The 288,358-nt window shown below is 32.4% G+C and overlaps 3 protein-coding genes across 3 annotated transcripts; 2 read left to right on the top strand and 1 right to left on the bottom strand.

The window, feature by feature from the left end:
* Window positions 1-64,263: 64,263 nt before the first annotated feature.
* LOC145320233 (uncharacterized) lies at window positions 64,264-71,398 on the top strand. The gene is made up of 6 exons (XM_080162665.1): window positions 64,264-64,402; window positions 65,205-65,249; window positions 65,668-65,739; window positions 66,238-66,329; window positions 70,526-70,599; window positions 71,247-71,398. Exons 1-6 carry the CDS (start codon window positions 64,372-64,374, stop codon window positions 71,338-71,340), a joined length of 408 nt encoding a protein of 135 aa, XP_080018791.1. The 5' UTR covers window positions 64,264-64,371; the 3' UTR covers window positions 71,341-71,398.
* A 76,108-nt stretch (window positions 71,399-147,506) lies between these two features.
* Window positions 147,507-280,339, top strand: LOC145318680 (uncharacterized). The gene is made up of 8 exons (XM_080160117.1): window positions 147,507-147,858; window positions 241,079-241,215; window positions 261,258-262,333; window positions 262,915-263,399; window positions 269,757-269,881; window positions 270,218-270,421; window positions 270,714-272,106; window positions 279,197-280,339. The coding sequence occupies exons 1-8, from the start codon at window positions 147,692-147,694 to the stop codon at window positions 279,420-279,422; spliced, it is 3,813 nt and encodes a 1,270-aa protein (XP_080016243.1). The 5' UTR covers window positions 147,507-147,691; the 3' UTR covers window positions 279,423-280,339.
* Window positions 280,340-282,535: 2,196 nt separating this feature from the next.
* LOC145318679 (E3 ubiquitin-protein ligase HUWE1-like) lies at window positions 282,536-286,260 on the bottom strand. The gene is made up of 5 exons (XM_080160116.1): window positions 286,142-286,260; window positions 284,566-284,714; window positions 284,039-284,123; window positions 283,332-283,477; window positions 282,536-282,752 (listed from the first exon to the last, which is right to left on the bottom strand). Exons 3-5 carry the CDS (start codon window positions 284,064-284,066, stop codon window positions 282,594-282,596), a joined length of 333 nt encoding a protein of 110 aa, XP_080016242.1. The 5' UTR covers window positions 284,067-284,123; window positions 284,566-284,714; window positions 286,142-286,260; the 3' UTR covers window positions 282,536-282,593.
* Between the last annotated feature and the right edge of the window lie 2,098 nt (window positions 286,261-288,358).

The following is a 288,358-nucleotide window of genomic DNA, read 5'->3' as shown; positions in this document are numbered from 1 at the left end:
GGGGGGCATCCCCCCCCTCATTTTTAATTTTAGTTTAAAGATTTTAAAAAAAAACTTGGGGGGAAGGATTTTTCATTTTTTGGGGGGGTTGGGGGTGTCTCACCCCCCAAGAAAATAGTTATAAACCTTCCCGGGACCTATGAGAAGCTACCCTGTTAAGAAGAACCCGATCGGTTCAGCGGTTAGCGAGATCCTTCGGTACACACAGACACACACACAAACAAACATCCTGTTACTTTAGTATAAGGATAATGTTAATTTTATATGTAAATCTAAAAGAATTTATGAGGTAAGGAGAAATTTAAAATTATTTTCCAATTTAGTTTAATTTATTCAATCCTTTTATAAAAGTAACAGGATATCTATGTATGTGGCTGTCAGTCTGTACCAAAGTGCTGACCCGATATGATTCTTCTTTACAGATTAGCGTCTCATAAGCCGTGGGAATGTTCATAACTATTTTTGGGGTGGGGTACAACCACCCTCCAAAAAGAAATGAAACCTAGAAACAAATGACCTGCCTTCCAAAATCTATTTTTTATCTTTTTTCTTTTAAATTAAAGGGGGGGGGGGGTTAAACTTCCCCCCCCCCCCCCTAAAATGCATCTAGAGTCTTCTGGGGCGTAGCCTCTAGTTGATTGAAAATAGGAATGCTAAATCTGAAAAAAGGGACATTTATGTTCATGTGTATAATAAGTGGTTGAACCGTATGAAACCTCAACTTTATGAACAAACCAATCAAATTTCACTAAATCCCCCAAAGATGTTAAGCCAACAAATAAGAAAACATATTTGTAAAACTATGGGGATTTTCGATTTGCCAAGCTACCACCGCACGTACTATATTAACGTATTTTACGATACTTCTTTAAACATCTGTTCAAGTCTCTTAATGAACTAACCTATCAAAATTCTCTAAAGCCCCTAAAGTTGTTAAGCCAACAAATAAGAAAACGTATTTGTAAAACTATGGGGATTAGTGCTATCTCTCTCTGATTTGCCAAGCTACCACCGCATGTACTATATTAACGTAAGTATGTAAGTCCCCAAAGTTCTTAAGCCAACAAATAAGAAAATGTTATTGTAAAAGCTACCACCGTATTTAATTTAAGTAAACATATTTTACCATGCCTTTTTAGTCTTTGTACGTCTTTTCAAGTCCCTACATTGAGGTCGTAAATTGTTAAAACTTAACAAACATTCCAGTCTTAGGTCTTATTGGTTTGGCTTCTAACTATCTAGAATTTAAATTCTTGAATTTCCAATATAATCTGAAGAAATGAATATTGCAATACAAATTTCAAGAAGAATTCTTATTAAATTCTATAAAACTACACAATAAAGTATCAGGATGCATGCTGTATTTCCAATAATTCTTAGAAAAATAATCATCGATCATAGCTATATTTTTAGTAAAGTACTGGGCAGGTTTTAAGCTATTTTGCTGAAGTTAAAAAAGGTCAGGTGAAACCACTAGTAATTTGTTATATTATTTAGAACATTTTTATGATCCTATTAAAGTATCCTTAATTAGGGTTTTATGATGTATGAGTAGCTATAAGAAAATAATTAGGGTTTTTCAGAAAATTTAAGAAAACAATGGCAGCAAAAACTTTGATATAATACAAGATATCCGTTGTTTGTTAACTATAGTTTTTGTGATGTCTTAAGCGTGGCTACATTATAATTGACTACTTGTCTTTTTCTTATAGGTTTAAATTAGAGGATTTTTTGCCTAACCCATTTTTAAAGCCAATTCTGTTAAATCGGAGCTAAGTTACAATATTAGAGTAAAACAATAGAGGGGGAAGGGGTTAAATAACTTAATGTCCCCACCACGTGGACCCTGTGCCGACTTTCAATTGGGACTTTGAATATCAGCCAATAGCGTCTAGAATATTAACACAGCCAAGTCGATAAGAAAGCGCTGAAATCAATTTGCCAGCAGACGAAAAAGGTCCCCAACACTGGTTCCAAGTAGTTGTATGGGTTATGAATCTATATTTATAGATTTAGTGTTGAAACCTCACCGACCAACCGAAATTCTCATCTTATTTTTCATACAAATATAGCATGGTTAAAATAGATGAAATCACCGTAAATTTGTTCTTTATTGTTTTAAAGAACTTTTGTTATATTTTTAAACAGCTAGTCGGTGCTTTTAGTAAGTAGTAGATGTAAAATGATCGTAGACCTCTTATTTTTGAAGTAATTTAAGTTTTTTTATTTAAATTAAATTGGTTTTAAGGTACTAAAACGCAACAAAAAAGGAAGAAAATTGCCCGGTGAATCAAATTTTCGAACTAAAAATAAATAAAAATCACAGAAGTCAGGACGTGTTCTTTGAATAATGATTCATGAATAAGGTATTGGCTGTATGAAATTTTTATCTAGTAGGTAATATTTTGGGGGAAAGAACTGTTGTAAATTAATTCAACCTGCACTGTCTCCCCTCCCTGAGTATAATTAGTAATATTATTGATCATTATTTTTACAAAAAGTAAGTTGTCACACATTAACTGTTCTTTATCAGGGTTCTAAAGGGATAAGACAATTGCTGATTAATTGATGTTTATCCCAAATAATAATACACAAAATTTCACCTTCTGTAGATTACAATTTGTGGTGGAAACGTTTAGATTCTAAGCTTAATGAACAAAGAAATCAAAATTTAAAGTCCGAAAAGATGTTAAGCCAATGAATAAGATAACGATATTATGAAACTTAGGGGTTTAATTTATTAAACAGCCTAATGTTCCCTACATCCCTGGTTTAATTTTAAAAATAAAAAGTTTATATTTGTTGATATGTTACTTTAAATCTCTAAAAGAGCTCGCCCATGAATTCATTTCAATTATTACAAAATAATATAAAATATTTGGCGGTTTTGCTCAAAATGTCTAATTTAGCACACGAACACTGCTTATACCAACAACGAAATTAATTTGGAAAAAAATCACGAAACCTATACGTGCTTTTCAGCTGTGGTTAAGGGGCAACAAAGAATATATGGGGTACTGTGTGGCCTCGTAGGGTTAGGGCCCCCGACAGGGATTATTGAAAAAAAACCTTCCCTTTTTTTCAATTTACTTTTTAAAAGAGGAGTATTTTTATTATCCCATAGAACAATTGCCCCCTCAATTTTGATCCATTGCTTGTTTGTAATTGTTCTTGTTATATGTTATAAGTTTTAGTTTACTATACAACCATAAAATCTTATGCATGTTGTAAATGTAGGAATAGCTATGTAAAGTAATAAATTAACATAAATAAAAAACAGATGATTTTAACATAGAAAAATTATTTATCGAGTCAGATATTTAAAATTAAAAAGTGCCACTAAAGGCCTCTAGGTGCGTAGCCGCTAGTAAAGTTTAAAGCACTGTTAGAAAGTAGGTTTATAATATACATTAGTGCTAAACTTGCTAAAAAACTAACATAATTTGCTTAACATACTTACTAATTTGAATAGGTATTAAAAATAACTTAATAATATAATGTTTATAAATATTCATTTAAATATTTTAAGATTTTAAAATCGGTCAATAGAAGCAAAATATCCTAACTGATATTGTGGAGAGACATACAGACACGCCTTAGTTATAAAGTAGCGAAGCATTTAATAAATTACAGCTTTTGGAAATTTTGATATGCCACCATTTTGGACAAACTTACCCATTCTTCCCTGAATGCAAAATGGCCAAATTTCGTGCAAATTTGTGTTTTGTTATATGTGCGAAATCCCATGTCTGTCCATTTTGCAAGTTATCATACAATGTTGAAAACTAAAATTTGCACTATATTAGGGATCTAAAGGGATAAAACAATGGCCAATAAATTGATGTAAATCCCCAATGATTATTTACAAATTTACCCCTTCTGCAGATTACAATTGATGGTTAAAATATTTGGACACTCAACTTAATGAACCAACTAATCGAAAGTCCCAAAAGTTAAACCAACAAATAGGAAAACATTATTATAAAACTTTGGGGACTAGTGTAATAAACAGCCCAATGACCCTTCCCCCACTTGCACTATTAAATCTTTAAAGATACTTAAAATTAAACTCACATGGAAATAAATCTTGCTATTAAAAGCAAATAAACTATTAGATTTTAATTATATGTGGCCGTTGATTACAGCTGCGATTGTCGGGCCGAGTGACTTTATCTACAAGATTGAATAATTAGATGTTCTATTTGCACATCCAATTTGCACTAGTTTGCATTTATATGAGCCAAAAATCCGCCATTTACAATCTCTAATGAATGGGTTGGATTATAGGATGGGTAGGTGAGTAGAAGAGGGATAAACAACAGACGATAGAAAATTAGACACTTTCTTACCTTTTTAAAGTATTAGTGCGTGGTTGCTGAAAAAATTGATGTACTGTACATACCCAATGATGATACACAATATTACCTCTTCTGTAGATTAGAATCAGTGGTTGAAACGTTTGGACACTTAACTTCATGAACCAACCAATTAAAATTCAATAAAGGTCTCCAAAGATGTTAAGCCAACGAATAAGAAAACGTTAATATAAAACGTTGGGGACTGGTGTAAGAAACATCCCAATGTCCCCTCCTTCCCCGGGGTGAATAATTGGAGCTCTATTACAATTCAATAAGTGTATGGTCTCCCATTGGGTATTGAAAATGCCTACCCCCCCCCCCCCCCATAATCTTTAATACAAAGTAGAACGATGTCTGTCTGTCCGTCTGTCCGTCTGTCCGTCTGTCTGTCTGTCCCTTAAGATCTCGGTAACCACTGAACCGATCGGATTCTACTCTTCAGGGTATCTACCTATTGGTCCTGTGGTGGTTTTAAGCTATTTTCTTGGGGGGTGGGACACCCCCAACCCCCCGAAAAACCAAAAAATCCCCCCCCCCCCCAAAAAAAAATATTTTTTTTTACCTTTTTGAAACTCAAATTTAAAATGGGATGAGGTCGACTTTTCCCCCTCCTACCTTAGGTGTCCCTAGAGGCTTCTAGGGGCGTAGCCGCTAGTAATTATAATAAAGTGTCTTAAATGTTAGAAAAAAGCAACAAGTTTGAATAGGTTAAGAAATATTAACATCTAACCTCTAATTTTAAAACCTCAATTGTCCAACTAACTATACGTGGATGAAGGGAAAAATTGGATCCCTTGTGAAAAATATAACATATATAAAACTTTTGATTGTAAAGATTTTACAAATATTTCAATGATTTTTAAAACCGAAGCTTTTCTATAATTAAGGTCAGTCCGTACGTCCGTCCGTCCGTCCGATATAGATAGCTTTTTTTCGTTAATTTAGGCATGTTAGAATTGTCCTATCGATTTCAAACTTTGCATGGTCATTCCTGTAGTAGTTTGGTACGATTCAGAAAACGTAGCAACTCTATAATCACTACCAGAATGTCCGTACGTCCATTTGAAACATGTCGATTTTTCTACTTTTTTTAACAACTAATTTTTATGTGATCTAATCATCCGTTTGATCTGATTTTTGGTATATAGATTCCTGAGACAACAAAGTACAATATTATAAGCGAAGCAACTCTATAATCAATTTAAAAAATGTAAGTATGTCCATAAACATTATCCTGTATCAAGCAGTTTTTCAACAAATTTACTAACAATTTTGCTTCGACTCTTATTATCTCGTTTACCTCGAACGGGCGGGATTACAGTCCAGGACCTTTTCGACTTGGTGTAGGTCTAGGTCCAGCAATTCAGGAGAACTAAGGATGACTGTTACGCACCCTTCTCTGTCCAAACACCCAAGGATATTAGGTTAAGTAACATAACTTCGACTCTTATACTTTTATATTCTGATTATTCAGTTCTGACACTATACAAGTGTTAATGTCCGTTTGTCCTACCGTTTCAGTGCTTTGCTTTTATGGATGTTATCATCCTTGTTAGGCATCTGTGGTGGGTAGAGGAAAAAAAATAGTTACCACCCAACATAAATCTATTTTTAAAAGCGAAGCGAAGGTCGGTCTGTTCGTCCTTTCTTAACAGAAAGCCTTTTCGTTAATTTAGACTTGTTAGAATTGCCCTATCGATTTCAAACTTTGCCAGATGATTCCCATAATAGCTAGGTTCGATTTAGAAAGCGAAGCAACTCTATAATCGTTACTAGAAATTCAGTACGTCCACTTAAACATGCCTTTTATTTTTTTTGATATAAGGATTCCTTCGACAACAAGGTAAAATTTATAAGCGATGCTTCTCTGTAATCAAATCATAAACATAAAAGCATGTCTTTTTTCTGTATTCAACTGTAACGGTTAGCACTTTTTGTTAATTGTAGATATGTTAGAATAGTCCTGTCGATTTTAAACTTTGCAAGATGATTCCTATAACACTTTAGGTATGATTTAGAAAGCGAAGCAACTCTATAACCGTTATCAGAAATTCAGTACGTCTATACGAGGCAATACTTTCTATCTTAAGTTTTAAAAAAACTTTTTATTGCATAAACGTCCTTGCTTAATTAGAAGTCAAAAACCTGAAAAATACATATTTAATATACTATAATTTGCCATATATAAACTTTTAAATTTCCTAATATGATTTTAAAAATATTTTTACTTAAAGAAATTTTATGCCAAGTAATTAAAAATATTGGGATTAAAAATCTTTAAAACATGATCTGATTGGTAAATTTTCAATAAATATAACGAGAAAATTAAAACAAAGATAATTATATCCATAAAGAAAGCAAATCTAGCACTAATATCTCTGATAAAAAAATAAAACTGACATATTACATTATAAAAATAAAGATACCCATCCAAAAATAATCGGTAAATCATATTCCCTGGATAAGTTAAATTTTTTAAAATGAGTTCAACAGAAGAAAGGCAAATTTTTAGCGGGTATTGACTAAAATTCAATCAATGAAAATTTGGTAAAAGTTCATATGTTTAAAAATTGATGAATTTATGCTAAGGATTTAAAATTTTTAATTATTAGACGATGTTTAAATAAGGAAATCAATAAGAAATGGACATAAGAAAAAACAGTAGAACAAAGCAATCAAAAATAGAATAGAAAAATTATTCCAGTATGGCTTCAAAAACGATTAATACCCGCAGCATAAGAAACGGTTCTAGCCATCGTATTACAGACAATTTTTCACGAATACTAAGATAAATAGCATAATATTAATACCTGTTATGTAAGCTTGGTCCTTTGGCCATCTTAGACTAATGAAGCTGGTTTTAATCTTATATTTTTTTTTATTTCAACATCCGCGGAAATAATGCGATGCGATAAAAGATCTTTGTAGACAAACTGACAAAACAAGAAACCTGTAGAGTAAAGTCACTTTAAGATTCTTTAAAAAAATTTCATTTTGGTGAATTATTTGATGGTTTTCATGTAGGTAAGGAATTTTACAATAGTCTCTTCCTAGAGTCTTTATTCTCATAGTAATCACAATGAAAGCACCATTATGTCAGTATACAGTGAATCATATATTAAAGTTTTTATGTCCATCTATCATTTTGATTTTGGTTGTCTGATTTTAATGACTAACCCTTATATAAATAGTCGTAAAAATTACTACTCTGCTCGTGGGATGTGCCGAGCCAAATACAGTATTAGTTCCTTATCCATGTATGACCTAAAGCCTTCCATTCTCTATAATGTCCTCTCTATATTTTACATTAATCATTTCTTCTTATTTTTAGCTTTTTAAAAACTTTCTCTAACTCCTATCGTTTGACAAAAAAGTTGAAATGTTATAATTATTTTATGTTATGCTCTGTCAGACGGACGAAAGTACAAATCTTAGTTATGGAGTTGCTGCAGTCTAAATAGGAGTACTGTGATGGAACCAAACAAGTCTGCTGTTACTGTGTGCAACAATTAGTCTTTAGACTCCGCCTCTTATTGGAGCCAATTAGCCTCGGGTTCATTTACAATTCAAGTACTTTTAGTTCTTTGCCCTTGAGTTTGGAACTTTTTTTTATGAAAAGCTTTTCTTTCTAATCTTATGAGTATTTTTAAATGCGAATCTTTTCTATATTTACGAGTAGCTTTTATCGTAAGTTAGAACCATCGTATCTATACAAAATCGTGCATGAAGATTCATATGATGATGAGGTATAAACTTGAAAATTCATAAATATCACCAAAAATTTCACAAGTCCGTTTTAACAGCACAATGTCAAGATGACAATAATTACAAAGGCAGAATATTATACAATGGCCTCTAGGGGCTACCTTTCCCCCTCGTAAAAAGCCTAAAACCTGCCCTGAATCAATGCAAAGTTACCCACAAAATTGTAGCGCGTTCAGTCAAGCTTTTTGACTTACAGACAGACATATAGACAAATTAACATCTTTTTACTGGCTAACGAGCTCCTCACTCTATTGTTAAGGATATTTCTGCTCTGGGAGGTTATCTACCCTCTATTACTTTAGAATTTAGTAAATTTATGAACCTCCTTGCATCTATAAATAATGTCATCCTTGTTCTGTCAATTATTTTGTACAAATATTAGAATGAAATATCAAGGTAAAGAAATCATATTTCACCATGTCAAACTCTTTCATTTTATTTTGTTGGAAAATTTCTTTGATTGATTGACTACAGGCGCGTACACAAGATGTAGCCATGGGGTTACATCTCGGGGACCTTAAAGGATAAGACAATGGACGATAAATTGATATATCACCATAATGATGATAAACAAAATTCACTTCTGTATATTGAAATTATATGTTGAAAATTTTGGAAACTACTAGTTTTTATTAAACTAATCATATTTAATAAAAGAAACCAAAGTTTTTAAAAATAAAATAAGATGGTTAAAAATTTTTGGGAACCATTGTAATTTAAGGTCCAATGCTACAAACATCCTGGGTAAATTCGACTTTAAGCAGCCCTTGATAATCTTTAAAATTTCTTTAAAACTTCTACAGTAATGGGTACAACAATAAACTGTAATCTGTAATAAACTGTAATATGTTTAAGTATTTGCAGCCCCCCCAAAAACAGTTGCTTATTCAGATGATTGCAAACATTGGATTTCAGAGTGGTTGTACTCCAGTATTTTAAAAATCTGTAAATAAACAAGGAAGTTATTTGACTGTGGTTTACGTCCAGTTAAAATACTTAGGTATAGAGTGGCAGCACTTTCCTACAGGGAGGGAGGGGACATTGGTCTGTTTATTAGACAAGTCCCCAAAGTTTTTAAAAACGTTTTCTTATTAGTAGGCTCAACAACCTTTGGTTCTATCATACTATGTTGATTGGATGGTTTATTTATTTGGGTGTCCAAACGTTTCAACCACTAATTGTAATCCACAGAAACGGTTATTTGTGTATCATCATTGAGGGTGTACATTAATTTAACGGCCATTGTCTTATCCCTTGAGATCCCTAACTTTCTTATCTATTCATAGCCCTTATTTTATATTTGAGACTTCCTCTTTATAAACTTCCATTCATTGAAAATTAAATTCCATTGCTTTCAAAACCAGGGATCTAAAGGTAAAAACAATGGCTTATAAAATGTACATCCCCAATTATGCTACACAAAATTACCCCTCCTTTAGATTAAAATTAGTGGCTAAAACGTTTGAACAATCAACTTCAACATCAACGAATGAAAAATTATTAAAGTTCCCAAAGTTGATAAGTAAACAAATAAGAAAACGTTATTATAAAACTTTGGGGACTAGTGTAATAAACAGCTCATTGTCCCCTCCCTGCCTGTTTCAAAGCTCTAAGAATTAAAACTGTTTCTTATTAATTTTTCTCGGGACGATTCTTTTTAAATTTTATTGGAGTGTTCTTAAGGATTTTATGGTAAAAAAGTTCATCCTACACATAATATTTCTCCTTAAAAGGTTAGAAAAGGGTTTCCTCATATTCGCAGTGAGGAATGGGACCTTGGCCAGAGCAGGATCTTTAAATCATTTTAGTGGTGAGCCAGATCGGGGTGAGCCAACTTTCCACCAATGAGAGCACAGCATTTTATGAAATGCCGCGCTGTGATTGGCTGAAATTCGGCTCACCCCGATCTGGCTCACCACTAAAATGATTTAAAGATCCAGCTCAGTAAATTACACTGGTACCCAAAGTTTTATAGACACGTTCTCTCATCCGTTGGACTAAAAACTTTTACTAAAAAAGGGAACTGTCAGAGCATTTATACCAATAACTTTTATATAAAAAAGGGGTAATTTTGTTGTTCATAATTGGGGTTGCACATCAATTTCACAATCCTTAATATACCTCAATATGTGGCAGCTCGACTTGCGGATTTTTTTATTTCTGAAGGCGGTCGAGAAATGATAAATCAACTAACTTATCCTAAGAAAATAAAAATCCTCGAGAATTTTCAACAAAAAATGCGGGAAGGAGTCTTCTTTATGCTTAAAGAAATGCAGGGAATCAAATCTGGAATGTGGTTGCTTCATTATCATCATAAATTTTATTGGACACATATTTCTACATCTACAAACCTTTTTCTTTTTGGGTGCTAATACAATCTTACAAAATTTATATGGCTAAAAAGTGCACTTTTTAAAACAGTTTTTGAATTTACATCGAAAATGGGTTAGGTACGTCTTTAAGAAAATAAGGTTTCTACATAAGGCGACTAAAAATACAGCTGCAATCCTACTATATAAAGTAGTGAAGCTTAAGATCTCGGAAACTACTGAACCGATTGGGTTCTCCATTTCAGAGAAGCTTTACATAAGTCTTTAGATGGTTTTAAGCTAATTTCTTTTATTTTAGTTTCAAATCGTGGGTTGGTTTTAGGCTATTTTATCCCCTTTCTCTAACCCTTCGAAAACAAAGCCCCAAGATGCTAGGTGCGCAACCGCTAGTAAAGTCATATAAAGAGGACATTGGACTGTTTATTACACTTGGCCTTAAAGTTTTTTTTAATATTCTTTAGCTTAACATTTGTGAGGACTTTTATTAAATTTTAATTTGTTGGTTCATTAAGTTGATTGTTGAAACGTTTCAACCACTTATTGTAATTTATAGAAGGGTTAATTTTGTGTATCATCATTTGGGATATACATCAATTTATCGGCAATTATCCTGAAAATTAACTTTAATTCAACTATTGCTTTGCTAAGTTTTAAAAAAATGTTAAATTTTTTGGACACTTGAAAATACCCAGAGACCGTTTCCGTTACTGCTTTCGAATCATATTTTATGTTTAACCTAATAGAAAATTAATCTAATCAGAATAATCAAATAGGGGGTAAAGGTGCTAAAATCCGAGGGAGGGAGAGGAAATTTGAATGTAAATTGAACTGGTAATATGAACTTTTATTTGATTAGTTGGTTCAAACTAGCAAAATTCAAACTTATTACCAATTAATTAAGATCAACAGAACTAGTAATTTTATGTAATTTTTGAGTATGTGCACCAATTTATCGTCTTTTGTCTTATCCCTTAATATAAATCTTCCATGAAAAGCTTAGATTGCAAAATCCAATTTTCATAAACAAATCACTATAATAAAGTTACAGGATGTTTGTCTGTCATTTTGTACCGAAGGATATAGCTAACCGTTGAACTGAAATGATTTTCCTTTAACAGGGTAGCTTCTCATAGGTCCTGAAAAGGTTCATAACTATTTCGGGGAGGGTCCCACCCACCCCTTTAAGAGAAATCACCCCTAGAACCCACCCCCTCAAAAAAATTATTTTAGAGAAAAAACTAAAATCGAAAACGGGAGGGGGGGAGAAGGTCAACCCCTCCCCCGAAAAATATAACCCCCTCTTAAAATAAGTTTTTAAAATCTAAATTTAAAAAATTGGTTTATCGAATTCAATTCTTCCTTCCTCAAGTGCCCCTAGAGGCCTCAAGTATATATAAAAAAAAGAATTTTAAATGTTTGATTTTATGAACTCTTTGTATCTCTACTTTTAACCCTTCTAACTTTTAAATACCTCTAAGGCAAATTCAAAGTAATAGAATTTGTAAGAAATATTAATTTTCTAAATATCAAAATATTTGGTTGTTAAATTCTAATATTAATATTATATTATGGATTTAGATTTTTTTTTGATAGCTAAATATCTAAAAAAAAATCAAGTAATTAGTTGCTTCGCCCCTAGCCTCTAGGGGAGGAGATAAATGTAAGAAAAATAACCTAAAACCATCTTAGGACATTTATTAAGCTTCCAAGAAATGTACAACCAATTCGGACAAGAATTTAAGATATTTTGCATCTGTTGAAAGTTCCTTACTACTTTATATTAAAGGATTATTGGGCATTTTTCAAATATACAATTTGGACGTTTATATTAAAAATTCACAAAACCTACTAAAATTTAATATCAATTTATTTTTTTTATGGCTAGAGTTTCATATATTTTTTAAAGCTTTTACATCGGGATTAATAATATATAATATATGTTACGCAAACTTAGGAACATTCATCTTCAGTTTAGGTTTTACACAAACATTCCATAATTTTAATCGAATGAAACTGGTAATTTTTTACTTATGTCTTAATAGATATCCTATTATATAAAATAGTAAGGTTTTTTTCTGTCTGTATCGTAAGATTTCGATGGTTGATGAAATGATCGAGTTCTCCACAGAGAAGCATAACATTAGTCTCGGGGCGTTTCAGGCCAGGAATAACGTTTGACCAACAAGAGAAATAAATCTAAAATAATATTTGGGGGGCAAATGGAGAGGTCGTCAATTTTACGATGTGTTGTCCCCCAACGACAGCTTAAAAACACATATAGGTTTCGTGATTTTTTTTCAGAATTAAATTCATTATTGGTATAAGCTAGTTTTAGGCTATTAATTTTTAAATCTAAGTCTCGGGATGGTTTAAGGCTTTTCTTTTAAGATTTTAGTCATGGGATGGCTTTAGGATATGTTCTCCCCTTTCCTACCCTTAAAATGCAAGGGACGCAGCCGCTAGTATCATTATATTTAAATTATTTACAATTTCAAAAGGTTTTTATGACAAACATACTGAACCAGGCTGTAGAAGAGATTGATCCTCCCTCCCCCCCCCCCCAAAAAAAAAAAACCTACACGCAACGCATATATTAAAATTTCACCTTTCTGATTTCTTTCTGAAATAATCACTTTTTGCTAACTCTCTCAAACTCAATTAGTGAAAGCGAAATGAAGGTGTCCAACCACCTCCACAAAAGGATATATATTGCACATTGTGTCCAAACTTTTCCACTAATAATTTTGTTAAACATAAGTGGGATAAATTATATTTTGAAATATCTTTATTAAACGTGGAGATAAATAAAAAAACACCTTACATTATATGTATGAGTTATAATGACCGTAATATCTGCATGTATGTATATTTTTAGTTTTATTTAATACTCCACCTTTTATATGTTGTTAATAGGAGTTTCTGTTAAATTGTAATTAATTGCTTATATGACACTTTGACGGAAATGATTGAACCCCAAAATTGAAAGGCAAAAAAGGTCAACTTCTTTAGAAGCAATGTTAATAGTAAAGGCAGTGCTTTTCTACATTTCAGTTTTGTTCATTTGTAGGCAGGGGTGGAGGGGACATTGGTCTGTTTATTACACTGATACCAAAAGTTTTATAACAACGGTTTCACATTTGTCGGCTCAACAACTTTTGGGACTTTTAACAAATACTGATTGGTTGATTCATTAATTTAAGCGTTCAAACGTTTCAACCAATAATTTTAATCTACAGAAAGGGTAATTTTGTGTATAATCATTGGGGTTTAATGCATCGTCCATTGTCCTTTCCAATTACATCCCTGATTCGTAAGAGACATTTTCGTTTCGATACAATTGAATTGTCCAATTAATTTAAAACTTTGTCATAAATCTCTGTTTTGTTGTGGAGGACAGGGTAGGGCAGGTAAATAGACTAAAACCACCCCAAGACATTTTTAAAGCTGCCCTGAAATATTCAACCAATTTTGTATCAGTATTTTTCGTTATCTTATGCTTCAGACAAAAATATACTACTTTATTTAAAAGGATTGTTTATCATTTTAGATATTTATGCGTGCACAGAACAAGGGGTGCTAATGGCTGTCTTACTCCCGCACGCCCCTGAGTTCATGTCATAAAATCTGCTTCTTCATTATTTACATTGGCGCAAAAACTTCTGATCCTTTTTGAGCCAAATATGTCCGCTTTTTAGGGCCAATGTCTTTTTCTGAAATGTTTTTTTTTTCTTCTGAAAACAGGGATAGATTGATATGTAAAAATGACTTTATAGTACTAGTGGCTTTGCTCAATAAAGAAGAAAAACTATTTAAAGGGTTTATTTTTAATCTGACACATATCTCTTGGGGGGGGGGGGGGAGTCTCAATCCACTATTAAATCCATTAAATGGCCCAAATACTACACAGAACTTGTATTAAATTTTCCTGAAAATCGAACATCTTCTTATATCTTATAATTTTATCTCACAAGTCTAAGGTTGGTAAAGGTTGATAATGAAAAAAACTGCTACTTTTGAACTTACTTTTTTTCATTATGCCAGCTATAGATTACCCAAAAATTAAATGGAAGGCTTGAAACTGTAAATTTTTAGAATGCTCGACCTTTTCTTTTATCTCTTGTGTTTTTATAAGTTATGTCATGTAGAATATTAATCATCTATCATACTCTACTAATTATCATAATATCGTTAGAAGCTATACGAATTTGTTAAATATTAAGATAACAGTATCATTATACATGTATAATTGCCCTTTTGATTTGACACTTTGTTCTAGAACTAGCGGCTTCGCCCCTAGCCTCTAGAGGCGAAGCCCCATGAGGTAATTTTTCAAAAATAAAATTTGTTTAGTAAAGTAGTTTCCCCAGAATTTTTATTTTTTTTTCGGGGGGGAGGGGGGGAAATTTTCATTTTTAGGGGGGTTTGGGGGTGTCCCACCCCCCAATAAAATAGCTTAAAACCACCACAGGACCAATAGGTATATACCCTGAAGAGTAGAATCCAATCGGTTTAGTGGTTACCGAGATCTTAAGGGACAGACGGACAGACATCAAGCTACTTTGTATTATAGATAGCAAAGAAGCTGATTTACGAATTATTTGTTAATTATTAACTAATTAGCTAAAATTTATTTTTTTTAAACTAAAATTTAAAATCTACCATAGCAACGTTTCAGACGGACAGACGAAAATTTAGACGGACTTTCAGACGAACGTACAAACAGACATACAGACAAACATACAGATAGTCATACAGATAGACAAGACATACAGACGGACATACAGACAGACACACAGACGGACATACAGACGGACATACAGACGGACATACAGACGGACATACAGACGGACATACAGACGGACATACAGACGGACATACAGACGGACATACAGACGGACATACAGACAGACATACAGACAGACATATACAAATAGAGATACAGATTAGAATATGGACATATAGATGGAAGTAAATATATACATACGGGCATACAGACAGAGAAATTATCGAGTAGCTTCTCTACTGATAACAAAGACTAAAGCCAGTAATTTGCCTATTTTGTTTCAAATTTAGAACAAAAAGGAAAGAACAAAATCCCCCAAAAACATTTTAATTTCCAATGGAATGTGATCTAATTGTTTAAACAAAAATACAAGAACAGGTAAATTATAAAATTACTTAGCGAAGCTTATTCAAGTATTTGTTTAAAGTTTTTAAAGTTTCTTCTTCTGCTATATTATTCGTGGGTTTTAAACTACAAGGGTAGGTAGGGGGGTTGGGGATGTCTTGGCTTTATAGCAGGTGCAATTCGTGTTATGCCTAGAAGTTATGCACTTCATTGAGCGAGATTTGCACCAGGTACACAAAATATAAGACATTTCGTCAGAAAGAGAGGGGACATTTGGCTGTCTACTATATAAGTCCCCAAAGTTTTATAATAACGTTATCTTATTCATTAGCCTAACAACTTTGGGGACTTTAATTGATGTGTTCATTAAGTTTAGAAGCATAATGTTACACCCAGTAATTGTAATGTACAGAACGGGTATTTTTGTGTATAATCTTTGGGGTACATCAATTTATCGGCAATTGTCTTATCCCTTTAGATCCCTGCATTGTTGTGCACCCATCCTCTTGTTTTGTAGATTTTAGGATGTTCTGAGTAAAATTGAACATAAAACTTTCTTGCTTTTTATAATTATTTAATTTCGTCCGTAAAGGGCAAATTTGAAACATTTATTTAAAACTTTTATTTTTAGCCTAAAATATGTAAAATTAGTATAGAAATTACGTTGCTATTTATATAAATTTAATAATAAATAGATAAAAATATGTGCTGTACACATTTGTTTACAAATGGAACCAGTTCTAGTCTGAGATATTAACTATAAAAGCAAAGAACATTCAGATTAGAATTGTAGTCTGACAAGTAAAGTCCTAGTAGTAACACTAGGCACAAACCCTCAGCTACCAAGTTCAAAAGCTTGGTTAGGTAAGTCCTTTCATAATAAAGGCGTGGAAGCCAGCTTTATTTATTGTACATTTATCATTTATACTCTTGTTCATAGAGTGTCTAAGTGGTAGATAATACTTTTACTTTTATCTTATAGCTCTAATTCATACAGTATTTAGGTGATTTTGTTAAAGCTTAAATTCCTTATGTTTTAGTAACTTAAAGAACCAACCCTTTTATGTTTATGGTTGGGTATATCAAATGTAGTAGTTGATATACCTAATCTATGTTATTAATATTAGATATTTAGACTTTACACAGCATTAGAAGATTTAACTGGTGTTTTGATAATTTCTATGATATTCTACCTTTCAGCCTGGATAGCTCAATGTTTGGTAAGATATTATATCTAATTTTTAGTTTCTTATACTTTTATTCCTTTTTTTTGACCTTCAATACTTTTAAGGCATATTATCATTCTTATCTAATTCAAAGTCTTCAGCTCAGAATGGATAAGATTGATCATATTGTAGTGTAATTTTTAGTCAAATAGTAGTTAAATCAAGTTAATTTATTGCAATTTAGGTTTATATTATATTTTATTTCAGTAAAACCACGTGTTAAGCTAATGAGATACCAGCTGATATTGATTATATTATTTTATGTTTATTATATGTACTTGAAATACAAGTTTTAAATGTAAAACACCTCTTATTTGATGTAAGATTAAATAACTAGTAATTAAATTGTTGACTGAAAATCTAAGGGTTGCCAGGTCTCAGAATTCACAAAACATTTTACAAACATTGATTTTTTGACCTTTAGGATTTTTCATTCAATTGCTTAATTTCTATCTAATTTATTTTTTCTTCATCAATTTTCAGGTAGTTAAAAGATGTCTACTCTTTTAACTAAAGGTTTTAATTATAAACCACAAACCTGTTCTGTAATACAGATAATTTCACTACAGGAATTACAAATACTATTTGATACAGATATTTGTAAATTTATTTCATTTGCTAAAACTAAGTGTATTAGATACAGAAGAAAGCTTTCTGTTCCTATTTACAATGATATTTCTTCTGAGCTATTTCTAGTATACAAAGATGAAGCATACAATATTACACATACACTTGCAACATTTCTGCGGTGTATTGATGCATCAATATTTCCCACTGATGCTGATTTAGAAAATGATCTTATTCATCTTGAATCTCAACTTGTAGATCTACATGGACTCTTTCTTATAAGATGTGGTGCCTTTGTTATGAAGATTAATTCAGTTACAGTTGATGCTAAAGATAAATTTCCAGAAGATTCCTGTGATATTATTGAAGTTCCTAGCAATGAAGCTGTAAATGATGATCCTACACAATTGATTGATGCTCTGGATTCACTTGAAGGATGTAAAAGTGCTGATGTTAGTACTAATGACAATGAGTTTACTGTGGGCAAGACAGTTCCTTGTTCTACTAATTATAGTTGTCAAACATCAAGCATGAAGGATTTCAAGTGTTTAGGTTCTTCTGCAAGTAAAACAGATACTTTGCCTTTCAGATTTGATGTTGTTTATGATTGTGCTGATGAAAACACAAATGGGTTATTGGCAAGTGTTGAAGTAAACCTTTGTTCCACGGATCTAATTGTTTTTGATGATTCATTCATTGGGTATACGAATGAGTTACTTTCTGTTAAAGATGATTCAATATTTGATTCATTTAATTTGGTGGATTCTTTTGATGATGGAATATCTCCAACTATTCCCTTTGACAGTCAAAATATGTTTGAACCAATGCCTTATTCAAACTGTGTTTCTGATAACTCTGTGGATGTTCTGGGAGATGTGAAAGAAACATTTATCAAGATTGATGTTATTGCTTTACTTGATGTTACAGTTCAGATACAAATAGTTTTAAGGTTGTACTATTTTTATTACCAACCTATTTCGATCAAACCACAGCCCACAGATAAGCCACCACCTCAGGCTTATGGATAACTTTGTCATGATAAAAGATACTGGCAAGGTCAATGTTACTGCTGATCAATTGATAGAGATTGACATAATGTAATGGATAGGTCAAATATTCATTTTAATTCAAATTGATAACTATTACATTAATGTGTATAATCTGTCTTTAGATTTAGCAAAGTATTTATTTTTAAGCTGTTGCAATTTTAATTTTGCTACATCTATGATCTTAACATTATTTTCAAATTAAGCATTTAAAGATCATTTAATATTTTAATTTGAATTCTTCATGCAAATTTTTGATTTAAAGTTCACAAAAGAAACTATTTAAATTACTTTTCATTTAATACTCTCTGTATTTGTAGAATATTATCAAATGTATCTGTATTGTACATTCATAATCAAAATTTATCATGTATGCCTTCAGCATTCAATTGATAAATGTTTTATTGGTTTGATTTTGTCATATATGCCTTCAGCATTTGATTGACAATAATCATCATGTATGCTTTCAGCATTTAATTGATGTATATTTTTGTTTTTGTATTATACTTATACTATTGTAATTTTGAGAGATTTTTAATATCAATTTTAAATTTTGTTTTCTTTTTATGTAGAGAAAATTTTATGTTTTTAAGTTCAAAATTCAATTGAATGATTTTAAGTTGTTTACATAAAACCTTTTAAAAATTGGATCAGGTAAAGATTGAAAGCATTAATCATATGTTTATTAATAGTAATTAATCTGCCTACTTGATCTAAAAGTTATATTATGATTTCATTATTATGGAAATCAGCTATAGTAACAATAGTATGTCTGCTTTTGTTCTAAAAAAGAATATCATGTGTACTGTTTTCAATAAAAGATACAGGGAGTTTAAAATTCTGAAGAATGACCAACTTTAACCACATAAAGAAATTTAATTCTACATAAATTGATCCTGTTTAGTTTAAAATAAAATTACATTCAGGAAATATCTATTTATTATATTATGTTCAATTTTTCTCATCTATGTTTGCCCAGTGTTTTGTAGATTTTAGGATGTTCTGAGTAAAATTGAACATAAAACTTTCTTGCTTTTTATAATTATTTAATTTCGTCCGTAAAGGGCAAATTTGAAACATTTATTTAAAACTTTTATTTTTAGCCTAAAATATGTAAAATTAGTATAGAAATTACGTTGCTATTTATATAAATTTAATAATAAATAGATAAAAATATGTGCTGTACACATTTGTTTACAAATGGAACCAGTTCTAGTCTGAGATATTAACTATAAAAGCAAAGAACATTCAGATTAGAATTGTAGTCTGACAAGTAAAGTCCTAGTAGTAACACTAGGCACAAACCCTCAGCTACCAAGTTCAAAAGCTTGGTTAGGTAAGTCCTTTCATAATAAAGGCGTGGAAGCCAGCTTTATTTATTGTACATTTATCATTTATACTCTTGTTCATAGAGTGTCTAAGTGGTAGATAATACTTTTACTTTTATCTTATAGCTCTAATTCATACAGTATTTAGGTGATTTTGTTAAAGCTTAAATTCCTTATGTTTTAGTAACTTAAAGAACCAACCCTTTTATGTTTATGGTTGGGTATATCAAATGTAGTAGTTGATATACCTAATCTATGTTATTAATATTAGATATTTAGACTTTACACAGCATTAGAAGATTTAACTGGTGTTTTGATAATTTCTATGATATTCTACCTTTCAGCCTGGATAGCTCAATGTTTGGTAAGATATTATATCTAATTTTTAGTTTCTTATGCTTTTATTCCTTTTTTTTGACCTTCAATACTTTTAAGGCATATTATCATTCTTATCTAATTCAAAGTCTTCAGCTCAGAATGGATAAGATTGATCATATTGTAGTGTAATTTTTAGTCAAATAGTAGTTAAATCAAGTTAATTTATTGCAATTTAGGTTTATATTATATTTTATTTCAGTAAAACCACGTGTTAAGCTAATGAGATACCAGCTGATATTGATTATATTATTTTATGTTTATTATATGTACTTGAAATACAAGTTTTAAATGTAAAACACCTCTTATTTGATGTAAGATTAAATAACTAGTAATTAAATTGTTGACTGAAAATCTAAGGGTTGCCAGGTCTCAGAATTCACAAAACACCTCTCTAGGATATCTAGGCTCTTATAAACAATATCATTACCGACCATATGTAGAATCAAAACCAACATATTATCATTACAGAGCAGCTTCGCTACTAAGATGTAAATTCACTTCCGCATTTTATAACATCCAGATTTTATTTTCGCAATAAGAAACAAAAGAAAATTAATTGTTGGAGGGGGGGGGGGGGTGGTATTGAATTTTAGGGAAGGTCAATGGGAAAGAGTAGTTTGTGCTGTTGTAATAATGTAATAATATGCAATTGTAAATTGCAGAAGTGAGGGCTCACATCAAAATAGCAATCTCGCATGAACAGCTTTTCTAGACCTCAATGTTTCTATTCATTTTATCCAGGGATCTAAAGGGATAAGACAAATGTCGATAAATTGAAGTACATCCCAATTTGTGCTAATTGATGAAGCACAAAATTACCCCTTCTGTAGATTATAATTAGTGGTTGAAACGTTAGAACACTCAACTTAATGAACAAACCAATCAAAATTCAGTCTCCAAAGTTGTGAGGCGACGAATAAGAAAACTTTATTATAAAACTTTGGGGACTAGTATAATAAATAGCTCAATGTCCCCTCCCTCCGTGCATTTTATCTATTAATTAAACTGTAGAATTGGGCAGAATATTTAGACAGAAAAACAGTGAAAAGTAAATTCGCGCATGAATGTGCTTACATATTTTTTTGGCGAAACTACTTTTTGGCTACAGAAATGTAAAATTGTCTGTAGCTTAAAAGCTCTGAAATAGTATTAAAGATTTTACTGTTCTTTTTCAGGAGGATTTATGTCTATCTTTTGGGTGGTTTTATGTCATTTTCTGAGGAATATAGGATAGGAAATATTTTATTTCGCTCTAACAAACAAATTCGCCTCAAAACTGATTCTTTCTCCCTAAAGTGTTGTATAAAATTGAGTGACTTTTGGTCAAATTATCGAGGATTGGTGGATTTAGGGACCACCCAACCTATTGTAAGTCCTACGGTGGTTTCCAACCAGAAAATCACACCTAAAATTAAGCCTGGGATAGAATAAAACTTTAGTGTTATAATTGAGAAATAAGGGACTATGGAATGTTTCAGCCATGACTTCAAATATACAAGGCTTGGTTTTTAAGCATTGTTTTAATTAAAGAAGCACAACATAGTAAAGAGGGGCAAGGATCTAATGGGATAAGACAATTGAAGATAAATTGATCTACACACCGATTGAAGAAACACTAAATTACCCCATCTGTAGAAAACAGGTAGTGGTTGAAAAGTTTTGACACTCAACTAAATTAACCAACTAATAAAACTTCAATAAAAGTCACTAAGGTTGTTAAGCCATAGAGTAAAGAAACGTTATTATATGACTTTAGGAACTAGTATAATAAACAGTCCCTTTTCTCCATGAAAGAGAGGCCTCTCATTTTTTGCTAAAAAGCATTAAACCGTTCTTAATTAATACTTAGTCTACCAGAAAATTAAACAGACATACATCCTGTTACTTCAATTAAATATATTTTTAAGAACTGTCCTGCAATGTGTACGTGTGGATGAAAATATTTGGAGATAAAAACTGAAACCAAAAAAACTTGACTTCTGACTTGAAGAAGATATCACCTGCGAGTGAGATCAGACTTATACAAGAAATTAGGGCCCAGGAGGGTTTTTGGTATTCGCTGGGCCTTCACTTAAGGGCTGTGGTTGTAGGTTTTCTTTTGATGATTAAGTAATTTTACTAAAAAAGCCAATTATTGTAGCTGGACAAAGTCAGCTTTGTGACGTCATAAAAATAAGGGATTATCCATCTCTATTTTAGGGGTTTCTTTCCCACTTCTCCTCTCATCTCCCTCATTTTTATGACGTCACATGGCTGATTTTTAAGACACTTTGTCCAGCTACCAATTATTTCCAATAAAAAAGTGTGTGTTTGTGATGAGTAAGTGACTTTTTTTTACTTTTTATCAGGGCTCGGCGGCCGCGCTTCAGCCGCTTGTAAGACTTAGGAAAATCAACCTTTTACTATTTTGAAAATCAGCTAAAAGTCTAAACCTGATCCTAATATGAAAAAAAATTTCAAACATCCAAACAGGTTTAAATTTGAAGCTTAGTCGCTTTGCGCCCAGCTGCCGAGCCCTGCATTCTGAAACCCTTTCATATGATAAAAAAATCAAATGGTTAAAGACACCTATTTATAATTTGTATACCTTTCTAAGGAAAACTAAATATTTAGAAGAGAAATAGAGAAAGAGAGAAAGAAAAAGTCAATTAAGAAATAAGGGTGAAAATCAATAGAAATATTAAAATTCTAGTTTCTTTTTTTTAATAAGCTTTCTAAAATATTTTAGCTGACGTGTCCAGCTACTAATGAGATCTTATTGGACAACCATATGTCCAGAAATCTTTCAATTTTAACAAGCTAGGAAAAATAAAAACTTATCTTGCCAATAATTTTTAGTAGTGAAACTATTTTATGATTCAATTTTGTTATTCATTCTTAGTCCGTCGGTCTGTCAGAATACAAAAGTTTCTTGGTTTTCTATCATTTACTTCTCTTTCTCTCACTTCTTATGATTTCTTAACAGCTAGTTCGTTTGTCCATTAATGAGATTTTTCCTCTTTACTGCTTTTGGATGTTGCCATCCTTTTTTCCCTTACAGTCTTTTTGTATTTTATTAACTTTATCTTTACACAAGATCTTTGTTATTTAATCTTTAAGAAATAATAATGTTTAAATAGTCATTTGAATAATGCACTTCGTGAAGTAATTATAAAATTAAGTTTTTTTTAGGTTAACTAAAAAAAGGTTTATTAAAATTCTTCTGTTTAGTACACTTGTAGTAGAAAATCACTATAATTTCTGTTCTATTTAAATTTGTATTAAATATTATTTCAAAACATACATGATACTTTACCTCAAAGTCCCTAGCAAGCATAAAACCTTTCTTCTTTATTTCTAATCAACTCTGTGGGGGCCTATACCAGGGTGTCCTGACCCTGCGGGGCTACCGGATGCCCTATAAAATCTGTCCTAACCAAACCTAAAAAAATATGAAAAAAGAAAAGCTACCACCACCCCCACCCTCGTCCCCCACTAATTTCCAATTTATTTATTTTTAAATGTCTGTGCTCGAATTGACTTTTGAGGGGAAACCCAATTTTTTCTCTTACATATATATGATGTTTTCTTTGTTATCGATATTTTTACTGTGTTACAGATACTGTTCTTTTTAAAGGAAAAGAATTATAAAGGAAAATTATTATAAATTAAAGATTAGCATAATTTTTTATATAATCTAGATAAGCAAACAAATTCCTGAAAATTAAAGGTTAATCAAGAATGTCAACTTCTATACGTAACGAAGCACAGGATTTAAATATTTATGTATTTAAAGACAGAAAGACGGACGGATTGTGTTATAAAAAGTATCTTTTTTGGTAAGGTAAATCTTAAAGTAATTTCTAGATGTTTATCTCAAGTAGCAGCCGAATAAATCAATTTATCCCATTTTAATCCCAAAGAGTTAAAGGACAGAAGAAGATAGAGTTGGACAACGTAAATGACGAAGCCCAATCTGTATTACTTTATCTTTATATTTAAGCCTTGTAAGGGTTCTAGGCTATTTTCTGTCACCTTTTTTTCATATTAACACAAAGCTGCTTTTAGTTTGTAATATATTTAGAAATCTAACTTCCCACGTATTATATTTTCATGTCTTAGAGGGCAAGGAAGTAGGAGCCATTGGGCTGTATATTACTAGTCCCCAAAGTTTTATAATAATGTTTTGAATTGAATTTTGATTGGTTGGTCCATTAATTTTAGTGTCTACATTTTTCAACCAATATTTACAGGGGATGTACATCAATTAATCGACCCTTGTCTTATCCCTTTACATCCCTCCTTAGAGTGAGTTCTAATTGAGGCCAGTAAAAGAAGATATATTTAGTCCAATAACAAAGACGGATTGCCAAGAGGGATTAAGGTATATAAGCTACGCAGCCAGAAAAAATGAGATTACTAAACAAGGATACTGTAATTAAAGCTGGCGGCTTTATCTAAAATACCAACAGCTCCTTAATTTTTATTTGCAAAAGAACATCAAGGTTTGATTCATTATAGGCTGGAAAATTCAGAGAGGGAGGAGAAATTGGGCTGTTTATTACATTAGTCCTCAAATATAATGTTTTATAATACATTTTTTTATTCGTTGGCTAAACAACTTTGGGGAAATTTAATGTTATTTCGATTGGTTGGTTTTAAGTTGAATGTCCAGCCGTTTCAAACACTAATTGTAATTTGGGTTATCATCATTGGGGATCTGCAAACACACAACCCACACAGCCATCTGTTTAATGTTTAGTAATATCTCGTAAACGGCCATACTAATGCAAACAAAATTCACCTGGAATCTTAGTGTGGTAGTCAATAGCCGGTTTAAGGCTGTTTGGAGTGAAAACGATAACACCTGTAAATAAAAAGTTGACCCTCCACTCTTCATATCCTTTTTTAAAAAAAAAGGTTTTTTTTGGGTGAGGGGAAGGTATTTATTCCATGTACCCTCCCACAAAAAAGTTATAAACCCTACATGGATCTATGAAAAGCTTTACTTCGCTGAGATTTAAAAATACAGACATCCTCTAATCAGTATTAATTTCATGATAAGTTTATCAAATCTCCAAATAGCAAGGTTTTTTTGAATTATTGTCTAACCTTACAGAAATTATGCCATGCAAAAATTGGCGCAAAATGCGATTCTCTCGTTGCAATTTGAGCACAACGCAATTTTATAGACCAATCTATTTAATGAAAGGTGCATTTGAGCTTTTTTCTTTCTTGAACATGAACGTGTATTGTGTAAAACTAAATAGAATAAATTAATAATGATATAGATAATATAATTTGATAAATTTCCTTATATGAAAGTAACAGGATGTTTGTGTATCTGTCTGTCTGCAGTAAAAGATTTCCTTTCCATTGAAAAATCCATAGAAGTTCTGATAACTATTTTACTCCTAAAAATAACCCCCAAGAAAAAAGTTTTCTTTTTAAACTAATAATAATAATGAAAGTGGAGGGTCGACTCTCCAACCCTTTCTCAATTGTCACTGAAGGCCTATAAGGTCTAATATAGTTAGAAGAAAAAGTCCAGTTCAGACTACTAATACAGAGGCATAGGCCTGTTTATTACACTAGTCCCCAAAGTTTTGTAAAAACGTTTTTTTATTCGTTGGTTAAATAACTATGAAGACTTTTACTAATTTTGATTGGTTGGTTTATTAAGTTGAGTTTTCAATCGTCTCAACCCCTAATTTTAATATAGAGAGAATGATAGATTTGTACATCAATTTATTGGCCATTGTCTTATCCCTGGGTTCAAACATACATCCACTAACAAACAAACATACATCAAGCTACTTGAATAAATAATAAAATACATGTCCCTGTGTTTTAAGAATGATTTTTGCATTTTAGTGTTGGTTGAATTATTTGCCTGGCCATTGCACACACAAAAATGCAACATCGCATTGTTCAGCATATTTTTAAGTGCAAAGATACTCTTCAATGAATTTGTTGGTTCGTCCCTAGTGATTGGGATTAACCCAATATCTTTGTTCTCAGAGAGAGGGGGACAATGTGCTGTTTATGACACTAGTCCTAAAAGTTTTATAATACCGTTTTCTTATTCCTTGGCTTAACAACTAAGGGAGTTTTGGTTGGTTGATACATAAAGTTGAGTGTTTAAACGTTTCAACCACTAATTTTAATCTTTAGAAGGTATAATTTTGTTTGATATCATTTGGAATGTACATAGATTATCAGCAATTGTCTTATCCCTTTAGATCTCGGCGTTCTTCTAGAATGTAAGTACGTAAGTTGTGTTAATCAATACCTATAATTGCGATAACTTTTACAAATAACAAAAGGTCCTCTCATATTTTTTGGTTTGCTTATAAAGTTTTAATTCTTGTTTCCAACCTTATCCAACCCCATTCTTTTTAAAGCAATTAATTAGATTTATTAAAACGTTGTTTGCTTGTTTTTCACAGCCACAAAGCTTCTCTACAATTCAAAATACCCAGGCATCTAAAGGGATAAGACAATGGCCGATAAATTGATGTACATCCCTAATGATAACATACAAAATTGCCCCTTCTGTAGATTGAAATAGTGGTTGAAACGTTTGACCACTCAACTTAAAAAACAAAATTCAGTAAAAGTTGTTAAGCCAACTAATAAGAAGACGTCATTGTAAAACTTTGGGGACTAGTGTAATAAACAGCCCAATATCCCCTCCCTCCTTACAAACTAGTTTTCCAAATAACCCCGCTTAATATGATTATAATTTTTCTTGTTAAACTTTAAAGTCATCTTATAAAAGAAGTTTTAATATCCAATTTTTAATTAAAATATAATATAATAATTTATTTTACTTAGAGCTTTACATTAGCTTAATATTAATTATTTTTAGTTACTTTTACAAATTGCCGCTTTTAATAAACTAGATAGTTATTATTCTTATCTAATATTAAGTATAATTTTTCAAATGTCTAATGATTTATTTTAAAACAAGCTTCTAGATGCACTTAAACAAACGGGACCTGGAGGTAAGTAGACCTCCATTTTCAATTTTTTTTTATATTTCTCTTATGAGGCTGGAGGTACTCTCTTTCAAAATAGTTTTATTCTTCCTTGGACCTATAAATAGTTATAAATGATTAAATTTTAATAAGTTTTAGAGGATCTACAAATTTAAGATCGCCGATCGAGTCAAATGTAGAGTAGCTGCAGTAAATCTCAGGGAGAAGGGGACATTGGGCTGTTTATGTTTTCTTATTCGTTGGGCTAACAACTTTTATTGAATTTTGATTGTTTGGTTCATTAAACTGTGTGTCCAAACGTCCCAACAACTAAATGTAATCTACAGAAGGGATATTTTTGTGTTTAACTAATGGGGATTTACATCACTTTATTTGCCATTGTCTAATCCCTTTAGATCCCTGAGTAAATCTGGCGCCATTTAATATTTGCGTTGCCAGTTTTTCTTGAAATTAGGGCACCTGCAATTTTAAAAACAAATTATGGAGAAAATTGAATAATTAAATATGCTGAAAGTTTGGGAATAGTACCTTTCGTGGCAACGCACCTTAAGGGGCGATTCTTCGTATTTTTCGGGAGCCAATTGCCTAACCCTGTGGAGCAATCACCTAACCCAATATAACCTAACCTAACCTAAAACAACCTATAAAAAGCCAATTTAAAAATACGACGAATCGCCCCTTAAGGGGCGTTGCCACAAAAGGGACTATTCCCGAAAGTTCAATGATTAAAATAGAGAAGAAAAAAAACAAGTATCTTCAGGGTTAAGACAATGAAATCCAAATAAATGTTGAACAAAATTACCCCTTCTGGTGATTAGAATGATTGGTTTGAAAATTAGACTGTTTTTATTAATAAAGAACATTTGATATAAGTACCCAAAGTTTACATAACTTTAGGTACCAGTTAATTTACAGTCCAGTGTCTCCCCCCTGCCTGAAAAACTGGGTAAGGTATTTGTAACAATTTTTCATATTATTATTTCACTATATTAATTTGTAAAATTATTTTTAACTTATGGGTAAATTGGTTGTCCGTCTGTATAGAAATAAGAAAAAGCCTTATTCCAGTGGCGTGCATAGGGTTTTCCAGGGATATGTGACACCCTCCCTGCTTGTTTAAGGGGGAATATCCAGCCTCCCCACCCCCCCTTAATTTTTTTCTAGGAGGTGGGTACAACCCCCTACACGTCCATTCTGTATGATTCTGATCCAAGATCACAAGTCCATTTTATACATGTTAATTTTATGAAAAGCCAAAATGTTTTTTTAAGTTAAAAAATATCTACCAATAAACTTTCTAGTTATCTAATTTTAATGAGAATATAAAATTAACCGTACTTTTTAGCCTAAGGAATAAGAATATTTAGCTAGGATCCTAGTTTAAAGTATTTGCCCAAAACCAGAAAAAATGTTAAATCATTGATGGCCAGTAGTGTAAAATGGATATATGAAATTTTCTGATGTCATGCAATTTTATGCCTTTTTGACATAGGAATCGCCATTTCAAATAATGTGTAGAGTCTATCCTTTCAAAAAAGTAATGTAATAGTAATAATTTTTGGGTAAAGTCCCTTTTGTGACAGAGGCGTTTCGTCGAATTTTCACAGTAGCTTTTCATAGATTATTTTAGGTTAAGTTTGGTTAGGTGATTGCCCCGCAGGATTAAGCAATTGCCCCCCCCCCCCCCAGGATATTGGAGGCGTTGCCACGAAAGGGACTATACCCAAATTTTTTGCATTAGCAAAGTTGCTCTATAAATTTGTTTGTTACAATGTAGGTATGTCTATGTTAGTTGGCACTAATAGTTTGAATATAATCATTAATCTCCGCGTAGAAATGGTCCATTTTAATGATCTTAACTAGCTAAATAGATTTTCATACAAACCAACCAATTTTTTTGTTTTAATATATCTAGCAACGTATTTATTGTGAAAAGTAAAAAAAAGATTCTTTGATCTTTTGTAGTAATGGATTTAGTATTACTTATATCTTACACCAGATTATCATGTACTCTAATAAAGTGAAACTTGAAGCTGGTTAAAAAAATATCCCCCTCCCCCATCTAACCCCCTTAACCCCATCCCCTCCTCTCAAACTGGATTAACGAACTGACCAATTAGTGATGTCCAAGTTAGCAACCTAAGTTGACGACAATTTTTTTCCTGTAATAATATCCACGTATGTTCTATATCCATTGATGTGTAGTGCTGTCTTATTGCTCATAGAATTGTCCTATGAATTTTGAACCTTTAATTAAAGTTGTTTTTAAACAATAAGCTATAAACATTTTTATAGACAAAAATATATTATACATATGAATTTGAATACTGATTTCTAGGTTGATAAGGCAAAAAAGCAAATTATATTTAATTTTCAATTTTCTTGGCCATATTTATATGTTTTGTCTGTTTTGTATGAACATTAAAAGTATACATATGTATTAAGAGATATAAGTTTTCCGGAATTTTAATGTAGGGAGTAGATTTGAAATCTGCATCAAATTTTAAGGATTTTTTATAAAATTCGTTTTTTGTAAAATTCTTTATCTAAAAGCGAAAATACATTTTAAGTTAATTAATTTTGACCAATAGGATAGGTGGATTTTAAACTACCTGCGCTCTAATTGGTTGAATGATGTACGACATCCAATCAGAGCGCAGATTTTTTAAATCCACCAATCACAGATGCCAAAATTAATTAACTTAATTTGTATTTCCGCTTTTAGATAAAGAATTATACAAAAAACGAATTTTATAAAAAATCCTTAAAATTTGATGCAGATTTCAAATCTACTCCCTACATTACAATTCCGGAAAACTTATATCTCTTAATATGTATGTATCTCTATATATATTTAGGTAAAATATATACTTTCCTGTGTAGGTATCAAAATGTGGTTTGGCCAAAATATAATTTAACAAAAGCAAAAAGTAAAAAACAGCGATGACAACATCCATAAGTAGCGAAGCACTAAAAATTGATGGAAAGACAAGCGGACAAATTACAATAGAGAAGATTTTCAGTTGATAAATGTGCAATGATATGCATGGCCGAGAAACTGTTGGACAAAGTAAATCATACTCTTGATGCTAATTGGTACAGGGAATCTTCACCAAATATTTTATCCGTCTACATTCAATAGCAGCAGAGAAAATCGCATTTACCCTATAGCGTTACTGATGGACGGACTGACGGACAGACAAAGTGAAAAAATACAATGCATGACAGAATAAGCTGTAGTAGTGGAAATGTATTGGTTCAAACACAGGCCCAACTCTTTTCTTTGCCATTATAGGACTTTCAGACAAATGCCATACAATTAAAGGGTTGTTTTAAGATGACATTTTTTATGCTATCCTCGAACTAAAAGACACTACTTTTTTTTATTTTCATAGACAATAGATTTTAAAAAATTTAAAATGGACGAAGAATTTTTTTTTCTCTCTTACATTTATCTGTACCTAATTCCCTGTTAAGGAACCTAATTAAGAAACCTAATGTCTTCAGCTTAAAGACAGTCTTGGTCATTAATTTTATATGTAAGTTACTGATTTCATTTTAATGGGTTAAAGGATAAGTAAATAAACACAAAAAGGAAATTAAATCATCCTAATTTGAAGACTTTTAATTAAGCCAGGAAAGAAAAATAAGTTTTTTTTATCTATAGATAGCTACATTGCACTTTTAGTTTTACCTTAAATATGTATTTTTTTAGAAGCGATTTATCTTGGAAAGAAAATAAAAATAAAATTAAGTACTACTGGTGCTGCCAGTAGTTTTATGTGATGAACTAACTTCCCCATAACCAAAAAAAAATATGGGGGAGGGACTTTTTGGTTTTTTTTTTTTGGGGGGGGGTTGTGGGTGTCCCACCCCCCAAGAAAATAGCCTAAAACCACCACAGAACCAGTAGGTACATTCCCTGAAGAGTAGAATTCGATCGGTTCTGTGGTTCCCGAGATCTTAATGGACGTACGGAAAGACGGACAGACGGACGGACAGACTTCATTTTATTCTGTATTATAGATTGGTAATTTAGACAAAGATTCCAAATAAACCATTTTTTCGTACAATTTACATAATCCTATTTCCCTGAAATTTTGATGACAAAAACTTCACCAATATATTTTATTACCAACTTCCTATCTGACATAATGGACTATTTAAGAAAGTTTAATCACTGATCATTATATGCTGAGTTAAATTTTTTTTTATTTTTTGTTGTTGCAAATCTATTCTTTAAATGTGTGTGTTAGGCTATAAAAGTTTTCCGCAATTTTAATAAATATAGTAGATTTGAAATCTGCATAAAATTTTAAGGAATTTTTATAAAATTCGTTTTTTGTATAATTCTTTATCTATAAGCGCAAATACAAATTAAGTTAAATAATTTTGACATCTGTGATTGGTGGATTGAAAACTATCTGCGCTCTGATTGGAGAAGCTTAAGTGACTTACATCATTCAACCAATTAGAGCGCAGGTAGTTTCCAATCCACCTATCCTATTGGTCAAAATTTATTAACTAAAATTGGATTTGCGCTTTTAAATAATGAATTATATAAAAAACGAATTTTATAAAAAATCCTTAAAATTTTATGCAGATTTCAAATCTATTATATTTATTAAAATTCCGGAAAACCTTTTTAGCCTAGTGTGTGTGTGTATCTGTCTTCCACACATTCATCTCTCTTGCTCTGTCTCTTCCTCTGTTTTCATTGCAAACTTTCTCGCTGTTATTCATGAAATTTTCATTGGTTGGTTAAAACTAGCAAATTTTTATAAACTATCAAAAAAGTATCAAAATATATTTTAATAAACATTTTCAGCTTGTTTTAAAAAATGCATAATTCCAATACAAAAAGTCTTTTCATACTAAAAAAAATACTTTTTATCTCTGCCAAAGATTGCAAAGTCTTAAATCTTTATTTTATTGAATCTAATTTATAGCTCTATATAAACATAAATCATAGAACTAAAATTATATTAGAATAACATAAGGTACAAACATCATAACATGGATTACTAAAATATCGAGAAAATGGAATTGTGATAAGTCTATTTAAAATAAAAAGAAGCTTGATGTCTGTCCGTCCGTCCGTCCCTTATGAACTTGGTAACCACTGAACTGATCGGATTCTACTCTTCAAGAAATATGCCTACTGGTCCTGTGGTGGTTTTAGTCCATTTTTTTGGGGACTGGGACACCCCGGCACCCCCCCAAAAAAAATCTCCCTCCCCAATTTTTACGAATTCTGAGAATTTTGCGATTAATTCACATTTTCAAAGCGAAGCTCTGAAACGGTACGACAGACGAACATTAACCCTTGTGGAGTGTAAAAACTGAATAGACAAAATATAAATATATAGGTTTTTTAAGGACTTGATTATAGAGATGCTTTGCTCAAAATATTGTACCTTATTGTAATAGGAATCAGTAATCCCAAAATCAGATCTATTAAATGATTTTATTATATAAAAAAAGTTTAAAAATCAACATGTTTAAAATGGACGTACGGAATTCTGGTAATGATTATAGAGTTGCTATGCTTTTTAAATCGTACCTAACTAATACAGGAATCACCATGCAAAGTTTGAAATTGATAGGACAATTCTAACATGTCTTAATTAACAAAAAAAGCTATCCGTTGCGGACTGACGGACTGACCGACCCTAATTATAGAAAAGCTTCGCTTTTAAAAAGGTGAACAAATTTACTTTTCATACTACTTAAGTTTAATCATTTGGTGGCTCAACAATTAGTGCACTCTCTCTTTGGTGGAGAGGTTATAGGTTCGAATCTTGGCCTAACATCGTGTCATAAGTAAATACATTAATAATGGTTCCTACTGCTGCTTGTCGGGTGCGCGAAACAGATATTAAGATTAGAGGGAATACGTTGGCCCGCAACAGGCGCAACTCATTATAATAAACCATTTGAATTTCCCAGAAAAAATGTCGTGCAATTCAAAAGTTGGTTGTCTGATAGGTGTTGCTTAACCTAATACACCGGGTTAGTTATCCTGGGTTGTTGGACCTGACGTTTGAGTGTCATGGACAGCAGCATCGCCCATATGAGGTAATTTATAGATAAGTTAGATCATTTGCGCTACCTGCTTTATCGTCTAGAAAACCTTGAACATTTTTCTATGATGTTTATGATGGTTGGCAGGTGAAACAAAGATAAACGTCCCAAAGATCTAAAGTGATAAGAAAATAGACGATAAATTGATTTACATCCACAATGATTATTCACAAAATTATCCCTTCGTAGATAACAATTAGTAATTGAAACGTTTGGACGCTCAACTTATTTGACGAACCAATCAAATTCAAGCTTTGGCAAACACTGTTGTAAATGTTTTAGGATTTATACTTTTCATAGCACACGTCTGACATAACAACTAATGCACAGATCTAATTCATAATACTATGTAAATGTTTGAAAGGCGTAGGATTGAGTCATAACTGAGAACGTTACAAATTTACCCACCGTTTCTTTGTCAGATACGTGACATTCACAAAAGTCGAAAAGCACAATCTATTATAGGCGCAACGCATTGCAAAGAAGACTTAAGTTAAGACCTTTGAAAAAGGTCCAAGGATAAAAAAACATGACGAAGCCCAATCTGTCCCACTTTTGAGCAAGAAGATTCCTTTTCTCCCATCTCTTTTGAAGAGATTTTCTTCTCCCCTTCCCTTTTTCTTTTCCCTTTATATGACGTCATATAGGAATCGTCTTGCTCAAAAGTGGGACAGATTGGGCTTCGCCAAAAAACATTGTTTATGGTATAAATATTAAAAAGAATAAATCTTTCATAAAAAAAACAAAATTAGGACTAACATTGTACACCTTTTAGAAAAACATTATTTTTAATTATTTCACTTCATATTCAGAGAGAGAGAGAGAGAGAGGGGACAATGGACTGTTTATTGCACTAATTCCCAAAGTTTTATTATTACGTTCTTTATTTGTTAGCTTTGGGGACTTTTACCAAATTGGTTGTTTTTTTAAGTTCAGTGTTCAAACGTTTCATCAACTAATTGTAATCTACTGAACTGAAGGGGTAAATTTGTATATTTCATTAGGGTTGTACGTTAATTTATCGGCCATTGTCTCATCCATTTAGATTCATGCTTGATATTGGAGCTTGGAAAACAAAGATAAAATGTGTATATTTACACACTTTTAAGCACCACAAAACATTCCATAATTTAGATAAACCACTTTTTTCGGTGTCAGAACTAAATTTTTACTTTCTTTCTAACCTGTCTTTTTTATTAGTAGCAAAGATACTCTATCACTCATTGGTGCATAAAATGATTGTTTTTGTATTTAGATAGTAGTATCATTCTTTTTAAAGACATTAACGGTAAAATTGAAATATTGGGAAAAATTTAAAAGTGGATTTGTGATTTAATTACATATTTTCCCCCTTTTAATATAGGATGTTAATTCTAAAATAAATAAATTTTCATTTCATTAGACATTTTCTCTTTGTTAAACCAAAATTAACTTTATTTTTGCAAGATTTGATCATTACTTCGCTGCTTTGAAACATATTATGTACTTGCTTTCTTCTTTAGCTTACAGCCCTGTGTTTTTATTTGAATATATTTGATGCAAAGTATCTAACTTCAGGGTGGTCTTACACACATGGAACAAAAGCAAGGATAACAACTTCCATGGAAAACAGAGGAGATGGGACGATGGGCTGTTTATTAAACTATTCCCCAATGTTTTATAATAACGTTTTCTTAATAATAACTTTGGGGACTTTAGTTAAATTTGATTGGCTGATTAATTATTTTGAGAGTTCAAACATTTGACCCACTAATTTTAATCTACAAAAGGGGTAATTTTTTTATCATCATTGGTGATATACATCAATTTATCAGCCATTGTGGGTATGTCACACAATAGATTAATTAAATTTTTACGCTTTTAGACTTGATTATAAATATTCTATGCTTTTTACATGTTGTCTAATAGTCCTAGGTATCACAAATTACAAAATATCTAAGAAGAAATCAACATTTAAGTTTAAACGGAGTGGGGACAAAACACCTAATTTAAAAATGCCTAACTAAAAATGTCTAACTAAAAACACCTAAGTTTAAAAATACCTAATGTTAAAAACACCTACGTTAAAAGCACCTAATTTAAAAATGCCTAATTTATAAATGCCTAATTTAAAAACGCCTTACTAAAAATGCCTAACTAAAAATACCTAATTCTAAAAATGTCTAATTTTAAAAATGCCTTATTTAAAAATACCTAATTCTAAACTATCTAAACGCCTAATTTAACAATGCCTAATTCTAAAATATATTTTTTTCACTAGAATACTTAAAATTTTGATAACATGAATCCAATTGGCTGATTGTTCTTGCTGAAGGATCCAATATGGTTTATCTTTATAATGAAGCTTCCCGTAGGTCATGGGAAGATTTGTAACGCTTTTGGGGAGGTTACAAACACCTTCAAATGAGAAATCGCCCTTTAAAAAAATACCCCCCTCCCCCCGTTTTTTTCATATTTCTTCAATCTTTCTTTATAAAACTAGAACTGAAATGGGGGATGGTCAACTATCACCACCCAAGAAACCGACGCTATGGCTACTTAGGTTATGGAAGAAAGCAAAAAAAATTAAAATTAATTTTCTTTGTCCCTCAACCTTTGATTTTACTAATTAATTTATTTCTCATGTGAGGTGCCACAAACTAATCATAAAATTTAATTTTTTTAAAGCAAAGCTTTTCTATAATTAAGGTCAGTCCGTCTGTACATCCGTCCAGTTTTCTATTTCAAACTATATTTTGAAACTTTGGAGGGGGGTCATAACTCCCCCCTCCCCAGACTAATTGAATTCCTCTCCGCACTGCAATCGCCCCTAGAGGACTGGTTTAATATATTTAACAAGATTTAAGATTTTTAAGATATGCTTAAAATTAGGTTTTTTTTAAATTAGGTATTTTAAAATTAGGTATTTTAAAATTAGGTATTTTAAAATTAGGTATTTTTAAACTTAGGTATTTATAGTTAGGTGTTTATAAAATTAGGCATTTTAAAAATTAGGTGTTTTGTCACATTATGCATTTTTAAAATTAGGTATTTTTAAATTAGACATTTTTAAATTAGGTATTTATAAATTAGGTGTTTTGTCACATTAGACATTTATAAAATTAGGCATTTTTAAATTAGGTATTTTTAAATTAGGTGTTTTGTCCCCACTCCGTTTAGACAAACATATATTTCAACAAGTCATTTATACAAAAAAGTAAAATTATGAAATTACCATTCCTTATTAACTAGCTTATTACTACTGAGCTAAATATGTTTATAATTTATCTTTTCATTTTCTAAATTTTAAGAGAAAGAGAACTGTTTATAATAACGAATATTTTTATCTGATTGTCTAATGACATTTTTCTCATATTTTAACACTAACAAATATTTGGAAAATAAACAATAAGGCCGCGTCACAAGCGTTGGAAGCAGATCTATGACAGGTTTCATGGTTCATATCAAAGACAAAACTTTTATTGGAATATTAAATGTATGAGTATAGATGTTTAACTCTTACAACTCCCTCGCCCTTAGCTGTGGAAATATTTCCGACGCTACAGGAGGATATTCCAAGACCCAATTGAAAGTCGGCACAGAGACCCCCAAACCATAGGTAGAGTTAAATATAGCTCGTGTTCCCTCTACTCTTTTACTTTGATACTTGAATATTGACAATTTATAATGCAATACTTTAACATTTGTCGACAATTCTTTCCCAATTTGAAACCTGACTAAAGCGTTTAACATAATGCATTACAGACATAGTGAGGGACACTAAGAATAATAGAGCACGTGTTCATAGATAAGGCTACATACAAAAGCTAAAATAGTGATATTATGCTTTTTAGTAAGTGTGTCTTTACTTTCTCTCCCCCCCCCCCAAAAAAAAAATGAAGAAAATATAAAAACGTGGAGACCCTGCTTTCTAGAACACGGTGTGCGTGATAGAAACCACTGAAATGAAACTATGAAGTGTGATCTTGCGTTTTTAATAACTTGATATCATATCTTAAAAATATCTTTTTACAAGTTCTCAAAATTAGATAAAAAATATGAAGAGCGACAGTAAAATGTTTTTTTTGATAGCAAAGCTTTTCCAAAAGTAAGTCTGTTAGAGCCAACCCTTTGATTGCACAACCTTTGTCTGGAAGTCCTGACTGCGTATGGGAACCTGTTTTTGACTCGGAGTTGTAAAGTTGCGCTAATACCGCGGGTTTTGATTATTACTATAATAGAGTTTCTTGTATTTATTCGAATCTGGTGGATAGGAACCGGTTTTCATCCATACAAAAAAAACTATGTCTAGCATCGTATTATATCCAGTTTTCTACGAATATAGAAATGTACAATTATAAGATTAAAACTAGTTTTTTTAGCCCCAAAGTGCCGAAGGACGTGTATAATACGATACGAGAAATAACTATTACTTTACTTTTTGTCAGATTAAATTTGCTACGCTGATGTTACAAATGTATTGATGAGGTCAATAGTCGTGTTAAAAATCAGGCTCGGCAGCCGCGCCTTGGCCGAGCATAAGCCTCAAATTTAAATCCGCTAGTGTGCAAAAAAATCCGAAAAGATGGATCGTCTGTTTTAAAGCCCTTTTTGAAAGTCATATTATGACGATTTCACAGAGACATACATGCGGCTGACGCGCGGCTGTCGAGCCCTGTTATAAATGCATTCTTCTAGGAAATAATTTTAGATTAAAATTCTATATGAAAAGATTATAGTTCCAAAAATGTAAAAAAAAACTTATTCTGTTAATTCAATAAACAGCGTGAAATATTGATATGATTTTTTTGTATTATTTTAATTTCATTAAATACATTGATATTTGGCAATTAGGAGAGGATATTCTACAAGATTAAGTTGTTGCCTGGTTTGAATACTTGGGTTATTTTTAACCCCGAGAACGTGTGTTATCCATTCCCCTGGCAAAATTAAGGAATAGGATAACCCCCACAAAAACTTAACCCCCCCTTGGCAAGGGTCTCCCCCCCCCAAAAAAACCATATAAAACAGCCAAGAGGAGAAAAATTTACGTTTGAATCAAAGTAGATGATGTCTGTCTGTCTGTCCGTCCGTCTGTCCCTTAAGATCTCGGTAACCACTGAAGCGATTGGATTCTACTCTTCAGGGAATATACCTACTGGTCCTGTGGTGGTTTTAGCCTATTTTCTTGGGGGGTGGGACACCCACAACCTCCCAAAAAAACAAAAAATCCCTCCCCCATTTTTTCAGACAGTTAATTTAAAATTAGTGGTTGCAGCACCAGAAGGGCTTTTGTTTTGTTTTAAAATTACCTCTTGGGCAAATCCCCTAGAGGCTAGGGGTGAAGCCGCTAGTGGAAGTATAAGGTAATAAAATTAGTAAAGGGGGTGTTATAATATTCTAGTGCGCTTCGCGCATCCCCTTGGAAAAACCCTGTACGTGCACCCGCTGCCCTATATTTTTATTTTTAGCCATATATTTAATAAATTTACTGTTAACGTTCGTTTATGAGACATTTGCATTTGCTTGGCCTCACTTTTGTCGATGCTGTCATCTTTATTTTATTATGAACGGCTTCAACCCTTTAAATTTTGCTTTGAATTGGCAAAAATTGCATTTGAGAATGACAAAAGAACGGGCTACGCGCCATAAATGGAATTAATAAAAAGAGGTGACATTCTTCGTTTTAGAGCTGTTGGCAAAATAAAAGGAAAAGTAATATTAGTTTTAAACTCCTAATTTATGGAGCAAAAGAAGGGGTCTAAAGGGATAAGACTATGTCTGTTAAATTGATGTACATCCCCAATAATGATACAATAAATTACCCCTTTTGCTGAGTAAAATTTTTTGTTGACACTCACCAAAATGAAACAACCAATTATTATACTTTAATAAAAGTCCTCAAGGTTTTAGGCATAAAAAAAAGCATAATAAAAAGACTTTAGGGACTAGTGTAATAATAAACAGCATAATGTCCCCTCAGTCAGGACAAACAATTATAAAAGTCCGGTAATAGATTTATTACCCTGGATGGAACATCAGACACAATACTCCGGCCTAATTAACAGGAATTACTAGCAGACGAAGATTATTTTTAATACTTAGCAGAAAGGGAGGGAGAAAATGGGTTGATTATGATACTAGTCCCCAAAGTTTATAATAATGTCTACTTATTTGTTGGTTTAACAACTTTGGGGTACTTTTACTGAATATTGATTTGTTGGTTTATTAAGTTGACTGTTTCAACCACTAATTTTGTGTATCATCATCAGGGATATACAATATACATAAATCTATCTCCGATAAATTCAAAGCACAATTAAAAATAATATGTCCAAAAATGCACCAGTGTCTACACTTTCTACATAATAATTTGGTCGGATAGTTCCTACACTGTGATCCTGTTTATCTAGACTTTCTATGCTCTGCTGCTTCGTCAGCTACGTGAGATACAAAGCAAGAGTGAGGAAACACAGTTTGAGGAAAGGTTGGGTATTCAACGGGTTGGTTGTTTGTCAACCATCCTATTACCCAGCTCTATATTCCTGAATAAAGTTCTACAAATTCCCAGTGAGAAGTTTATTACTTTTCACAATTTTTGCTCTTTTTGGTAGAATCCCTATGTTTTGCAGTGGAGCATATGACCCCACCTCCCCCTGAATTGATTTTAATCGGAAACAAGAACAATTAAGTAAAAATTGCGGAGCAGAATTAGTCTGATGAACAATATTTGTCATGACTTAGATATTACCATATGTACGAAAGTATTACGTAAATGCTTAAATAGGTCGCCCCCCAAATCACAGAAATCTCGATAATCGATTTGTAAACGGTCCTTAGTAATAGTAGGTTAACCTTCCCCCCCCCCCCCCCTTCATCAAAGAAAAATCAACCCTAGATAATTTCCATTTAGTCTTATTGTAAATCCACCATTAAAATTATGAAGAAAATTCCAGAGAGAGAAAGGGGACAATTGGCTCGGGATTCTTATTACACTAGTCCCCAAAGTTTATAATAACGTTTTTTTATTCGTTGACTCAACAACTTTGGGGACTTGAAAATTTGGATTTGTTGGATCAATTAGTTAAGTGTTCAAATGTTTCAACCACTAATTTTAATCTACAGAAGGGGTAATTTTGTGTATCATCATTGGGGATGTACATCAATTTATATGCCATTGAATTGTCCCTTTAGATCCCAGTGAAAATTCCCTAGTGAGTTGGAAAAAAGCTTCAATTCCATAAAGATATAGGGAGGATACAAGTGGTCTATTTGACAGTTTAAGAGATCTTACCGCAACAATACATCTAAACATTTATGTCGTTGTTGCTAGAATTCTGACATCACCCGTTTTAGCAGGGATCTAAAGGGATAGTACAATGGTCGATAATTCATGTAAATTCCCAATGATTTTAAACTAAATTTCCCTTCAATTGAAACTTAATGAACCAACAAATCAAAATTTACTAAATTCAATAACAGTTCCAAAGTTGTTGAGCCATCGAATAAGAAAAATTTGTTATAAAACTTTAGGGACTAGTGTAACAAATAAGTTACATAACTTTAACATAGGGTAAACAAAACTACTATTTATTATTTGTATATTTAAATAAACTGCGAACCAAAAAGATAGGCAAATCTGAATTTTCAGAATAGCAGCTTCATTATTCTTTTTTGATAATTTTACTGTAAATATAAAATGTAGATGCATCTTTTGATTACAAGTTTTCACTGATAATTTTTTATTAATCAGCACCAATTAAGCACAAGATCTCAAAAACAGCATTTGAGGGAAATACTGGTAAACCAAAAAGATAGGCAAATCCAAATCAAATCAATAAAAAGCGATTTTTTTTTGAACTTTTCTCCTCTTTAAAAGATTGATTCTGATAAATTAACAATTTTTTAAGGGATGTATGCATTAATTATTATGAAATATAGTATAAGGTAGAAAAAAATGATTTTTCTTAATAAGAAATATTAGAAAAAAGAAATTCGACCCCTATCACTTTAGAGGACAGTTGCTGACCTCCAGTATTATGAACGAAGCTAAATACATGTTAAAGATAAAAATTACCTTCAAAAGTATACGAAAATGTATTGTGATGTGTTAAAAAATCCATTTTAAAATCTTGATTTAAAATCCAATATTTGTATTCATAGCAATCTCCAATGGAGCCTCCCAACAAGAAATATAAACATCTTCTAAAAACTACAGTAATTACCTTATGGATTGGAGTAATTAAAATTGCAATATTTTTCTTTTTTAATACTGCTTGGCTGGAGGCTGCTATGAATACAAAAATTGGACCATAGTTCAATATATAAGTTGTCATTAGTATTAAAAAAGAAAAATATTGCAATTTTAACATAATATACATTTTTGTATACTTTTGAAGGTAATTTTTATCTTCAACATGTATTTAGCTTCATTCTTAAGACTGGAGGTCAGCAACTGTCCTCTAAAGTGATAGGGGTCGAATTTCTTTTTTTCTAATACTTCTTATTTAGAAAAATCATTAATTTTTACCTAATACTATATTTCATAATAACTAATGCATAAATCCCTATAAAAATCATTAATTTATCAGTATCAATCTTTAAAAGAGAAGAAAAGTGGAAAAAAATCACTTTCCCATTGATTTGTTTTGGATTTGCATATCTTTTTGGTTCACTAGTTTTTCCCCAAATGCTGTTTTTGAGATCTTGTGCATCATTGGTGCTGATTAATAAAAAATTAACGGTAGAAACATGTAACCAAAAGATGCATCTACATTTCACATTTACAGAAAAATCTTCCTAAATGAATAATAAAGCTGCTATTCTGAAAATTCAGATTTGCCTATTTTTTTGGTTCGCAGTTTAGAAAGGAACTGTTTAGAATGTATATTATTCTTTCTGAAAATGATATTAATAAGAAAGATTCATTTAAGGTCCTACCCCAAACGTAAGAGTCCCAAACGTCAGAGTGGACAAACGCAAGAGTCCCAAACGCAAGAGTCCCAAACGTCAGAGTGGGACAAACGTCAGAGTGGGACAAACGTCAGAGTGGACATTGCTTAAGTAAAACATCAGAGTCTATGCTATTTTAATTATATGACAAAAAATAGACAGTTAGGCCCCCTAGCCTGCCTAGCCGCGGGCGCTCGGCCCCCTAGCCTATAACCTAACCTAACCTAATCATAAAGAAAATGACTCTGGCTGCAGCACTCAGCACCCTGGCCTACCTAGCCGCAGCGCTCGGCCCCCTAGCCTGCCTAGCCGCGGGCGCTCGGCCCCCTAGCCTATAACCTAACCTAACCTAATCATAAAGAAAATGACTCTGGCTGCAGCACTCAGCACCCTGGCCTACCTAGCCGCAGCGCTCGGCCCCCTAGCCTGCCTAGCCGCGGGCGCTCGGCCCCCTAGCCTATAACCTAACCTAACCTAATCATAAAGAAAATGACTCTGGCTGCAGCACTCAGCACCCTGGCCTACCTAGCCGCAGCGCTTTAATGATTATAAAATCGAGACTCATACGTTTTACTTATAAAATGTCCACTCTGACGTTTGTCCCAAAAATCCTGCGTTTGTCCACTCTGACGTTTGTCCCACTCTGACGTTTGGGACTCTTGCGTTTGTCCACTCTGATGTTTTTCCACTCTGACGTTTGGGACTCTTACGTTTGTCGTGGAACCTCATTTAATCCAAAAGTTAAAAATAATTTAAGATAAACAATGATGATACTTATCAAATAAAATTAAAAGATAATATTATTAATGTTTCTTAGGTATTGAAAAATGATAAATGCTCGAAAAATGCTCTGGGATATTATATAGATAGAAGGACGAAGCCCAATCTGTACCACTTTTGATTCCTGTGACGTAAAAAAAGGAGGGAGATGAGAGAAGAAGTGGAAAGAAAACCCCTAAAAAAGAGATGGAGAATTACGTCACAGGAATCAAAAGTGGTGCAAAGATGGTACAGATTGGGCTTCGTCAGATACAAGACACGATTAACGTTCTGTTAATATATATTGCTATCATCAAAATAACTTTTAGGCCTTAATATTATACCTTGTTATTACAGAAACCTTCATACGTGTTTTAAAAAGCTTAAATTTACTATTATAGCTACAATCAACACCAAATGAATTAACTAACATTCAGACAACAGATCTTTAGTATAAGTGTATAATGTATATAATACAAATAACTACCTCACTCTCTTTCCCAACGCCTTTTTTTGTCTGCTATCATATTGCTGTCTGTTACTTGCTGTGCTAATATTAACGACACCATTTGTTGATTTTCAATGACCCAATTGAGAGTCGGCACGAGGTCATTGCGATGGGGAGATACAGTTAGTTAAACCCTTCCTCCTCTAGTGTTTTACTATAATATTTAGACTGGTGAATAATTTTTGCTTTCAAAACTATTTTTGAATTCATAATTTCAAGAATTAAATAGCCAGCACTTGCTTATCTGAGATATACAAAGCGCTATCTAATACATCTAAAAAGGCATGCTTTGATTTAACAAGAAACATTAAAACAAATAATAGCGAAGCTTTTTCAATTGTGTTTAATATTGAAAAACTTTACGAGGACAAATATTTTCATAGGTGGCGTAACAATAACAAGTTCCTGCACTCCTAAGAATTGCGAACTTAGTTAGGGAGAACAGACCGACATATATAATAGCTGCGCCAATAAAAATGGGCTTGCTTAAAGTTCTTAGTAAATAAGAGAAAATAGATGTAAATCTTTAGTAGAAATAAAGGATAACTTTCTCAAAGATAGGTCAATATCAGGAGTCTTACGGGAAAATCCAGTAGACGATAAATTAGGTACACCACTAATTATGACAAACAAAATTACCCCTTCTTTAGCTAAACTAATTGGTGGAAAATTGTTTCATAAAGGTTCCCAAAGTTTTAAATCAAACAAATGAGGGAACTAAATTTTCACCCTGAATTTTGAAATTCTAAAATCTTTTATTTTTGCCTAGCCTCTAGGGGCTTTGCCAATTTTTTTTGGGGGAATTTTCATTTTTTTCTGAGGGGGGGGTGTCTCACCCTACAAGAAAATAGCTTTAAACTACCACAGGACCAATAGATATATACTCTGAAGAGTAGAATCCGATCGGTTCAGTGGTTACTGAGATCTTAAGCTTCAGATGGACAGACATCAAGCTACTTTGTATTTTAGATTATTGATCTTTGCATACAAAACATTGATGGCTTGTACTTGCAGCTCCGCTTTTTGTACCCAAAATTTTCCTTGTTTTTCAACATTTAAGTAAAAAATTTACAATTGGTGGAAATATTGTCATTTTATTAGCAAATTCTGAAAATCTACAAAATAGAAAAAGGCGATAAATCCAAATCAAGATTACTCAAAAATAAAAGTTGTCTTAAAAAGCAACTAAAATTCGTAAATTAAATAATAATCAAGCTAATTGAGTTCCAGGTAATAAGAAGTATGCTTTTTTTGTCTGTATCGTAGGATCTCGCTAATCGTTGAACAGTTATGGTTCTCTTTTACAGTGAAGCTTTTCATACATCCAGGTAATGTTTTTAACTAGTTTTCTTTAAAAAATTTTTATCTACATTATTTTTAACACTCAAATTTGAAGGTGGTATTTTAACAACCAGTAATACAGGGGTATTCAACTGGAGAATAAATAAATCTACTATGTAAGCTTAATTTGTCTTTTAGTTATAGGAATCCCCAAAACAGAGATTTTGTATCAAAATACTAAATAATCAATTTCTGAACTTTCTTTTAACGATTTAAACAACTAAAAAATGTTAAAACTTTTCTTTATGAAAAGTACTAGCGGCTACGCCTCCTAGAAGCCTCTAGGGGCACTGGTAGGAGAAGGAAAAGTCGACCTCATCCCATTTTAATTTGAGTTTCAAAAGAGTTCTACAAATATTTTTTGTTGGGAAGGGGGTGAAGACACCCTCTCCAAAAATAGTTTAAAACCTTCCCAGGACCTATAAGAAGCTTCACTGTAAAGGAGAACAATATCGGTTCAGCGGTTGGCGAGATCCTTCGGGAGAGACTAAAAACGCTTACTACTTTATGAAAAGTGCCAGCGGCTTCGCCCCTAGCCTCTAGGGGCTTTGCCCCAAGAGATGACAACAACAAAAATTCAAAAAAAAAAATAAGAAGAACTAAAGAAATCTTCTACAAAAGAAATCTTCTACAAAAAAAAAAAAAAAATGGGGGGGGATTTTTTTGTTTTATGGGGGGTTGGGGGTGTCCCACCCCCCGAGAAAATAGCTTAAAACCACCACAGGACCAATAGGTATATACCCTGAAGAGTAGAATCCGATCGGTTCATTGGTTACCGAGATCTTAAGCTTCAGACGGACGGACGGATGGACAGACGGACAGACATCATTCTACTTTGTATTATAGATTGTTAATGTCACTTGTTATTGTTAAATGCACATCATAGCGGATACGACCCTAGAGGCCTCTCGAGGCAAATAAAATTTTTTCTTTTCAATTTATGTTAAGATCAAATAATCACCAAAAAATATCTGCTTGGCTGCGCTTTATGTTTTTCCTAATCGTAGGGTCGTGGTACCCTTCCCAAAAATAGATATAAACCTTCCCATGACCTGTGAGAAGCTACCCTGTAATCTACCTAATTCAGCGGTTAGCGAGATCTTTCGGTGGAGACAGACAGACAAAAATATAGATAGACGAAGATCCTGATACTTTCTTACACTCCATTATCTTTACACATATCCTTAAATTCCTGCAATAAACTTAACAAAAAAGGCATTTTATTACTTTTGGGGAATCTGTTGTAAACACATTTCTTGGGATGTAATTTCATTTTATTTGGCTGAAATTCAGTTTTAGGCCTTTTTTTGCCAACAACAAAAAAAGAATAATGACGAAATTGATAGGAACTTAAAAAAATTTAGTTTGAAAAAAATTGAACAATTAGATATCATTGAACAATCGTAAGTCAGTATTTTTTATAGGCAATATTAAAAGCTTAAAAAAATGCAAGGTGATTTAAAAGGCTAAAAGAAATATAGCGTAACAAATAATCTCTATCTATTTATCAATACATTTGTGGCAAGGCATACATAGCAAGTAGGGAGGGAGGGGAAATTGGCCTGTATATTTCACTAGTCCTCTAAGTATTATAATAACATGTTTGCTCAAAAACTTTGTGAACTTTTATTCAATTTTGAATGGTTGTTTCTTTGAGATGAGTGTCCAAACGTTTCAACTTTTATCTGTTATCTACAGAAGGGGTAATTTTGTGTATCTACATTGAGAATGTACATAAATTTTTCGGCTATTGTCTTATCCCTTTAAACCCAGGAAATCTAAGACAACAGTAATTATGGGTAGGTAGAGTAGATGCGCTACTAAAAATCCATTAATTTCTTTTTGGATCGTCAAAAGAACAATTAGGGACATTTTTGCATTGGGAGTTGTCCTAGAAAAAGATATTTTCAAATCATTAATTTATTTTGGTCGCTTCCAGGGGTATTCAATTTTAAAATATTATATAGTTGACCAAAACATTCTAAGATTTGGATTTGTTAGCATCTTTATTTTGAGAAAAACAGTAGATTTTCATTTTTTGTCAACAAGGCAGTGATCTAAAAGGATAAGACAATGGCCGATCAATTGATGATACACAAAATTACCCCTTCGTAGATTAAAATAAGTTGATTCAGTTGTCAATCTTTAAGTTCAATAACCTCCCCCCTTCCCCTTGCAATAAATTTTCAGTATTACATCTTAAATAGCAGCTTAGGAAATCACGTTTTCTGGCAGACGAACATTTATAATCATAGAAAAACTTTCCAATATATAAAAGGAACACATGAAGTCCAGCAAATAATAAACAGCCAATATAATATACCATAGCATATTTGAACCGCATGTACTGGTTTTCAAAATACAAAATTCAGACGCCAAAGATGTCTTATTAGAGTAGTTACATATCGACTACTTCTCGTTTAATAGTAATGATATCAAGTTTAGATATTTATTCCAATATTGCATAGCTAGTAAACTGAAATAATATTATCTTTTTCATTCAAAATTTGTTATTTTGAACTCAGGCATTCTTGTTTGTTGTAAAGATCCCTTTTTTGTCATATCTTCGCCCCTTTGAAAGTATGCATTCTTGTTAAGTTATACTTGGTTACTTAGACTGTAAGTTTGAAATGTTACTTTAACAAGGATGACAACATCCATGAAAGCGAAGCTCTGAAACGGTACGACAAACGGACATTAACATTTGTATAATGTCAGAACTGAATAATCAGAATGCGAATGTATAAGAGTCAAAGCAAAATTGTAAGTAAATTTGTTAAAAAACTGCTTGATACAGGATAATGATTATGGACATACTTACATTTTTAAAACTTGATTATAGAGTTGCTTCGCTTATAATATTGTACTTTGTTGTCCCAGGAATCAGTATACCAAAAATCAGACCAATCGGATAATTAGGTCAAATACAAATTTTTGTTAAAAATGTAAAAAAATTAACATGTTTAAAATGGACGTACAGACATTCTGGTAATGATTATAGAGTTGCTACGCTTTCTAACTTGTACCTTACTATTACAGGAATCACCATGCAAAATTTGAAATCGATAGGACAATTCTAACATGCCTAAATTAATGGAAAAAAGCTATTTAAAAAAGTAAAAAAATCAACATGTTTAAAATGGACGTACGGGCATTTTGGTAATGATTATAGAGTTGCTACGCTTTCTAAATCGTACCTAACTACTAAATGAATCACCATGCAAAATTTGAAATCGATAGGACAATTCTAACATGTCTAAATTAACAAAAAAGCTATCCGTGACGGACGGACGTACGGACGGACGTACGGACGGACCGACCCTAATTATAGAAAAGCTTTGCTTTTAAAAAGCATGACTCATTATTTCTATTATTACCTCTGGTGGCTATGCTACTTTGAAGGAAGGCGCATGCTTGTTAAAATTATTCTTATTTAGATGCTTTGTCTGTAAGTGTGTAAAGATTACTAGTAATGGGTAAGTGAAATTCATAGCCAATAAAGGTAATGGCTATAACCATAATTCAATATTATTTTAAAGGGATACTCTTTTTTTTTTAATTTGGGTTCTTTATATGTAGCTACAGTCTTTATGCAGCCTCTCTTATTATCAAGAAAAATATGTCAATAAAACCTCAACAATGCAGAATTATTATTCTTGAAAAATTTAAAATAAGTTTGTTGGGAAGGGAGAGGTGGGTTGAGTTTCTTTATGCCTAGCCCTGGGAAGGGGCAGCGTAAAAATAATGAATGTAGTGCCCTTTAAATGAACATGGATAGCATTAATAAATAGCTGTTATGCTATTTATATGTACACATTTGTCCTAACAAATAAGTAAAATGTATTCAAATCCTAATATTTAAAGTAGTAGGCTTTTTTGTTTGTAGCGAAAGATCTCGCTAAACGCTTAACTTAAATTTTTCTCCTTTTCAGTAAAGCTGCTTATAGGTCCAGAGAAGTTTTAAAAATATTTTAGGTGAGGGAATCTCCAACCTCTCAAGAGAATTAGCCTCTAGAAAAATTTAAGGTCTACTTCATTCACCCCCAATTACCTAAATTATCCCTAGAGGCCTCTAGGGCCGTAACCGCTAGTTCATATCATATAACAAACCATAAATGTTAAACTTTGCAAAGACTTATCCATTTAGATCCATGATGTGTGTGTGTGTGTGTGTGTACGTTTAATGTTTGTGTGTAATTCTTCAAAGACATCACCTATGAAGTTTTTGTGGACCATATGAATCTCAAATAAATTGATGGGGGATTATTCTAAAAGTTGGAAGATAAATGAAAAAGAAGAGTAAACTATAAGAACCTAAAAACAAATAAACTAGATGATTTTAAACATATTAATTTTACATAGCATATTCAAATAGTATAAAAGTTCAAATTCCAAATAGGTAGAGAACAAAAAATATAGCCATTTAAACAGGGCATAAGCCCCAAATTAATCCCACTTGTGCACCAAACCCGCTTTTTCCGAAATTCAGAAAAGATCGATTTCAAATCAAATTCAAATTCAAATATTTATTGGGACAAAACAACTTATACATTTAATATTCAACATTCATAAATGGTAATTACATTGCATTAAGAATTTATTAATAAACTATTTTTATAAACAATGAATACTATAGGTTTAACACAATATAATACAAGTATCCAAGGACTGAAAAACGCCTGAGGGCGGTGTTGACAGCCTTTTAATTTTAGACTTCGATTTAAATGTTTTTTTTTAAGCGGTCTTTTTATATAAGTAATATATGTACACTATATACAGCAATATGCAAGGAAGGATGTTTCGGAAAAGTAGGGGGGGGGGGGGGGATAGGAAAGTGGAGAAAAATAGGGTCTCTGTGCGATTGTAAAAAATGTATATATTTTAGGCAATCAAAAGGTAAGCTACAGGTTGACTTGTACAATCATAGATTAATGTTAAGGTCACAGGAGGGACACAATAGCCTGTCACAGGCAACTACAATACTGTCTAAAAGCTTTCTTTTCAATTTTTTATAAAATTTAAATCTAGAAGTTGCCTGTTCCACTATAAAGCTATTGTTAATGAAAAACGCATTCCAGGTGGCTGGAAGAGTACAAAGTGGAAGATTGTTAACCAAGTTTAATCTGGCAAATGGGATGCTATAATCTTCTTGGTTTCTAAGTCTAATATTACCCTGGGACATATGTCCTCGTGTTTTCCACATGTTAAAAAATGAGCAAGGGGCTATGTTGAGTTTAAATTCATACATGAATTTAATTCTAAAGTATTGCACTAACAATTCAAATGGTAGAATTTTCATTGTTTTAAATAGTGGACCAGTATGGGCTATATAATGAGAGTCTGTAATTGCTCTGATTGCCATCTTTTGCTTGATTTCAATAGATTTTAAGTTACTTTCATACGAGCTTGAATAAATCAAAATTCCATAGATTAAATGACAATGAAATATAGAATAGTATAAGGTTTTAAGTGCGCTCCTAGTTAGAATTTTTTTACATTGTCTCAATATAAAGAGAGCTCTTGAGAGCTTTTCATTTAATTTCTGTATATGATACTTAAAATTAAGGTTAGGGTCAAAGTAAACACCTAGAAATTTTATGGCTGGAATTTCAGATGCATTGTTGACATAAGCAATGGGTTTGATAAGGTCAGGATTAGGATTCCTTGCACTAGAATTATTCTCATTGATATATAAATGAATATCATCCCATTGTATTGATCCTAAGTTAGAATAGAACACTGTAAATTTAGTTTTATCAGGATGTAGAGAGAGCTGATTTGATCTAAACCATGTAGAAATTTTTGCAATTCATCATTTACAAAATTAGCAAGTTGATTCAAATTAGACCCTGAAGCTAGTAATGTGGTGTCATCACAAAACAGCAGACTTTTAAGTAAAGTACAGTTTGGAAGATCATTAAAAAATATCAAAAATAAAATCGGGCCAAGTACTGATCCCTGGGGGACGCCCCAGGTTATATCCAATTTAGAGGATTCAGCATTTCCTACCTTAACAAACTGTTTGCGCTCTGATAGATAAGATTCGAACCATTGCAACAAATTTCCATGAATACCTATCTTTTTCAGTTTCATTAGGAGAATATGTTTAGGAACACAATCAAATGCCTTTTTAATGTCCAAAAATATACCAATAGTGTATTCATTTCTGTTTATTGCCTTGGCCACATGATCGAGTAAATGAATCATAGGGTGAAAAGTTGAGTTAAGGTTTTGAAAGCCAAATTGAAGACTATCAATGATATTGTTTGAAGCTAAATATTGTTTCAGAGCTGTGGCTATAATCTTTTCAAGAATTTTGGAGAAGATACATAGCAATGAAATGGGTCTGTAGTCATTCACACAATGCATGTCACCCCCTGTCTTGAAGACTGGCGTTATTTTGGCTATTTTCAGTTGTATTGGCACTTTCCCTGTTTTTATGGAAAGATTAAATATATGACAGAGAGGATTTTTTACAGAATCAATAATCTTTTTAAGTAAAAAGGGGGACAGACCATTAAAATCAGAGCTTCTTTTATTTTGCCATTCTAAGACCACCTCAACTATTTGAGCAGGGGTAATTTCAGGTATTGAAAAGATGTGTTCTGATTCTTCAAGGTAAGAATCAGGTGGTCTATCAGATGGTTCGATCCTTTCATTTATTTTGCTTGCTATTGAGGTAAAATGTTGATTAAAGGTATTACAGATATCTATTCCACCTGTGACCTCATTATCATTAATAAGTAATTTATCTGTGACAGACTTATCCTTAGTATTAGAAAGCCCAGCAGCCTCTTTAGTAATTTCCCAACATTTTTTAGTATCACCATGATTTGATGTTAAAAGTTCAGAATAATATTCTTTTTTTCTATTTCTAATAAGTCTATTGTAATGATTTTTAAAAGCATTAAAACGCTGCCTGTTATATGCTGTTGGATTCCTAGACAACACTTCATAGAGTTCCATTTTTTTATTTCTTGCCACTAAAATTTCAGGAGTCATCCATTTTTGGATACTATGCTTACTCCTGTCAAATCTAACCTCTACTTCACTAAAGTAACGGTTAAAATAGCTATAAAATATTGAATTAAAATAATCAAAGCTTTCCTGTACATTTTCCATTTCATACATTCTACTAAAATCAACATTTTCTAAATCATTTCTAAAAGAGTTTATATTATTTTCTGAGAAATTTCTAATTTTAATATACTTAGAACTTACTGGTGGTTTTTTGTCATTTATTATGTAAAAAGTGGAGAAATGATCACTGAAGTAAGTAGTTATAATCCCACTTGTGAAAGATTCTTTAATTTCATTTACCCAAATATGATCTATTAATGAAGAAGTAGAATAATTTATATTTTGGGCCACCCTAGTTGGGTGTTTAATAATTTCGAGGAAACCTGATGCAAACATATTCTCTATGAAATTTGCAACATGTGGGTCCTGATAACAAGACAAAATATCATAATTAAAATCACCAGCTAAGATACATTTTTTGTTATGGCTATTTATATTATCAAGTAATCCCAACAGTGTATTAGAAAAATATTGGTGCTGCTGGTTTACAGAAAAGTTTTGGTTGTTTCTACAGGGAGGTCTATATATATTTGATATAAGAAATTTCTTATCTTTTGTGAATTCAACTTCCAAAGTAAGGCTTTCAAATATCATTTCTTCAAAGATTGAAAGATTGTTAATAATTGAGAATTTATAGTTGGCCTTAACAAATATACCTATTCCCCCTCTTAAATGTTTAGTTCTTTGCTTAAATATGATTGGATGATATCCAGGTATGATAAATAAGGACTTTTCAACAATTTGACCTATTTCTTGGACACAAATAATATCAAAGAAAAAGTTTTTTTCACTAAAAAATAATATTAAATCTAAGAGGCCCTGAAAATTTGCCTTAATCGAATTTATATTAATATTAAGTAAAGAAAGATCTTTTGAGTTTTGAAAAGATTGGATAAAACTTTCAGGACTATAATATTTGCTGTCTATTATAATGCTTTCATAAGGTGAAAAATTTTCATCTTGTTCATTATTATTTAAAACATGGACAAAGTCAAATTTTTTGTCAACCTGTAGATTATAAATGTTAAGTAAATTCATTAATTTCCATGTAGAAATACATTTTTATAAAGCACAGAGAAAAAGGATTGGGAAGGGGGAATGGGTTAATATAAAAATGTGTAAGAAAGGTTAGCAAACAAAACGAATAAAATAATAGATGCATAACAGCACCAAAGTTATGTGCGATTAAAATACTATCCGTATAAAAGAGGCGGGTTGCGGACAAATTTAAGAAGTCAATTTCAGCAGAGAAAAATAAAGTAGAAAATATTTTAAGTAATTTTAAGTTGATGAAGTCATAAAATAAAGTAAAACATTTTACGATGCTATCATTTTGTAAGAATACAGGAAATACTTTGCAATATAATTTATCAAAGACTTTAAAAGAACAAGAGATATATACAAGTTATTAAAAAACAAACTTATTTTTTATGCATTGTTATAGAATTTTGTATCTTATTCAGAACACTTCATTCATATAATTTTGGATTCGAAGAATGTGGGAGAATAGTTACTTTTACAAATAAAAAAGGGGGAGGGAAAGATATTATGTGTGAGAAGAGGGGATTATAATTTTTAATTCCTAGCTTCTCATAGAAAGTGTAAAGTAGAATAACAATGGGCGGAGCTAGTTTAAGAAGGTATTATGAAAATAAGTAAAGATTAAGTCTAGGTTCCGAAATTTTGGGGATTAAAAGCTTAACGGCTTATGTGTGGACTTTAAACAATGGAATTTCATAATCATATATTAAAGTAGCTAATGCTATTTTAAGTTACTTTGAATTATATGTATAATTATGTTTTCATTGTGTGAAAAAATAGAACAGTCATAGATTTTAGAATAGATGACAAAGTATTATGTTATTCTATATTAAATTTTTCCAAGCAGTATTAGATGAAGCAAACTAATTATTAATAAATCATACTTGTAGCAAAAAAAAGTAAACCTGAACTGTTTTAAATAAATTCAACCTGTATCTACTTATATTTTCCAAGAGAAGGTATGTTTTCTTCAGAATATAAAGAAATATATGGTTAGCTTAGTTTCATTCTAGTGATAACTAACAAATGATAAAGAGAGAAGTATGAAAATATTTTTAGAACTTTTGCTGAGAAATGATAGTTAAAGCTGAAAATTGACTAAATAAAATTTTTAGGCTTATAATATTTAATTAAAATTTTTCTCTTGGAAAAGAGTCCTTTTGAGGTCATTGTCCGTTGGTAATTGATGTAGTTGGATATTGTTCAGGAGATCTGTTGTCAGGTTGATGACGTCATTATGGCTCTCGCTTAAGGACTCTTGTGCTGTGTTCAACTTCTGCTTCTTCTTATTTTTCTTAGCTGATTTTCTGGTGCCAGCCTTGAAGACACACTTCTGAGGCTGGGTTGAGGCACGAGTTTTTGGTCTGGCACCCATCTGTGAAAAGGATGGTGTAGGTGTGGGTGTAGGTGTTGATATGCCGACGGAAGTTGTAGGTGTTGGTGGGACAGGATCCTGCTGTCTGGAGAGGGCACTTCTAATCACTTCTTGCACAGGTGTGCTGGTGTTCTTAATGAAGTGTTTTGTGTTGGGATGAGACTTCAGTATGAACACAAACTTAGAGTCCAGTGTCCAGGCTGATTTTACCTCTGGATCTGACTTCAACTTGAGGAGATATTCATGATTCATCTTGGTCAGGTCAGGGGTAACATAATAATTTTCAATTTTTAAGACTTCTTTTTCTTGGTCTGTGGGAGAGGGGATGTGGTCTCTTTTGTGCTCCAGAAACAGGTTTCTCCAGTAGCGGGAACGGAATCGGACAATAATAGTTCTGGGCAGTAAAACATTACTCTCCTTGCACCTTTTGGCCTTTCCAAGGAAATGAGCATTTTCAAGTAGCTGGTGGAGGGGGGGTACTGTGACAGGTCCCCATTCAGGATCTTGAACATCAGGAATGGCCCTTTTCAGCACAGGTAGAATAATGCGCTTGTATGCTTCCAGCATACAAGCCCCAACTGTTTTGTACCTTTTAACATTTTCCCTGGGCACAGTAAGGTTATTGATCCTTACTGACCAGTTACGAACATACTGCTCTCGCTGGTTTAAAGCCTCCTTAAGGGTCACAATCTCCTTTTTTAGTAAAGTAATTTCACTTAAATCCATTTTGAGCTAAAAGATGTCACAAGGAGAATGTTTATAATCACAGAAATACTCAGAAGAATAGAGAATGATAATGCACTGATTCACTCCACTTTAAAAAAGATATAGATTACACAAATAGTAGCTACTAGTTTAGGAGATATTGATAATGGCCACGCCCCTTTTTTATAGGATAGTATTATTATTATCTAATTGCACATTAGGGAGGAGATGTTATCCCTATGAACGACTATGAACGACTATGATTGTCTGTTTAGGAACAGGTTTAGACATCCATCTAAATTTTGAAGTTTTAAAATGACTATTTTTCTTAGGCATACGCGCGGCTGCCGAGCACTGCATTTAATTAATTAAATAAAGATAGGCAGACAGACAGATAGACCATATGTTAGATATTAAAGTAATATATATAGAGTGATGAATATTATATGTAACAATCACCCTTTTTCAAAGGCCTTGTACCATCTGTGGGTTGGGTCTTTCAAATCAGCTGAATCATTCTAAAATGTAAATACAACCGGATGCTGGCAAAAGAACAAAAAGCAAATTGGAAACTAATGTAAACTCAAGGACGCCCAAGCTTTTTACTTTGAATGAGGGGTTCCATACGTTCTAGGGGAGAAATCTAACGTATTTTAAAGAATTTTTGGGGTGTAAAATAAGAGATTTCAAAGTCTAAAGGGGTGAACACCAATTTACCCCTTTACTTGGATGTCAATGTATGACCTTTAATGATTTCTGCATTTTTTTCTTGTTAATTTTGTTTTTGCATTGTTTAAATACTGTTCATTTGTTGAAAACTATTTTGAAAATTATCCATTGATCTCATAAAACTGACAATAACCCAATTACTTAAAAAAAGGACATAGTTAATTTGCCACCACCTCAGAGAGAGCTCAACCCTTTATGGAAAAATAATTGAAAACAACGTAAATTCAGGCAAAAAATAAATTTGGGAACATCTGCAGTATATTAGTTCTACATTTGTCGCTAGATGTCACTAAAAACTTGATAATTTTGATTTGCAACAAAGTATTCACATCATTAGGAAAAATGTTTTATTAATCACAAATAACTAGGTTTAAAAATGCAGTATTGTAAATCGGAAAAGATGATTATGAATATAATTGTATAGTCAGGAGCCTAGTTGTGAAAAATTGATAATGGCAGTTTTAAATACTTTACATAAGTTTAGACAGAAATGGCAATTTTACACAAAAATTGTCCCTTTCTTTTTCAAAAAGCAGAAGAAAGCATTAAACAGCTGAAATTAGAAAGCAAAGTTTAATGAAATTATTTTTCGTCTGCAACGCTCTAGGTCTTTGCAATTGGAAATCAAATGGTAAGCTCTTTATACATCTATACTATAAATTTATTTGTTAGATAATCTAAGCTACTGAAATTAAAGAAATCTTATTTGATCTTGCAGAATGTATCCCCATACGTGGCTGACAATAGAAAACCTTCCTGAATCTGCCCTCTATTATAGTCAACGAATATAGGGATAATCAAATAGGCTATAAATAGTATTTTAGATGAAAAACTATTTCATATCAGTCAGTTAGGGATGAAATAAAAAAAAGGCCATTAAAACCATAACAATGTAATAAAAATCGTTAAAAATGTTAATAACAACAAATAACTCGAATTAAGTTACTGATTAACAAATATACAATCTTTTTTAGTAACTGCTTTACTTTAAAGCTATAAGCAAAATTACAGTTGGGTGTAGATATCTAAATAACAAACAAATCAAATTATTTACCGTTTCTTACATTTCTGAAAATTTTATCTCATCTACTTCTTGTCGATAGCATTAAGCCTTTCAAAATTTCTTTTTACAAATATTTGGGTTCAACCCCACCCCCATAAACCATATGAGATGTAACGTCCTATAAAGTAAAAATGGCCCTTTTTTACCCCCTTTTCAAATAAAAATTATAAAACTCAGAGATCTGAAGGAATAAGACAAAGGACGATAAATGAGGATAAAATTACCCCATTAGTAGACTAAATTCATTGCCTGAAAAGATTGGACATTGAAAATTTCAACCAACCAATCAAAATTGAAATCTATCCATAATTATGATAATATTAGCCTATTAGTATATGAAATTTACTGGTTGAAAAGTGTTGACACTGATAATTTCATTCAACCAATCAATTTTAATGGAAGTACCCAATTTTTGGAAACAATCTAAAGAGAGAGAATGTCCATAAAACTTTGAATACCAGTATAAAAAACTTAAAGTAATTTTATTTTGTTGGGATCCTTATTCATAGTGTTGTTGTCCACTAAGATCATATAAATTAAATAAAAACATAATTTTTGAGGGCACTAAGTGGATTTTCATTTATTTTTTCATCAAAAATAGCAAAAACTTATAAATCCGAAAATAAAAACACATAATAATATAATATTGAAAATCAGCATATACCAATAACGAAATTAATTCGGAAAAAAATTACGAAATTTATATGTGTTTTTCAGCTGTCGTTGGGGGGGGGGGGGGGAGGGGGGACACACCGTAAAGTTGACGACCTCTCCATTTGCCCTCCAAATATTCATTTAGATTTATTTCTCTTATTGGTTATATCTTATTCCTGATGGAAAATACCCATTAGAAATATTATCAATCATACATATTTGTCATGTTGGCTGTCATGTCAACGTAAATACCAGTTTCATTGGTCTTCTTTATATGGGGGGGGGAGGGATTCTTAAGTAGACTGGAAAATATTCTCCAATTGAATGATAAAAAGTTGGAATGTGTTGATAAAAAGTGTATCATCATTTTAGCATCAACATTTTATTCAATTTGAAAGCTTCTTTAAATTGTATAACTAACAATTAGAAATACATTTAAAATATGGCTTCGAAACCGATTAATATCCGCTGGATTAGAACTAGTTCTAAGCCATAATAAAAAAAAATAATGTATGACATTGTATTTTCCACGAATATTAAAATAAATAAAAACATAAGATTAATACCAGTTGTGTTACCCGGGCAAACAGCATTGGGTCTAACAAAACTGGTTTAAATCTTATGGTTTTTCCTTTTATGTTTTAATATCCGCGGAAAGCTTTCTAAAATAAGATGCGATTTTATGGAGCGATGTTAACTCATTTTAGTATTAGGTGTAAGTAAATCGTATTCTTAATTTGGAAACTCATCAGCTGAGCTTCTATAGTCAAAATCACAAATAATGAATAATGATTTACATCAAATTTTTTTATACAATAACTTTTTTTGTGGCTTTGTCTCTAGATTCTAGACATTTTAATCCGATGGGCGTTAACTTTACATTTTTGCATTAAAAGATAGCCTTAAACCAGATACCTTCCATTACAAAGCTTTACATAAACTTAATAACAGATCCGTCCGGCCGTTTATAAGATCTTACTATACGTCCAAAATACATGCATACATCCATTCCAGGGAAGGAGGAGGCTGTTTTTGACATCTGTCCCAAAGTTTTATAATAGTGTTTTCTTATTTGTTGGCTTACAACTTTGGTGACTTTTATTGTATTTTAATTTGTTGGTTCTTTAAGTTGAGTGTACAAACGTTTCAACCACCTATTGACATCTACAAAGGGGTATTTTTGTGTATAATCATTGAGGATGTACATCAATTTATCGGTCATTGTCTTATCTCTTTAAATCCCTGTAACTATCTATAATGAGAGTTGAAATAGAGGACTATAGAGATCTAGTAGACCAAGAATTTACACAAGTATTAAAAGTTCAAAAGCAAATAACCACAAAAATACTGCGATAATAAGTGATGATCGTTTTTAAAAGTGGGGCTTTTCTATAATCAGGTTCGGTCCGTCCGTCCGTCAGGAAATAAATACACTAGCAGCTTTGCCCCTAGCCTCTAGGGGCTTTGCCCCATGAGGTGATTTTTAAAAAAAATCTAGTGCTGCGCCCATAATTTTTTTTTTTTTTTTGGGGGGGGGGGGGGGTTGGGGGTGTCCCATCCCCCAGGAAAATAGCTTAAAATCACTACAGGACCAATAGGTATATACCCCGAAGAGTAGAATCCGATCGTTTTAGTGGTTACCGAGATCTTAAGGGACAGACGGACGGACAGATAGACATCATTCTACCTTGTATTATAGATAAAAGTTCTAAAAGCTACCAAATACAACTATCTATGAATACTCTATTACATATATTATTACATAGCTAGAAATAGGCACCAAAGGTTCACTAGGGTCAAATGGTTTCTTAAAGAGTTCTTAAAATAAAGTCGAAAAAATAGAGACATCTAGGGGCACTTGAGGAGGGGAGAGTCGAATTTGATGACCTAATTTATTATCTTAGATTTGAAAAGAATAAGTAAAAAATTTTTTTTTTAATTTTTTGGGGAGTGGGGGAATTTTTTTCTAGGGGTGATTTCTCTTTGGAGGGTAGTGGTACCCTCCCACAAAACCTTCCCGGGACCTATGAGAAGCTACCCTGTTAAGGAGAACCCGATCGGTTCAGCGGTTAGCGAGATCCTTCGGTACAAACACACAGACAAATAGACAAACACTTTAGTATAAGGATGTGCATCATATTATTGGATATATTCAGCTTTAAGTGTCACTTTTGAACAAAATACTATAAGTTTACTGTTTAAGGCTTGTTTTTTAAAAGTTATTTTTTTTTTACATTTTTTGCATCAGAAAAACTAATTCTTACGAAAAGGTTTTAAGCAAGGGAGGGAGGGGACATTGGGCTGTTTATTACACTTTTATATAACATTTTCTTATTCGTTGGCTTAACAACTTTGGGGAGTTTTATGGAATTTTGATTTGTTGGTTCATTAAGTTGAGTGTTCAAACTTTCAAACCACTACTTTTAATCTGCAGAAGGTGTAATTTTATCTTCATAGGGGATTTTGGGATGTTCATCAATTTATTGGACATTTTATTATCCCTTTCGGTCCCTGGTTTAACGAGATATACGCTTTTCTTTCTATGCTAAAATAAAGGGCAAATAACTTTGAGCCTAAAATCCTGACGTTTTCTTTTCAAAGTGGCTTGAGAGCACAGAAACCCTTTTACACTTATTTCGAAATAAATTGAAAATGTATAACTGTACATATCACTCATTAAAAGTTAACTTGGCAAAGAAAAGACAAAATTAAAAAAAAAATCATTACGCTTTCTTCATAGGCGTCCAAGGGGGGGGGTAATGGGGCGATTACCCCCCCCAAACGATTTTGGGGGTGCCGTAGGCACCCCCAAAATTTTTTTCATTTTACCCCTCCCATTCAAAATTTACCCCTACGCGCATTTTAATACTATATATTTAATAAAATTTAAATTACCCCCCCCAAAAAATTTTACCCCGGGGGTAAATTTTGGGGGGGGGGTAAACTAAATTTACCCCTGCCAACAGATTTCAGGGGGGGTAATTACCCCCCCCCCCCCCAAGCAAATTTTACCCCCGGGGTAAAAATTTTGGGGGGGGGGGGAATTTGCGGCGCGCTTCGCGCGCCATTTTACCCCCCCCAAACACAAATTACCCCCCCCCTAAAAAATTTTTACCCCCCCCAAAATAAAAAGCTTGGACGCCCCTGGCTTTCTTTTGACAATTTACGTATAATATAATGCTATTAAATAAAAACCTAATTTTTATTATATGAATGATTAACTTTTGTTATTTATTCTAGGGAAGCTTCACATTAGCTGCAGAATTGATTTATTTTTAATTCTTGGCATAGTTTTAGTCCATATTGCTGACCTGGTATCTAATGGCCGATAAATTGATTCAATTGTACATCCCCAATGAAAATACACAAAAGTACTCCTTCGAATTACTTTATTATTAATGGTCGAAACGATTTGATAGTTCTTCCTAATGAACAAACCATTCAAAATTCACTAAAGTCCCGAACGTTGTTAAGCCAATGATTAAGAAAACGTTATTATAAAACTTTAGGGACTAGTGTAATAAACATCCCATTGTCCCCTCTCTCTTTGATTTCTGTCCCCTTTAATTGTAGAGGCACTTTATGCTTGGGGCGCAGCCACTAGTTTATAAGCTAGCTTTTTTCTGTCAATATGACTATTCTTTAGTTTCGAAGATTTTCTAGAATTGCTGAAGGCGGATTTTTCTAAAAGGAGTATAAATCATATCTGTCGTTCGGGTTACGATAATTGCACTTTAATTTCTAGATAATTTTAAAATATAGGTTTAGTTCATTTTAAAATTAATTTTAAAAATATGTAAATATAGGTATACTTTTTTATCTTTGAGGGATGGGGGTTCCTACCCTAAAAAATATATCCTATATTCTGCTTAATAAGATTTTGAGATAGTTTTCAGCCGTTTGCGATATCTTAATGGACATACACACCAAAATTACTGCTCAAAGATATAGCAAATGTAAAATGTTAATTGTAAAAAACTTCACTCCAAAAAATGTGCTTAAAATGACTAAAAATGGACCTGATTAAGTTTAACTAAAATATCGTGACATGAATAAACATGCTAAACTAGTTAGGGTTACATATTTCCCAGTTTTGCAGAGAGAAAGGGGACAATGGGCTGTTTATTACACTAGTCCCAAAAGTTTCATAATAACGTTTTCTTATTCGTTGGCCAAACAACTTTGGGGACTTTTGATTGGTTGGTTTATTAAGTTAAGTGTTCAAACGTTACAACCACTATTTTAACGTAGAGAAGGGGTAATTTTGTATATGATGTTTGGATATGTACATCAATTTATCAGCCAATATCTTATCCCTTTAGATCCCTGCAGTTTAGTCCTAATTAGGGCTTGGCAGAAGACACTTTTGTATAATTCACAAAAGGCATAGTTTGACCTATAATAAACGGGAAAAAATTGTCAATTCTACAGCAATTGACGTTTTATAACTTTAAAAAATCTGCTGGGTGTATAAACAAATTGTTGATTTGACTAGCCGTTCATTCAGTAAAATTTTTGATACACAAAAATTTTAATTAAACTAACAGATTATAAAACTATTGGCACAGCCTTTTAAGAGATCTTTTGAGACACACACAACTAACTTACAGTATGAAAAAGTACATTTTAAATATTGTTAGATTATTCAGTTGTGATTGCGCTACTTGCAGACGAATTATTCAAATTATTTTTATAACAAGGATAACAAATCCATAAAAGCGAAGCTCTGAAACGGTAGAACAAAAGAACATTAACTCTTGTAGAGTGTCAGAACTTAATAAGCAGATTATAAATTTATAAATTTAAATAAAATTATAAGTATATTTGTTGAAAACTGCTTAGAGGATACTGTTTACTCACCTTTTTGGCTTTGATTATAGAGATGCTTTGCTCATAACGTTGTACCTTGTTGTAATAGGAATCAGTATTTAAAAAATTAGAATAGGTTTATTATATAACATCAAATTTTTTTGTCAAAATGGTAAAAATCAACATGTTTTAAATGGACATTTGAAATCGTTAGGACAATTCTAACATTTCTCTAAATTATCGAAAAGAGCTAGCTGTTATGGACGGACCAACCCTAATTATAGAAAAGCTTCGCTTTTAAAGATTTTCTTGTATATTTTGTATCCCAACCTAAACTTTAAAATAAAATGATTAATTACAAAGTTGTATCAGATAGTCACTCCATTCTGTTCCAGAGTAAATAATGTCAAATATTTGATTTATTTCTTCTCTAGTCAAAATATGCATAAAAGATACAAAAATTATAAATATATGTAATTTTAAATTAAGACAAGGAAAATCGTTTTAATGAGCTCTTATTGTGATGAAAAATTATTCTTAGGAAACTGCTATTTTTGAATCAACCAATACAATTTGAATATAAGTACCCAAAGTTTTAATGAGCCAAGTAATACGAAAATGTAATGATATAAACTTTGGGTACCATAGTAATTTGCAGTCAAATATATCCTCCTCCCTGCAAAAATCAAGCTATCATAAAAGTACCCAAAATTTTTAAGCCAACAAATAAGAGAACCGTAGTCTTTGGGTATCTGCATTTTACAAGAAATATATATTATTTATGCTAATTCCGTAATCACTGTGAACAAAGCATTTAATTGTTTATAAATTTTGTTTATTTTTATATGAATATTATCTTAACCCTTACAGATTGGGGGGGGGGGGGAGGCAAATTGACCTTCCCCCACCCCCTCTAGTTTTTTCAACGTCATTTTTTTGTAGGTAAGATAGAGAATTGTGACTTCATGACTTTTTAAGTTTAGTAATTATACGTCGGCAAGAGTTGATCTTATAAGGATATTTGGTTTGTGTCGGTCGTGGCGTCCGGTCAAAGTCGGTTAGGTGGCACCAAATTTAGAAAAAATTCTAAATAAATCTTAATTTCTTCATTATGACTTTTGTGTATAAGATAGAGACCTAAAATTTTGTTTTGTGAATATTGGGTATATCAATGAACATCTGAGAATAGTGGTGTTATGACCGTTTGACCGCTTCCTGACCGATTTTATGTCCTGCTTTTAATATGGACTTATATCATGTATATCGTGGCTTCTATTACAGCTAGAGACCTAAAAAATTTTGTGGTACATCCTTGAGCAATAATAAACTTCCGTGAGTAGTAAGGTCATGACCGTTTGACCACTCCTTGACAGATTTTTGACCGTTTTTCTATTTTCTACCTGTAATTTTGACGTTTGTAAGCTGCCAGCCGCCGAATTTCAAAACAGCTATAGACCAGCTATAGACTAGAAAAAGTAATTTTCACATGAACCACCAGAAAAATTTTTATGTCTCTAACTGTAACAGGAGTCGAGATAGAGAGGGGGGAGTCAAATTAGCCCCCCCCCTTCCCCCGATCTATTATGGTGGGAATTGGGGCCCGATCTGTAAGGGTTAACAAAAAATATATATCTACATTGATTTCATCTCAAGGGGAATTTTGTCGTCAAATCAGGATGATACTTTATTAGTCAATACTTTCCTCAAGTAGGAGGGGAGAGGAGGAGTTGAAAGGAGTTATATTAGAAAGCTAAGGGATAAGACAATTAAAAATGAATTGATATACACCCCCAACAATGATACACAAAAATACCCCTTTTCAAACTACAATTAGTAGTTGAAACTTTTGGACACTCAACTTAATGAGCCAACCAATCAAATCTCAAAATAGTCCCCAAAGTTGTTTAGCCAACAAACAAAACTTTGGGGACTAGTGTAATAAACAGCCCAATGTCCCCTCCCTCCATGAACTAAAGTAGTTGTCTAGTAGCTCTAAACTGTATAAATATTAAAAGAGATAAAAGACAACTACAGTTATTTGATTATTTACCTTATTAAAAAAAAAATTCAAAGACATCGTCAGTTAAGTTTATTCTTTAGAAGCTTCTTATCATTATATTATTCAATTTACATAAAAAAATATTCGAAATAAAACTAATTTAACATAATATTGTTGAATAGAAAATATGAATTTTGCTCATAATTTTTGTACAATAGGTATTTTTTATGTAGCAAAACTACTCTTAAATCGAAATGTTTACCTGTTACTATGTCTGTCCGTCCGTTCTTCTGTGCCAAACTGTATGGGGGAAACATGAAGATTATTTATATCATTACTGAATATATTAGTTATTAGTGTTGCGCTTCTTAAAAATCTTTTTTAAAAGCGAAGCTTTTTATAATTACTAAAAGCGAAGCTTTTCTATAATTAAGGTCCGTCCGTCACAGTTAGCTCTTTTCGTTAATTTAAACAGGTTAAAATTGTTCTATCGATTCCAAACTTTGCATGATGATTCCTGTAGTAGCTAGGTACAATTTAGAAAGCGTAGCAACTCTATAACCAATACGAAAATGTCCGTACGTCCATTTTAAACACGTCGATTTTTACCTCTTTTTGACAAAAACTTTTTTTCATGTTAAAATAATCTGATTTTTTGGAAACTGATTCCTATTACAAAAAGGTACAATGTTAAAAGCGAAGCATCTCTATAAACAAGTCCCAAAAATAAAAGTATGTCCTTAAACAGTATTATCTATTTATGCAGTTTTGCATCAAATTTACCTACAATATTGTTTGTACTGATGCATTAATATTCTGCTATTCAGTTCTGACAATCTACAAGTGTTAATGTTCGTTGTTCTTCCATTTCAGAGCTTCGCTTTTATGGATGTTGTCATCCTTGTTTTATTAATAAACAAAGTTCAAACGGCTATTAGATTTACTATCACTTGACAAATTAGATATTCTGACCGAGCAACTAACCAACATGTTTTTAATAAAATACTTTAATTCCTTTAGTTACAGTTTGGATGGCCTATAGTCATTCTGCATATTTTTATACAAGTAAGATATTAGAATTATTAAACAAGGATGGCATGTTTCATGGTAGCGAAGTTATGTCCAAGATAATTGGTCCTCTCTGTTCTTGTAAGGACAGGGATATATATTGATTTCAACTATTGTAATGCTATATATATAGCTTATGACAATAATATTTGTATTTAACTATACCTGCACCTATGAATTGTAATCCATTGTAAATGATCATTAATTACTTGTGGTGGACCGTTTGAAGAAATACACATTTTTATTTTTTACTGTACATGATCTTTGTTGATCATTCTGTGTAAGCGAAGCTTATATATACTAGGGAGTCTGTACGTCTGACCGTGCTTCTAAAGTCCGTTATAAAAAAACTCGAGCAGTTTCCAGCAAGACAGGATACTACATATGATTAATATTATTATATAAATATGTTTAGAGGTTCGAACATCCAAGCTATTACTGTTTCCAGTGGTGGGGTATCTTAATGATTATGTTGCCGATGTAGGAGGTAAGTACAAGTTCTGTACAAGATTAAGGGTGCGGTAAGGGTTCCCTCACCCCCTTATTTTCAGAAATAAGGGAGGTATTTTTTTTTTTTGGGGGGGGGGTCTTGTCCTCCAAGAAATAGCTAAAATATACTGCATGACCAATACCTATATTCTCTGATAGGTAGTCCATAATTGGTAAAAGCAGGAAAAAATATTTTTTTTTTGGGGGGGGGATATTTTTCTGTTTGGGATTGTTTCGCCTCTCAAAATATCTTATAACCATCACAGGACCCGTAGGTACATTCCCTGGGGAGTAGAGCCCAATCAGTTCAGCGGGACCGATATTTTAAGCATCATACGGACAGACTGACATCAACTACTTTGTATTATAAAGTTTGTTACAGAGTATATTCTGCAGTTTATTATTCTTTCCTAACCTAAAGTATGATTAGGTTGCTTGAGGTATTGTTATCAAAATATATTTTAAAAATCTATATTTAGTTTATTATACATTTTAGGTCATCTATTTTTCTATCTCTATGGAAAGCACAAAATCGGACTGCCTATTTTTATATGGCATTTGACAAAATATATTATAGATGTATCACAGGTACAAATAGTTTTTATACCTTTTTGGAAAGTTTAAGAGAGTGCAATTTTAAAATTTTCTATTCTAAAGTTACAAATATTAAAGGCTGATTTGTTAAAATCATTATTAATTATAATATAGCAAGGTTACATTTTTAGAAATGTGCCTAATTGTTCTATAAATCACCATTAGAGTAAAAGCATCAGTTACTTGTAAAATTTTGGTGTCAAACACGATATGTTTGTCATAAAGAATTAATTAACTCTAGAGATGCTCTTAGTTAGTGCTTTAATAATCTCTTTACAATATTCTAACCTAAAGCATTTCCAATATGGCTTCGAAACCGATTAATATCCGCTGGATTAGAACCGGTTCTCAGCAACAATGAAAAACATTTATAGCATCCTATTACAGAAAATTTTGCACAAATATTAAAAAAATCATAAAATTAACACCAGTTTTGTTTTATTCCGGACATTCGGCCTCAAGGGCTGATAAAACTGGTTTAAATATTTTAATTTTTCATTTAAATAGCTGCAGAAAGCTGTCACATTAGATGTATATAATACGACACAAAGGCTCTAGCTTCTTATAAAAGCGGGAAGTTTGTAAATATTTTACTCAAGACACTAAATCGTTACAATTTTCATGAGAAATACGCATTTTATAAGGCATACAAAACGCTCTAATTTTCGTTCTATTTAACGTAATTTTGTAATTTTTTTTGCTGGTTATTTCATTTTACATATACTTTTATCATTTTATCAAAAAAAAATTTATCTTTTTTCATCATTTTTTGGAGAAATTAATGCTTAAACTAAGGGTATCTTTTAACGCAAAATTGACGCACTTAGAATAAAAAATGCGTATTGAGTACAAAGGGGGGATAATTTCAAGTCATGCATGTTCCAAAGATATCTTTTTTTCCATAAAATTTTAATGTTTAGTCCACCGGAGATTACCCTGAAAATCATATATCAATTTAGGAAGGTAATTTTTGTAGAATAGTTACTGAATTTACAACTTTATGTACACTAAAAGTATAGTTAAGATCAAAGGCGTGCAAAAGGTTGGTGTAGGGGTTGTTTACACCACCCTTGTAAAATTAAGGGGGATGGATACACCTCCCTAGGTGTCCACCCATGTCCACCCTCTTGACAAGAGCCTACACCCTCAGATACACCCCTCTATAAATTCCAAGGGGGTGTAAAGGAAATAAATTTACACCCCTTAAAATAAAGAGTGGGGGGGGGAGGTGTTTAAGGCGGGTGTATAAAATTAAGCCACTGATTAAGATAATTCTATGCTATCTATTTTTAGATAAATTAATCATTAATTTCCAGACTTAACTAAAAAAAATCTTGCAATATTCTGTACAACTGTACTGTACAAATTTAAATCAGTAAATAAAAGTGATTGACACAAGAAGGAGCTCTCATACATATGTAATTAAACCACAGTTAATACCTCTAAAGATCTTGATTGATATATATTTATAACTTTTAATATTGTTTACAATAGTGATTAAAGTTAATGTTGGGGAGGTAGATATTTCCCAATCCTCTTTTTAAAGTTTGTAAAAATGTATTACTTATGTAATGAAGTTTTGGTGACATACTTAAATAAACTATCCTTGATTTTGGTTAAAGGGAGCTGTTAAAAGTTGTAAGTGTCAAAAAATTTAGGTGGTTATAACTTAATGGAATATAACCTGATATTATTATCATTTATGTACAAAAAGATTATAGATACAGTATTACACTTTTTTTCATAAGTAAATTGGATAATTTTTTTTATTTTTTATTGCAACACAAGGTTATTTGTTTATCTCCTGGTACAATATTCAACATTATTATTAGTTAAATCTAATTTTCTATTGAAACAAGCATTCAACCATTTTTACAGTATTATCGATTTTAATATGAATTATTAAATATGTATTATTAACCCTTAACAGTCGGGCCCCTTGCCACACCTTAATCGGTTGGTGATGGGGTGGGCTATTATCTCAGTTCCTATTAGACCTAGAGGGCTAAATCTTTTTTGTGCAAGTCCCCTGTTTGATAATAAATTTCCGACCTTTTATAAGTCAAAGTCAATTTTTGCTTAGTTCACCTTTTTATTTAACAACCTTTTTTACTTAAAATTTTAAACGGCTGTAATTTTCTTATTTTTGAAGCTAGAAGAACAATTTTTTTACAGAAAATGTTTATCTTTAAGTAAATTTTATATTAGAAATATCAAATATAAATTTCAGCGGCCGCAGCAGGCGGTCAGCAGGGAAAACGGCTGCGGATCTCTATGAAATTTAGATATGTTATGTTGACATATAAGAAAAGCTTACGTTTAAAAGGGGGACGTAACTGAAGCTTTTTTGATGCTGGTGGGGGGGGGTTCTCCAGAACCACTTGATGAACCATGCAAATTTTTTGGACTTAAGCTTTTAGGGGTATGAACATCTTATGGTTTCAAAGTCAACCCCCTACCCCCATCCCCTAGCCCCCTGGGGCTCAAAACCCCCCTAAAAATGAACATAACCTTAATTTTCTCAGAAACCATTTGACCAATAGGGATGATTTCTTAAACTTAAGCTTTTATGGTTATAAACTAACTTCTAGTTTAGAAGTCACCCCCCTGCCGCCTACTCCTAGCCCTCCGGGGCTCAAAAAAACCCTAAAAATGAACCTAACCTTAATTTTCTCAGAAACCATTTGACCAATAGAGATAAATTCTTAAACTTAAGCTTTTATGGTTATAAACTAGCTTTTGGTATAGAAGTCACCCCCCTGCTGTTAACCCCTAGTCCTCCGGGGATCAAAAAAACCCATAGAAATGAACCTAACCTTTATTTTCAAGAGGGTGACTTATAATCTAGGAGTTAGTTTATAATCATAAAAGCTTAAGTTTAAGAAATCATCCCTATTAGTCAAATGGTTTCTGAGAAAATTAAGGTTAGGTTCATTTTTAGGATTTTTTGGAGCCCCGGAGGGCTAGGGGTTGGCGGCAGGGGGGCGACTTAAAATCTAAAAGTTAGTTTATAACCATAAAAGCTTAAGTTTAAGAAATCATCCCTATTGGTCAAATGGTTACTGAGAAAAATAAAGGTAGGTTCATTTTTAGGGTTTTTGGAGCCCTGGAGGGCTAGGGGTTGGCGGCAGGGGGTGACTTATAATCTAGGAGTTAGTTTATAATCATAAAAGCTTAAGTTTAAGAAATCATCCCTATTGGTCAAATGGTGTCTGAGAAAAATAAGGTTAGGTTCATTTATAGGATTTTTTTAAGCCCCGGAGGGCTAGGGGTTGGTTGCAGGGGGGTGACCCCCCCCCCCCCCCCCGACTGATTAAGGTGCGGTAAGGGGCCCGACCGTAAGGGGTTAATTAAGTGAATCAGTCTGTTAGACCAATGGTAGAAACTCAGCAGATAGATGAGACAGACAGACAGGCAAGAAGAATGATCAAATTACAGTTTGACCATAATAGACAATTCATTAAATAAAATCCAATAGAGAACCTGTGAATGATCAGACAGATGGAGGGATAGACAGACAGACAGTTTTTGAGGCATTAACAAATTAGAATTAGGCTATGCTAGATGATTCATTGAAATCCGAAAAAGAGGCAGTTAGACAGATAGACTGACAAGTGGAGTGACAGACAGACAAAAAAACAGACAGACAGAGGGACAGACAGACAAAGGGGTATTGCCTAAAAACAGTTTGGCTGCTATATGAATCATTAAAACCCACCATAAAAAGAAATTTACATTAGTTTCATTATTTCGATACTCAACGCCCCCCCCCCTCCCCAACTCAAAGGGGTTTATTATTTCTTAAAACCAATAAGTGACTTCTCAGCATAATAAAATTGAAAATACTTTTTATTTCATCAATTTATCTTAAATATAACGAAAGTTATAATCATTTTATTGTCTACAAGAAAAATGCTTTGAGTAAAAATCAACCTAATTGTCAGTAAAAACGTCATATTTATGCATATTTACATAGTAAATAAATTTTAAAATTGTATTCTATTGTAATGAATAACTTAAGGAGGTTGTATGAATTATAAAAAACCTAAAAAAAACCCTAATTTGGTTAAATTAGTCCACGTAAAGATTGATTTAGTACAGTACGTATGAATAAGTTGTCAATTTCCTGCCAGAGTCCTTGTGACGATGCAATTAGTTACCATATTTTTGATCCAAAATTGTATTTTCAGTGGAATGAAAATCTGCTGTTATTTCTGGCTTTTCTAGACGCAGCCGCGTGGGTTACTTACTCAATACCTGTCAGGTAATTGCAATTAAAATCATAAAGGTAGTATATCTGAGATTATTCTCCATTTAGATCGAAGCTTTTTATAGAGTCTATAAAAAAATGAATAAATTTTAAAAATTTTGGCCGAAAATTCGCGGATAACGTCATATTAGAATAATGAACTATTCTGATATGAAAAAAGCTCTTTATTAAAAATGACGTCAAACAATACAAATGATTAATTGTAGGACAATACACAGACTAGATTACCAATGGTAGTCCAGTATACATTTTATAAATACAGTAATTTAACTAGCTAAATTACATATTTTGTCGAATCCTGTGAATTCCTTTTATTTTGGTTTTAAGTACTGATATTCCACAGGGATCCAAAGAGATAAGATAATGGCTGATAAATTGATGTATGTACCCAATGATAATATTCAAAATTACCCCTTCTTTAGATTACAATTAATGGCTGAAACGTTTCGACATTTAACTTAATACACCAATCAATGAAAATTCATTAAAAAGTCCCCAAAGTTGTTAAGCCACCTTATAAGAAAACGTTATTATAAAACTTTGTGGACTAGTGCAATAAACAGCCCATTGTCTATTTCCTCTAAAGATATTATACCGTTTTCATTAGAATATGTTAATTTTATTTTGTTAATTTTATTTAGTAAGCCTTTGGTATGGGGAGCAGTTGGTACCTTTCATGTTGGACTTTGGACTTGGCACGAGACACATTTGTTGGATATACACCACCATGCTTAATCATTAATATCATATTTGTGCTTCAATGTATGTAGTTTAATATATATTTTAAGCACAACTTTAATTTATAGTTATTATCAAAGAGAGAGGAAACATTAAGCTGTGTATTACACTAGTCCCCAACGCTTTATGATAACGTTTTCGTAATCGCTGGATTAACAACCTTGAGAACTTTTATTTTTGACTTACAGGCATTAAATCTTAATCTTTATATTTAAACAAGGATGACAACATCCATAAAAGCGAAGCACTGAAACGGTAGGACAAACGGACATTAACACTTGTATAGTGTCTGAACTGAATAATTAGAATATAAAAGTATCAAAAGAGTCGAAGCAAAGTTTAAGTAAATTTGTTGGAAAATTGCTTGATATAGGATAATGTTTATGGACATACTTACATTTTGAGGACTTGATTATAGAGTTGATTCGCTTATACTATTGTTCTTTTGTTCTTTGTTGTCCCAGGAATCAATATACCAAAAATCAGATCAAACGGATAATTAGATCACATAAAATTTTTTTGTTAAATAAGTAGAAAAATCAACATGTTTAAAATGGACGTACGGACATTCTGGTGATGATTATAGAGTTGCTACGGTTTTTAAATCGTACCTAACTACTATAGGAATCATCATGCAAAATTTGAAATCGATAGGACAATTCTAACATGCCTAAATTAACGAATAAAAGCTATCTATCTCGGACGGACGTACGGACGGACGGACGTACGGACCGACCCTAATTATAGAAAAGCTTCGCTTTTAATAATTATAGAAAAGCTTCGCTTTTAAAAAGATATAAGAAAATACCTACTCCTTTTACTTATAAAATCAGCTTTGAAAAAGTAAATTTCCATAAAAATGATGTTTAAATGTAAAAAGAATCTCCTTATATTGGCTAGTTGAACTATTTTAACTGTATTGGATATAACCCAAGAAAAATATGACCAACTATTGTATCTAATTTGGTGTACACTTAACCTGGGAGAGAGGAAACAGTGAGATATTTATTATACTAGTCCCCAAAGTCATATAATAACGTTTTCTTTTTAGCTGGCTTAACAACTTTGATTTTTGATTGGTTGGTTAATTAAGTTGAGTGTTTGAACGTATCGACCACTTTTATTTTGTCTAAATCAATTTATTGAAAACTAGTTGAGAAAACTAAATATGCATTTGTAATGTTCAAAAAAACTTATGTTCAATATTGATCACCGAAAAATATTCTAAAGTATTCCCAAGCAATATAAAGATAGATTTACTGTTTTTAGATTGTTCAAACAGTTTTCAACTGGTTTGAACTGTTCATGTCCATTTAAACCTTTCCTTTAAAACTAAGAGATTAGAACATTTGTAGCATTTTTTTTCTTCTAAAAATGATATAAAAGAAGGACTCTGGTACCCAAAGTTTTATAACCACTTTATCTTATTCGTTGACTCAAAACTTCAGGCACTTCTATGAAAATTTTATTGGTTGTACCAAAATAGTTAGCTTTGATTTTAATATTCTAATCTGCTAGAAAGTGCACCATTAAGGTGCAATTCTATTCTAAATGAGTTAAAATCATCTAAACATGCTGACTGTTATGTACATGGGGATTTGGATATCTGCTATAAAAGTAGTCTATGTAACTATGTTTTTTCCAGAGCAATATAATATGACCTTGGGTTCTAAAAAGCTGTGAAAAAAAGTCCCAAAAGTGCCAATATTTACTCTTGTCCGTTTAACATTCTTTTTTCAATGCAACAAACAAAAAAGATGTTTTTATCATTTCACTAAAAATATTATTTTAGAGTTTAAAAAGTATAAATATATTGTTCTTTTATTGTTTGTTATTATATTACAATTGCGACTGCGCTTGCACCTGGGGGCTCTATATTCGAAAGGGTATGAAAGGGCAGAAAAATAGCCTAAAACCATACCCTGACTTTTTATCAAAATAAAATAGCCTAAAACAATCCTATATTCTATAATGAGTTTCACTGTAAAGGAGAACCATAAAACCCTCAAAGAGGAAGGGGAAGACTGGTCACATAAAAAATCTGTATTCATCAAGAACAAAATAGGGGTTACTAGATCGTTACCAATAAAGTCTACTATAACTTTTAGTAAGGGGGGGGGGGGGGTGGGTTAACTAACTCCAATCACCTCCCTTATACTGATGTGGTAAAACTAATCCAAGCTCGCCTGTAATTCTAAATGTATAAAATTATTTTTAACTGAATTGAACCAACACCACAAACAAATAGGACATAATTTTAAAACCTAATTAACTGGGTGACAGCTATACAGGCGAGAAAAAAACAAGCACAAGGTCTACCAACGATTGCAAAGCTCTGTTAAAATTTAGAAAATAAATTAAGCAAATGATATTGTTAACTTAATGATAATGTACATACACAAAAAAAGTATAGGTATAACCAAGAACTGGGTAAATTCGTAAAAAATTTGCTTTTTAAAACTTTTATTTACTTTGAAACCCCCTCAAAATCAGATTCAATTACGATTTATTTTTTCAGTTGTTAGTTACAGCTGCAGTCTACCTATACTTTCTAAAACAGGCGCCTAAAAAAGCATATGTAGATACCAGTAGATCTTTTGTGTTTGTGATGTCATTCAGGAAGAAACTGGAACCTATTACCTTCACCACTTAAACTTGATCTTGTATGTACTTTGTTCAAAAACTTGCGGTTACGCCCCCCCTCCCCCCCTAGGCCTCTAGGGACACTTAAGGTGGAAGAGAGGTCAAGTGGAACCCATCCCTTTTTCAATAAATTTTTTTTTAAAATTTATATTTGAGCGATTTTCTTTAGATGGTTGAGGTACCCTCCCCTAAAATAGCTAAAAACCTTCCCAGGGCCTATGAGAAGCTACACTGTAAAGAAGAACCTTACCCCTAAGCGGTTAGTGAGGGCCTTCAATACACACAAACAGACAGAGACCTTGTTACTTTATTATAATAATGTAAAACTACCCGCATAACTAATGTGAAAAAACCTAATAAAAAAGCACATACCATCAGTATGAAAATGTTTAAAATTCAGCTCACAATTTTTAACAATTTGTTTACATTTTGCGCCTAAAAAAGAGTTAGACCACCTTAGAGAGAGTAAAGGAGCTTCTTTAAAACAACGAAAAATTTGTAGAATATTATGTAGTATTAGCTTCGCCCTTAGCCAATAGGGATATTTCTTTTGAAGAGAGTGAACAATACACCAAACAATCCCGAAACTCTCTGCAGTTTTTAAAAAAGAATTAGAGCTCAATCAGTCCAGTTAAGAGTTAGCGAGATCTAACCGGACTGGCATACTTATAATGCATAATAGCACATTTATAAACAAATCATGGAATAATCTAGTTATTTCTATAAAAGAAATTATTATTCCTTTTTATTGTTGGGCTTCTTATTGCCCTTGTGAATGTAAAAAAATTGTTAATGTGTAAAGACACCAGTTTTATCTAATTTGAAAGTCTCTCAAATATGAATATACATATGTTGGTTGTTACGCCTTCAAACTTGGTGTTTCAGGGATTCATATTTCAAAAACTGGCTAAAAGACTGCACCAATAAAAATATAAGCTCAATAATTGTATTTTCTCGTATTCATTTGAATCCGGTGGATAGGAACCGGTTCTCATGAATACAAAAAAACCATGTCTAGCATCGTATTATATCCAGTTTTCTACGAATATAGAAATGTACAATCATAAGATTAAAACTAGTTTTTTTAGCCGGTGCCTTCGGCACCACGGGGCTAAAAAAACTAGTTTTAATCTTATAATTGTACATTCTATATCCGCGGAAAGCCGTTTATAATACGATACGAGAAATAACTATTAAAACATTTTTAAAACGATTTTCAAATAACACTTAAGCTTGAAATTGAAACACATCTTTGGCATGTTGGCTATCTAGAATTTTTCCAGTAGCGCTTCGAAACCGATTACTATCCGGTGGATTAGAAAGGTATACAGCCACACTGAAAAATTATGTATAGCATCGTATTATATCCAGTTTTCTGCGAATATAAAAATATACAATCATAAGAAAGAAACCAGTTTTTAGCCCCGTTTAGCCCGCTTATAATTGTCATAGTTTTATATCCTGGGAAAGCTGTTTATGATACGATGCGATAAATAACTATTATAAACTTTTCAGAATTGAAGCTACTCTATAAATCATCCAAAAGGGTTTGTTTGTCTTTCTGGACCCTGCTGAGTAGCCTAAGTAGTCCAATACTTAGCTCCCCAGCCAAGCAATTTTCAAGATCTTACTGGATTCAATCACACATCCGGCTCCTTGAATTTATATGAAATATATCAATCGGTTTCGAGGCCATTCTGGAATACGCCTTATATTTTACATGTGTTTGACTTATTTGCACGGAAAGCTTCGAAACTAATATCCTGTTTTCTCTAATACTTTATCCCTGAAGATAAAAATCCTGCTGGTTGACGACTGCTGTATATTATGGATGATATTAATGTTTGTTTTCTTAGTTAAAATAGGCAAATCCTTATGATAAAGTAACAGGATGTCTGTCTGTTTGTCTGTACCGAAGGATCTCGCTAACCGCTGAACCGATCGGGTTCTCCTTATCAGGGTAGCTTCTTATAGGTCCCGGGAAGGTTTAAAACTATTTTGGGGGAGGGTAACACCACCCTCCCAAGAGAAATTACAAAAAATCGGGAAAAAAATACGTATAGAGAATCCTATGCAACATAGCTAGACATCGTAGAAACTTGACCGCAACATACATATTATATAGGTATTGTATTATTTAAAAAAAAATTAAAGTGCCACTAAGCTAAGTAGCTTTTTATAAAGCCTATACAAAAATGACGTCATACTGGGCGACCATTGGTCAATAAAAATTTATACTGCCTGCCATTTGTAGTTTAGTCTATTTATCATTGGTCATTTGTATTGTAAGACGTCATTTTTATAGGCACAATAAAGAACTTCTCAAGCTAATGTACATTTGGTACTAAAGGTAAAAATGTATGGTTACATACATAATGACGTGTAATCAAGATTTTAATTGCCAGTTAGGAGTTAGATTCTCCAATACCCTGGGTGTAAGAGTGTGGTATCCAGGGAGGGAGGGGACACTGGGTTGTTTATTACACTTGTCCCCAAAGTTTAATGATGACGTTTTCTTATTCGTTGGCCTAACAACTTTGATTAATTTTAATTGGCTGTTTAATATTGACTTGAGTGTTCAAACGTTTCAACCACTAATTGTAATCTACAGAAGGAATAATTTGTGTAATATCATTGGGGATTAACATTAATTTATCGTCCATTGTCTTATCCCTGGTTGTATCGCTTTGAAAGATGACCCGACCCTACCCTACCCTGAAGGGGGGGGGGGCAAAAAACCACGAATCAATTACTAGGTATATAACAAACAAGAAAATGAACGATAAATTTAGGCAAATTCCCAATGATAATAAACAAAATTACTCTTACTTTAGATTACAAACATTTTGGTTTAAGAGTTTAAAACAGCCAATCAAGCTTCATTAAAAGTGTCCAAAGTTTTCAAAGTTTTTCTAAGTTTACTCTATTGTCTAGCACCAAATTTTTAACATTTTAAATGTTGTTAAAATTTATGAGGGCCAAGATAAACACTTTTATATTTAGTACTTCAGATCATGCAAAAAGTTTCTGCTAATTTTAGATTTAGAGAAAATAAAATGGATTATGTAAAAGTGTTTTTAAGGATAAAAAGTCAAAAAGTCTAATATTCTACACAAAAGCAAAGATGCCCAAGAAAATATGAGAAAAACCTTAAATTTTAAACAATTAGAACTATTTAAGGCACTTTCTACCAACAAAAAAAAATTCTTTAAAAATATTGAAGGGTTGACTAAGACCCAATTCCTCCGCCCCAAAAAATTAAATTTTGCATATTTTGCATGTATTATTAGGATTTGCCATTGGAAGATAAATTAATCATTCCAAAAAGTCTTACTTTAATCTAGATAAACTCTTTTAATTGGTGAAAGGGACATTGTAGGTTTTATTGAAAAATTTGTTTTAAAAATGAAGCCATTTGCGAGATCTTAATGGACATAAAAACAACAAATATAGTCAGTACATATATAAAAAGACATAATTAACAAAGTCAAACAGGTGAACATTCTATTTTGTTTAAATTGAATAAAAAACATTTGTATTCTTATAAATTATAGAGCATTTTTAGATAATTTCTATTAACTTGCTAATACCCATAGACTTGTAGGCTATGCTAAATGGTTATCATATTGTAATTTCACTGTTTATAAATCTTTAAAAATCCGCCAACATTTTGGAGAACATTTTCTCAACTCCTGCTAAACGGTTTGTGAGGTCTTAGGTTGTTTCCTTAAAAAATAAAAATAAAAATATATAGGTTGTAATAGCCAATATTCAGTTCTGAAATGTGTAATGTGTAACATGTTGGAATTTGTAAAAAAAGAATGACTTAGAAATGATATTAGCTTTGCTACAAAACTGCTTTCATATACTTTTAAGAATAATAGTTTTTTTTGTCAAGTATGGTATCGAAACCAATTACTATCTGCTGGATCTATGCATTAAGTTTTAATCTTTGAACTGTACATTTTTATATCCGCAGAAGGTTGTTCACAATGCGATGCGATAGATAACTTTTTGCAATAATGTTGGAACATGTTGCTTTGATGTGCTTACATTATCATGCTAGTAATGTTTATACAGAACTGCTAAAACGGACGTAAAAAAAAAATAAAATGAAAAGTTGAACTCAGAACATTAGTTTATGATTAGTGAACAAAATACTCCTGCAAAGAAATCTAAAAAAATTAGGTAATAGCTTACAAGTTGCCAGTTGATACCAACCTTATTTCTAAAAAAAAAAAAAAATAAGAGAGTGGGTATATTTTTCTATGCTTAACCTCTGCTGGAGCTCCAACTCTGCATCGCTTTCACCTGAGGTACCCTAACCTTAAGGGTCTACACAGTATCCAATATAACCTAACCTAACTCCCCCCCCCCCCTTTTCAGTGGTCATTAATTAAAGATATCATACAGATCTCATAATTAATTGATGCAACAAAATAATTTGTAATTTAAAAAAAATATTTCACTGTTTTGAAATACCATATTGGCTAAGCACATATCAGCCTGCGGGCATAGTAAAATCTTTATAATCAAACCAGCCTCAATTTTAAAAGGAGATCCTCCTTGAAAAGCAGAGTTACCCTGAGTGCTTATAAAAATAGAAATATGCATATCAAAATAAATCTAAAAGCTGGATGCGTGCAGAGATCTAAAGGGATAAGACAATCGCAAAAAAAATTATTTAAATCTCTTGATGATACACAAAATTTCATCTTCTGTAGATTACATTTAGTGGTTGAAACGTCTTTAGATACTCTACTCAATGAACAAACCAATCAAAATTCAATAAAAGTCCCCAAAGTTGTCAAGCCAACGAATAAGAAAACCTTACTATAAAACTTTGGAGACTAGTGTAATAAACAGCCCAATGTCCACTTCCTCCCTAAGAATTTAGGACATTTGTCGAATTCAAATCAACCACCCTTAAGTGCCTTTAGAGGCTTCTAGGGGCAAATCCGCTAGTCCTTAAAATAACATCTTCTATTTTGGAAACTAGAGCCATATTTTTCCTTATTTCCTATGTTTGATTTTTATTTTAAGTTCTGCCATATATATTTGCTTTATCTTTAATTTTCCTATTCTTTTTCTAAAAAGTATGTGAACTTTCTTTACTAAACTATTCAATTCATATGCAAATTTTAGAATTAATTTTAAAATAAACGAAAGTAAATTATACTGAAAATAATAGAATACAAACATTCAAATATCTAAAAGAAAATGTTATTAATTATTCAGCCTTCAGAATAACAGTTATCAAATCGTTTCATAGCATAGACAAGTTTTGAAATGTTATTGTTTGTATGCTTAAGGGATAAGACAATGGCAGATAGATTGGTGTCTTTCAATGATAATATGTAAAATTACCCCTTGTTTAAATTAAAATTAGTAATTGAAACGTTTGGACTGGACACTCAACTTAATGAACCAACCTATCAAAATTTAATTATAGTCCCATAAGTTTTTAAGCAACGAATAAGAAATCATTTTTTATAAAACGTTGGGGACTAGTGTAATAAGCAGCCCATTGTACCCCCCCCCCCCGGCCCTTGAATCAATACTGAAAAGTTCCTTAAAGTAGGGCATGAAATTTTCTTGATGATTTATCTTAAAAATTGACTAATAGGTTTAGTGAAAACTCCTGCATGGAAATGATTGATTGTAATAATAGAGTAAGCAAATCTAGACTAATCAACATTTAATAATTTGCTCTGTGTGCGCGAAGCGCACACAAATTTTAACAATATTAATTATTTTTAAAGTTCAAACAGTAGTTTGTACTTTTGTTGATTTTGTAAATTATACAGTATAAGTAAGCAATCATTTAAACTTTATTTCCTATGCAAATTTTAGTATTTTAAAAGCGAAGTTTTTTTAAATTTAGTGTAGGTCCGTCCGTCTGTCCATCTTTCATGGTTAGCTCTTTTTGTTTGTTTATACATGTTAGAATTGACCTATCGACTTCAAACTTTACATGTAGATTCCTGTAACAGTTAGGTACAATTTAGAAAGCTAAACTACTCTATTAACGTTACCAGAAAAATCGAACGTCCATTTAAAATATGTTGATTTTTTGACAAGTCATTGTCCTATTTATCAGATTTTTGGAATACTCATTCCTATTACAACAAGGTAGAATGTTATAATCGAAGCATTCGGAGTTAAGGTTTGTTTGTCCTACCATTTCAGAGCTTCGCTTTTATTGATGTTGTCATCATTCATTATATAAATTAGTATTGCATGTGTGTCATAAATAAATCACAAACATTTTGTTACATGGCTCATTTGATTTTTAAACAAGTTAACAAAAAATTTGACTTATTAGGTTTTTACCTGATATAGTAGACAGGGTTTTGCGAAAAGGATGAATGTTCTGACGGTTTGACAATAGGGTCGAACAGACGGCAGTACATACATATCCAAATTATTGAGCAGCTACACTATTAAAAACATGTTTGTGATTATTTGACTAACAACAACGTCTAATATGTAAATTAGACCAGCAGTTTTCTAAAGAGAAAACAAAAGATGAAAAAACAACTACTGTTAAAAAATTTGCATTTTCGCATATAATTAATTATCATATGCCTATTCATTCTTCATGGAGAAATTATTTTTAAAATTTGGGCTAAAAGCATTAAAGCAGATATTTTTTCAAAAAACTTGAATATAAATACATATTCTTCTCTTTTGCTTTTTGAAACATTACTGATTACTACTTAACCTAATTTTTACTTAAAAACGAAACGATTTTTCTAAGCTTTTTAAAAAGTATTTAACGAAATTCACCATAAATTTTCTCCTATGCAAATTTGATTAGAGACTGGGTTTTTTTTCTTTAAATCTCATTGTTTATTCTTGTTATAATGCATTTTTAATATGCTCGTAATACCCAATAACCCGAGGCATTACCTGGGTTTTATGAATGTAAAATCATTTTATTTTTACAGTTTTAATAGATAGATAGACAGATTTGTTTAAAATATATCTATAATACAAAGTAGAACGATGTCTGTCTGTCCGTCTGTCCGTCTGTCTGTCCGTCTGTCCGTCTGAAGCTTAAGATCTCAGTAACAACTGAACCGATTGGGCTCTACTCTTCAGGGAATATACCTACTGGTCCTGTGATGGTTTTAAGCTATTTTCTTGGGGGGTGGGACACCCCAAACCCCCCCAAAAAATGAAAAATACCCCCCCCCTAAATTTTTTTTTTTTTTTTACTTTTTCTTTTTAAATCTAAAATACGAAAAATTAGGTTGATCAAACCTCTTGGGGCAAAGCCCCTAGAGGCTAGGGGCGAAGCCGCTAGTAATTAATAAAGTAACTTCAATAACAAAAAAATATTGAATATGTCAGTGATTTAACCCCTATTGCGGTTGAATAATATGATAGTGTTCTGCAGTGCTCAGTTGAATTTGAATTGCCGAATGTGTACACAGTTTCCTGGGTGTTCCCTCATCCTATCTCAATATCTACTACTAGCTAAAAAAACCTTTAAAAAAATCTAAATTTGAAAAATTAAAATTTTGAATGTATAATGTATAAATCGTTTATACATTAAAATATTGAATTTTTTTTGGAAGTTTAAAGTTTTTTTGCTAGTAGTAAATATTGAGATAGGAAAAACCGAGGAAACTGTGTACACATTTGGCAATTAAAATTCAACTGACCTCGGCAGTAGATTGTGGAAAAAGACATAATATATCTAGATGGTTTATCTGAACCCAAAATTTGTCAAACTTAAAAAGGGATTTTATAGCAGAGCTATTCTATTTATAGCTGACTCATTTTGCGAACGAAATGAATAAAATATGACCTTTTCTACAAAAAACTATACACAATTTTAACCAATGACATGTCTGGATTGTACCTCCACTTCTCCTAGAGTTTCTAATGGGGATTTCTACAGAGAATAAGGGGACATTGGGTTGTTTATTTACAGTAGTCCCTAAAGATGTACAATAATGTTTTCTTATTCGTTGGCTTTAAAACTTTGGGGACTTTTATTAAAATTTGATTGGATGGCGTATTACGTTAAGTGCCCAAATATTTCAACCATATATTATAATCTACAAAAGGGATATTTTTTTTATAATCATTGGGAATGTATATTAATTTATCTTTTTATTGTCTTGTCCCTTAAGATCACTGTGATTTCTTAGTATTCTACTTTTGGCGGTGCTACCACTAAAACTGGTTTTAATATGGAAGTGGGTGAACACTGAAGAGTCAAATATGTGAACAGTCTTTACAATTTTGTATAATTTTTAACCCCAAAGGCATTTCTTTAGATTTTGCGGTACTAGAGAAAATTTAGGTCTAGAGTGGTCCTACAATCCCGCTGTTTTACAACAATGACATAATAATTATCTATTGGATTGTACTATAGTTAGCCTTCCACGGATATTAAAATAAGAAATTATAAGATTAAAATTAGTATTAAGAGTCCAGGATACCAAATAGGTAATGCTCTTATAATTTTTATTTCAATATTCGTGGAAAATTGTCCTTAACACGATGCTATACATGATTTTCTAGTATGACTAAGAACCGGTTCGAATCCAGTGGATATTAATCAGTTAAGAAGTCATACTGGAAAGTCTGTTTTAAATATGAATTAAGGTTTAGCTGCTTATGTACTGAGGTGGATCCATAAAAACTTTTTGACTCACTGCCTCACTAAAATTGGTGAGGCTCGCTAAAAATTTTTTTGTAAAGAATCCTCTAAAAGTGCAAAAAAAATCTATATAAATTAAATAAAATCATAAAAGGTTTATTAACATGAGATTTTGTTAAATTTTTGTAGATTTTTAATGCAATTTTGGAATATTTTTCACAAATTTTTTTAGCGAGCCTCACGAATTTTAGTGAGGCAGTGAGCCAAAAAGTTTATTTAAGAATCCACCTCTAGTTAGATTGAGAAACACAAACATTCTTTATAAATAAGCTATTTTACTATTTAGAAAAAAAATTAAATTTATAAAAATTTTCTACACAAAAATTTGAATTGAAAAGGGAGGAGGGTAGGGCTAGGTATCTTCTTTTACACAGATGGGTAAAGCTTAATAACTGAGTGTTAAATTAAGATCCTTTTTAAGTAATAGACATTTTAAACTTTCAAAACCTTATAAAATTCTATTACGATATTGAATGTGGTTGAATATAAAAAAAATTGGGCAGTCCTTTCAGAGAATTAAACAAAAACCTGTATGAGGCAGTCCTTTTAGATGTAACTAAAAACTGTTACCGACAGTCCTTTTAGAAACTCTAATATGCTAATGAAGATGGTTGAATTTTACCCTTAACAAAAAAGAGCAGTGTCCAAACAAAACGAACAAAATTATGAAATAAAAAAATATCTTATAAAGTTTAATTTCTAGTGCAATTTTATTTTAGTTTTTCACTGTTTCCTTTGGCTTAAACATCCCGCATGACGTCATTTTAAAATTGTCCATTATTATAATGACGTCATTCGGGATACATCGGCCAAAAGTTTTTATATTTATCCCCTTTTTAATAGGCACTATAAAGAGCTTTAATCTTTTTAATAATTAAATATTAAATAAAATTATTATTAAGATAATATATTTTGGCTATTGGCTACAAATAATTTATGCGGCAAAATAAAAACATAAAATAAGGGCATTCATCTTTTAACTTTTAAATAACAAAACTTATACTTTCATTTTGAATAATTTTAAGCAAATTAAAAAGAAATTCCATTCTTTGTAACAAAAAGCATGAACTGTTAAGTTAAATATTTATCTAAGGATAATTATGTCCATAATAAAAAAAAGTACGTCATACAATACAAATGACCAATGATTGACAAATATATATTTAAATTAACCAATGTATACTGGCCTATTATTGGTCATTGTATTGTATGACGTCATTTTTATAGACACTATAAGCTGCTTTCAACAGTAAACTATAATGCAGAAAAAAGTAGTTTCAGCCTTAAAAAGCTTAAGTTAATTTTGTAGCGGGTGGCGTGTTTAGTGAACTAAAGGGATAAGACAATGGCCGTTAAATAGTAATGATAAACAAAACTTTTTCTTTTCTATAGATTACAATTAGTTGTTGAAACGTATAGACACCCAACTTAATAAACCAACCATTTAAAATTAAAAAAAAATGTAAAGCCAACGAATAAGAAAACGATCATTAAAAAAAGGGACCAGTGTTAAAAACACCCCTATGTCCCCTCCCTCCCTCTCGTTGTGTGTATGTTTGCTCGTTTATCAATCTAAATGGCAGGCTTGTTTGCTCTCTATGTGTCTAGTGATGTTAACTCACTTTCAGTGACGGACAGACGCAATAACGGACAGATGTACGGACTGCCATAATTATATATCTACTACTAGCGGTTGCGGAACTAGCATCTAGTGCAGTGGTGCTGTAGTCTATAAATGGGGAAGGCAGAAATATAGCCCAAAACCATCCCGAGACACGAATCTAAAAATTACGTAGTCTAAAACCATCCCGGGACCTAAATGAAGTTTTCCTAAATGGAGAACTTGATCGGTTCTGTAGTTATCGAATCATTAAGCTACGAACAAAACAAACCTTACTTCTTTTTATAATAGCATTTATAAGATGATCTATAAATTTCTCTTGATATCTATCTATCTGTCTGATAACAGCAAAAACCTGTAGACGCACACATCAAAGAATTTGTGCTATGTAAACAATGAACAATTTATGTCCTTACAAAACAACTAAACCAACTGAAAAGACTTACAGACAAAATTATAGACACTTAAACAGTTATAAATCTATCTCAACCATAACATTTATAAATCAGTAACTACTGCTGCTTCATAACGAAATACATTTCAAAGAAAAAAATCTTCATTTATATTATCAATCGCATCTGTAATAGAAAACAACAACATAAATAAATGAAAAAAAAGCATTAAGAATTATACAAAAGTAGTCAAAATGTTAAAATATATCATAAAAAAATAAAATTTTAAATTCACAGCTACTGTTTAGATCTTTACTTTAACACAACCAAACAACAAAAAAAGGAGAAGTGGTCAAACTGGCTTTGTAATAAAATTATAGAATAGCAATATTTTTATTAGTGAAACAGAATAATTGAGTATACAAAAAGGAACTTATTGGTCGTAGACAGAGTAAATTTTGTTATATAACATTTTAGATAATAGAATTTCAAATAGCAAAATCTAATAATCAGAGAATTACACTAGTCTTAATAACATAATTAATTTTGGAAACCCTAGATCATATTTAACATAATCGTCTTAATTTCTGCTCAAACTAAGGAACACTTACCCATAAGTAGAGAAGGCCTGACTTAACTATCTATCTATCCATTTATAGGCCCTAAATTCTATGGCTAACCATAAGAAATCTTAATTAATCCACATTGGCAAAAAGTTATGTGCACAGTGCAGAGATAAATAGATCAATAAAAAGACTTTGGTCTAGACTGTAGATCAATAACAGTTTGTATCTTAAATGCTTCTTCATATTGTTGGATTAAGACAATTGCCAATAAATTGATGTACATTCATAAAGATGATACACAAAATTAACCCTTCTGTAGATTACAATTAGAGGTTGAAACATTTAGAAACTCGACTTAATGAATAAAAAATTTAGTAAGAAAACGTTATTTTAAAACTTTGGGGACTAGTGTGATAAACAGCCCATTTGCCCCTCTCTCTCTTTGGGTAAATCTGTAAGTCTGTCTATAAAATTACAGGAAAATAATGCTGCCATGTCTTTCCCTGCTTTTATATACCTTTTCCTTTGTTCATATAAGGTATACAAAAACTTCTGTGTAATTTGCCCATTTTCACATTGTCAAAAGACTGGGGGAAAAAGACGCAAATAGTTATGATTAATTGCTAGGAATATTAACATCCGCCCTTCCTTAGGCCATCAACATCATGAATACAGGGGACATTGGGCTGATTTTACAATAGTCGATAAAGTTTTATTTAACAACTTTGGGGACTAGTGTAATAAAGAAGCAAGTAAAAGTGGCTGTCTCAAATTATGACGTCAAAAAAATGAATAAATAAGAGGCCACTATAAATTTTAGTATTGGTCAATTACAGTGTATACTGGACTCACATTGGTTAATTTTTTTGACGTCATAATCTGAGTCAGCTACTTTTACAAGCTTCGTAATTAACATTGGTTTGTTCATTAAGTTAACAGTCCAAACGTTTGTAACTGATTGTAGTCTACAGAAGGGGTAATTTTGTATATCATCATTTGGGATGTACATTAATTTATTGACTATTGTCTTATACCTTTGGATCCATGAGTAAAGATACTTTTAAACTAAGATATGTCCGTTTGTTTGTCTTATTTTTTATTCAAAAGTAAAAGAATGAACCTTTATAGTGCCTTTATACAATGACGTCACACTGGCCTACCATTGGTCAATTAAAATGTAAACTGGCCTGCCGTTGCTTGGTAATTTAGTCTGTGTATTGGTCTATCATTGACCATTTGTATTGTATGTCGTCATTTTTATAGGCACTATATAGAGCTTCTAAAAGGATTTTTTCTGTCTTTGTGGATGTCTCAGTAACTGCTGAACCTTTATGGCTCTCTACATTTCAGTAAAGCTTCTTATTGATCCTATGACATTTTTAACTCTTAAACAAATCAAATTTTTCATAATGTTATTACAACTGTTATTTTTACCTCATGAACTTTTAACCTAAAAGTAGAACGTTGCTATGCTTATTAATCTGCCCTTGAAAAAAATGTGTTACAAGCGTAGCAGCTCTATAATGCATAATTCTATTAAATCCTTATAATAAAGTAACAGGATGTTTGTGTGTCTGTGTGTTTGTGTGTTTGTACCGAAGGATCTCGCTAACCGCTGAACCGATCGGGTTCTCCTTAACAGGGTAGATTCTCATATGTCCCGGGAAGGTTTATAACTATTTTGGGGGAGGGTACCACCACCCTCCCTAGAGAAATAAATTTTTTTTTAAATTTCTCAATTTTATAAAGAGAGTTCAACGAAAAACAAACATCAAGCGTAATTTTTTTTTTACTTTTTCTTTTAAAATCTAAAATAAGAAATTGAATTATTAAATTCGACTCTCTCCTCCCCAAGTGCCCCTAGAGGCCTCTAGGGGCGTAGCCGCTAGTATTAGATATGATAATGAACCTTTAAAGCCAGTACTGCTGAGCCAATCAACAGTCACGGCTGAAAAATTTAAATCTTAACCAAACAATGGACGATATATTGAATTACATCCACATTGATGATAAACAAAATTAATCCTTTGGTACATTAAAATAATTGGTTTAAAATGTTGAGTACCGGTGTAATTTTATAAATTTATATACATCTTACAAAAATTTACTCTTCTGTAGATTTAAACTTTTGGCCAGAGAGTCTGGACACTGCTAGTAACCATCATTTTATTCTCCAACGAATAAGAAAACATAGTTCTAAAACTGCATAATTTCTATCCAATGAACCTTTCTCTCCTTGTTTTTTATCTCAACTCCTTACACTTGAATTTTGTAACGTTCAAAATGTATTACCGACTGATCAAAATACCATATCATAGAATTTGTTGAAGAACCCCAATATTTTTATTAAAAATTAGACTTCGCCAAAAACAGATAGCATCGTTCTTGTTTTATAAATTGATTATAATGTATAAAATATCTGTGCAATATCCATCAATACTTTTCATTAATCATATATTTTAATATTTAGATGATCAAGGATGACAACATCCAAAAGTAGCGAGGCAGAATAGTTATATCTCGAATCGTTTCATAAACAGCTTTCCGCGGATATGAAATGTACAATTATAAGATTAAAACAAGTATTTTATGCCTTATAGATAAGAACCGGTTGTAATCAGTTGTAACAGACAAACGCGACAAAGAAAATTATTGATGTTCATCATACTTGAAAGGAGCCGAAAAAAATCACGTTACTCCCTAAACGTTTGAGACGGACCGACCAAGGACGTCCAAGTTCTTTTATTTGGGGGTGGGGGGTAATTTCTATTAGGGTAGGTGTAATATCCCTTTACCCCTACCCCCTTGTACGTCCCTGGGACAGACGAACATTTCGTATTGAAAATAGCTTCGCTACAAAAAAAAGTATATTCAGACAACTAAAAAACATTGTACTCAACGGGTTAATTGCCTTTTATCATAAAGAGAGGAGTACTGTACATATAACAAATATGTCATAAGCCAATAAAGTTTTCAAGATTTTGGCTATTTTTGTATTTGTTGCGACCAAACTCATTTCAAGATTACCTATTCCTTCCCCAAAAATAAAAAAAAAGAAAGGAATCAATTGTTATCCTATTTCACCCATCCTATTTCTGTAGATATTGAATTTAATGTTGTTTTCTTTGAGAATAAATAAACTTGTATAAAAATATATAAACTCTGTGTTATTGGGGATTGAGTAACGTCATTAGAGTAAATAGAATAAAACACTAGAGGGAGCATGAGTTAAATAACTGTATCTCCCCATTGCAACCACCTTGTGCAACCCTTCTATTAGGTCATTGAAAATCAACCAATGGTGTCGCTTATATTAACACTTCTAGTAGCCGAAAATCATTTAGAAGTAGACAAAAGAGGTCTTTGAAAAAGAAAGGGAGTTAGTTGTCTGTATATACATCTATACTTTAGATCTGTTGTAACGTCGTCCGTCGTGTTACTTCGTTCACGCTCTGTACAATCGATATATGTATATATCAAGCCGAGATTCGAACCACCTTCCCGACGACGAGCGGATACGCTACGTGTTGAGCAATTGTCGCGGGCTTAGACAAATCACAGCTATCCTCAACAGTTTAGCGGATTTATAAACAACACGCTCCAAGCGGTCAACGGATCCATAAAATAGACATACTTGCTGAATCATACCTGGTTTTACCTAAATTATACCTGCTCCTTCTTCGGGACTATAGGCTTTTAAAGATTTTCACTTAAATTACCCTATTATTTGACTTAAAAATAGCGTTCGACAAGACATCCTGTCGCTGTTTATAAGTTTTATTACAAAAAAGGAGTCATTTGTATTTAATATATTGATAAAATTGTTAACAGCGTTTGCTTCTACCATTATTTACAGTGCTTGTTTTTATACAAAATTACCATTCAAATATCAGAATGTTAATTCATACATTCACAAAACTTACTACTTAACATTATAAGATTACTAATTGGTCAACCTAAACCTCTAGGGAAGGCGGGGGAGGAGGAAAATAGGACACACAGAAAACTGTCCCGAATTTGTATTAATTTTGAGGAACAAGACTCCAGTTACGTCATATTTTTCTTTCCCGAAAAAGGGAAGGGGGAAAGAAAAAAAAGGGAAGGGGGAAAGAAAAAAGAGATGGGAGAAAAGGGGGTTTTCCCCATCTCTTTTGAAGATATTTTCTTCCCCCCTTGCCTTTTTCGGGAAAGAAAAATATAACGTCACTGGAGTCTTGTTCCTCAAAATTAATACAAATTCGGGACAGTTTTCTGTGTGTCGGAAAATAGCCTAAAATAACAAAAAAAAAACAATTATTGTGCTTTCTTGAAAAGTACAACCTAACAACTTTTCAGATCTTAAGCTTTTTTTAAAAAAGCTGGCTAATGTGAAGGAAACAAAGTTGCGGTTTTCGTTATATTTTCACATTAGCTTTTATCCTATTTCTAGCTCCTGCTGGTGCTCTAACCCCGCGGGGCCAATTGCCTAACCTTGTGGGGCAATAGCCTAACCTAACCTAATATAACCTTTCAAAAGCTCCTGTTAAAATACGACGAAACCCGCAACTTCGTTTCCTTCACATGACCCAAAAAAAACTTACTACTTTATAAAGTAGGATTGGTGACATTATGACTACAGTTTTAAGCTGAAATAGATATCAAAACAAAATATGAAATGTAATTAGTAAATTACAGGGCAGTAAGAAAAAAAAATTATCAGAAAATGATCTAGTGTGCGTTTAAATCTCCAGCTAGTCAAGAATAGCGGTTTCTAAAACATAATTATATTGCCTAAGATTACAGTATGATATACTAACATTAATTTAGGATCAAATTTTTTTATTGGCACAAATGTAAAATGTATTTTATACTTATTCTATTTTTTAAAGTTTTAAGGGTTTTTTTGTTTGTAGCTAGCTTAGGATTTCAATAACTAATGAATTGATTGAATTCTCGAAATAATGGAAAATTTAAATCGGTCTCAGAATGGTTTTAGGCTATTTTTCTGCCTTTTCCTTCCATTTTGAATACAAATTCCCTGGATGTTAAAGGGCAACCATATGTTTATTTATAGTAATAAAAGACATGTAACAATTTATGGAAAACAAAAGTAGCAGCATGTTTATGACAGGGTGATTTTTATTTTTTGAAATAAAAGTAGTGCTTAGTTTAACCCACTAACCTCTGTTCACGCGTTTTTTGTGCTGTGAACTACCATCTAATACATATTTATTATTATTTCATAAATCTAAAGACTGTTGACCTGCTGTTTATATACTTACTGATAACTGCATCAAATATTTTTTGGTATATAACGCCCAACACCAATGATAAAAATAGAAAATTTAATTATGCATTACTTTTTATCATATCAAAAGATAAAAATGATAATTGTGAAACTTGACAAGAAATTTATCTTTTCATACCGATTTTCAATAGTATGCTATAATTAATAGCAAAGAAATTTACAATCATATAAAAGATTAACTGTATTTTTATCTTAAGGAAAAGTTATAGGCTACAGTACTAACCTATATAATTGAAGTTTTACTCCAGGCATAATACAAGAAGGTGGATGGTAGAAATATGATCAGCTTTTTTGACTTCAAATTAAGTTAGCAGAGTATACTTAACATAAATACATCTACGTGTTTTAAGTTTTTAATAGCGAAAATATTACCTAATTGGGGTGGGTTTATCCTTCGATTTCAAAATCCGCGCGCTTGTCATGGGAGCTCTACTGCCCACTGTTGGATATTCATTTAAGTAACATTCAACAGACAACCAACACTTTGTCTGAGAAGGGAAAGGGGACATTGGGCTGTAGCAAAAGTTTTATAATAGTGTTTTCTTATTTGTTGGCTTATAACTTTGGAGACTTTTATTAAGTTTTGATTGATTGGTATTTAAGTTGAGTTTCCAAGCTTTTCAACCACTAAGTGTAAGCTAAATAAGGGGTAAATTTGTGTATCATCATTGGGGATTTACATCACTTTATAAGTCATTGTCTTATCCCTTTAGATCCCTGTCTCCCTACTCTAACTATTTATGCCGCGCACCTAATATAGTAACAGTAGGAACAATTTTTAACTTCTTTAATTGTACCGCGAACCTATCACATCCCTAACGAAGAGCGAATGCGCTACATGACGAGCCATAGTTGCGGGTTAGTAGCAGAACTACTTTATAATGTATCTTGTCTGTCAGTCCATAACAATATGGTGAAATTTAATTTTAACCAATACTATTTCAGATAGATAAGTCAATTTTTGTGAAGATATCCCTTAACAAAAAGTAACAGCATACAACTTACTTTGTCTGTCAGTCTGTTGGTCATGCTACATTTTTTATATTGATATTTAAGGGTTTCTCGGTTTTTTTATATATTCTCCTATCATTCTTTTCATTTATTTCTATTCCTCTATTTCCTATTTATTATGACAACTTAACTGATCATTTACTTTATAATTTACTTTGTCCCACCATTATATTTACGTTTTTCTTGAGGTTAACCTTGTTAAACCTTATATTAGATAAAATTACTTTAGTCTTAATACTATACCTCTATCATTAACTTAGTTTTTACTCATCCTCTCAACACTTTTCTTATTTTCTCGTCAACTCTTTCTCATGGTTTTAATTCATGAAATATGGATAGAAACGGCAGAGGGAACCAATAACAATTATATCGGTTAAATCTAAATTTAATAAAAGACATTTGGATGGCCTTAAAAGAAAATAATAACATTTTTTTTGTATTAAAACTTATAAACAGCGACAGGATGTCTTGTCGAACGCTATTTTTAAGTCAAATAATAGGGTAATTTAAGTGAAAATCTTTAAAAGCCTATAGTCCCGAAGAAGGAGCAGGTATAATTTAGGTAAAACCAGGTATGATTCAGTAAGTATGTCTATTTTTAGGATCCATTGACCGCTTGGAGCGTGTTGTTTATAAATCCGCTAAACTGTTGAGGATAGCTGTGAAATATTTTATGATGTCATCAGCACTAAATAATTACTATTATTATCTTTATATTTTCTTAAAATAAAGAACAAAATTTTAAATAATAAAAAAATATTTATTTATTTTGCAAAGAAAATATATAAACAAAATTGAAATTTTGCTTATTAGGTTCTGACACTCTACAAGTTATTTGTCCTATAATCTGATTGTAGAGCGTTGCTTTTATGGAAATTATCAACCTTGTTATTATCTAACTATATAATCATTGTTTCAAAGTCAGGAGCGAAGGGGACAATGAGCTGTTTTATAATAACGTTTTCTTATTCGTTGACTAAAGAACTTTGTTTCTTTGAAAATTGATTGGTTGGTTCTTTAAGTTGAGTGTCCAAACGTTTCTACCAGTAATTGTGATCTTAAGAAGGGGTAATTTTTTGTATCATTATTGGAGATATACATGAATTTATCGGCCAATGTCTTATCCCTTTTGATCCCTGTTTCAAAGTACATACAGAAAACGGCCAATGATAATAAATTGGCCAATATGATAAGAAAGTGGCCATTAATAGCTAGAAACTGTATAAATATGTATTTATATGAGAGAATATTTGGGTAGTACACCATTCTACGATTCTACATCATTCAACAATGATTAAGGTAATACATTTCATTAAAGAAATATACACCTAACTTTTTTTTGGCGGTTACCCTAAAAAAGCCCAATCGAGTCTTTATTTTGAAACAAATTGAAAGAAATGTGTGATGGTCAGTTTTTGTTTGTTTGTTTATTACTTTAGGTCAGGTTAGGTTTGGTTTTATTGGAAACTAGCACATCAGTAATAGGCAACGAAGGTTGTTAGCTTCCCGCTGGGGTTAAGCCTTTGAAAAAAAGTCATACTCGCCTACCATTGCTTAATTAAAATGTATACTGGCCTGTCATTGGTAATTTAGTGTATTGGTTATCATTGGTCAATTTTATTGTATGACGTCATTTTTTATAGGCACTCTTCTTATCTATTTTTGTAGGCTATTTTAACTATTGCTCTGTTGGGTGTGGCTGCTTGTGAGCTTACCTGTGACGAATGCTCCATGATTGGAGCTGATTACAGTGCTCTGGAATCTTCCCCAGGTAAAATAATCCAGGGATCTAGGCATCGGACAATGAATCAAATATTCAATATTTTAGTGGTCTCAGACTTTGGGGACTTGCTTAAAGTGGTTGTGATCTTTTATCCCTAATGATAATAAACAAAATTATTCCTTCTGTTTGCAAAGTTTATAGCTGATTGATATAAGCCAATAACAACTTTAAGATTGTTATTAAATTTGATTGAATATTCATTCTTTTTATACAATTACTTTTTCTTTAAATGTAAAAAAAAATAATAATTTTTCTTCATTTTAGAGGCAATTGAGAGACAGATTGCAGTGCTCCATTCTGTATGCCAAAACACCCCTAATAGCCATCACTGTGAAGAGAACTTTCCTGACTTCTGGAGGGCCATTGCTGTGCGCCTGTTTGATGGTCAACATGGATGGTTTGCCCCCAAACACTTCTGCCATTTAAGAAAAGTGTGTTTATACAAGGGATAAGACAATGACCGATTAATTGATGTACAACAGGATATATAAGTTGGAAGGAATTTTAATGTTAGAGGGAGATTTGAAATCTGCATCAAATTTTAAGGATTTAAAAAAAAAATTATTTTTGTATATTTCTTTATCTAAAAGCGGAAATACAATTTAAGTTCATAAATTTTGACCAATAGAATAGGTGTATTGGAAACTACCTGCGCTCTAATTGGTTGAATGATGTTCGACACTTAAACTTCTCCAATCAGAGCGCAGATAATTTTCAATCCACCAATCACAGATGTCAAAATCAATTAACTTAAATTGTATTTCCGCTTTTAGATAAAGAATTATAAAAAAACGAATTTTATAAAAAAAATCCTTAAAATTTGATGCAGATTTCAAATTAAACATTAAAATTCCTTCCAACTTATATATCTTAATGTACAATGTATACCCCAAATGATAAAATACAATATTACCCCAAATATAGATTAAAATAAGTGTTTGAAACGTTTTAACAAACAAATTAATGAGGTCTCAAAGTTGTTAACCCATCAAATAATGTTATTATAAAACTTTGGGGACTAGTTTATCAAACAGACCATTGTACACTCTCTCTCTGAATTAAACTGAAAATAGCTAAAAATACAGTTATATTTGGAAAATAGAGAAATATGAAAGTAAACTTGTTAAGCACATAAAGTAGAAAATGCTAAGTTTTCTGTATTTTACTTGAGCAACATCTAAATAAGCATCAAAACTTGATTATACATATCAGAATTGATTTTCAATTGCTGTAATCTCTTTATTTAATCATTAATTGTTAAGGGAATCTGTGCAAAGAAGAGCTTCCTTGGAGAATTCGTGTGCCGTGACTGTATCGTTGCCCTGAACGACAGCTACAAAGCCATGGACAACAGGGAGAACCAGGAGCAGGTGGTTGAGGCATTCATGGAGTCTGACTTCTGTGCAACCTTTGCAGGAGAGAATCATATGGAGGAATGTGTGAATGGTCTTGAGTTTATCCTGCCTGAGGCCATGACTCTGCTGTCTGGTCAGGAACACATGTTCATTAGTGAATTCTGTCAAGCTGAGGGTTGTGTCTAATTTATACAGCTTCGTGTGATAGTTATTTATATTATAGACAGCTTTTCGCGTATATTAAAATGAAAAAATTTAAGATTATAACTAGTTTTGTTAGCCCAGAAAACAAAACTTATATTAGTTTATGGTCTTTATTTTAATATTCGTGAAAAAATGGTTTACAATACCATGGTTTACATGAGAACAGCTTCTAATCCAGCGGATATTTATCGGTTTCGAAGCCATACTGGAAATGATTTTGTCTCTTTGAAACAAATAAAATACTAAATAATTTGCTTCTTTTTTTCAATTATATAAAATGCTTCTTGAAAATAAAACTTTTTCTTTGAATAGTTATTTTTGTAGGTGTAAAATGCATTTATTTATAATTTGTGGGTATGCTATCACTTTCCCATATTGTTTTATATTAGCATAAAAAACTACGGCGAAATTCAACAAGGTCCTTGTTTATTTTATCAATCATATAAAATACAATAGTAAGGTGTTTTCTATGAAGTAAAAATCCGTAAAGGTTTTAATTCTTAAGAAAGCTTAATAATTGTCTTGGGGTTGGTATTAGGCTATGTTATAAACCTCTGCCGTCATCAAATAGAGACTAGAGGCGACCAAATAGTAGTAAAATATAAGGTATTACTAGTTCTTAAGCTAAATATTATAAACTAGATTTATAAACGTAAACTTTCATAACAATAACAAAAAGTACAGGAATTGTACACTATTTTACAAGTAAAAGCACAAATGTACAAGAACTTCCATTTCCATAGATACAAAGCAGCATAAAATGAATATGAGAAGGGGATTTCATTGAAGAAAATTAAATGAGATAAAAAAGTCATTCAACAATTTTGACTTAAAAATATCCATTAATTACATTAATATTTGCACATTTTTTTATAAAAAGGACATACTTACATTTTTTAGACTTTAACATTATACCTTGATGTAATAGGAATCATTATTGCAAAAATCAGGTGAAATTGTAACACATAAAATTGTTGTGAAATTTTTGAAATTGTGAACAAACTTTCTGGTAATGATTATAGAGTTGCTACGCTTCCTAAATCGTAATGAAATAGATAGGACAATTTTAACATGCCCAAAATAACGAAAAAAGCCATCCGTTCCAGACGGACGGACCCTCCCTAATTATAGAAAGCTTCGCTTTTAAAAACAATGAAATTGGGTTATACAAACATTTGAATAAGTTTTATATATTTCAACAAATCTAAGTTGTTGTTTTCAAAGGATTTGTTTATGGTGCATTATTTGCCAAATGTACCACTTTTCTGCACTACCTCTCCGATTTTGTTAATACTCTATATTTTGGTCCGTTGGGTCATTCAAGGATGCTGGATGGCCAAAAAAAAGTTTCAGAGTCCCTGGATGTCTAGATATCTAGCTATCTATGAAGGTAGGTAACAAAAATGTAAAAAACACCCATTTTTTCACAATTTTAAAAATTAATTTTTTCATCAATCTTACATCCAATCTATACATTTTATACACCTAAATGATCGTTTATTCATGTAAAAAGCGCACATAATGCTATTTTGGCCAAAACTCTAATTTTACAGGGTGTCCAACAAAAAGTGTATTTTGGATATCTAGCGTAATACCCAAAATACCTGTCCGAAAAAAATCATTTTTTTTGGCTTAAATCCTGTGTTTTATCTGTGTGCATATGTGGTATATAACGGTTCGGACCACCCGGGACTATAAGGTTGTCAAATTTCACTTTGGGACACCCTGTAAATGTGATTTTTGCGTCTGTAGAGCTAAAACTTGGTCCAAATTGGCTATTTTTTTCAAATTACTCTAATATGTGTCTTAGTATGTTTGGCCATAGTGTTTTCTGACCAGATCAATATTTTCATATTTTTTGGACACCCTGTATTTTCAAAAAAAGAGAAAAATTTTTTTTATTTTTTTTTAAATTTTTTTTCTATTTTTAAGTTACTTAAAACTGTCATATAGATACAGATTTTGACTAATAACAATAATATTTGCCTATTTTACAATTTTTTACACTTTTGGGACACCCTGTGCATGTTTTTGAAAAATGATGGTTTTTGCCCATTTTTGGGGGGAAGGAGTCATTTTAGGGCCGTAGACTATTTCTTCATTTTTGTAGAACTTTTTAAGACACATCATTTGTTATTTATGCAAAAACCGCAAAAACCGAACCGTTTTGCCGTAATTCACCGCCAAAGGCGGAATTTTTTTACGTTTTTGCCGTTCCGGAGGTTGTAATGGGCATTTGTGGTAAGAAAACGTTGATTTATCAAGATCCCTCTTAAATACTTTTATTTAGGTAATTTAATTTACTAAATTTCATATTAAGTAAAATTTTTTGTGCAGCTAACCGTTTTTTGTCAAGATGGATTTCAATTGTTAAAACAAGAAAATTAAGTGAATATAACATAAATAATGGCTATAACATAAGTGATTAAAGAAACATAAATCATGTGCATTTGAAATTCCTTTTGACAAAAATCGGTTGGATATACAAAAAAATTTACTTCACATGAAATTTAGTAAATTAAAATGCCTAAATAAAAGTATTTCACAGTTATCTTGATAAATCAACGTCTTCTTACCACAAATGCCCATTAGAACCTCGGGAACGGCAAAAAACGTAAAACATTCTGCCTTTGGCGGTGAATAACGGCAAAACGGTTCGGTTTTTGCGGTTTTTGCATAAATAACAAATGATGTGTCTTGAAAAGTTCTATAAAAATTAAGAAATAGTCTACGGCCCTAAAACGACTCCTTTCCCCCAAAAATGGGCAAAAACCATCATTTTTCAAAAACATGCACAGGGTGTCCCAAAAGTGTAAAAAATTGTATAATAGGCAAATATTATTGTTATTAGTCAAAATCTGTATCTATATGACAGTTTTAAGTAACTTAAAAATAGAAAAAAAATTTAAAAAAAAACAAAAAATTTTTTTCTCTTTTTTTGAAAATACAGGGTGTCCAAAAAATATGAAAATATTGACCTGGTCAGAAAACACTATGGCCAAACATACTAAGACACATATTAGAGTAATTTGAAAAAAATAGCCAATTTGGACCAAGTTTTAGCTCTACAGACGCAAAAATCACATTTACAGGGTGTCCCAAAGTGAAATTTGACAACCTTATAGTCCCGGGTGGTCCGAACCATTATATACCACATATGCACACAGATAAAACACAGGATTTAAGCCAAAAAAAAAGATTTTTTTCGGACAGGTATTTTGGGTATTACGCTAGATATCCAAAATACACTTTTTGTTGGACACCCTGTAAAATTAGAGTTTTGGCCAAAATAGCATTATGTGCGCTTTTTACATAAATAAACGATCATTTTGGTGTATAAAATGTATAGATTGGATGTAAGATTGATGAAAAAATTAATTTTTAAAATTGTGAAAAAATTGGTGTTTTTTACATTTTTGTTACCTACTTTCATAGATAGCTAGATATCTAGACATCCAGGGACTCTGAAACTTTTTTTTGGCCATCCAGCATCCTTGAATGACCCAACGGACCAAAATATAGAGTATTAACAAAATCGGAGAGGTAGTGCAGAAAAGTGGTACATTTGGCAAATAATGCACCTTATATATCTTCTTTTTAAAAGCGAAGCTTTTCTATAATTAGGGTCGGTCCGTCCGTCCGTCCGTCACGGATAGCTTTTTTCGTTAATTTAGACATGTTAGAATTGTCCTATCGATTTCAAATTTTGCATGGTGATTTCTTTAGTAGTTAGGTACGATTTAGAAAGCGTAGCAACTCTATAATCATTACCAAAATGTCCGTACGTCCATTTTAAACATGTTGATTTTTTTACTTTTTTAAATAGCTTTTTTCGTTAATTTAGGCATGTTAGAATTGTCCTATTGATTTCAAATTTTGCATGGTGATTCCTGTAATAGTTAGGTACGAGTTAGAAAGCGTAGCAACTCTATAATCATTACCAGAATGTCCGTACGTCCATTTTAAACATGTTGATTTTTTTTTACATTTTAACAACAAATTTGTATGTGACCTAATTATCCAATTGGTCTGATTTTTGGTATACTGATTCCTGGGACAAAAAAGTACAATATTATAAGCGAAGCAACTCTATAATTAAGTCCTAAAAATGTAAGTATGTCCATAATCATTATCCTGTATCAAGCAGTTTTTCAAAAAATTTACTTACAATTTTGCTTTGACTCTTATACATTCGCATTCTGATTATTCAGTTCTGTCATTATACAAGTGTTAATGTCCGTTTGTCCTACCGTTTCAGAGCTTCGCTTTTATGGATGTTGTCATCCTTGTTTTTTATATCAAAAGCCGAGCCTTTCAACAACTTTTTAAATAAGTCAGTCGATATATTTACATGTAATTGATTATGATCACCCTTAAGTTTGGCATCATCAACCTTTTATAATAAGAGTGTAAGGATACAAGGATCAAAAGGGATAAAACAATGGCCTATAAATTGAAGTACATCCCCAAAAAATAATATTTCTGTAGATTACAATTAGTGGTTGAAACGTTTGTAGAAAATTCAACTTATTGAACCATCCAGGGAAAAGGGAATTTGATTCTGACAAACAAATAAGTGAAAAATTCACCATCCCCCTTACCTTATTTCTCCGTTCATACCCACTCCCCTTCAGTTACATCAAAAAACAAGCTTTACGATAACAAAATATTTAATTTTCGACAATTTTATGGAATGAATTGAATAGCAGCTTCTGGAACCAACCAATAAAAAGTCCACAAAGTTTTTAAGTAAACTAATGATAATACAGTTTTATTAAACTTTGGGGACTAGTGTAAAGAACAGCTCAATGCTCCCTACCTCCCTGCAAGTACGTACTCTAATTTTTTATTCTTGGCTAAATTTATGTTTTAAATCAATAATCATAACCCCAATAGTATTTGCTGCATTACAACAAAAATGAAAGTAAAAATAATTCTTTCTATTTTATAAAATCAAAAACAGTTTTGTTAGCACCGCAGAAGGCGCATTCACACAAAGCTGCTATATTCATTTTATAATTTTTATTTTCATATTCGTGGAAAACTGTCTGAAAAACGATGGTATACATAATTTTTCAGCATTTCTGAGAACCAGTTATAAACCAGTGGATATTAATATGTTTTGAAGTATTTCTGGAAATTGTATTATTTATTATACAAAAGATTTAGTGCCTTGTCTTGAAGTCTTTAATAGATTCAAGGGGCGCAGCCTGTTTTTGTTTTAATAAGAAACACCTAAAATATTTATTACATCCCATAAATAGAACAGGGACATCTAATCTTGAAATAAACAGTAATCTTTATAATAAAGTAACAGGATGTGTGTTTGTCTGTTTGTTTGTACCGAAGGATATCGCTAACCGCTCAACCGATCAGGTTGTCCTTAACAAGATAGCTTCTCATAGGTCCCGGGAAGGTTTATTACTATATTGGGGGAGGATACCACCACCCTCGTCAAAAACGCCACCCTGCGGACAAATTTGCAAATAGCTAAAAACATACCTAACACCATCTATCGCGGAAAAAAATATTTTTGGTAAATAGGTGATTTTAAAATAGATTGATAAGAAACAATTTTACGTGTACCTAGAGGCCTCTTGGGGCGTAACCACTAGTTTAAAATATATTGTAGTAAAATATTTGTTTGTTCTCAATTTCAAGGAATATCTATATATGTCATTAAGTATCTATATACATTTATTTATAAATCAAATAGAACCCTGTTTTTAGGGGCGCATAAAAGAACAAAAAGTAACAAATATCGAAAATAGTCCGGCAAATCGGTTGATATGAAATTATTTTTAGTTAAACATAGATTTTACATAAATTGTTTTCTCCTTTTTTTCTGGACTGCTGAAAACCTCTCCCTTCCTGGTGCTAATTGGAGCAGAATTATGTGTTATGAATTCTGAAAGGTTGTTATTTAAGTGTTTCTGTAAACCCGCGATCGTGGCATAACACGTAGTGAATTCGTTCATTGACGAGTAGTTCAAAAGGTTCGATTCTCGACCCAACACCACATCATGACTACAGACGTTTAGAGTGATACGCAACAAGTTAGAGTGGAGGGAATGTCTTGGCATAAAACAGGCACTGCTGATTAACATGCACTGCTTTGACTTAAGTAAAAGGCCGTGCAATCATCAAAGCCGGTTGGTTGTCTGTATGGCGTGTGGCCTAGTGGTCATGTATTAGCATATTAATGTTGAACATTGCACAGTTACCACGGTTTTTATAACTTTATGTAGGCTTTTTTAATGACAATTCTGTATACAAACTAAAACAACTGAATATTTCTCAATATAATGTTCAACTTTCTATTGTCATTAATATTTCAATACACTATATTATTTTCTGGTGATAATTGTTGGCTGTAATGTTAGGACATCATGGTAATAGTTGTTTTATGTATTCTGAAGACAAGACACTTGCCACCCGTGGTCTACATTATAAGAAATCAGGGCCAGTTAGGGATATGAAACAGCTAAAGGGTGTGTAAAAAAATCATCTCTTTTTAAAAACACGAATTTTGTTATAATCATTTTTCCAATCCAAATGCCTTATTTATTTTTTAATAAATTTACATATTTTTCTCCATAAACAACTCTGTTAATAAAAAGTTCAAGTAGTAATAATTAATATCTGCTAGATTAGAATTGGTGCTCAGTCATAATGAAAAATCATATATAGCATAGTTATGGTTTCAACCTTATAATTTTTCATTTTAATATGCGTGGAAAGATGTCTATAATACAATGCAATAAATAGCTATTCTTTTACAGTATAATTACAACATTTACAATGTCACTTATAAAGTTCTAAACTATCATAAGGATTGTTGCATTTTCATAGTCCTTTTCAAAGACAGAAATACAAAATCCCAATTTGGAGTTAGACATTGATATATCAATTTTAAGTTATGAAGCATTTAAGTTGTGCTAATGAATAATCAAACATAGCTAAAAAATTTCAGATTAGAAAATGTGATTAAGTGAATTTCCAATTATATTGAGGGCTTTAAAAGTATTGCAGATACTTCTCCTTGTCTGACTTTTAATTACTGCTGTAAAATCACTGTATAAAACTAATCTTCATATAAAGTTTCATAGACAACTAAACATTTAGAGTTTTGTCCGCCCAATTTTAAACTATCCAACCTTATTTCAAAATAAAAAAAATTTATTTTTTATAAAAATTCATGTTTTGAATCAACAAACAGAAGAGTGCAAAAGAGGGTTTTATCCACCCCCCTTGTAAGATTTAGGGGTTGGATAAACACTAAGAGAGGGATCTACACTATTCCCCCTAATACAACCCCAAGAATATCACAAACCCCCCCCCTGGTTTTTATTTAATGGGATGTGAAAAAAAATAGTATTACGGGAGTTCAAATTTGGGTACTACGTCAAACACTAGATACGTCAAACAGTAGATGCGACAAACGCTAGACAGACAAACAGTAGATGCGTCAAACGCTAGACAGACAAACAATAGATGTGACAAACCCTAGACTGCGACAAACGCTAGAATTTTGAATTTCGCGACAAACAGTAGAATTTGAAAATAACGACAAACACTAGAAGCAACATACGCTAGAATTTAAACTTAAAAAATATCCATAGATATCTTACGTTCATAGGTGGTTTGCTCACTCATTATTTAAAGGTATCCTTATAATAAAGTAACAGGATGTCTGTTTGTTTGTACCGAAGGTTCTCGCTAACCGCTGAACCGATCGGGTTCTTCTTAACAGGGTAGCTTCTCATAGGTCCGGGGAAGTTTTATAACTATTGGATCCAACTCCTCTTCGTCAAGTGACCCTACAGGCCTCTAGAGGCGTATCCGCTAGTTATTTGGTAAAGGAATAGTGCAAATGGTAAAAGCAATGGACTAAACTAAATGTATAGAAGAATAAATATTTTTCTTTAAAAAAGGCTGATTATTGAATTCTAATAAGATTAATGTTTTATGTTTCTAACCAGTTAAGTGTAAAATAATTAAGGAAATAAAGAGTTTTAGAATTTCCGTAGAACAGGTTTTATTTACTACAATAAGTTACTACAATAATACAACAGTTGCTTTGTTTGAACAACAAATGGGAGGAGTAATATGCTTTATTAAAGATGAGCATTATTTTATGAGCACAGCGAGGCTACTTAGCATTATGGGTATGGTAGTACATCTGTCATTTTGTGTAGAAAGCTGCTCTTAAACTTAATTGCATCAGAGCCAAGGACATCCATGGGGGGGGGGGGATAAAGTGGTGATTATTCCCCCAAATGTATTTGATTTTAATCCCCCCCCACCCAAAAAAAAAATAAAGCTTAAACGTCCTTGCCTCTATGATATAAAGATCCCCCCCCCCACAAATTGAACTTGGGGGTGCCTACATAACCCCCAAATTAAAATTTTCAATTTTTTACCCCCCCCCCCCTCCTAAATAAAAAAGCTTGGACGTCCTTGATCAGAGCCTTAAGAAAAATATCGATTTGTAAAAATATTAAATCTAGCGTTTGTTGTATCTACTGTTGGTCACCTTTAGAAAAAATCAAGCGTTTGTCATATTCTAACGTTTGTCGCAATCTAGCGTTTGTCGTATCTACTGTTTGACGTATCTAGGGTTTGTCTGTCTACTGTTTGTCTGTCTAGCGTTTGTCGCATCTACTGTTTGACGTATCTAGGGTTTGACGTAGTACCAAAATTTGGGTGCCTTCTAAGCAAGACAATGCATCGTAATAAGTTGCTCTATGTGATTGTCTCAACTGTCCATTAAGTTTGTTCTTATTCAGAGCTGAGGGGTGGGATGTGAATAAATACAGGAAAAATAAGAATAAGGATTCTCCTGTACAATGTAGCTTCTGATAGGTCCTGGAAGGTTTTATAAATAATTTAGAAGAGGTTAACACCCCCCCCCCCCCTCTTAATAGAAATCTTTATAGCTTTTTATTTTAAAAGTAAAATTAATAGTAAAGAGTCGACACCCTTCCCTTACTTCACACAAGTACCCCTATAGGCCTCTAGGGGCATAGCTGCTAGTATTATAAAAAGCAAAATTGATTATTTAAATGATGTAAGGGACTAGTAAAAAAATTGATAACTCTGTAAATTTTACATGAGCTTTAAAACCTAATTTGGATTTGAGTGAACCCTTCTCTTTATTTCTTACCTCATATACGATTTTAACATAAATAGTCAGATCACATTAGGTTTGTGAACAATCTGTTTCTTTTTTTAATTTCATGCTTAATAGTATAACCATTAAAAGTAAACGAATAGAGGGGTTATATAGGCAATATGTAAGTCTGCCCAAAGGGCGGAGACCCTGTCCCGATTTTGTATATGGTCTTTAAAAATTACAGTCAGGTTCCTAGTTTCAAATATTCTGATAATTTATAAACAAAGGAAAAATTTAAAGGTCAATAAAATTTTTCAGTTCTGTATAATTATGAAAATTGTTTTATTTATTATTTTTTTAAATAAACAAAAAAAAGGTTATCAAACTAAACTTACATAACTATACTCATGGAAATATGACATATAAAAAGTATTTGGATTTTACAATATACATGGCAATTTGTATTTTTACAGTAAAGACTAGTAAAATAAATTGTTTTTTTTAGTTGAGCCCAGAACTGCCCCCTGACTTATTTATCTTTAAATAGCGGATACACCCCCTAGAGGCCTCTAGGAGCACTTGAGGAGGAGGAGGGAATTGAATGAATTTTTGGGGGGGAGGGGGGCGCCCCCTGTCTCATTTTTAATTTTAGTTAAAAAATAAAAAATATAAATTTTGTGAGGGTAATTTTTTTCTAGGGGCGATTTCCCTTGGGAGGGTGGTGGTACCCTCCCCCAAAATAGTTATAAACCTTCCAGGGACGTATAATAAGCTACCATGTTAAGGATAACCCAATCGGTTCAGCGGTTAGTGAGATCCTCAGTTACAAACAGACAAACAAACAGACAGAAGGATAGACAGACATTGTTCTACTTTGTATTATAGATAGATTGCAAATAAGGGAGGGGGGGGGGGTAGCGTTTGTTTAATTATCATTAGTTTGGACAGGTAGTGATAGGTCTTGCTTGGCCAACATCAAAGTTAGGTATAGATATCCACACATAATTTTTTCCATTTATTTCTGAAAATATGTGAGGATGGAGTAAGTCTGAAGATCAAATTGGTTGTCTACTAACCTTCCAGCTGATCAAAAAAGATAGCAAAAAATATTTCATATTTGGTTTCTGGATTAGATATATTTAAGAAAATAAATTTCCCTACAGCTTGCCTTTTAACAGATACAAAAATATACATACAATTTTTTAAAATGTAAAAATTGTAATTGAATAAAAAGTGTCCCAGTTTATGATAAATTATTGTATTATGTGTAAAAAGATTTATACCACAATATTTTTGCCTCTATTTATAAAGATTTAGACATAAGATTAATTAAACAGATAAATTTTGTATTTGAAATGTCAATTGTTTCATTTATGTAAATAATAAATGATGATTGACATAACATTTGCACTTATGTAAGTTTAAAAAGAAATATTATGATTTATTACTTCATATTCTAGATAGTTGTCCATGAAAAGGAATAAAATTTCCGTACTGTTAGTCCAAGATAACAAAATCCAACATAAATGCATTATGTTCAAAGCCATATTGGAAATATATTTTCCAGTATGGCTTCAAGTCACATCAATATACAAAGGATTAGAAACGGTACTGAAAAATCATGTATTGTTTCATATTACAGATTTTTTGGCTTGGACTTTGGCCCTTCTGGGACCAACAAATTTAAACAATTTTTCACTTAACTATCTGTGTAAAGTTGTCTATAAATTGATACAATAGGTAACTATAAAAACATACACAATTTTTCAATTAACTTAACGGTATTAAGAAATTTTATTTTATTAAAAGTGACATTAAATTAAAGCTATACCTATTGTCACTATCTTAAAATATGTTTTAAAATTTGAGAGTTAACTAAATTTGAAGTGCAAAAATGGGTAATTTGAAATGAACATATTGTAAAATAAACTTATGTGACAGCACCCTAACCTTTTCCCCACCCATGCCATCTTGTTGTCCATTCCTATCATATTAGAGATCATGCCACATTTCTTGCTTCACTCCTTTGCGTGGCCCCCACCCTTGCTTTTTGTTATCTTCAGGACTAAACGAATAGTGTTTCTATCATTATATGAAGTTTAGCCAATTTATATAAATTTAGATTTTCTAGAATTTAAGTCGATTATAGCTCAGTAAATGAGATAATCGAAAGAAAAATGAGCTTTTATTTTAATATTACTTTAATAAAAGAAAAGAAAAATTTGTAAGAACTAATAGCAAAAGTAATATGGAAAAAATATTTTGTATAAAAGATAGTTTTTTTTTTGGACATTTAAAATTTTTATGATTTAACAATTTTGTTGATATTATTTATAAAAACACCCCTGTAATTATTTTTCATTCAACTATTCCTATGTCCATGGTGATAAAAAAAGATTTTTTTTAAAGAAGTCCACTCACAAACTTTTTGCTTTATTGTTATCATCGACACAGGGATCGGACATTGGTAGATGAATTTTTCATTCCTCAAATATTGTTGTTTGGGTTTATTGTTAGTAGCGAAGCTACTCTATAATTCACTTTTTAGTAGCGAAGCTACTCTATAATTCACTTTGTCCGTCCGTCAGTCCGTCAGTCAGTCCGTCAGTCAGTCCGTCAGTCCGTAACGCTATGGGGGAAATGGGATTTACTCAGCTCCTATAAAAGATAGAATTCTGAAATTTTTTGACAACATTCCCATCATTAAGGAGCACAATTTACTATAAAACATCACTGGCGGTCGGACGGCTTTTTAGCAGGTTTTAGGCTATTTTTAAATTTTCCACATTTCCCCCCATATCTTTGGTGTTTATGGTCCGATTTTCAAAATTCTTTCAGTTTAAGATATCAAAATTAAATTTGCCGTCGTTTGGAGAAAACTACAATAACGGCCAGACAGCCTTTTTGAAGGTTTTTAGCTATTTTTACATTTTCCACCATATCTTTGGTGTTTATGAACCGATTTTCAAAATTTTTTCAGTTATAGATATCACAATCAAATTTCCCGTCGAAGAAAACAACTATGAAGGTCAGACTGCCTTTTTGCAGGTTTTTGGCTATTTCATATTTTTTTACATTTTCCCCCATATCTTTGGTGTTTTTAGTCCAATTTTCATTTTTTTCAGTTAAAGATGTCAAAATTAAATTTCCTGTTGTTTGAAGAAAACAACAATAATGGTCAGACTGCCTTTTTGCAGGGTTTTGGCTATTTTTAATTTTTTTTACATTTTTCCCCATATCTTTGGTGTTTATGATCCGATTTTCAAAATTTTTTCTGTTTTAGATATCAAAATAAAACTTCCTGTTGTTTGAAGAAAACAACCATGACGGTCATTCCCATCCACGAAATTTTGTGCTTCGCTACTTATGGATGTTGTCATCCTTGTTTAATACTAGGGGGAAGAATGGATGGCAGATAAATTTTTCAAACTTTACATGGTTCCAATCCCTGCAGACACGCACACCACTGTGGGCTAGAATTGAATCAAGACAAAAGTAAGTGCCGAGCCCTGGGACCTATGTGTGGTGAAAATTGAAATAAAACCATGATGATTCCAGGTAAAACCAAAATATTTCAGCGGGGGCTTTTTGAGAAAATTAGATTTGAAAATTTCAAGTTCAATTTTCACCTCCTAGGAATTGCCGCATAATCATGACAAGAAAAGCAAATATTATTTATTTTTGATTTTGAACAACTTTGCTTTTGTGAAGTCTTTCATAAAACCTCTCTATATATGATTTATTTTAGGCTGAATTTTCGTGACCTTTGCAAAGCAATTGATAAAAAAGGCCATTAATTAACTCCCTTCAGGAGTGGTTTTATGAAGAACTTTATGAAAGCAAAGTTGTTCAAAATTTAAAATAAATAATATTTGCTTTTCTTGTCATGATTATGCGGCAACTCCTAGGGGGTGAAAATTGAACTTGAAATTTTCAAATCTAATTTTCTCAAAAAGCCCCCGCTGAAATTTTTTGGTTTTACCTGGAATAATCATGGTTTTATGTCTATTTTCACCATACATAGGTCCCAGGGCTCGGCACTTACTTTTGTCTTGATTCAATTCTAGCCCACAGTGACACACATACACATACATGCACATAACAAGTCATTTCTTATTAATATCACGAACTTTAACATTGGGTCAGTTTTTAAATTAATCTATCTTGAAGCCCGGCAGATACTTTATAATTAGGTCATTTCAGTACGTTCATCTGTCTCTCCATGTGTTGTGTATTGATAGAATTCCTAATTAAAACTTTTTAGCCTTGAAAATATCTTTTAAAAACTGGCACTTTAAGTGTATTTGGTTACCAAAAAGTGTTTTTAGTATCCTTAGAGTCCCTTTTAAGTCAGATTTTATTTCAATCATAAGAAAACAACTTTCTTAAATTTACATATGAGCGCATACATCACTGCATTTTCAATTAAATCAGTTTTGCCCTGGGCAATTATTAATTTTTGAAAGCTTCCCTGCAAAACAAAAGTATAATTTGTTGGGAAAAAAACTCGTCTTTTTTAGGCAAATTCAAATTCTAGCCACTTCATAGAAAACTAGCGGCTGCGCCCCTAGCATCCAGTGACTCTGCATTAAAAGGGGTAAGAAAGAGTGCAGAAAATAGCCTGAAACCATCCAAAAACAAATTTTTCGCGGGACCTATATGAAGCTTCCTTAAATAGAAGAACTCATTTTGTTCAATAGTTATCGTTATTTTAAAGATAAATCTACCAATAGAGCTAATTAAAAAAAATTTCTCCTTATAGTCCGTGCATAAATAGATAAATAATCAGAAGGTTTTTCTATTGAAAGTGTTCTCCAAATGCCACAAAAAATGTTACTTTTATGATTGGAGTCGGTCTCTACGTCCGTTAATTCATCGTTCATTTAGACATAGTCGAATTATGCTTTCGATTGAAACTCAGCATGAAGAATCCTGTAATATTCGGGTACAATTTTAAAGTGTAGCAGTTGCATTATTAATTCGTCGATTGTTTACTCGGTAAGGTTTTCCTCTGTCATTTATTAAAAGCGTAACGGATATCTCTTTTCGATAATTTAGGCATGTCAGAATGGCCTAAAATAGAATTCTTTATTTAAGAAATTTTGCAACAATCTTACGTATAATTTTGTCAAAACTTGTACATTCATATTTTGTATATTCAGTTATGACACTCTACAAGAGTTAATGTTCGTCTGTCATACCGTTTCAGAGCTTCACTTTTTATGGATGTTTTCATCCTTGTTTGTAATGTAACGTAATTTATTGTAAAAATCTCTCTTACAAATCGAGCACTTTTTTATGCGGACATTAGATTATAGGGAATATTTGATTTAATTACCTGTTAGCTTTCAAAGACAGCTGATTTTTTGTGAGGATTCTGCTGACGAATGGACAGGACATCTATTTTATCTAACATGGTCCGTCGGTGTGTCTGTAATGCTGTGGAGAATTTAAGGAAATTTATTATAAATTTAATAGGAACATTTAGTTAGTTGTGCTAGTGAGTAAACATTTAAATAAATCTTCGGTATTATTCCGTTTTCTGCTAGTGGAGTACTAAACTCCCCCCTCCCCCCCATTCAAACAAGAGCAATTTATTATTACACTAGTCGCCAAAGTCTTAAAATAACATTTTCATATTCATTGGTCAAACAACTTTGGTGACTTTTGTTGAATTTTGATTGGTTGGTTCATTGAGTGTTCAAACATTTCAACCACATATTTTAATAGATAGAAGAGGTAAATTTGGTAATGTTCATCCATTTATCGACCATTGTCTTATCCCTTAAGATCCCTGATATTATTACAAAGTAGGACAAAGCATGCAATTTAATTTCATTGAATCTTAAGGGACGGGACAAAAACAATAAATTAGTGTACCCTAATAATTACGTTAACGAAATTAAACCTTACGTAGATTTAAATTATTGGTGGAAACGTGTGAACACTGTTACTTTGTACAAGCCAATGATTTGATATTACCCCCCACAGGTATTAGGCTAACAAATGATGTAAGTTGTTCAAAAAATTGAAGTGGGGGGGGGGGGTTGATGAGGGGTCCACTGATTAAATAAGTGCATGTACCAAATCTTTATATGGTAAGTATAATCTTGATAATGGATAAAATAATAGGGCTAGATAGTGATAAAGATAACCATTTCATATGTTTTCTTTCAACATGCCTGAGAACCTATTTTAATCTAATTTTTTAATAGCCCGCCTCTAGCCTCTAAGAATTGAAGGGGAATAAAAGAAAAGCCGCTGTATTTGATTATTGCTTCAAATAGTCTAAAACCTGCCCAGTTGTAATATTACGATTCTGTTATGGCTTTTATAGGATTTATGTTACGTATATCAAAATATTTCCAATTTTATTATTAATAATTAACAATTAGTAGCAAATTAACATATTTAAGTCAAGCATAAAAACCTCCCAATTCACATCTTCCCGCATCTTACTTTGTTTGCTTAAGGTGCGATCGTAATCAGTAACCCCGCGGGACCCTTACGTCTCTAATTACATTATCTTTACCTATCAAAACTAATTAAGCATTTTTTTAACGGGAATAAGTATTCTTAAAATTAATGTTTCATATATTAATGCTTACTTCTTTTTTTTATTAAACCATGGACACATAAATGAAAATTATTTGATGTTTGATTGAAGTCGCCGCGCCAAGCCAGGAAATTTTTTAAATAAGCCGCGAAATATGGCTATTGACAGGGGAAGCTGCCAAAAATCAGACTAATACAATGATTGAACAGAATCTAAAGATTTTTTTGTGAGATATTTTATTCTTATCCTTCATATTTAACAGGGATCTAAAGGGATAAGACAATAGTCAATAAAGTGATGTACATCCCCAATGAAGATACACATAAAAGTAGTGGTTAAAACGTTTGAACTCTCAACTTAATGAACCAACTAATCAAAATTCATTAAAAGTCCCCAAAGTTGTTAGGCCAACAAATAAGAAAACTTTATTATATCACTTTGGGAACTAGTGTAATTAACTTCACAATGTCCCCTCCCTCCCTGTTGTTTACTCGGTTTGACCAATTATGACATAATTATTATTTATAGTTTATTAAATGATTGATTTACTGATTTATCATTACTGATTGTTTTAATTACTTATTTACTTAAAAACATTGATGATAGCAGTAATAAAAACAAATAAAACAAAAACAACCAATAGGTATAAACGCTTTTAATATAAGAGAATTTAAAACTATTCTTTATTCTTAAATCCAATACAATTTTCTATCTTAAAAATTTTCTTATCAAATCTGTAAATTATTGCTAAGATTAAATTCAATGAATTGTAAAATATTACCTAGGTTTAATATTACTATCTTTTTAATATTACTATCTATTTGATATTACCAAGTCTAGATAATAAACAAGGTCAATTTTTACTAAGAACGCAGCAAAAAAAGATAAAAAAAAATACAATACAAATAAGATGTTTGTGTGTTTGTCTACTAGTCTATACAGATGCATGCGAATATACGGGACAAAGTATGAAAGCATGCATAAAGAGCAATGTACTTTTTCCATGATTGGGTTAAGACGAACCTTCCCTAGTTATACAGTAGCTGTGCTACTAAAAACCGAGTTAAAATTGAATTAACCTCCTCACCAAAAGATTGATTTGAGTAATGCATCGAATAGTGCGTAATAGAAAATGTCGGGATATTATACAAATGACCAATGATAGGCCAGTATATATTTATATTGGCCTATGGTTATATATATGCTGGCCTATCACTAAAAAAGAAATATAGATATCTAATTACCCCTCAATATGAAACATGCGCTAATTATAAAGTAAAATACAGAAAAGTTTTGTTCAAATAAAAAGATATTACACTTTGATATATCTTTTTTAAAATGGACTATGTCAAAGCTGTCTTAAAATTGCGAAAGCGCCAAAATAGACTTAAACCTGTCCGGGACCATGCTTTCCCGGTAATAATCAACAAAATGATCAAGATATTTTATCATTTTATTAAGAGGGCAGAGATACCTTGCCCCAAAATAGATAGAAACCTTCCCTGGACCTATATAAAGCTTTACTGTAAAGGAAACCCATATCGGTTCAGCGGTTAGCGAAATCCTTCGCTACAGACTACTACTTTAACTGATAGGATAAACCTACACTTGCACATCACGATACTCTAGAATATAGGATGTTAATGATAGTTCTAAAACTTGTCTATTATTGGAAGCTATAATTTTAGATTTTGCGAGAAAAAAATTGCAATAATATGAAATTTAACCCCTACCAGATATCTTTTTTTGCCATTCATTGAAAATATATCAGCTATATTGTTTATGTTTTAAAAGATAGAAGTAACTCCTCTTAATTTTTTGGTTGAAGTTGAAACTAACTCAGACAACTTTCCTCTAGTTGCAAATGTTTTATAAAGGTACGAAAGTAAAGAAGTTCTTCATAACGTTACTGTATGGGATATTTAGTAAATTTAATTAAAAGAAACAGCCCTATAATTATATAATAAAATTATATAAAATTGTATGTTTTTTAGTGGTCTGTTAATTCCTTAGAAATAAGTACTCTATCGGTTCTTCGTTTTCTGAGAAAAAGTCCTCAAGCGGACGGACAGACAGACATACATCGTATTCGTCCTACTTTCTAAATTAGCAAAAGATAAATAAATATTTGTGCGAGTAATCTGTGCAGAAATGAATGAAACATTTTTGCACACCTAACAAAAAGTTGTCATGATATCATAATCTATGGCCTACCATCATCTCCGCTAAGACACAGGGAGGGAGCGGACATTTGACTGTTTATTACACTAGTCTCCAAAAATTTATAACAATGTTTTTTTTCTTAATCTTTGGCCTAACAACTTTGGGAACTTTTATAGAATTTAGATTGGTAGGTTCATTAAATTAGGTGTCCAAACGTTCCGACCACCAATTGCAGTGTACAGAAAGGGTAATTATGTGTATCATAATTGGGGATGTATATCAATTTATTAGACATTATCTTATCCCTCAGATCCCTGCCAACTCATAATAGCATAGCATTCATTATTAAGCAGAGAGTATTGTAACCACTTGATCCTTGATAGAATATGATTATATTAATACAAAAAAAAATAAAGAATAGTTGATCATAATAGCCTTTTATCCAGGGTTAATAATTTTACATAGAGACTGGATTTTTATAATAGGTTGATGTTAGGATAATTGTGCGGCATTTATAATACAAAGAAACATCTTATTTAGGCTTGAGCATGAAAAAAGGTCCCCTTGGACCATGTGCCGTCTTTCAAAATATCAGCCAATAGCATCGTAAATATTAGCACAGCCTAGTCGCTACAAAAGAGCAGAAAGCACTTTACTAGCAGAAGAAAAAGGTCCCCAAAACACGAGGCAGGTAGTTGTCTTAGTATTACATTTATTGTTAATCTTGTATGATTTATGCGGAAATAATAGTGTACTCGTAATCTCCGCTGAAATATTTCAACAGATAATGGAAGAAATTATTTAGGCCAATAAACAAGGATGATAATGATAGAAGCACAGTACAGACAGAAATCGTCGAAAATAAGGGATAAGACAATGGCCGAAAAATTTATGTACATCCTCAATGATTATACACATAAGTATCCCTTCTGTAGATTACAATTAGTGATTGAAGTGTTTGGACACTCAACTTAATGAATCAACCAATCAAAATTCACAAAAGTTCCTGAGCCAACAAATGAGAAAATATTATTATAAAACTTTGGGGACTAGTGTAATAAACAGCCCAATGTCCCCTTCCTCTCTGCCTTAAATCCTGCAAACTTACTGCGGATGGGAGGGAAGGTAGGCTATCTTCATCTTTTTCTCTCCAATACCTAATGCGGTTAGAGTTTGGGGGTAGATTTATTTCATTCCCAAATACTTAGTCTATCACTGTAACTCATAAAGTTATAGAGTGGCTTCAGAACTAGAAATTAATTAATCAAAATTTGCAAATAAAAAAATGGCTACATTATTATATAAGAAAGATAAGGTGGAATAAAGGGACGTGTAGAACTACTAATATTTATTACAGACAGATTTCCGCAGATAATAAAATGGAAACTTTAAGAATGATTTCGGTTTTTATAGAGATTCATGTCCAATAGAAGCGTAGCTTTTTGAATAAGCCAAAAAGATGGTGTGCCATTGCTTCCACAAATTGTCTTATCCGGAAAAAAATATGTAATTTTTATAAAAAAAAAGGCACTAAAGAAAAGTTTTTAAAATCTTTTTGTGAAGTTTCCAAATTTTTATTCACTAAAGAAGTTTTTGTTTTTTATAATTGATTGTGTAAATCAATTTATCGTGTAATATCTTATTATTCCATAAAACCCCTGGTATATGTCAATAGCGAACTAATCAATATACACCCATTTATTCCCGAAAATATTAAAATGAAGGGTTGGATGCAGTTTTCCAGTATGGCTTCGAAAGCGATTATTAACCGCTGGATTAGAACAAGTTTTCAGCCATGCTAAAAATCATGTTTAGCATCGTATTACAGACAATTTTCCACGAATATTAAAATAAAAATAATAAAATCAATACCAATTTTGTAAGCCTGGACATTCGGCCCCTTAGGGCTAACAAAACTGATTTAAATCTTTTAAATTTTAATTTTATTATCCACGGAATGCTATCTATAATACGATGCGACAAATAACAATTATAAACTTTTTTTATTCATGTTCTTATATCCTTATTATTCTGATAAAAATTTATGCAAAATAGTTTTCATCACTTTCTTTAAAATTTAACCGTATCATACTAAAATGTACAACATACTGAGGGAGGGGACATTGGGCTGTTTATTACACTGGTCCCCAAAGTATTATAATAACGTTTTCTTATTCGTTGGCTTAACAACCTTTGAGACTTTAAATTTTGATTGGTTGGTTCATTAAGTTGAGTGTCTTAACTTTTTAACCACTATTTGTAATCTACAGAATGGGTAATTTTGAGTATCATCATTGGGGAAGTACATCAATTTATCGGCTATTATCTTATCCCTTAGAGTCCAGCTAAAATAAACAACGTACAACAAGTTACATAGATATTGAACTAGATTAATCCGTGTGTAATAGGATGTCTGTCTGACACTTTGTGTGTCTACGTGTAACATATGATCTCGCTAACGGATAGCTCCACCTAACCCAGAAAAAATTGCTCAATAAAACTACATAATTGCCCTTCACTAAATTTTTATAATTTTTGTTTTAAAAACCTAAATCTAAAATAGTTGATTGCTTCTGTTTTGGTAGCTAGTTATAGACAAGCTTTGCAATAAAAAAAAACAACACAAAACAGAACGACTGCCGATATAATCCATCTTTATTGATCAAAGGTTATTCAAACAGTTGCAAATTCCTGAAATTACATACATAAATTAATGATCATAATTGAGACAAAATATTTAAATTAACATCTTAAATTGAAATGTATAAGTTAAGTTTTTTTTAATAAAGAAAGACTTACTGTTTTGAAGTTATCAACAAAATCTGAGAGTAGCTATAGTCCTGGCTGCTTTAGGTTTGAATGAATACACGTTACTTCTGCTAAAAAGCCATGTGGAGGGGAAAAAAGCACATTGTAGAATGGCGGAAAAAGAAATCCAGTTTGTGTGAAAAAAAGGTCGTCTTGAAGATTATTTTGAATAAGGAATTATAATGCATATTTTTTTTTAAAACTATATCACATAACATATTTAATATTTTATTTTCCAAATTATAGAAAATGACTATTTCTTGCTGAAACAGCTTCATATGGAACTACTTACGTAATTACGATTATAAAGTTGATACGCTTTTAGATTAAACTTTGTTGTTACAGGAATCCTAATGCAAGATTCAAATTCGTTTGAACGATTCTCAATTAACTATCTAAGCAATATAGCATACGGACGGGTTAATACTATATAACAATTGAAACACATATTTTAACACCAATAAAAAATAATAAAATGTTTATAAGTCACGTTTATCTACTTATCATAACAAAACAACTCTTTTTCATATTTGCATACTTTAAATAGCTAAATTTTTAAAAGGAATTTTAGATGGAATGCTTTTCCAGTATGCCGTTAAACCGATTGATATCCGGTGGATGAGAACCGGTTCTCAGCCAAACTGAAAAATATGTATTGCATCGTATTGCAGACAATTTTCCACAAATAATAATCCTTGGGAATCTCCGGCCTAACAAAACTGGGTCATATCTTTTAATAGCTGTCTATATTACGATGCGATAAATAACTATTATACACCTTTTAAGATACAGATTTTTATATATGATTTCCTCTCTTAAATTTGATAATCAATGATTTACAAAAATATTTTAATAACAAATTGAAAGAATATAATATAATGAAAATGCAAATGTAATTTCGTATTATTGAAAAACATTAACATTATAAATTTAAAAAATTTCGGCACACTACTTAAACAGTGTCTGGTTAAAATTTATCATTTTATGATATGGCCTAAAAAATATTATAGTCCGGTCTTAATTTGATATTTGTACTGTATACTTTTTATAGTTACTCATTTGAAAAACAGCCTCAAACCTGCTCTTTAATGATACTTCCCTTTAAAATTGTGGAATAATAAAATTAGGGATCTATTTTAAAGGGATAAGACTATGGCCGATAAATTGATGTACAAACTGTAGATAATAATTAATAGTTGAAACGTTTGGACACTCAACTTAATGAACTAATTAATTAAAATCCAATAAAAGTCTCCAAAGTTGTTAATCTAACGAATAAGACAACAGTATTATAAAACTTTGGGGACTATTGTAATTACCAGCCCAATGTCCTATTCCTCAAATACAAACAGATACAAACTTTACTTAGATAATACTATGTAATGTACTTTGAATTATAGGAATTTAAAAAGCTAGACAAATTAAAGTTATGCTTACAAAGCTGCTGTCACCCGCCAGTTATTTAATATCCCCAGCTGCCAAAATCATACGCTGTCGAGCTCTATCTATTAAGAGCGGTTTCCCTCCAAGGACCAAGTCGAGCACATACAAAAAATCCTTTTATTTCCTTATTTTTAAAAAGATTCCTTGTATATTGTTTCATTTAATGAAATAAATATTCTAAATAAATCTTAAAAAGATTAAAAATAAGGAAGGGGCTTATTCTGTGTATGTGTTTTTACTTTTTAGGTTAGATTAGGTTAGGTTGTAGTTGGTAAAGAGTAGCCACACAGTTAGGGCACCGCAATGTTATTATGGCCCCCATGGGTTAGGCATAAAAAAACACCCACTTTTCAATATTTTTTTAATAAGGGGTTTCTGCAATTTGTTTTAGAATACTTTTCTCAAGCACAGAGATTAATATTATAATGCAGGGAGGTAGGGGAAATCCGGCTTTTATTACACTGGTCCCCAAAGTTTTATAATAACGCTTTCATATTCGTTGGCTCAACAACTTTTGGGACTATTTTGAATTTTAAATGGTTGGTTCATTAAGTTCACTGTTCAAACGTTTCAACCACTAATTGTAATCTACAGAAGGGGTAATTTTTTTGTATCATCATTGGAGATATACATCAATTTATCGAACCGTTGTCTTATCCATTTAGATCCATGATTTTAATGTATTTGTAAAATGATTTATGCTAAAAAACACTTAAGTCTTAAAATGAAAGTATGATATTTATCTTCTTGATATTTTGACAAGAAGCATATACACGATTTTTACTTAAAATTTGAAGTGATACAAATTTAAAATTTCAATTTGATCATAATATTTAGTTGATAATATATCTTCTTGTTCTTATATTAAAAGTAAGAGTTTGTCTGTCTGTCTGTCAGTGTGTTTGTATCTTAAGGTCTCTGCTAACTACTGAACCGATATGGTTCTCCTTAACAGGGATGCTTTTTACATGTCCGAGGAAGGTTCATGACTGTTTTGGTTTTAAAATTAATTGAAAGTTGAGGGCCGACTAAGCTTCTTCCCTTTTCCTCAGAGCCTCAAAAGGCCTCTAGGGCCGTAACCGGTAGCTTAATGTGTTTGTCTTTCTTTAAAGATAGCGACTGTCATTTTTTAAGCAGGTGAAAAAATTAATTGTTAGAGGCAATTCGACAAGTGCCTATAGAAATGACGTCATACTGGTCTACCATTGGTCAATTAAAATGTATTCTGCCTGTTAATGGTAATTTAGTCTGTGTATCGGCCTGTCATAGGTCATTTGTATTGTATGACGTCATTTTTTACAGGCACTTTAAACAGCTTAGATAAAATCAATGTTTTTTGCAGCCGCCAAGCATCTGTGAATGGTCTGGCTGAAATTAACAAATATTTTTTTTGTTAATTTGTAACACTACATTACGAGTGTACAATTATAAAAAAAATCTTACAAGTTCAGTTACACAAAAAAAATACATTTATTAAAACAGAAATTATTTAATTAATTACCAAATGAACTTTTGGTCCATAATTAATAGGTTAAAGGTTAGCAACGATTTCTTACAAACAGTTAAGTACTAAATTTATTGAAAATTAATTAAAAGATGACTAATCTTAAAGTACTTAAAAGAATGATAACATTCAAAACATAAAAGTGTAGATTAAGGTACAAAAAAGAAACTTGTAAAAAAAAGCTAGAAAATGTCAAGTGTGTAGTGTTTATTTCCAAGGCTCCTAAAATCTTATATAAATTTTACTATCTACTTTTTAAAACTTGTATAATGGAAACTTTGTAATTTTTTCTCGATAGACCTCAAACCCCCCCCCCCCCCCAAAAAAAAAAAAAAAAAAAAATATTATTAGGCGACTAACCCTGCGGGATCCCATGTTTGCAATGTAACTACTTGGGCTAGTATTTTATGTGTTTTATACTTCCCCCCCTTGTTTTTTTAAAAATAAATGGATGGCGGGGTGGAAAAACTTTGCACTTTGATGAAACCTATACTTTATTTACCTATTCCTATTCACTTAGAATAAAGCCATCAAGAAACTTTAAAACCTTAAAAGTCATGGCAACACAAAGGCCAGGCCTTAAGACATCATATTAATGTACTATCACAACCTAACATAAAGTCAGTGTAGGTAAAACATAATGTTATGTTGTGGTAGATTACAAATGAAGGAACCATATAAAGTAACAAGTTACTTTCTTGGGCATTTGGTGTTTACACGATTGGTACAATCATACAATGACATACATCCCCAATGATGATAAACAAAATTTTTAATTACTCATTCTGTGGATGACAATTAGTGGTTGAAACATTTGGACACACAACTTATATTTACAAATATATTTTGCTCTCCAGAGATTTGTGGGTTTAAAGGACAACCCCACCCCAACCCCCTTTCATACACAGTTAATTTGTTACACGGGAGAATTCACAAAAAATTAGGCTATAAAAACTTGTCTAAAGATTTCAGGAATTTGGACACATTTTGGTTTTTTTTAATCATTACAAGCGGCAGTTCACCCACGTCCATTTTCCATTTTAGTTTTTTTTAAAATAAATTCAGGGATTAAATTTTTTCTAGTGGTGATTTCATCTTAGGAAGGGTGTTACCCTCCCCCAAAATGGTTATAAACCTTCCCTTGACTCCCTTGAGGAGCTACATTGTAAAGAAGAACCATATCGGTACAGTAGTCAGCGAGATTCTTCAGTACAGATAGACGGACTGACAGACATCCTATTACTTAATATAGGTTGGAAAAGACAGTAGGGAGGAAAAGGGAACATTAGGCTGTTTATTGTACTAGTCCCCAAAGTTTTATAATAACGTTTTCTTAAGACTTGGATTAACAACTTTGTGGACTTTTATCGAAACTTGATAGGTTGGTACATTAAGTTGAGTGTCCAAACGTTTTAACCAATAATTGTGGGATAAAGAGAAGGGATAATTTTGTGTATCGACATTGGATATAAACATCAATTTATAGTCCATTGTCTTATCCCTATAGATCTCTGGACATATAGGTCCATGTCCTTGAACAATTTACTTAAGTTTTAAGTAATAAAGAGATTTAAGATTAGACTCTAAATTTCCAACATATTTCTTTTTGTGAAATCATGAGATATTTCAAGTTGATAAAAATCTAAGTAGTTTTATGTAATATTGTCTTCCTTTTTACAATTTTTCAAAGGAAAGCTTTTCTATAATTAGGTTCGGTCAGTCCGTACGTCCTTCCATAACAAGGTACTGGTACAATAAGCATCTCTATAATCCTAAAAAATGTAAGTATGTCCTTAATCAGTACCCTGCGTTGAAGTAGTTTTGTAACAAATATACCTACAATTTTGTTTTGACTTATACTTTTATATTCTGCTTATTCAGTTCTTTCACTACAAGTGTTAATGTTCTATGGTCCTGCAATTTTATAGCTTCGCTTTTATGGATGTTGTCATCCTTGTTTACCTTTAAAGCGTGAAGAAAAATAAAGAATGTCGGAGTCTTATTTAAATTCTTTTTTTGTTCAGAAAAAAAGCAGATAAAAAGTAAGGTCTAATTCTTTGATTAGTTGAACATATCAAAAAGATTATTAATGTTACCAATCATTAATTAAGTTAGGTCAGGTGAAAGAAACAATCCAAGTATCCAAAGTTGTAAAGCTAAAGATTGAGGGGAGGCATTTATAAAACGTTGGGTACCGGTGTAATTTCCAGCATTGTATATCTCCCCCCCTCCTTGGTATTAGAGCAAGGAAAATTTTTATTTTGCCTTTGATTGATCATTTAGGGGGGAGGTCAGTGTGAAGGCTATTTAGATAAAGTTAGTAAGGAAGAATGACCTTTTGAGACAGACAGACGGACATACGTACTAACATGCCTTTACCCACATACGGTAGTTGCATAACTATTAATGTAGATTTTAAGTTCGTGATGGTATTTAATTGGTTAAAATAGCAGAATGATATGCGAAGAAGTGTGCTATCAATTCCACAAATTTTATTACATTATCAAAATATCTTAACAGCAAATTATGCACATAAAAACCTCCAGGAGCACGGGAGGAAATAGAGGGGGGGGGGGGATAAGTCAAACCGGACGATTTATCTTGAAAGGGTGGAGGCACCCTTCTCCAAAATAGTGATAAACTATCCTTGAACCTATAAGAAGCTTCACTTAAAAGGAGACCCATATCGGTCCAGCGGTTGGTGGGATTCTAAATTACAGACAAACATCCTGTTACTTTTTTAAAAAGGATTGTTTTTTTTGCCGCAATTGGACATGAAGCTTTTTATAGTGTCTATAAAAATTGACGTGAATATATTTCTCCATAAAATGTATACTGACCTGCCATTGGTTATTTAGTCTGTGTATTGGCCATTTGTATTGTATGACGTCATTTTTTATAGGCACTAAAAACAGCTTCATAGGACACACTTTGCAGATTTCATGGGGAAATGATGGAACATCGCATGATATGCGAAGAAGACATACAACAATTTGCAAATCATGAAATAAGGTGTTCATATAAAAAAGGTAAAATGTTTGTATGTGTGTCTGTCTGTGCCTATAGATCTCTTTAACAGCCGGTACTTCTTGGTTTATATTCCTCTCATAAAGAAAAATAGCCGAAGAAAAAACTTTTTTGCTAAGTCTTTTGTGTGCAAGTTGAAAACAATTTTTTTGTTTAAAACATGACTACTTTAGTTTAGCAGTAACGAATGAATACTTCACCACTTAAGTAAATTTGTAAGCTATACCATGTATCAAGTACCTTTTAATATTATGTTTTTTTCTTTTTCCAAGCTTTCTACTTTTAATTCATTAGTAAAAATAATTAGAAATATAAAAATAATAAAGCTATTTATAAAAGAAATCAGAATATTCAAAATGTAGGGACTTGGAGAATCAATGTCATTTGTGTTTAAGTTAATATGTCAGGTAAGGCAATCGTAACTACTACAGGAATCACCATGCACAATTTGTAATCGATAGGACAATTCTAACGTGCCTAAATTTACGAAAAAAGCTTTCCGTCACGAACGGACGTACGTACGGACCGACCCTAATTATAGAAAAGCTTCGCTTTTAAAAATGTTCATGACGTTAATTAATATCTAATTGAAGAGAGGGTCGGTCTGTCCGTGCTTCGTCCTTCAATAATTTACAGACAGCTCTGGTCGTTAATTTAAGCTATTTGGTAGACCTATATCTTACACACTTTGCTGGCCATTCCTGTGATAATTTGGTACAACTTAACAATCATTCAATCTTTGCTAGAAAAACTGTATGTCAATTTCACACAGCTAAGCATCTCAATAATCAAGACCTAAAAATATGTCCTTAAACATTATTAAGTATTTAAGCAGTTTTCAAAGAATTTAATTACAATTTTATTTCGACTTTTATACTTTTATATTCTGTTTATTCAATTATGACACTCTATAAGTGAAAATGTTCGTTTGTCCTACCGTTTCAGAGCTTCGCTTCTATGGAAGTTATCATCCTTGTTTAAATGGTAATTCATAGGACATTTAGACAATAATGAAAAACCTTTTACTCGGGAACACGTTGATGGGTTTTAGTCACAGATTGGCTTCACAATAAGAATATTCACCTAATTGAAAAGGAAGAACAAATGATAAAACAAAAGCTTTTCATTATTTATCTTAAACACAGACATAGAAAAAGATTACATAAAGTAGTAATATATGAGAAGGTAGATTTTCGGCCATAATATCACTTTTTAAAGCAAATAACAAAATAAATAGCCAATTGATCATGGATTTGTTTCTGTAAAAATTCAAAACGAAATATCCTTAAATTACATTGGAAATTTGTTGGCCTTGTATTGCCTATCTCCCAATTAGATAAAAGATTTTTCTTTCTTTTTCGCTGTCCCTGGTCTGACTAAGAAACAAACTGATTAAAAATCAGATTATTTGGTATTAGACATCAACAAGAATATAGATATTATGGAAATAAAAAAATAAAATTGTGAAATATCTATCATTAAAAAATGTATTCATATTACTGAAAATACAATAAGCTAGGCATTTAAAAAAAATAAATGAAACAGGCATTTCTTCCTTAGGCGAAGTTGATACTGTTAAAATGTAAGGCAGAAAAATCTATAGCAAAATAGATTTTCTTTAGGTTCTATATCTCTGACAAAAAAAGACTTGGATAGTTAAGAGGTCGTGGATTTTTCAACGTTTTTTTTTGTTGTTGAATCATGAAATTGTACTAATGAGTTGTAAGTTCATTAGCAAATAATTAGACAAGCTAATTTTCTGTAAATCTAGTTTTTGGTAAAAAAAAAATAAATAATGCCCAAAACGGCCATGACACTCCATATGTATTTGTTTTTAATTCATTCATCTCTTTTTAGAATAACCATGCTAAAATTTTGATTATTGCTGTTTCGATTGATAATAAAAATGATATATTTTCCTATGTTCGGTTTTTAACTAAAATATTAATAACTTTTTTAATGGAAAGACATACAATTTCAATTATAGAGAAGCTTTGCTACTGAAAATCAGATAAATTAAATAAATAAAATAGATATGATGTTAGGGATTGGAAGCATTGTAGAAAATAATAAGTGGATCATGGAAAAAAAAACGAAGTAGTGGTGAGGTAAATGTCAATGATTGCCCCGCAGGTTTCGGAAATTGGCCCCGCTGGATTAGATCCATCCGCAAGGGCTAGAAATAGGAGAAAAGCTACTGTAAAAATTCAACGAAACCCGCTACTTCTTTTTCTTTCCATGATCCTAATAAGTTTCTTTACAATTGTTACCTTCATTTTTACATGAATGCGCTTTCGAAATAAAAATTATAAAAGCAAAACAACGTCTAGATTCTGACTCTAGAACATGAGGGATAAGTCAATGACCGATAAATGTATGTACTTTCACAATTATGATACACAACATTACTCCTTATGTAGATTAAATTAGTAGTTTAAACATCTGGACATTCGACTAATTGAACTAACTAATCAAAATTAATCAAAAGCCCCCAAGGTTGTTAAGCCAACGAATAAGAAAACTTTAGTGTAAAAAAACAGCCAATTTTCCTCTCCCTCCATGCTAAATCATACAGACAGACGTATTAAGTAAAATAAAGCATATCTAAGCTTCTTTAACTGTAAATATGAATACTTTCATGCAGTAAGAAGATAATCAAAGCACGACTAAGGAAATTTTATTTGGATGACCCAAAAAATCAAAAATTGATTAGGCGTAATAAGAGTATCAAATCAAAAATGTTTTATTCTATTTGATAAGAAGGGGGAGAGGGCATTTTTCACCGTTTTTGTCGATTTAGAACCTGTGATTTACAACGATGTTATTCAACTGTTTATTTTTTTAATAAGTAGCATTTTATCGGCAATTTCGAGAAGAAGCAAATAGTTCCTGATAAAAATGAAGTCATACAATACAAATGATCAATTATAGGCCAGTTTATATTTTACCATTGGTCAATTACAATATAAACTGGCCTATCATTAGTTATTTGTATTTTATGACGTCATTAGGCACTAATTGCTGCTTACATTTTTGACACATTTACATGTTACAAATATAACTTATTATTTTGACCTAATAATATTCTGTAGGTCAACCTAAACAAGTACAACCCACAAATACCTTTTTAAAATCGATCAACCTAAAACTTCTATAGGTCAACCTAAAATTTTCAGAGGTCGACCTTTGTCTTTTGTGAACTGGGCTTAAGTCTTATATAAATGATCAGCTATTTAGTAGTAATGTTATTTCAGTAACATTGTATGATCAACATAAGACCTTTTTCGGGAAAATCCAATAATCGAATCAACTTTTGTAGCCCTAGGATTATTTGTTTTAATTTTAGAAGATTTTTAATTTTATGGACGTAGTAAATTGTGACAGAGGAAAACTAATGTGTATAATATTAATAAAAAAAGCTAAGGATGTCTGTCTATTTGTTAAAAAGATCCTACTAAATGATTCACAAATTGTAGTCTACTGTTTACGGAACAGATCTATAATATAGATGTATATACAGACAACTACCTCCCTTCCATTTTCTAAGACCTCTTTCGTCTGCTTCTAAATTATTTTCTGCTACTTGGCTGTGTTTATATAGGCGACACCATTGGTTGATTTTCAATGACCCAATAGAAAGTTTGCACAAGGCGGTTGCGATGGGAAGATACAGTTATTTAACCCTTTCCCTTCTAGTGTTTTACTCTAATGTTTATGGGGTTTTAAGTGAACCTTCTGAACAACCCCAAATTTATGGAGGTTCAAGGATGGTATTAAATTTTTGGGATGCCTAGATGCCATGAGTATTTCTAATAGTTCTTATATTATTGAGGCGTTTAATGAAGCTTTTAATTATGTTATCTAAAAATGAAATACTGTTTTTTATGAATGCTTTACTGTAAAAAGATTTTGTTTTTATCTTAGTATTATTTAATTATTCTATTGTTTAATCATTGATTAGAAAGCTCACCTTCTTTAAGACATCCGACGTCTAATTTTAACAGTTATAAGGACAGAATTTCGGTGTTTGTAAAAGGTGGGTATTTGTCCATTTCATACTTATGATAAAAAAGCGAGAGTTTCCCCCATATCTCATGTGGACAACAAACCAAATTTTAGGTTAAGTTGAGTTAAATAATAGTATAATAATCTATACATATGGCGCCTTCCACAGCAGTTACAGATATTTATTTATTTTGTCATCAAAAGTCATTGTCTAGCTTGTTATTGCCGCGGTTCTTACATACATAACTGCCCTTGTTATGATTTTAAAAGATTCTTTACTGTAGATTAATTTATGAAACTTTTAGTATTAAAATTGCCATAAAACTTGAATCTGTTGCAGCTAAATAGGGTATTTTATTCTAAAAAAGAGATTATAAAAGAAATAGTGAAATATGATTTAATTGGTCATATTATAAACCCACAAGGGTGGGGTAAAGGAATTTTTACCCCCATCAAACTTCAAAACCCCTCATTTTATCATCCTCAAATTATTGATAAAAATATTAAATTACTTCCCTTAAACCTTTGAAACCCCTCATATAACCCCTTCAAAGTAAAAAGCTTGGACGTCCCTGGGTCATATTTTGTGATTCCCTTTTGGAGATTAGACAAAGACCTAAGAAAGGAGCAAGGAATGCATTTTTAAAAATATGAACGTGCGTGTCTTAATAAAAAGTTCGAGTCTCAGCCTAATCATCGTCACACCAAAAGATATTGAAAAAACAGGACTTCATCATTTAAAGGTTTTATTTGTTTCACTGTACTTAGGGACAGTGACCCATCTATGTTTTCCTTAACAGGGAGGGGGGGGGGGACATTGAGCTGTTTATTTAACTAGCCCCAAAAGTTTTATGATAACGTTTCTTATTCGTTGGCTTAACAACTTTGGAGACTTTAATGAATTTTGATTGGTTTGCTTATTAAGTATTTGAGTGTTCAAACGTTTTAACCACTAATTTTAAATTACAGCGGGGGTAATTTTATGTATCACAATTTGGGTTGTACATCAATTTATCGGCTATTGTCTTATCCCTTTATATCCCTGATTCTTTACATATATATTTATCTGTCCTGTTCTACAACTCTTTTTTCTTCATAAAACATGTTCGTGGCGCTCAAATTTTGAGGCGCTAATGATAATGATCACGATTAACAGGGGATTTTTAAAATCATTAAATCATTCTCCTCATTAAATTTTAGGAGCGTAGCTTCTCTATAGATTGGGAATGTACGCAGGGATCTATAGGGATAAGACGATGGACGATAAATTGGTCTCCATCCCCAATGATGATAAATAGATAAAAGTTTGTGCAATATTATTTTGAAACCTTACAATTAAAATTTAATTAAAGTACCCCAAAAATTTAGCCAACTTATAATATAACCGCAGCTATCAAACTTTGGATACCAGTGTAATTTACAGCTCTACCATTCTGGCATGTACGTCAGTTTTTTTTGTATACAGACCATTAGTATAATTAATATATGGCTTTATTAGTCACAGTTTAAGAAAATAAAATTGGCCAACCAACGGAAATGTCATTGTTATGCATCTTATAATACTTTATTACTCTCTTTTTTTTCATTTATTTTTCTTATTATTACTGCGCTACTTACGGACATTATTAAGAAGCTTTATGATTATACCACATTATTAAAGGGATGGTCATAGAGTTTTCAATTATCCTATATTTTGGTAGATTTTTGTATATATGGTTTTTGCGTAGGTCAGACTGTAAATTATTTATACATTTATACATTGGTACGTTATAAAGTTTTTTTTAACTACATTGACCCAAAAACTGTAAGTTCTTCTATTCAATTATGATTGGTTGGTTTCAAATTAATAATAAAGGGTAATTTTGTTTATCACCATTTGGGATTTACATCTATTTATTCCTTATAATCCAAACCAATAGTTGAGAAGAAAATCTTTTCTTCTTTTAAGTGTTCCTAAATAAAGACTCTTTTTTTTTATCCAATATCAGACTTTTAAAAATATATAGCCCTCCTTTTAATCTCCACTTTTAAAATTGTTCCCAAAAATCCTTAATAACTATCTATCCACCCTAAAAAGATTGTTATCTGAAAAATATTGAATGTTTGGAAATTAGGGATTGGCAATAACAAAAAAAACTTATCATACCTTCCCAAAGAAGTGAATGCTCTAATAATACCAAGTTGCGGTTTCGCCACTAAAAATAAGAAAAACCAACCGAGGACCTAAAAAAGCTTTCCTGAAATGGAGAACTAAATCAGTTAAGAGGTGAGTGAGATCCGGAAAAATATTAAATTTTATTGGCTAACCCAAATCCTTGATTTTGTATTGGTGAACACAGTAGCAAAAATCGTGGTAGGTTTACGGAAAATGTAACACAAAAGTTAGGGATCTAAATGGATAAGACAATGGCCGAAAAAAAGGATGTGTAGTACATCCCCAATGATAATACACAAAATTTTCTCACTGTATATTACAATTAGTGTTTGAAACGTTTGGACACCCAACTTTATGAATCAACCAATCAAAATGCATTAAAAGTCCCAAAAGTTGTTAGTCCAACGAATACGAAAACGTCCGTTTTTCCCTTCTTTTCTTGCTTAAAACAATAAAAATCTTCTAATGTCTGTCCCCACTCCTTGTAGATGTGTGACTTGAATCATTTAAAATTTAAAATGCTCCTGATTAGAAAGATTCCAAGGAATGATTGTTAGCAGCATGCCTTCACTACAATTAGGGCATGCCCATTCGTCTGTACACAATAAATCATTTACCTATTCAAAAATACCCTTAGAAGCACTCGACCCGACCTACCATAGTTTTTAAATTGTCCTGATACTCTATAATTCGAAATATCCGCACGTCCTTTCTTGGATGTTGTCATCCTTGTTTCTATGCTGTCCTGTCCCTTTTCTTGAACTAACAACTTGGCCTTTTACATTAATGTGTTCTTGATCATAATTTATTCTAGGTTATGTTAAATTTTAAAAAATCAAGGATAATTATAGATATGCTACCCTGATAATATTGCACCTTGTTGTAATAGGAATCAGAGGTGGATTCTTAAAAAACTTTATGGCTCACTACCTCACTAAAATTAGTGAGGCTCGCTAAAAGTTTTTGTTAAATAAAATCATAAAAGGGTTATTAACGTAAGATTTTGTTTAGTTTTTTGTGGATTTTTAATGTGATTTTGGAGGTTTTTTCACGAGCCTCACTAATTTGAGTGAGGCAGTGAGCCAAAATTTTTTTTTTTTAAATCAACCTCAGTACTCCAATAATCAGATGAATAGGATAATTATGTCATAAAAAAGTTAAAAATGGACGTACGGACTTTCTGATAACGATTATAGAGTTGCTTTGCGTTCTAGGTCGTATCTCACAGTAGGAATTATTATGCAAAGTTTGAAATCGAAAGGAAAATTTTAACATATATAAATTAAGGGAAAGAGCTAACCGTTACGGTTAGACGGGCCGATCCTAAATATAAAAAAGCTTCGCTTTAAAAAACCTAAAATGTACTGAATGAAAGACCAGCCAAAAATAATTAAAATTGTAGAAAAACTTAACACATAAAAACAAATTGCTAGGTTAATATAAACAAGGATGACAACATCCATAAAAGCGAAGCTCTGAAACGGTAGGACAAACGGACATTAACACTTGTGTAATGTCAGAACTGAATAATCAGAATGCGAATGTATAAGAGTTAAAGCAAAATTGTAAGTAAATTTGTTGAAAAACTGCTTGATACAGGATAATGATTATGGACATACTTACATTTTTAGGACTTGATTATAGAGTTGCTTCGCTTATAATATTGTACTTTGTTGTCCCAGGAATCAGTATACCAAAAATCAGACCAATCAAATGATTAGGTCACATACAAATTTGTTGTTAAAAATGTAAAAAAAATCAACATGTTTAAAATGGACGTACGGACATTCTGGTAATGATTATAGAGTTGCTACGCATTATAACTCGTACCTAACTGTTACAGAAATCACCATGCAAAATTTGAAATCGATAGGACAATTCTAACATGCCTAATTAACGAAAAAAAACTATTTAAAAAAGTAAAAAAATCAACATGTTTAAAATGGACGTACGGACATTTTGGTAATGATTATAGAGTTGCTACGCTTTCTAAATCGTACCTAACTACTAAAGGAATCACCATGCAAAATTTGAAATCGATAGGACAATTCTAACATGTCTAAATTAACGAAAAAAGCTATCCGTTTTTTAATAACCAGTTAAGCTTATTTACAGGAATATAGTAAAAGAAACAAAGCTAAAACAAAAATCATTTAGATGAACAATCCATAAATATAGGTCCTAGTATCTATAAATTTATCTAAAATTAATTGTGTAAGCTAAAAATGCACATGTCTATTGGCCAAGAAATTTCCTCTGATTGAACTGCAAGCTATTACAAGAGTTCAATCTTTCCGTCAATTTAAATATCCCTAGCTTTCTGTAAGTGTTCATATAAGTAAAATGTTTTTTAATTATTATTTATGATAACAATCTTTGTCGACCTTTGGTCTCAAACTAACAGGGAGGGAAGGGACATTGGACTGTAAATTACACTGGTACCCAAAGTTTTATATTTACTTTATCTTACTTGTTGGCTCAAAACAAATTATTTTTTTTATTGAATTTGGATTGGATGGTTCAAAACTAGCAGTGTTCAAACTTTTCAACCAAATATTTAAATGTACATAAGGGGTAGTTTTATTTATCCTCATTAGGAATGTATATTAATTCATCGTCCATTGTCTTATCCCAGCAACCTTTGCACCAACAACATGTTGTGTTGGTCAAGTGTAGAAAAGTTTCGCTTTCTAGATTAATTAGTGGCATAGCTACTCTACAATTAAGATATGTTCATACATCGTACAACTCTCGCAAAATATGTAGAAGTCAGTATTTATTATTGGCCATCTAATCTTGACCTTGCTTTAAGCCTTAAAGCAGCTTATAATGCCTTCTAGTTGCTGTGCTACTTATAAACTTTATTATTATCAGGTAGGGAGGGGACATTGGGCTGTTTATTACACTAGTCCCAAGAGTTTTATATAAGCATTTTCTTATTTGTTGGAACAACAACTTTCGGATCTATACTAAATTTTGATTTGTTGGTTATTTAAGTTAAGTGTTTAAACATTCAAAAACTAACTGATATTTACAGAAGGGGTAATTTTGTGTAACATTATTGGGCCTCTACATCAATTTACCGACCATTGTCTTATCTCTTTAGATCCCTGTGTTGTTTAAGTTATCCCTCAAGATCCATGCTTTCTTATCTTATGAAAACTAACATAATGAAGTCGATAGATGGTAACAAAATTCAAGCCTATTTTCTTTAAAAGTTCTTAACTTAGGCGATATGCCCAATTTTGACATTACTTTCGATGTTTTTATATAACAAAGGAATCGGCAAGTAGTCTAAAAGCATTGATTGAAAAGTTTGGGGAATGTTTTTTTCGTACCAATCCAATCATGATTCAATAATAGTTATTTCTCGCATTGTATTATAAATGGCTTTCCGCGGATATATAATGTACCATTATAAGATTTAAACTAGTTTTTTAGCCCCAAGGGGCCGAAGGCACCGGATAAAAAACTGGTTTTAATCTTATGATTGTACATTCTTAAATTCGTAGAAAGCTGGATATAAAACGATGCTAGACATAGTTTTTTCGCATGGATGAGAACCGGTTCCTATCCACCGGATTCGAATGACTACGAGAAAAGTACTTAAATATAATTTATAGTCCAAAGTCCGCTTCCTACGTGATTACAAGCACAAATTTTTAGTTCATTATATTTCAAATGGTTTGAATTCCGACAAAAGAAAACCTAAAACATGACAGAGACTAATTCAAAGCTTCCCTATATTGTGTAATTTCGAGATCATACAGGACATACATTCACACAACTTAATACTTTAATACCTATAAATTGATGTACAACCCCAATGATGGTATGCAAAATTATCCCTCATGAAGATGACAATTATTGGTTAAAAAGTTTATACACTCAACGTAATTAAAATTCAATAAGGTCCCCAAAGTTGTTAAGTCAACGAATAAGAAAATGTTGATATAAAGTTTTGGGGACAATAGTGTAATAAACAGCCTAATGTCCCCTCCCTCCCTCTTGGTACACAACTTTGTATTCTCTTGTTTAATTATCATTTTATCCCCGAACTGAAACTTTTGAGGTGAATGAAATCTGAAATTTAATTATACCGTCAGTGTTGATCCATGTTATTTCATTAGAAAGCAATAATTTCCAGAGAGTGATAGGACAATGGATTATTTGTTTTCTTATTCGTTGGCTTAACAACTTTGGGGACTTTAGTAAATTTGATTGGATGGTTAATTAATTTAGTGTTCAAACGTTTCATACACTAATTGCAATCTACAGAAGGGGTAATTTTGTGTATCATTATCAATTTATCAGCCACTGTCTTATCCCTTTAGATTCCTGAATTTATATTAACTATCACTAGGATTTTTGGTGAATAAAGTTCTTAAATGGCGATGCTTGAAATTTTTAAAAAAATATATGAAATACTACAACAACTTTCAAAGTAAATCTCATCAAATTAGAAACAATTATTGAGAATTATAGAGTAGCTATGCTCATTAAAAAGGTTACAAATGGTTCCTATTGCTTCTATATCAGGTGCGTGATATTGATAATTAGAGTAAAGGTAATGAAATGGCCCAAAACAGGCGTAACTCTATTTACCATGCACAGTTAAAACTTTTTGATGGTGTTACTAAACGGTTGTTTTTACGGAAAAAGAGAGACTTGACTTCCCTTAGTTATCCTGGGTTGTTAGACCTGACGTTAGAGTGTCATCGACACTGACAGCGACCTCGCCCGTATTAGGTAATTAAACTGGGTAATCTTTAAATTTTCATATTATTTGTTCATGTCCCTGCTTTCCTGTAAAGCGCCAAGCATATCAAATGTATTATTAAAGGATTATGTACACAATAAAATTTTCAAAACAGAATTTGAGTCTGACCCTTGACTCCAGAGGATAGGGGCAATGTTACTGAAGAATCTTCAATATATTTGTATATTTTTTCTTAAAATGAAGCTTCTCTAAAATTCTAAATAATTCTAACACTATCTTACCAAAGTAGTGGAAAAATATGATTTTTATCGGCTACTATTAAAGGTAGATGACTTAAATTTTTGGTTTTATTTTATTATCATTTTTTTAGAGCTTAGCTTGTTCTAATTGGGATAATCCTAATTTCCTTATTTATGTTTGCTATTTATTTTCAAGAATACGTTGCTTCCGTCCCACCGACTTTAACTTACTATTACTAGCAGTTAAACTTTGATTAACTATCAATGGATAGTTTAAAATGTCTATTGGGAGTGAAGAAATAAATGCTATTTATTTTAGGGAGGGAGGGGACAATTGGCTGTTTATTACACTAGTCCCCAAAGTTTTATAATAATATTTTCTTATTTGTTACCTCAGCAACTTCGGGGACTAGTATTGAATTTGATTTGTTGGTTCATTAAGTTTAGTGTCCAAACTTTTTAACCACTTATTGTAATCTACAGACGGGATAATTTTGTGTATCATCATTCGGGATGTGCATCAATTTATTGGCTATTGTCTTATCTCTTTAGAATCCTACATTTATTTATTGTGTTAAAGAATGATATAATTATAAGTTAGAAAAAATTAACTGTATATTTTCTCTTATTACATTTACTTAACCTAGCTAAGCCTAATGAAATTATCAAAAATACATTTTTTGTTATGGGTCTCTTCTCGTTATTAGGGAAACCGCCCAATTTATTATCCAATCTCTAATGCCTTAATTTTCCAATATATTTAATTCTTAGTCAAAGATTTTAAAGTAATGCACACAGAATTTAAATTGAGAGACAGACATGAGATGTACTAAAATATGGATAGATAGATAGACAGATAGACATAAAGATAGACATGAAATTCTAGAAAAATGTGTTTTACTTGAATTTAAATTTGGATGGCTAAGCAATTCTAAAATTTACTTTTATATCATGATGGGGGAATCATTTGAAAAAAAACAATGATGACAAATTCGCAAAAGCATAAAAATTCACGGATGTACAAACGGACAAAGTGATTTGGTGGTAAAGTAAAAGAAAAAAGTATGTGACATTAAATGTAAATTATACATACCTCAAGATTTACATCTTTTGTACCATGACCGATATACTGACGGACTAAGTAAGTATATACTGGATACTCTTTAAAAAGGGGTATCTTAACAAAAAAATTAGTCTACCTTAAATAGCAGCCAAGAAAATCAAATAGTGTTTTATACACATTGACGAATAGACAAAGTTATAGAGTAGCTTCGAGTGTTTCAAAAATGCAAAATCTGATAAGAAAATTAAAAAAAAAATATTAAAAGGAAAAGTGCTATTAAATTAATCAAAATGAATTTATAAGATACTAAAGGTAGAAATTTAAATGTTTTAATGCTTATTATCTCAGCATTAATTGGTTACAGATATAGGGGGGACTGTAATTTATTTTCTCGTATTCATTCGAATCCGGTGGATAGGAACCGGTTCTCATCCATACGAAAAAACTATGTCTAGCATCGTATTACTTCGTCACCTCGGGGCTAAAAAAACTAGTTTTAATCTCATAATTGTACATTCTATATCCGCGGAAAGCCGTTTATAATACGATGAAAGAAATAACTATTAATCAAATGAATTAACGGGTATACGGAAATGGTTCTTCCTCAATCTTTTGTTAGCCATTTCGAATATTTTTGATTTTGATGGGAGATACGGAAAGTGTCACATGTGACGTCATAAAAATACGTCTAAAAAGTAAGGATGAAAGGAGAAGTGGGAAAGAAACCTCTTAAAAAAAAGATGGATTTAGACTTATTTTTATGACGTTACACATGACACTTTCCATTTGAAGAATTAAAAATATTAAGTTTGACTGCTATGAACATTTACAATCTTGTTTAGAAAGTATTTCCTTTTTTCTTATCTAGTCTGAACCATCAAGAATCAAAGAAATGGTCAATTTGCACCATGGTTTTACTTTTAAGATGTTCTAAAAGGTAAACAATTATGTCCGCAAAAGACTTTAATGCCTCTTAAGAAGGGGCCATCATATCGCCTCTTATCACAAGGGACAATATAATCTTGTAGTAAGGAGTGTTTTAGGGGCAATAGGTGGTGATGTCAAGAATCCAAATATTAACAGACTACTTTTACAAAAGCATTATAATCCAAATATATAACAAAAAATATAGGCCGATTGTCTGTCTGTCTGTCCAGAAGAATCTTGCTAACCGCTTAACCAATATTATCTTATTATTCAATCTTATCATTTACTGATTTCTCTTACATAATATAAATGTTTATTTGTATTTTTTTTTTACCATCCTCACAACTCAATTTAACTAAACTAAAGTTTCAATTTTCCCTTTCACATTTAATATGTTTTATATTCTTTTTTTCTTTTCATATTCCTAAAAAAGGGGCTTCAGGAATCAAATACACTATCCCCATTTTGGTCAAGATAGTACTCCTGTAGCTCCTGGTGCATATCCCGAAAATTTTCCCTCTTTTCCACCAATTTATACTTAGTTAATAATTAATCCCTTAGTCTATATTATTTTATTTTTGTATGAGACTAAACATCATAATGTAATTGTATGTGCTATCTCCTAAGCTGGGGGGTACCTGGCAGCACCAAATAAACATTATTATTATTATTATGATTGATATATGCTCTATGTCGCAATGAATAAGTATGCACCTGGGATCTTAGGTGATGAGACAAAGAATGATAAATTGAAATAAATCACCCCTACTGCACAGATCAAAATTATTGGTTTAAAAGCAAATTAAAGTACCCAAAGTTTTTCAGCCAGGCCAACAAATGTGATAAAGTCAAACTTTGGGTGCCTGTGCAATTTATATTCCATTGCCCCTCCCTTACTGAGAATGCTAGGTGGTGCAGCCAAAATTTTCTGATCATAAATGTCCAAAGAACTTTCCCCATTTCAAGAAAAACGGAACAAGAATGAAAGATTGCAAAGATGCATAGTTTTAAAAAAAGTATTCAATCAAGAACAAGAGTTGTATATCAAACCTAGGAAGGTATGGGCCATTTTTGGGAAGGTGGCCTAACTAAGCTAACCAATATTTTTGTATTAAGTTTATTAACCCTAAATTAATAGGTTAAAAGTTCTTCAGCAACTAGTCTAAATTAAAAATAATATTTAAAAAAGAGTGAATATTTGGAGTTATAACGCTTTTTAAAATTATTAGGAATTATTAGATCTATTCTTAGTTTTATCATTTACTATAACAGAGGAAAATAATTTTAAATTTTAATAGTTAAATGAGCTATAATTTATTAAAATATTTAAACAAATATAATTAATTTACATAACCAGGACTTTTCAAACCCTATTTTTTTTATAAATGACATATATGAAGTAGACAAAATACTTTTATGTTTTTTACTTAAAGCTAAAATCAAATATTTTTGAAACTCACATCTTTACTTTGGCCTTTGTCTGAAATAATAAAATATTTATCAGTGTAATTATCCTTTACTGTGAAAGTTACAGCCAAAGTTAGTAGTAAACCTCAAAACTAAGGCGTAAACATAATTTTTGTGGCATAAAACTTTGTGGAAAATATAGGTGATTTTCTATAGCAAAGCTTTTGTATACCAGTTATTTATGTTTGTCAATCTATTGGTTAGATTTAGAAGTATTTATATCTACAATTATTTCATTTCAATGTCCTATTTTATCTATTCTCGTTGATTTACTAGTTTTATTAAGCACCAAGACAGCAAAAAGAGCGACTGAAATAAAATTTTAAGATATATATCTACACCAATGATGATAAACTAAATTACGTAAATTTTCAGATGATAAATATTGGTTGAAAAGTTTTGAGACTATTCAAATTCAATATAAAGACCCAAAGTCAACAAATAAGAGAAAGTGTTTATAAAACTTTAGGTACCAGAATAATTTACAATCCAATCTCCACTCCCTCCCTCCCTGGAAATATTGGAGAAACTTCAAGAAAAAAAAAATTGTATTGCCATAACACTGGGATCTAAAGGGATAAGGCAATGGCCGAAAAAAATAATGTACATTCCCAATGATGAAACATATAAGTACCTTTTTCTGTAGATTACAATCAGTGGTTAAAACTTTGGACACTCAACTTAATGAACTAACCAATTAAAATTCAATTAAAAAGTCGCCAAAGTTGTTAAGCCAACGAATGATTAAATGTTATTATCAAACTTTTGGGACCAGTGTAATAAACAGCCTGATGTCCCCTCCTGTCTCCCTGGCCACAAGACCAAGTCCAAGGGTGTAGCTACCATATAATTCCAGGAAATTGGCAACCACAAAGTGTCAAAGAGTCCCCCCCCCCACCCCCGACACTTACTAAATTTCGAATAATTTGATAGTAAGAGGGATAGGTTACCAAGAGACAATCTTCTTTCCATTAAATTTTTTACTTTGTATACCAATTAAGATATAATATTCAGATTTTCCGATTAGCAAATATATTTCTTTCAATAATATTTTAAATTAAAAAAACTAAGGTTTAGTTATTTATCTGTTGCTTTCCAAATAAACAGATTTATTTTTTCACATGTTTTTTGAGAAACAAAACTATTGGTTTAACCCACATACTCCTAAAAGAAAATTAATCATAAATTTTTGTATACTTTAAACTTCTTGCTCTTCAAATACCATGAAATATTTTTGATGATGCAAAACTCCCTAAGCATATGAAGAAAATGACATATTAATGATTTATTATATCAAGGGTAAGTTGGTTAAAACAAGCAGTAATTTTATTCCATCGAAAAAAGATGAAATCATAGGAAAACTTTATTTGCTCGTAATCTGAGGGACACTTTTTGTTTGTTGATGAAGTTTTTAAAGGACTGTTTCTAATTTTCCTAATACACTGGAAAGTGTCATGTGAGACGTCATAAAATTACGTCTATTATCCATCTCCTTTTTAAATGTTTCCTTTCCCACTTCTCCTCTCATCCTTCCCCTTCAGAACTTTTTGTTTGTTGATGAAGTTTTTAAAGGACTGTTTCTAATTTTTCTAATACACTGGAAAGTGTCATGTGAGACGTCATAAAAATACGTCTATTATCCATCTCCTTTTTAAATGTTTCCTTTCCCACTTCTCCTCTCATCCTTCCCCTTCAGACGTATTTTCATGACGTCACACTTTCCGCTGTCCCCAAATATACAAACATCGATCTAACTTCTGGAGCTCTTTTATAACATTCGTAATTTATTAAATTCATCAAATAATTGTCCCTGTCTATAGTAATGGGTTGATTGAAAATTAATCGTATCTGCCCATTTTATGGATATCAGAATTTCTCTATACTTTGCTTTTAGAACTGAGCATAGCTTATCTATAAATACACTTTGTAGGTCTTCTAGTTTGCTATAGTGACTGTTTATTGTTAGGTTAGAGTATAGAACACACTACGTCATACTACGTTGAAAGCTACGTCTAAGCATATATCTAAAGGGATAAGAAGCAGACAAATTGATGTACACATATAATGATAATACACAAAATTACCCCTTTTGTAGATTATAATCATGAAAGGATACGTTAGGACACTCAATTAAATGAAACAACTATTAAAATTAACTAAAAGTTCCCAAAGTTGTTAAGCCAACGAAGAAGAAATCGTTAAAATAAAACTTTGGGGACTAGAGTTATAAACAGGTCAATATTTTTAAGTCTGGTGTTTAAAATCAAGAGTATTATTTGTCCTTCATAGAATATTATTTACAGTTAGAACCCCAAAACAAAGGTGGTGCAATCAAACATGTTTTCAAGATGGCCTTTCTTTAGCTTACTTGGTTTTGGTAGGTTGAAATATTTTAGGTCTTTGGTAATCTTTGTACTAGAGAAGATGTTTATGAAAATCTCTAAAGAAGGCTGAATCATTAGAACATCAATTTCATGTAGTTTTTTGTTCCAGATATACCAAACACTGATTAAAAAAGAATAAAAAATCCTAAATACTATGTGGAATCTTATCCTTGTTAAAATTTCTCAATAGATGCCTTTTCTTTCTATCTTTGTGTCTCTCATTTCATTCCAATATATGTTCAGGCAATACAGCGAGAAATTCGTATTAGCTAGTAAAAGCAAGGACAATTAAGTTCAATAAATACATGCAAACATTTTGATAAAAATAAAGCAATAATTGAAACAAAGATGACAACATACATACAAGCCAAGCTCTACTAGCAGAAGGAAGGACAAATGAACAATAACTCTTGTATAATGTCATAACTTTATAAGCAGAGCATTAATTTCTAAGTCTAAACGAAATTGTACTTATATTTGTTGCAAAATTGCGTAAATATAGGATACAGTAAAAGGATAATTTTTCATTTTTAGGATTTATTTTTTATTTGCCTCGCTTATAATACTTTACCTTGTTGTCTTAAGAATCATTACACCAAAATTCAAATTTGTTATATAACTATTTGTATGTTCATAAAATGGTTAAAAATAACAGTTTTTATGAAACAACGTTAGTTAGTCTGTCATTCCAATATACCGAGTGCTCGCTTTTTGTCCCTGTCTATCATTATCTCATTTGCAACCTGTCAAGCTAAAGCTGCCAGCTTTGGGTCGTTTGGTATTGCAGAGGAAACTAAATGTATGAAAGCTGACATCTTTGGGTCTATTTGAAGTTCAGGTAATATCCTATAAATAAGTTAAGTATTAATAAAGCTGCCAGCATTGTGGCGTTTTGTATTGCAGAAGAAATTGAATTTATTTTTAAAAAGCTGACATCTTTGGATCAATGGGTCGTTTTGTATTGCAGTGGAATTCCAGCTTCCATATTTGGGTCTTTTAGTAATTCAGGTTATATCCATTAAATATAATTAGTGTCGGTCAATTTTGAAATGCAAAAGAAAACTACCATCTTTGGGTCCATTTATAATTCAGTAATTGTTCATTAAATTGAGGTTTAGTCTCTGTATATAATCATAATATTTGTGTGCCTGTTATCAAAGAAAGTAGTAGTCTTTGGGTCGTATTGTAATTCAGGAAAAATTTAATTAGTCATGTCAAAGTTTTGGTTAGGAGGGGATAGTTCTCATCATCTTTGTCAAATTTATGTTTGTGATAGAATGCAGCCTATACCAATAACAAAATTATTCGGAGGAAAAATCACGAAACCTATACCTGTTTTTCAGCTGTCGTTGGGGGACAACAAGTGGTAAAATTTATGACCTCTCCATTTGCCCCCCAAATATTATTTTAGATTTATTTCGCTTGTTGGTTATACATTATTCCTGGATAGAATGGATCAAGACTAACTAGTCTTCGAATTTGTTTATTTTTCAATTCTTTCAGTTAAAATAAAAAATGAGAAAGAGAAATTCGCAATATAGAAACATTGTTATGTATATAATGTTGAATGAATTTGATATTAAAATATAGAGACAAGACAAAGGCCATTTTGGGACATTTTTTTAAGAGTTTAAATCTTGCACTACAAAGATGCACTGAAAAAAATATGTCTGTTTAAGAACAAGAAAAGAGTGTTTACAGAAGTATGATATAGAAAATAGCCTGAAAAATGTTTAGTATGCCACTTTTAGCTCTTACTTATATCTATAATTAATCCCAATCTTTTAAGTTAAAGCGGACTTGAAGGAAACTCCCTGCAAGTCTTAAATAGCAGTTGCTTAAACCTTAAACTTTTATTTCCCTTTTGTTGGACAGTTATTTTTTTCCCCAAAAAAATATGTCATTAAATTAGGAAGTAGTACAAAACTCTGGCTTACGGTCGGTTAGTCTGTAAGGCTAACATAAGAACATACCCAGTTATAGAGCGGCTGTACTAATAAAAATGCGCACAACATAAACTATAAAAATGCGCGCAACTTCAAGTCAGAAAACTCGTCTTTGGGGACTTTTTTTAGTCCCACAATAGAACAAAGGCAACTTTTTTGTTGCTCTTGTATTACTAGACTTACATAGAAAGTAGGAACCATTTTTACTTCAATTTATTTTCTTCAGAAAAGCAGAGCTGAGATTTACAGTATAACTTCCAAACCAAATAATATCCGCTGGATTAGAACCAAATCTCAGCCATACCGAAAAATCATGTATCGTAACGAGTTATATGCAATTTTCTCTGAATAATAAAATAAAAATCATGATTTTATTACCAAATTTGTTAACCCAGGTCTTCGTCCTATAGACGCCTAAAAATGGTTTTAATATTATAGATTTTCATTTTAATATCCGTGGAAAGCTGTCTAAAACACGATACTATTAGTATCCATATGTTCTATGTAAAAAATGTAAACTAGGCCGGAGGAACTAAAGGAAAAAACACATTCTTTAAGTTCTAAATAAATGACTAGCAGCTGCGGCTGAAGCATCTAGGTGCACTGTATAAAAATAGAAAGGGAAGGACTAAGAAATAGGCTAAAGCCAGAGGACCTATGTGAAGTTTCCCGGAATTCGAGAACCAATCAATTCAGTGGCTTTCGAATGCCAGAGTCAAAAACGTACTCCTTTATATAACAGGATATTACATATACGCATAGATTTGAATAAATAACCTATAATTATAAAATTTAAAAAAAGTTGTGTAATGTATATTTTCACCCTGGTAACCTTATTCTATGCATTCTAATGTTATTGTGAATCTATGTATGTGATTGAATAACTATCAGAGAGAAAGCAAGAAAAAAATTTTAGAACAACTACCATTGTTTTAGGCATATATATTAAGAGATATAAGTTTTCCGGAATTGTAATGTAGGGAGTAGATTTGAAATCTGCATCAAATTTTAAGGATTTTTTATAAAATTCGTTTTTTGTAAAATTCTTTATCTAAAAGCGAAAATACATTTTAAGTTAATTAATTTTGACCAATAGGATAGGTGGATTTTAAACTACCTGCGCTCTAATTTGTTGAATGATGTACGACATCCAATCAGAGCGCAGATTTTTTAAATCCACCAATCACAGATGCCAAAATTAATTAACATAATTTGTATTTCCGCTTTTAGATAAAGAATTATACAAAAAACGAATTTTATAAAAAATCCTTAAAATTTGATGCAGATTTCAAATCTACTCCCTACATTACAATTCCGGAAAACTTATATCTCTTAATATATATCAGGAATATAGGATGAAGAACTACCATTGTTTTAGGGATATATATCCTTGTAATAAAGTAATAGGATGTTTGTGTGTCTGTGTGTGTGTTTATATGTTTGTTTGTACCGAAGGATCTCGCTAACCGCTGAACCGATCGGGTTCTCCTTAACAGGGTAGCTTCTCATAGGTACCGGGAAGGTTTATAACTATTTTCTTGGGGGGTGGAACACCCCCAACCCCCCCCCCCCAAAAAAAAAGATTATTTTTTTTAAATTTTTTTTACTAAAATTAAAAATAAGGGGGGGGGGGTGGAACCCACCCCCCCCCCAAAAAAAAATTAAGAAATTGGGTTATCAAATACGACTCTCCCCTCCTCAAGTGCCCCCTAGAGGCCTCTAGGGGCGTAGCCGCTAGTCAGGAATATAGGATGAACAACTACCATTATTTTAGGAATATATATCAGGAATATAGGATGAACAACTACCATTATTTTAGGAATATATATCAGGAATATAGGATGAATAACTACCATTGTTTTAGGGATATATATCAGGAATATAGGATGAACAACTACCATTGTTTTAGGCATATATATCAGGAATATAGGATGAAAAACTACCATTGTGTTAGGGATATATATCAGGAATATAGGATGAACAACTACCATTGTTTTAGGCATATATATCAGGAATATAGGATGAACAACTACCATTGTGTTAGGGATATATATCAGGAATATAGGATGAACAACTAACATTGTTTTAGGCATATATATCAGGAATATAGGATAAAAAACTACCATTGTTTTAGGCATATACATCAGAAATATAGGATGAACACCAATATATAAAATATTCTTTTATGCTAAAGTTTTTTTATGTGTATCTAATAGTTGATAGCTATGTGTTAAAAGGCAAAAAAAATCAATTGTATGTGATTTTCAGGATAGCTTTAAAAGCATTGTTACCTAATAGAAAAATCATATCTAATCATATTATTTTATGTACTAAACAGTAAATTGTTAAAAAGTAATAATATATAACATTATATAATGTAGAACAAAATTGAAAAAATTTTAGCGAAAAGTTAAGTTTATAGCATAACCATAATTTGAATATGAATTAAAATTACTTTTTGTATTACACATCACGTCTGTCTGTACCGAAGGATCTCGCTTACCACTAAACTGATATGGTTCTTCCTTACATTCTATCTTCTCATAATTCCTGGTAGGGTTTTAGACTAATTTTTACCCCACCAAAAATATGGAGGGTTACTTTTCTTTATAAAACTAAAAAAAAAATTGAGGGTCGAATTCAACCCCCCCCCCCCCCCCACCACCTAGGGTGCCTTTGGAGGCTTTTATGGGCGTGTGTTTATTCAGTCTGTTACAGCAAGATTCTAGAACTGATAACCCTATCCTACATCCCTGGAAAGGGTACGTGTATGCATTATTAAAATTCTAAGACAAATCTAGACTACACTTTTTACTTCTGTGGATCTAAAGCAAAAACAATTTTACACAATTGTTTTTTAATGAGCGAACCTTATCTACAAGTATGTTAGCGAGGTCTTTTAGTCATAAAAAAACACTGGCAAAATTTATAACCTAATGTCCTCTTTCTCCCAGATTATTTTCCAATTTCAACATTTTAAATAAATTATCTTTGGTAAAGAATTGCGTAAATTTACCTCTGAGCTTAATAAACTTTTTATTGGAGTTTCTTTTTTTTGTAATTTTTTCATTGCTTTTGTTTGTTTTCTTGATATCAATTATTTCTATTACTAAAAGCTTTAATAAAAATATTGTTATGGTTTAAGTTTCTGTAATTGTTTATTTTAAAGAAATTAATGAATCTAATTTCTTAATGCACAGCTGCTAATTTTTTTATTCCTATACTTTTGCTAAAAGAGTATAGAGGCACAGTCGCTAAAATAAAAACTGAAGCTTCACTGTAAAGGAGAACCATATTGAACCTGATTAGTGGAAAGTTACAGATAATATACTCTTTACAAAGCATGATATTATCACCATATTTTACTAAAAATTGTAATAAAATTTTTACAGCGTTAAAATTTTTTAATTTCTTATGGCACAGGAAGCCACATGCTCTTCCTATCTCTGGCCAAGATAATGCATGTGCTCTTAGGGTGCTCAATCATTTCTGCAAAATTCTTATGAATGTGCTTTTGTGGTGCTTTTTAATTTCCGCCAAATTTATATGAATGTGCTCTGATGGTGTGCTTTCATTTCTGCAAAATTTATATGAATTTACTTTGGTGGTGTGCTTTAATTTTAGCAAAATTTACATGAATGTGCTCTGGTGGTGTGCTTTCATTTCAGCAAAATTTACATAAATGTGCTCTGGTGTTGTGCTTTCATTTCAGCAAAATATACATGAATGTGCTCTGGTGGTGTGTTTTCATTTCAGCAAAATTTTTATGCATATGCTCATTCATTTCTGCAAAATTTATATGAATTTACTCTGGTGGTGTGCTTTCATTTCAGCAAAATTTACATGAATGTGCTCTGGTGGTGTGCTTTCATTTCAGCAAAAATAATATGAATATGCTTTGATGGTGCTCTTTCATTTTTTCAAAATTTATCGCATGTTCTAATATATTTATCAACCAAGATGGTCGATCAATAATCCACCTGAGTTGGACAAGAGGGGCTGAAGCCAACTGAACTTTATTGGTTTTAAAAATTCTATTTTATTTTTCGTAGAAAATTGTTGAATGATTTTTCAGTATGACTCAGAACCAGCGGATATTTATCGGTTGCGATACAATACTGAAAAAAGTTAACATGTACAATTCCTATAACCCTGAGCAAAATCTCTACTTAAATAGATCAATCAATATAAATCTATATCCATCAAATCATTATATCAAAACTTCTCAAAATTTTAAGCCAATTCAGTGATTTTAAGTGAAAATATATTTTTTTTAGAAAAACCTTTTTACATTTCTTTCTGTCTGTATTTTGAGAGAGGCTTTTTCTGATAATATTTTCACTTTATATTAATTAGTTAGATTTTTAATGGTAATTCATTTTTAAGCGTCTTTATAATTTGATCTCAGTAGAAACCAGGAATCTAAAAGGATAATACATTAGCCGGTAAATTGATGTATATTCTAAATAATGACACACAAAATTACCTCTTCTGTAGATTACACTTATTGGTTGAAACGTTTGGATACTCCACTTAATGAATTAACCAATCGAAATTCATTAAAAGTTCCCAAAGTTGTTAGGCCAACAAATAAGAAAACGTTATTGAAAACTTTGGGGACTAGTGTAATAAACATCCCATTGTCCCCTTTCTTCCTAGGTAGGAACCACTCTATCCCTTCCCTATAGTGATTTAAAATTGTCAATAGAAATGTATCGTAACTAAACACAATTTTACTACTTTCCAGTATGGATTCAAAACCGATTGATATCCGCTTAATTAGAACTGGTTCTGAGCAAAGATATAAAAGAAAAAACTGAGTTTAACTTGAAGTTTTTTCATTTTACTATCCGCGGAAAGAGCAGCTTAGTTGATCTAGTTGAGACCTGCTTTCAGGCGCAGGTGCGTGATCTTAAGGGATAAGACAATCGACGATAAATTAGGAACAATAAACACCCTAATCATAATAAATAGATTCAAATTAATGTTTGGATACTGCTTTTTCGAACTAAATAAAAAAGTACCCAAAAATGAGAAAAACAGTATTGGGTGCTATTATAATTTCTAGTCCAATATCCCTATCCTCCCTGAGTGGTTCTAGTTTCTTTGCTTTAGGGGCCTTAAAACTGATGAAAGAAAGGAACAAAGAACTTTTGTTTATTAGGGCATTAACTAGAAAGCCTACTTTGAACTTTTGGAAAATATCTATATGGGCGTTTTCCCCCCGAAGTACTTTGTTGAGCAAATAAACCCTCATTCATTATTGAAATAAGTATATGGAGGTTTGTTTGTATGTTTATTAATTTAGGTTAGGCAATGTTGGATTATATTAGGCCAAGCTGCAGGTATAAGACCCTACCCCTTATTTTAATTTATTTTAAAAATCAGGGGGGGGGGGTAGTGTCAGACAGGCACTATTAGGAAAAGCACAATAAAATGACTTTAAATAAAATTAGGAACAGTATACATCCAAGCATTTCTCTTAGGCAAGTTTTTGCCAATATCGGGTTAGGGAGTGTAAACCAACCCCCACCACCTTACAAGGGAAAAATCTTCTAAGTTTATCCTCTTCATACTAAGGGTGGAGTAACTATAGTACAGATAAATTACATACATACATATGTATAAAATGGCTTTTCTAGTAAGTGGTAGATTTCATCAAAGAATTACGGCTCTCTTTCTTTTCCTCTTTCTAGTTTTGTCCTAGTCACTATGAGATATTTTTTGTTATATAAAACATTCTCAAATACATTAGATAAACTAACAAACCAAGGATCCAAAGGGATAAGACAATGGTCAATAAATTTATGTACTTTCTCAATGATGATACATACAATTACGCATTCTGTAGTTTATTATTAGTGGTTGAAACATTTGAAACTCAACTTAATTAACCAACTAATCAAAATTCATTAACAGTCCAAAATTTGTTAATTATAAAACTTTGGGACAAAGTATAAAAAAACATCTCATCTTCCCCTGCAAACAAACACAATTAAGGTGCCAAAAAACAATTTTACTGTGAAATTTTAAAAGGCAAAGTATTTCTTTCATATATTTAAAGAAACTCTTAAAATATTACACTGTGCCCCGTTATTCTTCCCGTATCCTGTATCTATCCATCTACAGTTACACACATATATCTATCTATCTATAAAGATGGTTTTCCCTATCTCTCTCTTATTCTCTCTTCCTTTTGGCACTCTCTCAATCTAACCATAGTAGCAGCCGGCGAATTGCTGATTTCCAAAGACGATTGGTCGGTGTATAATCACATTTACTATTAAGCTTTTCCATTCTGTAAACCTAATGTTATGATATATATTTATGCATACATAAACCCAAGTAGGAGTTCTCGTCTAGTGAGCCTATTTGATTGTAGTAATCGGTTCGTCTTTGCTTGGCCCTCCTTGGCCGTCCGTTCATTATGTTTCCCAGTTGTAACACTAGTACTCGGTGTACACACTAAACAGTCAACTTTTATTTTAGTAAGTTACCTTAAAAAGTTATTATTCTATGCTGAAATATACGTTTATTTTAAAGCCAAAAGAATAAAATATGTTTTAAAAAAAACCCGCTATGAAATGGTTTGATGTCTTTCAAATGACTAATTTGATATGAGAGCGATAGGACGTCTTTTTGTCAGTTTATACCAACAGACTTTGCAAACTGATGAACCTTTCTTATTTTTAGATAATTAAGGGAGGGAGAGGACATATAGCTGCAAATCACACTTTTACCCAAAGATTCATAGCCAAGTTATCATATTTCTTGCCTCAAAAAACTTTGAGTATCTCTATAGAACTTTCAAGGATTAGCTGTTAAACCCCTGCTCTAAAAATAGCCTAGATCCTTTCTTATTGGTCCTTACTTTTAATTGTATTTGAATCTATAAGACTGTTTTGCGATAATTTAAAAAAAAAGCTTTTTAAAAGCCCAATTTTTGCTAAATTGTTAGATCACTGTGTCGTCCTATAAGTGTGTGTGTGTGTGTGTGTTCCTACGTCCGTGTGTGTGTGTGTGTGTGTGTGTGTGAGGGTGTGTGTGTGTGTGTGTTTGAGTGTATTATTATGGCTTTGGGAAAATTTCTCGAGTTGTTCAATTTTTCTCCTCAGTTGTCCACGATCTTTAAACGAGTGAACCTCCGCGCGTTTTTCGCGCATAATGTGAAAAAAAGGATTTTTAGATAGAAATTATCCTTTTATTGGTTATAATTATCAAAATAATGTACGTTTGTTATTAACATTTTGACTTTTCAAATTGATGTAAATAATAAAAACTGTCAAAATGCCGATAAAAGTGACTTTAGTATCGCCGCGATCACGGCTCCACGTTAAGGTTTCATCCACTGTTTCCGTTAATTCCGAGTTTGAGTATCTCAATTTGCCCGGTAAAAAGGCGGCAGCGACGGTTTCGACGGTTGAAAGGGCAGATAATTTTGATGGCGATAAAAGGTAGGTTTCAGTGATTTTCTCTTGTACTGTTGGTCAAAAAAAAATAGGTAAAAAAATATTAGGATAATAATTTATTTTTGTTAGCTAAGTTTTTTTTTACATATTTTTTGCATAGAGTTTCTATGCATTCTAAATCGTTCCTAATTGTTTTAGGAATCACCATGCAAAGCGATAGGATAATTATAATAATTTTAAATAAACGAAAGAGCTAACTGTCTCGGCCGGACGGACGGACCCTATTTATTAAATTTATGTCAGAATATCTAGTTTATTAAATATTTTTTTATCTTTAAAAATAAATGAATTTTAAAATGCTTTATAACATATAAATAGAACAAAGACTTTTATCAAAGCTGATATAATATATACAATACATCTATCTCAATTAAATAACTCTATTGGCTTCGGCCTTAGCCCTGGGGACTTCCAAAGGTGCGTGTGTGTGGGGGGGGAGGGGGATATTACCTATATATGATTAAGGTATGAAAATTTTCTAATGCAAATCCAATAGAAATATTTTTTTATATTAAATACACAGTGTTTCTCTTTATCTGTATCAATTCTTCCTCGAAACCCCTGTGGGGATCTCTAACCCTGTGAGGCTTCCCTGTCCTGATGTAACCGAATACCCCCCCCCCCTTTTTTTATTTATTTCAAACAGGAACTTTTAAGGAATATGATTAGATTGCTTATATTCAGTTACCTAACACATCTTTAGATGATTGCTTAACATTAAACAACTAACTAACAATCATAAATACTTTTCTCGTATTCATTCGAATCCGGTGGATAGGAACCGGTTCTCATCCATACGAAAAAACTATGTCTAGCATCGTATTATATCCAGCTTTCTACGAATATAGAAATGTACAATCCAGTTTTTTTAGCCGTTTATAATACGATGCGAGAAATAACTATTATAGAATAGCTTTGCACCTAAAACATGCAATTATATGAATTTTTGTGCGTGGAAATGTAATTTTAGCATTAGTTGTGCCATATTCGTTAAAATATCACTTCTATACATTACACACTATGGTTAGAACAATATTAATTGGACAAAATCATTTCTTTTAGCAAATATACTTTATTACAAACTTATTAATGCTTCTATCAAGCATTCGTCTAGTTATTTGAATAACAAATGGTTATAAAATAAATTACATATTAATGCAAAGATTTAGCAAAATTTTTCATAGAACGTGTCCTAACTTTTGTGATTTTTTTCTAATCCATTCGTGACGAGCTCCCAAAGTTCAAAGTTTTGATTTACCGGGCTTCAACAAAATAGATTTTTTAAATAATTACTCAACAGAATTTCAAAAGTAATGTGTCAAATTAAAGATCTTTCTATTTTTTTTGTATATAATGGCAATTTTCTTCTTTTTTTGTTGCGTTTTAGTACCTTAAAACCAACTAATTTTTTTTAAAACTTATATTACATCAAAAATAAGAGGTCTACAAAAAAAACCGATCACATATCTAAATCTTAAGGATCATTTTACATCTACAACTTACTAAAAGCACCGACTAGCTATTTTCTAAAAAAAAGTTAGGTCACATTCTTTGCACTAAAAATTTTGCACATTTTAAGCCTTTCTCCATTTCCTTAGTTAGTCCTCTATAATTATTGAAGAAAATTACCTAAATTAGAATATTTGTGGTACAAATGTCAGGGAGGGAGGGGACATTCAGCTGTTTAATTCATTAATCCCCAAAGTTTTATAATATATCGTTTTCTTGTTGATTGACATAACAACTTTGAGGACTTTTATTAGATATTGATTGGTTAGTTCATCATGGTGAGTGTCCAAACGTTTCAACCACTAATTGTAATTTACATAAGAGGTAATTTTGTGTATTATCATTGTGGATGTACACCAATTTATCGGCCAATGTCTTATCCCTTTAGATCCCTGTACGAATGTGCCTATTAAAAGGAGGGAGGGTATGGTGAAACAAATATGCCTATTACAGGGATATATTACCTACTCAGGGAGGGAGGTGACATTGGACTCTAAATTACACTTGTACCCAAAGTTTTATAGCTCCGTGGCTTATTCATTGGCTCAAAAACTTTACTACTTTTATTGAATTTTGATTGGTTGATTCATTAAGTTGAGTATTCAATCGTTTCTATCACTAATCTTAATCTTTAGAAGGGGTAATTTTGTGAATCACCATTGGAGATGTACATTAATTTATCGGCCATTGTCTTTAGATTCCTGTAAAAGATGTAGAATATACGTGGATGTTATGACAGGGGAAAAATTGTCGCCAATTTTGCTTGTTTACATGAAACTCGTTTATTGGTTAGTTCGTAAGGGTTTTAGAAGAGGCGGAATCGTTTTTTAGCCCGTTGCAAGTTTCACTTTATTAGGGAACATAGAAATTTGGTGTAAGATCCAAGTGATAACATATCCATTATTACTAAAACTAAAATTGGGTAATTAGATAGGAGTTTCTGAGTATTTTTTCAACACCAATTAGAACAGAACAGTACCTTTTTGTGAAGGTGTACTTTTCATTTACAAATAAAGTACCTAATCATTTACTAAAAAATTATTAAAAAAACATTAACCTAACTTATAACATTCATAAATATATATTTTTTGAAATTTCAATGGGTTCTTGTCTGTCTATAACTGTTATTTTTTCAAGGATATAAGAAGTATACTATCATTAAACAAAAATCCTTAAGATGAAATAAAGGATCTCTGCCTGTTTTTACCAAAGAATCTTGTTAACCGCTGAACAGATATTTTTTTTTCTTTTACAGTTTAGCTTCTCATAGCTCCTGGGAAATTTTATAGCTATTTTGGGGGAGGGTCCTACCACCCTCCCAGGTGAAATCGCCAAAAATAAAATAAAAATATAATGAGCCGCCTAGCTGAAATTTTTGGTAAACAGCTGGTCTTAGCATAGATTGAACAGAAAACATTGTATTCTTTTTTTTCTGATGCTACGTTCGCTTAATGTCTGGTTTATTATTGTATATCTTTATCATATCTGTCAATACTGATTAAGAATTGCAGAATTAGACAAAAACATAGACTTTATACAGGAAAACAAGGATTAAAAATTTCATAATTTATTATGTAAAAATTAAATTCATTTTTTTGTGCCTTTTTTATCTAAACTTTAGTCATTTCCTTAATTATTGGTATTGTCTTTTTAAAAAAATCAAATTAGAGGATAGGTACTTTGCCAATATACCGACTAAATTGCAACTTATTCATATAGAGAAGCATTGCTACTAAAAATCACAAGATTTTAAGACATAATTTGGGTTAAGGGTATCATTTTTCCTTGTTTTAAGCAAATGTTTTTATTGTTTGATTGTCCACAAGCAGGCGCAAGCACGAAATTTTGCTAAAAGGGTGCGCGAAGCGCACTAAAATTTTACATCCTACTTATTTGATCAGAAGGGTGTAAAATTAATGCTTAGGAAGTGTATTTTAATATTCTATTTAGTTTTGTTTTCGTAAAGGGGGGTTTGATACCTCCCATTCCACACTTTTCCAAAATATTTTAGATATAATTAATCTTACTATGTTATAGTCTATTTAGTCAATGATATAAAATACTCGGTTAAAATACAAATACTTTTAAAATCTTTAAACAAGTCCTAAACTGTCTATATCGAATGTAAATAAAGAATCTAGGACATCGTCAATACAGGATAGGGATACAGATTCGAGAGAAAAAAAAAACATTTTATATTTAAGAACGATCGGTTTTTAAAAAGCAAATTATTTTCAGCCTACTTTTTATTTAATGTAAAATTTCCATGGAGGTACATTGAACTGTAAATTACACTGGTATCCAAAGTATAAATTTTATTTGTTAGATAAAAATCTTTTGATACTTTTATTGAATTTTGATTGGTTGGTTACAAACTGTAGTGTTCAAACTAACAAGCCAATGATTTAAATGATTCCAAAAGGGGTAATTTTGATTATGATCATTGGATAACCGTCAATTTTTCGTCCATTGTATTATCCCTTAAAATCCGTTGCCCTGTTTGTTGGTCTGTAATGATGAACAAATCAACACAACGACCTCCAAATTCAATATCAAAGTAAAATAGTCCCTTTCGTGGCAACGCCCCTTAAGGGGCGATTCGTCGTATTTTAAAATGGCGCTTGATAGGTTATTTTAGGTTAGGTTAGGTTATATTTGGTTAGGTGATTGTCCCACAGGGTTAGGCAATTGGCCCCGCAGGGTTAGAGCCCCCCCCCCCTCAGGGACTAGAAATAGGAGAAAGGCTACTGTGAAAAAAACGAAGAATCGCCCCTTAAGGCGCGTTGCCACAAAAGGGACTATACCCAAATATTTTTATAAAATATGTCCCTATACGCAATGACAATAAAAAGAAACCCTTTGCTAAAATCCAACCCACTTAACAAACGTCTTAGCCTTATAGTGTTTTGGGAAAACAGAAAATTTTTCGGTCGGCTAAACCGTTTTGGGTTGACATAACCCTGCGGTACTTATTTTTATACAGAAGCCATTCTCAACCTAACCTAATAAATAATAAACCAATTTCTTTAAAATAAGTCGTATTTTCTCGATCAGCTGTATGATTAAAACATATTATTATGTCGACAAGTCCTAGCTGAATGAAATACGATTTGCAAATCTACATATTTAACTTCAATCTGGTTAGAAAAAAAATATTTAAAATATCCCCAAAATTTCACTTTGACCCCCCTTTCTAAAAACCAAAACTACAAAGTATAAATCAGATTTTTAAAGTAATTTTTTAGGATTAGTTGATTGGTCTTTCTTAAGATTCTATATTTTATGCAAAGAAATAAACCAAAAACTTAAAGGGGGTGTAAAAAGTGACAAATTGACGTAATATAAAGGCAATGATTTTGATACCTGATTTCAGATAAATCTACTTTATGGGCTAGTTTAAAATCTACATATAGCCTCCAGGAATGAGACAAGGATAGCGAAAAAAAATTTTAGTGAATTATAATTAAGTACATTTTAAATCAATATCTTAGCAAATTAGGCTCCAAAAGACCTTAAATTTTTCCCCTATAAATAATTCATATCCAGGGATAAGACAATGGCTGATTAATTAATGTACATCCCCAATGATTGAACACAAAATTACCCCTTCTGTAGATTAAAATAAGTGGTTGAAACATGAGAACACTCAACCTAATTAACCAACCAATCAAAATTTACTTAAAGTCCCCAAAGTTATTAAGTCAACTAATAATAAAACGTTATTAAGAAACTTTGGCGGCTAGTGTAATAAAAAGCCCATTTTTCTTTTATTCTTATTACTTTTTTTGCACACACACAAACACACAAAAAATCTCACCCACTCAAATAACTCAAAGAAAGGCCTACTGGCCTAAAAAGAAGCATAGGGCATAATCCTATTAAAGCAGGGAATACAAGGATAGAACAATGGATGGTTTATTTATCAATGTGCCCCTTAATCCTATGTATATTTAACTTATTGGTGGAAAACTTTGGACACTGTTGCTTTGTACAATCTCATCTTATTTCAAGTTTTGACAAAAAATATACAGGATACTGTTTAAATGATATAATTACATTTTTTACTGTGATAGGAATTTTTATGGAAAGTTTGAAATCTGAAGGACAAATCTCTAAATTAACGAAAAGAGCTAACCGTACGTACGGACCGGCCCAAACTATAGAATAGCTTCGCTTTTAAAAGATTAACATATTGTTAATCAAATTAAAGTTGATATGCATAATCAAATTTAAACAAGACATCATATATGTTAAAATTTAAAAATAAAAATCACCAAATTGATAAAATATGAGGAAATGAAAATGAAATATGGATTTTAACGTTCATTGATTGCATGATTTGACTTTTTTCTGTGGAATATTGATTTTTTAATTTTCACCAAGAGGGCTTTTGGTGTGTTTATCAAATGTAGTCAAAATTTAGATACTCATTTCTATACAGAGTAGTTATTTATTGCATCGTATTAAAATGAAAAATTATTAGATTCAAACTAGTTTTGTTAGCCCTAAGGGGCCGAAGGCCCGTTCAGACAAAATTGGTATTAATTTTATGATTTTTATTTTATTTCTGTAATTCGATGCTATACATGATTTTTCTGTAGGGCTGAGAACCGTTTTTAATCCAGTTGATATTAATCGGTTTCGAAGCCATACTGGAAAACATCTTAAACATTCATAAAATCACAATTTTAAAGGTTCAAAGAACGTAAGAAGAAAAGTCTCATAAATAAAAAAAAATTGTGTTTTTTGAAAGAGCATATAAGGCTTTTAGTGGAAATAATTATGGATCACTTTCCCCTTATATCATGCATGATTAGATTCACAGATAGATTAATAGATGGATAGCAGATAGAGATATTCAGATAGATATTTAAGGAATAGATTATTCATAAATAAGAGAATATATTATTTAATTAGATAATAGAAGAAATAATTAACTGATTTCTGGATAGATAGATAGATAAATGAAACGAAATGTATATTTATATATTGATTTAGAAAAATTGCCAAAAATGGGTCATTACCCCTATGACTCCTAGACTGACAAAATTATCAATTTTGTAAATAGAGCAACATAATTAGACAGTTTTATTAGAGGGTTATAAATGTCCATGTGTTTTATACCTAAAGAAAGTAATTTATGTAAATAGTTATTTTCCGCAAATGTAATAAAAGTAAAGTTTTACATAATTAAAAAGATTATGAGGGAGGGGGGGGAGTAAAAAATATGAGTAAATTGTTTTAAAAATCAAAGCAATATATTTGCAGTCCTTACAATAAAGTAAAAGGATCTCTGGCTGTCTGTTTGTAGCAAGGGATCTTTATCGATATGGTTCTTCTTTACAGTGTAGCTTCTCATGGGTCCTTGGAAGGTTTATAGCTTTTTGAGGGGAGGGTACCACCACTCTCCCCCAAGATAATTCGCTAAAAATAAAATAAAAAATATTTGTGGATTGCCAATTTTCTATGAATTTCTGTTTTGCAAAGACAAATGTCTTCCTCGTGTTTTAGTGTGTGATCTTTTTAATATGTGTTCAGTCATTGCAACTAAAAAAAGCTTTTTCTTAGATAGTTGACAAACTGGACAATTCTAACCATAAGTAGCGCACAGACTTCAAGCTAGACGAAATATAAGTCGTACGGACCTCACTTATAGAGTTGCATCTCTCATGGATCTTAATGGATTAGATTATGGACGGTAAATTGATTTACATATCCAATGATTATAAACCCTTCAGGAAGCTCTTTATAGTGCCTATAAAAAAAGTTACGTCATACAATGCAAATTACCAATGATAGGACAATACACAAAATAAATTGCTTATGGCAGACCAGTATACATTTTAATTGACCAAATATATGCCAGTTTGACGCCTTTTTTATAGGCACTATGAAAAGGTTCTACCTTCTATAGATTAGAATTATTGATTGAAAAGTTTGATCACTGTCAATAAAGATTTAATTAAAGTACCCAAAGTTTTATAACTTTAGGTTCTTCCCAGATTTAATACTTTGTTAGTTGGATTATGTTAACATAGCTTCATTATAGACCTCTCACGCATAGAGCTAGACCAAACAGTTTTAATACGTGTTGAAATATTTTATGTCTTAGATGTTGAGATTGAAAAAAATAGATGAATAGACAGATTATGGGTTATATTAATGGAAGATATCAATAAAGCAACCTTTGATATTTGGATATATATTGGTTTTCTTAGCGGGTTGGGAAAATATATGAGGAAAATAGATTAAAACCAGAATATGACTATTATGTGTCTCACCTGGCGAATAGAGCCCAAATTGTTCAGCAGTTCCCGAAATGTTAAGCTTCAGACGGAAAAACAGAAAGACAGACAAACAGACAGATACCGTTCTACTTTGTATCATCTTTGTATTAGAGATAGACAATTAGAAGGGTCAATTGAAATTGAGGCATAGAGAGAGGGGACAATGGGCTGTTTATTACACTAGTCCCCAAAGTTTTATAATAATGTTTTCTGTGTTGATTGTCTCTTATGTTGAGTTTTCAAACACAAAATTAATCTACAGGCGGTGTAATTTTGTGTATCATCATTAAGGAAGTACATCAATTTATGGGTCATTGTCTTATCCCTTCAGATCCATTTAAATTGAGGCATAGAGGTGTACGCAATGACGCAATGAGTTAATGTATGAATTAAACAGACGGACATAGTTAATTATACAGTAGCTACATAATTTAAGTAATACATAAAAAAAATAATGAATATATTTAAAAGTAAACTAAGATTGAACCTAAGATAAGATAGAAAGGATTAAATTTCTACTTTCACTTGTGATGAAGTAAAATAAAAACACTTAATCCCAACCTAAATCTTTACTGTAAGCAAAAAAATGCTCCCCTCCTCAGCTCTTAAAGTGATTTGTTTAAGTGCTACTTAATAAAAACAAGGATGACAACATCATTAAAAGTCATACAAAGGAATAATTACAAACGCATTTGAGGAAAAAACTATTCGTTACGGACGGACATACGGAGCCACTTCAAAAATTATAAATATCGTTTTTAATAGTTTAACAAGGATGACAAAAATATTTGTTCTTTACTCCAATATCTTATAACTTACTAAATATTTTCTAATGTTTGAATAAATGTTAAATGATAATTTGAATTTAAGAGAACATTATCCAATGAACAAGGAAATAAAACGCCAACAGAGAGACAGACGGAAGATATTAAACATAAACAAAAATACATAAAATATGAGGGCTGCATCTTTTTAAATTTAAGTGCTTTATGACAAAAACTTTGACAAAAATGAAATGCTTTTAAAGTAAATACTAAGAGCTTTGTAGCCAGATTTTCAATGAGAAATATTATATTTTTTGACCTTTTATATCTCAAGTTGTTTCACCATTATTTTAATCTTAAACTAGCGGCTACGCCCCTAGGGCCTCTAGTGGCACTATAAATGTTTTTTTTTTAAATAATACGTTACCTATCTATGTTGCGTTCAAGTCCATTAAATATTTAAATTTTTTTGTCATCTATCTGGGGAGGGTAGGGTGGTACCCTCCCCCAAAATAGTTATAAACCATCCCGGGACCTATGAGAAGCTACCCTGTTAAAGAGACCCGATCGGTTCAGCGGTTAGCGAGATCCTTCGGTACAGACAAACAGACAGACGCACATCCTGTTACTTTATTATAAGGATTAATACTTAATGTATTGATTCAAAAACAATGCATGATGTAAAAGTTATTTTCATAGTAGCTACGTTGTAGAAGAAAGTGTTAAACTTAAATAGGCAGAAAATTTGATAACTAAAGCGAGTAATGAAGTTTAATAGAAATTTTGCAATTTTACTTTTAGCAATGTCAGAAAAACCAGGGATATTAAGGGATAAGAAAATGGGGGATAAATTTAAGTACATATCCAATAATGATAAACAAAATTACCCATTCTTTATACTTATCATTAGTGGAAATGTTTTGATACTGCTAGTTTAAAATAGTTAAAGTTTTTAGGCCAACGAATAGACAGCATGTTTAAATATTGGGGACAAGTATGTTTTACAGTCCAATGGCCTTTCCCTCCCTGCAGAAAAATCTCAACAACAGACACATGTCATTTTAAATAATTTTAAAAAAGAATTTTTTTAAAAAGGCAAACCTATTACTTATGAATTAAGATATACAAAAGCATTATGTAAAATATACAACAATGTTTTAGGTAATTGATTAAAAGCTTTTTTTTGACAAAAACTAGTAATTTACAAAAACCTTTTAAGTTCAAAATGAAATATACTTTTATTTATAAATTAAATTGCCCAATTGCTTTAAAACAAGAATGAAGTTTAATCATTGAATCGTGACCTTGATTCGTAGCTTCATAGAGTTTTTAGAACACCCTTTTATCTTGAAGATAAAAAAATCTAAATGCAATTAATCACTATGAGAACCTAAAAATTGTCACTGATTAATCTATCACTAAAAATTTCTATTGTAACTTGAGCAACTTTATCTAGAAATAATCTTTGATAAAAATATAACAGATAGAAATGTATGGACCCATCTTTCTACAATTTTAAAGAAAGTTTAGTATTAGTCGGGTATAGGGTAGGTTTTAGGCTATTTGTTAAGGATCTTATCACCCCCCCCCCCTAAAGTGAGATGACCCTGTGAAGAAAAAACCTCCTCCCCCCCCCCTAAGAAAAAAAAACAAAAAAAATAAATTGAGTAAACATTTGAGACTTAAGATCTTTGAAACGACAAAACAGGTTTAATTTTAGATATACAAAAAAATAGCTAAAAATGGCCAATCTAAAATATTTTTACTAAAAGCAAATATCTGAAATTGGTTGTCAGTTAAGAAATCGTGCTTTTGGTCTGGAAAAATACACTTTTCTGTCAAGATTTGCCAATGCTGGTTAGTCGGCTTACTCAGAAACATGGACAGGTATTCTAGATTAGATTTATTATTCTTGGGTGTACATACATTAAAAAAACAATAATAATTGAATTAAATGAATATTATATACATTTATATATACAGTCAAATTTTATTGATATGGCTAATTTATATAAAAAAAATTTCTTCCCAAATTGCAGTTTTCTAAAAGTTACGAAGTATGCAGTAATGTGTATTCACACATTGTTTTCATACAGGCCATATAAGTAAGACCAAATAAGACAAAAGAAAAAAAATAATAAATATATGAGATATGAGATGTTAAAACAAGGATACTTAAATTCACTTGTAGTACAGCGAGAACAAGCTAACTGAAAAAAAGGTAAACAAGGAGGGAGGATACATAGGACAATAAATCAGTCTGGTACCCAGGTTTTTCTTTGGCTTAAAAATTTAGTTCATTTATTAAATCTTGATTGGCTGGTTTAAACTAGCAGTCTATAAACTTCATAAACAATGATTTACAGATGAGTAGTTTTGTTGTTCGTCATCGTGGGTGATAAAAAAATCCTCTAAGATCCATACAGAGCTGGATCTTTAAATCATTTCAATGGTGCGCCAAATCGGGGTGCGCCGAATTTCAGCTAATCACAGCGCGGCATTTCATAAAATGCTGTGCTCTCATTGGTGGAAAGTTGGCTCAACCCGATTTGGCGCACCATTGAAATGATTTAAAGATCCAGCTCAGGATAAGAAATTATTTTATGCAGATATTGTTAATAATTCACTAGATATGATAACGTTTTTCATTCTCTACTATTTTTGTGTATAAATGTCGCTGTTGCTGGGTTTAGCATCTTTTTGTCGTTGACACCTCTCAATTTTGGGTATTAACATTTATACTTTATAGTCCATTTTCTTCTTTTTGAAATAGCCAAAAATAGTTCTAAATCTTTTAATCAATGGAAAAAAAGTACTGAATTATCTAATATCTATCGTGAACAAATAGTAAATTAATTTTTTTTCAATCTCTGCTGTTGCTTTAAAACTGTTGTTAGCTTGTCATTACTGGGCAGGGATCTTAAGGGATAAGACGATGGATGATAAACTGATATACATCCCCAATAATGATTAAAATTATTGGTTGAAAAGATTAGACACCGTCAGTTTGGAAACCAGCCAATCAAATTTCAATAAAATTATCAGGTTTTTAGAGTAATGAAACATATAACATTGTTATTAAGTTGTACCAGGATGATTTACAGTCCAATGTCCCCTCCCTTCCTGTTACTGTGTTACTTTTAGACATAATTATCTTTTTTTTCTAAATCGTATAAACACCCAAAATTTGTTCATCATTGTATGTGAACATTTTAGGTTTTAAACTGTTTATGTCATTTTAGCTTTCTAGATAAACATTGGTTTGTGCAGGGAGGAAGGATACATTGGGCTGTTTATTACACTAGTCCCCAAAGTTATAACGTTTTCTTATTCGTTGGCTTAACAATCTTGGGGACTTTTATTTAATTTCGTGCATTTAGTTGAATTTCCAAACGTTGCATTTCCACTAATTGTAATCTACATATGGTGTAATTTTGTGTATCATCATTGGGGATGTTCATAAATTTATCAGAGCTGGATCTTTAAATCATTTTAATAGTGATCTAAACCACCCCGCGCGAAATTTCAGCCAATCACAGCGGCGCATTTTTAAAATGCGCCGCTGTGATTGGCTGAAATTTCGCGCGGGGTGGTTTAGATCACCATTGAAATGATTTAAAGATCCAGCTCAGTTATTGTCTTATCCCTGGGTTTGTGCAAGCGGTCGGGGATGGGGAAATGAACTTTATTCTCAAGCTATAGAAAGAAATACTATATGAATTTACCAAAATAAAGATTCTAATTCTTGATACCTTGCTAATTGAAATTTAATTATAAAAAAAATTATATACACCAGGAAGGAAGGGGACAATTGACTAATTTCCAAACACGATCTCTCATTCATTGGCTCTACTAGGTCTTATTCTTTAAAATCTCTGGATATGCATCAGGTACGTCCAAGTTTTTTAAAGGATGTGTTAAATGACGGGTTACAAAGGTTTAAGTGGAGGGGGTGGGGTACCTAATGTATTTTTGAAATTTTGAGGGAGGTAAAATGATGGGTATCAAAGTTTAGGGGGGTAAAACCCACTTTATTCCCGCCCTTGGCCCATGGTATACATACAGACAGACTCTATCTATCTATCTATAGTGTAGTTTATCATTGCCAAATATTAATAAAAATGTAAACAAGTATGTATATTATATTGATTAATAGTTTATTCTTAAGAAATGTATTTTAGCAATTAATTATTTGACAAAAATAAAACAAAATAAGATTAATAAATAGAAGGGTAGATTAAGAGTTTTTTTTGCCATTTAAACAATGAATAGATAATTGAAGCTTTGTTTTTCATGATTATTCTACCTTCAAGTGAAGACTAATTATTACTTCTTTAGATATTTTAATGATTGATTAATTGATTGATTAATTGATGGACTCACTGACGTTTTAATGTGAATCTTTGCATTAAGGATTTGCAATAATATTTTTGCACACACAAAAAAATAAGAAAAGTAAATAGAAAGCCAGAATGAGAAAGAAATAGACAGAAAAAGGAAAGAAAAGAAGATAGTAAATAAAGACGAAAAAGCCCAATTTTTGTCAAATGATCTATGTAACGTCATAAAAATCCCTTATTTTTATGACGTCACATGGATAATTTTTTACACAAATTGGGCTTTGTCAAGAAAGACAGAAAGATATTGTATTCAAGGATGTAAACTGTTTTTAAAATACCAAGTTTGACATTAATCAGACAATTTTTTCATGCCTAAAAATGCCCAATTCCTGACTGTTTTGTATTGACTTTGTAACGCTACGACCCACAAAACCTAATTATATAAAAGTGTTGCTTAAATAAATGTTCTAAGAAATTTTAAAATCAAAATGTGTTTAATAAATATAGTTGATAAAAAGCATATGTTTTATCAAATTTCTTTTAGTAAATCCATTAAATTGTTGTCTGGGTTCTGATCAGGAATCTAAAGGAATAAGACAATGGACAATAAATTGATGTTCATCCCAAATGATGTTACACAAAATTATTCACTCTATAGATTATAATTAGTAGTTAAAACGTTCAGACACTTAACTTAATGAAACAACCAATCAAAATTCAATAAAAGCTCCCAAAAATGTTAAGCATACGGATAAGAAAACGTTATTATAAAACTTTGGGGACTAGTGAAATAAACAACCCATCGTCCCCTCCCTTCCTGGGTTCTACTGCTATCATTTCATCAACACTAAGTAATTTTGCTTTAATCATAGACTAAAAACAATTTATATTGGTCTTATTTCACTTTTTCTTCAGGGATAAGACAATGAACGTTAAATTGATATACATCCATAATGATGATAAACAAAATTACTCTTTTTGTACATCACAAATTATTGATTTAAAAGTTTAAACACTACTAGATATGGAACCAAGCAATTAAGTTTTTTTATGCCTCGAATAAAAAAAAACCTATGATTGTTTAAGATAATTAATAGCAAGATTTTGTTTCATTTACATCTTTTGTCAATCGTTGAATATTTCGAGTCTATGCGAGTCGTATGTAAGTCAAAAAGTAACTAGACTAAAGGTGATTTCAAAGTTCTTTTGAAACAATAAAATAACAGAACATTATCAGTCAGTCCTGGTATAAATTCTACTGTGATTTTAAATTATTGTATGTCTTTAGGAAAAGTTTTTGAGTGATTCTTTAAGTGTGGGAAGAAACTTTTTATTAAGCGAAGCCACTCTTTTACTGACCTAAAACTTTTTGATGTAAATGTTTTCCATTTAAATCCTTTTAACTCGTTTTTTAAAGTGATTCCTGAAACAATTAGGAACTATGCTATAAGCCAACATTCTATACATACATCGTAAAACAAGCAAGTGTTTATTAAATCTTTAATCAATTTGCGTCGACCATCTCCCCCTTGCCTTTTAAATTTCTTTTCATTTTTTCTTGGGAGGGTGGTGTTACTCCTCCAAAAAATAGTTATAAACCTTCCCAAGACCTAGGAAAAGTTAAACTGTAAAGGATAACCATATCGGTTCAGTGGCTAGAGGAAATTGTTCGGTACACACAATTACAAAATGACACAGATCATATTACTTTTATTTTTTAAGCTTCGCTTTAATAAAAGTTGTCATCCTTGTTTTTGCTATGTTTCTTTCTCCTACTGTTCTCTGCTATCTGACAACTCTGTACATGTATTTGACACACATTAACAGGAAAAAGACGGACAAAGTAAGTCAAATAAAGTTATAAAGTAGCTTCGTGCGCTTTTTTTATAGTGTAGTCTAGAAAGAAAGAGAGAGAGGACAATAGGCTGTTTATTACACTAGTCCCCATAATAATGTTTTCTTATTCGTGGGCTTAAAAACTTTGGGGATTTTATGAGTTTTGATGTATTAAGTTGAGCGTTCAAACTTATCAAACACTAATCAATTATAATCTACTTAAGGGTTAATTTTGTGTATCATCATTGGAGATGTACATAAATTTCGGCAATTGTCTTAACCCTGTAGATCCCTGAGTGAAGCTACTATTGAAGTACAAAAAAGAAGAAAAAAGTACATACTGTATATTAAAAGATATTGTTATTATTTTTTAAATTTTAGCTACTTTATTTAAGAACCTTTGTCCGTAGGTGTTTAAGATGAAGTTATTTACCATAAAGTAGGTGGCGTTAATGGATAGATAAGAAAAAGATTAGAGGATAAATAATCTATAAAACAAATCATATAAAATAGTAAGCATTTTTTCTGTAACGAAAGATCTCGCTAACTACTGAACCAATATGGTTCTTCTTTACAGTTAAGCTTCTGATAGGCCCTGGGATGGTTTCAGGCTATTTTATTTTTATAAATAAGTCTGAGTAAGGTTTTAGACTATTTAGAGCCCTTCGATGCTACGGGCGCAGCCGCTAGTAAAACAAGTAGTAGTAGTAGTACAGGACAAAATAATTATTTTAGTTTTACTCAAGTTTTACAACCATTTCATTAAATCCATTGTATTTAATTGTTTATTGAAATTTAGATGCCTTTCCCAGATAAATCAGGACAAAAAACTTTAGGTCACTGAAATTAAAGAAAAAACAAGGATGAAAACATCAGTTAATATTTAGCGAAGCTCATTAATAGGAAACCGTTATTAGTTTAACAAGAATTTGTTTGGGGCTAAAAAAACTGGTTTAAATCCTATAATTTTTCATCATAATATCCGCGGAAAGCTGTCTATAATACGATGAGATAAATAACTATTCCTTCATGATAATTTTCTAATCCATATGATGCATTGTTCCTTAACGTTAACTGAAATATTATGAAAACAATGAGATCTATTCTCTTTTATTGATTGCTATAACCAGGGTTACACGGACAGTTATTCTGTAGAGATGTTGCGCTTATTTTGCAGTTATTGTATTTAATGTAGTCATTAACGTGCAGACTTTCATGGTAATCATTACAGAGTTACTACGCTCCCTAAATCCTACCTAATTGTTGTAGGAATCAGCATGCACAGTTTAAAATTGATATAACAATTCTAACCTGTTCAAATTAACGAAAAGATCTAACTGTCCCGGACGACCGAACTACCATACTAATAGAACAAGTTTCGTTTTTAAAAATTCGTCTCTTACCAGTCTTTGACAATGAAAAGTTTTAAATGAACAGAACGATTCTATTTTCATGTATGTTAACATCCCTTGATCCGAAGCTCGATTTGTAACGAAATATATAAGGATGGCTACAGTAATAGTAATCGTTTTCATTTCCGTACACAATTACAGATAATTTTTCACCTGGCGGGGTTACACGTTCTTACAATCTGAACAAATGTTATATCCTATTGTATAAAGAAGTAAGCTTTTTTGTCTGTAGCGAAGGATCTCGCTAACCGCTTTACCGATCGGGTTCTCGTTAACAGGGTAACTTAAAGTGTCACTAGAGGCTTCAGGGGCGTAGCCGCTAGTTTTATATAATTCAAATATAAGGGGGGGGGGGGGAGTGGGTTGACAGTTTTCACCATCTTACTTTTATTTTATCAAAATGAGTATGTTTAGAACTTGAAGTTAAACTGCTACAAACCTAACGAAAGGCAGAACAAATGTATATATGTTTTCAAAGCGTTTTGCTTCTCAAAAAAATCAAACTTGTATGAACACTTTAAAAAGCAGTAGGGGGTAATAATTAACTAGGGAGGGGGGTTGATGGGGGGGGGGGTGTGTAATATCTTTGTAAAAATATCAGCAGCAATTTTGTGCTGGATTTATACAGTTTTTGCACTAAATAAGGATTTTTTTGGTCATATGTCATTTCCTTTCGCTTGAATTACTACTAGATCAAAACACACATAGAGACATCTTGTTACTTTTATATTTAGGTTAAAGCACTATTTTAAAGCGTTTAATTTCACGTTTTCAGGTAGACGAATAAAACAGTCTTTTTCGTAAACTTTATAACTTTGTGGAATGTAGTGAATATTGATTGCTTGTTTCATTTAGTTGAGTGTTCAAACGTTTCATCCACGAATTTTAATTTACGAAATGAGTTATTTTATGTATCATTATCGGAGATGTAAATCAATCTATCGGCCGTTGTCTTATCCCTGTAGATACTTGCTAATAAACTGTACATATTCTGTTTTAAATCACCAACCATCCAGAGTAATTAGTTAAATAATTATTGAATAGGACAGCGAGATAATTATGCTACTATCTCATTTCAGTAAAACAGCTTTTTTAACCCCTTTTCTAAAAATATTTTTTAAGGGACAAAATATTAATTATTTAAGTATTACTTATCGTTTTTTTGGTTATTTTCATTGATACATTTATCCTTATAATAAAGTAACAAGATGTTTGTATGTCCATTTGTTTGTTTGTACCAAAGGATCTCGCTGAACCGATATGGTTCTCCTTTACAGGGCAGATTCGCATAGGTACTGAAAAGGTCATAACTATTCCAAGAAAAATTTGCCGCTAGAAAAAAAACTAAGGGCGTAGCCGCTAGTTTAGTATTTTTAATATGGTTGTAAACTGATACAAATGTATAAATACTAATAGACTTGTGCTTTAAACAAAAAATTTAAAAGCGCGGGTCTTTTAGACGGTTTTCTTTAGTTAGATAAAGGGAGGGGGACAATAAATTGTAGTAAAAGGTAATTTACCTTTTAAAAAAAAGATATTTTACTTTTAACAGCCAAAAAATAAATTCATTCATGTAATATGTCTTTCATTTGATAGACTTAGCTATTAATTGCGCAGCTACTCTTTAATTGAGGTGCTCCGACATGTAGTAAATAAAAAAAAATATACTACCCCTAACTGTCTATGACCCAAATTCAAATGAAGTCACATTCCAAAGCTTACCTGAAATACTCTACTGTTAAAACATGATCTACAATAGGCTACGCCCCCTAGAGGCCTTTAGGGGTACTTGAGGACGAGGGTGGGGGATGTGAATTACAATAATTTAATTTTTATGAGAGATTAAAAAAGAAAAGTAAACAAGGGTTTTTTGAGGGGTGGATATTTTTATTTGGGGTGGGGGGTAATTGTTTTCTGGCGGCTAATATTCTATGAAGGTGGTAGTACCCTCCCCCAAAATATTTATAAACCTTCCTAGAACCTATGAGAAGCTACCCTATAAAGGAGAACTGAATCGGTTCAGCGGTTACGGAGATCTTCGATACAAACACACAGACAAACAGACAGAAATCCTGTTACTTTATTATAAGGATAATCAATTCTTGTCATTGCTGCGCTTCTTTGAATATAATTGTGCATGTTTGAAAGAAAAGGTCCTATCATGATTATTCTTTACATGTGTGCTTTATTGAATGGAAGAAATTATTTATTTTTCTTTGTTCAAAATAATATAGCAAAAACATCAAATTTTCTTTTCGTTAGCTGGGCAAAGAAAAGTTGTCTGTAAAAAAAACAATTAAAACAAGTATTATAGTTTTTCTAGAAGTATACCCGAAAAGTCCTCGTTTTAACATAAGATGAGAAATAATTCTCATAAATTTTTACCCAGGAATCTGAAGCTATAAGACAATGACCGATAAATTGATGTACATCATCAATGATGATACGCAAGATTACCCCTTCTGTAGATTAAATTAGTGGTTGAAACGTTTAAAGACTCATCTTAATGAAACAACCAATCGTAATTCACTGAAGTTCCAAAAGTTATTAAGCCAACGAATAAGAAAATATAAAATTATAGGGACCAGTGTAATAACAGTCCAATGTCCTCTCTCTCTCTCTCTCTCTCTCTCTCTCTCTCTCTCTCTCTCTCTCTCTCTCTCTCTCTCTCTCTCTCTGCTTTTTACCATTATTTATGAGAAAATAAAGCCATGTTTAAAATTCTCTAAAACTAATGATTATTATCTTCCTAGTAGGCCTTTTCCTTTTTATATGCTTAATAACACATAAATGTGGGTGAGAGGGGGGCGTGTGGAATTATGTAGGTGTATATTTGTCCTAAGATTGACTAATAAACAGCAAATTTTATACTTGAGTATAATTGGAAATAGAGAAATTTTATGGAATCAATTGAAAGCATGCCTAGTGTTGCTTTGAGACTTTTCTTGTAAATTATTTGATTTAATTGAAAAAGCTAACCTACCCTATATAAAAAAAAAATAACAAATGCTATTTTTCTACTTTTTAGATTTGCTGGTTTGAATGAAATTTGGCCAAAGTTTCACTAAAATTGACAACTTCCTAGACGTGATTGCTCTATTTTGACATACATAAACATAAACTCTTATACTTTAATTTTTAGCGGATTTTTTAGTCATAAAATTTGAAAGGTTTATTTTGCCTAAAAATCCACAAGAAGCATGTTACAAAAGAAAATTAACAAGTTTTTAAACCAAAAAATGAACTGTAATAGAGTGTGCATAAAAAGAATATCAATATAGTTTAGTCAATATAGGTTCTTGTAAGAGAGAATAAGGAGCAATGTACTTTGTAAACAAGAAAAATTTCGCAATTTGAGTGATCAAATGACCTACGAACAAACGTATACACCCTGGTTTTAGAGTAAAAGTTGTATCATAAACTATAAATTTATGTTCATCCAAATAATGATAAACAAAATTACCACAAAAAAATGCTACATTAGTTTGGGCACATAATCAAGATTCAGTAAAAGTCCCAATGTTTTTTTAAAAAGAAGGAGACTTTGGGGACTTTTTATGTAGAAAAATAAAAGAATGAGTATCCTTTCATATTGAGGGAGGTAGGGGGGGGGGTGAACTTTATAAAGAACTATTTCACGATTAGGAAGTGGTGGCAAGTGGTTCTTATAGTGATCGAGGGGTGTTTTCTGGGATATAGAGGGATAAGACAATGTACATCCTCAATGATGATACACAAAATTAACCCTTCTGTAGATTACAATTAGTGGTTGTTACATTTGGACACCCAACTTAATGAAACGACCAATCAAAATTCAATAAAGCCCCCAAAGTTGTTAAGCTAACGAATGAGAAATCGTTATAATAAGACTTTGGAGACTAGTGTAATAATCAGCCCAATGTCCCCTCCCTCCCTGAGTTGTTTTGGATGATGGGGTGTACCCATAAGCTTGCCAAAATAGTAAACTCGGGGGATAGTTTTGGCTAAATAAAATATAAGACGAAGCCTAATCTGTTCTACTTTTGATTTCTGTGACGTCATAAAAATGAGGGATTATCTACCCCTTTTATAGAAGTTTTCTTTCCCACTTCTCCTCTTATCTACTTCATTTTTATGACGTCACAGGAATCAAAAGTAGAACAGATTGGGCTTCGTCAAAATTAACAACATTTTCTTCCTAGTTATTTGTTGACAACAAAATTTTTCCAATAAGATTTGATGGAGAGTTGACTTTTCCCTCTCTCCCCTAGAAAACCCTAGGTAAATGTTTGTAAAAAGATTGCTTTGCTAAAACTTTTCATGGAAATTTTGCTGTGAAAAATTCGGGAAATTTTACGATAATTATTTGAACAATTTCTGGTGATATTAACGCTGTTGTTGTTTTCTAATGAGTGCCAAAGAGACAGCGTAAATAGGAAGAAAGAAAGAAGGGAAGGAGAGAAAGAAGGGAAGGGAAGGAGATGGGGGTAGGAAGGAAATTATAAAGAATGATAATGAAAAATAACAAAAGTTTCTAAAGACCCCAAAATTTTCACATGATATTCATTCAAAAAAAATTCATACATATTTTTATGAAACTTTCTGGAGCTATTTTTGGACTCAATAATGATGAACTAGCGACTGCTCTGTCATATTCAGAGGAATATGACAGGGCAATAAAATAGCCTAAAACCATATCAGACTTTCTTTTATGAAATTAAAATAGACTAAAACCATCCAAGGACTTATAAGAAGCTTTACTGTAAAGAGAACCACATCGGTTCCGCGGTTAGCGAGATCCTTCGCTACAGACGATAAAGTCTTAGTACTTTATATAATAGGATTATGAAAATTGAAAGTAAATCTTGGGAATTGGGCAATGGATAATGGGTTAAACTTTCCTCCCATCATCCACAAATTTATGTTTGATATTTGGGAGAAAGAAAGGTTTGTAGAATGACTCTAACTAGCTTTATTAATAAATAAAGTTTTTTCCAGTATCGCTTCTAATATCCGGTGGATTAGAACCGGTTCTCAGCCATATTAAAAAATGATGTATAGCATCGTTTTATATTTAGTTTCCTAGGATTATAATAATTTACAATCATAAGATTTTACCAGTTTTTTAGCCCGTACGTTCAGCACGCGTAAAAAACTGGTTTTAATCTTATAATTGAATATTTTTATATCCGGGGAAAGCTGTTTATAATACGATGTAATAAATTACTATTCTTGTTATTTAACGCGTATCAGCCATAAAACATTTTTATGACTGATCCTTGTTTGATCATCTTGCAATTACATTAAATGTAAAAATTTCTTATTTGTTTTATTGTAAAAGTGCATTGTACAATTTTATGAAAGTTTAATGCCATATGTGATAAGTGTTCTTGTAATAATGACAATTTTATGGTCTCAACAAAATACATTTGTTCTTAAGAAGAGTATCAATAACCAGGAATCTAAATGGATAAGCCAATGGTCGATAAATTGTAAATTAAAATTAGTGGTTAAAAAACATTTGGACACTCAATTTGATTAACCAACCAATCAAAATTCAGAAAAGTCCCCAAAGATATTGAGCAAACGACGGAGAAAACATGATTATAAACTTCGGGGACTAGCATGATAAACATTCTAATATCCTCTTCCTTCTTGAGCAAAAACAAACTTGCTACATTTCAAATAAACTTAAAACAGTAAACTGTTTCACAGTAAAAATTTCAGTAAAATATTTAATGATTTAATATTTCAAACATATTAACGAAAAAAGCTGCGATTATTTGCTGTCTTCAATGACCATATGTGGACTAAAACATTGTAAAACGGTGGGAACAATTTTGAAAGGCGAGCATTGAGGTCTACAAAATAATCGAATATTTAAACTTTTAATTTTTACCAAGGCAAATGCAAATACCTTAATCTATTTAGTTTCATCATGTATTTTATCGCATATAGCTACTAAAAAATGTTTAGGTAAGTTCTATGTCTTTGTAAAAACCAAAGATCCCAAAAATAACTTACATAGGGTATCAGTTTTTCATAACAAAAAGTATTAAAACATTAAACCTAAATAGCATTTAAAAACATTAGTATGGTTTTCGAAATAGGTTGCTGAAAATTTACATTGTAGAAAAGGATAATTAAATTCTTAAAAATAATTTAAAGAAGGTGTATCAACTATTTTTTTTATAGCTAGCCGGTTCTTTTAGTAAGTAGTAGATGTAAAATTTTTCATAGAATTCAGATATGCAATCGGTTTTTTTGTAGACCTCTTATTTTTTAAGTAATTTAAGTTTAAAAAAAAAAAAATTAAGTCGATTTTAAGGTACTAAAATGCAACAAAAAAAAGAAAGAAAATGGTCATTATGAACAAAAATAGTAAGATCTTTAATTTGACACCTTACTTTTTCAATTCTGTCAGGTAATTATTGAAAAAATCGATTTTTTTTAACCCACGAGAATAAAAACTTTGAACTTAATTTTATTATTTCACAAATAAAAAAATATGGGTTCATATATACCTTCAGAATCAGAAAAATATTACGAATCCATTGTAAGCAAAATTGAAAAAAAAAGTTTACAATATAGTATATAAACTACAATAAAAGGAATTATATGAAAATATCATATTATATTGTACAGGCAACGTCTTAATTCTTCAATTGAGTATAAAAATGGGAAGGGGGTAAAGAGGGGGTAAAGAGGGGGTAAAAAAGGGAAGACAATAGTGTTGTCTGAACAAAAAAAATAATTGGCCATTTCTTTAATTTTTTAATTTTTTAATTTTTTTCAATTTTGCTTACAATGGATTCGTAATATTTTTCTGATTCTGAAGGTATATATGAACCCATGTTTTTTATGTCTGTTTGAGAAAATATTTAGGTCTAAAGTTTTTATTATACCGAGGTTAAAAAAATAGATTTTTTCAATAATTACTCAACAGAATTTTAAAAGTAAGGTGTCAAATTAAAGATCTTACTATTTTTGTTCTTACTGGCCATATTCTTCTTTTATTTTGTTGCGTTTTAGTACCTTAAAACCGACTTAATTATTTTTTTAAAAAACTTAAATTACTTAAAAAATAAGAGGTCTACAAAAAAACCGATTGCATATCTGAATTCTATGAAAAATTTTACATCTACTACTTACTAAAAGAACCGGCTAGCTATAAAAAAAAAGTTGATACAACTTCTTTTAATAATTTGTAGGACCCCTTATTAGAGTGACAATAATAAAGACTGTTAACAATGGTAAATCAAGTAAAAACAAAGAAACAACATGTACAATTGTGATACAACTAAATACCTAGTATATCAGGGAGGAAGGGGGATGCTGTGAGTATTAGTGCAAAAAATATGACGTAACAAAAAAAATTAGCCAATGAGAGGCCGTTATTGACCAATGGTAAAATTTATAGTGGCCTCTCATTGGCTAATTTTTTTTGTTACGTCATATTTTTTGCACCAATACTCACAGCATCAGGAAGGGGACTATTGAATGTGCAATGTGCACTAGTCCCCAAAGTTTTATAATAGCGTTATGTTCGTTGGCTCAACAACTCTGGGGACACGTATTGAATTTAGATGTTTTGGTTCATGAAGATGAGTGTCCAAAAGTTTCAACCACTAATCGTAATCTACAGAAGTGGTAATTGTTTGTATCATCATTGGGGATGTACATTAATTTATCGGCCATTGTCTTATCCCTTAAAGTCCCTGTTAGTATACAGTTTTACAGGGAAGCCGGCATAGGTAGGATATTACTCATCAAAAAACTTTTATAAATTTATTACATACCAAAACCTACATAAATTATAAGCTTTTTCTAAACTACTAACAATTTTTTTTGTAAGCTAATTTTATCTTTTATTTTCAATCCCCTGTATGAAATAAAGCATTTTGGTAGGTATTGTCTAAAAAGACATTAAAGTTAAATAATAGCAAAATAAATGATATCTTTTATTTTAAACATATCATTAGATCCTATTGTTTATTGGTGCTCGGATACTTTGTACAGAGGACCATATCGGATCAGCGGTTAGTAAGATCCTTCGCAACAGACAAAAACCTTACTACTTTATATAATAGAATATCTGTTTTATTATATTTTTTTCTGAATATTTGTCTATTCAAAAAATAGGAATTTGTCATTTTTGCTAAAAAGCTAAGTAGATTTTAATTGCTAAATTTTCTCTTTTCCCCATGGGAAAAAAATATGAAATTAAGACATTTTTTAAAAAATTTAGAGGAAGTGTATCTATATATATCCCATAATATAAAGTGATATGGTTTATGCACTGGAGCCTAAGATCTCGGTAATTGCTGGTCTGAATGGGTTGTACTTTTGTGGATAGAACTATAAATGTCATAAGATGGTTTTTAGCTATTTTACTTACAACCCTCCATTGCTCGAATTGTAAAGGAGAACAATATAAGTTCAGCGGTTACCGATATCTTTCGGTACAGACACACAGGCATCCTGTTACTTTTATATAAGGACTAGCTGCTACGCCTATAAAGGCCTCAAGGGGCCATTATTCTCCCCAAAAAATAGTTATAATCCTATCCAGGACCTATGAAAAGCTACATTGTAAAGAAGAACCATGTCGGTTCAGCGAGCTTCTTCGGTACTGACAGACAGACAAACATCCTGTTACTTTGTTAATTTATTCAATTTCAAATTTCTGTTCTAGAATTTTGATATTCATTAATATAAAAGGAAGACACTTAAAATGTCAAAATATGTTCCAATAGGAAATTAAATTTCTTTGGAATTTTCAATGGATAAAAGATAAGTATATTTTTATGATAAAAAATTGGGTCATGGAAAAAAAACGGAAAAACCTAAAATAACCTAATAAAATTTTGAAAGCTACTGTGAAATTATGACGAAACCCGCAACTTCGTTTTCTTTCCATGATCCAAAAAATTAAATTTTAATGTTAAATAAGCTGTGAATAAAAACATAATTAATTTTGAATTTTAATAATTGATTTACAATTATATAGAACAGTTAATAGTACCTAATAAGAAATGAGGTCATTTGTATTGTATGACGTAATTTTTATTAGGCACTATCAACTGCTTCAATTTTATCTTTTTACTTATCAATTCATCTCAAAAGTTTTCCCGGATAAAGTTTTTGAGCATCTTTTATAAAAGAAAATTTCCCATGGGTGTGACGTGTAACGAGACATGCTTACAGAGATCCAAAGGGATAAGACAATGGACGATAAATTGATGTACATCCCCAATTATGATACACAAAACTAACTCTTCTGTAGATTACAATTAATGGTTGAAACGTTTGAACCACCAACTAAATAAACAAATCAATCAAAATCCCCAAGGTTGTTAAGCCAACAAAGAAGAAAACGTTATTTTTAAGACTTTGAGGACTAGTGTAATAAAAAGCCCATATCCCCTCCCTATATGACTTAACTGTCATTACTTTTAAGGCCTTCAATATGTAAATTATTATTAATGAATTCTGTCTATAAATCTTTTCTTTTGATTATTTAAATAAATAAAATATTAATCCCAGAAAGAAAAGGATTCTATCAAAGCATAAAATCTTGTTCTTAATCATGTAACATTTATCATTTTTAATCCAACTTTATATTAAAAAGTGGGCTACAAAAAGACAGTTTTTTTTGAGGTTCCACAAAATTTATTGATAATATAAAAGACCTCTTGAACGGTGGCCCTCAGTTAGAATGTATGTAAGTTAATACTTCAATTTCTCGTTTAAAAAAAAATAAAAACTTAGCCTTTGCGGGGATCCTTACAAAATATACATTTTAATTCGCCATTTTTTTCCTTTTTCTTTTGTAGATTATTTTGTATCAAGATATACTTAATAAAACAAACAAATAGAAATAAAGATAAATATTTCGTAAAATAAAAATTTAAAAAAAAATAGTTTTATAGTGCCACGGAGAGATGGTTCATTGTAAAGATCTCGTAAAGGGCATCAAATAAAGTTGAAATTTTTTTTTTTGAAATGGTAATACGAGCAGAGAGAGAGGGGACAATGGGCTGTTTGTTACACTAGTCCCCAAAGTTTTATAATAACGTTTTCTTATTCGTCTACTTAAGAACTTTGTGGAGTTTAGTGACTTGGTTGGTTAATTAAGTTGAATATTCAAACATTTCAAATTGCGCTATATCATTTTATTTTGTTAATCTTAATTGTGGATCAATTTATCGGCCATTGTCTTATTTCTTTAGATCCCTGTATTACGAGGCAATATTAAAACATTTTTCTCTGGGTTCCCATCTTTAAAATTTTACCTGCTTATATTATTAAAATTATTCTTCAGATAACATTTCCCTGACAGTGTTAACAAAGGAAGATAAGTGAAAGTTGTCTTGAAAACTTAGATTTAATAAATGCCTTAATTAAAAGAATATTATTATACTCTAAGCGTTTCTATCAAATAGTAAAGATATTTTAGTAAAACAATTTTGATAATGCAGCTACTATAATGCCTACTAGCGGATATGCCCCTATAGGCCTTTTAGGGGGAGAGTAGACCCCCCCCCCCATTTTTACTTTTAGTTTTACAAATAGAATTTTTTTCTTCAATTTTGGGGGCGGTAATTTTTTTCTAAGGCTGATGGTGGTGGTACCCTTCCCAAAAATAATTATAGACCTTTCAATAACCCATGAGAAGCAATCATGTAAAGGAGAATCATATCGGTTCAGCGGTTAGCGAGATCCTTCGGTACAGACAGACAGACAAACAGATATGAGACAGAGATCCTGTTACTTTTATATAGGGATGCTTGTCCGTCCATCCCTTAAATATAATTTACTGATTAATAAAACTATAATCAAAATAATAATGCATAATTTACTTTGTAGGTATGTACTGTGGTTTTCTGCACGTTTTCTTATGAACACAATTATTATAACAAGGACATTACATTAATTTCATTCTAATTCTATCTCAGATAAATATCTTATTCTAGGTTTGAAATGAAAATCTTTTATTAAATACATAAAATAGACAGGACTAAAGATTATCTACACTTTATAAAACCAGGGATCTAAAGGGATAAGACAAAGGCCGATAAATTTATATAAATCCCCAAAAACACAAAATTACCCATTCTGTAGATTAAAATTAGTGGTTGAAACGTTTGAACACTCAGCTTAATGAATCCACCAATCAAATTAAACTAAATACCCAAAAGTTGTTAAGCCAACGAATAAGAAAACGTTATTACAAACATTTGGGGACTAGTGTAATAAAACAAATCATAGTTACCTATTGAATAGATAAAATTATAGAGTGTCTACGCATTTAGATATTTTTAAAACCCAACTTTCAACTCTCATTTTCAATAAAAGGATTTTAAGACAAGCAATTTATTTGCAGAAAACGGCCGATTCAATACGCTTTCAGGGATATGGTAGGGCTTTTTATAATCAAAAATCTAGTACAGTGTTGCAGATACGTAAATAATATAGTAGATAAATCTGTAATTAAGTTTTTTGTGCAATGTTCACGTTTAGCAGAAAGCTTTTTAAGGTGCCTATAAAATTATGTCACACTGGCCTGTCATTGGTAATTTAGCCTGTGTATTACTATTGACCTATCATTAGTCATTTTTATTGGATGAAGTCATTTTTTTAAATTTGTGAAGAGCTACTCTTAACGGATTAGTACTGGTTTGAATTCGTTGGAAATGAAGCAGATTTACGTTAATATTCAACCGTCACCTTTACTTTTAGGGACCCACAGCTAACATTCAATATCCCTTACCTCAATACGGGCGAGGCTGCTTTCCATGACACTGTAACGTAAGGTCCAATAACCCAGAAAAACTACGGGGAGCCAATTTTCCCCTTTTCCGCTTAAACACCCGGGATATTTGGTTAAGTAAAATCCATAGGAACACCAACTCTTTGATTGCACGACCTTGTCCCTTATCTCTGCTTAATGGTTAAACCCCTTTTTTACAACTTACATTTGTTTGAACAAGAGGGAAAGTGGAAAATATCAAGAAAAAAAGTTTTAACTTTAATCGCCATTGTTAGAAGCTCTTTATAGTGCCCATAAAAAAATGTAGTAAAATACAAATGACCAATAATAGGCCAATATACAGACTTAATTACCAAAGGAAGGCCAGTATACATTTTGTGATTGACCAATGGTAGGCCAGTTTGATGTCCTTTTTTAGTCACTATATAAAGCTTCGACCTCCTCCCACGCATTTAATGAATTCTGCCTTTTGGAACTTAAAAGAAAAAGTTTAACAATTGATTATCCTATTACATGTTCCAGTTTTGATGTTTAAGTTTATTGTATGAAAAAAAGCTTCTTTGCTAGATGTTTATCTTTTTTCTAGAAGGCCGTCTCCAGCAATGCTGTATATTAGGATAGTCTGACTAAGACTATAGTTGCCGGGATGACTTAAAACATTATAAAGGCTCTCAACTGCCATGAACCTTCCCAAGGCCTATGAGAAGTTACCCTATAAAGGAGAACCATATCGGTTTTGCGATTAACGCGATCCTTTGGTACAGACAGGCAGAGATCCTGTTACTTTTATATAAGGTTAACAGTGATGTGTCTGAACTATTTTTAACGTCATTCGTTATGATGCGGTTTCTACTTAAAAAGCAAAGTTTAACGAACCTTCCTTATAAATGCACCTACTTTAAAGTTTGAATTAAAAATCTTGGTGTTTTAAATGTAGAGACGAAGAATCTTATAATTAAAAGATGTTATTTTGTGTTCTTTATATTTCATCTTTTTCTGTGGGTCACCCTTGCCTCTAGAGGGAAATTCCAATGTGGGAGTGGACATTGAGCTGTTTATTACACTAGACCCCAATTTTTTTAAAATAAGGTTATCGTATTTGTTGGCTTAACAACTTTGGAGGCTTAAGTGAATGTTGATTGGATGCTTCATTAATTGAGTGTCCACCATTTCAACCACTAATTGTAATTTACAGACGGAATGATTTTGTGTATCATCATTTGGAATGTACATCAATATATCGGCAATTGTCTTATCCCTTCAGATTCCTAGAAAATTCCCATTAGGAAATATTCCAGAAATGTGTTAAACACAGTCATAGCATGATCTAAATTTACGAATGATTTTCCCTTTCCTAGCATTTAAAATGCATTTTTTTTTGTTTTAAGACACATTTACAACTATTTGTTAAAGGCATTTTTTTTATTGTTTTCGATTTCATTTTTTACATTCTTAGGTTTTTTACATTTTTTTGCTAGAAACTACTATTGCTAATTTCTCTTTAAATATGTGATTTGATAAGACAAATATTTTTAAAATATTTAGTAAAGCAGAATGGGGTAAGCTACCTATACATTGTTAATTCTATAGGGTTAAAGCCCCGCAGGGTTAGCTCCGTTAGGGGCTAGGAGATATTAAAACTGAGCGTGAGTATAACCTACAAATTCTTGAGATAATAAGTAACAGACAACATCACATACAATTTTTTTATTACAAGGATGACAACATACATTAAAGCGAAGATCTGAAACAGCAAGACAAATAAACATTAACACTTGTAGAGTGTCAGAACTGTAAAAGCATATATAAAATAAATTTGTTGCAATACTGTATAAATACAGTATACTATTTACTACAGTATACTGTATACTATTTTTAGGACTTCAGATGCTTCTAAATTTTGTCAAAAAGGTTAAAAATCAACATGTTTTAAGTAAATGTGTGGACATTCTAGTAACGATTATAGAGTTGCTACGCTTACTAAATCGTACCAGTAACTGTTAATACAAAGTTTAAAATCGATAGGAGCTAACCCTTACGGACGGACGGACCTACCCAAATTATAGAAAAGCTTCGCTTTTAAAAACAAAGGGAATCCTTGATTGTTAAAAAAATAATTATTATTTTAACATCGTTGACACCAAGTCAAAGTCTAAATTACATAAATTGATGCACTTAGAATAGCGTAGCTACTCTATACATAAGGAATCTTTTTGTGTCTGTACATCTCTGCACCCTACAGTGTTTCAGGGATCTATAGGGATAAGATAAATTGGTGTACATCCCAAATGGTAATACACAAAAATACCCCTTCTGTAGATTACAATTAGTGGGAGAAACGTTTAGACACTCAAATTAATGAACCAACCAACCAAAGTTATTAAGCCAACGAATAAGAAAACGTTATTATAAAACTTTGGGGGACTAATGTAATAAAGAGCTTAATGTCCCCCCACCCCGTGAAAAATTTTACCATTTTTTTAAAATTTTGTCTGGTTTTTTAAATGCTGCGCTACTGATTATCATTCGTCCTTGCTGATTATTTATGGGTTAATACTGTTTATAATAGCTTAACAAATCATTTTCTTTCTTCGTGAAAATTTTAGATTATTGATATATTGCTAACAAAATAGATATATTATATCTAGATCAATACTTGGTTAATTGGACCAATAAGAACACGGCGTAGCAGCCATCCGGCCTAATTATTGGTTAAAAAGTGTACATATTTGGGCAGAGTTTTCCATTTTATTCATATGTAATCCGAAAAATCGTCACCCGTATTATTGAAATGAATCATTATGTGGCTAATGAACAAATATGATGGAATTTTTTTCAAGTTTGAAGTATATAGTGAGTGACATCTCATCTAGGGTTTTAAATCTAAAAATAAGGCGTTGCAAGGGTTTTTCTCGATAAGTGTGTGTGCTATGTTTACCAAAGCAACGTTTAACAGATTGACATACAGTAACTATAGAAAAGCTTCGCTTTCAAATACCGAATATTGCATTAAATCTGCAATTGTATCTTATAAATCCATCTACAAACATTTTCATGTGTCCTCAATCTTAAAAAAACAAGAACAAAAATATCCACAAATAAAAAACGCAAAAATCAAACAATTGAACACACCAAAGATTGGTTTGAACATAGATACCCAAAGTTTATGACTCATTACCTCAATCTTTAGCTCAAAAAGTTTGGGTACTATTATTGAATTATGATTGGTTGGTCTAAACTAACAGTGTGCAAATTTTCAACAGATAATTTTAATATAAAAAAAGGGGTTATTTTGGATTTGAACATCAATTTATACACCCATTGTCTTGTCCCTTTAGATTAATGAAATATATAGCTAGAAATAAAAAAATGTTGAAACGTGTGAAAAAGGCAAATAAACAGAGTAAGAGAACAAGCACTCTATAGAACAACTTTGCATGAAGAAAAAAAACTGGCCGAACCACTAAATCAAAATGCCTATTTATCTTTTCAATAACGGATTTTAGAGGTTTTAATTGAACTACTTTTGACAGTAGTATTACAATCAGAAAGATAGATAAGTATTCTACGAAACAAATTATCAACCACTAGTCTCTAGGGGCTCTGCTACTTTATGATATCAAGTTGTAGTGGGTCTTACTTGAGATACTTGTAAAATAAGCAGAATGGCATTTTCGTGATCCTAAACGAGTGGACAGATTTTTATGAAATTAGTACCATTTTAAAGCGTTAATTTTTCTCTATTGATTTTTCTTTTATTTGAATTTTTAAGCCCACAAATGACGGATCTCGAGTTTTAATTATGAAACATTTGTACTTATTATATTCTGTTAAAATCTTGATAATCTTGTGATATCTCATATGAGGCCATATTTTTCCAAGAAATCGATATACATATAATGCTCCGCATTTATATGTATATTTGACCTTTCTATCATCTACGCGTGTAGGTTTTAGGCGATATTTAACTTATGTACTTTTGTAGAAGAGAGCTCCAGTTATCCAGGGATTTGGCATCCTCAATGCATCACGGAGATTTTCCATGCACAACTGAACGTGACTAAACGGGAAACTCAACATACACTCCGGCCTGCTGATATACCCTACGCAGACCTACGTGTATCCCTTGCCATCCCTGTATGATCAGAAACGCCCCCTCAATACTTCAATACTCTCTGTAATTTTCCTATATGTATATTGATATAATATGTATTCATTAATTTTGTGTAAACTATACTTGTCTATTGAAAATACATCAGTTCCGCACAAACAGTTGTTAGTAGAGTATCAACTCCAATTTGTGGGCAGCTAATCATAGCTGCAATTAATTATCCAGAAACATATAAAATCCCCTGTGGGTACTTGCGTGTAGTATTCGTTATTTAACTTAGCGGAGACGTACAAACGAAGGGAACGAGTTGCTTCGCTCTTGGATCGCTTCAGCCACAACGTTACCATTCCAACGTGAAGTGCCGCCACACCGCTCGAGGCGGGCTTTAATAGTTTTTAAAAAAGCTATCTATTACGTCCGATCTGCTACAGTCAAACTGGTGACAGCTGTGCTTGGATAAACCGCAGTGCTCAACAGGAGATTTACGAGGAAATTACCCAGAGGAACTACGGTAATTTCGGACGATTGTGTACATCCAGACGAGTTTTATGAGAACTGAGATCAGAAAGGACGAAAACCCCTGTGTTTGGAGACCAGTGTGGAGCCATTCTGACGTCTGGGACATCAACTTGGTAAAATTTTCCTTAAATTTTGAAGAAATTTCGTTAAGTTTCAAAGATGGCGCAAGCTCAACAGGCCGCTGATCTAGAGCAGTTGAATTTGCAGCGTGCTATTCAAGAGGCACAGGCAGCAGGAGCGCCGAATGAGAACGCTCAACTCATTGCGCTAGGCGAAAACTGGTTGGAGAACCAGCGTCGGAAGCTTAACAAGCAGAATTTTCCCCGGTTTTGCAACCGTGCCGGAGAAGATTGGGATGGCCACAAGACCAAGATGGCCAATGCGTTTAGAATTGCCCGTCATCACCCATCGGATCAAGAGGGCAGGAAAGGCCAATACATCCAGAGTCTCGACGGAGAAGCGTTCCAGATGGCCCGAGAAGTCGCTGACAACCAAGATGCGCTCACCCTTGAGCAGGTAATGGATAGGCTGGACGCCATATTCCTAGCACCATCAGATTCAGACATCAACAAGGACGCGTATAAGCAGTTGTCGCAGGGCAAGAACGAGATTCCGCAGACGTACCTTGCCAAGAAAGAGCAGATGTGGTTGAAGGCCTACTCCCCAGACAACCGTGATCCAGGCCAATTCCGAAAAGAGGTAACCCTTGGTTTACGCCATCGAGAGGTACGAAAAAGAGTTTTCTGTCAGCTACCTAGTATTACCAGCATGGGTGTCCTACGGAACGTTATTATGAACGAGATTGCCACGCAGCGCCAACTTATTCACCATGGAGATGCTGAAGATACCTCCATGGATGGCCTCGCCACGTCCAACCGTGTCATCTATCGCAACGACGGCACCGAGGATATGGAGGTCAACGCTGTCGGAGATGGAACCAGTAGCGTCAAGTGCTACAATTGTAACCAGACAGGCCATTATTCGCGTAATTGCCCTAAGAAGAAACAGCAAGCGAGTAAGGGTACGGGCGGTGCCACCAAAGACAAACCGAAAGGCAACTGTCGGAGGTGTGGCACGCCTGGCCATTGGCAGAAGACGTGTACTATTCCTGAGGACAAGCTGGCGAACGTGCGCAAGAGGAACCAGGAGAAGAACGCCAACAGCGGCGGACGCGGCCGACAATATCAAGATCGTGGCCGGCACGCCGTGCGAGAGATGCGTACCAACGAACCTGGAGACGCGGACAGTGGCGTAGGAGACGATGACCAGGCGCAGTTCTACGGAGATGTCAACTGTCTGGAAGCAGTTGGCCACAGAAGCAAGACTTCAAAAAATGTGAGAGAGGGCTCCCGTCGGTAGGTCGGAGTCCCTCAGCAGCTGTAGACCCTACCACCCTCAATCAGATGCAAGGACGGAGAGGCGCCCGGGCCATGGTTAAGATCAGCCTGCGTGCAAATGGACCGACTGTGCGGACCTATGGTCTCATCGATACCGGTAACAAGTTGCACGAAGGAGTCGCCGTAAATGAGGAGTTAGCCCGGAAACTACAGTTGCCGATCGTTCCTTGCGAGTTATCAGTGGGAACAGCGGCGAATGGCGGCGATATGGACGTCATCGGCCGTGTTTACAACATCAGCGTTATCTTGGGAGACGACTGTCCTAGCTACATTCGAGAGGCCTTGGTTATACCTGAGCTTCGCACCCCCATCAATCTTGGGTGCAAGTGGGTCGAGGAGATTCGTGGAGTTCTAGATTACTCATCACCGGTGCAGGCGGCGTTGGTCGTGAAGCAGACGAGAGTCCCGCTTGTGCAGTCCATCGACTACGAGGTTCCAAGTACCTCAGAAGACGAAGAGCGGTCTGGAAAACCGCCGGGGGAGCACTCGCCCCCCAACCCTCAGATAAGTGTTTCATTACGAGCCTTCGAGGAGCTGAATGCAGAAATAAGTAGCTATAGTAATGCTGTAAATGTCTGTACGCCCACTTTTAAAGATTTATGTAAAGCAGAAGATAATTTTGCGAATGGTAATGTGCACCATTCACGTGAGTTTTTAGCACTTAAACCAGATTCCGTCGAATCATATGTTGCGCAACTTTCTTTTAAGCACAAAGCAAAAGCAGATTTTGAGCGCAAAAACGTTTGGACACGTAATGTCAAGGGACCGCTTCGTAATTCCCAAGGGCCGGCCGTTCGTTTGAAAACCGTCGCAGTAGGTAAGCGGCCGCGTCCTGTCCGTTTGTCCGTCCAAGCGACTAGGATTCTCGCGCCAGAGTCAGTGTCTGTCGTGAATTTTCTTCCTAGCCGAGAACTCCGACCGCAAGCGATTGTCATGGTAGAAGAGACCGTTTTAGATGATAGTCCAGTGCGTGTGTTGGAAGGAGTATACAGAGCCCAGCAGAATGGGATAGTCCGCATCCCTGTCGTCAACTTGCAGGAGGCGCCGTGCATTGCATCGGCCGGGTGTGTGTTCACCGCCGAGATTTGTGAGGACAGCAGTATGGTGATCAACACCGAAAGCTTGGTGTTGAGAGAGCCCCATGAAGTTATTCAGTCAATGTCCGAGAACAAGACGAGCGACGCCACCAAGCCCATGACGAAGGAGCAGATGGAGAACCCCACATTCAAGGAAGTTTGGGAGGACCTGGAGATGGAGGACAACGAGCTACTGAACGAGCACCCCGATGTCAAGAAGCAAGTCAAGGAGCTCATTTACGAATACAGAGACATATTCAGTCGAGAGGCCCCTGGGCACACAGACCTGGTAACTATGAAGTTGAAGCTCAAGCCAGGGACGGAGCCCATCAGGCAGAGATACAGGGAACTGAACCCTAAGATGTTGAAGGATCTGGAGGCACAGATGGCCGACTGGCTCAACCAAGGAGTGATTGAGCCGAGTTCATCGCCATGGGCGAGCCCCCTTGTTCCCGTGCGCAAGAAGGATGGAAAGATCAGATGGGCAGTGGACTTCCGCAGGTTAAACAGTTGCTTAGAGCAAGATAGTTACCCGCTGCCGAGGATACAGACGCTATTGGACCGCGCAGGAGGACATCGTGTTTACTCAACGTTAGATGCCACAGCCGCCTACTTCAACATCTCCATCGATCCAGCATCCAGGGAGCTGACGGCTTTTGCCACGCCAACGGGTTTGTGGCAATTCCGCCGCATGCCCTTCGGCATCAGCACAGCACCAGCGGTATACAGCAGATTCATCAGCACCGCAATGAACCCGCTGGGGAGCGAGGTAGCGCAATGCTACCTCGATGACGTAATATCATACAACCTGAGAGTTGCGGATCATGTACCACAGATGCGACAGGTTTTTGAGGCACATTGCAAGGCTGGAATCAAGCTGAAGGCTAAGAAGAGCAAGCTGTTCCAGAAGAAGATCCAGTATCTTGGCCACATGCTAAGTCACGAGGGTATCGGTATGGTGCCAGAGTATGTGGAGCGTATCAAGAACTGGCCGCCGCCCTCAACTGTCGCCGAGTTGAATAGTGTCCTTGGTTTTTACGGGTACTACCGGACCTTCATACCGGAGTACGCCGACTTGACGTGTGAGATGAATGCACAGAAGAAAGCCACGAAGCTAGAGTGGACCCCAGGGATGGATGAGCAGTTCCAGCAGTTGAAGGACAAGTTCCAGAATGCCCCCATCCGCGCTGTGCCTGATTTTGAAGCGGATACCCCATTTCAACTGACCACCGACTACTCCGGAAGAGCAATCAGTGCGATCCTGAGTCAGGTTCAGAATGGCGCCGAAAGGTTGATCGCCGCCATGGGACGTAAGACGACTGGCGCGGAACAGCGATATCCCTCATGGAAAGGAGAAGCCTCCGCAGTTATTTATGGCATCAGAAAGTTTCGGACAATCCTGAGCTTCAAGCCGTTCCAAATTAATACGGATAACAGCGCCCTCAAGCAGTTGAAGTCACTGAAGAAGAACACTGGCATGATGGCCAGGTGGACTGAGGAGCTGGCTGGTTACGAATTCCGTGTGGTTCATCGGCCGGGGAGACTCAATACCAACGCCGACGCGTTAAGCCGGCGTACCGATGCTGACATGCCAGACCCCACAGCCGAGGAAGAGGCTGAGCAGGAAGAGTACGTCGGAGCTGTGGATGATCCTGCTGACGAGCTTCCTGACCGCCGAGAACGGTACAGAGATAGAGTGTACCGGCATCAGTTAGACGACCCTATTTTGGAAAAGGTTCGTAGATGGATAGGCGTTGACCGGCGTGCACCAGACAAGGCAACCCTGCGTGGAGAGAGTAGGGACGTGCACCGGCTGGCTGAGATTTTCGACACTCTGCGCATTGCAGAAGATGGAGTCATTGAGCAGGAGATCAACACTTTCACGGGGAAGCGACGCAGAATCATGGTCCCCTTGTCCCTGAGAGAAGAGGTGTTCACTCACTGCCACAGAACTACCACAGGAGCGCATTTTGGCATGCACTCCACCATATCGAAGTTTTTGAGGAATTTTTATTATGTGGGACATCAAGCAGACATCCGCCTGAGGATCGCCGTCTGTCATGACTGCGTCCAGAAGAACATCAAGGCCAACATCAAGATAGGAGCGCACGTACCCATTCAAAACGGGTACCCGCTCCAGACAGTTTATATGGATGTGGTGGGCAAGTTCGACACAACTACAGAAGGATACAATTTTATCCTGACCTTACAGGACGGATGGTCACGCTTCGTTCAGGCGTACCCCTTGAGACAGAAGACCGCCGACGAGGTCGCCACGACGATTATGGACAAGTTCATTTGTACCTTTGGATGCCCGCAGGCATTCCACAGTGATCAGGGAAAAGAGTTCTGCAATACCATCATGAAGAAACTCTTGCAGAAGCTCGGTGTTAAGCACGAGCTAGGCCCCGTGGCGAACCCCCAGAGCAACCTTATAGAGAGGTGGCACCGGACCATGGAAGAGACGCTGAGAACCGTGATCCAAGGACGGGAGACTCTATGGCCAGAGTACTTACCTGGAGTTGTCCTGGCGTACAACACGAGGATCCACAGCAGCACCGGCGTGACCCCCTTTCTTGCCTTCCAGGGTAGAGAGGCTACTCTACCCGCGGATTTGATTTTGCGGTTACCCAACCCTGACGATGACAAGGATATTCCCACAGCCGTGAGAAATTTATTGGACAGATATACGACCATGTATGAAGCCATGGCGAAGAGTCAAGCAAGCACCATTCGAAGAAATGCTTTGCAGTATCACGGCAGTCGCGAATTTCGAGTAGGCGACAAAGTTTTTTATTTGGCACCCAACCATGGTAAAGCAAAGAAGAAGATGACCAAACATTGGAGTGGACCATACTTAATTACCGAGAAGTGTGCCGACGTTTTATACAAGATTCAGACAATACCAGCGGGAGAGAAGGAGGACTTGGTTGTACATGTTGGTCGGTTAAAACCATATTACCCCCCAGCAATGACAGATGGAGACCCAACTTCTCCCCCAGAACCATTTGAAGAAGACGGAGATGAGGCAGGGGAGCAAATTCCCTTGAATCCAGAAAGGCAGGCGAAGCCGCCTAATCCAAGAGTTGATTTCTCAAATGGGGATGACAGCGATGATGAGGGAGGACCCCCCAATAGACCGGGAGGAGCACCACCACCACCGCCCAACATTGACCCCCTCAACCTTCCCCTACCGGATACACCACCGCCCAGATCACCAACGATGCAGCGCACACCGCGCAGAGAACAGAGTGAGAGGAGAGGGAGGGAGAGAGATCAAGCTTGCGAACCGTCCGGTTCGGGCACTCAACGGAGAGATGCCAAGCGAACCCCCGATAGAGAGAGAAGCCCGAGAAGAAGCTCGCCCCCGCAGACACCGCGCCGAGATAGAGAGCGCGAGCGAGCTACGTACACATACCCTTCCGCACCCCGGGTAGAGAAGCGCGCTCTGAGCGACAATGAAGAGCCGTCCACGGACTCACCCGAAAAAGGGGAGAGGGTTAAATCCGGAGGAAAGAAGCAGAGGAGTGGGACACTTTGGCAACAGCAAGTGGAAGAGAGCAAAGAGGTGCTAGACAGCTCAGACGAGGATATGGACCCGCCTGCAGTGGCTACACTTGCGCGGACAATCAGAATCCCCGTCAAACGCGGAGCAAAGCTGCCGTACAAGGGTACAAAAGAGAGTGCGGGCCATGACATATACTGCCCCGCCCACACAATCCTTCCCCCTGGGCAACAGACTTGCGTCCCTCTCAAGCTACACACCCGTGTACCCCCCGGATATTTTCTGAAACTCTTTGGCCGTTCAAGCATAGAACGGGAGGGAGTAATTTTACTGGCAGGATTAGTGGACAGCGACTACACCGGCGAGATACAAGCAGTCTTCTGGAACTTGAGTACCGAAGCAGTGGAGTTCAACAAGAATCAACGAGTGTGTCAAGCGGTGATCCTAGAGACTCGCGAGGTGGAATTTTATCATGTCGATAATCTTCCTACCACTGATCGCGGTGCTAACGGCTTCGGTAGCACCAACCAGTAAGGCATATTCAATAGATATAGTAGATTGCACAAACCCTTCCACCATCAAGAAATTCAACAAGGAAACAATATGCAGAGCAGAGGAACCTACACAAGAAGTTCCAGTGAAGGAGCGCTACACAATCCTACAGAGGCCAACACTGACGAAGGTACACGGATACTCCTGCGAAGTGAGGGTATCCTTGTACCATTTCAAGTGCGGAGTTTGGGGCCACCTCAAGTTACAGCAGGTACCCCAAACTATGAGGCACGAAGAAATTACTGCAGCAAATTGCCGCCGCATGTCACTGTTGCAGGAATACCAAATTTCTGGCTACGGTGACCCTATCAAAGTGAAACTTAACCGCCCAACCTACGTTTCGGCAACCCTGGCAGGATCCCTGAAGATGGAAGACGACAAGATCACCTGCATCGGGCAGACCATCCGCATGGGCGACACCATCCACTACAACACCCTGAAGTTAGCTGAGTACCAGATTCTCCTTAAAGAAGAAACTTTTCTGGTTAGCAACAACAAGGTAGAGAGTGAAACGGATCATCTATCTCTACCATGTCCATATCATAAAGGGGAGTGCATCACTGGCGCCGCGACATTCGTCTGGAATATCAACGACAGTTCCTGCACTCTACAAATGGTCAACACCATCAACCCCCTCACCACCATGGACACCTACCTAGTGGACCACCAGCAGCAAGTTTTACTAAACACTACAGGCGCAATGAAATTAATGCATTGCCCCTTTAATGTCATCACCACGGACCACGACGGCATCTACCTGGGCAAGACCAGCGAACTCAGCAGACTCGCCACCATCGACCCCGGACAGATAGATGTGAACCTTCAAGCTGCAGTACATTTAAATTATTTAGCCTACAGTATGCGCCAGACCTTCAGCCAACTAGATGTAACACTACGGAAGACCATATGCGAAACCCATTACCATGGAAAGTCAGACCAACCAGTGCTGCTACACGAGCAGACTTACGGACTCTTGAAGGGAGACCTGTTGATGACCTTCCAGTGCACCAAGAGGACTCAGAAGATCAAAGACGACATCAATTGCTATCAAGATATACCTTTGGATCCTGATGGTTATGCAGATGCTGCAACTAAACATTATAAGTTGCATTCTACAAGGGTAACGTGTTCAGCAACTTTCCCCCTAACTGTCAAGTCTAAAGAAGGCTGGATTCAGCTGACTCCCGCCATCATCAAGACTCAGGCCCCCATGGAAATGACCATCGACACCCCTCTAGTTAACTGGACGGATTTCAGCCATGGAGGAATCTACACGGAGAGAGAGAGAGCTGAATGGTTACACACCCTCACCTTCCCTTCCTACACCGAGGCAAGCCTGAAGGAGATCACCTACGGACTCTGCATCGGAGATGGAAATTGTAACCAGCTTTCCACCAACAACTTACCCCTGTATACCCTTGAGAACCTAGTGCCGGACATGGAACGCAAACTTGATTTGTGGAGCAGCGTCAAGAGCTGGCTCCATGAATATGGCGACCTAATGGCATTCGCATGCCTGGTCATCCTAGGGCTAAAATTTATTACTGATCTGATATGCATTATCCTCACATTTCTACGTGTAGGACCTGGAGCCGCCATCGCCTTAATTGCTCACCTTTATCTTTATAACAAGCATTCCTACCAGAAGCTTATGAGAAAGAAGAAGGCCGACACCAGACCTGAGAGGCGAGAACCTACGACAACCGCAGAGACAACGTCGCTATTACCAACGACATCAACCCCGAAGATCCAGATGACAGAGATACAGCCCATCATGTTAGATCCTGCATCCTTGCCATCATACAACACTGCGACTAAAACATCTAGGCTATCAACCTTAATACCATGACATCGCAATAGGTAATATTGGCCGACCAGTCTATTGTCTTTGCCAATTTGAGCGTTATGTTATCTGGCACGTCTGTTCGCCAGATAAAAAGGGGAGAAAATGTAGTGGGTCTTACTTGAGATACTTGTAAAATAAGCAGAATGGCATTTTCGTGATCCTAAACGAGTGGACAGATTTTTATGAAATTAGTACCATTTTAAAGCGTTAATTTTTCTCTATTGATTTTTCTTTTATTTGAATTTTTAAGCCCACAAATGACGGATCTCGAGTTTTAATTATGAAACATTTGTACTTATTATATTCTGTTAAAATCTTGATAATCTTGTGATATCTCATATGAGGCCATATTTTTCCAAGAAATCGATATACATATAATGCTCCGCATTTATATGTATATTTGACCTTTCTATCATCTACGCGTGTAGGTTTTAGGCGATATTTAACTTATGTACTTTTGTAGAAGAGAGCTCCAGTTATCCAGGGATTTGGCATCCTCAATGCATCACGGAGATTTTCCATGCACAACTGAACGTGACTAAACGGGAAACTCAACATACACTCCGGCCTGCTGATATACCCTACGCAGACCTACGTGTATCCCTTGCCATCCCTGTATGATCAGAAACGCCCCCTCAATACTTCAATACTCTCTGTAATTTTCCTATATGTATATTGATATAATATGTATTCATTAATTTTGTGTAAACTATACTTGTCTATTGAAAATACATCAGTTCCGCACAAACAGTTGTTAGTAGAGTATCAACTCCAATTTGTGGGCAGCTAATCATAGCTGCAATTAATTATCCAGAAACATATAAAATCCCCTGTGGGTACTTGCGTGTAGTATTCGTTATTTAACTTAGCGGAGACGTACAAACGAAGGGAACGAGTTGCTTCGCTCTTGGATCGCTTCAGCCACAACGTTACCATTCCAACGTGAAGTGCCGCCACACCGCTCGAGGCGGGCTTTAATAGTTTTTAAAAAAGCTATCTATTACGTCCGATCTGCTACACAAGTAATTAGCCTAAAACCACCCTTTGACGTCCACTGGAGGCCTCTAATGGCTCTTGATGGCGTAGCTAGGGGGGGGGGGAGTTGACCCCCTACTTTCAATTGTAGTTTTTTTTTAAGTAAAACTAAATTTTTTGTCGGGAAATACATTTTTTTTGGCGATTTTTTTTTAAGGATGGTCGTACTCTCCCCCAAAATAGTTATAAAACTTACCATGACCTATTAGAAACTACCATTTAAAGAAGAACCATATCAGTTCAGTGGTTAGTGAGATCCTTCGGTACACACAAACAGATCCTTTTACTTTATTATAAGAATAGCTATTTTCCAATTTGTTAGAAAATCTTCTACCATAGCAGAATTATTTTTTTTTCTACTACGTATCTCTGAAAAGGAGATAAACAACAATTCTTATCCTTTTATCAATCCTACTCGATGTAATGTGCATTACAACAGATTCTTCATTATTAGAAAGATTAAAAATAAATAGATATATGGGTCTAAATATCTGTGTATAAAGATTTTACTGATGCTCAAATGGTATCATTTTGTCAATATAAACTTTTAATAGTTTACTTTACCTTTATACCACACTAGTGGCTGCGCCGCAGAAAATAGCTCTAAGCCTTTATAAGACTCAAATCTAAAAAGTAGCGTAAAACCATCCCGTAACATACATGAAGCTTACCTAAGAAGAAGAACTCATTTAGTCCAGTAGTTATTGAGATCTTAAGCTAAAGACAAAAAAACCTTACTACTTTAAACTATAATTTTCTAGTTTCTTTTCGACTGAATAGTTGTTTGTCCTCTAAGTATTTCTGCTATCAATCCATTTCCATTTTAGAAATAGCAAGAAAAAAAAATGTTTTATTTCATTGTTTACTTTTGTTTTGAGTGCATTAGGAGCAATTAGTGGATTTTTTAAAGCAAGCCAGCCAAAAGTAATAAACAAAGATGACCAGATGCATGAGTAATAACTAAAAGATCACATTTTCCAGTTTCGCCTTTACTCTAGTATATTTAACAGAAAATAGTATTATTTAAATACCCATTTTTAAATGGTTCTCTAATTAACTCATAAATTAATTCATTTTTTCCCTCCTAGTTTTTTTCTAGCAAGGAAGGGAAAAAATGGGGAAATATTGTTAGAACTCTTTATTTTATTCATATTATCCCCCCTCCAACATATTCTTTTAGTTTTTTTCACCAAGGAGGAGGGAAAAATGGAAAAAATGTTTTCAGTTCTCTTGATTTTTACATTTTTCTCATAACCACATATCCCCCCCCCCCTTTTAGAAGGGTCAACCATGTAGAATATACACCCCTGAACTAACATATTAGATCATATTTTAAGTCGATGGGACAATAAGATCTTTTGAAGGAAATGTTTCTGTGTTTTGTTGGTTGATATTTTAAGAGAAAATACATCATTTTGACACAACAATGATACGTGTTTTACCAGGTTTTAACATCTTTGGTCTGTTTAAAATAGGATTTTTAATCTTTTTACATTTTATTTGCTTGGGAAAAGTAATATTATCCAACAAAAATCTTGAGTAGTGTTTTTTTAAAAAGAAAATAAAGCTTTTTAACACACTTTGTCTGTTTGTCCGTCTGTCTAATTTTCGATCTGTTGGTGTTGGGGAATATAAATATAATTTTCTCGGCTGCAAAATTAATCTATCTACGACAGATAGCACTATTTTGATCAAAATTTTTAAGGAGGATAAGACACCAAGAAATGAAAAGCGTATATTATTTTTTTGGGATGGTAAATACTTTATATCTATTATCTAAAAATAAATACAATTATTACATTACTTAGATTTAAATTACTGATAATTTGTCTTTGTTCCTTAAAATGCCTAAAAGTTTTCAATTTATCTCCGCCAAAGATTTGTGAACGAGATAACATTTAAATATCTGCTATCTCTATCTTTCAAAAACTATAAAGCACCAAAAGAAGAAAAAAGGCAGAAGTAAACTGGCTAAGAAGCTCTTAATAGTGCTTATGAAAAAATGACGCCATACAATAAAAATAACAAATGATAGGTCAATACACAGACTAAATTACCAATGGCAGGCCAGTATATATTTTAATTGACTAAGGGTAGGCTAGTATAAGGTCATTTTCATTGGTACTATAAAAAGCTTTACTGACTGAATATACAACGGCTGCATAGAGTTATTTCGCCTTTTTGGAAAGCAGCTGTTTTTTTCTTCAATATGTAAGAATGCGACCAAATTTTTAATACTAAAAGCCGAAGTTTTTTTATTATTCTTATAAAAAATAGCGTCATACTTGCCTACCATTGGTCAATTAAAATGTGTACTGGCCTGCCATTGGTAATTTAATCTGTGTATTGGTCATTTGTATTGTATGACGTCATTTTTATAAGCACTATTAAGAGCTTCCAATGCGGCTATTAATAATACTAAAAGCCGCCCTAGAATTTTTTCTCTTAAATATTTTTTTTTGTTTATTTCTAAATCCGTATATCTGTACAACCCACCAAATAGAACCATTTAGAACACATTAAACATGTAAACGCGAATTTTTCTCGTGTTTACAAGGGGGGCTTTTAAGATTTAAATTCTGCTTATCTTTAGAAATATCTTTCTTTTAACGTTTGTTGCGATTTAAATTTAAGTGGCGACGCTAACATTTTAAGAAAGGTAAAAAATAAGAGAGAGGGGACAATGGGCTGTTTATTACAATATTCCTCAAAGTTTTATCATATTTGTTGGCTTAACAACTTTGGGGACTTTTGAATTTTGATTGATTGATTCATTAAGTTGAGTGTTCAAACGTACCAATCACTTATTTTAATCTAGAGAAGGGGTAATTGTGTTTATCATCATTGTGGAAGATTGCCAAAAAGTTGACAAAAGAACAGAGTAAGGGAATAGAAACCATATAGAAAATATTTCAATTATGATGATCTAAAAGAATTAAAAGGTTTGTTTAGGTAGTTGATTAAATTGGTAGATTTTTGCTGCTTTTTATCGTTGGTCTAAAATGATTTATGTTTATAAGACATGAAATAAAATGAATAGATAAATGTATTTTCCATTATGGCTTAGATTAATATCCTCTGGATTAGAACCGGTTTACAGTCTTACTTAAAAATCATGTTTGGCATCTATTAAAGACAGTTTTCCACGGTTAATAAATTAATATTTACGGAAAGCTGCCTTTAATACGATGCAATAAATAACTATTACTAAACTTTAAGGTACATATAGAATTATTCTATTATTTTTTGTATTTATTTGCCGATTTTCATTACTTTTTAAAAAATTATCTTTAACATATTTTCTTTTTAACATCTTATTTATCAATGCTCTACGGGGGATTTGTTTCAGGTGTTTGCAAAAGTTTACCCATTATTTTTAGAGCAGATACAAAAATCCTTTCAAGAATGTTTTAGGGCAAGGTAGCAATAAAATAAAGCTTTTATTGAATAAAAATATAAATTTTACTTAAATAATTGACAAATATTAAATTCTTTAACAGTGCTATTAGCTATTTAAAATGTAAAGTAATATTGCAGTAAAAAAGAAACATAAAATATCCTTTGTTGGTGAAAAAAGGTTCTTGTTAGTTTGATGTTTTTGTTAAAAAAAAGAACTAAAGAAAAATCAACCTTTTAGTTGGGTGTTGAAAGATATATATCTTGTTTAGTAGCAAGGCTGTTCTATAATTAGGGTTGGTCCGTCCGTCCGAGACGAATAGCTTTTTTCGTTAATTTAGGCATTTTAGAATTGTCCTATCGATTTCAAACTTTGCATGGTGATTCCTGTAGTAGTTAGGTATGATATAGAAAGTATGGAAACTCTATAATTATCACAAGAATGTCCTTACGTCAATTTTAAATATTATGATTTTATTTTACTTTTTTAACAACAAATTTTAATGATCTAATTATCCGATTGATCTAAATTTTGGTATACTGATTCTTAGGATAACAAACTACAATATGTAGACGAGGTAACTCTATAATCAAGTCTTAAACGTGTAATTTTGCTTTGACTTTTATACATTTATATTCTGATTATTTAGATCTGATACCATACAAGTGTTAAAGTCCGTTTGGCCTACCGTTTCAAGGCTTCGCTTTTATTGATGTTGTCCTCCTTGTTTTTTTCTCAAGAAAGGGTATTGTTAAATTTTATAAAATGGTTTTGAGTTACAGGTTTCAATCAAGTCTTTCTTTCAATAGCTTTTCTTCATAGTATAGGTGTCAGACTTTGTCAGTGTAAAGGGATATAAAGGGATAAGACAGTGGCTGAATAATTGATTTACATCCCCATTGATAATACACAATTAATGGTAAAAACGTTTGGACACTCAACTTGATAAACTAAATATTCAAAATTCAATAAAAGTCTTCAAAGTTGTTAAGCCAACGAATAAGAAAACATTATTATAAAACTCGTGGGACTAATGTAAAAAACAGCCCATAGTCCCCTCCCTCCTTTAAAATATCCTAAAATGAAGAAATATTGAACAATTTCCATGATTTAAATAGGTTTGTGGAGGAAGTGGGATTTCATCTATCAAATATATACAATCACGGAGGGAGAGAACATTGGGTTGTTTATTACAATAGTCCCCAAAGTTTTATAATAACGTTTTTTTATTCGTTGTCTTAACAACTTTTTGTCCAAACTTTTCAATAACTAATTGTAATCTACAGAAGAGGTAGTTTTGTATATCATCATTGGGGATGTACATCAATTTATTAGCCATTGTCTTATCCCTTTAGATCCCTGATATACAATACTATTTTCTTTTATTTTTGGAACAGTTTAAATAAAATATGTTTATACATTTAAACTGACAAAAGTTTAATTTAGCTAATATTTTTTTTTTCAATTTAACTCGAATCGTCCTTTTTATGATAACATTTTACAACAAAATTTCAAAGTTCTTATCTTAACCCTTTTTTTAACGTTTAGTCATTGTTGCGATATTTATGGACAAAACTGTCTAATGAAGATATAAATTTCAAGATAAATTTTCCCTATTTTGTTTAAACACCGGGGAACATTTGTCTGGATATATTTCGGCCACAGAAATACCAATTCTGAGGTTAGAAAAACATTTAGGTTCATGAATCTCATTTCAAAATGTGTACAGCAAATTTTTAAGTAGCGGGGCTACTTTATAATTATGATTTATCGCGGCTACCTTTTAAAGTTATTTAGATAAAACTATAAGAAAAACTTATCAGTAATGATATAAGGTAATACATGAAGAAACAGTTGGATTTTTTGTTATTTTAAAGGCTTCAGTTTACAAAAAAAATCTAAAGATTAAATCTTGGAAATAATTTAGTTGTCCTTAAAGTGGGATATTGGATGTTTTACTACATATGAGCACATATTTTTTAAATGACTGAGATTATGATTTTTTTAATACAGTATTGCTAAACATTTTAAAAAGAGAAAAAGTAATGTGAAATTGAATAAGGGAAACATAATAAGATCAAAATCAAAAATTTTAATAAAAGATATATGGATAAAAAGTTAAAGAAAAAGAAAAAGTAGGCGCGCGCGCGCGCGCATCAGAGAGAGAGAGAGAGAAATAAAGAAAATAATAAATTGGGATAAAAATAAAAAAATAAGAGAAACTGTTAAAAAAAGCTGTTCTCGCTGGCTTTAAAACCAAATTTCCATGATGGCATCCTATTTAGTTGTCGGCAGGGATATTTTATATTTCCTTGTGGTTTACAATTTTCTTACAAACTAGAATTACACGTCTTTTAGTCTGAAACATAGATTTAAACATACATAAGTAGCGAAAAATATTATGAGGAACGAACTGACAGAGTGATATAAAGAGTAGATATACAAAAAAAGCATACATCTATCGTAAATAGCAGTAGAGAAAATCACATTTTCATCAAAGAAAATCAATATTGACTAGAGCGTAACGGACAAAATAACGTAAAAAAGATAATGATTTGAATAATGTCTGTAATACGATGTGTTATATTTCATAAGTAGTTTTCTAGCATGCCTTTGAAACTAATTAATATCCGCTGGATTAGAACCGGTTCTCAGCCATACTAAAAAAATCATACCTAGCATCGCAATACAGACAATTTTCTTCGGATATTAAAATGATTCCAGTTTTGAACTTATATTTTTTTCATTTTAATATCAGCGGAAGCTGTCTAAAGGACTCTCTTACGTAAAATATTGTTTTTGCTGCGCTACTTAGGGACTCTAATTCTTTGCTTAACTATGCCTGAGAAAAAAATTATGGTCATGTGATTTTTTTTCTTCCTAAATGTCCATTTTACATGAATATAAGCTTTCTAATTTGACAACAAGAATGGAAATATTACATAGTAGCGGGATATTTCAAAACTAGACATGTAAAAACAAGCGGACAAATAGACATAAATATGGGAATATTAACCAGCTTATACCAATAACGTAATTAATTCGAAAAAAAATCACGAAACTTATGCGTGTTTTTCAGCTGTCGTTGGGGGGCAACACATCGTAAAATTGACGACCTCTCCATTTGCCCCCCAAATATTATTTAAGATAATAATAAAAAAAAAATATATTACCTTAACTATTATAAGCTTGTTGTGTAATTATTGAGTTGCTACGCTATAAAAAAAGCACTCTCTTTAAAAGCTTTCCCCTCCCATATATACACATTAATAATGTCCATTTTTGGGTAAAACTAAAGGTTCAAAAGAAGCCGCCGTTAGGACATTTTTTGTCATCCTCTATATTTTAAAATATTGTTTAGGTAATTTTTAGTCCCGAAGCTACTCTATAACTAGGGTATATCTTGTTCGTTTAGCTGAAAAAAGAAAGTTAGGATAGAGTGGACAATGGGCTGTTTATTACACTTATCCCCAAAGTTTTATAATAATGTTTTTTTATTCGTTAGCTTATTAACTTTGGGAACTGAATTTTGTTTAAACTCATTTAATTAAGTCTTCAAACTATTTTTATTCTACATATGGGGTAATTTTGTGTATCATCATTGGGTATGTACATCAATTTATCGACCATTGTCTTAAACATTATCACTACATTTTTAAATTTTTATTTATTTATTTTTAACTTTTTTAGGTAAGGCTTAAATGGCTAGATTTTGAAGTATCAATTTGACTGGTAAATTGGTAAGTAGCTAATTTTCTCAACGTATAAAAACTATGGACGTTAATATTAATTTCTTAGGTTTGTACAGCAGTGCATAAAAATATCGTATAAATAATAATACTGTATAAAACTTAATTCTAATGGATTTATTGTTACTTACACCCCATTATCATGTACTATAATAAAGTGAAACTTGTAGCTGGCTATTTAACATCCCCTTTATCCCATCTCCTTTCCTTCTACTGGATGAACGAACTGGCCAATAATTGATGTCCATTGATTCCCCTGTCATAATATCCACGTATATTTTATATCCATTAGGCTAACAAATACAAAAAGTATGCGGGAATAAGTTGTTAGAATTAAAATTAATTTTTAAAACTTTACAAGTTTTGGAAATATACCTTAACGTCGAATGACCATATAAGCAAACTAACTTTTTATAGAGGGTTGCTTGTATCTTGTCAAATTTTTTATTTCCCTGCAAGTCTTTTAAGTTCTACAGGAAAAATAATTGCCTCAACATTAGTATCATGTATATTGAAACGGCATTTGTCTTTTTAAAAATCAGTTTTCGTATATTTGATTAATGTATGCAAAAAATGTGATCCAATTGTCGAAAGAACTTTCTAATTAAAGAACTAATTTATGTTTTAACATTAAATTGGCGGAATGTTCTTTTTTTCTTTAGCTTAATTTATACTTATAGGCATAATTGTCCTTGTTAAAGAAAAGGGGCTACTATGCGATAGTATAAAATTTCACATGTCAAATTTTACAAATATGATGCTCTTTCAATGTTGCAAGCATAGCATATGAAAAAAAACAGCAAAACAGTATTTCAATGCATTTCAATGTTTTAATCCTCATAATAAAGTAACGAGATCTCTGTGTATCTGTTTGTGTGTACTGAAGGATCTCGGTAACCGATATGGCTCTCCTTTAAAGAGTAGCTACTTCAAGGTCCTGGAAAGGTTTATAACTATTTTAGAGGAGGGTAAAATAACCCTCCCAAGAGAAATCACAAAAAAATATAACTAACCCCTCCCAGAGGCCGTAAAATATTTTTTGGTAAACAGCTAATGTTAACATAGTTTTAAAAGAAATCTTTTTTCGTGCCCCCAGTTTAAATAAAGAAGTATCTATTTATCTAAATGATATGTACATAAAAAAACATTATTTGCTGGATTTTGAAATAAACTTACAAATATGGTTTGACTATTGGGCTGTATGATGTTAGATAAGCATTCATATGGGTAGCTAAATTTTGATATACATATGCTTTTGCCCCTAGCCTCTAGATATCCCCCTTCCTTAAACTTTCCTATTGCTAATTAGCCTAAAACCTTCCCTAAGAGCAGAATAATTGAAGAAACCTGTCCTAAAAGTCGTTTTATAGATCTTACTGGACAAAAAAACTGATACATCCAGCTTCAATGGTGCATGGATAGATGAATAGATAGATAGAAAAGAATAAATAGCAAGGATAGATAGATAGATAGTGTGGATGATTGTTGTAAAAACAATGTGGGTCTAAACTAAACTCAATAGGAGGCAAATTTGATATGAATCTCAACACTAAACCACTTTAGGACGGGTTAAAAGGCAGGAATCTAAAGGGATAAGACAATGACCGATAAATTGATGTAAATCCACAATTACAATATACATAGTTATCTCTTCTGTAAATTACAATTAGTGGTTGAAACGTTTGGACACTTAATTTATGAATTAACCAATTAAAATTCAACAAAAGTCCCTTAAGTTGTTATTATTATTATAAGATTAAAACCTGTTTTTAGCCTCAAGGGGCTGAGAACCGATTCTATGAATATGATCATGATTTTTATTTATATTTCTGTAGACAATTTTAAAAAAACTTATGGCATATACAAATTCACCCCCAAGAATCTGTGATTTATTGACAATAACTGCCAACAAGTAAACTCCAATTATTGCTGAGCCTCTTATGCCAGGGATCTATGTCTGATAAATTTATATACATCCCCAATGGTGATAAACAAAATTACCCCTTGTTTAGATTTCAATCGTTGGTTGTTAAGCCAAAGAATAAGAAATCGTTGGCATAAGATTTTGTACACAATTTACATAGTTTCTAAACCTTTTTCCAATTTTCTCCCAAAATATGTAAAAAGAAAATTTTATGTTACAATTTAAAAACAAAAGAACTAAACCACAAGAATAGAATTTAATAGTAAGGCTTGTTAGTTTTAAACAAACTGAAGTAAGGGATAATGTATCTGAAGAAAAAAAGAAATTGCATTATTGGTTGTGCCGTGTTCCTTTTAACCATGGAGGGAGGGGACATTGGGCTATGTATTGCACTAGTCCCTAAAGTAATTTTGATTAGTTTCTATATTAGTTGGAGTGTCTAAACGTTTCAACAACTCTGTGTATCATCATTGGGGATGTACATTATTTTTCGTCCATTGTCTTATTCCTTTAGATTCCTGATCATTCTCCTATCCCTGTGCCTCTGACTGAACAGACACATGTACAACATAGATGGTCGTAGCTGTGGTGGCTTGTTTATTGAAGGGATAAGTCAATGGCCGATAAATTGATGCATATCCGCAATGATGACACACAAACTACCCCTTCTGTAGATTAAAATTAGTGGTTAAAACGTTTGGATACTTAACTTAATAAACCATCCAATCAAAATTCAGTCCCCAAAGTTATAAAGCCAAGGTATAAGAAAACGTTATTACAAAACTTTGGGGACTTTTATAACACTTTGAGGACTAGTGTAATAAAAAGTCCAATGTCCCCTCCCTCACTCCCTGCATATGTAAAACAATAATGGTCGTCTGTGGTTGCTTGTTTTATCAATTTTACCCACAGTTTTATAAATAGGATAGTTTCAAGTATAAAAATGGATATAACGACACAAAATTAATTATATTTTAAAAAAATAACAATTATTTTTTTAATGTTAAGAAATATGAAAATTCCTTTTGTAAGTTGATTCATTGATTTTTATATTATTATAAATTAGCTACTTGGATTAATGAAATCTTAGTTATGGAGTAGCAGCGATACTAAATATCTGAAATATTATATTCCAAATTATTATATCCAATATATTTAAATAATAATTTAAATAAGTATACACAAACAAAAACAATTAGAATATAAATTGGGATTAGTTTAGAAATATTTCCTAGATACATACACATTTTATTTTGTGCCTAATTTGGGACCTACTCTTTATCAGGACACTAGCCGCTACGCCCCCTTGAGGCCTCTAGAGGCACGTAAAATGCTTTTCTTTTCAATCTATGTTAAGATCACCTGTTAACCAAAAAATAGTTTTGCTTTTTTGCGATTTATCTCGGGAAAAAAATAGCTATGAACCTTCCCAGGACCTATGAGAAGCTAACACTGTAAAAGAGAACCATATCAGCTCGGCGGTTAGGGAGATCCCTCGGTTTACACAAACAAAGATCATGTTACTTAATTGGTCTGTTTGTTGGTAATGAATAAGACATATGCAATGCAAGTAAACAATTACATAGTGTACACATTTTAGAATTTTACTTTGACAATCTAAATTAGAGTTACAGATTTGAAGCGTAGATTGTGTATAGATATAGAACAATAGGTGTTGTTTCACACTAGGAGTTACATTTTACCATTGAGCAATAGCATGGAAGTCAGGGATATAAAGGGATAAGACAATGGTCGATTGATTGATGTACATCCCAAATGATGATACACAAAATTACCCTTTCTGCAGATTAAAATTATTGGTTGAAACGTTTGAATACTCAACCTAATGAATCAACCAATCAAAATTCACTAAATTGCCCAAAGTTGTTAAGTAAAACGTTATTATAAAACTTTGGAGACTAGTATAATAAACAGCCTATTGTCCCCATTCTCTATGCATGGAGATATATTTTGACAAATTATTTTTAAATATAATTATCCCTTTCCAAATTAAAGAGTGTATATAACAAACATAAACAACGTAAATGATTAAAATAGATTATTTTCTAAATTAGTTTTTTATGTGGTAGGTAGGTGATTATTCTTCCCTTATCTTTATGAAAGTAAATAATAATAGATATAATGATTTAATAGAAATATATTTCCAGTATGACTTCGAAACCGATTAATATCCGCTAGATTAAGACAGGTTCTCGTCCATACTAAAAAAACAAGTGAGCATTGCATCACAGACAATTTCCCACGAATATTAAAATAAAATCTTATAATCAATACCAGTTTTGTTTGCCTGGGCCTTTGACTCATCGAGGCTAACAAAACAGGTTTTAATCTTAAAAGTTTTTATATTTATTTCCGCGGAAAGCTGTCTATAATACGAGGCGATAAATAGCTATTATAGATAGATATCTATAATACAAAGTACCTTGATGTCTGTCTGTCTACCCTCCGTCCATCCGTCCGTCTGAAGCTTAAGATCTCATTAAACACTGAACTAATTGGATTCTTCTCTTTAGGGAATATATCTACTGGTCCTGTGGTGGTTTTAAGCTATTTTTTAGGGGGGGACACAACTAACCCCCCAAAAAATAAAAAATTCCCCCACCCCCAATTTTTTAAAAATCATTTGAAATTAGTGGTGGCAGCTTCAATAGTAATTAATTTTTTTTAATTACCTCTTTGGGCAAAGCCCCTAGAGGCTAGGCGCGAAGCCACTAGTATGTAATAAATTGATATTAATATAGATCTATAGTAGATTTATAATATTGAAAATAGATAAATAGATAGCTATAATAGTTGCCTTGTTTCTTGAAAATTCTTGCTGTCAGGTTAGGACTTTTAAAGACTATTTTATATTTTGAAATTAGATAGTTTGCTAGAAAAGAAAAAACTTTCCAGTATGGCTTCTAGACCGATTAATATCCTCTTGATTAGAACCAGTTCTCAGCCATTCTGAAAAATTATGTATAGCATCGTATCACAGATAAAGTCATAAAATGAATACCAGATTTGTAAGCTGAGACTAACAAAAATGGCTTTAATCATATATTTTTTAATTTTATTATCCACGGAAAGCTGTCTATAATACGATGCGAAAATAACAATTAAAAGTCCTATCTTTATTATCAAATGAAACTGAATGAGCAATAAGTCTTTAGAACTCCTCACTATATAATCAGTATAGTAATCTAAATCTAAATCTTACAGCTTCAAATTAAAATAGGGATAGGAAAATTGAAAAATATTGGGTAAATATTTGCATAAACATCAAAGAAACAAGGATGACAACATCAATAAAAGCTAAGCTCTAAAATCAGAAGGGAGAGCAAACGAACAATAAATCTTGTAGAGTGTAAGAACTTAAAAATCATGTTATTAATTTGTAAGTCTAAACAAAATTGTACATAATTGTGTTGCAAAATTGTGTAAATACAGGGTGCTGTAAAAATACATACTTTCTTTTTAGCTTTTTATTAAAGGGATTCCTCGCTAATAATATTGAAAAATGTTGCTTTAGAAGTATACCCTAATTATAGAAAAGCTTCGGTTTTAAAAAGGCCAATATTGTCCGTAGACACCTGTTTTAATGACTTTGAAAATAGCTTCACTACTTAAAGTATGATTTTTTGAAGAAAAAGAAAGTGATATACTTTTTTAATTGTCCTTTACCCGTGAATTTTGACTTGAGTGAAACACATGTTAGTAAATTGCTGATAATATGAAACTACTGGGCCCCGCCCCAAAGCCCTTATTGGGGCGGTGGTGGTGGTTACCCCTCCCAATGGCCTTGTATCCCCATCTCAAATTCACTTTTACAAAAGGGCGGTGTTTTTTAATTCTTGGGCGACAAGAATAAGTTTCTTACAAAGATATTTTTATAGTAGATAATTCCCGAGTTAACAAAACTAGTATTGATATAATTTTTATTTCAATATTCGTGGAATATTGTCTTTAACGCGATGGTATACCTGATTTTTTAGTATGGCAGAGAACTGGTTCTAATCCATTCCAAGCCATACTGGGAAAAGCATTAGTAAAATTCCCCCTTTTACCAAAATGAAAGCATGGATGTCTTTAATTAATAGCCATTTCACACGTATTTTACAGAAATAATGATCAAATGAACAACAAAAAAGGCTTCATATCTAGAGAAGAAAAGACAATCAATTAGACAAGGGTTAAAGAAATGCTTTGCTCGAACCGCATTCTTTAAATTTCAGAGGTGGGTAACACAAATCATTTTTATGGCAGTTTTATGCCCTTCAATTATTTCAATTAACTATTTCAGCACAAATGATGTTTTAAAAGGTTTTCCAGTGTGGCTTCGAAACTGATTAATATCCTTAAATTAGAACTGGACCCTTCTGTGTCTCCGGGTTAACAAAACCAGTTTAAATATTATTATTGTACATTTCCGCGGAAAGCTGTTTATAATAGTATCAAGCACTAATTGTAATCTACAGAAGGGGTAATTTTGTTTATTATCATTGGGGATGTACATCGATTTATCTGCCATTGTCTTATCCCTTTAGTTTCATGCCTAACACCCCTGAAAAATAGAAATTCTTTCTGAAACAAAATGAAATGTGAAACAATGGCGTTCTCTACTTGCGTTGAAATCACCCAATAAATCTACAATAACATTTTATTATCTCAAGTTTTTTCAGGGGTGCGTTAATGGTATATAAATTATTCTCCCACCAAATAATTATATAAAAGATCTGCTTTAGAACCTGGTTAATATAGGGGAAAGAAAGAGATGTAGATTATTTTATTTTTATTATAGCAGCCGAGCATTTCCCCCTTAGCGATCCGGACTGACTGACGGACAGACAAAAAGAATTATAGATTACCTTCGCTTCCAAAAAAATGAAGAGATAGCCCTCCTGATAAATTTTAAATGTTAAAAAATAGATGACTTGGAGAAAAAAAGGCGTTCAGTACATATTTGGATATTTTTACATCGTGATAACAAAATCATTTACTAAAATCAACCAAAATTATGAGAAGCAAACCTACTCTATAAATATTATAGGTCTGTCAGTACAACTTTAGTCTTGACTCTTCTTATTTTATTAATAAAAGCTGTAAATAATCCGTTATATAAATTGATTTTGTAAATCAATCGTAAAGAGAAAATAAAAAAAAGATTCAAAAGTCAGATTTTTTCAGAAAAAAAACTAAAAAAAGTAAATTAAATAAGATTGGGTTAGGATAAAATATACACACAAATATTCAGCTAATTCAAAGATTAGAAAGTAGCTTTGCTTACAGCCTATCTTTACAGGAATCATCATACTTGTTTTTCATTATATAATAGTCATTTCATAGAATATCGCATCGTATTACTGGCAGCTTTCAGCAAATATTAAAATTTCTAGGGGCCGAAGATGCGGGCTAACACAACTGGTATTAATTTTATGATGTTGTTTTAATGTTCATGGAAAATCGTCCGTAATATGATGCTATACATTATTTTTTTCAGAATGACTGCAAACTAGTTTTAATCCAGCGGATATTAATCTTGAAAAGATTTGCACTTGCCAAATTTCAATCAGATCTATCTGGAGTGGACAAACAGACACATCATAAATGTATAAAACTTTCCCTTTAAAAAAAAGACTTATTTAAAAAAGACTTTCCTACATATGAACAGAAGTTGTTCTTGTTATGACCAAAAGGGTCGCAGCTGAAAAGGGTATATTATATATACTTAGATGACATGGCAAATGTTTTATTCTCGGTCGGTCACAAAAAAATGGATAATTTTTCTGAAATATTGATGGATGGCAAAATCCATAAAAGCTAGGCTCTAAAATCAGAAGGAAGAACAAACAAACATAACCAAAAAGCAGAATATTAATTTCTAAGTCTAAACGAATTGTACATAAATTTGTTGCAAAATTGTGTAAATAAAAGATTCAGTAAAATTACATACTTACATATAATATTGTACCTTGTTGTAATAGTAATCATAATTTCAAAATTAGATAAATAGGATAACAATATCATAAAAATTGGAATGTTTTAAATGGACGTACGGACATTCTGGTAACGATTAAAAGCCATGCTATGGATGCTTTTTCATCACGGTTCAAAGCTGTTTCTTATTTTAAGTCATTTTTTAGATATTCTCTTCTATTTGCATTTTTAGAGAAAACAAACCCCTTTTCTTATGGCTGGTCCATCTATTTTAACATTGTTCCCAGTTCATAAGCATAAAAGAGGAAATATTGGATAGTCAAAAAATTTCAATCTTTAAACTATTTTAGTGAAATTGACCTTTTTTGATGAAATTTTCATGGGATAAAAACCCTTAAGGTAAAATGTTAAAAGTTATTTTAGGGAACTTCAGACAAGAATGACAACAATCATAAAAGCAAAGCTCTGAAACAATAGGACAAACTAACACTAACACTTCAGAGAGTTAGAACTGAATAACGAAGCCCGATCTGTACCACTTTTGATTCCTGTTACCTATTTTAGGGATTTTCTTTCCCACTTCTCCTCTCATCTCCCTCATTATATGACGTCACAGGAAACAAAAGTGGTACAGATTGAGCTTCGTCGAACTGCATAAGAAAAATATTAATGCATATGTCTAAACAAAATTGTAAGTAAATTTGTTGCAAAACTTTTTAAATACAGGATACTGTTTAAGGACATACCAAAATTTTTAGGACTTGAGATAGAGATCCTTCGCTTAAAACATTGTACCTAGTTTAAATAGTAAACAGTATTAAAAAAATCAGCTGAATAGGATAATTATAACATACAAAACTTTGTTGTAAAACAAGTAAATATAAACGGTTTTTTTTACCTCGGGATTTTCGCCATTAAAAATTAGTTTGAATGGGACGAGCGCTGATCTTTGGTTACTCAACCCTTACAAAATTTTTAGAAATATTTTTACTGATGAAAAGATGATAAAAAATGACGACTCTAATCAGTTTAAGGGTTTCTGACTTTTCAGGGTGTGTCATTACTTCTGCATTATGTCATATTTCAAAAGTCATCGCTTCCCAGGAAGGAAGGGGACAAACGGCTAATTATTACCCTAGTCCCCAAAGTTTTATAATATCGTATTCTTTTTTGTTGGTCTAACAACTTTGGTGACTTTATTGAATTTTGGAATGTTGGTCATCAAGTTGATTGCGAAACTTTTCAACCCCTAAGTGTGATCTACAGAAGGGGTAATTTTGTGTATCATCATTGGGGATATACATCAATTTATCAGCAATTGTCTTATCTCTTTAGATCCCTGAGCACTTGTAGTAATAATATTTTAGTGGAAACTATAGCACACCTATGTCAAGATTTGATGATTATTAATCTTTGCATATTTGGTTATATTAGGAAAAGAAAGTATATAGGATGTATTTAGGTCTGACTGACTGACTGTCTGTGGGACAAAATGTATATCCAGTAAGATCTCGTAAACGCTAGTACAGTTCGGTTGACAATTTAGAATAAGGAAAAATACATTGACATAGCCTCAAATCTTCATCGAAAAATAGCTTAAAACCTAACAAGGACAAATTTTAAGCCTTCTTTGCAGTCAAGACAATGATAATAAATTGATGTAAATCTTCAATGATGAAAAACAAAATTAACACTCTTGTAGATTAAAATTAATTATTAAAAAAGGTTTTAAACCAACTTATCATTTTGAATAAAGGTACCCAAAGTTTTTTCAGTTCTCAAAAGTAACAGAATAAAATAACGTTGTTATAAAACTTTGGGTAACAGTGTAATTTCCATTCTAATGTCCCCTCCCTACCTAAGAATAAATTATGAAAAGAGCCATTGAGTTAATTTAATCCAATATTTGATTATATATTTTAAAATCCTTAAACAAGTTTACCCAAAAAAGATTTAATACAAAGGTTTTTGTTTATTTTTGTAGAATTTCAACAAATGGCATTGTAAGTAATAAAATTTAGATAATTATTCTAAAAAAAGTAAACATTAATTGAATATGTAAAGATTTTAGATTTAGAGGAGTGTTTATTGCCTGGGAGGGAGGGGACTTTTGGCTGTTTATTACACTTCCCCAAAGATTTATAATAAGGTTCTTTTTATTTGTTGGTTTAACAACTTTAATGAATTTTGATTGGTTGGTTTATTAAGTGTCCAAACGTTTTAACAACTAATTGTAATCTACAGAAAGTAATTTTGTGAATCATCATTGGGGATGTACATTAATTCATTGGCCCTTTAGATGAAAATTCCCAAATAAATGTACCCATCTTAAGTGAGTTGCTATGCATTTATTATTGGCCAAGCTCATTTAGAGATAAAGAATACGTACACAAAAGTAGAATGTTTTTTAAAGTCCGCCAAAAAATCGTCATTTAGGTATGCTAATTGGCAATTTTTAGATCCCCATCTGAATTTATAAAAACTAATTTTTTTGTATATTAGTCCAGTCGTTTCTGATATTTTAAGGGACACAAAAAGAAACATCTTGGATTTTATGTTTATATTGGATTTCAAAGACTTAGCTTAGCTAATAAATGCAGATATTCATTTAGCAACCTTTAAGAAGGCTAAAACCATTTTAATGCAATATTTTAAACTCATTAAAATGCGTAACTACGACGCATTTTACCTCCCTCCTTTCTCATCTAATTATATTCCTTTCCCCTTTTGGCTTTTTAAAAGTTTATACCAAACAGCAATATTAAGTAACTCAGCTAAAGAGACTTTTGTTTTTAGCAGATAATGTCAAAAAATCGAAATATAAGAAATTTTTTGTACATCTTAACAAATAAGGAAAATATAATGATTTTAAAGTTTATATACTGTATATGAATTTTATAATCTAAGTTTATACCATAGCTATTCATAAAATTTGCAAAATTGTTGCAAAACTTTTTTTGCATGGTTTGGGCAGTGCAATGTTGAGTGCAGTAACTAGGCAGGTTTTTTTTATACTTTTCAGTGTCCTTCAATATTCAGGGTTAAAAGGGTATTTATCTTTTTCATCAGTTTAGTATATACTTTCCTTCCAGGTGCCAGCAATGAACCCTCCCTCCTTTTTACTTTAGGACAAAAAATTTAAATAATGGATGATTTTCATATGCTTAAAACATGCATGGGACTCTACCCTATGGGACCTATGCCTAAGTTGCCTTAACCCTGTGTGTCTTCTCATTACCCGAAACATCTTAACCTAACCTAATCTAAAGTAATATACAAACAAATGAAAAATTGTCCCCCCCCCCCTTCCCTTTCACTCCTTATTATTTTCAATTAATATCAAAAAGAGGGGAGCGGGTTTCAAAACTAGGTAACCGCATAATTTTTCTCTATTTTGAGGCTACATTAGGTGAAATTTTGTACCTTTTAATTGGGGAGGCGGGTTTTGGAAGATTAAGAAATAATCTGCTTAACACTACATCCCTGTTAAAATGGCATTTGTTGAAAAGGTCAGCTTTGTGTTGAAAAATTTTGAATTACTGAAACTTTTTTTTGCTTTAACTATGTAATTTAAATTGTATAATTTATATGCTGCAAAATTAAGATTTTAATTGGCTTTGTTAGAGAGAGTGCAATTTGAATTTTTAAACCCCTTTTTAAAACCGTGGAAATTAACTTTAAGAATAAATCAAGTTCTGAAAGGTCATATTTTAAACATTAAGCCAGTATGTCTGTTCATTTGAAACATGTTTCTTTTTTAGCTATTAGAACTATTGATTTTTTAAGCTTTGCTTTTTTGGTAATGTTGATCCTTGATTTATCTTTAAAAATGCCTCAGGTCTTTTTGGCTATTTTTTATTTTAAAAATTGTTTATAAACAATAGAAAATCAGACAAAATGATGTATAGAAAGTCTTTGCCGATAATAAAACAGCATGTTACTTAATTTACAAATTGTTTAACATATTAGCTATTACACCTTTACAAGGATCAACATATCCATAGACCGTGCAGCAATGAAAAACTAACAATATTTTTTAAAAGTCGAATAAGTCAAAGATTATAAATTTTAGACGCCTCTTACTTTCTAAAGAAATACAGGCGGACGGACAACAATTTAGTCAAATATATTATAAAATAACAAAAGATCATGACCACTTTACTTGCTTAGATTAGTTAATAAATTCCAGATTTGCTTTTTGAAAAAATGCCAATTTGGACAATCTAAATTTAAAAACTTTTTATTGGTTAGTCAAGGACTTACGAACTAACTGGGATTATAGAAAAGTTTTTCTGGCAAATGTAAAATTGACTTAAATCATGTTTCACATAAATTTCCTATCGTTGCTGTACTTAATCGACAATTTCTCAGAAATACTATTAGAGATTTTTAGAGTAACTTTTGTCCTGTTTTAATTATATCAATTTTTTAAAATAAATAATTACAGCATATGTTTGTTGTAGATCAGAAACCATTGTCAAATCTGACTCAGAAAAAAAAACGGTTAATTATAATACAGAAGTTTTGTTTGTGTGTGTGTGTTTGTACCAGTCTGTAAGGTACATTAGGACTGGAGTTTTTAAGGAATACATTAATGTGCAATAAAAAAAAAGTTCTGATGCTTCTATGAAGCAACTCTATAACTTGCCTATTATATAGATCATGTTTACAGACACCTGCAGCTAGAAATTGGACAATTTTAGACCCCGGGGTAAGGTGTGCTTTCATTTTCGCAGGAAAATTAAAAATTGTTAATGATGACATAGTAAAGGGGCAGTTTAAGCTGTGTAAATAATATGTGGATATGATAATGCAATACATATGTGGAATATAAGAATGTTTATCTATCGCATTGTATTATAGACAGCTATCCGCGGATATTTAAACGAAAAATTTAAAGATTAAAACCAGTTTTGTTAGACCTAAGGGACCAAAGGAAAAAAAACAGAAATAAATCAGCTGTTTGGTATGGATACTTAATAAGCAAGTATTATCGTAATATATTAGTTCAATGCTTTCTTATACAGCAAGGCAATCAAAGAAAGGAAGTTTAATATGATTTTTTTTGTAAAAAAGCTTCATGTTTTATGTCTTAGTTCTTTTATCATATAATTGTTTGTTGTTGGAAATTAGAATTAACGTAAAATAGATTTTTAATGAAAGGTGTCAAACTGATTTAGGATTAAATAGTTAGTACATAATATACCTAACTTCCCGCATAAAAAAGTTTTTGATTCAAATTTAAGATTGTATATCCCTTAACCCCGGTTGCAAGTGCTTGTGCATTTCATGGGGGGGGGGGGGCGATTATTATGTGAGTATGCCGTATGGGGGGTGTAATTGCAATTTTAAGAAAATGTATCATCATCCCATCATATATTATCTGTACTTAAAGGTTGCAAAATAAGATTAAAATTTTAAATACAAAATAAATGTACAACAGATAGAAATACAAAATAGACGTGTGATAAAAAAAATCAGTAAATGAAGTAGTTTTAAGGATTTTTTCCGTTAAAAATGCTAGTAAATTAAGTTTTAATAAAAACAAGCGGGTTAGGTTAGGTTAAATTGGGTATAGGGTAGACCCGCAGAGTTTAGGGTTCTTTGGTCGCTAGGTTCTAACAGGGAAAGCACCGAAAAATATCTTCTATAAAGATATTAATTTTGAAAATCCTATAAATGAAATTAATATGTTAATCTGATATTATTTTTAGGTATGTCCAGAAAAGAATTAAACTATAGACAAAAGTACTGAAGCAACTTATAGAACGGCTATGCTTTTAAAGGAAGTATGGCTATCGAACAAAATTACTTTTGGATTTTTGATTTATTATTTTAAAATATAGCTTAGTGGAAATCAGAGAAAGGGCAAGTATTTTGAAAAACAAATAGGAAAGAAAAAGTTTTCTGTAAGATGTAACAAAAAAAGATCTGTTTAATAAGAAAGAATTATTTTATTACATTAATTAATATTATGCCCTAATCTATATTTTGAAGATTAAATGATTCACTCTGTAACCATAACATAATAAAATCATAAAAATTCTTTAGTATATCAAAAAAGTAAAGGTTATTTGAAAAAGTTATAAAATTATAATTTAATGTATAAAAATTAACATAGAAATCACCAAACTCCTGATTAAACAAGGATGACAACATCCATAAAAGCGAAGCACTGAAACGGTAGGACAAACGGACATTAACACTTGTATAGTATCTGAACTGAAAAATCGGAACATAAATGTATAAATGTAGAATCAAAATTGTAAGTAAATTTGTTGAAAAACTGCTTAAAAACAGGTTAATGTTTATGGACATACTTACATTTTTGGACTTGATTATAGAGTTGCTTCGCTTATAATATTGTTCTTTGTTGTCCCAGGAATCAATATACCAAAAATCAGATCAAACGGATAATTAGAACACTTGAAAATTTGTTGTTAAAAAAGTAGAAAAATCAACATGTTTAAAATGGACGTACGGACATTCTGGTAATAATTATAGAGTTGCTACGCTTTCTAAATCGTACCCAACTACTACAGGAATTATCATGCAAAGTTTGAAATCGATAGGACAATTATAACATGCCTAAATTAACGAATAAAAGCTATCTATCTCGGACGGACGGACGGACGGACGGACGGACGGACGGACGGACCGACCCTAATTATAGAAAAGCTTCGCTTTTAAAAATGAGATTATATCTGTGTGAAAATATTTATATTTTGATATTTATATTTTATATTATACTTAAACTATATTAACATTTTTAGAACAGCTTGGATTGGGTCTTACAAAGCACAAACGTTTTTACCATTAATTTTCATCTACTAAAGGGTATTTTTGTTTACCTTGATAAAGGGGGGAGGATGTGAATTTTCGTTCATTGTCCCATCCCTGATTGTCGAAAAAGTAACCAAAAACTGAAAGATTTATAAAGGCCTCGGGAGGGAGAGGAAATTTAACTGGTACCCAAAGTTTCAAAAACACTACCAAACCAATAATCTAAATCTGTAACGGGTAATTATGTTCATCATCATTATTGGGAATGTATATCAATTTATCTTTCATTGTCATATTTCTGCAAACGCCAGAGATTTAAAGAACAGCTTGCCTTATAAAAACAAAACCTATATCACTTATCACTTATCCAAGTATGGCTTCGATACCGAATAATATCCGCAGGATTAGAACCAGTTTCCAGCCATACTGAAAAATCATGAATAGATTTGCATTACAGACAATTTTCCAATACTAAATAAAAATCATAGAATTAAAACCAGTTGGGTAGCTCGGACCTGCGGTCAAATGGATTAACAAAACTGGTATTTATCTTATAATTTTTCATTTTAATGTCCGCGGAAAGCTGTCTATAATACGATGCGATAAATAACTATTCCTTTTTCCCTCAAAATAAATTAGATTTCAAACAAAACCCTTTTCTCACCATTTGGAAATAATTGAAAATCAGATTGCGCCCATTAGTCTTGCACACAAAAAAATTCTTAAAATGACTGAAAATTACTCATTTGTAGTTTTAACAAGGATGACAACATCCTTAAAAGTAAATCTCTGAAATGGTAGGACAATAACATTTGTAAAGTCGTACCTAAGTGTTATAGGTATCATTATGCAAAGTTTGAAATCAAGAGGACAATTCTAACATGTCTGAATTAACGGTAAGATGTAACAGTAACGGACGGACGGACTGACCCTAAATATAGAAAAGCTTTGCTTTTAACAATTATATTGGATATTAATTATGGAACAAATAGACTTACCATATAGTGTAGGTGTGCTACTAAAATCAATTATATTAAAGGCTTTGAAGAAAAAATATGTTGGGATTTTTTTTATACTTTTTCTTGATCTTATACATTGTTGAACATTATCCACTTTCATTTTAATATTCATTTATTAGATATCTTTAGTTTATGATTCAAGAGTTTATAATTTTTTTCGTTACCAAACAAAGCAGTACAGTCAAAATTGACTGATAAAGATAGATATAGCCTAGTTATTGTAATAGATTAGCTACGCTAAAAAAGAAAAGTTGCGCACCTAAGCACTTATTCATTGTGGGTGAACTTTATTAATGCCTTTGGGTATTGTTCATTTTTATGTTATTTCTTGGATAGGGTAAAAATAAACCACACTTACAAATACATATATTCATTATCATATATGAAACTAGTGGATGCGCCCCCAGGATCTAGAGGCTCTGTATTGAAAAGTAGTCTTAAACCATCATAAGACTTAGATCCAAAAATTAAAGTAGGTTAAAACCATTCCGAGACCTAAATGAAGCTTCCATTAACTTGAGAACTTAATTGGTTCAGTATTTATCAAAATCTTAAGCAACAGACAAAAAACCTTACTACTTGGATGACATCCAGTTAATATTTAACTTTTAGAAAACTTACATTATTTATTTTAAAAATGCAAGTATTCTGAAAGTTAATGATATAACAGACTGCTACTATTAAAAAAAATTAGTGCTGAATTTTAATCTTACCAATGAATTATACAATTCAATCTGCGTCTGCTGTGTTTTTATTTTGTTTTTGTTTTTTAGTAAAAATTGTCCTTCATCCACGAAAATAGAATAACCCAGACACATTTAAAATAAAAATTTAGGCATCACTACCCAGAGCTTTAGAGGCCTATTTCAAATACACTTTAATAAAGGATGCTCTAAAATTTAAAGTTTCATAAAATAAAAATCTTTAGTAAAAAAATTATTAAAGGACAAGCATTGTAATTTTAAGCTTATAATATTAACTAGCAGTTGCGTCTTTAGCATCTATGAGCACTTTCTTGAGAGCGGCTGCTGCAAAAACAGCTTAAACCATCCCAAGACTTGAATCTAAAAATAGCCTTAAACCATAACTGGACCTATGTGGAGCTTACCCATCAAATTATAAGTTATTGAGATCTTAAGCTTCAGACAAAAAACCTTACTTTAACTAGTAACAAATTTTGCAAATATAAAAAAAAAAAAAAATCAATAGGGTTTTTTGGTGCATTTGTTACATGTATGTGGATGAGTGAAAAATTTAAATGTTATGAGTTGCTTTTAATGAGTTATAATTTGTTTACAAATAGTAATTAAAAACAAAATTAGTAGATATTAAACGGACCTAAAATGGCGAGAAAAAGGTTAATTGTTTTTTTTTAGGCAAAGCTTTTAAAACCTAGGTTAGGTTTCTCATATTTAATCATTTTAGAATAAACTCCACAAAAAAATTTTGGTTATAGAGGTCTACCCCACTCCCTTTCCAATTAAGTGGTATGTTGGTAAATTTGTTTAAGGGCAAAGGTAAAATAATATTTACTTTTTAAAGTTTGGAGAGTATTAACCACATAACTAATTAACCCATAGCATTGAAAAGACTTCACGCAGGTTCTAATGGGGTTAATACCCCTCCTGCAAATGCTGTAGGTACCCCTTAAAATGCTTTTAAAAACTTGATCAACGCTCCTTATTTGGCTCTCTTGCACCTTGTTTTATCTAACCTATTCTGAAAGAAGAAGCAACTAAAATTTGTCTTAAAGATTAAAAATTTGAAAGTATGGGGGTTGACAAGGGGATATTAGGGGAAATGGCCAACAATTTATAAATACAATGATGAACAAAAAGAAAATATTATCATAAGTTTTTCTATCATTCATCCTTTACCCTTCGGATAGACTTAAAGACCAGGGATGGAGGGGCCATTGGGCTGTTTATTACACTAGTCCCCAAAGATTTTTATATAATATTTTATTTTTCTTCGCCTCAACAACTTTGTGGTCTTTTATTGAGTTTTGATTGGTGGGTTCATTAAGTTTAGTGACCAAACGTTTCAACCACTATTCGTATTCTATATAGAAGGGGTAATTTTATGTTAAATCATTGGGTATGTTCAACAATTTATCGGCCATTGTCTTATCCCTTTAGATCCCTGATATCCTTTACCCCTTCCTCCTAAACCCTTTATGATTTACAAATCTATTGTAATGCTATTATTTAGAAAAAACGAACTTGAATTGGTCAAATTCAGTAGGAAGAATCATAAAGAAAGGGGAAATATCAGTAGTCTTTAATCAAATTTTAAAAATAATCAACTAGGTATAAAAATAAAACGACAGAGTAACGAACCATACGAGTTCTAAACTGGATGCCTATTGTAGATGAGAATATATAAATAGCAACAGAGTAGTTAACATTTCATTACGGACGGACAGACAAAGTAAATTGTATAGTAACTTCGCTTCTTTAACAAATTTGCTTTCTATATATATGGAGGACAATTATTTTGTATTTACATTTAAAATATTTATTTCATTAAATGAAACAATATACAAAGTAAAAAGGTTATGATTATTGTTTGTTATAATGTTAGTGTTTAGGTTATGTTAGTACATTTTAAATTAATACATTATTAATAGTTAAAGATAGTATTACATAGCTTGTTATATCGGTATTTAGTTATAAGCACGTTCATTTGTTAGATAGTTGGGTAGCTTGTTTGGTTGTTTCACTTTTCACTTTTCACTGTATGATATTATTATAAGCAAGCTTTAATGAGTTGATAAGTAGATAGTAAGCAGGGGGGAGGATTGAGAATGTTGGGTGTTGGAGGGCCACAGTCCAAGGTCTCTGTGGATTGTTGAGGACTTAAAAAAATGATGAAACTTCATTTTTTAAGGCAGCCGCCAGTCAGCTGCAAAAATCTTGTAGCGGATTTATAAAGCTTCATACAATTGCATGAAAAAGGCCCAGCTACAAAGCCTTCAGAATCCAAATGTATAAAACAAATGGAAAGTTAGCATAAAAAGGAAAGAGCAATTGGGGAGATTCTGGGACCCCAAATCTTTACACTTTTTCACTTGAGAAGATGAATATAAATATGAAAGTTGATACGGTAGATTGTTGTTGACATCTGTAGGAGACCTGGGTGGGATACTTAGCAGCAGGAGAGGGGGGTGGGGTACAGAGGATCAGGTGACATCTTTGTATGTAGAGTTATTAATTAGGTTTTTACTCTAAGAACATGTTATATTCTTATCATGCATTATATAAACTTATTGATTTATTGATCAAATTTATTGATTATTTAGTAATATAATTATGCATAAAAACCACAGGAACCAGGATGAAATCTTCTTGATGGTGGTAGAAGCCAGTTTAGTTTTCATATTCACACAACAATGTCATTTTAATTTCGCTCAGAAAGCTAATTACTGACAATTGTTTACACACTCAGTGCAAACCGGGGGAATACATGTATCCACATGTTTACCCTTTGAGGGTATGATGCTAACTGGATTATTTTGTATTTAATGCCATTTTCAAACCTTAAAATTCATTGATAATTATCTATAATACAAAGTAGAACGATGTCTGTGTGTCTATCTGTTTGTCTGTTTGTTTGTTTGTAGCAAAGGATCTCGCTACCCGCTGAACCGATCGGGTTCTTCTTTACAGGGTAGCTTCTCATAGGTCCCGGGAAGGTTTATAACTATTTTCTTGAGGGGTGGGACACCCCCAACCCCCCCCCAAAAAAAATTAAAATACCCCCCCTAAAAAAAAAAAAAAATTTTCTTCTTAAAACTAAAGTTAAAATAGTGGGGTCGACTACCCCCCCCCCCCAAAAAAAAAAAATCCCCCCCAAAAAAAAAATTTTTTTTTAATTTTTCTTTTAAGTCTAAAATACGAAAAATTGGTTTGATTAAACCTCTTGGGGCAAAGCCCCTAGAGGCTAGGGGCGAAGCCGCTAGTTGATTATGATTGTGAGAAGAACAATTTTATAATTAGTCGTCCCTGTCTGTGCAGACTGCCCAATTGAATTGTCCTTTCATATTTGTCCATTTTTAAACCACCCTGCTGCACTTTATCTATAACCCCTCCAACATAAACAAAAAAATTTTAAAAAGGGTGTTTCAATAAAAATGTCCATTTTACTCTTGGTTTCCTATTCAGTAAGTAACAAGTAGGGAGGGAGGGGACATTGGGCTATTTATTTCACTAGTCCAAAAAATGTTATATTAACATTTTCTTATTCGTAGGCTTTAACAACTTTGGGGACTTTAATTAATTTTGATTGGTTGTTTCATTAAATTGAGTGTAAACTTAGAATTGTAATTTAGAGAAGAGGTAATTTTGTGTATCATCATTGTGGATGTACAACAATTTATCGGTCATAGTCTTATCTCTTTAGATTCCTGAAATCGATTTTTCTTCCCTTAACCTTTTCCGCTTTTTCAAACCTTTAGAAAATTAACAAAATTGTAAAAACATCAATTAAGTATTAAGTAGGAAAAGGGTAATAATTGCACGAATAATATTGGGGTGAGAAAGAATGATTTCCAGGGTTTCCAGGGATCTAAAGGGATAAGACAATGGCCGAAAAATTGATGTTCATCCCAATTGAATAAACACAAAATTTCCTCTCTTGTAGATAACAATTGTTAGTTGAAACGGTAAGTAACTCAACTAATTAAACTTCATTAAAAGTCCCTAAAGTTGTTAGGCGAAAGAATATTAAAAGCTTTGGAGACTAGTGTAATTAACTTCCCATTGCCGCCTCCCTTCCTTGGTTTCCATCATTTCTTATCAATATTTTCCATCCTTCCTTTGATGTCCTTTGTCTCTTTCCTATTTTCACAGTTTTTAAATATCATTTTTTTATTTTTGATCGTATTGTATTATTTACAGTTTTCCGAAGGTATTAAAATGAAAAGTTTCAAGATTAAAACCAGTTTTGCCAGCCCAGATATTTTTGTTTTTATATTCGTGGAGAATTGTCTGTAATCAGATGTTTTACGTGATTTTTCAGTATGGCTGAAAACCAGTCTAACCGGATATAAATCGGTTTAAAAGCCAAACTGGAAGACCTGTTAAATTTTTTTTTCTAAACTGATGGCTTCAGCTATAGCTCCACGTTGAACTTTTTCAAGATAAGTTTTGTGATGGCATAAAATTTTTTTCCCTAGCCTTAAGAGTTGTTGGTGAGATCTTAAGCTTCGGACAGACAGATAGACATCATTCTAATTTTTTCATCTGCAGTTGATATTAAAAAGCACCGAGCAACACTAACCACCCGCTTCTTTAGAATAAGAATAAAAAAACTTTTCTTCTTTTCCTTTTAAAAATGAGATAAATAAACTTTAAAAACTGTATAGTGTCCAGGTTAAAAGTATTATTCTCGAATGACAAGGTAGAAATGTTTCATAGAATTTTTCACTATTTTATAATAACAATTAAATGTTGGTGTATTTAGATGGGAAAGTCTACTGTAATTTAAAGTAAAATAAATTATAGAAATATCTAGTGATCAATCATTTAATAGCATCCCAATTGTACAATATTAAATACTTCCAAACAATGTTATTACAAACAATTATTTGGATAGTTTGGACTATAAGTTGCAAAGATAATAATCATTGTAAAAATAAAAAAAAAGGATAATGTTTATATTTACAACAACAAAAAAGCACAATTATATGTATTATTTGGTCCAAATAGATGTTAAAATAAATCTATTTAACTTTAAGCAAAATTAAATTGTAGTATTTAGGGGACAAGAAGTACTCAAACTTTTCAACCAATAGTTTAATCCGCAGAGGCACATATATTTATCGTCCATTGCCTTATACCTTAAGATCTAAATATCAGAGTAATTAAATAATTACATCAATAAAAGGCTGGATTTTGAAATGTGAAATGTATTAAAGCTTTAACTCTAAACTGTATCGGAATAACAAATTACAATTATAACTAAAAAAATTATTATGTAGTTGCTGCGCTACTTATGAAAGCAGAGAAAAGGGGGACAATGGACTGTTTATTCACAAGTCTCCAAAGTTTTAATAACATTTTCTTATTCGTTGGCTCAAAAACTTTGGGGTCTTTAATGAATTCTTGGTTGGTTCATTAGGTTGGATGTTTAAACGTTTCAACAAATAATTCAAATCTACATAAGGGGTAATTTTATGCATTATCATTGGGGATATACATAATTTATAGGCCATTATCTTATCCCTTTGGATAACTGTTATGAAATCCTTGATAATGATTATTTATTTGTTTAATAAATTCTTAACTTATGAAAGTATTATTTTAAGAGAGGGTTTCTTTATTGAAACTTTGGCGTCTTGCTGTCGACGACTTGCAGTGATCTCTGACACTTTCCCTTCAATTCAAAGTCATGGTATACACTACATAAGAAATCAGCACTGAGAAGCATCGATACCTGTCTATGTGGATCTTGTATAAAGTGTAAAAAGTGACAATAGTAAACTTCATTTAAAGCAAAGCAGACAGTTTTCCTCCATCTTTATTTCCGTGGAATCTTGACTACATCAATTTGAAGAACATATCTACTTGAAGAATAACATAAATATATTTAACTACAAATCTATTATCTTGTTGATTATCATTATTATTATCATATGTCTGCCCATGCAGAGTAACATGGGAACAGTATTATTTGTTTTGGTATATGTTTACCATAAACATTATTATCCAGTATTTAATGAAAAAAAATACTGATGAATGCTATATGTTTGTACACACTATAGCCCATTGTGAGTAGCCCCCTCACCCTACCCGAAGCCTAGCGGGTCCAATGTCATATATTTTGACAATTTACTAATTACAATTTTTTAACTCTATTATTACTGTGTAGTTAGCTTAATGTTTTTATTATTCTTTAAATTGTTTATGTTTTTTTTTTAAATTTAAATGTATGATAGTTCCTTTAAATTAATATGTGATTTAATTATGTATAGTTTGTTCTTAAAAGAATAAATTATTAAATAAGAAAGAAATTTTCATTAAAATAACATTAACGAAGGTATTCTGAAAAAAGCTCTTTCTAAGATTATTAAGAATATGATAAAAATGTCATATTGAATGATTAATTGGCAATAAAGGTTTAATATTTTCGGTGGTCGGTAATTTGCAGTGTACCTTGATGTAACAGGAATCAGTATTTCAAAAATCATATGAATAGCATGATTATATCAAACAGAAATGCTACGCTTTCTAAATCGTACCTAGCTGTTATAGGTAGCTAACCGTTACAAAAAGCCAACCGGTCCAGAGGTACGGACGGACCCTAGTTATAGAAAAGCTTAGCTTTTTAAAATAAATAAATTAAAAATAACATATATACCTACTATAGTAAGTATTATAAATCAAACGAAAAAATAAATGATTTTTGGTAATTTATGCCGAAGAGAAATTTTGAAAAATTAAATAAAGAAATCGTTCAAATTGAATTAATTTTCAGATATGTTTAATTCATTTAGAATCCGTATATAGATACTTTTATAGAATATTACCTTATATAGGTTATCATCTAGAACAACTATGTTCCGCGTAGCATAGCAATCTATAATGTCTATGATGTCTGTACGTCCGTCCGTCTGTCTGTCCCTTAAGATCTCGGTAACCACTGAACCGATCGGAATATACCTGCTGGTCCTGGGGTGGTTTCAGGCTATTTTCTTGGGAGGTGAGACAACCCCCCCCCCCCCAAACAAAAAAATCCCCCAGCCATTTTTTTTGCTGATGCAGCTAGGTAATACAAACATTGGAACTGCACTTTTTTTTATTTACCTCTAGGGGCAGAGCCGCTTAAAACAATATAAAGAATTTAAAAGAAGATTTTTTTATATAAATTCATAAATTTTGCTACTTTAAGGGTTCCAGGACAAACGAAGGAGTGACAAACGTCGGAGTGGAGTAACTAAAATATTAAGTTCATTAAGTATTTCTATACAGGTCAGTTTAGGTTAAGATATGAATGTACAAAATAAGCACCTTGCAGGGCTTAGGCATATAAAAAAACCTATAAGATGGTATAAAATGTTTAGTTTAGGTTAAGTGTCCACCCAGACGTTTGTCACTCCTGCGTTTGTCTTATGACCCTTAGAAACATGTATTTTTTTATTTACAATACACGAGAAACATATATGGAAAACTTATGATGTTAAAAAAACACCATACAATAGAAACCCCAAATTTATCTTGGTTTTAAATTGGAAAGCCAAAATTTAAAAAAATATGTTTAAAAATCTTCTAACTTGCCCTAAAAATATGCATGAATGCAAGAAGAAAAGTAACGTAATGTTGATGTAGAAGACATACATACCCTAGTTATAGGAAAGCTTCGCTTCCTGATGTATGTATGTATTGACTAACGCCAGAAATATGACAATTGCAAAAAGCTTACAATAGAAAACAATATGCTTAGACTGATTGAAATTATCTATATTCAAATAAATAAATTATTATCTTACAACTGTTGGCTTCATCCCCTGACTTTAGGGCAGGGATCTAAAGGGATAAGACAATGGCCGATAAATTGATGTACCTTCCCAATGATGAATCACAAAATTACCCCTTCTGTAGATTACAATTAGTGTTTGAATCAGTCAATCAAGATTCTGTACTAGTCCCCAAAGTTGCTAAGCCATCGAATATAAAAACGTTATTTTATAATTCTTTGGCAAACCAGTCAAGAAAAAATATATAATCTCCAAGACCAATATGAATCATCTATAAATAAGAAAGCATAATTCCTTTTGCTTTAACTAACCAGAGTAGAGTTTCTTTCACCCCATTCGAATATAAAAAAAATCTACTAATTTGATTGTACATGGAATTGTTAGAATTTGGAGATTTTCAGAACTCTAATGAAAATAAAAATCTATTAAATCCACTCAACTTACTTCAAGTCAATCGTGATTATATCAATGTAAAAAGTTAGTTTTTTTTCTCTCTCCAACATGGTAAAAAGCATGTTTTTTTTTAGAAGTTAAGCTACTCTGCAAGTTGTTGGCGTTCGTTAATACAGCAAAAAGGACAATAATCCCTAAAATTCTGACTGACTTTTTATCATTTAAACACTAAAATTTTTATCAAAAAGCGGTTCATCTCTAAATTTGTAAAGTCTACATATCAATTTACAGATTTTTTCAATAACAATAATTACTGGTCTTGAACTAAAAAAGATTATTAAAAGCTACACTACCAATGAACTTTAGCATCCGTGTTTAAAAAATTGGTAAAAAGATATCACTAAGAAAAAGGTTAGTGCTTTAAAAAAACAAGGAAGACAAAATCAAATTCTATTTCAGCGAATCATTTATTCAACGAGAAAAACAATCAAATTGAGCTTTTTTTACAGCTAATCGTCTTAAGAATGTTAGAATGTTGAAGAAAGCATGAATTGGACAGACATTACAATTTAAAGAGAAGCCTTACCACCGTAAAAGGGGTTATTGTACCAATATTGTTCCACGAAAACTGACACATACACTTGGTAATTTTTGTTAAATCATAAAGAACATGACTTTGAAAGATTTATTACAGACAATTTTCCACGAATATAAAAAAAAGAGTGATGAAATTAATACCAGTTTTGTTGTATTTTTATAATTTTATATTTCAATATACACAGAAAGCTGCCTATAATACGATATGATAGAGAACTATTCCGAACATAAATTCCTTTTATTGAGTAAAAATGTAAAAAGGAAGTGAATCAATTTTTATTTACTCTGTAAAAGCGATAAGAAAAAAGTATTTTTATGACTCAAATGAACCTTTTTAGCTGTTTCTAAAATTATTGATAAAGGGTAACATAAAAAAATGTAAACTAAACTTTTGGACGGTTGTGTCTGAAATACGTCTAGAAGAGTTTTGACCGTAAAATTCGGATATGTTTGAATAGTCCTAACTATTTCAAACATATCAAAATATGCATAGGAATCGTAGCAACTCTTGATTCGTCATGAAAGGTCGGTTCGACCATAAAAATGATAAAATTACCCCAAAGAAAAGAAGCGTTGTACGTTTGCAATAAAATTGTAATTGACCAACGCGGGACACTATTACAAAATCCTCACTCCAAAAAAAAAAGATGAATGATCTTTTGGGAAAAAATTACAAGAATTTTGATATCTGCCACACAAATCTGAAACTTTCATCGTACGTGTCTTTTAAAGTTTTTTTTCATCGTTATAAATTTTTATTAGCAAATCCTTTCTTTAATAAAGACCTTTAGGTATGTTTTTCAATAAGTAATGGCAATGTATATTTTTTTGTATTTATGCATTTGATATTTACCAAAATTAAATTTTTTCTTTAAAATGTAGTAAGCTTGTGATTGTTAATATATGGAGAAAAAAGGCATTTTTCTAGTACTAATACATCTATTTATTTTCGTGGTCCCAATTCTTAACATCATTATTTATCTATTTAAAGACCATATCAAAATAACCTGTTCCTATACTTTTTCACAGATTTTTTATAAAGAAATACTTTTACCTCGGATTGGGGTAATTTTTCTCCTTCAAAAAAAGTTGTTTACACTATGTTTTGGCATTTTAGATATCTTAAAGGACATGCATGCAACTACTTTATAGTTTACAAAAGTGTGTCAGGGATCTTAAGGGCCGATAAATTTATGTACACCACCAATGATGATACACAAAATTACCCCGTCTGTTGATTACAATTGCAGTATTTGAATCGTTTGGACACTTCAAGAAGAATCAACCAATAAAGTTTAATTAAAGTCCCCATAGTTGTTAAGCCAACGAATGTGCAAAAGGCTAACATTGGGGACTAGTGTAAGTGTGTACTTCGCAATTACTTGCATAACGAAAATTATGATTTTAAGCATTTTTACATAACTTAACTATATGAGTGTATTTTTTTCTTTTTGACATTTACTAATTGGAAAAAGGAAAAATTATCAAAATTTAAAAGAAATTAAATAAAGATGAGTGAATTAAAAAAATAGGTGGGAATGTGGGGGGGGGGGGTAAGCATTGAACTGTTTTATTTTAATATGGAAGCTTTTTCCTTAGTTGTGTAAATAATATAATATAGTTGTGTAAATCAATATCCATAAAAAGACCCTAAAGCCAACGACTAAGAAAAAGTTATGATAATACTTTGGAGACTAGTGTAATAAAGAGCAACTTGTCCACTCTCTCTGTCTGCAAATTAGACTTATCATTTATGGGAAGAAAAATCGGGGACGGAACGATGTTTTGATAATTGTTAGCTTCGCTACAATGATAACCAATTATACTTGTAGTTATTACATGATCTTAAAAGCATATACACATTTTTTATATTAAGTATATACTAACATTCCAGCAAAAAAAAAACTTTATTTATTAACAACTAAAACGACAAAATCAGAGCCCCTACCCCCCCCCCCCCCCCCACTGGCAAAATTAAGGAGGCTGGATACACCACACCATTATATTTTTTCACCCACTAAACCCCTCTACTCCACCATTGCATTGGCAAGGGTCTGTACTGCACCCCTGACACAGTTAAGATGGGTGTCAAGGTATAAAAGTCACACATAGATGATTAAAGTCCCTCCACAGATTATGACGTGGTACGATAAAATAACCAATGAGAGGCCAGCATAAATTTTACCATTGTTCAATTACAGTGTATACTGGCCTCTCATTGGCTATTCTATCGTCTGACGTCATAATCTGTGAAGGGACTTTAATCATCCTTCACCCATACCTTAAATTAAAGGGTGGCGTTATAAAAAGAAATGCGCGATTCCCTGGCAAAACCCTGTGGACGCACACCACTGCAGGACCAAAGATATATCTTAATATAAAAATTTTTAATTTCTATCCAAGGGGTTTGTTTCAAAAATAATTACATTTTTTTTATCGCAAATAAAAATTTGCGGATTTGTGGAAATTGTTTATGGGATGATTCATGACTTAGTCACTTTAATAAATGTTTTCACTATAAACAAAATTTTGAGACAAAATTTGCAGTGCATCACATGTGTGCAATTTTAATAGTGATACAAAATAGTTTTCAAAAAGTTTGAAAATCAACATGTTTCAAATGGACGTATGGACGTTTCGGTAACGATTATAGAGTTGCTACACTTTACAACTCCTACAGGAATCATCATGCACAGTTTGAAATCGATAGGACAATTCTAACATGTCTAAATTAACGAATAGATCTAACCGTTAGAAAAGAGTGTACGGTCAACTCATACTAGAAAAGCTTCGCTTTTAAAAATCAAAAATGAATATAAAGAACTATCAAAGAAATTAACAATAAAAATCAAAATAAGAGGTTTTAATAGCCATCCATTGCATCGTACTAGAGACAGCTTTCCGCGGATGTAAAATGAAAAATTATAAAATTAAAATTATTAGGTATTATTCTTACGATTTTATTTTAATATTAGTGGAAACTTGTCTGAAATACGATGCTATACATGATTTTTCAGTATAGCTGAGAACTGGTTCTAATCCGGCGGATATTAATCGGTTTTCAAAATAGATTATTTACTATGTTTTATTTTGTAGGCCTATACATAAATACATATTTATCTGTATATGATACGCACACACTCACACACACATACACACACACACACTCATAAAATTTTACCTTTTAGTTTTCTCTATTTTAGTTGAATTTCAGGATTAATTTGCTCGATATTTTCTTTAATATGTATTTGATATTTTAGGTATGCATTAGAAGGCTACTTATGGACAATGTAAATTAATTAGTACCCAAAGTACTTAATTAGTGGTTAAAACATTTAAACTTTACTAATAAATCAACCAATCAAATTTTATACAAGTCCCCAAAGTTGCTAAGCCAACGAACAAGAAAATGTTATTATAAACTTTTAGGACTAGTGTAATTAACAGCCCATTAGCATCTCTCTCTCTCTCTTTCTCTCTCTCTCTCTCTCTCTCTCTCTCTCTATCTCTCTCTCTCTCTCTCTCTCCTTCCCTCTCTCTCTCACTCTCTCTCTCTCTCTCTCTCTCTCTTTGCCTAGATCCGCAATAGAATATACAAGAATGTCGACCACAGAGCTCAACTGACGAACAGACCAATTTCTATTTATGTGACGAATTTTTCCATGTAAACAAATTAGATTTGGGGGGCTTAGTTGTGAAAAGCTCGCCCCATTAATAACATCAAAACATTATTATTGACAACACAGTGATATCTATCTATCTTCATTAAGGGATAAGACAACGGATGATACATTCGTGAAGATCCCCAATAATATAAACAAATTTACCCCTTCTGTTGATTATAATTATTATTGGAAAAGTTTACACATTGCTAGTATGTACCAACCAATCTTAATAAATGTTTATAAGCCAACCAATGCAAATGTGAGAAAATATCTTTAGCTATGTAATTAAAAGAGCTTAAATGTAAAGAATAGCAAGTCCAAATTTTTTTTATATTACGTGATTTATTTATCTGTTTTGTGAGGTCTAGTTTTCGTTATGCCTTTTATTTTGTTTGGAAAAAATACGACTATTTTTCTGTCTGTTTTGAAATTTTTTTTTTTCTCGTCTTGGTATGTTTCAATATTTCCCTCGATTTTTAAAAGATTTTTCATACTTTTACATGAAAAAAAAGCATCTTCATAATATATGTACCTATGCATTTCTTTAGTTCATTTTTTGCCCTCCTTCTTTTATTATCATTTCTTTGTATAAAAACAATGATAACAACATTTATAAAAGCGATAAAATAGAAATGCTTCGATTATAACATTATACCTTGTTGTAATATGATTCAGTACTCCAAGAAATTAGATGAATAGGATAATTATATTACATAAAAAATGTTAAAAAGGTTAAACAGCAACATGTCTTTTTATGGTAACGATTTTAGAGTTGTTACGCTTCCTATGTTGTACCTAATTGTTATAGGAATCATCATACAGTTTGAAATAGTACATTTATAACCTGTTTTAATTAACAAAAAAGCTAACTGTTCTGGACGGACGGACGGACCGACCCAAAGTATAGGAAAGCTTCGCTTTTAAAAACTTGGCACTCGAAAGTTGTTTGCTATTTTTCAAAAGAAAGCGAAATGTGATTTGAAGATAATAACTATTTTTATGAAGAAAAATATGCATAAACTGCTTTTTAAAACAAGATACCTAACAAAGACTAAATAGCGTAGCTATAACTAGCTGAGGGTTGTTTTTATAAATTAAAAGATGATAGAACTAAGTTTGATAAAAAGAAGACATTGTTCTGATGTACTTTTATTTTTTGCTGTGTAAAGTATTTGAATTTGTAAATATATAACCATTTCTTCCTATTGTAATCAGAGATATATACCAGGGATCTAATGGGATAAGACAATGCCCGATAAATTAATGTACATCCCCAATCATTACACAAAATAACCCCTTCTGTAGATTACAATTATTAACTAAAACGTTTGAACACTCAACTTAATGGATCAACTAATAAACCTAAAGTTGTTAAGCCAACGAATCAGAAAACTTTAGGGACTAGTGTAATAAACAGCCTAATGTCCCCTGGATATATACGGCAGTATTTAAAACAAATACTTGAGATTGAGAACTTAAGATTTATTAATCCTCAATTGTCTTTTCCATGTATACATTCTTATCTACTTTCTTTCCTCGGTTTTTTTCTTTTTTCTATTTTAACTTTTTGTTTCTAACATTGCATTGGTTAACAATAGAATTGGGGCATTATCCTTTATTAGTTCGAGTGTAGCAACCCTAACCCCACAAAAAAATAAATCACACTTTGTAATAAATGTTCTTTATTTGCGATACCATTATTGAATTTAGGTGTTTTAGGTGATTTTTTTTCCTTTTAAAGCTTCAAGAGAGTTGGAGGCTTGAAGCTTTAGAAAGCTGAGGGAAAGAGGTTTTTGTTAATCCACTTTCATCTTGAGAGATTTTACTGAATTGGATTGTTTAAATGTTTTGGCTTGTCCCAGTCTACCCAGAAATCTAAAGGGATAAGACAATGACTGATAAATTGATGTTCATTCCCAATGATGATACACATAATTACCCATTCTGCAGCGTAAAATTAGTAGTTGAAACGTTTGAATACTCAACTAACCAATAAAAATGAAGGTCCCAAAAGTGGCTAAGTCAACAAATAAGAAAACATCATTATATAAGTTTTAGGACCAGTGTAATAAACAGCTCAATGTCCACACCCTGTTGTGTACCTAACAATTTAAAACTGATGTCAGTCTGGGGATTAAAAAAATCGTCACAAGAACAATTTTATTTTAAGAAGCATTTTTAAAGCTTTTTTATATAAATGAGGTCTTTTTGAAAACACTTTAAATATTCTATTAAACTTATTTTTTGATAATGATTCCTAAAACAGCAAGGTACAATGTAATTTACTTCAGCAGCTAATGGTTTATGTACAGAAATAAAACGACTGACGCGATTGGTCAAAGTTTTAGGGCATTTTTCTATGAGTACGTTAATGTACTAACATATCCTTAGCATACAGTAGCTGCGCTTCTTAAAATATTGAAAGAGTTCAGTTTGAAAAACAGATGGCAAACGGACAAAACTAAAAATCAGTCCACCGCATCTCCTAATCATTTTTGGCGGATTATAAAGCTATTTATATAGTAGTAACACAATATGATAACATGTATATAATGTAATGATTCTATTGTGTTTGCTATAAATTATTCATCTTGAAAAACCGCCACTAACCTCAACCCATTTCCCTTTTTGTTATAACCCCTAATATGATATCATCAAATATACCTTCAAGATACACTAGTAGACCTTGACTTAAAGGGCTGTTTATTACACTAGTCCCAAAAGTTTTTCATTGAATTTTCATTGTTTGGTTCATTTAGTTAAGTAATAGAACGGTTCAACCACTTACTGTAACCTACAGAAGGGGCAATTTTGTGTATCATCATTAGAGACACAACAATTTTCGGTCATTGTCCTTTTTCTTTGCACCCATTTCGTCCCGGTAATAATCATAATTGTCTTCATTCTTTAATACTTAATATAACGATTCCTATGATGATGAAGTATCTAGGATGCGTAGCAACTATAAGCCATTTTAAATATCTTGTAAATGGAGCTATTTTCCTAAGAAATATTAAAAATTCTTCTTTTAATAAGCTAAACTAGCCTAGGTTACTTTCAACCCTAAGTATAGCCCCTTGTTAAAGGAAATGTTTTTGTTAGTTGTTAAATCATTACGTTCTCGTGGTCAACTATTTCCTTATATGTAGTATGTACCCTCAATAGAACGCAGGGAGGGAGGGGACATTGGTCTGTTTATTACACTAGTCCCCAAAGTCTTAAAATAACGTTTTCTTTATTTGTTTGCTTAGCAACCTTGGAGACTTTCATTAAATTTTGATTGATTTGTTCATTTAGTGGAGTGTCCAAACGTGTCAACCACTAACTGTAATCTACAGAAGTAGTAAGTTTATCCATCATCATTGGGGATGTACATCAATTTATCGGCCATTGTCTTATCCCTTTAAAACCCTGAATTCAACGTCAGTTTAATAATTGATCCTAATTAAATCAAGAGATTTTTCATAAATGTATATTCCTAATTTAAGTCAAACAAATTTCCCCTTCTGTAAGTTGAAATTGTTGGTTGAAAAGTTTAGACACTGCTAGTACTCAAAAAAATTCTATTCACCGAATAAGATGAACAATTCAATATTACATATTATTTTTTAACTCCAAACAAAAAAAATCGATTAAGTAATAACGAAAAAATCGACCAAGCAATTAAATAAAAATCTAAATACTTTTATTGATAAAATAAATTAGTTTAAAGTTGCTACAAGCCACAAGAATTCTAATCATTTTAGAAAATAAAATATACAAGTATTTTAATTATGATAAGAAAATTTTAAAAAAGTAAATAGATTTTAAGACAAAGGGATTTAAAAGGATGAATAGAGAAGTAGCTGTGCTTAAATACGTGTGCTCACATTTCTTGCAGGGAAGGGAGACATTAGGCTGTTTATTACCCTAGTCCCCAAAGTTTTAAAATAGGTTTCTTATTAACATCTTTATATAACTTTACTGAATTTTGATTGATGGTTAATTAACTTGAGTGTCCAAACGTTTTAACCACTAATTGTAAGAAGGGGTAATTTTGTGTATTATCATGGGGATGTACATCAATTTATAAGCCATTGTCTTATCCTTTTAGATCCATGACTCTAACATATACAGTATTTCTGCTAAACCATACCACCCTTCCCCCCACAATAATTGGCCCTAGGCTAGGGTTAATCTGACTCCAGACGCGGTGGGTAATTCCTTTTTCTCCCTCAAAATAATTTCTTTATTAAATGACCAAAAGTTATAATTGACTTGGCATACATATTATTTTCACTTTTTAAAAACAATGGATAAAAAATGCGAGCAAATAACAGCCTAAGAATATAGTAGTAGTCTACTTAAATTCTAATATTTCTAAAGTAAATTCTTCTCAATTCAAGCCTAGAGAAATACAAAATAGAATGTACAAACATTTAGTTTTTCCTATGGGGTCATCATATTCTAATTTTGTGATTAAGTAATCGGAAATTTTATATTGTCTGCTTTTCTATATATTTTATAATGTAATTAAGAATAGATAATAGTAGCAAAGATGACAACATCCATATGTGGGAAGAACATAACAACATTTTTTAAATATTAGGAGTTTTAATCAATTTTATACAGGAATCTAAAGGGATGAGACAATATTCATTAAATTGATGTATATCCCCAATGACGATACATGAAATTACCACTTATGTAGATTACAATTAGTGGTTGAAACGTTAGAACACTCAACTTTATGAAGTAACCAATCAAAGACATTAAAAGTACCCTAATTTGTTAAGTCGACGAATATGAAAACGTTTTTTTATTTTATTTAGAGACTAGTGTAACAATCAGCCCAATGTCCCCTTCCTCACTGCATTTTAAATCTTCAAATTAGGAGCGAAGCAAATCAAAATTCCTATATGTAAATCATATTACTTATAGACATAAGACTTATTCTAATTTTTGAAGGAAAAAACATATTTCTAACCCTTGCATGGGCCCTTTTTCTTTGGGTAACTATCCTAGTTGGGCTATTCTAACCTTTACTTTACCTAACCTGACATAAAAAAAAAACATTATAATAAATAGGAGAAACCACCAAATTTATTCTAAATTTGCTTGTCTGCAAGTTTCTATTATCTGTCATCAAAATATAACATCCCCCTTCTGGTTGTGGAGTGACTTAAGACATCATTTCTACGTGGTAAGGAATCATTACCGTATAAAGTCTTGTTACAAACTATCCACTTTAAATCCAATAAATATAATAAGTATATATGTATTAACCAGACAACTTCCTGGCCCATGTCCTAGGGACCTTTTCCGTCTGCTAACAAACTGCTTTCTACTCTTTAAAAGCGACTTGGCTGTGTTAATATTTAGGACACTATTTGCTGATATTTCAAGGCCCAATTAAAATTCGGCACAGTGTCCACAGGGTGGGGACATACAGATAAATTTATCCCCTTCCCCCTGATATAAAACACTATGCATTATGACACTTTGATGAAAGCTATAGCACTCTATTCAAATGTTAATATGAAAATTTTCACAAATATGTCGAACAATATTATACAATGCGGTACAGTTGGGTAATAGTTGAACACTGCTGTACTTAAGCAGTTAATATGTATATCATTTAATACAGCCAAATCAAACAAGAGCAAGAGATATAGCATACATGGATATTATGACAGGAGAAATTTTGTCTTTAATTTTAAGTTGATACTATAGTCCTCATTTATTAATCAATACGTTCCTCCAGTAGAAGTGGAAGGGGTTGGGGTAAAGGGAGTAGTTATTAGCCAGCTGGATGAAACATTTTATCATCAAAGGCGAGAATCTTTCGTAATATCCACCTATTCTATATCCATTGTCGGATAATGCCGCTGAATTTTTTTACTTCCGTTGCGCGTTTGTTGTACCCAAGAAAACAGTAGTCCACTGATTTCCTTACATTGTTGAATTTACCAAAATTAACCCCCTAAGGATTAGATAATAGGAACAAGGGTTCTAATAAGTAAACAGTAAAACAGGGCATACAATTACAATTAGTGGTCGAAACGTTTTGACACTCAACTCAATAAACCAATCAATCAAAATTCAGTAAAAGTCTCCAAAGTTTTTAAGCCAACGAATAATAAAACGTTATTGTAAAACTTTGGGGACTAGTATAATAAAAAGCCCATTGTCCCATCTCTTTCACAGAAAACTCGTCTCTGGCCTGTTGGAAATTAAGGAAATATGAAGATATTAACATCATAATTATTTATTATTGTGTAATGTATTCACAAATTTTAGACAACGCCTTCAACTTTCCATTTGATATTGTTCGAAGTTTCATTTCATCAAGGAGGGAGGGGACATTGGAATATTTATTACACTGGTACCCAAAGTGTTATAACCAAATTATCGTATTGGTTGGCTCAAAAACTGTGGGTACTTTTATTGATTTATAAATGTTTAGTTCTAAACTCGCTGTGTCCTAACTTGTAAACCAATAATTTAGATCTAAAGAAGAGGTAATTTTGTTTATCATTATTGTTTAAGTACATTTATAGTCCTTTGTCTTATCCCTTAAGATCATCTTTATTATATTGGACAGTCTTATAACAGACCATTTTAATGTAAAGCTACAATACAAATGGGCGCCATTATACCTATTCTAATTTTAAAATGAAACTAGAATCTTTTATGTTATAACCCTTTTTTTCTCAATAACTTAAAAAGCTAATAACTTGAAAAAAGGAATAATTAAACTGATAAAAATTAGTTTTTTTGACACTAATTAAATAACCAAAAACACAACAGAAGATATGATAAATTTAATGATACTTATATGTCGTTTAAACAAAGCATATGCACTTCAAAATTTTCTATTTTAATCAAGGATTTTATGAGATAAGACAAAGGGTGATAAATTAGTGTAAACCTTCAATTAAGAAAAACTAAATCACCCCTTATTGGTTGAAAAGCTTGATCACGGCGGATTGGTATAAATCAATAAACATTTATTAAAATTTTCCCAATTTTCAAGCCAACGAATGAGAGAAAAGCGTTTAAAGAATTAAATTCAAAATAAGACAATCAGAAACTTTAACCACATTATTTTTAGTTTTAAATTTGAAAGTTGGAATAATTTCTATTCCATTACCCTCTCCCTGTACCTCTGTGTGTATAGTATGACATTCAATCTTCATAAATAACATGATGCTTACCCAAACCCCATGCTACTTTCTATCTATCTATCTATCCATTATCTATCTGTCTATCTATCTAATCTACTAATTTTGATATCTCAGTGTGTGTGCTTATTGGGGATGGGGACAAGTTTTTTGAAAAATAATTTTAAAACGACCATCCAGGGATCTAAAGGGACAAGACAATTGCCGATAAATTGTAGTGTTTCACTAATGATGATACACAAAATTACCACTTTTGTATATTATGATTAGTGGTTTAAAAGTTTGGACACTCTACTTAAATGATTAACAAATACAATTTCAACAAAAGCCACCAGAGTTGTTGAGCCAACGAATAAGAAAACGTTATTATAAAATCTTGGGGACTAGTCTAATTCATATATTATTATTTTAAGGGTGTTAATTTATCCACAAATTACTAAATGTGAATTCATTTATTCAAATATTGCTTGAAGTTTTACTATTTTATTTTAAGAAGTTATATCCCTTCAGCTGGCAATAATGTAAGACTAAGGACTAGTGTAAAATTAGCCTTGGGCTCCTTACTTCATATTATACAGATAATCGATATACAAGTATTATTTTCAATATTTAGACTGTAAAAAACGTTTAAAAAAATTGTTTTGTTAAATTTTCTTTAATCATAACGTCTGTTTAAAATAAAAGAGTTGCCATACTTTTATTTATTTTAAGAACTAAAAGTAATTCTAAGTTTGAAATCGATAAAACAAGATCATTATACAAAGTATGAAACAAGTTTTTAAAAAGATTCTAATCGACCAAATAATCATACTACATGTAGCTTACATACTAATAATCAGAGTAATATATTTGGGTTGGATGATTATTACTAATTTATTTTCCAGTATGGTTTCTAAACTGATCAATGTCCGTTGGATTAGAACCGGTTTTCGGTAATGAAAAATTATGTATAGCATCGCATTACAGACAATTTTTATGAATATTAAATTGAAATTTCATAAAAATTAATACCACTTTTGTTAGACAGGGCCTTCGGCCTTTCGGGTCTTACAAAACTGGTTTTCATCTTCTGATTTTTTATTTAAATATCCGCGGAAAGCTGTCTGTAAAAAGATGCGTATTAACTATTCATATTTCTAAATATTTTACCTATTATTTCTTGATACATTTATTAAAATTTTTTTTTTTTGGGGGGGGGGAGATAACTTTAACAAAGGTTGAATTACCCTAACCAAAATATTTAGGGCCTTAATTAAGCAAAACCCAAGGGTTTTGGTGGTTTTTAAGAGTCATTTGTCTATTCTACTTCCTAAATAAGGATCTAAAATAGAATGAATTAATTTTCCTACTTGTATTTGCCACAATGGTATGACCTGATCCTAAAGTAATAGTGATCAACAAACATGGATAGATTTTCTCAACATCAAGTTGGACTAAAAAATCTAGAGGCACAGCTACCCTATTAATAGCATCTGGCCGTAGGTCCTTCAAATTTAGCCTTTCTTACTTAGAATTACTTCCTAAGAATGTCTGCCATATACGTCCAAAGGGGTAAAATGTGTGCATATCACCTTAAAACTTTGAAACCCCCTTATTTTACCAACCTCAAAACTTTTAAAAATTACATTAGATTACCCCTCTCAAAAAAATCAAAATTCTATTGTCTGGAAGACGAAGAAAGTCCCTCAATGACGTCATAAAAATGAGGGATGAGAAGAGGAGGAGTGGGAAAGAAAACCCCTAAAAAAGGATGGATAATCACTTGTTTTTATGACGTAACGTGCTGATTTTTTTAGGGACTTTCTTCGTCTTCATTGTCTGCCCCTATATTGTTATCTTGTTATTGCTGCGCTACTTATGGAGAATCCACATCCGTGTTCATAATGATTACAATCAAGTTTAAGATCAATTATATTCTAACTTTAGGCCCTACTTAGATCATTGCAGCTCACCAGGGATCTAAAGGGATAAGACAATGGCCGATAAATTGATATACGTCCCCGAAAATAATATACAAAATTACCCCTTCTGTAGATTACAATGAGTGGTTGAAACGTTGTACATTAATTCAATAAAAGTCCCCAAGGATAACGAATAAAAAAACATTATTAAAATACTTTAAGGACTAGTGTAATAAACAGCTCAATGTCCCCTCCCATCCTGGCAGCTCATACAGTTATTACATATTAGATTTATAGTTAATACCATATAAAACTTTTAAGTTTTAAAACTTTACATCTATTTAATGTCGAATCATCTATAATACAAAGTAGAACAATGTCTGTCTGTCCATCTGTCTGTCTGTCTGTCCGTCTGAAGCTTAAGATCTCGGTAACCGCTAAACCGAATGGGCTCTACTCTTCAGGGAATATACCTACTGGTCCTGTGGTGGTTTTAAGCTATTTTCTTGGGGGGTAAGATCCCCCTAACCCCCCCCCCCAAAAAAAAATAGCGTTATGGATAACCCATAAAATTATGGTCGCACCACCAAAATATGTTGGGTTTTTTTTTAATATATGTTCGAAATAAGTGGTTGCATCTCCATTTTTTTTAATTACCTCTTGAGGAAAAGCCCCTAGAGGCTAGGGGTGAAGCCGCTTGTATTATTAAAAGTAATAAGGCTATTTTGTTTTGCCGTTATGATAGAGCAGTGGAACCGATTGAGTTCTCCATTTTTAGTAGGCTTTACCTAGAGGTCAGGATGGCTTTAGGCTCAACTAATTTTAGATTTTAACTCATATTAAACACTAATTACACTTTTATGTAAAAAACAGACGTTCTTACAATGAAAACTTGTATGTAGAAAAGTTTCACCAGGCTACCACTTTTAAAATGCCCTAAAGATAGGATACTCGATCAAATATTATTTTAAATCTTCCTAACAAGCATAAGCATATACATGTAAATAAATGCAAGGATCTAAAGGGATAACACAATGGCAGATAAATTGATGTACATCCCCAATGGTGATCTACTAAATTACCATTTCTGTAGATTACAATTAGTGGTTAAAACTTTTGGACTCAATACACCAACCGATCAAAATTTATTAAAAGTCCCCAAAGTTGTTTAGCCAATGAATCACGTTATCCTAAAACTTTGATCCATCCAACTAATATTAAATCGTTAATTTAAAACTTTGGGGACTAGTATATCAAACAGCCCAATGTCCCCTTCCTCTCTTATATTTTAGCTTTTGATTATTATATTATTCTTGCCTGAATTAATTTATTGTTTTTAGGACATGCGTGGTTATAAAGTAGCTGTGCTACTAAAAATGATTTAATATGTTACGTCAATTTTCTGGCTTAAGAAGCCATTAACAAGGAATAACAGTCTAAAAATTAAGTATAAAAAATCAGTTTATAAACAACTAACCCTGTAATTGCATCACCCTTGTGTAGGAGTCTTAAATGTTTATTATAAGGATAGTGTCTTTATACGACGTTGCCTCTTTTATCAGGGATCTAAAGGGATAAGATAATGCCCGATAAATTGATGTACATCCCCAATGATGATACATAATTTTACCCCTTTTGTAGATTTAAATTGGTGGTTGAAACGTTTGGACACTTACTGAACCAACCAATCAAAATTTAAAAGTCCCGAAAGTTATTAAGCTAACTAACAAGAAAACATTATTGTAAGACTGTGAGGACTTGTGTAATAAACAGCCCAATGTCCCCTTCCTCTTTGCTTTTTCATAGAGGATTAATAATTGAATCCTTATCATATTCCCTGATTTGACTTTAATTTGTTTTTAAAATTAAATATATTTCCTCAGCCCTCAAAATTTTCTTAAAATTAAATAACCCCACAAAATTTAAAATTAAAAATCCCCTTCTTTCTTTTGTATTTTCTAGGGGTCATTTATAATGATAGGGTAGGATATGTATATTGAAGAACAAGGATGACAACATCCATAAAAGCGGAGTACTGATACGGTAGGAAAAAACGGACACTAACACTTGTAGAGTGTCAGAACTGAATAATCAGAAAATAAATGTATAAACGTCGAAGCAAAATTGTAAGTAAAATTGTTAAAAAACTGCTTGATACAGAATAATGTTTATGGACATACTTACATTTTTAGGACTTGATTATAGAGTTGCTTCGCTTATAATATTGTACTTTGTTGTCCCAGGAATCAATATACCAAAAATCAGATCAAAAGGATAATTAGATCACATAAAAATTTGTTGTTAAAAAAGTAGAAAAATCAACATGTTTAAAATGGACATACGGACATTCTGATAATGATTATAGAGTTGCTGCGCTTTCTAAATCATACCTAACTACTACAGGAATCATCGTGCAAAGTTTGAAATCGATAGGACAATTCTAACATGCCTAAATTAACGAATAAAATCTATCTATCTCGGACGGATGGACGGACGGACGTACGGACGGACCGAACCTAATTATAGAAAAGCTTCGCTTTTAAAAGTAGTAGAAAAAAAGCTTATAGCTATTAATCTTTACTCGTCCTTTTTTGTTAGTTATTGTTAACACTTTATTTGTCCAGAGAGAAAGGGGACAAGGGGCTCTTTTTTTACACTAGTCCCCAATGTTTTAAGTTACCGTTTTCTTATTGGGAACTTTAATGAATTTTGATTCGTTAATTCACTAATTTGAGTGTTCAAACGTTTCAACCGATTATTTTATTCCACAGAAGGGGTAATTTTGTGCATCCTAATTGGGGATGTCCATCAATTTATAGGCCATTGTCCTATACCTTTAGATCGCTGCTTTATTTGTCACATAAACTAATCAAAGCATGGGTATAATAATTTGTCTTTATAATTTCTCACACAAGTCACCGACAGACAGACAGACAGACCAACCACAGTGGCTTGCTTGCAAGGATATATTATTTATGATTTGAATATTTATGTTAGCTTAACAAAAGTAAAATAATGGAGTCCACACCCCCCCCCCCCCCCCACCCTAATTTGATTCTAATCAGGTAATAAATGGATAAGATAATGACCGATAAATTGATGTACATCCCCAATGAAGATTACAATTTGTGGTTGAAACGTTTAGATACTCAACTATATGAACTAACAAATCAAAATCTGATAATAATCCCCAATGTTGTTGAGTCAGACTTTGGGGACTAGTGTAATAAACAGCCCAATGTTCTTTCCCTCCCTAAATTCTAATGCACGTTTCTTAAAATAAAATTTTCTTCTTATTTTGCTAACTTTAGTAAATGTATCTTGAAACCGGTGGTAAGGTTTGAGATATTTTTACCTAACGATTCTGTGTTTTTACCCAAGCCACGCGCTCAAAAGTGCCCTTTTTTCTTCCCACCGATTTCAATAGCAAGGCTTTTCTTGAAATAGATTTGTACGTACGATTTTTCTGAAGATTAAAGAAAAATCTAGAAAAGTAACGAATACTTTTCAATTATAATTTTTCATGGTTGGCTGTTCCTATTCAATTTTACGCCCCCCCCCCCCCTTTTGAAGCCTCTAGGGGCACGTAAATGTTTTCTTTTCAATCTATTTTAAGATCATCTGTTTATCCAGAATATCCACTAGGCGGCGCTTTATATTTAATGATTTTTTGGAGATTTTTAAAGAGTGGTGGTGCCCTCCCCCAATATAGCTATAAACCTTCCTATAAACCTATGAGAAGCTACACTGTAAGAACCATATCGGTTTAGTCGTTAGCGAGTTCCCTCGGAACAAACATCACTTTATTATAAGGATTAATTTCTTTGTATAAAATCGTTCTTGTTTTTTCGACCACTTATGTGAAAAGATTTTATTAACCAACCCAAGCTATTTTCTTTATGTATGTTTAAGATATATGCTTATACGTACATGTGAACTATAAGGGTGGTTTATTATGGGATAGGGTGTTCAAAAAAATCATGAACTATAATGAAAATTATTCTATCTAATTTTGAATGTCTATCTATCAAAGTAGAAGATTATTACTTTAGTCCATAACGTTTTCCTTGGTTGGCTTATCAACTTTGGGGACTTTTATTGAATTTTGATTGGTTAGTTAATTAGGTTGAGAGTCCAAATGTTTCAACCACTACTTGAAATCTATTGAAGGGGTGATTTTGTGCATCATTATTATTTTCATTTCTTTTAAAGTTTTCTATGAAGACTAATTTTGTTTTAGTTTCTTTTTTGGGTAATACGCCTAAAATTGTGGGACCGAGATTTAAAAATTCACACTCCCTTGAGAAATATTCTAAAGATCATATTTTTTTGGAAATTATAGAGTTTCCAAATTAGAACGTTTGAAACCCTGAAAACAGGAAGGGTCAGGGGACATTGGACAATGTAGTCCCCAAGATTTATAAACACGTTCTCTCAAAGATAGGCCTAAAAACTTTGGGGACTTTTTTCAAATTTTTAATTTATATGAAAAACTAGCACTGTTCAATGTTTTCCACCAATGATTTCTTTCGACTAATATAATTGGGGGTGTACAATAATTTATGGCCGTTGTCTTCATAGACGTCCAAGGGCCCCACCCCCCAAACGATTTTGGGGGGGGTAATAAAATTTTTTCATTTTACCCCTCCCCCCCCCCCCCCACAATTAAAATTTACCCCTACCCTGGGGGTGCCGTAGGCACCCCCAACAATTTAGGAGGGGGTATTTACCCCTTCAAACAATTTTGGTGGGGTAAATACCCCCCCCCCAAAAAAATAAAAAATCTCTAATAAAAGATTTTTTGCGAGCTTCGCGCGCATTTTTAATAATAAATATTTAATAAAATTTAAATTACCCCTGCCAACAGATTTCAGGGGGGGTAATTACCCCCCCCCCCCACCCAAAGCAAATTTTACCCCTCGGGTTAAAATTTGGGGGGGGGGTAAAAAAAATTTCGGCGAGCTTCGCGCGCCATTTTACCCCCCCCCCCCCCCAAAAAAAAAATACGAATTACCCCCCACCTTAAAATTTTTTACCCTCCCCCCCCAAAAAAAAAAGCTTGGACGTCTATGGTTGTCTTATCCCTTCCTATTCCAAATTGGTGTTACAATATAATAAATATACTTCTGTGTGACGTTACAGTTGCGCTACAGACCGACAAATGTTAATTCTAAAGTAGCTTCGCTTTTTATAAACCTATATTCACATGAAAAAAGGTATGACGCTTTTGCCTTCATGAGAAAGGACGCCTTCTTTTAGGAAAATAAAATAAACATGTTACAGGGATAAATTTTCAGTATTTTAATCTTTCTAGATCATGTTTTATTTGTGCGAAATATTATAATAACGTTTTCATATTCGTTGGCCTAACAATCTTGGGGACTTTTATTGAATTTTGATTGGTTGGTTCATTTAGTTGAGTGTCAAAATGTTTCAACTACTCATTTTAATCTATAGAAGTTGTATTTTTGTGTATCATCATTTGGGATGTCTATAAATTTATCGGCCATTGTCTTATCCCTTTTGATCCCTGGAAGAAAGTTGTGCACGTAAACATTACAAGATTAAAATTATTTAAAATTGGTGAAAATTTGTCCCGGCCTATCTAAGTGAATGGCGGAAAGGGCAAGAGATTTTCTGTCAACATATTCACAAATTTGGGTGGGAAATGATCTTTAAAATTCAAATAATCATTATTTTAAACTTTCATTTAACAAGAAAGATAATGTTTGCAGTAAACAGAGATATAAATCTGTAATCATGAAACAGAAATAGTTTTTTTAAAAGAAATTAGGAAGGAGGGGACAATGGGATGTTTATTACACTAGACCAATAAGTCCAAAAGTTTCATTCACTAGTTATAATCTACAGAAGGAGTAATTTTTTGTAATGTCATTGGGAATGAACATCAATTTATCCGTCATTGTCTTATCCCTTTATATCCATGATTAGAACCAAATCCTGTCGACTTAAAAGCTAGTCAAATGTGCATTTCCTTAAAAAAATATACATTTAAAAATATCAAAAAATACACCTTTTAGGGTTCATCCTAGACACTGTGTTTCTCGTCAAATTGAACTAAAATACACCATTAAAGTCCAAGATGATTAAGTTGTTTAATGATACTGAAGATTTATAAGGCAGTTTTCCAACAAAAAATGTACAAAACACTAGTGCCCATCTAATGGCCAATGGTCATCATTATTTGTGGTTTCCCAAACAAATTAAAATGACAAATCCCTTTCTTTTTGTTTCAGACCGGAAACTGAAGATAGCAGCGCTACTCTACATATCCCCATATCCCATGACGCGGAGTTAGGAGCTAGGACCAGTACTCACCAGTCAAGGTCTACAGAGAAAAAGTCTGAGAAATCTGGTTTCCTGTCATCTATAGGTAATAAATTAGTTTGGAAGCAGCTTAAAACACAGCTGTCACCGAATATTAAAATGAAAAATTGTAAGATCAAAACTAGTATTTGTAGTCCCGAGGGCCGAAATATAATAAAAATTTAAATTTTTTCATTTTAATATTCGTGTAAAATTGTCTGTAATAAGATTTTATACATGATTTTCAAGTATGGCTGAGAACCGGTTCAAATTCACTGGATATTAATAGGTTTCGAAGCAAGAAGGAAAATAAATTTCTCTTGATTTAATTTCAATTATTTAATCATTAAATGTAAAATAATGAGTAATTTCTTTGTTTATAACAATTACTATTTGTCTCAACTTTCTAATGACCAAAGAATATAATGACGAGGACAATTAAGTAGATAAGTATAGTACAGCTACTTTTTAAACAAAAAAAGTAGCAAGGTTTTTTGTCTGAAGCTTAAGATCTCAATAACTACTGAACTGTTTGGGTTCTTTATATTAATTAAACTTTACATAGGTTCCTGAGGGTTTTAGGCGATTTTATTTTTAGATTTAAGGATGGTTTTAAGCTATTTTTCTAGCCCTTTTAAATAATAAAAAAACTAGATGCTAGGGGCGAAGTTGCTGGTTTTTAATAAATCACATAAATATTACGTTTTAAAATAATTATATTTGTTTTGTTTCTTGTATTAAATTTTAATTTAGTAAGTTGCATAAATTTTAAGAAATTCACAAAATTAAATTGTGAGGGGAGAAAGTCGCTAAATAAATCAGCATGTGACGTCATAAAAATGAGGGATTATCCATCTTTAGGGTTTTTTCCCACTCCTCCTTACCTCATCCTTCATTTTTATGACGTCAGATTTTTTTTAACGACTTTCTCCCCTCACATCAAATTAGACAAGCAATATAAAATCTAAAAAGCAAGAATGATCCTAAGAATAAACGAATTAAATATTATTTTGGTCACCAAAAGAGGAGGGTAAACACTCCTTTACCCCCACCCACTCCTACCTCTTATGTGGTTTATAAAGCTTAAACCATAATTATAGAAAAACATTGCACGCAAAAAAAAGCTAAATTGCAATAAACATTTTGCTAGAATTAATCTTAAAATTGTCAGAATTTCGCTATTTAATATCTACAGACAGAAAAGTTAAATAATGGTTGTAAAAAATTGTCTTACTTGGTATTTGGTCAAAAAAGCGTTGCATTCATTGGAAGAAAATTTACAAAAAGGCTTAAAAATAAATAATAGAACGTTGCAGAAAGAAATTCTAGCCAAAACGTTATACATCACCAATACCTTAGTCCTTAGAGTATTAGTTTATCTCATCGTATTATAAACAGCTTGCTGCGGATATTAAAATTAAGATTTATAAGATAAAAACCAGTTTTGTTAGGTCTGAGTGGCCAGGGATAACAAAACTGGTGTTTATTTTACGATTTGTATTTTAATATTTGTGGAAAATTGTTTGTAATACGATGCTATACATGAATTTTCAGTATGGCTGAGAACCGGTTATAATCCAGCGGAAATTAGTTAAAAATAAGGAGTTAACGGGAGCAACACAAATCTATTATAGGAAACTTTGAAGGGAATGACAAAGACCAAACTGCATAACTTTTGCACCACTTTTGACGTCATATTCTCTTTTTTAGTGGTTTTCTTTCCCACTTCTCCTCTCATCTACCTCATTTTATGACGTCACAGGAATCAAAAGTTATGCAATTTGGTCTTCGTCAAAGGAATAGCAATCAAAAGGTTGTTTGTCAAAATTCTAATGTAAGCCCATATATTAAGGTCATGCATTTTTCTAAACTTTTAGTAAATCATCTATTGCAAAAAATACTTCATTCATTTTGATGTTGCAAAAAAGTGCGAAATTTCTAGAAAATTTTGTCTGTAAAAATGCCATAATAAAAGACTATCAAATATTAGTTTTTAATTTTTAATACATCACTATTTTATCCCCCCCCCCCCCCCTCAGCAAATAAAGAATGATCTTGATAATACTTTGATACAATTTAGTCTGTGTATTGGCCTATCATTGGTCATTTGTATTGTATGACGTAATTTTTATCAGCACTATTAAGAGCTTCTCTCCTCCTTACCAAATATTACTAGCGAAAAAGAGAAAAGCGTACAGAGAGACCAAAATTTAAGAATAGTTTTGCTACTAATTAAAAAGTAAAATAAACATATACAATAGGGCCTTAAAGACATATACAACCATATTGTATTCAAAACATACAATATTATACATGCAAAAAATGTATGCAAACACAATATAGCAAATTTTAGATATTCGTAGTACAACCATATTCCCCAGAATGATTATTAGCTACCAAAGGCAGAGTTTTATAAGACACAAATTACATCATGTGGACAGTGGGCTGTTTATTACTCTAGTCCCCAAAGTTTTATATTAACGTTTTCGTATTCGTTGGCTTAAAATTTTAGGGAACTTTTAAATTTTGATTGGTTTGTTAATTAAGTTGATTGCCCAAACGTTTCAACTACTAATTGTTATCGATACAAGGGGGTAATATTGAGTATTTTCATTGGGGATGTACATCAATTTATCGGCCATTGTCTTATCCCTTTAGATCCCTGAACCTAACTAACTACTAAAGAGTCTGGACTGACAGACAAGACCCAAAAATTTTGGGAGAAAATTAAATTTTGCTGTTTTAATTTGTTTGTTAATTGAGCGTGTACATATTAAACATATGTAGGCACCCGTGTAAAAGTCCAATTAAGTTCTAGGCTCTCGACATAAGAGTTATGTTTATAGATCGTTTATTATTATCGGATTAAAGCAATTAAAATAAAGAAAGGACACACTTTATTATACACGTTATTATAGAGACGCTATGCTTATAATTCTTAATTTGCAAAGGAATTACACTTTCAAAATTAAGTTAAAAGTGGTACAAAATCTAAATTATTAAGATAGACTTTCATATATCTATAATATTTATGTTATGTTTTCAAAATTATACCTAATAATTACAGAAATCCTCGTGAAAGGTTTGAAATCTATTCCTAATAACTAAATTTACGATTATAGTCACCCGTTACAGACGGATGGACAGACGAAATTATCCTAAATAGAATGTTGAAGAGTTTTACTTTAAAGAATGAGTCAGTCAATCGAAAATCTTTTTGTCTACTATCTCTCCTCCCACTCTGTTGAAACCCTGAGAAATGGCAATCTGAATATTTAGTTGCTAATTGGCTGCCGCCAAAAATCTTCTACAATTTATTGTTAATGTAAAAAATAACAGGGATATAAAGAGATAAGACAGTGGCTGGTAAATTAAGATACATCCCCATTAATGACACACAAAATTACACCATTCTGTTGATTAAATTTAGTGGTTGAAACGTTTGGACACTTAAATAAAAGAACCAACCAATTAAAATTCAATAAAAAGTCCTCTAAGTTGTTAAGCGATTAAGAAAATCCTTATTATAAAACTTTGGGGACTAGTGTAATGTAAAGAGCCCATCGTCCACTCCCTCCCTGAAAAAAATATTCCTTGAAATTAACCAAAATCTTCACATAATTAGCTACATCTAGTCTACATTAATAGATGTAGGCGCGTGCAATGCAAATTATTTGAAGACAACCCCCCCCCCCCCTCTCCTATCTTTCACATATAGGATGGGGGGAGGGGTTTAAACTATTTCTATATTAAAGTAAATACAGGGTGTTTTAATAGAAACGTCTTTTTTAAATTCTTAATTATGCATAGAAAATAAAACAATTATATAAAATGCTTTATATATTTGGAAAACCTATTCTGGGACATTCATAATTCAAATAATTGAAAATTATTTTTTGAATAACCTATGCCTCAAAAACCGGTTTTCCAAAGACCTTATTTTTGAAGATTTATGGATTTCAAGATTGTGGAAAAAATACGCACCTTTTTAAAATTCAAATTGCGCGGCTTGTATTAATAGTAGAAAAACGATATGCATACCGTTAGAATTGTCATGAACTCTAGTTTTTGGATATATAAGAACCATTCATGTGCTATGTATATTAAAGGAGCTACGTGGTGAAATGTTTAAATTTTCTTAAAACTTTTCAACATTTCTCACATTTTTCAACGTAGCTCCTAAACTACAAATAGCACTTTATAATAGTACATTTATTTTTAGAAACTAGAGTTTATGACGATTCTAACGATATGCATGACGTTTTTCTACTATTAATACAAGCCGCGCAATTTGAATTTTAAAATTGTGCACATTTTTTCCACAACCTTAAATCCGTAAATCTTCAAAAATAAGGCATTTGGAAAAACTGGTTTTTGAGGCATAAGTTATTGAAAAAATAATTTACAAATATTTGAAACATAAATGTCCTAGAATAGGTTTTCCAAATATATAAAGCATTTTATATAATTGTTTTATTTTCTATGCATAATTAAGAATTTAAAAAAGACGTTTCTATTGAAACACCCTGTATGTTTTTTAACATATTTTTAAGAATACACTATTCTAAGACATGAAGATATATTTCGATTTTAGCAATTGTAATCTACAGAAGTTGTAATTTTGTTGTTCATCATTGGAAATGTACATCAAATTATCAACCATTGTCTTATCCCTTTAGATCTATGCGTGTTCCTGATATTACTTGTAAACATAAATTACCTCGCAATAAACCTTTCAAGAGTTCAATAGTAGGCTGGGAAAAAAATTTCAACTTATTAATGGCGAACAAGGACGTTTGTGTTCTTTAAAAGAATAGTTATTTATCGCATCGTATTAAAGATAGCGGATATTAAGATAAAATATTATAAAATTTAAACCAGTTTTGTTAGCCCCGAGGAGCCGAAGGTTTCAATGTAACAAAACTGGTATTAATTTTATTTTTTTTTATTTTAATATTAGTGGGAAATTGTCTGCATTGCAATGCTATACGTGATTTTTCAGTATGACTGAGAACCGGTTCTAATACTGCGGATATTAATCGGTTTCTAAGCCATAATGTAAAAGATGTACAACAATTTATCTGAAGAAATATACAAATATTTCATTCACCAAAATAGTAGATTGTATGTTTGTGTCTAGTATGATCTCGAAAACGGCTAGAAAGTTGGGTAAACAATTTTGCCAAAAGCTTCGTATTAGCTCTTAGTAATTCTATTATATAAAGTGTTAAGGTTTTTTTTGTCTGAACTGATTGAGTTCTTTATTTTACGGAAGCTTCTTATAGATCCCTGAATGATGTTTAGCTAATCAATTCTTATATCTAAGTTTGGTTTTAGGCTATATTCCTACTTTCCTTACTCCTTCGAATACATAGCTTCTAGATGCTAGGAGCGCAGCCGCTAGTTTAATTATATCCTTGTAATAATGTAACAGGTTGCCTGTTTGTCTGTCTGTCTGTTTGTTTGTACCGAAGGATCTCGCTAACCGCTGAACCGATCGGGCTCTCCTTAACAGGGTAGCTTCTCATAGGTCCCGAAAAGGTTTACAACTATTTCGGAGGAGGGTACCACACCCTCCTAAGAAAAAATCCCAAAAAATCAAAAAAAAATTACTTAAAGAGACTTGAAAGCAACATTTCAAGGTATCGTAGAGACTTGAAAGCAATATAGATAGGTATCGTATTTTTTTTTAAATAACATTTAAAGTGCTACTAGAGGCCTCTAGGGGCGAAGCCACTAGTCTCAGATATTGTACTAATTATTTTTCAAAATACTTCTCCCGCCCCTTTATGAATAAGGCGCTACCTTTTCACATATCTTAACTTCTTAAATACCGACTCTATTAAGATTATATACTCTCAATTATACAAAACATTTAAATGTATAAATGACAAATAAAGGACAATTTTGTACATGAGTAGCGATGATATCAACATTTTACAAGTTTTTTTCTATATTAAACGGTTAAGACACCTAGAATAACATTCTTTAACGGACAGACATAGCATATACTATAGAGTCAGGAAGGGAGGGAACAATTGGGATGTTTATTTCATGATACAGTTTTCTTATTCGTTGGCTCAACAACTTTGGGGACTTTCATTGAATTTTAATTGGTTGGTTTATGAAGTTGATTGTCCAAACGCTTAAACCACTAATTGTAATCTATAGAAAGGGTATGTTTTTGTTTTATCATTGGGGATGTACATCAATTTATCGTCCATTATCTTATCCCTTTAGATCCCAGCTATCCTGTTCTATATTATAGTTTGAATGAATTTAAAAATAAATAACTTTTGATTCTATTTCTTTTGTTATTGTTTCCTTGAATAAAAAGTAAAAATTCTGGCTAAATAAAGTAAAAATTTATGATTATCGAAATTTAATGTATTTATTGTTATCTCCCGCCCTTTCTCACCCTAGAAATATTAAAAGGGTGTTCCTATATAATAACAAGGAAAAGTTTGCTAAAGGAATAGTTAGCCTATTCTATAAAGTAGTTTGGTTATTTTGTCTTTAGTCTAAGATTTAAGGGAAGCTTTACATATGTCCCAGGATGGTTTAAGGCTATTTTATCTCTAGATTTATGTCTTGTGATGGATTTAGGTCATTTTTGCCCTATCTTAAAATACAGAGCCCCTAGATACTAGGTTATATGATTAATTTCAGTTTATTTGGCCCAGAAGGACCGAATGCCCGGGCCAACTAAACTGGTATTAATATATATTCATTTATGTATGAATATGCTAAAACAAAATTTTTGTAGTATTGCATAACAATATGACCATGGCTCGAAAATAGATAGAGTTTAACTTAAAGTCAAGAAAATAAAACATTATGATAACCTGTTTTACCCCATCCCTTATCCTCTACCCCACTTTTGCTTTCATTACAAAATTCTTCCATCCTAACTTAACAACGCTACTCAATACTGTGGCTCACCAAATTTACACATAAGGTGACGTTAACATGGGAAATACATATAATTAATTATGAAAATAATATATCCAAGTGCGTCTGTCGATAAAAAGAGAAAGACACAATAAATCATTTAGCTCTTTATTTTGAATTTTTTAAGTTTAAAAATATTGTACTCGGCTATTCCTTGGCCGATTTAGGCTTTTAATCATATCCTGGCCGAGACAAATTTAGACCGTTGACTAATCAAAAATCGGTTCAGTTAGAGGGATACCCAACGTCTCAATTTATTGCTACCAAAAGTCTTATAACTACGTTGCAATTATATAAAAACCCGTAAATTGAGTTTAATCAAAGGAGTATACTACATATTTCAATCACGCCCCCATCCCGTGATACAGCGTGGCAATAATTTGTCATCGACCCTTGTTCTCAAAATAATATTATTTACCAATTATTTAGAAATTATTTGACCTTACAACTGCCCCCCCCCCCCTTCATCCCTCCAACTCCCGAAAATTTTGAGGTTAATTTTAAAATAATTTCTTGGAACTCATATGCTTTTGTATTTAGCACATTTTTAGTTGTTAAGCTACTCTATAAGTGTAAATGTCTGGCTGTATTATAGATAGACTCAGAGAGAGAGAGGACTGTGGGCTGTTTATTACACTAGTCCCAAAAGTTTTCCAATAACATTTTCTTATTCGTTTCCGTAACAACTTTTGGGACATTTATTGAATTTTTATTGGATGGTTTATTAAGTTAAAGATTCAAACGTTTAAACCATTAATTTTAATCTACAGAAAGGGTAATTTTGTATATCATGATTGGGGATGTACATCAATTTATCGGCCATTGTCTTATGCCTTTAGATCCCTAAGTTAGACGACAGTCAAAATATTTGTCAATTTTCGTCGGTTTATTGCGAATCTTTTTCTTAATTCACTTTGTCTGTCTGTCCTTTGATAATATTTGATTTATACCATTATAAGAAATTAGCTTCTGAAATTCCTTGTGAGGATTTTCCAGATAAATAAATCTTTTGTCCTTGGCTACTTGTGGATGTTGACATCCTTGTTTAATATTTTCTTAATCATTTGACAATTTGGACTTCCCGGTAATTTGAGTCAGAGAGGAACTTAAAGATAAGATTTCAATATTTTTTAACAAGGTTGACAACATCCATAAAAGCGAACCTCCGGAAAGTTAGTACAAACAGAATATAAATGTTTAAGTCTAAACAAAATTGTAAATAAATTTGTTGCAAAACTGCTTAAATACAGGATACTGTTTAAGGACATACTTACATATTTAGGACTTGATTATATGGATGCTTCAATTATAACATTGTACTTTGTCTAGGATTCAGTATTCCAAAATTTAGATGAATAGGATAATTTAATTATATCACATAAAATTTATTGCCAAAAAAGACAATTAAGAAACTATAAAAGAGTTGCTACATAATTGTTATTCTTTTGTGGTAATAAGCTAATTTGGTAACACTCAGAAAGTAAAAGATGTTAATTTTGATTTTTAAATCCTCCCACCATTATTTTTAAACCTTTAAAACCATAAATTATTGAAATGAACATGATTATTAAAAGCTAAATATTTGTTAAGCTTATCTCAGGTTATAAAACTTGTCAATTTCATGATTTTCATACTAAAAAGTTACAAATAAAAAAATAAAAAAAAGTTTTTTATTTCCAGTATTGCTTATAATTCGAATAATATCCGATGGATAAGAACCGGTTCTCAGTCATACTGAAAAATCACGTATAGCACGGACAATTTTCCACGAATATTAAAATAGAAATAGAAAATTAATATCACTTTAGTTAGACCCGAGGGGCCGAATCTAAAAATTTCTGTTTGAATATCCGCGGAAATCTGTCTGTTTTACAATATGATAAATAACTATTCCAAATAAAATTTCAAAAGTCTGTTGAAAATTGTTAATTTTTCGTTTGAAGAAAAACTATTTTGACAGATAATTTAAATTTATTAAATTTCGAGATCTTAAGCGACAGACAAAAATAATCTTACTACTTTATATTAAAGGATTACATTTTATTGAATAGCAAAAGCAATAAAACTAACTTATTTTTCAACCTTAAGGATATATCTCTTTGAATCTCTGGTGTAGGTTTGTATAAGGTCTTTAATCCCCTCCCCCCCCCCCCATTTTTCTTCTCCCTTTCTCTTCTCACCTTTTTATACAACCCCTTCACTTTCCCCTTCCCTTTCATCTCCCTCTGACCAGTAGTTGACCGCAAGAGATTGACATCATATATTATTGACCTGAACAAACTTTTAAAGGAATAGAATAATGTTGTCGGACATATCCTATCCTATTATAGGTTTTTTTTTGTCAGAAGCTTAAGATCTTAACAACTACTAAACCGATTTGGTTTTATATTTTGGGTAGGCTTCACATAGTTCCTGTGATGGTTTTTGGCTACTGTATTGGTGGAAAAGATAGTTTTTTCTTCCTTGCTTATAAATTTAATTTGAAACTCAAGAGTAGAACAGGAGAAATAGAACAGGGATCTAAAGGGATAAGACAATGGCCGATAAATTGATGTACATCCCCAATGATAATTCACAAATTTACCCCTTTTATATATTACAATTAGTGGCTAAAACTCGTTTAGACACTCAACTTAATGCACCAACCAATCAAAATTCAAAAGTCCCTAAAGTTGTTAAGTCAACGAATTGCTATTAATAAACTTTAGGGACTAGTGTAATAAACAGCTCAATATCCCCACCCTCCCTGGCAACTGACAGAAAATGATGAAAACCAGACTCACAATTAATTATAAGGAAGCTACGCTCATTATCGGAAACAATAGAATTGGAATTTATAAATTGCTATCATTTCTTTAAATTCATTACAATAAATTCTTAATTTCAACTAACGACATTAAGAGAAATAAAGTGCTAATTAAAAGTCCCATTAGTAATTTGACATAGCTAAAACAATTGTTAAAATGTTATAACAATTATTTTTGTAGAAAAATATGAGAATTATTTAAAAATATTTACAACAAAAGGCCTAAAAAACTACCATATACAAGGACATTCATGATCATAGTTAGCGATTAAATAAGAACATATCATTTTAAAGGAAAAAAACAAGGATGACAACATACATAAAAGCGAAGCTCTGAAATGGTAGAACAATGAACATTATCATTTGTAGAGTGTCAGAACTTAATAAGCAGAATATAAGATAAGATAAGATAAGATTTATTTTCCTCAAAGGTACAACATATTTTATTAGATATATATCATACATTAAGTTACTATGCTTTGATTGGTTTGATTCTTCTGTTTTGTTATGTTTGATGCAGGTTTGATAACAATATACATAATAACTATTATTAAGTACCTAGCATGGAATTGACCGAACTTCGTCTCCACCTAGTTACCAGGCCAGTTCGAATAGGATGAAAATAACATTTTTACTAGAAAAATCCCATGCAACATTGTACCAGATAGTTGGCATAACCCATTTAGGGTTGTGGAGCCACTGGTGTACTTTGACGCTTGCCAAGCCGATACAATGTTATATGTGCAAATAAATAATAAATAATCTTAACAATGATAGAATACAATATCTTGCTGTGTATTTCAGACATCCTCCTACTATCAGTTGCAACTTCTCCAAGCGTAAATTCGGAACAATTAAGGAACCAAAACCTTCAAAAGAAGTCGCTATTCCCGTTGTGATCCCTTTTCAGCTCTACCTAGACAGTTTCCTTTGTAACAAATTATTTTCATTATAGAGTGGAGTTATGTCCGGGTCTAAGGACATCTCCACACCAATAATTACAGGATAACGATAAATATCGCGATAACGCTGGTCCAATCCAGAAATCCAAAAATAAAATAAGATACTCTAATATATAACGTATCATGTACCTAAGTGAACAAGGTGTAATAATTGGTTTCGATTCCTACGGAATCTGATTTTTATTTCTTGAGAAGGGATATAATAATCCTCTGATGTACAAATGTACAAAAAGATAGGTCATGTGCGATTCCTACGGAATCTGATTTTGGTATTTTGAGATAATGGGAATGTATCCCTAGATGTGTAAGGTTCGATTCCTCCGGAATCTGATTTTTATGTTTTGAGAACTGGTCACAGCATAGCTGTGAATGGGGCATCAATATGGGGGGGGGGGGTGGGAGAGGGGGGGGGAGGTGAGGGGAGAGTGGTTTGTGCTCGAAAAACGTTTACATTAATCCATTAATCTCACTTTTTGAAAGAGAAGGGTAAAGGTGGGTCATGGTAAGATAAAAAGAAGGTGGCGTGCTATTGCGCGCACAATTTGGTCATAGCTTAGCTTTTAGTGGAGTTTTAATCTTACTGTTGTTTAGGCACGAAAATGTTCGGAGAGGAAGAATACCAACAAATGTGGCAGCCGCTACGTAATAGATTGACAATAACATATCAACGACTTCTCAATATAGTTAATGGTGGCAATGTCAGTGAGGAAGTGCGTCGTGAGGTAGCCCGTCTACTATACCATCAAGGTTATCTAGAAACCGAGTTGGCACTCACTCTGTACAACCCAAACAAAGACTTGGAGTATCATGAAACTAAATTAGGTGAAATTGCTCAGCGGATAACTGCACAGGAGGGGGCCTGTCTCCAGCTTTAGCTCCAGAAAGTGGCCATTACCGGTCAGGACCGGTTATGGTCAAGTTCTCTGCGACTTCATATACAAGATATCCGCAAAAATATTCGCGAAAACGTCCGCAAAACATCCACAAAAATCAACAATAATCAACAGAAAAAAGCTGCAAAATCGTTACAAGATGTGTCTGATATGGCTATTAAAAAAAACTGTTTTGTGAGAAATAATACTGTTAAAATTTGAAGATTTGAAAAAGAATTTGAAAATTTAAAAAAATATAATTTTAAAATGTACCATAAATTCATCGATTTGTTTTAATTAATAAATCCTGGATATCTTGCTATGAACTTTTATTTTATTATTTGAAAGATGTATAAAGCAATAGGATGTCTGTTAATATGTTAATATGTTGCTATGGAATAATTTTGTATTAGCATCAAAAAATAAGGATAAAAAATATAGGTTGATGAAGTGAGAGACTAGTTTATTAAGGGAGAGAAATCAAGGAATTGAAAAGGTATAGGGGAGGAGGGGGGGGAAAACGAAGAGAAGAAAATGGGGCGTGGTGAATGGTTTGTGCGCGGTCGTGGCTACCAGCCAGACAGACAGAGCGGCGCTTATCGTTTGGTATGTGCATAGGGGGGGGGGGTGGGGAGAGGAAATATGGGGTGGAAATATGGGGTGGGGGGAAGAGTGGTTTCCTGGTATAGCACAGCAGAATAAAGAAAAAAGGGCGGGGGGGAAACAATTGGTTGTGAAGCATAGGGGAAAATTGCGCGGGAAACGGAAGTAGGGAAAGTGTTATTACTAATTAATAATTTGAATTAAAGATTGCATAATGCATGGTATTAAAACACAAAGGGGGTATAAATATGGGGTAGGTAAGGTCAAGGTTCAATTGTTTCCAAGATGTCAGATCAAGAAGAAGAAGTAGGACAAGGCCAAGGTGCTATACCAGACGGGGCGCCGGAAATTCCGGAGGAGGCTGGAGGTGAGGAAAATGTTCCCCTCCATGATCAGGTGCAGGAGCTCATCGCTATGCTCAATTCTAGCGATGAAGTCGATGATCCTGTACCCGTGCACGGCGTCCAGCAGCTGCTAAACCTCGCGGCAGTGCCTGATCTACTCCCATTTCCGGGGGTAGACAGGCGCTGTCTGGACCTCTGGTTTATGGTCAAGCGCAGGTTGATGGGCGTTGTGCACGAGGGCGACATGCTGATGTGGCGGAGATTCCGCAACGATGCCATCGATGAGGGAGTCCTCCGCATGATGTATTCCAACTATGGGTTAGTCGTGAGGTTAATATCAGTAATGCCCACGTACGCCCGTTCCTTCCAGGCCAACATGGACGCCATCGCCACAATGGACCGCCTGGTCACCGTCCAGCAGGACCTTCTGGAGGAGCTACTCCATCAGGAACCAGACGGCGTCGACGACTCCAGCGACTACGACGAGTAGATGGCTATGCCCACTATTCATGAGCTTAACCAGTCTGCGATAGTCATCATAATAAATTTCGATATCTAAATTTAAATAAATAAATATATTTTCGGCCAAAATTCAACCAAAACTTTGTTATTTTTTATTATATAGATAGAGGTTGCGCGATTCTTTAGCTACTGGATAAAATAATATAAAGTCAAATGTAAAATGTAAAACAGTAAAATGGATAAAAAACAAACTATGCCAAGCTACTCTATACTTGGGTATGTGTGTCGGTTCCTACGGAACCTATTCGGTGTGATTTGAGGTTAAGGAAATGCTGTTTTATTGAATTTTAACAAAGTAGTTTAATGCTTACAGAAAGTCGAGGGCTAAAAAATACTAAAAAGTACGGATAGAAACTTAGTTAAAACAAAAATTCAAATTCAAGATTTCAAAAGAACAGAGTTTAACATTAGTAAAGCATTTGTTGAGTAAAAGAAAGAAAAAAAAATATTTGCATTTTAAAACTCAATCTTATTTAGGTAATAAGTAAAACATTTTTGCTTGAAAACATTTTTATTATCAATTAGTTTAATTTCAAGTGGAAGGTTGTTAAAAATAGTTGGGAAAGAGTTAAGAGGGGCGTGCAGGAGAAAGTTTCTATTGGTGCCCGGTTCGTAAGCAAAGTTGTTCCTGTTCCTTGTGCCATACGTATGTCTGTCTTGAACAAAGTTCCAAGTGTTATCAAAGATTTTGGGAAAAATGCCTGATTTATAGGCGTGCATGAATTTACAAACATTGAATTCAATTAATAGGTTGAATGGAAGTATGCCATTAGATTTAAAAAATTCAGCTGTGTGAGCTCTGCTTGGCAAGTTTTCAATTATTCTAATGGCTTGCTTTTGTAGCTTAATTATTGGTGCTAACAGATACATAGGGCAGGCAGTGAACAGGAGACAACAATATTCGATATTCGACTTAATGTAAGACGTATAGAGTAGCTTTAGGTGTTTCTTGTCCAACAAATGACGCATTACTTTCATACTATAAATTATTTTTGACACTTTGCTATAGACTTTTTCAAGATGATAAGAAAACTTCATTTTCTCGTCTAATTGAATTCCTAAGTGTTTGATACTACCCTCGTTGGTACCGCTCACAAGATCCAACTTAGTGATTTTTGACTCATCATTTTCATTGTGATTGTTCATGTTTACATAAACTTCGAAGTTGGTTTTAGCAGCGAGCTCAGCGGGGGTGAGTATCTCTCGGGGGGAGGAAAAGACCATACATTTGGTCTTGCGGGGGTGTATGAGAAGCTTATTGGCATTGTACCATTGGGTCAGTCTGGGGACAAGCTCCCTTGCAAGGTTGATTAATTGAATAATATTCTGCTTTTCAATGAAGCCCACTGCGTCATCAGCAAAGAGATTAATTAGGATCTCTTCACTGCATGAAACTAGGTCATTGATAAAAATCAAAAAAAGAATTGGTCCCAGGACTGACCCCTGAAGTACGCCAATGATAATGAATTCAATAGTAGAGGAGAAAAGGCCCTTAAAAAATACACGCTGCTTCCTATTTGCATAGTAACTACGGAACCACTCGAGTGCAACCCCCCTTATCCCTGAATTCTCCAGTTTGCTAAAAAGGATGTCCCTATTTATCATGTCGAAACACTTCCTTATGTCCAAAAATATGGCCATGCAGGAAGCGTTTCGACTGAGTGCTTGGGTGATCATTGTGCTTAAGTTCAGTACATTGTGAAAGGTTGAGATCCCTTTCATGAAGCCAAACTGGCGATTGCTAAAAAAAGACCTATCCTCTAAAAACTTAACCAGCGTATCACAGACATATTTTTCAATGGGTTTGGAAAAGTTATCAATGAGACTAATGCCTCGATGATTATCTGCCTCGCTGAGTGAACCTGATTTGTGAAGGACAACTATTTTGGAAGTTTTCATTTTTTCAGGAAAAGTGCCATTTTGAAGTGATAAATTATAAACATGTGTTAGGGGAGTGGCAATGGTATCAGCACAGCGAGACAGAACATACATCGAGACATCATTGATGTCTGTGGAACGCTTAGGTTTGATGCTACGAATAATATTAATAACTTTGAAGGGGTACAATGGTTCAAAGAAGAGGGAGTTTTGACATGGGGGTGGTAAGTATTCAAAGAAATTTTTGGGGGTGGAAGGAATTTCAGGCCTTAGGGAAGACCCAATTTGACTAAAATAACGATTAAATTCGTTAGCTATTTCTTGGTCATTTTCAATTTTGTTAGGGCCTACTTGAAGGTATGTGCACTCAGGGGAAGACTTATTAAACCCAATGACTTCCTTAAGAGTTTTCCAAAGTTTTTTCCCATCCCCATTTGCATCTCTTATTTGTTTTCTATAATAGTCAATCTTTGCTCTTCTCACTTGCCTATTGTAATTATTCCTATAGACATTGTAAATACTTTCATTTTCAATTGTTTTATCTTTTAAAAAGTTGCTGTACAAAATATCTCTATGCAATCTACAACGCAATAAGTAATCTGACATGAAAGGCTGCTGGGGCTGGGTACGTTTGTTTTTTCGTTTTTTTCTAACTGGACACTTTTCATTATAAAGTCTCAAAAAGGTTGAAATAAAGTTATCGTAAGCTATGTTTGTGTTGTCCTGACTTAAAACGTGATTCCAGTTAGTGTGGTAGAGTGCATAGTTTAAGGCATCAAAGTTTTCATCATTCAATTCTCTTTTTTCAAAGAAATCTGGAAGTTTGGGTTTATTTACTTTGTCTATTCGGAATGAATTAATAATTGGCAAGTGATCGGAAATTTTTGAAGTTAAAACAAAAGATGACATTAGGTTTTGAATAAAGTTACCTACCCCGAACAAATCAAGAAGGGTTGCAGTGGTTCTAGTAACTCTAGTGGCTCTGGTAACAGTATTTATTATACCGTTAAAAGAAAAAGACTCAATAATTCTCATGGAATTGCTGTTTATATTACTTATTTTAAAAAGGTCAAAATTGAAATCTCCCACAATGAAGTATGGTATATTTAATGCTGCTATTCTATCAATCAAGTCTAAAAAAAGTTCAAAAAATTCCTCGATTTCAGCATTGCTTTGATTGGGTGGGCGGTAGCAATTTAATAAACAAAACTTTAGACCATTGTAGGAAATTTTTAAGCAAATAGATTCAAGGATATTTTCTTTAAATGAGAACTTATCAAATAGTTTATCTACTTTATAATATTTGCTTACTAGAATACCCACCCCTCCCCCCCTGTTATTTGATCGGAGTTTAACGTGCCAATCATAATTATTAATTCCATAGCAATCCATATTTACATCCTTATTTAGCCATAATTCTTGAAAGCACAGAACATTTAAGTGGATATCATGTTGTCTGAAGAAGTCTACAGTGGAGACAATATCATTATATTTAGAATGTAATGACTGACAATTAATACTAAAAATATTGAGAAGGTTTTCATTGAATGTTTTCAGTTTTTGTACGATACCTTGTTCACTTGAAAAAACACAATTTATTCCAAATTCATTTTCGAAGTCATTAAAGTAGTCGCCGTAAATCGGATTCATAAGATTTAGACCAATGTTATCGTTTAAGTTACCGTTATCCTGGTTAATTTGTTCATTAGGGAGGTTTGTCATAGTAGAGCTGGTCCAGGAGCACCGCAGGAGGAATCGTTTTAACGTCAAGTATGGACATCTGAAACACAGTAGATATTAATGGACAAATAAAGATAGTTAATATACAAAATATTATCGTTGAAACGAAAAAAATTACTATATTTACTATGTTTATTCTGATTGCGTTTAGTTTATGTGTGTGTTGGGGGTGGCAACACATTTAAAAGCTAGTTTAGTTCCCCCTACTCATTTTCATACAAGTTCCATATATTTTATATGCTAATCAGCAGAAAAAAAAAGAAAAGAAGACAGAGGTATGAATGAGATCATAGTTTTAAGATTAATATGCGACATAGACGCTTTAGCAAATTTAAGTAATGTATATATAATATTATTATTATTACTATAAAGTCCACGTCATATGGATCAGGATTAACTCAAAATATTCAAATCGTTCCGAAAATAATAACTATGCTGAATGTTTTTAGTTAGGTACCTTTTTCCGCTGTACAAGATACTTAACTTCATGTTGAGATTACCGCCTTTGTTGCTTTCTTGCTTTCTCTAGCTTTGGCCCTCGTGGCAACAGGATCAGAAGGTGCTGAGTCAACGGTAAATGCCCTCGTGGCAACAGGATCAGAAGGTGCTGAGTCAACGGCAAATGCAGATGCGGTAGATGCGGCAGATGCGGCGGCAGACGTGGCGGCAAGTGCGGCGGCGTGTGCGGCGGTAGGTGCGGCAATAGATGCTGCAGGTACGGCGGCAGACGCGGCGGCAAGTGCGGCAGTAGATGTAGATATGGCGGCGGTCACGGCGGCAGGTGCGGCGGTGAGCGCGGCGGCAGGTGCGGCAGTGAATTCTTCGGCAGCGGCGGCGGCGGATACGGCGGCGGCAGGTACTGACTGTGCAGCTGGTGCAACGGCGGCATGTGCGGCACTAGGTGCGGCGGTTGCGGCGGTTGCAGTTGCGGCACTACTTGCAGCAGAAACTATGGGAGGAAACACGGCCAGGTCCTCAAGAACTGGGGCAGGGGCAGACGTTAAATTATGTTGAATCGTGCTGGCTGGGTGGGCAGTAATTGTACTAAACTGCCTTGGGAAGTCATCTTCTGTTAAATCAGCCTGGTTCGAGAAGAATGTTTTCCTTTCCTCAGGCGTTAGCTTGTTGAAACGAAGGATTGGCGGTGCCTCAGACAGAAAAAAATCTTCGCTTCCAGGTATGGGTTGAGCCATTTCCTTCAGGTCTTTGCCGAACGGGTTAAGGCAGCGTATCCAGCGGCTGCCGTTCTTGAGTTGGAATTGAACATATTGGCCAGCGACTTTGGCCCTCGAAATCTGGTTGGTGGCATATACAAAGGTCATGGTTTTCCTATTGAGGTCTGACATATCTTGTTTCGCCTGGACTAATCTGTTGGGAAAGAACGGGACCGGTGACGCGTTATTCCTGGGGTTGAACCTCTTGATCTCGGCGTTGTAACGGTCAAGCACAGCCTTCTTATTGTTCATCCACGCGTCGAGGTAGGATCTAGACATAAAACGAAAGATAAAAACGGGGATCTGGCCCTTTGTATATGGGAGCATATGAGCACGCTCAACGATATCACAAAAATGTGAGGGGATATATTCTAATTCCCCTCGTTTAACGGCGGCTTCAAGGGTGGGCCTTATAATGTTTCTGAATATTATAAACTCAGTGATATTTTCACGGCTCCATGGCTGCTGAAAGTTCACTATTCTACAACTCCAATCGCGACATCTTTGCTCTCTTATCGAGTTTTGTAGAAGTTGAAATTTTACGAAATTTTCTCTCGACGATTCGACAGAGTTTAAATAGTCTTTTTGTTGTGTAATCGTGGTCCTAATCGCTTTTTGTTCACTTGCAACAGATTTAGCATCGACGAAATTTTCAATGCCTTCGATAGATTGTATTTTAACATTTAAATCTGAGACTCTCAATTTAATATCGTTTATTTCGGTTTTATGACTGGCAAAAGTACTATGAATAAGCTCATCCCTTACCTTGGCTATATTCGCATCATATTCTTTAAACTTAACATCCAAAGCGGCGTCCAAATTTGTTTTAAATTTTGACCAATATTCTGGGTTGTCACACGTACTACAGGCCATGATGAAGTGAAGATGGCGGATCCGAGGGTGCTGAGTGAGTGTGTGTCAGCTGACCAATAGTGGGACGCGAAAAAATGTTAGCCAATGGGAGAGCTTATTTGTCGGGAGTACTTTGCGCCGGTAAAATGTTGCCAGACCGATAAATTATCAAAAGATTTAGAGAGTGTTTTCACTATAAATTGTTCATTAAATTAAATTAAAGCGATTAGGTTACACATAAATTTAGATTTTTTAATTCATTAATGTTTTATTTTCACTTTTTGTGTTAACAATTGACCGATACGTTAACACATACACATTGCCAGGCCTAAATACGAGGTGCCCTCTGGCTACAGTGTCTTCCCTTTCCTCCAACTGCGGAGTGACCACGGGCAGTGGGGAGAGGGGAACTAGTTGAGAGAGAGGGGGAAGGTAGAACTGAGCTTAACACATGGGGTAGGGCGGGGAGAGCTTGCAAAATGCGTGTTCTCAGCCCGACTCTCTGAACTAAACTAAACTAAACTAAACTAAACTATACATGTACAGGTTCAAAAAAAATTGTAAGTAAGTTTATTGCAAATATGATTATACTTTATACTTTAATATTACTTGATTATAGAGATGCTTAGCTTATAACATTGTACCTTGTTATAATAGGAATCAGTATTCCAAAAATCAGATGAATAGGAGAAGTAATCAGATAAAAATTTGTTGTCAAAAAAGCAAAACTCAGCATGTTGTGAGTTGTTATTCTTTTAACCAGTGATGCTTTGCTTCCTATGAACTGAATTGCTCTTTTTGTATTTTAATACTTTCTACAATGCATGTCAAATTGTTTCAAAAAGGTTAAAAATGTCATCTGCTAAACATTTCTTGACGTTTTAATCCTGTACTATGTTTTCTTACAAAACAACTAATTATATATTTTTTAAACCTAAAAAATCTTAATAAATCCAGTATGGCTGCGAAACCAATTAATATCAGGTGGAATAGAACTGGTTTTCAGCCACACTGAAAAATCATGTATAGCATAAGATTACAGACAATTTTCCGCGAATATTATAATAAAAATTATAAAATGGACACAAATCTTGTTTGCCCGGGCCTTTAGCCCCCCGGGTCCAATAAATTTGGTTTTAATGTTATAATTTTCCTTTTTAAAATCCATGGAAAGCTGTCTTTAATACGATGTGATAAATAACTATTCTAGTATTCATATTTTCTATGTTTTGCTTCCCTCAAAAGAATTGTTCTATGTAACTGACTACAGCAGAATTCTTAATTAACATAATTTGCTTTTCTTTTAATTATTTTTTTCTGCTGTTTTCTATGACAAATTAAATTAATCCTGTAATTTTAATTCAGATTTTACCTCAAAGTCAAAGAAGAAGAATGGAATGAAAAACTGTTCCTCCCCTGCCCCCCAGAGTATGAAGACTTGCCCCTCCCTTGCCCCAACCAGTGGAAATTCCCCCTCTCCCTCCTCCCAGCTCTCTCACATGATCTCTCTAAATATGTCAAACTGCTCCCAACAAACCCTTCCCTCCACCCAAGCTCTCCCAGTTCAGCAGAGAGAAAAATTGCCGACTCCTGCCCCTTTCCCCATTCCCCTGTTAACCTCCTCCCCCAATGCTTCCCAGAGAAGGTCAAAATCTTCTGCACCCCCATTTTCAACAGTAGTCACTAATCTTGTCTCCTCTATATCATCCCCCCGCTCCTCTAGCACCTCCTCCCCTTACCCCATCCCTTCAAACAACCCCTCCCCTTCCCCATTCCCCATACAATCCAACAGACGGGAAGAGGAAGATTTGATGACGTCACCGGTCAGGAAGATGACCGAGCTGCCGAGTGCCGGCATGACCCCACCCGCCACCGTCACAGTTGATGACTCGGAGCTGACCCCGCCCGTCCGTGCCTCACACATGCCTGCCCCCGAACGTCCACCCAAATCAACCAGTCAGGCGCAAGTCCCCGTGAGGCGCGGTAGCTACGGCAGTTTCATCAAAGATTTCTGCTCTGATATCAATAACATCACCAACACCAGCTTTTTCCTAGACCTAGATGCGTGCATTGATTCTTTTAGTGATGATTCCTTTTGGGATAATTCAAACTGTGAAACATTAAGAATTAGTGACAAACCAAATATTATTAATGATAATTTTGTAAATGAAGAAATGTTGACATCAACAACAGTAAAGATGTCCGGGAGGCAAATATTGGAATCAAAACAACAATTTGGAAGGAAGGATTATTTTGATTCGTGCAGCACTGCTAACAGCAGCCAAGTGTTTACAAGTGAAAGAATAATAAACAAGGATTATATATCACGCAGTAAGACGGCTACGCCCATACAAAATAATGGAAGTTATGTGGGGGGCGCTAGTAGTGCTAGATATACTGCACAAGAGTCACCAAGGGTTGTCAGTAAACTGTCTTGTCAGGTAAATTAATTTTTAGCACCTCAAGACAAAGGTTTTCTTTTAAAATAAGTGGAAAAATATTGGCTGTATATCCCTCAAAGTACCGAGTTGAGATAGAGCCCCCCCTACCCCCCAAAAAATCTTCTTTAGGTTGGGTTGTATTGGGAACAGATTGTCCAGCCTGGTTTAGGCCCCACAAGGATAGAGTTAGTATTAAAAACACCCCTCCCCCCCCCCCCCTCCAATATTTATTTTCAATGCTACAAAAATGTTATCAAAAATCAAATTTTATTTAATTTTGTCGTTCAAGTAATCTGTCTATGTCCTTTCATAATTTATTTTCAAATATTGATAAACTTTTTAAAACGACAACGCATTAATCTTTAATTATTGAAAAATATTTATTTAATGACTAATCACATAAGATTATTAATTTGGAAGTTTGGTGACTAAAGTTTACTAAAAATATATATCATTATCTATGTTTATTTGTTTACTATACAGTTTCGCAACTTTTTATCTCACTTGATATGACGTATTTTTTGGCCTGATAAAAAATGTAGTTTATTTTTTTTATGGCAGTAAAAATATATCTTTTTCAGGTTAGCAATTATCCTGGTCGGGAATCGAACTCGACTCTCCCTGTCCTACTCTCAACACCCCCACGAAACAAGCAGTCACCCGAGCCGCAAGTGGCGCAGCCGCAACGGCCCCCGCGCGGCCTGCAATCGCCCGCCACCATGCAGTCACCCCCACCCGCATATCAACACCAAAAACCTACCCCGCCAAAACCGGCGGCGGCTGTTATTGCCACTTCCTTAAAAACCGGTTTCCCCCCTATGATCATAAACAACCCCAGTTATCGGTCAGTCAGCCCGTCCCCCAACCGTTCTCCTAGTCCTGTGTGTGATTCACCCTCCCCTCCGCCTCCCCCAGCCCCCACAAGTTCGCCGCCCCCACTGTATGAGCCGCCAACCGTGGTTCCCGCCGTTGTTAGTCATACCAGGACGCGATCTCATTCCCCAGAGCCGTTTTTCCCGCCTCCACCCTCAAATGGAACTTTAAAGCGTATGACAAGCTATAGAAGGTAAGAGTTTTATTTTTTTTGTGAACAGAGCAATCAAGGATTTAAGCTGAAACATCCAGGGGACAATGGCAGATAATTTGATGTACATCCCCAATGATGATACACAAAATTACCCCTTCTGTAGATTACAATTAGGGGTTGATTCGTTCAGTGACTCAATTCAATGAACCAATAAAAATTTAATAAAAGTCCCCAAAGTTGTTATATATAAACTTTTGGGACTAGTGAAAATAACAGCCCAATGTCCCCTCCTTCCATGAATTTTCCTAAAAATTAGGGGAAATGAAAATAAGAGTAAAACCAAAATTAAGGTTGTACCCTGAGATATAAGGATAGGTAGATTTATATTTCAACATAAGCATACAAAAAAATATTATTACATTTATTCCCACTTAATACATGATAATGTACTTCCACAACCTGGGTTGGCCGTTGCAAAAGCTGAAAATACCTAAAAAATACCCAAATATAAATTAATTTAATCCCATCTAGACTTTAGAAACATAGTTTTTGAGAATTTATACTTGTACTTTTGCAGATTTCATTGTCCTATCTCCCAGTTCCTGGGTTGAACCAAAATTTTTCAATTACCATCTAGATTGGTCACGCCTGGCTTGATTTAACACTTTATAAAAGACTGTGATTTAAAGGGATAAGCCAATGGCTAATAAATTTATGTAAATAATGCACAAAATTACCCCTTCTGCAGATTACAATTAGTGGTTAAAAGGTTTAGACACTCAACTGAATGAACCAATCTTAATTCAATAAAAGTCCCCAAAATCGTTGGTTATCATATAAACAAAAATGTTGATTTAAAACTCTGGGGACTAGTGTAATAAACAGCCCATTATCTCCTCCCTCCCTGGTAAAGGGTGAAATCCTATGCCATTCTTGCAAAGTATTACCACAGTACAATAACATGCTGTCCTGTCTTGAAATTTTAGTGAAAAACTTTCATATAAAAGTCATTTGAATCCAATATTATACATTGGTTCATCATAACTATAGTTCTAATAGCAGGGTGGCCGCATTTAAATCCCCCAAAAGTGTTTTTTAAAACTCGCCAATTTTGTTTTAAACAGCTAAAAAAAATGCCTTTATAGAATTGAAAGTTTCAATTGATGTTTTAAAAAGTTTTTATCTTATTTATATCAAAAGATTTTTTTAAATTCACAGTTTTGTTAAGACATAAATTTAAACCCTTCGACAAACCTTGCTGCTATTAACAATTAAAATAAATAGAAATTTCGGACATAATATAATATTATCAGGACAATGGAGGGGGAGGGGGGGGGGGTGATGGTTTGAAACCTACTGGGTTAAGATTTAACATAGAAGGATGTTGTATTTCTTTCATTATATTGAAATACCATCAAATATTTGGGGAATTTAATAAATTTGATACATTTTTCAGTTATAATTAAACAATGATTACTCATTATTTGGTCTCATTCTTATTGAATTCCTTTAAATGCAATTTCCTTTAAATTTTCTGTCTCTCTAATACTTTTATACCCCCCATATAGTATTGCTTTAGAATTACTTTGTTAATTTATCTAAAATTAAAGGAAAAACCTTTTTTATAATGATCAAAAATAAATCAATATTTTGATATATCTATAACACTTTAATAAATTTTTTTTGATGAATCCTAAAAATTGTAACAAGTAATTAAACACTAGTGAATCACCTTTCAAATAGTCCAAACAATTAAGCTTTTTTTATTCTTAGCAAAATTGTTATTTTTTCATGGTAAATAACATCACAACCACTTTATACGTCCTAATAATGTAAGTATGTCCTTAAACAGTATTTTTATTTAAGCTGTTATGCAACAAATTTACTTACAGTTTTATTGATATTTATTCATTGTATTCTGCTTATTCAGTTCTGACACTCTACAAGTGTTAATGTTTGTTTGTCCTACCGCTTCAAAGCTTCGTTTTTACTAATGTTGTCATCCTTGATATTAAAAATATATGTTGATGCTTCTAAACTATTGGATATGATCGTCCTTGATGTCAATAATTTACTGTTTTTTGCAACAATTTTGCAATGTATTAAAAAGCTTAAGTTTTCATATGTCCGCCTAGGTTAAACACAGTAGGAAAAAATCCACTTATTCAGAGTTTATAATACATTATCAGGAAATTTAGTTTCTTGACACTTTATAAAAAAAAATGCTTTTAAAAAGATATTATAAGAAAACTTACTAGAAATTTACTTATCAAAAGTATTTTTCTCAATGCTCAAAAATAATTTAAATAAAAATGAAGGTTATTAAACAAATGTATATTTTTTACTTTTCTTGAGCTACTTTTTAAAGCTTATTAGTTTATTTCAATAAAAAAAAGTTAGCTGTGAATGATTTTGCTGTATAAAGTTTCAAATTTCTATGATTATGCAGGCTGATACTTTTAGAGAGAGAGAAAGAGAGATAGAGGAAAAAGAGGGAGATAGAGAGAGAGAGAGAGAGAGAGGGAGAGAGTATAGTCTTATAGTATTAAGCTAGACTAGAAAGAATATACATGTGAATTTTTTTCTACCTTTAATGATCAAGTGAAAATTAATTTTGAAATTATTTTTTTTTTATTTAAATGTTAGTTATTATTATGATTGTGAATTGAAATCAAAGATTAGGTTCAATGCAAGAAAATAATTTTTAATGTCCTTAAACCTTAAAACAATAAGTGGATTTTAAGGAGATTTTTAGCTTTCAAAATTTACCTCATTAATTGGTTTAGGAAAATTTCAATTTTAGGGTGGGTTTAGGCTATTTTACAAGCTCTTCTGAAGGGGAAATGTCCACATAGGCTAGGGAAAAAAGGCGCTTGTATTTTAAATGAAATGTTTGAAAAAGTAGTAAGGACTAGTAATATATATTTAGTGAATAAAGTACAGTTAAAGGCTTAAATTTAAACATCTGTTTAATTGTAGCAATGATACTCAACAATCTACTTTATTAGTAATTAATTAAGAGTTAATGCACAACAGAAATGCTATTAAGTTTATTATTATGTTTGTGATGGTTTTAGGCTAGTTTTGCCCCATCTATAACCCTTTAGTGCCTCTAGATGTTTGGGGCGTAGCAACTTGGAACATGTATTTTAATATTTCATTTAGGTACCAAAAAACATAATATGTTTAAAATGACTTAACTAAAAAGATAAACTTGATTAAAAAGTATTATTTTTGTGGATATTATCATACTTGTTTTTTTGTTTCAAATATAGATTTTGAACTCAGGGATCTAAAGGGATAAGACAAACCGTCAATGAATTGCTATACATCCCCAATGATGGTACACAAAATTACCCTTTCTAAAGATTATAATTAATGGTTGAAGCATGTGGTTCAACCAATTAAAATTCAGTATTGCCCTTAAAGTTGTTGAGCCTACGAATAGAAAAACTTTTTTATAAAACTTTGGGGACCAGTGTCCCTTACTCCCTGCTTTTAACTACCTGACTCCTATGGACAGAGACGTATAAAATTCCTTAATAAAAAACTGTCATTAAAATCATGAGTAATGTTTAATTAGTGAAAAAAGTTCGTTATTTTATAGAAAGATAATAATTTTTTCGTGAATTTCCATATCAGCAAATTTAGTTCAATTATTAAAAATTGTATTTAATTTTATTTTAAAAACTCACTTTTTATCTAATTCTAAATAGCATTATATGACCAAAAATCATTTTATTACTTATCAATTTTTATTAAGCTTATCGCAATAATTTTATCTCTTTGCAAAGATATAAAATTTTAAAGCATTTTTAAACATCTAAACTCATAAGAAATAGCTTTAAAAACATATAAATTAAGTTCTTCTACCTAATTTTTTTGGCGAATTTTTAGTGAAATATTTTTGTTTGATAAAAACAGTGATAATAATTAAGATCCTATTACTAATAGTTAAAATAAAGTGATGTCACTTCAAGTGATAAACTGAAAAAGTCAATAAACAACAAGTACGTTTTATTACAGACAGACGAACGTACAAGAATTTCAACGTGGCTCCAATCAAATATTACAGTTAGGGAGTTGAATCCATTTTTATAGAAGCAGAAATATAATCTATGATTATGGTTTGAACCCTCTAAAACTGTAATCTACCTTTCCACTTTCCCCTCTCTTGGTGAAGATATCTTCAACGCCGATACGATTTTTGAAATGTAAGATTCTACTTTCCCTTCTCTTGGTAAAGATATCTTCAACGCCGATACGATTTTTGAAATGTAAGATTCCACTTCCCCCTCTCTTGGTGAAGATATCTTCAACGCCGATACGATTTTTGAAATTTAAGATTTCACTTTTGCCTCTCTTGGTGAAGATATCTTCAACAAGAGAGACAAAAGTGGAATCTTATATTTCAAAAATCGTATCGGCGTTGAAGATATCTTCACCAAGAGAGGGGAAAGTGGAAGGGTAGATTACAGTTTTAGAGGGTTCAAACCATAATCATAGATTATATTTCTGCTTCTATAAAAATGGATTCAACTCCCTAACTGTATTATGATAGAAATTAATCGACCGTTTACATTACAAAACATTTTGTTGAAAAACAGTTTATTTATTATTTTTTATTGATTATATTATTTATCATGGCTATTATACATGTCAGGGATATAGTGAAAAGCCAATGAAAAATAAATTAATTGTATCCCCATGAATATATAGTAATTCAATAAAACGTATAGTTAGGGAAACCATTAGATTGGTGAGGTTTAGTTAATTATATTTCATTGTACTATCCCTGGTTCCCTGTGCATTTGATGTCTTTGACCTTTATCTACCTATCATCTAATATCAACGTCGTCGCAGGGATAGGTTTTAAGAAGATAAATTGAAAGGAAAAAATATTTGGGGACTCTAGAACTCATCACAAAACACCGAACTAAAATTAAGGTCTACCCTGTTCTAATATTTTTAGTAAACCCCTCCCTTCCTGTTTATCCACATATGGTTCTCTTCTTATTTTTATCAATACTAACCCCCCCCCCCCCCCCCCCCACCCCCTTAAATACATATGTGGGGTTTTTATGGATAAGGGAGGGAGCTTAGTCCAGGTGCATAGCATGTATACAATATGTAGATAAATAATAGTGTTTATTCAATCAGTAAAATAAAAAAATAAAAAATAATAACAGCAAATGCTTAAGCAATTATAAAGTTACAGGGTGTATTTTTGTCTGTCTGTTTGTTTGTTTTTACCAAATGATCTCGCTAACCACTGAACCAATATGGTTCTCCTTTACAGGGTAGCTTCTCATAGGTCTTTTGAACTTTTGTGGATGGTATCTTTAACCTCCAAGTATATAATGACCCCCCCCCCCAAAAAAAAAAAATTATTTTTCTTTTTAAAACTTTTTAAGAATAGTGGTTGGTGGGGTAAGATCCCCCCCCCCCCATCCACCTTAAGTGCTCCTAGAGGTTCCAGGTTTGAATTTATTTGTGTGAAGTAGTTTAATTAATTTATAATCTTAAATGCGGGAACATCTAATATGTAGATAAAGCCCTCTTTATGCAGATTCCTAAATACTTAAACCTTAATATAACAGCTGACTAAAGACTAAAACCTTGGTGTAATTTTACTGTTATTTTTCTTTTGAATTATCATGTGTCAATCAGTATTATATGATAAACAAATTTGGACATATGAAAGCATTATTTTCGTTCTACAACTTTTCCTCTTCGCATTTATAAAAATATATAAAAGGATAACTATGAAAGTCTTTTTAAAAACATGTTTTATCTTGTAAGTAGACATATATTACACCTTCTGTAGCGTAAAATTAGTGGTTGAAACGTTTGAACACTCAACTTCATGAACCAACCAATAAAAATTCACTTAAGTCCCAAAAGTTGTAAGAAATTTTGGGGATAAGTGTAATAAACAGCCCATTGTCCCCCCTCTCCCTTGCCATTTAAGCTTATAAATTTTATCACAATTTAATTATCCATTTATCCCTATACCTTAAACACATCTACATTTGAAAACATTTTACTTATATGGATATTGTTGTTATGTTGTTAAGATGTATGAATGAATTAAGCAAGAATATTATAATTCAGTACAAACCAATAATTATACTTTTACTTATGAAAAACAAGGATGAAAAACCATAGGTAATTTTCATGTTAACTTTTATTTTCCAGTAGGTATGGCTTCGAAACCGATTAATATCCTCTGGATTAGAACCGTTTCTCAGCCATACTGAAAAATCATGTATAGCATCGTATTGCAGACAATTTTCCACGAAAATTTAAAAAAATCATAAATTTTTTTTTTTTACTTTAATATCTTCGAAAAGCTGTTTATAATACGAACCAATAAATAACTATTCTTCATTTCAGAACTGAAGGACAGACCAACTATCCTGGCATGCAAATGTCTGCTCCAGGTATCCAGCAATCCTTTTCTGGAGTTGAAGACCTGCAGGACATGGATCAGTCATCCCCCTCCAGAAATGCAGCTAAAGGTAAATTTGAAATGTTTTCTATGGCAATTTTTTCATCTATTATCAATATTTCCAATTTTTAACAGAGACAGGGATCTTATGTGATAAGACAATGGCCAATAAATTGATGTAAATCCCCAAGGATGATACACAAAATTACACCGTCTGTAGATTACAATTTGTGGTTAAACCGTCTGAACAAACACTAAATGAACCAACCAATCAAAACTCAATATAATATGGTATGCCAACGAACAAGGAGACGATGATGAAAGTTTGAGGACTACTGTAATAAATAGCCCATTGTCCCCTTCCTTCCTGCTAAAACGAACAAATATTTATATTTCTGTAATTCAGGTGCAGCCGGCTGGCAAAAGTTTCACGGTAAAAACGGTGGACGTAGCGTGTCGGTCACACTAACAAAAGAAGAGGCGGAGTTGATACGCCAAAGGCGGCGGGAGGCGTACAGGGCGGAGAATAACATGTCTGTCCCGCTGGAGATGACCTGCAATGATGTGGCGGAGCCCCCCGTGCAAAGACATAAGCTGTCTTATACTTCAGGTATTTAAATTTACATACCAATGGATGAAAATTAAAAATGTATATTTTTACAAGGATTTAAGAACATAATAAAAGATGAATTTTACAAATATCCTCTAATATAAAGTAGTGGGTTTTTTTTTGTCTAAAGCTTAAGATTAATAAAGTGATGGTCCGAATTGATTTTGCTTTTAAGGGAAGCTTTATAAATGTCTTTGGGTGGTTTTAGGCTATTTTTCTGACCTTCTTCGCCCTCTCTTAATGGCTGCGGGCTTAGTTCTATGACTATTAATTGTATTTTTTTTTTACACAGGTACAGCTATTTCCTGGCACAACCCCACTTACCTGGAATCACCCAACCTCAAGATCGACCTGTCACAGACCACTTCCACCAGCGAAAGCAACCCAGTCAATAATAAATTAAGCAATAGTCAGCAGCCGCCAGCAAGCAGCAGCCACAAATTGTCAGCCGAAAAGCCGCCGGTTGCTGTTGCAGGCAGCCGGGTCGAAGAATTGACCAAGAAATTTTCCGGAAATAATTCTACGAGCAGGCTTATTACCGCCACCCCGCCCCCCGTGAAAAGATCCCCGTTCAAGGATCCTGAATTAATGGCGGATAGGTCAAGAAAACCCGCTGTTTCTGCTAATTCACCAAGTCCTTTAATAATGTCATCGCCACCAAATAACCCGTCACCAGTAGCAAATGGCGACGACGAGGGATCACCTCCCCCACTGCCGCCAAAACCCCGCCAAAAAATCTCAAAAATTGGATCGCCCAATGCAGATAATTTCATCGTCATGGACAATTCAAGCTATTTTGCAACTGCGGCGAATACCTCGCCGAATACAACATCATCGTCTAATTTATCACCCGGTGCCTCACTATCTAGTAGTCCTGTGGGCCAACAACAGCCACAAAGATCCCAGCAGGTACCCCTGCAGTACGACTCAAAGTCACACGACTCAACAACACCGGTGATTACACGTTTAACCGAAGCCAATCTACTATCAAGTCCCTCGGCTGTGATGAGTTTAACCAATGTTCTTTCAACCTCAACGGCAGCTGTCAAAAGTCATTCCGCTTCACAGCTGCCACCAGAGCCGCACAGCCGTAGCGATAGCGGTCTCAGCAGTCTAGGCTCGTGGAATGGCTGTGTTGGAGGTCCAGGTAGTTCTGGCGCCAGGTCTGGATCCTCCAGTGTGCGAAGCAGCAGCATTGTCTCCAACAGTTCTGCCAAACTCGAAGAGCTGTTCAACTCCAACGGCCACGGCGGCGGCAGTCGGAGCAGTGATAAGCGCAGCAGCTCAATAGTCAGCAGCTGTTCCATGAAGCTTGAGGAATTTGACGAGCTTGAAGAGGATGAAAATTGCGCGGGTACTGATGAAGGTCTTGGCGAATGTGAACAGGGTAATGGTTACCAATATCAAACCTCCATAGAAAATGGCGTCCAACGGCAGTTAGCCACAGTTAAAGAACAAAAAGAACGGCTGATCAAGGAGATTGTAGAAAATGAGCAGATCGGGATGGATATACAGAAACGGCTGGAGTCCTGTCTGACCGGCCGTGACCTGGAGAAGTATGGCGTGTACCTGGAGGAGATGGAGAAAGTTGTCCTGCTGCTTCTGTCCTTGTCCTCCAGGCTGGAGAGGGCAGAGGAAGAGCTGGCGTGTGGCAACCTTACAGACTGGGAGAAGGAGGCCATTAGGTAATTTTTATATTAATATTTAAGATGCAAACATTGAAGCTCGGTAGTGCCTATAAAAATGACGTCATATAATACAAACAACCAATGATAGGCCAATGAACAGACTAAATTACCAATAGCAGACCACTACACATTTTAACCAATGGTAGGCAAGTATGACTACTTAAAAACTTTAAAAAGCTTTGCAAATATTGTTAAAATTTCTTTTCTTTATTACAATTTTAAATTTCTTTTAAGAATGTCACCTTTTATTAATTGATACTTAATTTCTACATCCCCTATGTTACCAAAAAGAAAAGAAATACATGTTTCGGCGGTGTGCGATCATTTCTTAATATTGTCACAAAATGAATATTGATGATTCACAAAATTATCCATTCTATAAATTAAAATTAGTGGTTGAAATATTTGAACACTTAACTTAATGAATCAACCAAATAAAATTCACTAAAATCTCAAAAGTTGTAAAGCCAACAAATAAGAAAACGTTATTATAAAGCTTTGGAGACTATTGTAATAAACAGCCTATTGTCCCCCCTCTTTCTCTAATATAATGTTGCATAGGTAATGGGGCAGTTATGCGGTTTTGATAGTTGCATAATTGATTCATTTGCGGAAGTGAATGCACACTTGTTTTAACAGCTATAAATTTAAGTAGGTGTCCAGGGAAAATAATCATGTCCTATCTAGACAGTTGAAAGTTTATTGGTGTGTCTTTTGGAGAATAGAATTTTTGAAGTTTCATAGTTTTCTTTATTCTAATTACATATAATGTAGCCTCAATACCAAAGAATTTATATTTATATAAAATGGTCAAAAACCTTTTCGTTACCCAAATATTGTACGAGCTACCCAGGGGACATTGGGCTGTTTATTACACAAATCCACAAAGTTTTTCAAAACGTTTTCATATTCATTGGCTTAACAATTTTGGGCACTGTTATTAAATTTTGGTTGGTTCATTAAATTGGGTGTACTTATTGTAATCTACAAAAGGGGTAATTTTTTTATCATCATTGGGAATGTACATTAATTTATTAGCCATTGTCTTATCCCTTTAGATCCCCGCTTATACTTGTAATATTTATTTCCTAAGTAAAATCCCTATTGAAAACAATTAATATACCACATTTTATGCCTTAATTTGGAATACAGTTCAAAATTATCCACCATTTGACCCGTCATTAAGTAGAAAAGATAAAAAGGGGAAACGGTTTGGTGTGCATTCAATTCCGCATGTGTATAACATTATTTAAAAATGAAATGCACAATCTTCTTTCTTTTTTGCTTTACGTTCATTAGGAAGCACAACCTTCTTTATTTGCTACAATACAATATTATGCCAGAGAGAGAGGGGACAATGGGGTGTTTATTACACTAGTCCCCAAAGTTTTATAATAAGGTTTTCTTATTCGTTGCTTTTATAAAAATTTGATTGGTTGATTCATTGAGATGAGTGTTCTAACTTTTGACAAAGAATTTTAATCTACAGAAAAGGTAATTTTGTGTATTATAATTGAGATGTACATCAATTTATCGGCAATTGTTGAATGTGGAATTGAATGAACATCAAACGCTTTATTGTGAGGTTTTTAGATGACCATAAAGGCTATTTTTATGGTTTTATATTAAGAAACTTCATAAAATCCTTTGTTTTAAAACTAGAAATTAAGATTCCAATTTTAGAGATTTTTTTTTGGGGGGGGGGAGATTAACCTACCCTACCGCATAATATAGCCTAAAATATTACAAGACCAATACAAAGCTCTAGTACAATTAGAGAGAGAAGAGCACACAAACAGACATCTTGATACTTTAATATATAAAATTAAAAATAAGAATATGTACTTTAAAGTTTAAAAGTCCATAGATTTCTAGACATAAAAATAACGGTTTTTTATTCATTTTTAACATGTATTTATATAATTTGTTAGTAAACAAAAATTTAAGACTTGACCACACACATATATTTCTAAATTTTAAATTGTATACATTTTAACCTACATGTTACATGCAATTTTTTCATTATTTCGTTTTTTAAAACATCCATGTGTATTCAATCAGGTTGGGAGGGGACATTGGGTTTTTTATTGCACTGGTCCCCAAAGTTTTATTATAATTCGTTGGCCTAACACTTTTGGTAACTTTCATTGAATTTTAATTGGATGGTTCAATAAATAAAGTCATCAAACGTTTTAACAACTAATCATAATCTACAGAAGGGTTAATTTTGTGTATCATCATTGGGAATGTACATCAATTTATCGGCCATTGTTTATCCCTTTAGATACCTGTATTCAATAGTAGTCTAACTGCTTTATTATAAGGGGCCTGTCTGTACGTCTATTTGTAAAAATATATGGGGAAAATAAAAATTAACATGCTTGTTTTATTGCCAAAAAAAATTCGGCCCTGCTTTTCTCTCAGACATAGGCATATAATACTTGGTATTAAGAAGGCAAGATGTTTTTATAAAGCAACAAATAAAAAATTGAATAACGAATCTAGTTATAAAAACACAGATTCTAAGCTTGATATAACACTTTTGAATTTTACCATGCCGTTTTGTACCAAGTTTCAATTTGATCATATTATTCTTTTGTAACAAACTGACTGCAAGTAACTTACATATTGAAGCTGTTTATAGTGCCTATAAAAATAACATTACAAATGACAAATAATAGGCCAATACACAGACCAATTTACCAATGGCAGGCCAGTATACATATAATGGACCAATGCCGTCATTTAATTATAGGCACTATAAAAAGCTTCCACATATTTTAACTGTAATGTAAAAATCACCCGCTAGAAAACTCTGACTGCAAGGGGAAGCAGATATTATGCTGTCATTTTTAGAAGCTTATCTCAAAATTTAGGTAATATAACAGCTACGAATATGCAGACAGGGAAAGGTATTTTGTAAAACAATTTACATAGCACCAAAATTGAATGCTACATTTTTTTTAAATTGAAAATCGGTAGATTTTTAAGACTAAATTTACATAAAGCGCATTTAAGTTTTGGTGGGAAAATGTAGGATGGTTTTATCCTAACTTGATGTATATTATTATTATTCATTTGAAAATTAATCAATGTTCGTTATAAAATATTTTTTACTGTTAGAAATAATATTTAAATGAAAGCCTGCTTAGCATATGGTATCTAGATTAAAAAGAAAGCTCAAAAACAAGGAAAATTATGACCATAACTTCATAAACATCGCAGCTGCAGCAAAATAACAAAAATGTGATTTGTGAGGGCAAAACAATAGCCGGTATATCCCCAATGATTATACATAAAATTACCCCTTTTGTAGATTACAATTAGTTATTGAAACGTTTGGACACTCAAACAAATTAAAATTTATCAAGTTCCCAAAGCTGCTATGCCAACGAACAAGAAAAGCATGAAACTATGGGGACTAGTGTAATAAATAGCCCAATTTCCACTTCCTTCCCTGAACATTAAAAAAGAAATCCTAACATATCCTAGTTATAGAGAAGCTTCCAGACGGAGAACGAATTTAATTCTAATATGTAATTATTCAATCAGTTGAATTTCTCAAATTTTCATAAAGTTTGTGAAAGATGTTTAGTGGTTTTAATCAATTAAACATAAAAAGACGTCTGAATGAATACTTGAACATCTCAAAATTAAATAAAAGATTTTATAGTATGAAAATTATGTCTATGAAATTAGTTAGAAACTAGTTTTGAACCTTACCAAACTTTTATACGGCCAATAAAGGCCTAAAAAAGTTAAGTAAATCTAATGCTATGGCTTCTATAAATGGTTTATGGTTTACCCCTCTGCGGGCGACTTTACAATTTCTTTTAGAAATAAAAATGTAAGTTAGGTTTTACTTTTAATAAAACTAGCTGGTTCGACAATATTAACTTCTATGTGGTTTAAATTGAAAATTCTTTCTTTTTTACATAATCGACTATAGGTTTCTGAAATTTGACTCGACCATTTCGTCTGGAGAGGGTTAAGTAGGTTGTTAACTCGATTGCTCCACCTAATCTTTATAGGCATGAATATCACGAGGCAGGATATTCAGGGATATAAAGGGATAAGACAATGGCAGATAAATTCATTTTCATCCTCAATGATGGTACACAAAAGTACCCTTTCGTGGTTGAAACGTTAGGACACTTAACTTAAGGAACCAACCAATCAGAATGCACTAAAAGTCTCCAAAGTTGTTGAGGCAACGAAAAAGAAAAATTTGGGGACTAGTGTAAGAAACAGCCCAATGTCCCCTCCCTCCCTGGAGGATATTATACACACACACACACACAAGCAGACAGACATGCCAGATAGACAAACGGTCTCAACTTTAGGTCAAACTTACCATGTAAAAGAAAAAAGAAAACTATTCTATTAAAAATACTTTAGGGAAAAAATAATATGAATTTGAATTTACAAAAATCGCTAAATCCTATCCTATCACATAAAGTAGTAAACTTTTTTGTCTGTAGCGAAGGATCTCGCTAAACACTAAACCAACATGGTTCTCCTTTGCTGTAAAGCTTATTAAAGGTCCTGAGATGGTTTTTGGCTATTTTGTTTTTACAAAGAAGTCTAGGTATGTATGGTAGTAGGTTATTTTTCTGCACTTCCATATACCCTCGAATATAGAGCCCCTAGATGCTGGGGGCGCAGCCGCTAGTATATTTATATTGTATTGTATATATAATTTGTGATGTTCTTTTTGGAATAAATCTCCCTTTACAAGCACTACCAATGAATGGAAGAAAGTATTATATAAGGATCAAAGATACAGGGAGGAAGGGGACATTGGACTGTCCCCAAAGTTTTATGATAACGTTTTCTTTCTCGTTAACTCAACAACTTTTGGGAATGCTATTGCATTTGATTGGTTGCTTTATTAAGTTGTGTGTCCAAACGTTTCAACCACTAATCATAATCTTCAAAAGGGAAAATTTTGTGCATCATCATCGGTGCATTATCCCTTTAGAACCCTGTCAAAGATAAGACCATTTGCAATATTAAAATACTAAAGATAAAAGTAGAAAAATCAACATTCATTTTTCGTCCTTTTAAGATCCTATCAAAGATTTTTATTGTCCCGATAGTGCAATATTTTTATCTAAAAAAGGTAGCATATACTCAGACATTTATTTAGATAAAGGCCATTACAGACCTACATTAATTTTCAGGGATCTATAGGGATAAGACAATGGCCGATAAATTGATGTACATCCCAAAAGATGATGCACAAAATTACCCCTTTTGTAGATTGAACGTTTGAACTTAATGAATTAACCAATAAAAATTCAATAAAAATCCCCATAGTTTTGAAGCAAACGAATAAGAAAACATTATTATAAAACTTTGGGGACTAGTGATTAATTTTACTATACTAATGATAAGAGAAAGATAAAATTAAGGTTGCTAAAAATTTAATACAATCTAGAAAAAAAGGTGGCGTGCAACTGACTTTGGAAGAGAGCAATTTTCATATTCGTTCGCTTTAAAACTTTGGGGACCCTTATTGAATTTTAATTGGTGGTTTATTAAGTTTAGTATCCAAACGTTTCAACCACGAATTGTAATCTACAGGAGGGTTAATTTTGTGTACAATATTTGGGGATGAACATCAATTTATCGCCCATTGTCTTATTCCTTTAGATCAATGATTGCTATCACTAATTGCAAAATTCTTAATTTTTATAATATTATTATCATTGTTAATATGTAAAGCCTTATAGTTACATGAATATTTATATATTTAGACACTAATCTAATAATTCTAATTAATTTGCAAAAACAAACATCACATAATAATTCTAACATAATTCTATGCATCGTCTCATAATCTTATTATTCAATTTGACATAATATCTTCAGGGATAGGAGCGTGAAAGATTAATTTTCTACGAAAATCTTAAATCTTAATTTGATTTAAAGTAGCTTGTAATTTTTAGGGATTGTCAAAGAAGTGTAAATTTAGACGTTATTGGCTTTACCCCCCAAGAATTTAATATTTTTAAAGCAGATATATGGCAATAAGGCATAATTTAAGATACTTTCATTTTAATAACAAGGTAGCCTCCCCTCTCCACCCCCCATTTATTAATTTTACCTTTAAACCATTTATTTCAATAAAACTCCCCCTCCCTCTTTTTTTTACTTTCCTGGAACCTACATATTTATATAGACTATGGGCATACAAAGTAAAATTATACTGTTTTTGACATTATTTGGCCTATGGCTATTTGATACAAGTTTTCCATATTTGATCAGGAAAACCCCTACTCCCCCCCCCCCCTTGGACTTTCCCCGATTAAAAAATCATGGGATGCCCTTCCCTTATTTTTAAACTATTTTCACAAAACAGCAAAATTCATAGTTTTAAAAAGAGAATATTTTCTATAATTTTGGTTGGTCCGTCCGTAACGGTTAGCTTTTTTTGTTTAACGGTTATCTCTTTTCGTTAATTCAGACATGTTAGAATTGTCTTACCAATTTTAAACTTTGCATTTGATTCCTATAACAGTTTGGTACGATTTAGAAAGCGTAGCACCTCCATAATCTCTACCAGAAAGTCCGCACGTGATTTTAATTTTGTGGTTTTGAAGGAACACCATCTCATAGTTTCCTCTCGTTCTTTTCTCATCTAAAATGATAGGGGCGCGTGAATTTAACCAAGAAAAAGCTCACAATTTTACATGTAAAAACAGATGATGTGATTTTTGTAGAAATTTAGGTTCATCATGAAATCTTGGAAAGAAATCTATTATATTTGGTGTTAAAATATTAGTTTTAAATTGTATAGTTATTACACTTTTGGATTTAGGTCATTTTTTGTCTTCAGATTCAATTGATAAAAAGTTGGATTTTTAGGTTAAGCAGCCAATCATGCTGTTTTCATAGTGTCTATAAAAAATGACGCCATACTGGCCAATTATTGGTCAATTAAAATGTATACTGGCCTGCCATTGGTAATCTAGTCTGTGTATATGGCTATAATTGGTCTTTTTGTCAGTAATAGTATAAAGGGCTTCACCAATCGTATTTTTAAAACTATTTGTGATAAGTTTTTATATCGGATCTTTTTTAGGCGTAAAAGAGACAAGCTGAGCCACCAGTTAGAAGAAGCACATTTGCTACGTGACAGATCCAACAAGCGCCAGGTCAAGGTGGAGGACATTCTGTCCAGAGAGTTGGGGGATCAGGTCCTCCATACCTTCAGAATATACATAAGCAGGCGCGAGGAGCTGCTTAGGTCGCAGAGGGCCTGTGAAGAGGCGGAACGATCAATTCTACCCGCCGTTACCACAGTTTAAAGATAACTGAACCGAGACATTTTTGAAAATGGCGGATTTTTTTTTATAAAACAGCTGATATAGTACATATTAAATGGCGGACTGCTATACAAAATCAGCTGTTTCATAATGGCGGATTTTTATGTGAGATATTAGAATGTTTTTTACTGAGTGTAAAAAAGACAATTTAAACCTTGTAACAAGTGATATCTATGACAAGGTAATATAAGAAAAAGAACTCTATTAATCTCTAAACTATATCATCAAAATAAAACTAGAAATAAATAAAATAAGGCTTTGTGATACTTTCTGTGTAAAAGTTATCAAAAATGCCGTTAGCATTTCAATGATATGTTGGCTTCCAAAAATAATTTAGTGACCTCAAAAAATACACTTACTATGTAATACAAAATTAATACCTATTGCTGCTTTTGAGAAAATTAGTTTTTAGCAAAAAAATGCTTATATTTATTTAGAAAAATCTTAAAAATTAATAAGCAAGACTGAAAAAAGTTTAGTAGTTGGCAGCTGAAAAAAAAATCAAATCAAACATAAAATTAAAACTTATGTTCAAAATTGAGATCTCTAAATTTCTATTTTCTTCCCAAAATGAATGAACAAAGGGTCTAGCAATATTATTATATTATGTAAACTATGTTTATTTTTATATATCAATAAAATTTTTGTTTTCATTATTTTGTATCATACACTTAAATAAAAATACTGCAATAAGGGGCTTCATGTAACATTACTTGAAAAAAATAAAGCATTTTTTTGTAATGCAATTTTACATTTACTCAATATGTCTTTAATTGTAATGTACTAAAAGTAATTTTTTAGACACTGATTTAGCTTTTTTTAAGCCAATAGATGGCTTCTAGTCCCGGGATTTTTGTATGCTTCTGTGATATTTGTACATTTAATAAAATTTATAACAATTTTTGGTGGTGAAATCTTATTTCTTAGTAGATCATTTTAAAATGATTATGTAATGTTTAACATATCCAAAGACAAAAAAACATATTGAAACATCTATTTAATTGTTACTTTAAAGCTATTCAAAAACTGAACACAGTAATAGTGTCTGACTGATTATGACGTAACAAAAAAAATTAGCCAATGAGAGGCCACTATAAATTTTACCATTGGTCAATAACGGCCTCTCATTGGCTAATTTTTTTTTGTTACGTCATAATCAGTCAGACACTATTACTGTGTTCCAAAAACTCCATGCATTTTTTGTGTTTTTTTTTATTTTCATAAACCATAATTATGGAGTATCTTTTTACGGCATAAAAATAACAATAATTCAAACTGCATGGCTATAATATTTCAAAAAGATTCCTCGTGTAAAATAATCTGTTCTCTTTGATTTATATACATAAAGATTATATAGTAATTATAGATACAGATAAGTTTTATTATAAAATAATAGTTATTTATCGCATCGTACTATAGCCAGCTTTCCGTGGATATTAAAATGAAAAATTATGATATTAAAAACAGTTTTGTTAACCCCGAGGGGGCGATGGTCCGGGCTAACAAAATTGGTATTAATATTAAGAATTTTGTTCTAATATTCGCTGAAAATTGTCCGTAGTAAGATGCTTTACATGATTTTTCAGTATGGCTGACAACCGATTATAATCCAGCGAATATTAATCGGTTCCGAAACCATACTGTAATAAGTATATTAGGACAGACAAACAAATTGAATGTTCTTTGGGGGTCAAAAAATAATTTTTCAAAGCCTTTGAAACTTAAACTAAAAACTAAGCTTAAATTACTGTCTGTCCTATCCCATATTTATTAATATGAATCCTTATCTATATTGTAATTGAACTAAATTTTTGCAGAACTTATTATTATAGAATAATTATTATAATGTACTTAATTTGTGTTTATTTCAGTTTATATTATAAAGAATAAATGTTATATGAAAGAAAATAAGTTGTTGTTTTCTATTTTTGCAGCGAAGCTACTCAACAAAAATTTCGTGCTGTTCTCTTAGAAATTTCTACAAATTCTAGTTCAAAGATTCCAAATAAATCCAATGTTGGAGAGGACATTGGATTTTAAATTAAACTAGTGTGGTAGCTTAAGTTTCACTAGCGTCTACGCCCCCTAGAGGCCTCTAGTGGCACTTCAAATGCTTTTTTTATATTTAAAATATATCTGTATTAGGTTGACGTATATGTTGTGTTGGAATCTCTATGTAAAATCGAGAAACGCAAAAACAATTTCGATTTTTCTTTATTTCTCTTGGGTGGGTGGTGGTACCCTCCCCCAAAATAGTTATAAACGAGATCCTTAGGTACAAACAGACATCCTGTTACTATAACAAAAGTGCTTTTAAAAATTCAGATTTGTCCGTGCTAACATTCAGTGACCAAACTATTCCACCAATAATAAGCAGAAGGGACAACTAAGTTTATCATATTTGGGGGTATTTCAATTCATTGTAATCTCAATTCAAATACACTGAATGAAAAATTTTGCTCCTATTTATTCTGAAAGGTTGCGTGATTTTAGATTCTGATATAAAAGCAATAGAATGTCTATAAGTCTTTCTCTGTTTAACTAAGGATATCACTTACTGCTAGACCGACATGGTTCTCCTTTACAGCAAAGCTTCTTATATGTCTACCCAGGACTTAATTAATACCATAAAAAAAACCTAGTTTTTACCACTTTTACGGTAAAATTTTACCAGCCTTTACGTTTTAAAAGGTGGTAAAATTTTACCGTAACCGTGGTAAAAACACTTTTTGTGGTATTTTCTCACGCTTTTTACCAGCTTTTTTTACCACAATTATCGGTAAAATTTTACCAGATTTCCGGTAAAATATTACCATTTTAGGACGCAAATTTATACCAGATTTTGACCAATTTTTACCACTTTTTTGGTAAAATCTTACCGCAAATTTCTGTAAGATTTTACCGAAAAAGTGGTAAAACTGTTCAACACCTGGTAATATTTTTGTCCTAAATTGGTAAAATTTTACCGGAAATCGGGTAAAATTGACCAAAAATTGTGGTAAAATCGGGTGGTAAAAATCGTGAGAAAGTAGTAAAAAACGACTGACCCTAATTATAGAGAAGCTTCGTTTTTAAAAATAGAAAAAATTATAAAATTTTTTGTTGTATTTTTATATTTATTTAACTTGAACATAAAATAATAATTCTAATAAATCAGCAGCCGTTCTCAATGTCGCGCAGCTGAGGACCCTTGGGTGCGCCGCCAAACACACAAGTGTTCTTGATTCTACTGCTCTGGCCGAAAACTGTTGCGCAACCTCCTGGAATTGCTGGGCACCGGCCCCATTCCCTCGTATAACCATGATATTCAACCTGGAATAAAATTGCTCATTAGTTAATTAGATAATTACAGGGATATAAAGGGATAAGACAATGGCTGATAAATTGATGTTCATCTCTAATGATGATACACATCGTTACCCATTCTGTAGATTACAATAAGTGATTGAAATGTTAGGACACTCAACTTAATGAACCAACCAATAAAAAATCAATAAAAGTACCCAAGGTTGTTAGGCCAAAGAATAAGAAAATGTTATTTGAAAACTTTGGGGGCTAGTGTAATTTACAGCCCAATGTCCCATCCCTCCCTACTAAATATCTAATCTATAATACAAAGTAGAACGATGTCTGTCTGTCTGTCCGTCCGTCCCAAAGATAAAGCCTATACTCGCTGTTTACGCAAATGTGTCAGAACTTCCCCCCCCCCCTTACTCTCACACCTAAAATTTTCTTTTGAAAGCAAAAATAAAAGTGTGTAGGTTCGACTCCCCCTCTCCCCCCTCATTCATTTCCTACAGGCATCTTGACACGTGGCAAAAAAATCAGCAAACTTATCTAACTAAACATCTTTGAAAACGCAGAACGAGAAAAAATAAAGGGAAAGCTTACCTGGAAAACATAAGCAGTAACAACATCCGTGGCTAACAAGAACAGGCTGGGGCCATAGTACTCGGCTTTACTGAATATATGCTTCAAACTGTTGGGCAAACTTCCCTCCAACACGTGGCGTATGCAGTCGCTGAACGCGGGGTCCTAAGTTATGGAGGATTAAATGAAGGAAGGAAGTGGACTGTTTATTACACTAGTCCCCAAAGCTTTATTTTCTTCTTCGTTGCTTTTACAACTCTAGGGACTTTTATTGAATTTTGAATGGTTGATTAATCAAGTTAAGTGTCTAAAGCTTTCAACAACTAATTATACTCCACAGAAGGGGTAATTTTGTGTATCATCATTGCTGATGTACATCAATTTATCCGCCATTGTCTTGTCCCTTTAGATCCCTGTCCCAAACAAGTACTAATATTAGATAAATTTAGACCTAAACCCCAGGCAGGGAGGGTAAAATATGGTGTAAATATCATAATGGTATCCAAAGTTTCAGAAACAAGTTTACTTATTCGTCAACTCAAAAACTTTGAGTACCTAATTTTTATTAGGTAAATCTTGATTTAATTTCAATACTTCGTCTTTTGTCCTATCCCATAAGAACCATGTTTCCCGTTGTGTCTACAGAAACGTAAATTATTTTAGTACAATCTTTTTTTAAACTTAAACAATATTTTACTTCGTCTTAAATCATTTAATAACCCATTCCTGAATAGCCTTCTTTAAGAAGTTGAGCATAGATTTTAGCAAGGCAGCCCGCTTGGGTAGGCAGGTCAAACCAGGCTTGGGTACATCCTAAATAGAGATAGGTTGTTAGAAGATTTTAGCAAGGCAGCCCGCGTGGGTAGGCAGGTCAAACCAGGCTTGGGTACGTCCTAAATAATCAGATAGATTGATATTAATAATATGTTTTGTTATATTTAACTATTTTCAATAGTATAGGGCTACGTTATAGGATTTTATTTTTATTTAAGCAAAGTTTGTGTTATACAATATAAGATTAAAATCAATATGTGATGCAATCTTTAACATGCGATCCTTTTCAAGACAGACGGCGAGAAACCAGTATATAATTTACTACGTCCGTCGGTCATGCTTTAAAAGACAAAGAAACTTATTTTTATAAATTGTGCGTATTTTTCTTTATTTCTATGATATACATTATGGATGATGTCAACCTTGTTTTTTTACCTAGCTTTCAGTGTAATACTTGTATATCAAACCATGAAAAACATACCTAGTAACAAAAGTAATGTGTTCCAATTCACTGCTGGCCAACTGTATGACCTTAAGGAGTGACTCCAACATGCCGCAGGACACCAGCGCCTCGCCGCCGCTCTCATACGACGCCAGGTGGTACAGGAACAGCCCGGAATACAGCAGACCCTGAATATTTTGGTTAGGTTAAAAAGTTATCATTCCTAAGTAAAGAACAGAATAAAAATATGGAAATAAATATTATATATTTAAAGTAATAAAGAAAGATGGATAAATAAAGATCGGTCTTATATGTATTTGATTTGTTTGGTTTTATTTTCTTCCATTCTAGTTTGTAAAGAGAGTTTAAAAATGCATGTTTTAAAAATTAACAATGCTGAGCTTACAAACCGCTGGATCGATCTGTATGGTTCTCCTATTCAATTAGCTTCTCATAAGATCAGGGAATGTTTATAACTATATATATATATTCTCACTCCTAGGAAAAGTAACCCTAATATTGTTTTTTTTTTAATTCTTATTAAAACTAAACAGTAAAGAAAGGGCACCCCAGTACATTTTACGAATGCTCTATGCAAGGTGAAATTCCGAGATCTTAAGCTTCAGACAAAAAAAAGCCTTCCTACTTTATAAAATAAGACATGTGAAAAGCCATTAAAGGGAGTGTGAACGTAAAAATTTCTCATCTGATTATCAAATCTTAACATTTACTAAGCACATTTCACTACACTGATCAACCAAAAACGTCCTATTAACAAAAATATCCAGAAATAATGCCTTGATTTTATGGTATTTTGAGAGGGAAAAAGGAAAAAACAGGGAAAATCTGAACGTTTTTGATTCTTATAATGTTTGTAGGGATATTTAACTTGTCATATATAGTTGAAACAATTTACTTACTGTTAAGGATTTATTTTATGCTATAAAATTGCCAATTAGTTTTTTTATAACGTAGTAGTTAGGTAATAAAGACATATTTTAAATTCGTATTATTGACAAAAAAAATACCTCACTGTCTACAAAGGGTTGAATCTCATAGGTTAATTAAAATAATAATATCCTTTTTTATTATTAAATCGGCGTTATCCTCTTAGAAATTTTTTTTTCAATTTTTTTCAATTTTGTACCCCCCCCCCCCCCCCCCCACTACCGACGAACAACTATTTTAGGTTAGGTTAGGTTTTAGGCTAGGGAGCCGAGCGCTGCGGCTAGGCAGGCAAGTGGGCCGAGCGCTGCGGCTAGGCAGGCAAGGGGGCCGAGCGCTGCGGCTAGGCAGGCTAGGGAGCCGAGCGCTGCGGCCAGAGTTCATAGTTCGCTGTAGGGGGGGGGGGGGGGGGGGGTAATCAAATTTTCAATATTGAAAAAAAAATTTCTAAGAGGATAATACCAAAAAATCAATTTAATGGACATTTTATATAATACGGAAAATTTCTTCCTTTCCCTGTACCTTATAAAAATCGTCGGAAAAAGCCGTTTTTTAAGCAAACAAAAGCGCGTTTTGCTCTATCTGTGAGATATTATGAATGAGATAATGTTAAGATTTGATATTAAGATGAGAAAAATTTACGTTCACAGTCCCTTTAAAGACACAATACCTGTAATAATAATGTACAAACTTTTCAACCAATAATAATACCCTGGCCTTTCTAATTATAAGCCTAGGCAGAGCCATGCTGGTGATGCTAGCTCAAGCGTGGACCGTGGTTTATGTAGAACTGAACTTCTGAAGCCAATAACCAATTACAGGGTTACGAAAGTTTAAATTGATGTTTTTTTTTTTTAATGTTAATATTGAATGTAATATAGTTTTGTAATGACATATAAAATATATTCGATAGAATATAAAAAAATATAGTGCATTCAATATTAAAAAAAAATATTTAAATATATATAGTTGTTAACCATATATGAATCTATTTCCGGCCGGGTTCTTAAAAGATAATGCCGCGTTTTTTCGACATTTTTTACGCTATGAATAACAAGCGCGACATTCGCGAAATCTAAAAGAGTATACAATGATTTATTTAATTATTTCGCTTTTGATGGTACGGCCTTCATAGAAAAAAAAAGATTATCTTCAATCCATTTTTGCTGCATATTAATTAATGCATCTTTTTAGAGCTGTGTTAGACATTAGAAAAATTGCTAAAAAAATAATTTAAAATTCAGTATTGTTATGTTATATACTCTGTTTGAAATTCTATCGTCAACGTTCAATCAATCAATGTCTAAAAAACACCAAAAAAATGTGGCATTCATCTTTTAAAAACCCATCTCGGTGGTATTTCCGGTTGGCAAAGACAACATAAATATAGAAATCATGAAACATTGTTGTTCCACAATTTTGCCACATTTTTAAACATCTTGCTTAAAAAAAATCTTCCAAACAAATTGTAAATTCTACAAATTTAAATATTTAGAGAAAATTGAGTAGTAATTTACTTCTTGATTCAAAATATTTGATTAAATTGAATCAAAACTAATAATTATTTTTGGCACTCTATATTCAAATAATCATAAGCTTATCAATAGTGCGCATGCGCGCACAGAGGTGCCATAAATTTCAAAACTTAAAAATATAAGTTTTGTAGCGAAATGATCTATAATTCGAAATCTCTGTCTTTCTTTTAGAAACATTCAGGGGAATATACGAAAGCTTATATTTATATTAAAGATGAAAAATCGATAAATTCAAATGCACACGGCACATCTGCGTACACACACACCTGGATTTTTTTTCTTTTAATTTTAATTCGTATGAAGCTAGCTCTAATAAGTAAATATTAAATTTGATATATTTTTGACGATGCGGGAGGATGTTTTAAAAGAAATGATGAAATAATTTTCAAGGTTTTAAAAAAAAGTTAGCTTCTTTTATGCGAAAAAATTCAATAAAAAGTAAAAATTTTTACCAAAAAGTTGGTCAAATTTTACCAAGTTTTTTTTTTGTCAAAGTCCAAAAATCTGGACTTAGCCTAAAAATTTACCTTGTCAATTTTTACCAAAAAGTTGGTCAAATTTTACCAAGTGTTTTTTTTTGTCAAAGTCCAAAAATCTGGACTTAGCCTAAAAATTTACCTTGTCAATTTTTACCAAAAAGTTGGTCAAATTTTACCAAGTTCATTTTTTTTGTCAGAGTCCAAAAATCTGGACTTAGCCTAAAAAAATACCTTGTCAAATTTTACCAACTTTTTGGTAAAAATTGACCAAATTGCGTTTTTTTGTCTAAGTCCGAAAATTCGGACTTAACCTGAAAAATAGAGTTGTAAAATTGACCACATTTTTGGTAAAACTTCCAAATGTGGTAAAATTAAAAAAAAAAAAAAATTTTAAATTTAGGCTTCATTGTATAGAAGTCATTATTTTAAAGTACTACAACTGATTATGAAGAGCTGTTTTTAATTTAAAACACAAAAAACGGGGTTTTTTGTTTCGTCAAATTTTACAAAAAAAATGGTAAAATTTTACTAATTTTTTGGCTAAAATTTTTGCTGGTAAAATTTACCACGAAACTGGTAAATTTTACCAGCTTGACCAGCTTTACCACTTTTCCGGTAAAAAGGGTGAAATTTTGTGGTATTTCGTAGAACCTGGGTAGGGAAGGTTATAAATATTAATAAAAGCGCCCATGGAAAATATATCTTCGACCCTTTGTTTACTTTTTCTTTTTTTAACTAAATATTAAAATTAAATGTTAAAGGGTTGATAACCCTCACCCCCTCCCCCCTCCCGATAGTCTCGAATAAAATGTTTCAACAGCCGTTTAGATATCTTAAGTAACAAACAGACGAATAAAGTTAAGAAAAATACAT

This window comes from Acartia tonsa, chromosome 5 (genome assembly GCF_053477335.1).
Source record: "Acartia tonsa isolate MP-2025a chromosome 5, ASM5347733v1, whole genome shotgun sequence".
NCBI classification, from domain to species: Eukaryota; Metazoa; Arthropoda; class Copepoda; order Calanoida; family Acartiidae; genus Acartia; species Acartia tonsa.
The sequence above is the reverse complement of the archived record's forward strand: the minus strand, read 5'-3'. Positions and strand labels throughout refer to the sequence as shown.

Bases quoted from the DNA above. Each gene is read 5' to 3' on its own strand.
- LOC145320233 (XM_080162665.1), top strand. From the start codon at position 64,372: ATGAATTTTGCTCATAATTTTTGTACAATAG. The intron at 64,403-65,204 runs GTATTTTTTATG...TAATTCCTTTAG, and splicing joins TCATAATTTTTGTACAATAG to TTACAGTTTGGATGGCCTAT. The intron at 65,740-66,237 runs GTAAGTACAAGT...TATACATTTTAG, and splicing joins TTATGTTGCCGATGTAGGAG to GTCATCTATTTTTCTATCTC.
- LOC145318680 (XM_080160117.1), top strand. From the start codon at position 147,692: ATGCCGATAAAAGTGACTTTAGTATCGCCGCGATCACGGCTCCACGTT. The intron at 147,859-241,078 runs GTAGGTTTCAGT...TTTTTGTTTCAG, and splicing joins AATTTTGATGGCGATAAAAG to ACCGGAAACTGAAGATAGCA. The intron at 262,334-262,914 runs GTAAATTAATTT...TATCTTTTTCAG, and splicing joins TCAGTAAACTGTCTTGTCAG to GTTAGCAATTATCCTGGTCG.
- LOC145318679 (XM_080160116.1), bottom strand. From the start codon at position 284,066: ATGCTCAACTTCTTAAAGAAGGCTATTC. The intron at 283,478-284,038 runs AGGAATGGGTTA...CCTCCATAACTT, and splicing joins CTTCTTAAAGAAGGCTATTC to AGGACCCCGCGTTCAGCGAC. The intron at 282,753-283,331 runs GTAAGCTTTCCC...ATTTTATTCCAG, and splicing joins TTACTGCTTATGTTTTCCAG to GTTGAATATCATGGTTATAC.